Here is a 288,358-nt window from a genome sequence, read left to right on the forward strand (position 1 = left end):
CCGTCATAAATATGAACCAGTTGCCAAGCAGCTGAATTTTGATCACATGACCGTGGGGGAAAGGTGCTGCAAAGGTCGTAAGTGTGAAAAATGGTCATTAAGTCAGGGTTCCCCAATCTGAAGCCATCCATTCCCAGCCAGTAGAAAAGGCTCTTTTAAGGCCCGCTGGTTTTACAGCAGTATATAAATTTCAAAAGAAAAAGCGGGGGGGGGGGTTTCCACTTAGCGAGAATTCGCGGGCAGAAAGCCTGACTTCGGTTCCTCCGCTCCCCGCCAGGGCAAGGACCGGACGTGCAGCGCCCTGAAGGCCGGTTGGTTGTCGCGCGGCTGTTCTCCGAGGAGAGAAGCGAAGCAGGGTAGCCGGATGGCAGGTCCCGCCGTCTCTCCTCAAACCCTCTGGCCTTTTCAGGGAGGCCCCGTCACCTTCCTCAGTGAACCAGCAGGCGGAGCTGCAGGGAGCGCCCCCCGCCCTTCCGCGGGCTGCGCAGGGAATATGGGGGGGGAGGAAGCGGAAGAGGAGCTGCCGCCGCCGTTGCTGCTGCTGCTGAGGGGAACCCAGCGGGCACTATAGTTGGGGGGGGGCAGGCAAAGGCTGACGCGTGGCGCGCCCGACTGGCTGGCTGGCTGGCTCCGAGGAGCGAGAGAAAGGTCCGCCTCGACACCGACAGGATCTGCTTTCGCTCTCACAGCAACCAGGTCAGCCCCCCCACCCCCTTAGGAGCCGCGGGGAGGGGGAGCAAAAAGACCCGGATGGGGTTTCATTGCAGGGCGGGCGCGCTAGTGGGGGAGGGGGTGAAGAGCAGGCGGCGGCGGGAGGATTATATTCCTTTGCAATCTGCGCGTGCGGAGAAGGGGGGGGGAGGGAGCTGGGAAAAGCCGCGTCTCGCGCGCCTGTTCGAATCCAAAAGGGAACGGGAGGGGGTTGCTTGCGTGTGACGTCAAGGTAACATCGTCCCCTCCCCTCGACCCGGACCACTCCTCCGTACGCGGGCGAGCACGTTACGGGGGCTGCTGGTTGTATCCGCGACTCGACGGACACGTGCGCGCCGCTTCTGCCATGTTAGCGCTCAAGGCGGGTGGGAGAAGAGAGTTCTCGCGAGGTCAGCCCTCGTTCCCGTGGGAGCTGACCGGAGGCAGGATGGCGGCGCTGCGCTGGGCGTGATGGGTAATAATGGTAACGGGCAACCGGGACGCGGGGAGGGTGGGGGGAAGCTAGGGGCGGTGCGGTCTGCCTGTGTGTGTTACTTGAGCGTCAGCCTCTTAAGTCGCGTGTGGGGCGGGGCTGAACACTGCGGGGAGTTTGACCTGGCAAAGAGTTTTGCGCCTCTTCGTTGGGCTTCTCCCTCCCCCCCCCTGCACCGCACGGTGTACCGCCGCTTTGCGGCGCCTCGTCCCCACATGGTGCTATGGCGCCCCCTGTCGGCTGTCTGGCCTTTGGGACCCTGAATTTCTCCTAAATTACTATCTCAGGTCTCGATGTCTTGTGAAGCTCTTATCTTCAAAGCTCTGCCTGCTTTGGGGGCGGGGGGAGTTACGGTTAGGGACCTCTCGCTGCTATGGTACTTCTGAGGTGCCTATGACATTCCATACCTGCTGCATTGATTGATAAGTCAATGACTTAACCTAATGGGATTGGGGAGACCTAGATACCACAAAGCGCCACTAAAAGAATTATTCTGCCAGAGCCCTGGCTTGCAGTCCTAATGAGTTTCCTATGCTACTTGCCAAGTATACCAAAGATTTTATTCTGCAAGACTATGCCTTGCAGCGATTGTCTCTGGAGCTTTTTATTTTTTCAAACGACTGTATCAAAACAGACAATTCTTTAAAAGGAGCCAAGGCAAGCATGTTAATAAAGTGCATTGATTTTACATATCAATACGGGTAGTCCTTGACTTACAGTAGTTCATTTCGTGACCATTCAAAGTTACAATGGCACTGGAAAAAAATGAAGACTCATGCATTTTCCAGTTTCAACCTTCGCAACATCCCCATAATAATGTGATCAAAATTCAGGTGCTTGGCAACTGGTTTCTGTTTATGACCGTTGCTGTGCCAGTGCCAATGGGGAAGCCAGATTCCCTTAATAACTGGATTACTAACTTAACTGCAGTGATTCACTTAACTGTGGCAAGGGAGATCAAAAATGGGGCAAAACTCACTTAACAAATGTATCACTTAATAACATAACTTTTTGGGTTCCATTGTGGTTGTAAGTTGTCCACAATGGAATTGTCTGAAGGCATACTTTGTGCTGCTTGTTGCTAGTCTTGTGTGAACATGTCTTAATAGATTTTATGATGTAGCATAAACCTTGCTTGCTTTGTAGTCTTTTGTTGACTATGCATCTAATGAAGCAGGTTCTTTTTGCAAATCACATATAACACAACTACCTCGCAGCGATATCTGTTTATATGAATTATGAATTTGTTTCAAAGAGGTAGTTTTACATGGATTTCCAAACCAAATGTTTTAATTGTGTAATTGGAACTTCTAGGTTTTGTTTTTTTGTTAAAAGTAAAACTCATTTATTTATTTATTACTTTTGGTATTTATAAGTACATTTTAAAATATTTTGGTATACATTGTAAGTATGTAAAGGGCAGCTAAGGCTTTTAATATGGATCAATCAAAGTTATTTGTGGGTGCAATTACAAATTGTTCCTTAGAAATTCCATGGAATGTCTATGATGTTTTCTTGGCATCAGCCTCTTTTCCTGTTCTGCATTTCCATAGGAATGATCCAACCAAATGTCACCAATATATTCATGTACTGTAATAAAAGCTTCAGGGTTCTTTTTTTTTTAAAGCCACTTAATTATTGGATTGACTATTAAACTGCTTCTCTTTTCATACTAAGAACATATTTCCATTGTGCAACTTATATACAAAAATGTGGACTGATCTCTTTTATGAAGACTTGTGTTAGAGCAGAAGTACTGCTGGAGATCATACATGTATTTTATTTATTGTACTTTATCTTGAAGTAAATATTGTTTAATGATCTATTATTTAAACATATTTGAAACTACATTAATCTTTCTGTAGCATTTTCTAAATTTATTGAATATTGCTCCAAAGCTTGAGATTAGGATGCTAGTTGACCCCTTGTTGAGATTTTAAAATTATTATTTTGTCCAGGCAGTTGTGTTTCATTATATTGTTTTTTAATTGTGTTTTTCAATTATATCTTTGATATTTTGTAAACTGCTCAGAGTCCTTTTACAATTGGGTGGCCTTAACAAGTTAGATAAATGAATAAAATAAAATGTTGTTCTGAGCACAATTAATGCTTTGTCTTCAGTAGTTACATGCTGGTTCAACAAGTTCTAGAATTGGGATGCTGCTGTTCCCCTTCCCTCAGCTTAATTGTACAGTTGTGTGTTGGTGTATGTGTGTGTAGGCATATATAGACATACTACATCCATACACAACTGAATACTGAAGCCATACTGAAATTAATCGAATCAATTCCCAAATAGGTATGCTCTGAGTGGATTTAGTCAATGATATGCTTGCCAGAGTCTTAATATCAAGTCAGGAAAATCAATATTATAATATTTCAAATGTCACATGGGAGCTTTGGATATTTCCTTTAACTTTCTTGATTGCAGTATGATAAGTATGAATGCATGTGTGTGTTTCATTTTATAAAATACCAACACAAAATTCTTAGAATATTCTAGTCTAAGAGAAAGGTGTTTTGGTAAATGCATGATTGATATCCCTTAGGAAAGTGAACATCTACAAGAGGTCATAAGAGAAGTCCTTTTTATCATGAAAGACAAATTCTAATATTTCTGAATGAGTGTATGGATTTAATTCCCTTGCAAGCATTATGAATAGGCAGCATGCAAGTTGTCCATATAATAAATAAAGGTTATTGTGAATTAAATAATGTTGAGCTGAGTCCAACTTTATGCATGCAGAAATCAGTTTGGGTATCAGAGCTTTATTCTTTTTCTTCTTAGAGCTCCTGTCATATCTTCCACATCCAGAAATTTAGAACAGATTGGGAGGGTATAATAGAGTTTCATTTTAAAAAGTTCATTGAATTCTGTCTGCCATTTTTTATTTATGCATATTTAACTGAACTGAACTGGTAATTCAGCAGGTATGAAAAAACGTGATTTGATCAACAGTTGCATAATTCATTCTCGATTTATTTGGAGGATAAATAATTGTATTTCCTACTTGCTAACACCACCCAAAAATGATAATACCAACCTAAAAATCCCAAGGTTATCTCCTTTCTTATAGGCTCTTTTCTATCTGATAACTTAGAAACAGACACAAGACTGGATAGAATGCTTTTACTTCTGACTCATTTTTTTGAAATGAAGTCTATATAAATTTCCTTTGTCAAATATAAAAGGCCATTAAATTCTATAAAGACTCCTGACAGCCATACAACATTAATTAATTATGAATATTTATTTTAAAATGTACATAGTCACTCAACAATAAATCTTGGTGCTATACAGTAAATAAAGTACAATTAAAAACTAAAATGCCAAAAGAAAAAAAACAATTACTGAAAAATGCAACACCCACTATCAAAGCCTGGAAGAAGAGCTAAGTTTTCAAGACTTTTTTTAACATGGTCAGGGTGGGGCCAGCTGTATTTTATGTAACGGTTGCAATGTATTATCAAAGAGTATTGGAAACGTATTTATTTGATTTGGTTTTGGTGCCACCCAATTCCAAATGATTATCTTTAAAGGTACATCAACAAAATGTCTTAACTATACAACAGAAGCTGATTCTTGTTTAGATTTCCTAATTTCCTTTTCTCCCTGTTGAAATTCTCCCCATATTCATTTTTCCAAGTGAAATTGGAAATACCTGAAATGGTATTAGTTGTTGTCCATTGGGAAATTATAAAAATAACTTTTTCAGTCTCATGGGAAACAATAGGAAAAATCATATTTTACTAGAGTAGGTTTTAGGACCAATTCAACCAATCTTGCACTTTTTAAATCTTCTTTAAATTATGTGATTTTTTTTCTTATCCAATGTTCTTTTCATCATCTTATTTTACCAATTTGACCTTTTTCTTTCATTTATACTTAATTGATTACTTGACATTATCTGGAGAAATAATTTCTTTTAGTATTAAATGTAATGCTTCTCTTTACAAGGAATCTTTTTTTCTCCTTCAAAATCATATGCTCCTATTTTGTACTATGTTTTGTATTTTCAATAACTACTGTATTTGACTGTTCTTATGTGCGCTGCTTGGAAAATCCAAGCATGGATTAACTTCTGTCTATTTGGCTAGAGACTGAGTTGTAAAAGCTTTGGCCATGCCCTCTTCTGCTCGGCTGAGCCCAGTTTTTCAATTCAGTCTGGCCTAGAGAGACAAAAAACTTTTCTCCTTGCTTGGATTCTTCAAAACAGCAGCACAGGTTTCTAGCAGTGCAGGCTTATTGTGGAGGGGGTCCTTTCATCTCCCCACCGTGTTATAGTGCGACCGCGCTCACTGTTTTGACCACTGTGATTGGCGCATGGTCAGATCCTGTCCAGTTGGCCGGCGGGAACACCAAATCCCGATATCCTCGCCTTGCAGGAGTGGTAATTTTTTGCTGCTAGCCACTCCATGGCTTTTGGGCTTGGCAATTTGTCTGCATCTGACTTCTTTTGCCAAGTGCTCACCATCCAGGGCTACCAACGCCTCCACACATCCAGATTGTTGAATAGCAGGACCAAGGCTTCAGTTCCTGCTCCAGGATTCCACTGCCTTGTTTGCACTTGTGAACCGTATTGCCAGTTTTCGCACCATCTAGATCAGCGAATAGCTGGACTGAGGCTTTAGCTCCTGATACAAGGATTTGATTGCCTCGTTGCACTTGTAAACCATTTTGCCAGTTTTCGTGCAATTTCTTCCCACTGGTTCCCGCAGAGAGTCATTTGACTTTCCCCCGATTCATTCAGTCGATTGCTCTTATTACTGACCGGCTAGCTAGCTTCGTCCTTGGGGGTCTTCCCAGGCTTGGGATTTGGCCCAGATTGAAATTAAGGCTAGTGCGGGAGTTCAGCTAGCAGCAATGGCCCGAGCCATAATTCAAAATGGTGGACCGCTCGAGGCCTGAAAGCAGTAGCCCTGCTGACCCTTCCTCCAGACAAAAGAGGTTGGAGGATTCTGACTCCAGAGGGCCTAAGTCAGCTCCCAGGGGATCTTCAGCCAAGTCTAATGCCCCGGATTCCAGTTTCTGTCTTTTTTCCTGGCATTCCCCTTTCTTAACAACAGTCATTTAGTTTCTTCTGCCGTCTTACCTGAAGCTTTTATTACTGCTTCTGTTTTCTGTTGTACAGATAATCCTTGACTTAAAACCGTGACAGGCCTAATTTTACAACCTCTTTTTGCTATGGTCATTAACCTAATTACCATCCTTGTTTAGTGAATCTGCGGTTTTAAGTGAACCCATTGTTCACTCTGGGGCATTTTTGCCAAAACTCAGAAGTGAATGCTAGTTTTTGGCAAAAGTGTCATAAATCACGGTCATGTGACTACAGGACAGAAGAAATGGGCATAAATGGGGGGGGGAGCTGCTGAAACTTGGAACCTGATTTTAAGTACCTTTTTTGGGAAGTGGTCTATTATAACTTTGAACGGTTGCTAAGCATCCAGCCATAAGTCAAGATCTACCCGTTTCTGCATGCTTTTATATGTATTTTAACTTCCTATTCCATATTTTTTATTGTTTTTTCTTCTTCAGCCATTTGTTCTAAAATGCCTCAAACTTCTACTTTCCCCTAATCTGCTTTCTTAAACTTTGTTCCCCACATACAGCCACTGCTTTCTGCCTTAGCTGCTTCTGTTGTCATTTGTTTTTGTACAGCTGTCATATGTCCAAAACATATTTTTCCATTCTTTGTGAACATCAAACACAATTGTTTTCCAAATCTATTCCTTGTTGCCTTTATTTCCTGTTCTACAAAACATGGACAAAAATCCACAATGTATTTTAATGTAGTAAATTATACAAATTAAATACCAATATAAGAATTACAGTAGTAAAAGTCTACAGTCTGTTATATTAATGGTGGAATGCCTGGTAAACCCAGTAAAATGCCAGCTTTTTGAGATGTAAAGGAATCAGACTAAGATTTCAGATTTTTTCCCCATCTTTAATATAACATATAAGCCAGTGGTGATGAAACCTATGACACATCTGCCAGAGGAGGCACTTGGAGCCCTTTCTGTGGTCATGCACAGCGTTGCCTCAGCTCAGCCCCAGTTTGAATCGGGTGACATGTAACCCGTTTGGGCTGGTTTGCTAAAATTGCTAGAAAAAAAGTAGTAAAAAAAAAGTTCAGCCAATCAGCTGTATGACAATCAGCTGTGCCGCATGATCGTCAGGACTTTTTTTTCTTTTTAAAGCATTTTTAACTATCTACTTAGCGCCTGTGGTGTGCATGCGCTCGCGAAGCAAACAAGACTTCAGAGCATTTCACCCCTGGTTTGAATGTGATTGGTTAATTCTGAACAAAGCCACATCTTTATCTATAAAAGGATGTGAACACTTACATAGCCACATCATTCTAGTTTTTCATTATTTATATTATATACATTATATTCCCTAAAATATTTTACTTTGTTTATCAATTGAATTGTTCAGTTATGTTATATTAAAAATGGAAAAAAATTGTCTGATTATTTTACATCTCAAAAACCTGTCATTTTAACAAGGGTGTGTACAGTTTCTATGTCCACTGTAGATGAAATCTTAGTAGTCCTCGCTTGGGTTTGTAGAGAAAACTTAAAGAAAAATCAATTTTAAGAATTCCTGACAAATGGAAAATAAAATAAAAATAAATAAATACCATAGATCATAAGCAACAAGATATACTAGTCATCTCTTATTTAATGAAAATAGATCTTAAAGATTGATCACACTTGCAAAATATCTACAGCCCACAATAATGAATATTGTTTATCCTAGTAATTCCTTTTAAATAGCATTGGGATAATTGTGGATATGATTAAGATCCTGCATGTAAAGTTGACAGGAATAATTTTTCTTCTGTTCATCTTTTTTTTTTTAAATCTTGCAGTGCACTATAGCATATATTGTATGTAATCGGATAAAACACTGGGCAAATGTAGTTGAGAAGTAACAATATAATAGCATTTTTCTGAAGAAATAGGGTAGGGATATCACGTGTGTGAGGGAAACCTTTACCCTTTATCTAGTTTATTCATAGTTTATATATTCCTATTAATGAGAAATAAAAAGATGTAAACATTAATTTGGCTTATTACATTTGTATTGCAATAAGTAATGTAATGTATTACATTATATTACTTTTGCTAACAAAAGCCCTTTTTACATATGATCAGGATTAGCCTCAGTTTATTGTGTAAATATGTAGACAATTAAGATATGTGTAAGGCTGATATACCCTGTTTCCCTGAAAATAAGACCTCCCTGGATAATGAGCTCAATCGGGCTTTTGCATGCATGCGCTAAAATAAGCCCTTCCCCAAAAATAAGTCCTCCCTGAAAATTTTGCAACACAGCAGCAGCCAGGAGGCGACCATGCTCGCCGCCTCCTGCACCTCAAAAATAATAAGACTTCCCTGGAAATACAGCCAAACACTTATTTCAGGGGTCAAAAGAAAATAAGACCCCATCTTATTTTCAGGGAAACATGATATCTATACAATAAATTTTGACAAATTATAAGTTTTAAGTCTTAAAAACTTGATAAAAATAAAATTGTTAGAAAGTAGTGCTTAATTTCATGCAAAGCTATTTGAAAAGTTGCATGCTCATTTTAAAATTATTTATCAAGTAGCTTTAAATAGCTTGTATTACATGAAAATTCACCATAGTTTCAAATGAATTAGCATGGTACACTTTTACTTGAACTGTGAATTTGATGATTAAATCCATTAGTTCCCTCAGTACTAAATAATAATCTGATTCTTCATTAATCTTGTATATCTTTGGAAACCTAATCATTGGCCACTTTTTTGTAAAGGTTGTAAAGATCACTGTCTTCCAAGTCAAGCTCAACTTCTGATTACAGGAATATACCCTTGTTGATTTTTTTATAATACAAAACACTGGAAAATTTTAAGAAGAGCTTAGACAACCATTTGTCTGAAATGGTATATGGCAGTGATGGATAACCTTTTTGTTATCGCGTGCCAAAATTGTGCACACGCATGCCTACACCCACAATGAAATGTGCTCCCCCCATGCATGCACATGCTATCACCCTGCACATGACACTGCATATGCGTGCATGGCCCCTGCACAAGTATGCACACACACCTCCTGTGCATACGTGTGTGAAACCCCCCAGAAGAGAGGGAATTTTCCACTTCTCCAGGCTCCAGAGGCTTTCCTTGAGCCTCGGGGGGGGGGGGCAAAAACAGCCTCCCCTGGTCTCTGGAGGCCCTCCCTGAAGCCTCCTGACACCAAAAATGGAGCATAGGGGGGACACGTTGAACACCCCCCCTTCCTGCCCCCTGCACACGATCCCCGTACATGCACATGTGTCTTCCATATGCCCAGCAGACCCGAAACTCAGCTGGCTGGCTGGTGGGTGGAGCTGAGCTGGGTGATAGCTTGTATGCCCACAGAGAGGGCTCTGCATGCCACCTGTGGCATGCGTGCCATAGGTTTGCCATCACATGGATAGAGTTTCCTGCCTCGGCTAGGAGTTGGACTAGAAGAGCTCCAAGGTCCCTTCCAAATCTGTTATTCTATTCAATTCCATTCCAAAATTGGTTTGGCATAATCTTGTATTTACATCTGTGTTTAATGCAGCACATACTGTGTTTCCCTGAAAATAAGACAGGGTCTTATTTTCTTTTAACCCCCAAAATATGGCCTTGGCATTATTATTGGGGGGGGATTGTTTTCTGGCAGGTGGGGCGGGCGAGAAATGAGATGCACGTCTTACCTTTCCAGTTCCATCGTGTTCCTCGCCATTGTGTCCAGGAAAATACATTGTAAAAAATCCCTTCTTGAGAGTTCAAACTTCTCAAGGTAAGATGCACTGCGGCACAATTTGGGGGTTGGCAAGTGGGGCAGGGGATGGGGTGGGGTGGAGGCTCCTGCGACCCGCCCATTCCTGATCAGAACAGCAAACCTGCCAGAGGATGAGGTAGCGGGAATCAAGCACCTTCCTGCCCCTTGAAAGTGGCTGCCCGGGTGCTGTTGTGGGGACTGGTGATGGCCATGGACACCAGCAGTGTGAGGGTGTTGGTGGTGCCCGACCTGCTGCAGGCCAGGCAGACAGAGGAACTGATATTGGCCACGGATGGCCGCCATCTACTTCATCAGCGTTGTGTTCTGGCGCTGCTACAGAGCCACCTGGAGATCCAAGCCTGGCAGTGGCAGAAAATGCTCGGGCACCGGCGGCATGAAGTACCCCGGCAGCCAGGATAAGGGAGGGCGACAGGTGGCTCTCCAAGGCGGGTGCCCCATGCATGTCTGCGCCGCCGCCTCTCCATGACTTGAAATGGGGTCCTAGTGGGTAGGAATTCTGGCTGGCCAGGAGAGCCGGGGAAGTTCCTGCCTTCCCGAATAGCGAAGGAGCCACCCACTGTGCAGGCAGGAGGTGCTGGATTTGGGCCTGAAGGAATCGCCAAAGTGCAAGACTGGTGTTTGGGTCTCGTGGTGTGTGTCTGGGCCAGGCGGCAGGCTGCCAAAGAATTTGTGGATCAGCTGGGTCTGGCCCAAATCCAGAGGGCCACCATGGGGGATTTGGAAACTGCCATAGCCTTCATGGCCAGCAGGGTTGTTTTAGTAGTTGGTGTGTGTGTGTTATTTTAGCCCATGTCCTGAAAAGCCCGATTGGGCTTAGTATTAGGGCATGTCCTATTTTCAGGGAAACATGGTAGAAGCAAAAAAGAACTGTTAGGAAGCCTCAAGTTAACTTGCTTTCCCCTATGCCAGCATGGAAGAGTTGAATGGTAGGCTTTGTCAATTTGAAAAGAAGTAAGGTTAATTCAGACACTGTGGCCAGACCTGTCTTGAAGAATATCATAGGAAATAGGGAAAACCCTTTCAGCCAAAGAAAATAGCACTGACAGAAAGCTTCCCCTCAACCCCATTAAGCAGAATACTGACTCCTAATATTAGCCTGTTTTGGACTAGGAAAAAAAAAAGTGGGGGAACTCTTAACCTTACTTCTCAAGAGAAAAGGAAAAGTAGTTGGTATTTAAGTAAGAACCTTAGCTAGTAAGGATCAACTTGATCCATTCTAGGTAAAATTGTTTAAAGCTCATCATCTCTAGGTAGTCTTCAACTTAGGACGTTAATTGAGCCTACAAATTCATTCATACAGTGGGTCATGTGATGAGACTCGATTTTGCAACCTTTTTTTGTGTTAAGTGAACAAAGTGGTATTCAAACAGCACTGTTAAGTGAATCCATTGTTTGCAATAAAGATAAAATGAGGCATGTGACCATGGGGCACTGCAAATGGCTGTAAATGCAGGCCAGTTGCCCTGCATCCAAAATGCAGTCACATGATCACAGATGTCAGAATGTCAAAACTGGATCATAAGTAGCTTTTGGGTGGGCTGGTCATAACTGACATTTTGTAAGAACTACTTGTAGGCTTGAAAAGTTTTTCTCCATTGTCTCAACTGTTTCTCCTCACTATCCCTTCCTTGTAATTTTTTTTTAGCATTTTAAGCTTCACTACCAAGTCTGTTTATTTTCTTTAAAACAGATATGAGCTATTTTAAGGACAATGATCTAAAAACAAGGTTAATTTACGGTAGCTTGAACTGAATATATAAAGATCTGTATTCCATTTAGTTTAGTGTTACATCTATAATGGCTGCAATGGCATCATTTCAAATGATGTACTGGATGGGTTCATAAATTAAGCACAAGGCAGTTGGTTGCTTTTTGGCATGATGCAGTATGTCAGCAGTCCCAAGGCTTTACGGCTTGGCAGCCCATCAGGGGAAGAGAGGGGAACCAGCCTGTGCAAGCGGTGGCTGGCATGTGCAAGTCGAGCTATGTGTGCACATCGGTCCACTTCTTGTGCATGTCATTCTCCTAGGTGCTGCTTGGAGTGTCCAAGCACTGGTTAACATCAGCTTGCTGCCCAAGGACTGAGTTTAATATTTTTGTAGCTCCGCCTCCTGCTCTCCTAAGAGGCTCAGTTTCAAAAAACTCAGTTGCCCTACAGGATGCATTTTTGGGAGATCCAGCCCTTGTGCAGCAAGCTGGTTCCCCTAGCCAGTGTAGTGTAGCTCCTAGAATTTTATTTTTACTGTGGTTAGTTAGCTTAAACCTTCTGTTTTCCCAAATGGGTCTGCCAGCGCCAGCTGAGAGGGCGCCTTCAGCTCAGGGTACCAAGGACACCATTGGGCCCCAGGACCCAGGTGCGGGACTTTTCAAGGAGGCTTCCCCTCCTCTGGACCTGGTAAGGCAAAGCCAACGGTCAATCTCTGAACGCATGTGCGCCAACCAGCTGCTCGTACAGCCTGGTTCTGAATGGGCCATGGCCTGGTAGTGAGCTGCCACCCAGGGGTTGGGATCCATGCAGTATGTGACCCCAAATCTTATGATTTATAAAATATTATTTATGGCTTTGTATAATATTCAAAGCAGCCAATTGTGGCTTAATTAACAGATCATGTTAGAAAATATGAGTTAATAGAATATGCAAGTCTCACTGAATTCTACCTAAATTACATGCAGTATAAATTGATGTTTCTGTAAGCTTTAGTGAAAGAAAAGTTATGTTTATGAATGTTGATGAAGATTCTCAGTCATCCAGGTAGAAATGTCTAGAATTGTGTGCTGGCAACTGAACTTATTTTTGTCGGTTTTAGATGTTACTGTTTATAAACCTTGATCAATATACAGCATATTTCAGGTCAGATGAGGTTACTGAGAATTTCAAGTAGAGCTCTGCTTTATATGTGACAAGAGTATACTCCAAAGATCGGAACAATCAAATTCTTGAGTCACTAGAATTTTGGGCATATTAACTGTAATAGATAAGCAGATTTAAGTAATATTAGGTTATTAAAAACTAATAATAAAAAGTGTGCTAGAATATATTCCAAAAATAAAGAACTGAGCAGTATATTTGACAAAAAGTATCAAAGCAATCATTATTGGGGTTTTTTTGGTGGTAGGAGGGAGTAATCAGAAAATTAACTAGAGACTATTTACATAAAGATATGTAGTGCCCAGTTTTCCTTCTTAAAGTTGCTAATTAATTGAAACCAATCCTGGAGTTTTTTCCCAAATAAATGAGACATCATTATATAGATACATGTATTTTTAGACGCATGTACACACTAGCCAGAGGTTATTGCAAAACAAAAACTCAAGTTGAAGGATGTAAAGAAACCATTTATACAATTAGTTGATGCCTTGTCTTTATGTGTAACATGTCTTTCTTTAATACCTGCATCCATTTTTTATTCTTCCATAACTAAAAATAAAAAAGGGATGAGGTAAGATTAGAGGAGTTGTGTATTAGGAATGGGGTAAAGAAAGAAGTAAATAATATATAACTCAATAATGTTTTGCTGGGTTCTGTGAGCACAACCCCATATATATTTACTGTAATAAATTCCATTGGGTTACTTCTAAGTAATTTTTTAAAGTCATCTTGTTTAATCAATATGAAATTCGGCAATAATCAATTATTTTTTCTGGGGGCAGGGAGTTGGATAACTTCCTATCTTTCTTATTCTTCTTCTCTGTAAAAGCTGAGCGTCTACCCCGTTTTCATGAAAATAAGATCTCCCAAGATAATAAGCCCAATCGGGCTTTTGAGCACATGCACTAAAATAAGCCCTCCCCTGAAAATAAGCCATCCCCGAAAATATTGCAACACAGCAGCAGTCATGAGGTGACCACACTCACCACCTTTTGCACCTCAAAAAAAAAAAAGGCCTTCAACGAAAATAAGGCCAAGTACTTATTTTGAGGGTCAAAAGAAAATAACCCGGTTTATTTTCGTAGAAACACTTTAGTGAATAGACAAGTTACTGCCATTGTTTCTTTCTCAATGACAGTTTGGACTCGACAACTGTGTGGAGTCTAAGATACAGCCAAATCTCCATCTGTAAAATGTGCATATTTTAGTTATTAATTCATTTGGAAAACTTTTTTTAAATATGGAGGAAGCAATGATAGCTAGCCTTTCTGTTCTCTTGGATTACAATTTATATCAGACTATTCTACCATCTGGATTAAAAGTTGACAACAAAAATACGGTGTATATCTTCATTACCCCTCCTATCCTTTAGTGACCACATTCCATTCCAATGACTTGGTTGCTAAGTGAAATGTTTGTTAAGTAATCAAAAGACCAAAAGAGATGCTTTAAGATCACTGGTTGATCCATGCCATTCAGATGATGTTCTCTTGTATAGTGTTCCATGTCTGCCCCCCCACCCCCTTTGACTCTTCACAGAGCAGAGAGTTTGCTTAAACCATCAATCTTTTGGACTTCAGGGACCTCAAATTCATAATTTTAAATCCCACGGACCACTAATATGAATCCAGTGTGCCACTCGCTGAAGCGCCTAGACTCCCAGTGATGGGATGGGGTCCTAAGGCACTTAGCTTGGCTGCCTGTTTCTCCAACCTTAAACACTTAGAGCAAGAAAACCAAACACAGGGATCTCTCGCTCTTTCTCTCATCTCTCTCATCTCTCTTTCATCTCTCATCTCTCTCTCATCTCTCTCTCATCTATCTCTATCATGTCTCTCTCTGTCATCTCTCTCTCTCATCTCATCTTTCTCTCATATCATCTCTCTCTCATCTTTCATCTATCTCTATCATTTCTCTGTCATACCTCTCTCTCCCTCCCTCCCTCCCTCTCTCCCTCTCTCTCATCTCATGGGCCAGCCAGTGTCTTGGGGCGCAGAGGAAGTTGTGCATCTCCCAGTCACATAGCACCAACAAGGGCTGGAAGAAATGCCTGTGAGACCCAGCAGAGATGAAGCTTCGCTCCTGTTCTGGAATACGGAGCGAATCTCCATCCCCCACCCTTCCCATCTCAGGCCAGGAAGGAATGAATGGGAGGGGAGGGTTAGCGTTAAGGACCCATATTTCAGAGCTGTAGTCACAGGACTGGCCCATTGGTCATCCCAGAGCAGCTCCACCCAGGTGCGTTGCGGACCATCAAACTTTTCTCGTGGACCATTGGTTGGTGACCTCTGGCTTAAACAAACTACAGTATCTGAATTCCTGAGCTGCTTTTCTCCAGTGTAATATTTCCTGAAAAAATGTTAACTGCAATTTAACAAGCCGGGTCCTTAACTAGTTGATTCCAATTTTCTAGCCCTGCCCTTCTTTTGTTGTCAAAGAAATGAAATTCGGTCATAAATCAATTTACTGTTGAATTTGTGAAGATTGCTAGCTAAGATAGCCCCTTATGAACAGTGGCTGTATAAGGTCTCATAGGTCTCATTTAGCAATGCCTCAACTTTGAAGACCCCTACATCAAGCACCATTGTAACTTTGGTCACTGAATGGGCGATTGCAAAGCAAAGACTACCTGTAATATGAATTGATCTGTGTTAATTGATTTATCCTATAGAAATGCAACCATGATGTAAACATATAGATACTTATATTCCAATTGAAAGCCTTCTATGTGGTATTTACTACAATATCCAACTTCCTAGCTATTTTGCTGGCTTTGATTTGGAATAAATAGGAGCTGTGGATATCTGAAGGATTGCAAATTGGCTCAGGATGTAATTGAAATAATTCCTTTTCATTTTGGTGCAATGTAAATATTTGGAAGGGTATGTTGTTGTTTTTTAAAAAAAAGGTATGTTACATGGATAATACACTATTATGAGAGAACAACAGTCTGATATCAAAGCTTCCAAAATCACAGTTGTGCACAATAAGTATAACATTGAAAATTAAACTACCTTTGTCACAAGGATTTCTCAGAATAGTTACCGTGGTGGTACTGTTACTAAGCCATCTAGTATACTTTTCTGTATAGATTAAGGGAATCTAAATGTATTTTTGGCTGTCTGTGACAACTGTGTAATCAAAAAAATGCAATTGGAGTAAAATTATTGAAATTGTCAAAGAAGAAAAATGTGCTCATTATGCATTTTTAACATTTTCTAAAACAGTTGAACTTTACTATTTGGGACTACCTAGACTCTTAGAGCTTTTATTCAATCAAGGAACATAATTCAACAGTTTTGGTCATTTAGCATGCACACAGTTCTGTAGTGCATTTTTTTTACAGTACATTTGTGCTTTGGAACATATTGCATAGGCAGTAAGTAAAGGTTAAGTCTATCATTCTGTTTTATGTTCACGTACTTCCAAGTGTCTTAAGAAACTGGCATTTTCAGCTATGCGAAAATACTTTTGGGGCTTCTCATAAGCTGATACTCAAAAAATAACTTATTTATAAAATATGTTCTATAAATATTCAAAATTTGAGAACACAGCCCTATATTGATAGTAGGAGAAATAGTAGGAGAAAATATTAACATTATTAATTTTATAGATCTAGTAGTTCTAATATATTTGTATTAAATTTTCTTTTGAGACTATTTTTAAAGAGATGGTATAAACTTGAGAAAATATTCAGAATTCAGTTTAAGCAATAGTTTCTTTAAGAAGTACTTATGAGTGGCCTTATACTATTTACTCACTTTTCATAATTCTGTTGTCTTTTCTGTACAGTTTCGATATTAAAGGAAACATAAAAATGATCAGATAAAATGCATGGAATACATCATGGACTTTAAGAGTGATGACTAATAAGATTAGCGGAGCAACATTGGAATTCCTCAGATCCAACAAAAAGCATTCATATTCCATTCATTTTGCAATGGTAGGAACCATTTTAACATATTTGCACAAAATTATATTGTTTTTTTGTATCATTCAAACTGTTATTCTAATGACTATCTACACACACTAATCATAGAATAATATTAATGAATCAATGGGATATTTTGGTAACTTATTTTTGTGCATCTTTTGTTTATTTCTTTCATTACTGACATTTTCTATGTCAGTCCACTCCCAATGGAATGATACTGTATGTATCTTAAGGCTACTTATTTTAAAGATAGAAATATCTCGCAGAGTTGCATGACCTCCTAGATTCTGTGCTTAAATTTTATTACCATGCTGCTCCATATTGTATTGCTCAGGATATTGTTTGATCTGATTCATCCCGGGATCTTTATTCTTGCTACAGGGTTCCTTCTTCTGTTAAAACACTTTTTCCCCTTCTATAATGTGCTTGTGTGTTCTATTCTTACATTGTAAATATAATTGCAATGCCACCAAGACCTTTTTAAAAAAAAAATCTGTTCAGTGTAGACTTTTCAATAGAAATCTACATTTAAAGAATTTTCTGCATCCATGTCTCAGATATTTAAGCAGTCCTTGTTGTTCTAACTCCTCATAAATTGGAAACAATAATCATCTTATGGCGTACTTCTTTTGTCTCTGAATCCTAAAACTATTGAATCTACTCTTCCATGCTTTTCATATCACAGCCTAACTATCTACTCCTCTTGAGCTGATTACATTCTGCTCTGACTTACTTTAATTAGCCTTGGAGTTCATTTGAATTTGGAATATAGCATCACTAAATATCACACAATATTTATCTTCAGTTTTATCTCAGAGAACGTATGCACAAAAGAATGGAATGCATGGCATAATTCTCCCATTTATTCAGAATGTCTTCTTCATTAAAGGACTGAAATCCCTGTACAATCGTTTATAACTCAGCTTGTCTTTGAATTGCCTAAATGGCTAAATTGGATATACTTTTGTGATCTCTTTGCTTTTACTAATGTTGGAAGTAATTATATTGTATTTTGTTATTTTAAGATACCATTTTTAAAAAATTGTATTTCACCCAAAAGTATTTTTCCGTAACAGAAATAACTTGCACAATATTCAAGCCAATTCTAGTAGAATTGCTTGTTTAGTGCATTATTGAAACATATGAACCAACCTGAAATCTACAGATTTTACATGTCACTTTACATAAATAAAACAGTGTTAATCATTTTTGCTAATTATTTGTTGAATCTGATCTGTTTACAAAAATGGAGCTGTGTGCGCACACGCTTGCCTACCGCTCACTCAAAACTATCCCCTCCCCCCCCACTGCCGGTCTGCACAGCTGGAAATGTTGGGGAACTCTGTGTTACAAGTTTCCATAGCTAGATTATGTAGCTGGCATTAAATACAAATTTTCCAGAATTGAAACAAATATATAACTTCATGGCATAGATATTGTTGCTTGTGAATAACTTAGAGTACACTTAACACATTTTATTTTATAGCAACTTAATTTAATGGACAATTAAAATGTAATGTTAAATTTACATTTTTTATAATTTAAGTACATGAAAACAGACTAGTTCAAAGTCCCCTTTTCCTCATTTAATTATATTGTTTTAGTTAACTTTTCTGTAATGTATTCCTATTGCGCTAAACTAATTATATCTGATACTTCATACTTAATTGGCTAGTTCTGTATTACCAATATAACATTGTTGATACTATATTGCATCTTTCCTCTAATTATCTTGATTGAATTTGTAATAGAAATAATAAAATAGTTTTTTATTTTATGAAATAAGGTTCATAAAATAGTTCTTGAAATCCAGTTTTTCAACTATTAATTCTGGCTTTAGTCCACTTTTGGGAGGCAAAGAATCAGATCTATTGCCATAGCCACCCCCATAACAGCTGGAGGAGAGAGCTGAAAGTTCTCTTGAAAGTTGCAAACATCATGTCCAGCACCACAATTGCTCATTCAGAAGTGGCAGACATATATCCTTGAACAATACAGACAAGAAACAGGGTGAGACCTCTCTGGAAAGCTCCCTCTGTGGCTTAGGAGTGGGCCAAGTGTTCAACAATACCAAGTAGCAACATTATTCTAGCAACCAAAACCATCATAACTGCAAATGCTACCAGTTCATCAACTGGTACCACAAATAGGAATTGAGTGAAATGATAGGTTCAGACATAGGAGTGACACATCCAGGTGGTGGACCACCAGTTTGACACCCCGTGCTGTAGACATTTCATTATCATCCTAGGTAACCTCATCAGTGCATGGAGGAATGGAGCTTGTTGGCAGTTTATATGTGATAGACTTTCCTAACAATTTTGATTAGTTTATTGTTTCTTCCTTGATTGGTCTTGTTTATCTAGTGCTGGTTCCTGCTTATCTAAATATTGATTGATAGGTGCTTACTTTGGAAGATCTGTTTGCCTCAATCCTTGACCTTTGGTTGTTTTCTATCTTAAAGAGTTTGTTCTTGGACCTTTTTTTCAATGTGTTTGTTAGTAGCTGAACAACAAGACTACATATATTTAACCTTTATAATTTTATAAAGCTGTAGCTTAGTTTCACTCCAACCTGCAGATACCGTAGAGATTCCACCCCTGGGTTGTCTGGGGAAGAACACTGGCTGCACAGAGCTGAAACCACTATTGGGAACTAAAAAATTGGATGACTGCCTGCATCTTTTTATGTTGCATCTTCTTGTAATGATAATTGAAATCTTGTTAACCTGACAACTGGTTTTGAGTAGCTAAATTAACTCATTCAGAAAATCATGATATTAGCATCATAAACAAGTGGATGTATAGTTATTCTCTCCCTCCCTCCCTCCCTCTCTTACACACACACACACACACACACACACACACACACACACACACACACACACACACAAAGAGAAGATTGATCCACCCTTTCTCAGTTCATATGCATTATATCTTATGGATAATATTTAGTATTCATTAAACCTGCACATTATTAATTGATTCCAGCTTCAGCTACCTTTTTTCCTGGGCTATCCAATATCTTGGGCATTCTGTTTTATCAGCAGGAAATAATACAAACTTTGGAAAATATTTCAAACAGAGAATCGAAGCAGAAACAGCCACTGGTTCTGTCTTTCGTATAATGTTGAAGGACCTGAGTACAATTCTTTAATAATGCTTTTATTATCAGCCATTATCAACTTGGGAACATGGATTATTGCCCAGTGTTGCTTGAAACTGATACCTTATTCATATCTTGCTGTCACAAACTCTGTTGGTTTCTCTGTCTTTGTCCTTGAGGCATCAATAGTTGAAATTCACAAATACTGTGAAATAGCATTTTATTTTGTAGCCAGAAATAATTGTAAAATCAAGAACCAAGTAGATTCAGCGTTGATTAAACTTCTCCATTTACTCACATGAGTCTCCCCATTCCTACTCCATATTACCTTTTTAAAAAGTTATGTAAACATGTCCAATTTTTGTGGGAATTTTTTTGATATTTTAAAAATTGGCTTATGCTATCCTATGTAAATGGGTCTCCATTTTACTAGGGAAAAAAAGCAAAATGATATATGATATCAGATTTTGGAGACATTGTTCATCGTAAATTACTGAATATCAGTAGTTTAAATAAATAAAATCAATAATATATTTTATATTGCTCTTGAATTTCCTGGAAGATCTTCATCAAAAATAAAAGAATATTTCAGTTTAGCAAAATTTAAATTCTTCTGTCTGTTTATCTTTTTTTAAATATGAAGAGAGGCTTATAAAGTGAATCAGTACTGGAGTGTATACTTGAATATGTATAAACTATCTAAGATCATAAAAAAATACTTTGCAAATAATCTTAAGGAAAATAGTTGAATTCTGGTTTAGTAACTTTCGGGGATTGTGTTCTAACCATATAGGAGGAGCTGTGGGATACATATTCAAACAGCTAAATAAGTTCAGGTAGTCCTCGAGTTATGATTGCAATGGAGCCTTCCAATTACATTCGTAACCTGAGGATTCGTTGAAGGGAATCATGTAAAATAAATATGAAAACTCGCTGCTTTTGCCCACACATTCGCTAATAGAATGAGCAGGATATTAAGTCCATAAAGTATCTCAGAGTGGGGAAGGCCATGGGGAATCTAGTGCTTCTGACAACCCAAGGCCGCTCTCAATCCACTCAGAGATCCCATGCTCCTCTTTCCACCTTTGGCGCCCCAAACTGCTTGGGCCTTCTCCATCCAGTCACCAACCGCTAACTTACTTTTGGGCCACGTTTCAGAGCCCCATGCTCCCCATACTTGTCTCTTGGGTGGACTTGGGTACTGAAGCCCTTGTCCAAGCAGGTAGAGAAGCCTCTGATTCCCTGCGGAGCCCCAGTCTCACTCACAAGTGGGTGTGGCCCTACCCCACTATTTGCTGGAGTGCAGAACCCACCCGGATTTCACAAATTGCACCACTGTGGAGCTGGAGATCTTGGTGCACCACTGCCCTACTCCATAGGTGTTTGTCTATCACATAGTATCAGTTCTTCCATTCACTGTTTTGAGAGATAAATATCTTATAGGCCGGTGTTGGCAAACCGAAAGAACAAGTTTTTTGGTTTCTGGCACACATGTGCATGCAAAGACCTGCTGGGCGGCATGCATGTGGGCACCAGAAACCGGAAGCTCAGCTTCACAGCGCACATATGTGCACCAGGGAACTGCTCTTCCAGTTTCCCACACTCCCACAAATGCGAAGAGCAGCTGGAACCCAGAGCAGCAATGGGAGACAGCTGGCGTGCCCGGAGAGATGTCTCTGCATACCACAGGTTCGCCATCATGGTCATAGGAGATGAACAAGATTAAAGTCTGTTAAAAACAAAGAGAACATTCTAATGTACGATCTTTTAATTGAATATATTAAAACAAATTAATATTAAGGGAAAAGATCATTTAACTCTCCAATTTCAAATGTAGGAAAAGATTCCAGATGAACGAAGATGGAAAAGAATATAATATCTAATGCTTTGCTCCCATAAACCACAAGATGGTGCTGGCACAATACTAGCAGGACAGGATTCAGATTCCCAAATGATATTTATATATTTAAAAAGACATCCTGTAACTGTAGTATAAGGTATTTTCTGCAGCCCAGACTTGATTTAGTAATTAGAGCTACAAGTTGATTTCCAAATTTTCATAAATTTATAAAGTTACAATACTAATTGACATCCACAGTGCACAACTATTAAACTTAACACAGTGTTTATCTAACTCCTGTCTTGTTCTTCAGAGATTGTGGAATCCAGTTCCCTTTCTGCTCCAATTGTAACATGGAAATTCTGCTTTTCCAAAAAATTAATTGGAGGCTTGAGAATGTTGATAGCTCTCTTGGTTTCCAATCCTTGTAACACTTTTTGCCACTTTTCTTTCAAGAGTTTTCTCTGCAGTTTCCCCCAAAAGAAAGCAAAGTTTTTTTCCTATCTGGGGTAAGAATGATTGGGGAATTTGATGTAGCATGTGACACAGATTGTGTCATATATATAATTAATTCAAACTCATGTGTTAGTTGTTTCTCATTTAAGTTGGTTGGCTGTGAAAATTGCATTTCACAACAGAACCTGAAGTCTTCAGTAATGTTTTGAGCTTATTTGGTTATTGAGATATTTCCTCATATAAAACATGAGAGCCTGCTTTCAAAAATGTTCTTGTTGAACTGATCTCTCCGAAAAGAATCAGTTAAAACAAAAATTGTGTTCCTTTTATCTGCAAAGAATTTAAATAAATTTAATTCCTTTTCATGACTTTTTTGCTATTGTTTTTCTTGGTCTCTTAGAGACAAGTATGTTCCAATTTTGCATCTTGTTAAATGCTGCAAGTACTGATCCCATTACAGAAATACTATGCATTTTAACTTTCCACTAGCCTGTCTTATTAATTAAAAAGTGGAAAACAATTTTAAATATGCTTCTTAAAAAATCTCTGACTGCTTTCCCAGTTCCAGCTTTATTTGTGCCTGATCAGCAAAACCCCACAAATTTAGTATCCAGTAAGTATAATACATATCTTCTATTTTAGTTCCAAAGTACTTAAGATTCTTACTGGTGAATTGATAGTAATCTGATCCATTATTCAATGTGTTTATACTAGTTTCCTCTCACAGCTTGTGAAAGAAGACTTTCTACTGCAATATTTGTTAATTAAAATCATAGTACCAGTGATAATTTCTTTTAATTTTGTACATGAATCATATTTCTCTTCAAGATCTGTGTTTTTATAATAGTTTAAGCAATTTTTGTTTATTAAAAAGAATAGTGCTGATAACAGTATAAACTGCAAACAAAAAATACAAATACAATTATTGACTAACATGTGATATGTATAAATAACCTTTAATTGATATAAAATTGGATTAGAAAATCAATCCAAGATTAATATGAAGCCTTTCACTTTGTCTTTTCCCCCGAATAAGATTAATTAAACTATTGATAGTTATCATAGTTACATTAACAGTTCACTGCTGGAACTTAGATGAGGATTTCTCCTTTCATTTTAGTTTACCAGACCTTTACGTTTTCCAGATTTTAATATTTTAAAATTTATAAGTTATTGCTATCATTGCTTGATCGAACATTGCACCATTTCTTAAATAAATTGTAATGGATTATTCAATGATAGCAGAATTATTTTATCTTATTATTTCAGAACTACTATACAGAAATCATGACTTAATATAAAACCTATTGCCAGGAGTTGCTTTTGCAGCTAATCTGTTATGTATAAATATGAGTGCTAATACAGAATGTCTTTAGTACTGTAAAATATATATATGATTTGTCATGTTATCAGAATAAAGAAACTACTATGCTAGATAGAAGTGCAGTTATACAGTTACTGTATGATTTCTATAATGCTTTTCTCATTGTTTTGTTCACTTTTCTTTGAAGGTTTTCGAATGAGTGGATCATGAGGAACATACTTTAGGGACTTGCCATAGTATGGCTGCTTCTCGATCTACTCGTGTTACAAGATCAACAGTGGGGTTAAATGGTTTGGATGAAAACTTTTGTGGCCGAACATTAAGAAACCGTAGCATAGCTCATCCAGAGGAGGTTTCTTCTCTTCCACAAGTAAGATCAAGATCACCAAAGAAGAAATCAGAATCTCTGCAGACTCAGAAGGGAAATAGCAATGGGAAAGCTAATGATGTCAAGCAACAGAGTTCTAAAGAATCATGGGTAAGCCCTAGAAAGAGAGGCCTCTCAACTTCAGAAAAGGATAATGTTGAGAAACAAATTGTGGAAAATTGTGAGAAGAAACAAGTGGAACCTCTTTCACCAGTTTTAAAGAGAATTAAGCGTTGTTTACGCTCAGAAGCTCAACATAGTTCAGAAGAAGTGCTACCTTCTAAAACAGGGAAAGATCGGTTGGAACATAAACATTCAGTATCAGACAATGTCACGGTCAATCCAGGGCCTAAACGAGCTTGCCGTTGTCTTATATTGGACGATAGTGATAAAAGGGAGGTTAAAAAGGTAACTGTTTGTGCAGAAAAATTAGATCATTCTTCAATAACCGAAGAACTCATAAGTTGTCAGTCTATCAATGGGGTTAATGGGAATGGTTCAAGTGCTTCTAAGTGTGGTGACTGTCAATTGGATGGAGTCACGGCACAGAACAGTGCTGATTCCTGTTCATCTGAGGAAAAAAGTACAGCAAAAAATGGAAATACATCATTTTTTCATAGCAGAAATAAGGAGGACAGTTTTATAGACCACAGTGTGCCTTGCACAAATTCACAAGAACAGTTAACCTGTGAGGACCATAAACAAATAAAGAACTGTTTGTCTGAGGAAACTGTTAACCAGATACAAGAGTCAGGTACGGGTACGGGGTCCTTTTGTGAAACCCAGTCATCTTTGCTAAGGGATTCTGAGGAGGAAGTAGACGTGGTGGGTTATAGCACTGCCTCAAAAGAGCAGTCTGAAAATACCAACAGCAACCTGGACAGTTATGATAATACAACTGCTTCATGTGAACCTGAACCACCGGTTTTGGACTGTGTTTCAGCTCCAATTTCATCAACATCAGAATCTCAAGAACATAGGTACACCTTGAGAACATCACCATGGAGGGCAGGCTCAACAAAAATTAGCCCTATTAAACAAAATTCTCCATGTAAAGAGAATGGACAGCTTGAAGAGAACAATCATACTGTCCCTGAAAAGAATGTAGAATCAAGTGTTACTAATATCAATGGATCTGGTGCAAACACAGAAATTGCTCCAAGTGAAAGGGAAAGTTACTGTGATTCCAGAGAACATCCAAAGGAAGGACTAAGTAAATCAACTTCAGAAAATAAACTTATTACTCCATCCCTACCATCTGCCAAAGAAAGTGCCAGTCTTCATTCTGTAGACGAAGAGGAGGAAGAACCTGACGTGTATTACTTTGAATCAGATCATGTGGCATTGAAACACAACAAAGAGTATGTGTAAATATGGTAACCATGGATTCTGCTTTTTTGTTTGTTAAATCAAATTTCTAGTTTTCAAAATTTCTCTATTTACTCTAGGATTAATTTTAATAAACTGCTGTCTTTATAAAACATTTAAATTTTATCTAGTGGGAAAGTAGCAGTTTTTAATCTCATTACATTTAAGGAGCTTTATGTGAATCTGATTTAATATAGATGTAGCAGGAAATTCTTTTTAAAGCGCACTTTTCTGTTTGGAGATTTATTTGGAAATAGACTTTCTACACCACAAGTTTCATTTTAACATTTTAGGTTTTTTATTATTATTTAATATAGAAACATATTTTAGAAACTCATCTACTATCTTACACATTTATTTGAATAATAAAATCTTTAAATTTGTGAATTAGAGGAGTAATGTAGATCAGCTTTGCAAATATGATACTTGGCATTAAGATAGGTGCAGAATGGAAATCATTGATTATTAAATTGATCTCATTCTCGCTCCAATTTTGTTATTTGGTGTACAGGCTCGGGATCGGTAATGGAGGTACAGATATATGAAGTTGGTCTAGAGAAGGAAAATTATTTTTTCCTTAATCAGTTAACTTTTGTAAAAGATATTGAAGTGACAGGAGTTAACCCTTTCCTACTTCATGATTGTTTTATTGAAAAAACAAATTAGTAACACGCTCCCCTTGATATGTGTGTTAGTAAAAAGTGGATGTGGCTATTAACACACACACTCTTATCTTTGGATGTGAGGGCGATGTGGCTGCGACATCTGTCACCCCATTGATTACCAGGGTTGACTCAGCTGATCTGTCTGGCTAGGCGGATGTCCCCTTCCTCCCTCACTGCTCCATGTGTGTCCCTCCTGAAGCTGCACACTCGGTGGAAGAGGACGACCATCCCAGATAGAAGGAGTGTACCGATCTTCGGTCAAGGGTATACAATAGCTGCGCTCCCCTGCTAGAACCTCCAAAACAAGCTCTCATTTGGGACTACTCTGTATGTTAGGAAAGGCAAAAAGATTTTTAGAATTTCTGATAGTACCAGTTTAATTCTGCAGTTTTACATATATAATCCAAGACCCTATTTATCTAGCAAGAAACAAATTTATATTGAATTCTGTCATTCAGATATGTTTAAAGTTATAATTATTCTTATATATGTTGTTACTACTATTTAGCAGACTACAAGATTTTAAATAGATAAGGCAACAGTTTTCAGCTGAGAGATCCACTCACCAGAGGGCTGGTGAGTGATTGATTTTAAAAACAGAAATTCATTTTGATATTGAAGTAAACATCCTAAAACATCATGCTGTAAATCACTTTTTTGCCTTTCAGGCTGTAAATTTGTTTGAAAATTTGTGCATTTGTTTGAATTGTACTGGCTTTGTAAAGGAAAGATGCAGATTGTTTTTTATGTTTAGAACAATATCATTTAAGGAAGTATTTCAGTATTATTTCAAAAACGTGTTTTATATAAAATATATGTTTTTATATTACATATTGATTTTATCTTTTAAAATCTGAAACATTTTTCGCTTGTGATTTTAACCTAGCATATTCTGTAGATTTTTTAACATTTATGATGGTTTGAATTTCAAGTTTCAGTTAAGATTTAGTCAACCACTTTGTGAAAACCATGTATTGCTTTTATTTCCAAGTGAAAGTTTGCCCTTTTTGTGTGTGCCAATACTATTGTAATAGATAATTGATAAAATGTTGATAAATTGCATGCATAACTCTTTTTCTAAAAAGAAATTCACAATTTAGTCAAGCAGTTTCATTTGGTGCTTGCTGAACTGGCAACTAAAATTGAAGACTGGTTTCATATTTAAACCATTTGAAAAGTTGTCTTGGACTTGCATAGATTGATTATTATACTATTTGAATATATTTTCAGCACACTTGAAAGCAGATGAGTGTTTATTGTTCATAGGTACAAGAATATCACAGCTGTGGCTGATTTGCAGAAAACTGTTAAATGCTTGAGAAGAAAAATAATAGTTCTTTCAATGACCAAATCAACAAACCAACAAATTTCTGATCCTTGAGAAGAACATAGATGAAAAATTGTATGAAATCTGCAATTATTGGTAAATGTCAACAGCGTTGATTTGATACTATATTTTCCTTTTAGGATAATTTCAAATATGCAAACCCCCCCCCCCCCCCCCCCAATTCTACGTCCCCTTTCCTGTAAATCTTCTCTGGAATTACTTCTATAGGCCAGAAATCAATTTAAATTTCATGAAATAATTAAATTTATTTCATGGAAATTCATTAAAATTAGGTGCCTGAGCACACTACCACATACGGTCTAATTGCTATGAGGAATTGTACTCTGTTGCTTTTTTTGCACTTGCTGCAGATATGTTTCAATTCCTTTTCCAATATTTTATACCATATTAATTTTCTATCACATTTCTAACTGAATTAGTCTGAGGTAAATTATAGTGTCAAATCGGTGCAGCAGCGCGGTGCATTTTTTTCTAAAACAATAGGAAAGAGGAAGATAAAAGAAATTTAAAACCTGGGAATTGGGGTTATAGAATCAAGAACATTATCATTCTGTTTACCTGATTATGATTAACTGCATTTATTTAGAATTCTATCTTATCATGTCTAAGCAAGTTGGAATAGTAGATCAGTTTTTGCTTTGAATTTTTGAATAAACCAGAAGCCTATGTTTATATATAACACAAAACAAACTATAAACATAACCATCTGAGTTTGATTACGGTACTTGCTTAGGCTGTCAGGTAGAGAGAAGTCAGATGATCAAATAGTGTACACAAGAGACTTGCTTCTTCCTGATAAGCCATGCTTCTGAACAAATATGAGCTATGCATGTGCACCCTACATTACTATTGGTTAACTTTTGATCTCCATATAACCTTTCCTTTTAGCCACTTTTGGATTTCATTTTGCTGTAACTTGGATTTTAGGAGATTTTATCTGGATTTTTTAAATTTACCAGATAAACTATATGCTCATAATATGCAATTTCACAATAGAATATGCAAGAATAATTCTGAGGGAAATTAAATACCAATATGTATTTAAGGAAATACTTTAGGAAATGGACTGTATCTTACCTGTGATTCAGGCAGTTTGAGACTACAAGTAATTATAGGCTTATGAGCAGTCACGTAAGACAATTCAAAGTTACAATGGACTTCCCTCAAAACTGTTTATGACCTGATTTTGACATTTTATCACCACACATGATAATATTTGGGTTGTTTCACAACTGGCCCACGTTTTCAGCCATTTGCCGCCTCCGAACATGTGACCATGGTTTTTCTTAACATTATCTTTTTATTATTTTGTAAGACACTCAGAATCGCCTCAGCAGTGAGATGGGCAGCATACACAATAAATAAATAATTTTACAAGTTTTTTTGCGATTGGTGCTGATTTCTGGGGGGAAATGCCTTTTGGCTAAAATTTGCTTAACTGTGGCATTCGCTTAGCAACCACAGGGTTTCTTTAATGACCACCACAAAAAGTCGTAAAATCAAGCATGGTCAAGTGGCAACCTGCTTAGTGACCAGCATAATTTACAGCTGTAATTCTGGGCTTGATTATAGTCATAAATTGGAACTGCCTGTATATAGTACATAAACAGCTGTTGCATAAGGGTCTGCCCCATTTATAGTAACAGTTTGCAGTTCTTTTTAATAAAGTATTGTGAAAAAGTATCAATTTGAACAAATGAAGATAAACTTGTTGATCTGCAGTGTCTTTGGATTCTAACATTTATAAACTGAAAATAATAAAGGAGTATGAAATTGTAGATGAAAACTTGGCATATGTGACATGTCTTTATTCTAGAATGTGGCAGTATGTGGCGATTTTAGTTCTGGGATTAATCTCTTGCCTCAGTGTTTGTGGATGATGAGAGTTCAACAATACTTGAGGTGCCATAGTCTGTCCACACTTTAGAATTTCCAAAGCGTTGGTGTTTGGTTTTTTTACATCTTTTAAATTGTAATTCAGCATTAGAATAAACTCATACATTTTGGTCACATACTATATTCCATTTTGAATCATAACATCTTTCCTGGTTTCTAGGGAATTTTGACTGAGAAAAATAGCTAGAAAATGTCACCATTTGTTATTTAAATAAGGAAAGCTTCGCTATAGATCTGATTTAGATTTCAAAGTAATATTATGAAGAAATACAAATGTGCTTTTTTCTGGTTTACTATTAGCATTCTTTTCAGGATTTCTCTTTTCTTATGATAGACAAAAAATTAAAATAACAAAAAACATACTTGGAAGAGAAATCTGATAATAAATATTGATGCATGGGCAGTCTGGCACATTCTTTGAATATTTACATAAGGGAGTCAGAGTGTCAGTTAATTGAGAAAAGAACTTTACCTGGGAAAATAAAATACCCCATGTTTCCCTGAAAAGAAGATCGGGTCTTATATTAATTTTTGCACCAAAAGACGCATTAGGGCTTATTTTCTGGTTTGGTCTTCTTTTCGGGGAAATACGGTACTAAATGCATCCATCCGGCTGACGATCTTAGCAGGCTTATTTTTGGGGATAGGATTTATATTACGAGCATCCTGAAAAATCATGCTAGGGTTTATTTTCTGATTGGGTCTTATTTTGGGGGATACACAGTAAAAATATTCAATACTATTAGTGTAGCTTAGGGTTTTTTATATTTTGTGTATGGTTTTACAATGTAGCTTGATTGTATGTTATGTTTGTGTCATATTTGAATTGCAGAATTTTATTCCATATTGCAGAAGAAAAATAATTATATGATTAAAGATAATCCCTGAAGCCTACATGAGCACAGCAACTGTTTCAAAGCTTTCTTGTTATTCAGGTTTCTAAGCAATCCTGACAAAAAAAGATTTGGCTATCTGGAAGCAGTTTGTAAACCTATAAAACAACAGTTTTTTTAAAAAACAAATGTGGAATCGAATGCACTTTTTCAAAATCATTTCCACAATGCATGCTCAACTTTATAGTTTATATTTACTTTTATTTTGGATTGCTTCTCTAGGATACTTCTATTTCTAAATAAAGTGTTTATTTTGGGGCCTTTAAGTTTTAGCATAAAGGTTGATGATGTCATTGTACAATAGGCAGTGCAACATGTAATACCTTTAATTCATTAGTTGCATGAAAAAGTTTGAGTACTCTGCTGTATATATTTCAATGAATTCCTAACTGAATGGAAGCACAATCTTTATCCTTTTTTGTCGAATATAAGTTGAGCATGACATCTTTATGTAAATTTGAATGTGCATGAATTATGTTAAATTTACAGATGTTAAGATAAGGAAGCAGTGAATAAAACTGGTGTAGAAATTTGGGTGTTCTTTCAGTTGATTCATTGCTCTTTTTTTAATTGTGAAGTTCTTAGTAAAGCCCCAAAGGATGATTGATTCATTAGTCTTTAATTAGCTTTGTGAAGACAGTTCCATAGGTGAGAAAATATTCTGATTTTACAATTTCTCAGATTGTGATAGCTTTGTCTTCTTGCAACAATAATGAACCTCTTTATGCTTCAGTAACTGTCAAGCATTGAAAATGAAGATATTCTTACAAAGCAGAAAAAGACTAAAGAAATCCAATCTTAAACTGAAACTAAGCAGTTCCAACTGTAAACGTATGGCTGAGAAAAAGAAGTTATTTGGAATTGCTGAGGCAAGATCTGGGTGAGAAAAATCTCTGCTAGAACCATCCCCAGATTTGCAAAACAGTTCATTGCAGATCTTCAAAAAATTGATTTCTTACATCAATAATATATGTAACTTACAGAATGTTAACAGATTGAGATGTTATTTTGACAGTTCATAGTGCAAAAATAATAATTAAATATTATTATTTAAGTTACTTTCCAATTTCAAAACAGATAGGGTAAAGACAAATCCAATCAGTGTCAGGAACTGGGCTGTATTTATTTGTTTGTTTTTATCATTTATTGGCTACCCATCTTAGCTTAAGGTAACTGGTGTTGTATGAAGTATGTATGTAGTATAACAATTTGAAAAAAAGAGTTCCAAAAGAAGTTGAAAATATTGCTTTTTGCAATTTGTCATTGAACAGTATTTATTGTTAGGTTATGTTATAAGCTGATGTCTATGTTTGAAGATTCTTGTGTTAATGCATAATTTTTAATTGTATAAAAAGCCTGATACCTTTATGAAATTAATAGTAGATAGTAATTTGAAATTTTAGTAGATAGTAATATCAATTTTTTTTAAGTCCCACAATATTTTTTTCTGATCAATTACACATCTGTTTCATTAATTTCTGAGTAGAATTCATTATCTCAGGCTGTTTACTTTGACAAGTTTGTGTTCATCTCTGTACCTGTAACTGATGAAGAATGAAAAATTTATGCAAAAATTTTAAAATATAATCTGCTAATAATAGCACCATTGGAACTTCTATGTGATATAAAGTATTTCTTCATCATAAGGCACTTTCTCTAACCCACCATAAAAGCCCTATAATTTATAATCAGTTCAAAATTGTGCACATTTTGTTCTCAGGTTTTGTCTAGAAATGTAACTCTCTATTGTGGTTTCCTTTAAGAATATAAAAAAGTAAAGGTTTCCCCTATCCAGTCATGTTTGACTCAAGGGGCTGGTGCTCTTTTCTTAGTCAAGGGAGCCCAAAGACATGTGGCCCAGCATGATTATACACCCAGTATGTATATCTTCAATTGCAGTGATGAAATACTGCCATGCATTCAATTAAGCGTATCAGTCAACAAACCCAAGATGTTCATGATTTCAGGTTATACAAATCAATTTTATGTTGTATGTGATGGGCAAGAATATGACGTGTTGCTTGAATTGTATTCATATTGCTGATACAGTCACTGATTCTAAACACTTCAAATCTGAATAGTATCTGATTCTTCATTATATGAGTGCAGACTGCTCTACTCCTAAACAACTAAAGAAATCCTAGCTGATCCATTTATAACTGAAGTAGCATTATACTATGTTTACTTGTGGCAACATGTGTACAATAATTTTCTTCTTTAGGACAGTATTGTATTTATGTGTGAAAGACAGAAAGCTTGAAGGTTGAAAACATTCACTGTAATGTTAATTTTCATATACAATTTCAACAAATATTAATTAAATGTAAGAAAAGCCCTAAACTCTTTAAAATAACTTTGTTGCCACCCAGAAACAAGCCATTTGATTATGGAGCTTAAAATACATTTATTAATATTTTATGTAACTGGAAGTTGAGCTAAAATTACTGTGCGGTCCTTGGTGGTCTTTCAACTTGGTTGTTCTCTTGCAAATGTTTCATTACTTAACTAGATAACATCATCAGTGCCAAAATGGAGAGGGGTTTGTAAATGTTTACAAGAGAATAACCAAGTTTAGAGATCACCAAGAACCTCAAAGTTCAACCCTGAGCTATAAATACTCTCTTCTATTGGTAAAATTATTTTCTTCGACAGAGCATTAGAATGTGATTTAAAATAGTTATTTCAGTACTCTCTAGAACAGCGGTTCTCAACCTGTGGGTCGCGACCCCTTTGGAGGTCAAACGACCCTTTCACAAGGGTCGCCTAAGACCATCCACCTCCACCAGCATTGGCCATGCTCAGGAGTGCCCTGAAGCGGCAGGTGCATGAAGAGTGCCAGGTGGCAAAGCAGCCTCCTCCCAGCTCTGGGCGCAACCCAGGCGCCACCCCGCCTGGTCTCCACGCCAGGGAAAGGCCGAGGCGCTGAAGGAGAAGAGAGACAGGTTCTTCTGGGTGGTGGATCAGCCTCGCCTCTGACGGATCTCCGAAGTGAGTGTGGTTGGCAGCGCCACTTCAGCCCAGCTGCCTGCACAGGGGCTCGAAGGCTCCCAGAGAGCAGGAGGCCATCAGGGCAGTTGGGGCACTTCAGCCAGCAGGACGGGCTCTCACCCAGGCAGGCACATGCCGGGATTCAAGCCGCCTTGGGCCTGGATGCTGCCTTTGCTGCCCCCACCGCCAGTCCTGTCCTGCGGGCTAAACTGAGCTTGGAGGCTTTTTGGCCCCCGGAATGGGCTGGCAGGAGAGGCTGGAGGGGAGGACAGGCCACCCATTCCTTCCGTCGGAAGCACAGTACAGTGTAGCTGAAGCCTACATTTAAAATCCAATTTAAAGTGCAATTTCTTAATCTGTTAAATTGATTGCTCGCACGAATTAATGCCTGGTTGTAATGAGAAAGAAAGAAAGAAAGAGAAAGGGGAGGGAGGGAGGGAGGAAGGGAAGGAAAGAAAGGAAAGAAAGAAGAAAAGGGAGGGAGGAATAGAAACAGAAAGGGGAGGGGGAATGGAAAGAAAGAAAAAGAAAGAAAAACGAAGAAGAGGGAGGAATAGAAAGAGAAAGGAAAAAAACTGGGTGGGGGGGGGAGCGAAATGTAAAAAAAGTAAACTTAATAAAGTTAAAGTCATGTAAATCCCAACCTGGCTGATCTCCCAAAACAAGATTGGCAGATTAATCACTATGCTTTAATTGTATTCAATTTGTAATAATGAAAATACATCCTGCATATCACATATTTACATTACAATTATTAACAGTAGCAAAATTACAGTTAAGAAGTAGCAACGAAAATAATTTTATGGTTGGGGGTCACCACAACATGAGGAACTGCATTAAAGGGTCGCGACATTGGGAAGGTTGAGAACCACTGCTCTAGAATTAAATCTTTGACTGACCTGATCCAATTACAGGTTTTTATATTAATTTATAGAGATGTCTTTCTAAATGTGCACTTACAGAATTCTGCCTCCAAGGAAGCTTGCCTCAATTGCCATCTTTTAGGAAATCGCGATATACTGAAATAATATGTTCAGCTTCAAAATCTTAAGCAATTTGTTACTTTACTGTTGAGTATTTATATTTTGGCTTTGTTTTTAATTGCAGAGCAGTGTTTTGTACATTCAACATTTGGATTGATCTTAAAAGGTTTTCATTCACATATCTCTGGGTTTCTAGCTTCCTGGGTATTTAAAATGATACAGACATCGGAGTGTAAGATACTCCTCCCCCAACTTGGTCCTGTCTAGTTTTTTATGAATTACAATGTTCATCTTGCTCTTTTTATATTGGAGTTATAACCCAAACCTTCAGAGCTGATATATGCATTTTGTTCTTGAAGCATTTTTAGAAGGTATGCAATGAAGTTTAAAATCTTCTTAAGCAGTATTTATAAATACATTGGTTTCACTTTTCTGTTACATAGATATCAGACTGATTTTGATTTAGGGTATTGGAATCGTTTAGTGGCAGCAGTTTTTTTTGGTGGTACAGTTGATAGCTAGAAACTTAATCTGAAGTTACAAAAAGGTTATTCTATTCAGCATCTAGGGATTTTTTTTTGTATCTACAACATTTGTTTTATTGTTGATTTTCAAAAATGTTGCTTTCATTACTATTTTGAATATTAAAAGAATTTCTGACTTTTTAAATACTTGTGATATTCATGGTTCTGTTATTTTATTTTATTTTGCTTGAGTCTTTCAGATAAATGTGCTGGGTGCTAAGGTTTTGTTTTTGCTTTCATTTCTACTCCCACTTTGGTTTGCTTGCGCATAGAAGTCTATAGTGAGCTGTTTCCCTTTATCTCTGTAGTTATCAGAGACTGTTACAAACGATTGCAGTACTCGAGGCTCAGCGAACTCAAGCTGTCCAAGATCTTGAGAGTTTAGGCAGACATCAGAGAGAAGCACTGAAAGATCCCATTGGATTTGTGGAAAGTCTCCAGAAGAAGGTATAGCAATAGGAATCTTTTCATAAGCGATGTTTGATAACTGATACTTCATCTCCTGCAGACAGTGAGAGTAAATAGTAATAATAAGAGAGTAGGTGATCTCTGCAGAGGAGCCCTTCGATCTATTGTTCTAAAATCATTTCTCCAAAGCTGTGTTTATTTAAAATTGAATTAGTCATTTGTTCATGAAATTGGATGAATAATGATGACACCTTTATTTGCAGTTCTTTTCTGTTTTCAGTATTTCTTGTATTCAGTATTGCACCAATGTTCTTGCTTCATTATATCACTGGGAAATAGCATCTGAATATGTCACTGGGTAATTTTATCATCAGATTATTGATTTTGTGGAATGTATTTTATTATTAAAGAACAATAATAAAGTGAATGTATTTAAAGGGATATAATATCTATCTATATATATTGAACATTGTTCAGCTTTAGTTTTTTTTGTTTCTATTTTTTTGGTCTTTTTGTAACCTCTCGGGATATAATTGTTCAGAATCTTAATGAGCAAATAATTTAATGGAAAAAGGCAACAAATGGTGATGAAATTTTAAGCATCAATCTATAACAATTTTAAATATCTGTTTAATGAGCCATCATTTTCTGCTTCTTCTATATTTTATTTTCTGTGCTTTTATTACTCTTGAAATAATTCCTTAAATGTGTGGCAGTATAGTAATACAGAGCTCGAGATCTGGCATTGCCTTAATATTAGTCCCAGTATATGTAATTTTATATCATATTACTTGGTGTTTTTTCTGTGTAAATGTTTCATTTTTTCCCCTGTCAGGTTGATGTAGGGCTTCCATTTCCACAAAGGGTTGTCAAGCTGCCAGAGATATCCTGGGACCAATATACCACAAGCCTTGGGAATTTTGAAAGAGAATTCAGAAACCGAAAGCGTAACAGTAGACGAGCCAAGCTTATTTTTGATAAAGGTAAGTATAAAGGTATTATGCTTTATAAAAGAAAAGCACTATAACTGCACTATATTGATTCTTTTTTATTTTTGTAGGTTTACCTACAAGACCAAAAAGCCCTTTGGATCCCAGAAAGGAAGGAGAGGCTACTTCATACTCTGTTTTGCCTTTTAGTGACTGTCCAGAATCTTCAACAAACAACCGTCCACAAGTAAATATGAACAGAACTAAAGTATTGCTCATATTTTCCAAAGCAGCTCTTTGAAAAATGTAGATAATTTATTGGGAAGAACTGTAGCCTTTTCTGTTTGATCAAATTATTCTTAAACTTCTTATAGACAAATGCTACAATGCCTTATTGTCAAAGCCACAGTATCCACTTCCAACTAGATCAGTAGGTGATGGTTAAGTCAGTAAATGATTTTATCTCTGAATGATCTTTAGTTTTGCTAGGAGTGAATTAACTGTTTGCAGCTCTGCTATTCTTCCTTTTTTGGTCAATAAATGAAGCCAGGTTTTTCTGCTTGAAAGGCAAGGAATGCAACTTTCTAGCAATTTTCCATTCCCTGCTCAACAATACAAACTTGAAAGCATTTTCCTTCAGACCACCTTTTTTATTTGACTGAAATTCAGTTATGCATATTATTTAAATTCCTTTCTTGTTATGCACTGTATTTCAGCAGATGATAAGAGGGCGACTTTGTGATGAGACCAAACCTGAATCTTTTAATCAGCTGTGGACAGTAGAAGAACAGGTATTGCAATAACTGTTATTTTAAAGTGAGATCATCATATAGTATTGATTTTGTTTTTCTGTTCTGTCTGTTCTTTCCTCTCCCCAACTTCATTTAAAGATGACTAGAGTTCTTTTTTGTGAGAATCAAATTGTGTTGACAACTATCATTGTTTACCATTTCAGAAAAAACTTGAACAATTACTTTTGAAGTATCCTCCAGAAGAAGTAGAATCTCGGCGATGGCAAAAAATTGCAGATGACTTGGGTAATAGAACTGCAAAGCAGGTAATGAGCTGCATTATGTTATTTTTTAGAAAACTAATAAATAGCTTCTTTTATTTGGTAAAGCAGGTTTTTAAAAGAAACAATTGTGTTTCTTCTAAGGAAATACAGTTAAAATACAATAGATGGCTTTCCATGGATGTCCTTTCCCTCATTCCAGCCCCAAAGCCTGAGATAAAGGCCAAGTTTTTTTATGCCTTTCTGAAGGCCAAAAAGGTTGGGGTCAGCCACATACAAGTCAGGTGTGGAGGTAGGGATCATTCTATAAGGCAAATGCCAAAATGCGAAAGACATACCTTCTGAGTCTCAACAAATGGCGTTGTTTTTAAGAAGTGTGCCTACCTGTTACAATGTGTGGGAGAGGCAAATATCATTGGGTAGAGGCAGTTCTGCAAATAAGTCTGGTGCCATGTAAGGCTTTATAGATGGTATCCAGCACCTTGAACATCCAAAAGCTTAAAGGAGCCAATTTACTTTGCTTCCTAGTGATGTTACATGGGCACATGCCCATAATTACCCAGGGCGCTGAATTTTTGCCCATTTGTTTCTTTCAGGTGGCTTTCAAGGACAACCCCATGTATAGTTTATGTAATAATCTAGTCGGGAAGTGACTAGGGCATATGTCTTGCATACAAGACAAATTTGTGCAAATATCTTGCTGCCACAGCTGCCACCTACTCTTCAAGCAGGAACTGGCACTCCAGGAGGACCCTCACTTTGTCAGTTCAGTTCAGTTCAGTTGCGTTTATTTATAGGCCGCCCTTTTCCCTGAGGGGACTCAGGGCGGCTAACAACTTATGGGAGGGGAAGACGTACAATAACATAAAAATACAGTATGTAGTTAAGATCAAACAACATTCATTCAACATTCGGGCGGGGGCAAACTATAATCTTTACCCCCAGGCCTGGCGGGATAGCCAGATCTTGAGGGCTGTGCGGAAGGTCTGAAGGGTGGTGAGGGTACGAATCTCCACGGGGAGATCGTTCCAGAGGGTCGGAGCTGCTACAGAAAAGGCTCTCCTCCGCGTAGTTGCCAGCCGGCACTGGCTGGCAGATGGCACTCTGAGGAGGCCTAATCTGTGGGATCTTATGGGTCGAGAGGAGGTAATTGGCAGAAGGCGGTCTCCCAAGTACGCAGATCCACTACCATGAAGGGCTTTATAGGTAGTGAGAAGCACCTTGAAGCGCACACGGAGGTCAACAGGTAGCCAGTGCAGCTCACGGAGGATAGGTGTTATGTGGGCGAACCGAGGTGCACCCACGATCACTCGCGCGGCCGCATTCTGGACTAGCTGAAGCCGCCGGATGCTCTTCAAGGGCAGCCCCATGTAGAGCACATTGCAGTATTCCAGCCTAGAGGTCACAAGGGCGCGAGTGACTGTTGTGAGAGCCTCCCGATTCAGGTAGGGTCGCAACTGGCGCACCAGGCGAACCTGGGCAAATGCCCCCCTGGTCACAGCCGACAGGTGGTGATCAAAGGTCAGCTGTGGGTCCAGGAGGACTCCCAAGTTGCGAACCCTGTCTGAGGGGTGTAAATTTTGACCCCCCAGCCTGAGCGTTGGAACACTAACCAAATTTTTGGGAGGGAAACACAACAGCCACTCGGTCTTTTCTGGGTTGAGTACAAGCTTGTTAGCCCGCATCCAGTCCCTAACGGCTTCAAGACCCCGGCTCATCACGTCCACCGCTTCATTGAGTTGGCACGGGGCGGACAGATACAGCTCCGTATCGTCCGCATATTGGTGGTATCTTATCCCGTGCCTCCGAATGATCTCGCCCAGTGGTTTCATGTAGATGTTAAATAGTACGGGGGACAGGACCGACCCCTGCGGCACCCCATATGATAGGGGCCTCGTGGTCGATCTCTGACCCCCGACCAACACCGACTGCGACCTGTCCGAGAGGTAGGAGGAGAACCACTGCAAAACAGTGCCTCCCACCCCCACCTCCCGCAGTCGTCGCAGAAGGATACCATGGTCGATGGTATCGAAAGCCGCCGAGAGGTCGAGGAGAACCAAGATGGAGGCATGGCCTCCATCCCTGGCTCTCCAGAGATCATCGGTCAATGCGACCAAAGCGGTTTCTGTGCTGTAACCAGGTCTGAAGCCGGACTGGAAGGGGTCCAGGTAATCGGCTTCCTCCAAGGACCGCTGGAGCTGGTAGGCCACCACCTTCTCAACAACCTTCCCAATAAAGGGGAGGTTGGAGACTGGACGGTAGTTGTTAAGTACGGCTGGATCCAAAGATGGTTTCTTCAGGAGGGGTCTCACCACCGCCATTTTAAGTGCGGCGGGGAAGTGCCCCTCCCGAAGCGAGGCGGTAATAACCGCTTGGATCCAGCCCCGTGTCACCTCCCTGCTGTTAGCAACCAGCCAGGAGGGACACGGGTCCAGTACACAGGTGGAGGCGCTCACAGCCCTCATGGCCTTGTCCACGTCCCCGGAAGTAACATCCTGAAACTCAACCCAGCGATGGTCAACCAAATTGTCCTCTCGTGCCTCGGCTGGTTCTGCAAAGGTGGAGTCCAAATCCGACCGAAACCGAGCAACTTTGTCCTTTAAGCTTGACCAGGGGAGTTCAATCCTATTTAGAAGCAAAGATAGAAAGCGTCCCATTCTGGGATCCAGAGGACCCAAAATCCAAAACTACCCAGTTTGGCAAGGTTGAGTCAAAGACTGTTCCCATCCTTATCTTCACAACCTCCAAACACTGGGACAGAACCGTGACAGCCTCACTTGATTGACCAAAGGACAGAGATGTATGGTCCCACACTGACAAATGACCTCCCTTAGTAACCTCATTAAATATTAAAAAGAAAAATGAATTAGTGAATTAAGCATGTGTATTTTAAAAAACCCAATCTATATCAGAAGACATTACTTCATAAGGGACAATTTCTATAACACATACCACCCTGCTATTCTGTAGTAGACTGCTTTGCTAATCTACTTGCTAATCAGGGGTAATGCTGGAGAATTATCATTTTAAGATGTAACTGGATGGGAAAATAGCATATATTAAACAAATTTAATATATTTTAATTCAGATTACACTCTAAATATGGAAAAGCCATCTTTATTCTAAATACACTAGGAAAAATACAATATCCTAATTGAAAATTCAGGAAACTTTAATGAAGTTGGTTTTGATGCGGGATTTGAAGATGAGACTAGAGAGTCTTTCTGAGAGGAGAAGAATACATTGCTCTTGTCTTTTTATAATATAGAAAACAGCTTGGTAGCAGAAGGAGTCACTCATATTTATTTTTCTTAATTAAGTCTTGGCGTACATAATTAATTATTGTTCAAGAATTATATTTTTAAATATTTTCTAATAGATGTTTTCCTCTGACTTTAGGTTGCCAGCAGAGTGCAGAAATATTTCATAAAACTGACTAAAGCTGGTATTCCGGTTCCAGGCAGAACACCAAACTTGTATTTATACTCTAAAAAGGTAAAATCACAAGATTTTAGATTAATTTCTAAGATTTACTGTCCTTCAGTCCATAATAAGAGGGTTTCCAAAGAAAAAATAAAATTTGGACCCCAAATCAAATATAGGCAATACTCTAAATCTGAGTTGAAACAGATTCTCAGATTGGGTCCAACTGGATGTTTTTAAAATCAAAAACCACATCATCTGTGCAAATTTTTTTACTTGTGTTTAAGTAGACTGCATATCATCATTCAATATGCCAAGTTAGGAACTGAACTCTGATCTTACATATGAATAAAGATTGTTGCATGTTCACCATGTTCTGTCCATACTGTAGCTTCTTGACTTTTATGTAATTTGCTCACAAGGTCTGTGTGATGTTCTGGAATTCCCATTTTTCTAAGCACATTCCACAACTTGACATGATTAACACAATAACCTTTTTTTGTATTCTTCAACTATACATTGTGAATCAACAATAATGTTTCATATTTGTTGGCCTTTTCTAAAGCCAACTTGAACATCTAGCTTCTTTTTCTTGGTATAGGAGTAAATCTTCATTGCATTATCCTATCGTTTTGCTAGCATGTAAATTTTGTCAGAAAGCAGACCACACACAGAATACTTAGGGCTTACACCTATTGTGAACAACTACATACTACTGAAACTCATGTTTGTGTATAACCTTTAACTAAGCAAAATGATTCATCTATAGAGCAACAATTTTTTAACCAAGGTACCTCACATGGGTTAAATGAGTCAAAAATCCAGGACTCATGACTCTTGTGGAATTGAAATTTGGCAAGTGTTATAAAACATTTTATGACATAAAAATTATAAGACATTATATGACATGATACAAAAGTCATGAAATGTTTCTCATGCTAAACTCCTGATGCTTGATTGTGCTATACACTTCAACATGGTCCACTTTCAAGGCAGATACATATCTGACTGCCTGCCTGAATTTTTGAGAACTTGTTAGTACGTTAGAAGTTTTGCCATTGTTGATGGAATCAACAATGGCAGACCTGCCAGAATATGGAATCTGGCAAGGAAATATTTATGAAACGATGTGTAGTACCTAGTAATAATGAAGTTACTTTATGCATTAGTGGAATTAAATCAATGTTGTCTGTTTCTTTAAAATTTAAAGTACAAAATGTTTCTGTAGAGTTGACAATTCAATGTGGCAGAATGTCATTATGAAAGCTGCTGGCAGAAATGTACAAATTACACTTTGGAAACAACCGATGCTAAATATGCTATTTTGGAAAAAAATGACTAATTGAACAATTTATTTTCCAAAATATTTGTGATTAGCTGAAAAAAATGTTATAACAGACATTAAACAGATATCAAAGGTATTGTTAAAAGCTTTTTATGCAGCTCACATTTTTTTCTCATTCTTTAAAAATCGTATTTCTTCACCTCTGCTTAAAAAGGCATATTTAAATGCCATTGTTTTAAATAATCATCAGTTATTGTATAAAGCATTTTGTTTAGCTAAGAGATTTGAGCAACTAGTTTTAAAAGGTACCAGGTGAAACTGATTATCCGAATCCCATTCAATTAGGTTTCAATCCTGATTTTTGAATGAAACAGTATTGATGAGGCTTATAAATTATTTTTGTCAGGAACTAAGCATAGGGCAGTGATGGCTCCCGTGCCAAAAGCAGGGCGAGCGCAGGGGAGAAAACAAACAGTTTTCTCTTTGTATCGCTCCCTTTCTATTTATTTTTTTTTTTGCTTGAGTTTCTTCATCAATTGTTCCTATGACAGGGAAGAGGGATAATATTCTTCTTTTGTAGACATCTCATCTTTGCTATCTTGCTCTGCACATGGCTTCCAATAGTGAAACAAGCAAACAAAATAAAATCTCAGATATACTGACAATGAATAATAACAAAAAGATAAACTGTCCTGGTTGCCACAGGGACCATTGTGAATAACCATTACGGACAGATTTACGTTGGCACAGATCAGTCACTCACCTTTCATTCACCTTCATGCAGATATGACAGAAGCTGCAAAGCCTCGTACTTTATTCAGAACTTGGATAACTAAAGATGTGGCCTGTTTTCCTTTAAAAGCAATGTTATATTTAGGCATGGCATAATATGAAAGGCTTTTTATGGATACCTTTTGAAACTAGTCATTAAGAAATTTTAATTTGAGGGGAGGGGCCCTTGGGGCTTGGTGGTTTTTATGCAGGCGTTTTATTACTCAAATCAGGTAACATCATTAGTGCTAGTAAGGAGTGGGGTTTGCTCTCCGTTTATATTCCAGAGCTTTCTCTTGCTTGTCCTTACTAGCATTGATGTTAATCTAGTTTGGATAATGAAATGTCTGCATAAAAACAACAAAGTTCAGAGATCGCCAAAAGCCCCTAATTTCAACCCTAAATTACAAATATTCTCCTTTATTGAAACTTTAGTTTATACAGATAGACCTAAAATTCAACCCCAATACTTTCCATACACAAGCTTGGGCCTTTTCAATACTTTCAGTTGTGAAAGTTTCCTTCATGGTACTAATAATTGTAACACCCTTTTATTGTATCACTGAAAACAAGATCTTCTGTTCTTGAAGTAGCAGTTTTAGCCAAAAATGATTTTAAAGCTGAGAACTTGTTTAAAGGATGATCTGTACCTTTTCCATTAGAATATCCATGCTGATTCCTTTTAATAAAAAAAAAACACCAAACCTTTCATGAGCTTTACACATTTATTTCACCTTCATTCTTTCATAATCTCCATATGTATTTGGGCAATGTCAGAAAGTGGGCGATCCACAAAATGCTCTTGGCTTACATCTATTGTACAAAGCTGTTAATACAATTTTCCCACCCCTCTTATTTTCAGAAGTGGTGGGGCAGACTGTACATTTTACAATAACTACTCATAAGAACATGTATTTTCATGAGATATATAATAATTCAATGTTTCTGTAAGCCATTTAAAATTAAATTTCCCCTTACCAGAAGTCATATTGTTTTCCATTCATTTGTTAGGTTTTTATTTGAAGCTTCATAGAAATACATAATTAGTGCTGTTTGACCGGTTGGTTTCCCTTCATTTCATATGTCAGTTTTAAAATTGGCCACACCTCTCTCACTAGACATGATATATAAAGTAAAAAATTGGGCATTTAATGTAAAGATTCTCTTTGCCCAGTAGAGATAACAAAGCTACATATTAATTAACCTGTACTAGCATGTGTATCCAGTGTAAGATCTTATTCTGCCTTTCTATTTGATGGTCATATGTTAGTTGTTTTTGGGGAAGATTCTATCTAATTCAAATTACATCATGTCTTAATCTTGAGCAAAGGATGCACTGGGAAGATTTAAACATGAGGCTTAGCTGTGAAAACCTGGGTTTGATTAGCTCTGTCTTTCTTTGGCAGGAGGGGAGAACCAATGATTAGAAATTTCTATCATGCCAAAATGGATTCCTTGTGGCAATTAGGTATTGAAAGACATTGTTGCAGAATACAATTGCAAGAAAAAGTATGTGAACCCCTTGGTATTACGTGGAGTTTTGGATGAATTGGTCATAAAATGTGCTCTGAACTTCATCTAAGTCACAACAATAGAAAAACACAGTCTGCTGACAATAATACTACACAAACATTAGATGTTGCCATGGTTTAATTGCACATAACATGTAAACATTCATGGTGCAGGGAGGAAAAAGTATGTGAACCGTTGGACTTAATAACTGGTTGATCTTCCTTTGGCAGCAATAACCTCAACCAAACGTTTCCTGTAGATGCAAATCAGACCTGCACAACGGTCTGGAGTAATTTTGGACCACTCCTCTTCACAAAGCTGTTTCAGTGTAGCAATATTCTTGGGATGTCTGGTGTGAATCGCTCTCTTAAGGTCATGCCACAGCATTTCAATCGGGTTGAGAGCAGGACTCTGACTGGGCCACTCCAGAGGGCGTATTCTGTGCTGTTGAAGCCATTTTTGTGCTGACTTACCTGTATGCTTTGGATCATTGTCCTATTGCATCACCCATCCTCTGCGGAGCTTCAGTTGGTGGACAGATAGTCATAAGTTTTCCTGCAAAATGTCTTGATAAATCCTGGAATTCATTGTCCCATCAATGACAACAATCCGTCCAGGCCTTGAGGCAGCAAAGCAGCCAAACCATGATGCTCCCTCCACCATGTTTTACAGTGGGGATGAGTTTTTGATGTTGGTGTGCTGTGCCTTTTTTTATCCACACATAGTGTTGTGTGTTTTTCCCAAACAACTCAATTTTGGTTTTATCTGTCCACAGTATATTTTGCCAGTAATGCTGTGGAACATCTAAGTGCTCTTTTGCAAACTTCAAACGTGCTGTAATATTTTTTTTGGACAGCAATGGCTTCCTCCGTGGTGTCCTCTCATGTACTCCATTCTTGTTTAATGTTTTCTTTATTGTAGATGTGTCAATAAAAATGTTAGCATGTGCCAGAGATTTCTGTAGGTCTTTAGCTGACACTCTAGGATTCTTCTTTACCTCATGAAGCATTCTGCACTGTGCTCTTGCAGTCATTTTTACAGGACAACCACGCCTAGGGAGAGTAGCAACAGTGCTAAACTTTCTCCATTTGTAGACAGTCTGTCTTACCGTGGACACATGAACATCAAGACTTTTGGAGATACTTTTGTAACCCTTTCCAGTTTCATGCAAGTCAACAATTCTTGATCGTAGGTCTTCTGAGAGCTCTTTTCTGCAAGGCATGGTTCACATCAGACAGTGCTTCTTGCAGCCAAAAAACCCAAAACAGGTGTGTGTTTTTAAAGGGCGGGACAGCTGTCAGCAACACATCCAATATCATCACACTGATTGGAGTCAAGGTTGGCTCACTCCTGGCTCCAATTAGCTCTTAGAGAAGTCATTAGGCTAGGGGCTCACATACTTTTTCCTCCCTGCACTGTGAATGTTTACATGTTATGTTCAATTAAACCATCTAATGGCAACATCTAATGTTTTTGTAGCATTATTTTCAGCAGACTGTGTTTTTCTATTGTTGTGACTTAGATGAAGTTCAGAGCACATTTTATGACCAATTCATGCAAAACTCCACATAATCCCAAGGGGTTCACATACTTTTTCTTGCAACTGTATGTTGGTTTTCTTCTGTGAAAAGAAGAGCTTTCGCTGAAAATTAAAAAAATATTTTTCTCTCTGTACGGTAGTAATATGTGAAGCTTCCTGTTCAAATAGAGATAAATATATATATATAATGCCACCTTTACACAAATACTTATATTTATTACAGTCCTCTAGTAGACGGCAACATCCTTTGAATAAACATCTCTTCAAGCCTTCAACTTTCATGACATCCCATGAACCTCCTGTGTTTATGGATGAAGATGATGATAGATCCTGCTTTCACAGTCACATGGCCAATGCAGCAGAGGAAGAACCATCAGTAGGTTTTGCATTTAAATGGATTATTTTTTAAAAAAAAACGTTATGTAAATGCTCTATAAATTAATATAAAGGACAAAGAAATGCTTGCATAAGTAAAAGGTCAACAAACACCCGTGCCTGTTTAGTGCAATAGAAACCCAAGTGTTTCAGATTTGAAGGAGAGAAAATGAAAACAGTGCAGATATTCCTTGATTTACATTCGTTTAGTGACCATTCAAAGTTACAAAGCACTGAAAAAAGTGACTTATGACCATTTTTCACACTTAACAATCATTGTAACATTCCCTTGGTCATGTGATCAAAATTTTGATGCTTGACAACTGGTTCATATTTATGGCTGTTTGCTGTGCCCCTGGGGCATGTGATAATCTTTTGCAACTTTTGCAAAGTCAAGAGGGAAGCCAGATTCACTTAACAGCTGCAATGATTCACTTACAACTGTGGCAAGAAAGGTCGTCAAAGGGCAAAATTCACTTAACAAATGTCTCGCTTAGCAACATAAATTTTGGGGCTCAATTATAGTCATAGGTTGAGAGCTATCTTTATTCCTTTTTCAAATTAACAGAGGGTGTCCCAAACAGATTGATTTATGCATTCTCCTAGGTCAAACCTGATCAAGAAAGGGTGAGGCCAGTCTCTACTAATTTGTCTGAGATATAGTGGAAAGTTTTTTGTAAGATCCATACACACACATGCACGCGCACACACTTAGGCCTTTTCCCCATTACAGGAAAGCATAAGACAATTCCTGGTTTTATTTTTTCATAGAAAAAAATTCCTACAAGACAAATCACTTCAGAAGTCAAAATTTATTAATTTTTTTGCCATTTTACAAAGTCTTTGGGTATTTTGTTCTTCCACTATTAAATCTCATGTTTCAATGTTCTGGTTTATAACAAAATGGCAAAAATCAAATAAAGCTGCATTAAAATTTCTCATACTAGAAATATGTATTTCAGTAGTATTCAAAATTCTGGGTCAATTTAATTCTGAACTCTGGAACTTTGGTACTAAAGAAAAAAGACCAAATTAATGGTTTTGGAATTTTTAGGGCAATTTAAAACTATTTTGAGCCATTTTCCAATATATCAGCAATCACATCATAGATTGCTATTTATTCTGGAGTTTGTTTAAGAGGTGTGGTTTCTTTTACCTTAATCCTTCTTTCTGTAACTTTGCAATTAAAAGTTGCAATTCTCTCTCTCTCTGAAATAGGATGAAGAAAGTATCCCTGTAGCATATCGTGAATTACCAGAATATAAAGAGCTGCTGAAATTTAAAAAGCTGAGGAAGCAGAAAGTGCAGCAAATGCATGCAGAAAGTGGCTTTGTCCAGCACATTGGCTTTAAGGTTGGTAAAGATTCCAAAGGCCTCATATTTCCTCAGTTATGTGAATGATGGTTTCTTTGGAAAGTAAGATCCTAATCTGGGTTCAGCATTAAGTTTCCTAGGCAATGTAAGTAAAACCTCAAAGAGTTGGGTGATTACCCTGATCTAATGGAAGATGTGAGGATGTGGTGGCTCAGTGGCTAAGACGCTGAGCTTGTTTATCAGAAAGTTGGCAGTTCGAATCTCTAGCACCGCGTAACAGAGTAAGCTCCTGTTACTTGTCCCAGGTTTTGCCAACCTAGCGGTGCGAAAGCATGTAAAATGCAAGAAGAAAAATTGGAACCACCATGCACCTTCGGCGGTTAATCATGCCGGCCACATGACCACGGAGATGTCTTTGGACAGCGCTGGCTCTTTGGCTTTGAAACAGAGATGAGTACCGCCCCCTAGAGTTGGGAATGACTACTACATATGTGCGAGGGGAACTTTTACCTTTACTTTTAATGGAAGATGTATTTGAGGTCTGTAAATGTAATGCACCAACTTTTCACATTCAATTATTGGTTATATTATATAATCAAACTCTAAATATTCAAGTCTGGACTCTTATCAACTGTTTGGGAATAAATCTTACTGAAATCACTAGGCCTTCTGAACAGATTAGTGATAAAATCCTTCTTATAAAATTATCACCTTGAACATCGTAAGCAGTATGTAGAGAAGTCTTCCTTTTAAAATTTCTGAAAAGTGATGTTATACCTGAGCGTCATTGCTTGGAAATTATGGTATTTTTTTTAAAAAATAGTTAATTTGCTTTGTCTACCTCCCCAATCCAATAGCTTCTGATTTATTAGGCAAAATCTCTCATCATTCCTGTCTCTTAGCCATGATGGCTAATTGAACTTCTTAGATTCCCCATGAAGTTTTTTTTATCTTTGATAATATGGATATCTGAAAATCAGAGAAAAGAATTTGCTGTTTGCTTACATCATAATGATAATCTAATTTGGATCTGAACTAATTTGCCACTCTCAGTGAACCTTAAATTAGAAGATAATGGAAATGTGTTTTTTTTTCCTTTCCTTAGTCATTAAGTGAATTTAATACAGGAGGAATGGGGGAGATGAAAGCAAATTTGTAGCACAGTAGAGTAAAATATAGGAAATTGCAGGGGAATGAAAAGAGCAGTTTAGTTAGAGGAGGCAGAACAATTGTGTGAGAGAAAACAATTGGAAAAGCTGAGAAGATGCAAAACAAAGAAACTGCTTGAGAACCAAGTCTGAAATATTGACATAGGCTTGTAGATTGCTGCTTTGTCATATTGAGAAGGGGGAGAAACTTAAAAAAAGAATAATTTTATTTTACAGTAATATTAACTATGCGGTAAAACTATTAACTTGGCAAGCTGTTTATTTTTGGAGGGAAATCCTTAAGATCACTTTGCTAAATTTCTTTTCAGTGTGATAACTGTGGAACTGATCCAATTCAAGGCGTCCGGTGGCACTGCCAAGACTGCCCGCCAGCATTGTCTTTGGATTTTTGTGATTCTTGTTCTGACTGGTAAGTAGCATGCCCTGAAGACCAGCATTGACCATTACATGGCTTTATTTTTAAATGTTCATCTTAAAACGCATATTGTAGCATTCATAACCTCTTTGGAATATATAAGGCATGCTTGTGATAATTTTAAATATAGGTTTGTAGGGGACGTGAAAGTGCATGTTCTTGGTGTACATGTTTATTGCTGAAATAAACCCTACGTTTTTATATTAGATAAATTCTATAATGCAACAAGTGTGGATCTCAAAAGTAACATATTGAAGGTCCAAGAGGAAATGTGTGTTTGGGGCGGGAACTATTGCAACTTCACTATAAATATGTACGGTAAATAGAAGGTACTGGAACAAGTAGATAAATGTGTGCAAAATATTTATTAAAGATGGGAATGTATATAGAATACAAAAAATGAGAAAATGAATAGAGAAATTTAAGATGTGCAGATGATGAGAGAAAGATAATGGATGTTTTTTGTTGAAAGAGATGCATGTCAAGAGAAGGTAGAATAGCTATATATGAGAACATGTTTCTTTCATATTGTATCTCAGGAGAAGAATAAATCCAAGCTGAATGCAGTAGAATGGGGTACTTAAAAATGTGTCGGCTAGACAGGAAAAAGTAGAACCAAGAATGTATGGATGTTGAATGAATTTGGATTAAATACAGAAGTGAGTGACGGGTACAAAAGAAACGTTTTGAAGTGGTTGGTAGTAAAAGAAAATGAATGTGAATTGACTTGCAAAACAAATACATAAAAGAAATGAGCTGAAAGGAAGGAAACGACTAAGCTAGATGTGGTTAGATGAAATCGATGAGGTCTTCAAATAAAGAGATGAGAAGTTTAAAGAAACAAGAAGTGATGTACAAAGCAAGTACGCAGACGTGGAAAAAGCAAGGAGGGTCTGAAGAATAAAAAAAGCATGGGAAAGTATTGTTCATAATATTGGGGATAATTATAGTTAGACACTGGCTTTTTCTTATCCCATGTCTTAATTTCTTTTTAAAAATTGGCTCCCTGCTTCTTTCTTCCTTTCTACAGTAGGCATATTATTTTTCTAAAAGTGATTAGCACCATGGGTAGATATTCATGTTGAAAAACATACCTTCCTGATATAAGCAATTAATTCTGAGAGGAATTTAAGGAGGAATAGTGAGTAGAATATGATCAGTGTCATGCTTCACAAATAACCATTTTTCTTTTTCTTTCAGTCTACACGAAACAGATATTCACAAGGAAAATCACCGACTGGAGCCTATTTACAGAGCAGAAATGTTCTTAGATAGAGACTACTGCATGTCCCAAGGCCCCAGCTATAATTATCTTGACCCCAACTACTTTCCTGCCAATAGATGACAAGGAAAGTAGATGTGCAACCTGAAACATAGGGTCACTTCTGAAAACCTAACAGGGGCACAGTCATTGATTCTGTGCGCACTTTGGAAAGACACGTACTTTCCCAGGAATGTCATCCACTGCTTGAGAGCTTCCCAGGTGCCCTTCTCAAAATATAGCTCTCTAACCCGTCTTGTTACTAGATCACTAAATAGAGGTTGAACATTCCTAGCGTGCAGGTGGCTATACCGGGCAGATTTTCTTCACTCCATTAGTCTTTAAAAAATAATAATAATAATAAAGTCCAAGAGATGACTTACAAAAGTGTGGCCAGAAAAGAAAGCAAACGTTAAACGTAGTCAATTCCAGAGACTTAAAGAACTTGGCTATTATGTGATGAACAGGTGATGAAATACTTAACATTGAAACAGTTTAGTAGTTTGCAGTTTTGTTGTGGAAAATAGTCTCCAGCACAGAAAACTGACTTCTTTCAGCAAAGTTTTAGCCTGTGGCAGTGTTTGCTTCTAGGAGCTACTCATAAAACAATCACTGTCCCAGAGGTGGTCGTGATAGGCCTTGGAGCTGCTTAATTACGTAGATATTTCTTTTACCTCCTTTTTGTTTTGTTTTTTTCCTTTTTACCACAAACTTATTTACCGAGAGTGAAGCACTACAGGAGGCAACTGTGGCACTGCTTCCTTAACCAGCTCATGGTGTGTGAATATTATAAAAATTGTCATGCAGATATATTTTTAAATGTAATGTTATATAAAATGACCATGTGTTGTGTACAAAACTATGGTGAGAAGTGCCAGTGGTAGTAACTGTGTAAAGTTTCTAAATCCCCACCATTAACTCTTATGGAATACACAGCCTTCTGCCTCTGTATTTAGAGTTGTTAATGCAACTCATCAAAGAAAACTGCCTAATATAAATCATATATGGTAATAATTTTCCTCTTTTTGTAGTATGCACAAGGTCCATGAAAGATTGTATTTTTATTACTATTTAAACAAGGTGATTAAATTTAGCCTGAACAGTGAGCAAGACTTCACATGCATTCTTTTATACTGCTGGATTTTGTTGTGCATCATTTAAAACATTTTGTATGTTTCTTCTTATCTGTGTATACAGTCTGTTCTTAAATAATGTTCAGTTGTCAGGAGAACTGTGAGAAATAAACTATGTGGCTACCGTCTGTTTATATATAGAATGGTTACAGTGACTTTTTTCTGGAAAGGGTGAATTTTTGAACCAACCCTTCGATTTGAAAATACCAGTTAGGCCGTAGAGAGAAGGGGTATCTCGACTTCATCTTTTGACTTGATGTTTTATGCCACCTCTTTCAGGATAATGCTCCAGCACCCTGATTTGAACATGTCTGCTAAATTCTGTACACAACCCTATCTATGCTCTAACGCGCAGACGCACCACTTGTGTGGGAGCAGATTTGCACAGCCAAAGGAATGCTCTTTTCTAAGCTCTTTTCATTGTTGAAACAAATGGGGAATCAATTATGTGGAAGAAGATGATTTCAAAAATGCCCGCAAGACTTCTGTGTAACCTGTTTTAAGTCCACGATTCTTATTTCCATTTACTTGTTCTGCATATCCACCCCCCTTCTCCATTCTCTTTATGAAATAAAGAAGGCATTTTGGTACGCTTTATTAGGTGGAGAATAGCAATGACTGAAAAAGCTTCGTAGCATTTACTATATATTTTTAGTTAATATATCATTTCAACATGCGTAAGTTGTGATCCAGAAACACGACTTATTTTAACTGTATTAGATTTCCAATTGCTTTAAAAAAACACTTGAATTTTGGAAATAATTTAGTATATGTGTTTAAATTAAACTACAGCAGTAACTAACAAGGAGTTGGCTGGCTCGTTTGATAACAGCATTAATTTGAGTTTAATTTCAGTGTTAATTTTCACATTTTGTTTAGGTGTAATCACTTTCTGTTAGAGGAGTTGAAGCATTTTTAATGGATAGATGATGCAGTATCATTTCTAAATGACATCGTCTGTAAGCATATCTCATTCTTGAGAAATTTAATAAATCAGAATATATATATATAATATAAAACCATACACCTGATGTATTTCACTTTTCTCATTAATGGTAGCAAAACTAATGTTTTGGGAAACGAGTATCTAATGCAAATATATTTCATATTATCTGAATATAAGTTCTCTGCACCCAGATGCTACATTCTGATACAGGTTGGTTAACATATTCCAGATTTGTCATATTGGGCATGTTCTAAGTACTCATTTTCTATATCCTTTAGATAGAAGGTTGGTTCAGGTGATCATACTGGATTTAGATTTTTCTTTAAACAAGACTCGAGTGATGTGAAAAATATTTCAAAGTTAAAACTTTCCAACATGGAAAGCATTTCCTTTGGGAAAATAATCCACTTTCAATAAAATGAGCCATTCTAACCTCTATCTTGTAGTCTTTCCATGAAATAGGATATTTGGGAACATAAAATTTTAGTTTCAGAGCGCTTTGCACAGTTCCTTAAGGCAAAGACTGATTCCAGAGTAAACCCGATAATTCCAAACAAATTTATGTGGCAAGCCAAAATGATAAGGAAAATTATCTTGTTTTATAATTCTCTCATTCTTCCATTCTCGTTTGTTCAAAACATGTTTTCCTATCTAAATAATGACTTTACAGATCTCCTAAATTCATATTGGAAAAAGCAGATGATTGTCTCTGAAATTTGCATTGTTAAAAGCTGTTTTTCAAGATAGACTTCTGACCATACATTGCTTCTCAGAAGTGAGAAACTGCATATATATTACACGTTGTCAGCAATTGACTGTACCCCACCTTCCGTATACTGGTCTATGACCATAATAAAGATTGATTTGATACGTTTCCAGCAAAGTTTCAAATGCCCTTTGAATTTAAATTTTTGTTGTTTCCCATTTCCCTTTATTTAGTGTAGAGATTCTAGGGTTCTTGCTCAAAGTGCAAACCAGATGTTTATATGGTTCCTGTCAAACTGTTCAAATTTGTAGTTTTAAGTGTTAATGATATTTTTTTTAATTACTGTCAAATGTTGTCTTTGAATACAACTGTCTTGTTTTGAAAGTTGTACCACACCTGTTTCTTAGTGGAAGAATGTCTTCTAAAAGAACTGAAGGGAATGTTCATAACTATACAACTATAAAAGTTTTTGGAATTCAAAACTCTACACCCAATTAAGTGAAAATGTTTTATGTGGCTTTGGATTGGATACCTATTTGTTTTGCAGAAGCCTTAAATACAAAGAGTAAATTTGATTACCCTTAACATTTGTCCATACATTTTATTTTTATTACCTTTTCATACAAGAGTAGTAGGTTGAAAAATACAAATTTTTCTGAATTGTTCATTGATAATGCAATTGTTCTAGCATGCAAGAAGAGATAGAGGACAGCCAAAGAAAAGGAGGCAGTTTCTTATACAGGCTATTAAGATTTTTTGTTTCTTGATCAACACTCCAAAAAACTTCAGTATTTCAGTCATCAAGAAGTAAGTGTGTGTGCGTATACGCATGTGGAAAGCGTGTAGAAATCTGAATTGAACACTGCTCATTTACGATTTAAATTTCCCATCATGTTAAATGCCAAGCAATAAATTAAAGGATTTAAACCTGACAATTGCTATATGTAGCTGTCACATATACAGCAATCAGTATTTAGAGACAATGATTTGCCTGTAGTCTTTTGAAATGTGTGGATTTTTTTTAGACACTGCCATTATTAGCTCTAAATCAACCCATCTTAAAGATATAAGCAATATTTGGCACTTTTTCTTTTCTGCATACATATCCCTCTGTAAGCATTGTAAATCAAAAATCTTTCAAACCATAACTACATAGGATACTTGCATGGATGGTTGTATCACAGCTAGTCCTGCAATCACAGTTATTTCACACATGGTTCATATATTGCATATCACGCTTTTTGTGAGTCTCTTCCAATTCACTATTTGGTTTGTAAATGACTGCAAACCTAATTGCAGACATGTTCTCGCAAAAGATAATGACAGAAAACAGACTGTTCAAGAACTACAAAAAAGAGCAAGCTTAAATAGCCTCAAAAATTGATTTGCGTTCAGCAGCAAATTCACTGTTACAACACTTACTGACAGGAAATACTGTGATTGTATAGTATGTCTTGTAGTAGTGAAAGAAGCATGTTTGTGTGCTATAAAACTCAGCTGCTGTTTACCATGCTGGCTTTTTTAAACCTGTGAACGGCAAACTATCATAGGCCATATACAGTACACGTGTCATTACGATACCATTTAAGTTACAAAGATTTTTACAATGTTTACAACATGCATTAATTTTCCAAGGCAGCAGCTATTGCTTTGAACAGCATTTGTAAAGAATACTGTATTCTTGTATGTGTTACAGCACTGCCATTACATTAAATTCTGAAGTGATGCTATTCCTTCAGAAAAGTATTGACTGAAGTGCATATCTCAAGAAAAACTTCCTCTGGTGTTCCTTCTGCATTTATCTGTTGAAAAAGAAAAACATACAGAGAAGTTAATTTCTCCTTTAAGATTCTTTTCACATAGTAAAGGACAACAGCAGCCTTACATAATTAGATGCCTCCCAAACTCAATAACCACTGTAAACAGGACTGAAGAATGCTGAAAAAGAATAGCATTCTTGAGAGCCGAGGTGGCGCAGTGGTTAGGGTGCAGTACTGAAGGCCACTACAGCTGACTGTTATCTGCAGTTTAGCGGTTCTAATCTCACCGGCTCAAGGTTGACTCAGCCTTCCATCCTTCCGAGGTGGGTGAAATGAGGACCCAGACTGTGGGGGCGATATGCTGACTCTGTAAACCGCTTAGAGAGGGCTGAAAGCCCTATGAAGCGGTATATAAGTCTAACTGCTATTGCTATTGCTATAATATGCAATACTCAAAACCAAAAACAGGAGGACTTTTAAAAAGAGCTCATGGGATCCTGGGTGTTTTCTGAGCTTGGTGAGTTTTCTTAAAGACATTTCATTACCAAAGTAGATAACAGTAATGCACTGATGATGTCATCTAGTTCGGTTATTAAATATCAGCAAGAAAGCCTACAAGCTCAGAGACCATAGAAGACCCCACAACTTAACCCTGAGTTACAGATATTCTATCAGATCCCATTATGCCTAAGTAAATTCAGCCATTAATTTGAATGTTGGGTGGAAAAGGAGTGGACAACTGGGAAGAGAACTTAGAATGCCTTGCTTGGAAACAATACTGCCTGATGCTTAGGTCTACGAAAGCATGCTATTGAATATTTTGTCAGGTTGAATCTCTTGTTAGTGAGGAAATAAGTAATCAACTTCACTAGTAGAATTCAAGCAACAGACACCAGCCAAGCCTTTATAATATTACAGTAAAAAAATCTTAAAAGAGAAACTGCCTTAGGATCGGTCTGTTGTTAAAGGCCGCACATTCTGCCAACCTGCTACTTATTGGGATGTACCAAATATTTAACAGATGCTATAAGCTTGAGACTGAACAAACTTCTGCAGGCAACCAGAAAATTGATACAAGCTCTTCTTAATAGCATCTAGAACAGTAAAATGTTTTGCAAAATGTCCACTGGCATGCTGCATCAGCCAGAACCCCACTTCCCATGACGCTAGACTTCCTCTATTTCTCCTTATGCAACCTCTGGCACCACAGCATTTATTTTTCATGACCCAGAAGTCCTGCCTATGGGAAGTTTTGTTCTGTGAGATAAAACGGGTTGAGAACGTTTGTTCTAGGGTTTCTAGTTTATAAGCTCCTGCAGTATGTATTTTTCTTCTTAGATTTTAAATTGCTCTTTTTGTGGGGGGGGGGGCAGCTCGTCACCTAAAACATTCAAAGTAAAAAAATATACTGGGGAAGGAGAAGTATGAATCTTAAGCAATCAGTTCTTAAGTATTTTGGCAGCTGATGCTTTCTATGTTTCACGCTGAGCATTTTCAAGGAGAACCACTAAATCTCAATATGGAGATAATCTCTCAATTTCTGAAAGACATTCTGACTTTCCTATTCTATATGAAAGGACTGAGTACACAAATTATTTCAGTAATAGCAAAAAAGAAAAAGGCAATAGAAGCAATTTTCTATTTATTTCATTTTTTTCCTATTTTTTATAATAGAATTGCATAATATAGCCTAGATAATAACCAGCAGCAGTATAGTAAGTAGCTATTTTCCTAATCTATTAAATACATTCCAGAGTTGGGGATTTTGGTGCCAGGGTGAGAAAATTTGCAAAAGGGCATACTTAAATACCTTAAGGAAATGATTCTAATTAAGAGTTTTAAATAATAAGTAGAAGAGGATAATAAAGGGAGACTGAATTGCCAAATTATTTGTAATCTAAAATAAATGCCAAATAAATCTCACTGAAGTATATGGAAACAACAGCTAGCATGTGCTATGTTATACAGAAATGTATTTAAAACCCAAAGGCTGAACCTATTCTAGATTACATCACACTTTATAATGAAAACAATGAGTGCTAAATTTGTGGTTACATTTTTTTTTCAATTTCAATGTTTTTAAATTTAGCGAAATGGAAAATCATCTGCCATTTTTCAAGTTTTCACAGTATGTATGAGTCAGGCTGATCCAGAAGAACACTCTCTTTTCATGGTGCAAAGTTCTTGTTTTTCCATCATGGCCTGCAACCTTATGGGAGAGAGCCGAGGTGGCGCAGTGGTTAAATGCAGCACTGCAGGCTACTTCAGCTGACTGCAGTTCGGCTGTTCAAATCTCACCGGCTTAGGGTTGACTCAGCCTTCCATCCTTCCGAGGTGGGTAAAATGAGGACCCAGATTGTTGTTGGGGGCAATATGCTGACTCTAAACTGCTTAGAGAGGGCTGAAAGCCATATGAAGCGGTATATAAGTCTTAACTGCTATTGCTAACTGTCGTATTAATTCCAGAGAATTGTAAGGGAGAATTTTGGTCCTTCCCAGATGACAAAGGAACCTGATTATGTCCAAGATCCAGAAGTCTTGCTTGAAATTAAACTAGCCGCTCTGAACAACCAGTGCAGCCCTACAGCCACGCATTTAGGTGAACTACTTACTTGAGGTTAACTGACCCTTCTCAGATTCACGATCAAGAAAAAACTCTAGAGAGGCTCCCCAGACCAGAGTTGCTTTCTGCACTACACTACACTCCAAAAGACACTGTGGTCTTTTCTGCTTTTAACTTCCCCCATATATTTTTTCGGGGGGGGGGGGGAGGAAGATGGTTGAAAAGCAGGTTCCTGGGGGCAAATATAAATCCTATTTCTCCACTATGACATCAACTCCAAGACTGGAAGGCAGAGTGGAATGTAACAATCTTTCTGCTCTTTTATGATGTTTGAGGAATAAAAATATGGCCACTGGCCAACTAATCAAGTCATCCCTAAACATGACCTGCCAACATGAAAGAACTGACTAAAGAAAAAGATCTAAGTCAAACATAATTTATCTGACAAATGAAGCAAATATGCCCGTCCCAGGATAATGTTGCAAGAGGTTTAGTCTTCTGAGATTTTGGACTCGTGGTGGAGCCCATCCTCAGGGAATTTCTCTCTACCAGAATATAGTTTATCTGTGACATGTTTTGTCTTTAGATTCCACCCCCCCACCCTTTCTGGCCATTTTATGTATACATAACAATCAAACAATATAATTCAGTTTAATTTTTAGTCTTTCCTGGATTTTCCCTGGTTATTTTCATGGATAGACTAACATGCATCTTGCAACTCAAAAATATATATCGTATATTCCTTCTCAGTAGTAGAAACTGAGTGAGATGACTTACTATGTCAGAACATTTGTGACACAAGTGAATTATTTCCTTAAAACGTTACCACATAAACAGAAGACAGAGCAAGTAGAATGTCAAGGCAATCTACCTTAAAAAGTGGGATTCTGTTTTCGTAATATGCAATTAGTGGCTCAGCTGTTTTATAGTAAGCTTCGATGCATTTCATGATCGTTTCAATATTATCCTCAAGGCACTGGCTTTTTTGCAAAAGGCGACTACTCATAGTCTTAGAAGAACAATCCATGCAGAGTACCAGAGAGGGCTCACCAATCTGAAAAAATGGAAAAAAGAAATGGCATCAGTTCTTCCACTTTTTTTAAACTGTTCCCTTTCTAATTAAATTAGTTCAGTATAATTTTCTTTCTTTACAGCAAGGCTGTCAAATTCACGGGCCACAGGCCGAGTGCATCACGTGCTGGCCACGCCCACGTGCAGTTTAGTGAAGGGGGGAACCAGGAAACTAATGACAATGCAGTACAGTTTACATCCACGTGGTGATACTGATAGACTATACCTGCCCCGAAAATCCGGTGGCAGAGGATTATTACAAGTGAAGCAAACAGTTGAAGAAGAAAAACATGCGCTGGCTGATTATTTAAAAGAAAGTCAAGAACATCTATTAATCGAAGTAAAAAACAAAAATCTACTGAAGGCCCAACAGACGAAACAAGAATACAGAAAAGATGTGATAAAATCAAAAATGTAGAGTTGGCAGAACAAAGCAATGCATGGCCAATTTCTGGAAAAAATAAAAGATAAAGTGGACAGTGAACAAACTTGGTTATGGTTAACAACAGGTACATTAAAGAAAGAAACAGAGTCACTATTCCTGGCTGCGCAAGAATAAGCTATCCGCACAAATACCATTAAGGCCAAAATCGAAAAATCCTCTGATGATGCCAAATGCAGACTTTGCAAAGAAGCTGATGAAACTGTTGATCACATACTCAGCTGCTGTAAAAAAATCGTGCAGACTGATTATAAATTGCGGCATAATTCAGTAGCACAAATGATCCATTGGAATTTGTGCAAAAATTATAATATTAAAACAGCAACAAACTGGTGGGAACATCAGCCTGAAAAAGTCACCGAAAATCAGATGGTCAAGATCTTGTGGGATTTCCGTATACAAACGGACAAAATACTGGCGCATAATACACCAGACATCACACTGGTTGAGAAAAATAAGGTCACAATCATAGACATCACAATACCAGGTGATAGCAGGGTTGCCGAGAAGGAACATGAAAAAATCGCAAAATACCAGGACTTAAAAATCGAAATTCAACGACTATGGCACAAACCAGCAGTGGTAATTCCAGTGGTAATTGGCACACTGGGTGCTATTCCAAAAGCACTGGAATTACATTTAAAACAGTTAAAAATTGACAAAATCACCATCAGTCAAATGCAAAAAGCCGCACTGCTTGGATCTGCACGCATATTACGAAAATATGTTACGACGTCCTAGGCCCCTGGGTGGGGCCCAACTAGTAACCAATGCCAAATCCGGCGAAACAACTGGCCGCTGTGATACAATTGTATGATAATAATATAGCTTTACCATCCTGTATTTATTTTATTAAACAATATTTATATGCATCTCTAGGTGTCACAAAAAAATATTTACACAGAAGTGTGGGATACATAAAAAAATTGTGTGTCACCCCAAATGTCAGGTTGGAAATGTTGGAAATCTTTTAAAAGTGACATTATGAAACTACCATTTTTATAGGTTTGTTATGCCTCCAAGAATGACATATACACACAACAATTATAACTGAGAAAGTTTTTTAAGTGTTGCTTGTAAGGCTGATTCTGGTGGCTCTGATGGGATGGGATTATAAACTTCCTTTGTTTAATTGTTCAGATGAGGTTGTATTGATCCTTGAGTTATAGTTTAAAAAAAATACCTATCTAGATTTTGTCTCTATACATAAGGAGACATTCACTTGTCTTCAGATATGTTGTTATTAACAAATATCTTTGTTAAATAAAGGGCATATAAAACTTTTTAGTATCATTAATTTAAACATGTACTGAATCTCCCCAAATTTGTAGGAATAGAGGAAGGGTTACGTAAAGACATGTACAATAAAATGTCATGATCTCAGTAGTTGGTTACCTCTTAAACTATGAGTTCACCTAATTAGCAGAACCAGGTGTAAGTAGAGAGGAAAGGTTACGTTCAGACATGCGCAACAAGCCTCCATGATCTCAGTGACCGATTACCTCAACTGTTTATTAGAACCAAGTAGTACCAGGAACCTTTAGATATGTGAAGCCTCTACTCTGGCTGGGATGGTCTTAGATATTGACAAGGAAAATGTACCAATAAGATGCTGTTACTACCCCTGCTTTTGCTTTGCTTGTTAAAACTGCGTAGTTGTTAAAACTACAGTTTTACATAAAAGCCAAATAAACTGCGTAAAGCAGACAGATATTTTGGACACCAACTGCTGTGATGGATTTCTGAGACACAAATTTTATCTAGTCAAACAAAACAAAAAAAGGTGGAAGGTAGGGAAAAAAAGATAAGTACTACAAGGTGATATTGGAGAGGAGAACTTACTGCTGTTGATACAGAACACAAGGCGGCACCACTACACCAGAAATTAAAACTACACGATGTATCCTAGTGAGGAGATTCTTTTACTGAAACACATGGATCTATTTTCTCCAGAGTTCCCGCAATGCAACTATGAACTGAAAAAAACAACAACAACTAAAATGTTTGCAGCGTTACAGTGTCTGGGCTTAGAGAACAAATAATTGTTTCCCAATCATAAATAACAATATAAAATTAATGATTAATTTTATTAATTAATGATGCTAGGAGACATACAATGTTGGAAATATCCATTTTTCTGGTGAAATTCTTGCATTGCAATGAAGGATGTTGGGACAGTTTTGCTTTGTTTTATTCTTCTACCTCTTCAAGCAGTTTTTCTCTGTAGTATTGGGCATTGCCTTGTCTTTGTTAATTAATAAATTTAATCATTAATTTTATATTGTTATTTCAGATTGTGAAACAATGATTTGTTCTCTAAGCCCAGACACTGTAACGCTGCAAACATTTTAGTTGTTTTTTCAGTTCATAGTTGCAATGTGGAAACTGGAGAACAAAAGAAGAGAAGAGAAAATGGAAAGAAAAAAAGATAAGGACAATGCCCAATACTAAAGAGAAAAACTGCTTGGAGAGCTAGAAAGAAAAATAATAATAAATTATCCCAATATCCTTCATTGCAATGCAAGAATTCTACCAGAAAAAATGATATTTCCAACTCTTCTCTCAGTTCCAGTTAATAGGTGGTAGTGACAGGGTCAGAAAAATTTGCATTGCATTACAGTCCCAGGTTGGCTGACAACTTTCAGAAGTTAGACACAGAATTAGTTTGGGGAGGCAACTGTTTTATGGGACCTTTAATCATTCTCTTGTATTTCACAAATTGCAAATTAAATTTATGAAATACAAGAGTAGGATTTTATGTCGAAGATACAGTATAGCCACAGTCACTTGCCACAGATGAAAAGGAGTTGCCAGATAATCTTTTGAGGCTGTCCATAATATGCAGTTTGGTCTAAAAAGATGGCTATCTCCATGTATTTGAAGAATGGTTGCACATGAATTAAGGTTCAATTTTGTGTGCCTGGGAACAAGTCAGGCTCTTTAAGGCAACAAGGGCTTCTGCTAAGGCATGGCTTAGTGAAAAGGTCTCTGTGAATGAGCAGAAATGGCAACCACTGTGTAGAATAAAAGAACGGTGAGTATAGAGGAATTGTTCAAAGGTCTCCAGAGGAGAGAATAGAAGATGGCCCATTAGTGTTCTGAACAGAAGCTCTTCATGAAGACCCTGTAAAATAGCGGTCGCCAGTGAGTTTGAGAGCTAAGAGCCATTTGCTCTCATTTTGATATCCTATGAAATGTATCCTCATAACTAGAGGCAATTAGTAGAAACAAATCCAGGCAATTATTATTCAGCCTGGAAAGAATTAAGGAGGACTTAAGGTAATCTTCCATTTCTTAAGGCTTTTCTCTGTACAAGACAAAAAGAACCATTTGAACCAGCTACTAGGATCAACATCCATGGGGATTTTAAAAATAGATGTTTGAATGTCATTCTTTAAGTTGAACCTAATTTACAGTTTGTCTGATCCAAATGACAAAATCATTTGAGACCATCTGTCCATTTTGATTGTATTCACTTGAGATTCCATGTCAAAATTTATATGCACAGCAAGTCTATTTATATTTAGTAACAAATAAGTTTGAAGCTTAATCCCAAGAGACATTTTGATAGCTAAGCCTCAGTCATGGCAATAAAATTATACAAGGAAGTATAGTAGGCAAAGATTTAAAAAAAAAACATGTTAGAAATTGTCTAAATTACACATCCACTTATAGTTGAATGTTTTCCAGAAATGGAAATTAAATGCGTTCTTTTTTAAAAGCTCAAGGTGATTGTCTTGTTATAAAATATTATTTAAATCAATAGCTTATATTGTATCTGAACTTCAGTACAGTGTGATATAAAATATAGTAATGTAGATTCCATAGGTGTTAGATATTAGTTCTAACTACAGTGGTTTAATCCTATTGGTCGAAGGGCCTGACAGCTCCCTATAAAAGGGCTGCTGTCAGACTCAACCTTCGCTGGATTTTTCTCACTTGTTGTACTTAATAAAGAGCTGTGGTTACTGTTAAGCCTGTGTGTGCCTATCCATTATCCAATCCAACATTGGTGAAGAGGATGGGATTGGAAGGCAACTAGGCGAACCAAAAAGAGCATAGCAATCCAGCAAGTGCATCCAGTCCGGAGCTCAGCGCAGCTTCAAGCAGTCATTTTTTGAGCGGCAGTTTCAAAACACCCTCTGGACATTCTGGCATACTGCGAATTCTGAGACCTGGACCAGCTTATTCTGGACCGCATAATTTGCAATGTGCAGGACATTACCCTACAGAGGAGGTTACTTGCTAAATCTAACCTCACTCTACAGATTGCCTTGGACGAGGCCTGGGCGTCCAAATCAGCCGCCAAATCTACTGAGACTCTGCAGCGCCAAAGGGTTCCACAAGATGTGCGAAAGAGTATATGCGTACATCACGAGGCTGCAGAGCACAAGAGCTCAGAAGGCAAGGAAGATGACAGCTGCCACATGCGCAGTAGCTGCGCCCAGCTGGCACGCAAATTCAAATCGTGTCTCCCGCCTTGGCTTGCTGTTTCCGCGATGTAACCTGCCAGCGTTGCGAGCAAAAGGGCACATTGCCAAGGTGTGCCGGAGCGAATTCCCTGCCACTGCCTTGCAGCCTAGAAGTGCACCAAGCCACCAACAGAGGCCCAACCCAGGGGCCTGGCAGAAGCCACCACAGTGCTCAGAGGGCGACAATAGAGTTACCTAGCATACATCAATCAGCCAAGTCCGCTCCAAGCGGCCAAAAAAGCTGAAGACACACTCCTTATCTAGGAGTCTCCATGTGAGATGGATATCGACACCGGGTCATCACTGACCATCATACCATGGTCTACCCTAAAGCAGGCTATCCCTAGCCTAAAGAAGCAGCATCTACTCATCTCTGACATCTGCCTACGCGATTACCAGGGAAACTGGGTCCCCATCATGGGCCAAGGCACCTTCCAGGTGAACTTCAAGCAGTTCAGTGGGAAACTCCCAGTGACAGTGGTCAGTGGCAACCTGCAGAGCCTCCTAGGGCTAGATTGGTTCCAAGCCCTGGGCCTAGAAGTGACTGGTATCAACGCCTTGAAAGACGACGGCACTGAGGCCTTCTTTAAGGAGTTCGAGGATGTCTTCGGCACCAGTTTGGGTAAGTATGTGGGGACTCCAATTTCCTTTAGTTTGGACCCCAACATAGCTCCTATTAGGCTAAAACCTAAAACCGCCCCAAAATTGACAGGGAAATTGACACGCTCATGAGCCAGGGAATCCTAGAACTGGTTGAGCATGCATGCTGGGAGACCCCTATAGTGACACCTGTCAAATCTGATGGGTCTGTACGCATCTGCGTGGATTACAAGTACACAATAAATAAAGCGCTACAACAAAGTGCCTACCCTGAACCCATTGTACAGCACCTACTTCATTCACTAGGCCCAGGAAAAATCTTTGCAAAATTGGACATGGCACAGGCATACCAACAATTGCCTGTAAATGGCAGTACAGCAGAGGCCAAAAACATTGTGATGCACAGGGGTGCATTCAAATGTCACCTCCTGCAATTTGGTGTTAGTATCGCCCCTAGACTGCTCCAAAGCATCATGGAACAGTTTTTTGCAGGGGATTCCAGGAGTTGTCCCCTATTTTGACAACATCTTGGTATCGGCTGCAAATGAGGCGCAACTTTTAAAACGAGTACGAACAGTTTTGGCTTGAATTAGAGACAAAAGCCTCCGTCTCAAAAAATAGAAATGCCAAATTAATATGCCACAGGTTGAATTCCTAGGGTACCTAATTGATGGTTCTGGGATTCACCCAACTAAACAAAAAATTTAAGCTATTCAGGATGCCCCCACACCTCGCAATCAAACCGAGCTGCAGGCGTTCCTCGGGCTCCTTAATTTTTACAGCATCTTTCTCAAACACAAAGCCACCATTGCTGAGCCCTTACACTGTCTCCTGGCTAAGAACGTGAAGTAGTCCTGGGGCAGAGCCGAGGCTGCCGCATTTGCTGCGGTAAAACGACTCCTGCTGGTGGACTCCTTCCTACTTAAATACAGCCAGACCCTGCAGGTAATGCTGACCTGTGACGCTTTCCCCTTCAACATCGGCACTGTCCTCAGCCACCGCATGCCCAACAGAACTGAAGCCCCTATTGCATTTTACTCCAGGACTTTGTCCGCCACTGAGCAGAACTACAGCAAAGCTGTGAGGCTTTGGCTGCAGTGGCCGGAATAAAGAGGTTCCACAAGTATCTATATGGCTGGGACCACACGCTGGCTGGGGGCTGACCTACCCCAATGTCACTTTCAACGCGGATCACCAGGTGGACCATCTTCCTAGCTGCCTACTCCTACCGCCTCATCCACCGACCAGACTTCACTTTGGGGCACACTGACGCATTGAGCCGCTGCCTGCTGCCTGAACTTCTCACTGACTCCACCCCCGAGATGCCAGTCCTCCTCATTGACTGACTTGAGACTGGGCCTGTCTCATCCAGTGACGTTACCCGTCACTCTGCCAAGGACTCTACTATCAAGCAAATTTTGAACTGGGTGTGGAGGGGGTGCCCAAGGGGCCTGTTGGGGTTGATTTTAAAATGTATTTTGCCAAACGTGATGAGTTATCGGTTGTAAATGGCTGTTTACTGTGGGGGGACCGGGTCGTTGTTCCACCCAAACTGCACATTGCAGTATTAGAGGCTTTACATGTAGGGCATCCTGGAATTGTCAAGATGAAGTCTTTGGCTAGGAGTTACGTGTGGTAGCCTAATAATGGACAGGGAGATCGAAGAATGGGTGGCCACTTGCACACCGTGCCAGGAGTCCAGACCAGCTCCCCCAGAGATGCCCGCTAAGGAGTGGGAGCGACCTCAAGCACCGTGGTCTAGGGTGCACATTGACTTTGCTGGCCCAGTTCATGGCCAGACATTTCCCATAGTTGTGGACACCTACTCGAAATGGTTAGAGGTAGTCCTGATGACCTCCACTATGGTAGAAGCGGTCATCAAGGTGCTACAGAGACTTTTCTCCACGCACGCCCTGCCCAACGTCTTGGTCTCTGACAACGGGCCCCAATTCACGGCCATGCAATTTGAGACCTTCCTAGCAGCTCAGGGAATCAGGCATGCCCTGGTCGCGCCATTCCATCCGGCCTCCAATGATCAGGCAGAGAGAATGGTGAGATTTGCAAAAGAGGCCCTCTCTAGGATGGGCCCGGGAGATTGGCAAATACGGGTTGACCACTATTTGTTAATTCAGCACATCACACCCATGCAACAACAGGGAGAAGCCCTTCCGAGCTTTTCATGGGTCGCCAGCTAAGATCCCACTTAGACCAACTACACCCTAATTATTCTGCCTCATCGCCCCCAAACTCCACAAGCAAGATTCGGACATTTAGCGTAAGGGATTCGGTATAAGCCCACAACTACGCAGGGGGAGCTCTGTGGATTCCTGCCACAGTGATAGGCATCACCGTCCCTCACTCTTACCTCTTAGAGCTCGAGGACGGTAGGAATTGGAGATGGCATATTGACCAATTCCGTGGCCACCTCTCCAACTCCACTCTTAGACAACCAGAGGTAACTCCTGCACAAGTTAGCCAAAGCCCTACCCAAAAGGAGCAAACACTCACTTCTTCCACGGCCAGCTCAAGCCCGAGGGCACCGGGAAACTTATCTGGTTTTGTTGTAGCTCCGCAGCGGGCTCCGAGCGAACCAGCTCTAAAAGCTCCAGCCGCGGCCTGTGAAAGGTTCTAGGAGCTTCCACCAAACAGAGCTGTGGAGCAAACAGGTCCATCCGACCTGTCCAAGGAAACCCCTCCTACTGAACTGCGCAGGTCAGGCAGAGCTACCCAAAAGCCCGCCTACCTGCATGACTACATTACAAGTAGGATTGTTCCATCCAAGAGGGGAGGGGTTTTAGATATTAGTTCTAACTACAGTGATTTCCACCAAGGTCCTCTGTTCCAGCGAGAACAGAGGTTTAATCCTATTGGTCGACGGGTCTGACAGCTCCCTATAAAAGGGCTGCTGTGAGATTCAACCTTCGCTGGATTGTTCTCACTTGTTGTACTTAATAAAGAGCTGTGGTTACTGTTAAGCCTGTGTCTGCCTATCCATTACCCAATCCAACAATAGGTTTGATGAATGATCTTTATTTATAATCTGTGGTAATCTAAATATAATTTATTTTTGACCTAGCATTTTCTGCAAACTCAGCCAACTGTTGCTTATTAATAAAAAATGCTTAAATAAACCATGGCTTGGCAGGATGCATGAACACCAACCAGTATGAAATCAATGCATAGATTTTTATTTAAAATGAAATTGCTTTGCTACGTACATACACACACACACACACACACACACATGCATACATACATATGCATATACTGCACACATACAAACAGACACACACACACTTTAGAAAACATCATATTTAAACAAATGAAAGACAAGGCAAATGTGCTGTTAAATCAGTAGGAAATTAGGGTTTAGTATTAGGGTTCAATCTAAATGGAATTGCATTTCCTTTAAAGGGCAAATTCACAGAATGGAACTCTTCCTTGACCACTAGCTGTTTCTGGATTCAGTTGATTATCCTGATAAGAAATGCACTTTGCAAAACTATGCTTAGAGTGTCATCTGTAACTGTTTCTGAATTCATCAGATATCACAAGGGTTATCCATATTACTATGATGCACTTCGTATGGGTCTATCCATGAAGAGTGCTTGGAGTCCTTGATTAGGGCAAAGTACTGCAGCTAGGCTGCTAATAAAGTGAAGGGATCATGTCAGTATTGACAATTTACACTTGTTACTTACTGCTCAATTGAAAGTATTGATATTACCATTTAAAACCCTAAATGGCTCAGGATTTGAGGAACTACCTATTCCACTTGTTACAATCACAGACATTGATTCCTTAGGTAAATGAGGGAGGAGCCTAACCCAACCCAACCTTAACCCTACTCCTAACCCTATGATGTTCCTGAGTCACTGAAAGTTGTGCTCAGAAGTCACATTTAGCCCACATCCTTCTGCCATTAAGAAATGGGAAAAAACCTTCCCTTTCCACCTAGGCCGTTTCACTTCCAAATACTTTAGCTCTTGTTATGATCACATTGTTTGTTTGTTAGACTTAGATCCCATTGTTCAACCTAGTTGTTTTGGGTGTCCTGCGGGGATAATATAAGCTGAAATAGTGATGCTGTTCCAACTTATTAATTGCTCTCATGCTATCATTTATTCAGAGGGAATTAGAAATATGCTCTCTATTCCATCCCTCCTAGCAATTATCACTCCAGAACATCTCATACACCCTTTTATAGGGAAGAGTAATATGCCAATATTTTAATAAGCAATCTGAAAGTGCAGTTACTGAAAGTGTGTGCAAATTAGAGATGTCATTTTCACCCAGTAACTTTGGCACTTCTGATGTTTCTAAGACAACAGATAACGTGTGGAAATTATGTTGCATTTTAAAATTGTTTCTGCATTAGGGGCATTTTTAAACTCGTTCTTTGTATAGTTCAAGTGCACTTCACCTTTCCACATATTGCATCAAATGCAGAAATGCAGCAAATGCAGCTTTTTATGTCCTGCAAGTTGACAACAATCTAACTAAGTAATATTTGTTGATTATGAAGTTCATGGAAAAAGTCAGACTTTCAGTAGACAACACTGGACAGGAGCAAACAGAATTAGAGCAGGAAAATGTCTTATAATGAGGGAGATTATCCGTCTGATTCAGTCTTGCTGACATTACTTGGCAATAGATTCAAGATTTCAAACAAACATTTTTAGGGTTCCCTGAAGAAGGAAAGGACATCTTGCATTAAAGCAACTGCTCAGTTCTTCCTTTTGCATGATATGATTGCTCACCTCATTCTCAAACAGTTCTCCATGTTGAATCTCTTGGGGATAGCCATCAATCAAGAATCCTTTGGAGTTTTCCATATTGGCAAGTATAGCTTCTTTTAAGAGCTCCGTGACAATATCCTTAATTGAAGAATGCAAAGTAGTTTGGTTTAACATCTGGTCTGAAAGCTGAAGTGCCTTAGAATGAGACATAACCTAATATGTTCTTATTCCAAGTATCTTGTGCACTCATGTGCATGTACCATTTTACCATATTTACCTATTGAAGGCGCTCCAAAATTCCTATCATTACTGACTCTTAACCTAGAAACTTTACAACTAGGAAAACGCTAGAAAATGGAGGGGGGGGGAGGCAGTGCTCCCTTGAGAGCTAATTATTTTAAGTACTGGAGCACATTACTAAGCATATCTCTTGCAAATATATTCAATTGAAGGAGTCTTTTAAAAAATGTCTCAATGAGAGCAGCAAAGATGTCTATGTTGTTGGGCTTCACTTGCTACCTTGCTTTCTTTAAAACACAACAGGTATTTTGAGTTAATACATATTGCTCTTCAAACAAATTTCTGGAGAAAGAACCTACCGTATTTTTCAGAGTATAAGATGCACCGGAGTATAAGACGCACCAAGAGTTTGAAGAGGCAAATTAAAAAAAAAAAGTTTTTGCACTCTGCAGACCTCCCAAAAATGGCCCATTTTTCGTGAAAATGGGCTCATTTTTTTGTCAAAAAAAGGGCATGCATAGACTTTAGGAGGCTTGTAGTGCTCCTGAGGGCTGGGGAAAGGGCAAAAATGAGCAAAAAAACCACCCACTTTTGTGAAAATGGGGCCGTTTTTCATCAAAAAAAGGGCATGCATAGCCTTTAGGAGGTTTATAGAGTGCTTCTAGGGGTTGGAGGGGGGGGCAAAAACAAGCAAAAAAGTCCATTTTCACTCATTTTTGCCCTCCCCAGTCCCCAGGAGCACTCTGGAAGCCTCCTAAAGGCTATGCAAAGCCATTTTTGCAAATGGGGCAGGGTTTCGGGAGGCAAAAAAATGCTGTATTCAATGTATAAGACGCACCCAGATTTTCACCCTCTTTTTTGAGGGAAAAAGGTGCGTTTTATACTCCAAAAATATGGTACCTAGTTTTTATATTATCCAATCAACCTTCTTCCTTCTCTCCTCCCACACACATACCCATTGTAGAGATTACATTCACTTTGGAATCACATCTTACCCCTGATATAAATTCACCACTCTCGGTTATATTTCTGATGTTCTTACTCCTTCCAGATGCTGTCTCATTTTGAATCAGATCTTCTACGGACAGATGCATGAATCCATATGTTTGTGCTAATTTCTCACACTGGGTTGCTTTGCCAGAGCCTGGGCCACCTTTATAAGTAAATATAAATTCTCAAATTAGAGAGAGAATAACTGACTCATCATAGACAAAAATTATCATAGGAGTATACCAGTTAAACATCACAGAAGTATATCAATTAAATGGTGGTAGGAGTGGATAATAAAGGCCTCTTCTAGATTCAGAAGTGCAGAATCCATAATGAAGTCTCTTTCGTTTCTAAACTATTATTATATCAATGCTTTTTCACATACAACTGCTCAATCATTGACTGAGATGGGAGGCCATGAAAATTGAAGATAGATAGATAGATAGATAGATAGATAGATAGATAGATAGATAGATAGATAGATAGATAGATAGATAGATAGATAGATATAAATATAGCTTTTAAAATGGAAATATTGCCCATCTATTCTTATCTGCAGATTTTTAAGGGTACTCATTCAAAATTCCCAAACAAACTGCAATTACTTATCAACTACTCATGTAATAAAAAGACGGGAGAAGAAAGAGAATGATCAATTTCCTATACGAAAATTCTTCTTCCGACCTAATCCAACCTTAACTGAAAGTGAAGGTAGAAAACAAAATTTACAAATGTTTTTTTATAAATTTATTACCATCAGTCCAAATTACTATTCTATATGGAATACAGATAGTCCTCAGCTTTCAACCATAATTGAGCCCACCATTTCTGTTGCTAAACAAGACAGTTGTTAAGTGAGTTATGCCCCATTTTATGACTTCTATTGCGACAGTTGGTAAGTGAATCACTGCAGCTATTAAGTTAGTTAAGTGGATCTGGGCTTCCCATTGTCAGAATGTTGCAAAATCACATGACCCCAGGACACTGCAACCATCATAAATAGGGAACAGTACTAAACAACCGAATTTTTATTATGTCTCCATGGGGATGATACAACAGTCATACGTGTGAAAAACAGACACGTCACTTTCTTCAATGGCAGTGTTAACTTTGAATGGACACTAAATGAATGATCGTAAGTTGAGATGATTACCCATATTTATTTATCCATCCATTCATCCATCCATTTATTTTTAAACCACCCAACTCTCTCTGTGATTTACAAGAGATCACGCCTAAAGTATGACTACAATGAAATATGGACATGATGGCTCACCCATCAAAGACTCTCAGACGGAGGAGAGCTGACAGCCTGGGTACGAGACCTGTGCTCCACATAATGGGATGAGCTCTCATTATTTGCCCCAGCATCTTCCCACCTAGCAGTTTGAAACCACGCAAATGCAAATAAATTAATCGGTACCTTTGACTTACAGTCATGGTGGCCACATGACTACGGAAATTGTCTTCAAACAAAGCTGGTTCCCTCAGCCAAGAAATTGGAGATGAACACTGTGCCCAAGAGTCAGATATGACTGACAAGGAATCCTTTATCTTTTTACAACTAAAATGATACCATTCAGAAACTTTATAGCCTGAAAATAACAAGCTAGAGAATGTTTCATCCACCACATGAATCAGACCACTGGTAAGTACCTGAGCTGAAAGATTTTTTTTCCCCCAAATTCTTTTAGGGAAGATATAAGCTGTGGTGATACAGGGATTCTACCAAATCATTTTCAATTTATAAGTAATATATTTTAGGATACACTTGGGCAGAGACTTTCTGAGTTGTTGTTTTTTTCATAGCCTCTCAGCACCCTGGAGATAAGCAGGGTTTCTCTTTGATAAAGGTGGAATCTGCAGCTATGAATTATTTACACAACAGTTGCTGGAAGCCTTAACAGTCGTACAACCAACTTTTACAGACACAGCACTACAGAAACAAGAAGAATCCTTGCATGGATGTCACCAAACCTTTGAAGTTTAAATTTTATTCACTAAATTAAAGATTAATGTCTGACATCTAAGCCTACCAAATCATTTTAGGAAAATTGTTAATTAGTAATTAATAATAGCAACTGAAAACTATTAGAACTTTGTCCAACATCCAAATAGAAAATGCAAATTTGTAACATTTAAATGTGTTCTAATCAATATTATACAACTGGTATGTCCAATCTGTGACCCATAAACTGCATGCAGCCCTGGAGAGCTAGTAATATGGCCCCACAAGATTGTAAACTTCTAATATTATGTGATATGTATATACACACACACATACACACACAACATACATACATACATACATACATACATACATACAGTAAATTAACTATATGATATATATTTATATACTGCTCAAGACTGCTCTCCACTCAATGCAGTCGAGGCAAGCCAAAATGTTGGATACTCATATGATACAAAGAATTAAACTGGACATTTTCTCAGAAGAAGAAAATAATTAAACAGAAAAAAGTGTAGGGAATTATTGAGAAGTGTTAAGAGAAATGCAATAGTACAGAGCAGGGTCTCCCAACCTTAGCTAGTTAAAGATGTATAGACTTCAGTGGTGGGTTTCAAAAATTGTTCGAACCTACTCTGTGGGTGTGGCCTCCTTTGTGGGAGTGGCTTGCCACCCATGTGACTGGTGGGAGTGGCTTGCCGCCCATGTGATCGGATATGAAGATGCCGACAACACTTGTCAGAACCATCTTAAATTACCTCACACACAGCATTGGCATGCATAAGAATATGATGTAAAATTGTTTTTTAAAAGGCATCTTTGGTTTGTGTTAAAACAACTTCAACACACGCAATGTTCTGATTGCACCACAAACACAGTAGTCATCCTTACCTTTCACAGAGGCACTGAGTTTTATAAATATGAGCATGATAGTGTAGAATAATCATATCCAAGGACCAGTGGTGGGTTTCAAAAAAATTTGGAACCTCTTCTGTAGGTGTGGCCTGCTTTCTGGGTCCACTGGTGGAACCTCTTCTAACTGGTAGATTTGATGAACCGGTTCTACTGAATAGGGTAGGAACCCACCTCTGGACTTCAACTTCCAGAACTTCCATTCTGGCTGGGGAATTATGGGAGTTAAAGCCTACAGATCTTAATGGGATCAAGTTTGAGACTCTGGTGAAGAGCAAGTGTTGGCACTTGTAGACCAATAAGGCACCTCCTAAAATAGTTACAAGCTCCCCAAATTCCAAAGAGAGGGTTTTTTTAAAAAAAATTGCCAAATTTTAAGGAGATATACGTAGGTATGTCACTTCATGAGGATTCTTCATGAAATTCAGAGTGGATTGTTTATTTCTTTTTGAATTCAATTTATCTCCTAGGTTCCTAAAGAAGCAATTTTCTCAATCTGTTGCTCATGGCCTCTCTGTGAACTAGTGAAGAGATTGTTTTCTTAACTGATAACAAAGATATGTCCAGGTGATTAGAATGTGAAACTCTGGTTCTAAACTTATTAGTACAAATGAGTTCCTCCTTCCATATGTAAAGCTTTTCGTCTTAATTAGTTGAGAGATCTTTCAGGTCAAAGTCAGAATAGGAGGAAAACTAATTATTTTTTTTACTGTTTAAACTTCCTTTCAAGAGACAAATCAACAAGTGCAGGCATATCTTTTCTCTAGGTTGTATCAAATAGTGCCATTCTATCCAAAAGTGCTGCTATTAATGCTCCCTGTAATATTCCAGTAAAATTGCAATATTAAACAACACAAGCTGAAATTTTGTAGTTAAAAGCTTTACTGAAATCCATCAGGATCCAGTTCCAAATATGCACAAATAGGATCAGAGGACACATAAGCAGAAAAGGGATTATTCTACAAACAAAATTGTCCTTCCACAATAGATATGTAACAGGATATCTGAAATTCTGTATTATTATTACAATTTGTCGCATGGTCAGCCACACGACTAGACTGGATTGGGCATTTTTTTTTTGTCCACCTATTGAGTCCTATTGGAAGGAATGACAGAACTTGGGGGGGGGATGGGAGTTCAAAGAGGGATCAGCCTAGATTCTCCACATAGCCACAACGGAGCTAAGGCCAATCCCTCTTGAATTCTGTTGACCTTTACCTAACTATTCTTAACTAACTTAGTTGATGATAGTTAGGTAAGGGTCAACAGAATTCAAGAGGGATTGGGCTTAGCTTCCTTCTGTTAGTTGAGAATATTCCTGTGCACAGGTGTGAGTAGCAATAAATCACTTTAATTTAACCTTCATGTGTGGATCTGATCTTTCACAACTGACAATTACAAAATTACATCTTAACAACTACCACATTGAAAACAGTCTTCTCATAACAACTTTCCACATTATGGATCACTTGCAAACAAGAGAGAATTTCTCTACTATTGAATGTTTCTGACAGGTCTCGATTATGTCACATGTATCCAAGCAAGTTGGAAATTCCACCAACAGTTTGGAAAATTCACATTAGTATATATAGAGGGGTGGGCTTCAAAAAATTTAGCAAGGGGTCCTCTGCCCGGTTGCTGGTTAGGCCTGGCTAAGGTGGACGTGGCCTAATCGGCCTCCTGCACCACAGCGGGGGGACATTTTTGCCCACCCCAGGCTCCGGAGGCTTTCCTCAAGCCTCCGGCAGGGCAAAAATAGCCTGCCCAGGCTCTGGGGGCCCTCTGAAATCCAGAAACAGGCCCGTTTCTGGCCTTCCTGAACATCCAGCAGGCCCATTTTTCGCCCTCCCCAAGCCTCCATGCGCACCTTGCACTTACTTGCCTCAAAAACAGGCCGTGTTGGCATTTGGGGGAGGGGTGGGTGGGGCTAGCCAAGTGTAGAATTTGGGGGTTCTCCAAACTGCATAAAATCTTAGCTAGAGATTCTCCCGAACCCCTGCGAACCCTCAGCAGCCACCCCAATATATACACGAAGAGATGAGTGAATTTTGTAGATATCTAAAATAGAAACCACTATTTACAAAGACTGTGGTGGAACTTCATGGCCTTGACTTATATGAGACCAACAAGCAAATGTGTTTCCTGTAAAAACCATAGTAAGCTGATGCCTTGGTGGCTTTCGGTCAGACCCCCAAAATCAAGAAAGACATGGAGAGGAGAGTTACTTCTGAGAAATTTCCTTTATTTTTCCTCACCTATAGATAGAAATATTTCCAAACTAAATGGCCAAGTGTGATTGGACACACCCAAGTATCTACAGATAATCCTTGACTTACAATCATTCATTTCATGCCTGTTTAAACTTACAATAGCACTGAAAAAAGCGACATATGACCGTTTTTCACACATGACCATTGCACCATCCCCATAGGTATGTGATCAAAATTCAGACACTTGGCAACTGATTCAAATTTCTGGTGGTTTGCTGTGTTCCGGGGTCATATAATCCCCTTTTCTGGCCTTCTGACAAGCAAAATCAATAAGGAAGCCAGATTTACTTAACAATCGTGTTACTAACTAAACAACTACAGTGATTCACTTAACAACTGTGACAAGAAAAGTTGTAAAATTGAGCAAAATTCCTTTAATAGCTGCCTCACTTAGCACCAGAAATTTTAGGCTCAATTATGGTTGTAAGTCGAGGACTACCTGTATTTGCATCATGAAAGATATACTCTGAGAAATGCTAGGGAAGAATGATCTTAATTCTCTCCCAACCAAATTATCTAAGTTTTGCTACCTTCTTGGTCCTCTGAAATCTAACTTCTTCTTCCTGGGAATACAACTACATTGTACCACATTTTCACTGGCCTGCAAGAGAGCTTTTGTCAGGGGAATTGCCCCTGAATGATGGATCCAAGTTGGTGCTTTTCCAGATCAAAGAAGATATTGTCAAGATCATCCACTTGACTTCGGACAGGCATTAGTCTTGAGTAGGCAGGGAAAACTACTGTTTTTGCGGTCAGTTTATGACTGAAGTGGCTGAGTTTGGGATTACATCAAGCTCACATTCCCAAAGCATCCTTTACAAATTTTAAGATTGATTTATATCGTAAATTACCTTTTTTGGATTGTTTTGCTTTTTTTGCATATTGGGGAGATTGCGTCTTTGTACTGGCAAAAAGTTTACTGTATACATCTGGTGAGTTTCCACCTCCTTCAAAGATGCTGGTATACATTTGTTTTGAAAACATTTTAAAATATTTGATTTTTTGTGTGGATTATGCAGCAAAACAGTATGGATTGTATAGTTTTTGGAAAGTTAATTATGGAATAGGGGCCAGAGGGATTTAGAATTATAGTTATTTAGTTATTATATATTTTACTTATTAGTTATTTATATATTTTAATTAGAATTATTTAGAAAATATTTTCTCAGGGGAAAATAGAGAATACAATACAATACAATAGCAGAGTTGGAAGGGACCTTGCAGGTCTTCTAGTCCAACCCCCTGCCTAGGCAGGAAACTCTATACTATTTCAGACAGATGGCTATCCAATATCTTCTTAAAGACTTCCATTATTGGGGCTTTCACAACTTCTGGAGGCAAGCTGTTCCACTGCTTGATTGTTCTAACTGTCAGGAAATTTCTCCTCAGTTGTAAGTCACTTCTCTCCTTGATTAGTTTCCACCCATTGCTTCTTGTTCTGCCCTCGGGTGCTTTGGAGAATAGTTTGACTCCCTCTTCTTTGTGGCAACCCCTGAGATATTGGAACACTGCTATCATGTCTCCCCTAGTCCTTCTTTCTCTTAAACTAAACATACCCAGTTCCTGCAACCGTTCTTCATATGTTTTAGTCTCCAGTCCCCTAATCATCTTTGTTGTTCTTCTGTGCACTCTTTCTAGAGTCTCCACATCTTTTCTACATCGTGGCGACCAAAACTGAAGGCAGTATTCCAAGTGTGGCCTTACCAAGGCATTATAAAGTGGTATTAACACTTCACGTGATCTTGATTCTATCCCTCTGTTTATGCAGCTTAGAATTGTGCTGGCTTTTTTGGCAGGTGCTGCACACCGCTGGCTCATATTTAAATGGTTGTCCACTATGATTCCAAGACCTCTCTCACTATTACTATATATTATTTCCCTTTATTTTATGATAAGAAAACCTCGATCCCAAAGATAAAGAAAATAGAGTAGAAATCCTTACGATAAACCCTTGAATATCTTTCAGTGAGGTTTTTCAACAGAATGGATAAACAGGCTTGCTAACATTGTCAGAACAAAGTTTTTCTAATAAAGTTGTAAGCAATAAATATGCTAGAATGAATACCCCTGAAATTAATTTGAAGGGAAATTTAAATATAATACAAATAAATCTGAGGGGATGACTCATTCCCTAAAGAAGATGAACAAATATTAAATCAGGAAATTGATTTGGAGGGGTTTTTTTCTCTTCTGAATATTTAAAACAGCTCTGCTAAGATTTAGAAGGGCTTTTTTAAAAGTGACAAACACATGGATAAATTTTACATTGATAAAAAGAAATCCATTAACCTTCTGAAGGATTTTTGCTTTGAAATGCAGATGAGTGGAAAAGTGCTTCTGAGACATTTTTAACAGGTTTAAGAATAATCTTAATTTTTAAATTAAATTTATTTTTGGTTTTTTCAACCAGGCTTAAAAGAAAAAAAATAGTGAATTTGGTTACTCTTAGTAGTCTTTTGCTGACAGAGAATGATTGATGTAGCTGTTGGACCTTGCTTTCCTTATCTAAGAGACGAATACTGGGGAGAATTCATTTATTTAGAGACAGCAATAAACTATTAAAATTATTTTACCTTCTGGAATAAAGGGGGAAGTTACTTTTTTTCCCCCTTCTCCCTTTTTTCTGTTTTACCCCAATTCTTTCTATAAATGTTATTTGTAGCTTTTGTTGATTTCATTGATTTTTATTCTCTTCATTTATAATGTTTAATAAAGTTATTTGGGGAAAAAACAAGGGTGTGTGTTGCTGTTGTCAATCTGATCCTGAATTTGGATTCTTTTAACTCTTTAGAAACTAACTTGTTTGCACTTAACTCATAACAGTCACATCAAATTGAATTTTTATTATGGTGATAGACCATTATAGAAAGAATAAAATGCAAATAGTAATTTTAAAACTAAAAATACCTTGCAATAGTAAAACCTCTAAGAATTCCTAAAGCCTAGACAATAAATACTTTCAAAATAGGCTGAAAAAATATCTAATGCCTTGGCATGAACAAAAAAAAATTGAGATATATTCTTGATGTTGATATATTTTCTTAAACAGTAAGGAAAGTTCAGTTTAGATTAGTATCCTATCCAAATTCTTGACAGCAAACACTAGTTAACAATACATTACAACTTACATTCTATTTTTTTAAAGGAAAATTAATTTTCTTTCTTTCTCCTGTACCAGCAGCAGTGTTACACCAATATAATTTCCTAGTGGATCACATAATACCATTTGCCTTGATTCCTCCTTTGGTTCCTCCTTATTGCTAGGGACACCTGGACAATGGCTACCTGACAGACCTTCATAGTGTACTACTCTACTTTTTTGCCCAAACCTCTTTTGTCTTCACTCTTTGGGCCTTCAATTAGGACTTGAACTGGCTTTGATTTAGTGTGAATTATTTTTCTGTCTCTTACTCTTTTGAATTAAGACCTTCTGTAATGTTACTACTATATACTTTTCAACCTATTACCCTGAATAAGAGGAATTGCAGCAACATGAAAAAGTAGATGTGGATTCAGAATTCTATACCTATTTGTTAAAAATAGACAGGATAGGGAAAGGAGAACTGCATGCATGTTTTCCCTCCATCACTCTATTCATTTTTTATCACCCTTACAGAAACTGCTTTTTCTGACTGGGGAATAAAGGCAAATTCAGAGACTATATATCCCAATGTGTGTTTTTTAAAAAACCCAAGTCATATTTCAAAACATATGCTGCAATCAATAAAGTAAATACAAAGACATGGTCCTGGAAGATATCTCTGTGGTGGAAACAGGGACAGCTTTCACATAACCCCATTAACCAAATAAAATTCTATTTATTCACCATCCAACTGCCCTTTTCATATGACTAAGAAGAAGCTATCTGTGCAAAAAAAATAAAAAATCCAGTTCCCTATTATCATTTGACATTATTTTTCTTTCTATCCACCAGTCCTTGAATTTAAGACTAAATGAGCATAAACGCCTTGAGGATAGATTTATGCAGCTAAAAAAAGTAAAGAAGTATTAACAAATCCTATGCTGTGCAAAAGCTTTGTCTTGGCATTTTTGTAATTTAGATAATTACATTTACAGAGACTTCCCCCCTCCCCCCCCACATTTGTTTAGAAAGTATGATGGAGAAAATTATCTTTATGCTAAAAAAATAAATACAATGGTGTCCAAAAATAACATTTCCAACTAGTATTGTATTCTGCTCACATTTCTCGGCTTGGATGCAAAGTTTAGATGAGTAGGGTTTTCACTTAAGAGTTAAAGTGATGCTATCTTTTACCTGAATTTTCTTACATAGTTCTAAAATTTCTGGCTCTCACACTCACTGAACCGGAAAGATGGAATTAATTACAAAAGTTAATTTTCATTTTGTACACTCATCTGGTATCTTCCTTTGCGAATGTGACTTTATTACTATTACAACCATTTTATTTAGGGATGAGGACAAAGCACCAACATTTTTCCCTTTGATACAGTGCCTTTTTTACATATAAAACAGAGAGAGGAAGAGTATTAGATATCTTTTCCATCTTGAGTTATTTATTAAAAAAACAATAAAGGAGTGATATAAATAAAAGATAATAAAATAAACTACATTAATGGAGCACTGAATCTCCATGTTTTCCACTGTACTAGGCGGGGGTGGGTTCTGGCAGTCACTACTGCTGGTTTGCTTGTGGGCACACCGCACACGCGCAGTTGATGTGTGCGCATGCACAATGCAATAAAAATTGCTTTGTACATGCACAGAAGCAAAAAAAAAGATGGCGGTACCTATGGCGCCACCGGGAGAACTGGTTCGGGGGTGTGGCAGGCCTGCGTCACTGTTGCTTCCAGCGACTCATGCCACCAAACCACCACCGGTTCAGCAGAACCGGGCCGAACTGGTAGGAACCACCACTGGTGCTAGGTATTGTGAGGTATTGTCATTTATAGACTATTTTTAAAGCACAGCTGTTGCCTCTGAGTCATTATTGACTGTTTCAGTTCCTGATCTTTTAAGAATTGGAAAAGCAGCAGCAGAAAGAAGGGAACATTTTCTGAACAGACTTGTGCAACCTGTTCTTTCAAACGAAGAACTAGTCAGACAAACCACTTCAGGTTTTAAACAAAGACCTTTCCAAATACTCTGCTGGTTATTTCCAAAGCATCATGAAAGCCTCTCGGAAATGACGTGGAAAAATTTTTCTTTGTATTCGGTAGACTAGATTAATTTCTCTGGAGAATTATAAAATCATGATGTTTCAAGCACAGCTGCATAGGAAAGGGGGAGATCTTATGTCATGTTTATTTTAAAAAAACTTCCAATCCTGGGGCTGTCTCTGATGCCATTTATTTAACAAGTTAATTTATTAAACTTAATGCAATATTCCTATCAAAGGAATTGTTATTTTTCCGCAGGATTGTGCAGAAGTCGGAAAGCATCTGGGCTATTTTAGTAAAAGAAGATGAGGTCTGAAGCACTTGTTCCAATCCACTCTGAAGTATGCACAGCCCTATTCTCTGTACGCTTCCAGCAAATTATTGTAGCAAAACACAAGATCCATGTATCCATTGGGGATCTGGTTGATTGGGAAGATATTCTGTCTGAGATATTGGGAAAAACATACTGGCTATCTCTGCAAAAACACAGATACCAGTTTCCTAGTATCATTTGAGATTATTTCTCTATCCGCCAGTCCTTGAATTTAAGACTAAAGGTAAAGGTTTCCCTCACACATATGTGCTAGTCATTCCCGACTCTAGGGGGCGGTGTTCATCTCTGTTTCAAAGCCGAAGAGCCAGCGCTGTCCAAAGACCTTTCCGTGGTCATGTGGCCGGCATAACTAAATGCCGAAGGCACACGGAACACTGTTACCTTTCTACCAAAGATGGTTCCTATTTTTCTACTTGCAATTTTACATGCTTTTGAATGGCTAGGTTGGCAGAAACTGGGACAAGTAACAGGAGCTCACTCTGTTACGCAGCACTAGGGATTTGAACCGCTGAACTGCTGACCTTCTGATTGACAAGCTCAGCAACTTAGCCACTGAGCCACTGCGCCCCTTTAAGACTAAATGGGCATAAATTCTTTCAGCGTAGATTTATGCAGCTGAAAAGCTAGGTTGTTTTTTTATAAACAACTTTCTCTAATTCAGCCTCAACCCAATGATGTCACAATCATTACTTTGTTTTCTGTGGCTCCTCACTTGCTTCTCTGTCACTAATCCCACCCTTTAGTGGTAAAGAAATCAGATAAACCAAGTGTTTCTCCATTACTGAATATGGGCAATTCCAGGGACAACATCAAAGCACAGGGGGATCTGCACATGGGTCCAAAGGCTGGCCACTTTTGCTTTAAGCAGCTGGAGAAGAACACCTTCATGGATCCTTCAGAGGACAGTAAGCAAGGACCAGCTTTTGGCAATGTGTTTCTTTTTTGCATCCGCATTTATCAGACAGTTGCCAGCAGAAGATGAACAATGGAGGGAAATATTCAGTGTCATACAAAAGAGGGAAAACCTATCCAGGCTGGTCTGTCTGTGATATATTGCCAGAATCAGATATTTCCTTGCTTACAGAAGATCAGGAAAATTATCAGAGGGTTTGGTTTGTTCCATTGTGGATCAACATTATTTTGTGCATGTCCTTCTATAGCAGTGTTTTTCAACCTTGGCAGCTTTAAGTCCTGTGGACTTCAACTCCCAGAATCCCTCAGCCAGCATAGCTAGGGGATTCTGAGGGCCCCATCTCCCCAAAAAACTGCCTTTAAGAGGATCCAAGTGGTGGTACATCTTCTCTGCTGTGGACCCTGCCATCTGGAACATTATTCTTTCAGAAGGTCTTCTCACCAGCTTTCGGGATCCCAGGGGCAACATATAAGGTAGCTGTATGAGATTAAAGCAATAGCAATAGCAGTAGACTTATATACCGCTTCATAGGGCTTTCAGCCCTCTCTAAGCGGTTTACAGAGAGTCAGCATATTGCCCCCAACAATCTGGGTCCTCATTTTACCCACCTCGGAAGGATAGAAGGCTGAGTCAACCCTGAGCCGGTGAGATTTGAACCGCTGAACTGCTGATCTAGCAGTAGCCTGCAGTGCTGCATTTAACCACTGCGCCACCTTGGCTCAAGAGATGTTCTCCTACTTCCTTGGGTTTATCGGTTTATTCATTCATTTATAGATCAGGGGTATCAAACTGGCAGCCCATGGGATGGATGTGTCACACGCAGGCCAGGCCCACTCCAGCTCCATGAAAGGGGGAAATGTTGCAAAATGTCACATGACAGCAACATGACGCTGTGAGTTTGACAGCCATGTTATAGATTGATATGGAGTTTTGAACTGTTATGCTGTAAATCTCCCAGTCACATGTTTGTGAGTTGGGTAGTTATATACCGTATTTTTCAGAGTATAAGATGCTCCGAAGTATAAGACGCACCTAGCATTTGGGGAGGTAAACAAGGGGAAAAAATCTGCCTCTGTCTCTCAGCAATTTGCCTCCTTGCAACAAACAGCACAGTTGATATACACTGTTTGTGGTGTTACATTTCAGACTATATTTGTACAGATGCTGTTAAAATTGATGTGACTTTCTGGAAGTATAGTTATTCTCTGCTATTTAAAAGAAGATACAATAGAATTGGACCTCTTCAGATCAAGCATTTATTTTAAAAAGCTTCTTCATTTTGTTAGGTTGTCTAGAACAATAATAAAGCTGTCTTTAAAAAATAAGTCTAATAATTTGAACATTCTATAGGCATTTATAGTTATTTACTTACCTCCTTGCAGCAAATAGCAAACAGCCTGATTAGCACAAGAAAAAAAAAATCTGCCTCTGTCTCCCAGCAATTTGCCTCATGCAGCAAACAGCAAGTTTCACTTTCAATTTCAGCAGGGGCCTCCCAATCATCAGCTGTTTCAGGCTGCAGGCAAATCTTTTTTGGCTCGTGTGCCATAAGCGGTGGGAGCGCAGGGGGGGGGGTCATGCACGGGCATGCCGCACCGATAATGCAATGTGTGACGCCCCCTAGCACACATGCATGCATGACAGCCACTCCCCCCATTTTTGCATGTGTTTTATAGGAGCCTGGGGAGGGTGAAAACAGCCTCCCCCCCCCCCGAAGGCCTTCCGGAAGATTCAGGAACTTCCCTGAAGCCTTCAGAGTGCAAAAAACTGGCCCTATGGGCAAACCAGAAGTACGGGAATGGACTTCCAGTTTGCTTGTAGGGCCAGTTTAAGCCCTACAGAGCTTTCAGGGGCCTTCCGGAGGCTTCCCTGACAGCTCCAGAGGACTAAAAACGGACTTACGAACAAACCGGGAGGTTTGTCCATTGGGTCATTTTTTGTCCCCCGGAGCCTTTAGGGAAGCCTCCTGAAGCCTCCAGAGGGCCTCTGGAGGGGGGTGGGGGGGCTGTTTTGCCCTCCCCAGGCTCCTATAAAGCCTCTGGAGCCTGGAGTGTGTGAAAAATGGCTTTAAAAAGGCTGAACTCAGCTGGCTAGTGCACGCATACGCACTGGCCAGCTGACAGGGCAATGCCTCACGTGTCCTGACAAATGGCTCCGTGTGCCACCTGTGGCACGCATGCCATAGGTTCGCCATCCTGGCCATAGTCTATTGCAGCCTCCACAAGCCCCCATTTTCCCTGTTTGCTGCAGGAGACAGAGGCCAAAGGGTGGGGGCCAGTGGGTGGGTGTGGTTACATTCAGCATATAAGATGCACCCAAATTTTCATCCTCTTTTAGGGGGGGTAAGGTGCGTCTTATACTCTGAAAAATATGGTAAATATGCTAGTATATAAATAAATTTAAAACCCCATTGTCATGTATTAAGAAAATTATGAATGAAATTGTTACTTCCTGAAGAGTAATACAGGTAGTCCAGACTTAACAATGGCAATTGGGAGTGGCAGCTTTTTTGGTAAATGTTGCGGCCATAAAGCACAACCTCAACTGACTGTGCTGATGGGAGTTGCTGCAGTTCCAGTTGCCTTGTTAGAGGTGAATCCCACTCAGTTGCATCTGTATAGATGATTGATAGGTAGAGATAGATGAGATAGATAGATTTTATTTTTATTTTTTTTGTCGCCATGCACAAGGTAACAGGCATGTATAGACATGGACATTATCACATGAGATTGGTACAAATAGATGGATCTAAAAAAGTATAATGTGGCCATGAACACATAAAATGAATATATATCAATGGGAACAGTAGGATAGGGACGATAGATAGATATGATAGATAGATATGGATGATGGATGATAGATAGAAAGATGATAGATGATAGATGATAGATGATAGATAGATAGATAGATAGATAGATAGATAGATAGATAGATAGATAGATAATGATAACTAGAGGTAGAGATTGACTTTTGACCTTCTACTGGCTTCCCCAATGACTTTGTTGGAAATCAGCAGTGAAAGTCAGAAAGAGCAATCATGTTACCATGTGATGCTACAACCATCATAAACGCAAGCTGGATGCCAAGTACCTGAATCATTATCATGTGACTGCAGCACCACTGTGATCGCCACGACTCAGAGGAACAGTTCCCTCATTCAGGCTTAACCTAACTTCAAACTGTCACTGAATGAGTGGTTGCTGAATGAGGACCATCTGTGTATTCTTCCAAATATTGAGAGTTTGAATCTTCAACATCAGTTTCCAATATAAGAATTTATGTTGTTCCACTCAATGAAAAAACATTTTTGGCCGATGTTTATTAACTCTTCTATTGCAGTCTTTTTTTTTTTAATGCTGCACGTTTTCCTTTGTGTTATGTGCCTGATTGCCATAGCAACTTCTCCACATTTTTAGGAGTTTGCATGAATTCTAGAATTCCAAAAAGCTTAATTAGCTCCAAAACATTAATAACTGAGACGAATTCAACATTGATGCTAGTAGGGTGTGTTTTCATCATGATCCTATCACTTCAGATTGAGAATGAAGCTTCTCAGGATTTCCCTGGTTATATATTGAAGGTTTATTATTTTTCTCCCAAAGAGGATTATTTGTGTTATTGATGACTTGTAGAATCAGGTGATTCTATCCATGTGTGACTGAATCACTACAGAGAACACAGAGTTGTAATGTTCTTATGCATATTACCAGATGATGAATAATGGACAAGAGTCCTATATTCTTAACTGCCAAAGAGCTCTTCCTTTCTTGGCGCTTGGTTCAAATGTGTAATGAAGCTACAAAGCCAACTGATATTCACGTCTTTTTTTCCTCAGTAATAATATAATAATATGCTTCTCTCATTTTGCCCCACTCTTTTATGATTCACAAGCAATCCCAACTGAACTATTTGCTTAGTACTCCAGGTAACACAATGTAGAAAGAAAAAGAGTACTTTAGGGTAGGTTGCTTACACTCACACCCATGCTCAAATACTGACATAAATATATATTTGTGGATGAGCATATTATTACCAATCTAAATCATTCCATGGCAGGATTAAAGCCTCATCATTGAAGATTTTGGACCATAATGTATTATACTATGCTAGAGCAGGTTGATGCATGAAACATGCATCAATCAACATGCTCTGGTACATCACAGTCCAAAATCTTCAATTAAAAGACTTTAATCATGACATGGAATGATTTAGATTGGTAATAATAACATGTATAAACACCAATCCACAAACGTATATTTATGTCAGTAATTTTTAACTCCCCAGTCAAAGAATGAGACAGTATGATTGGCCCAAGTCACCCAGGTAGTTTCTGTTTGAAAGGGAGGACTCAAAATATTTCCCCACTCTTAGTCCAGCACTGTACTCACAGCACCATACTGCTTGTCATGCATATGTATATACATATGTCTTGGGCAGAAAAAGACTACTCTAAACATCTACTTATTCAGATATTAATTAAATACCGTTAATAGTAATTATGAAGTTTCTTCTTTTAGTGTTACATATTTTTCTGATAAATTTTCTGATAATATTTTTATACAACTAACTATACAATCATGAGGATCTCTGTGATGTTTTATTCTCAATGGTTCTGAAAAAGATACCATATTTAGACAAATTTATGCAGTTCATTAGTACTCATCCAAAGAGTTATTGTACACATAAAACAAGTATGTTGAGCCATGTCTTTTGTTACTCACCAAGTACAAAAATTATGTTTGATTTCTTCAGGTCTTCTGTAAAATCTAAATTAAAATGAAAATAGTTTTAAACAATAGTTGTAAGCAAAACATAGATAGTTTTGTAAAGTCTATCACAGTGGTTCTCAACCTGTGGTCCACGGATCTTTGGGGGGGGGGTATGCAATTTCATCACAGGGAGTCTGCCAAGGCTTGAAGAAATATTATGATTTAAATCTTAAGTTAAGTCTTGGGGATCTGTGGCCATGATTCATGGCCACAAAAGGTATTTAAAGAGGATCCATGGTGAAGAAAAGATTGAGAACCACTGATCTATCATATTAACTTTACAATATGATCTTATGTGTCTCTACAGGAAAAAATACTGAAAGTTGTGCTCACTGAAATCTGTGGAGTACTTGGTGCTCTCTGAGCTTGGTTGCAGATGTTTCATTACCCAACTATGTAATACCATCAGTGTTAAGTGTGGGATTCACTCTTGTCTATATAGAGTAGCTTGCCTGCCAGTTTTGGTGGGAATGTGAGTTTCTTTTTGAGAGTTCTTTGATTAAGATGTTTTCTGCTTAACTCTTTGCTTCTTACACAGCTCCGCTTGTGGGAGGTTGGGTTGTTACTTTAGTAATGGCGCACTTGGTTAGTGTGGGTTGTTTTTCGAAAGACTTGTTTCTAATTTGCCATCATTTCCTCTGAATAAGAACATTATTCAGAACAGTACAAATCACTGCAGCAATCCAGAACACAAGAAAAAGGAAATAAACTGCCTATACAACATCTTCCAAAAAAATGGACACCCACACAACTTTATCAAAAAGTGCCTGACTACTCAATCCACTACAGCACAATCAAAACAAGCTATGAAAAAGTTAACACAACAATTCATCAAAAACATCTCAGAAACAACCAACAGACTATTACAACCATACATCATCATCATAGCAAACAAACCAACTAAAGCCCTTGAAGAAACATGACTAACTAAAGTCCTTGAGTTAATGCATGGACAGACTCAACCACAGTTTCAAAAGGAAAGAATTAACAATCAAGTAGAAAACAATACCAGAACTACCAAGGAGAAACTCACATTCCCAGCAAAACTGGCAAGGCAAATTATCATATATAAATAGGGAGCAAACCCCACAGTTACTCACGCTGATGATGTTACTTAGTTGGGTAATGAAATATCTGCAAGCAAACAACCAAGCTTAGAAAACACCAATGACTTTATAATTCAATCATGAGCTACATATATTCTCTTCTATAGGAACCATTGAAATTTACTCTAGCAATAGCAATAGCAATAGTAGTTAGACTTATATACCGCTTCATAGGGCTTTCAGCCCTCTCTAAGCGGTTTACAGAGTCACCATATTGCCCCCAACAACAATCCGGGTCCTCATTTTACCCACCTCAGAAGGATGGAAGTCAACCTTGAGCCGGTGAGATTTGAACAGCCGAACTGCAGAACTGCAGTCAGCTGAAGTAGCCTGCAGTGCTGCATTTAACCACTGCACCACCTCGGCTCTCTTGATACAGGTTGTTGCAGTCTATTTTTTTTCTTAAAATTTTATATTTTCAAATGGAGGACTCAGAATAGCAACTAATAGGCAATCTAATTGCTCATTGCTATTACAGATCCTTATAGCTATGGTTCAAAATATTTCATGCAAGATATCTGGAGGAATATTTTATGCTACCCTTGTTAAAACTTCATTTAATTTCGGCAAAAGTTCGTGTATGCCATTTTCTTCCCTAAGCTACAAATTCAATCTGAAATCTATTTCATCAGTCCATACTTGCAACCTGAACACCAAACAATTGCAATGATTTCTTTTCTTGAACAGTATCTCTTTTCTTGTTCATGGACAACTAAAGTTAATTGCTGCTTAGTTGGGAGCATGTCTTACTGAATGCAAGGCTACACATGATGAAAGACTTACAATATTATCATTGTTCGACACTATGAATGTTGTTTCATTCATAAAAATGTGAAGAACAATCTGTCAGTCATCATTCAATACATTTTCAAATATTTCATTATCAGAAGTACAGGGTTTTGAACCTACTGATTGTAGCTATTTTGAACCTTGTGAGTACCGGATTAATAAAAAGGCTGCTATTATACTTCCACTACACTAAAGGATTAAAGCTGCTCCGTGGCCACTTTATTCCATATAAAATGAACACTCCTAGAACATCTGCAAGGTCATCCATTCATATTTCCAACTTCTTTGGACGGGGGGGGGGGGGTGTAATTGCAGAGCTGATCAAAAATTGCAATGTAGGCCACCCTGAATCTCCAAATGAAAAAAAAAATCCACTGTTCAGCTATTGTTTGGACATAGTTCTCCAAATTAAAATAATTTTTATTATTATTATCCTCATCATTAAACAGGATTGCCAAACCTGAAACATTTTGATTTTTGAATATGACAGATTTCTGATGTTGTTGGGGATCCTTTGTTAAACATTCTGAATTTCTCATGGGGAGAGTTTCAATGGCTTTCTGTATCATAATTGCAATGTGAAAACCAAATGCTGCTACAAAGGCCAGTGCATATATTTATCTTATGATTTCTTATCATCATCTTCTTCTAACGACCCCATAATCCCTTGTGGGTTGGAGTCAGGGCAACTGAATGGAGCTAGAAGATTGTTTACTGGCCGGATTCCTTTCACATTGCCAGTGCGGAGTTTTGTTCAGCAGATATATTCTCATTGTGCCCAGAGAGAGAAATATCTGCCTCTATCTAGGATCGAACTCACAGCCTCCTGATTGTGAGGCAAGAGCTCTACCTCTAGGCCACCGCACCACTCCCTTTATCCTATAATTTTTTATGAGATTAGCAAACTTCATTAACACTTTAGAAACACTGCTACCTCTCTGAACAAGAAGTTATCAATTACCCTTACAAAGAAAATAATTGGAGAATATGATATATATTCTTTTTCTGAAGGCACAATGGTATTCATGAGACTCTGGAGTCAGCTGCATGCTGTTTCACATATATGAGGCTGTGAACATTTGAAATTAATTCACATGAGTACTGCTCTTTGATACCAATTAAACAAGCCACCTTTTTCCATTGTCTTTCAGAGCAGCATTATAAATTTACTCCTTAAAACAGCAGCATTTTTTTCCAGGTTCAAATTAAAGTCTGTAAAAAGGATGCTGCTACTTTAATGAGCAGCAAGAAGGTATTTTGCTAGTGCAAAGTCCAAAATGCTGTGAAAATAAAGCATGCATGACCCTAACACATAAATTAACAGGATTATTTAAATATATATTAAAATAATTTTATACTAAAATTATAAAAACTCACCTGCATTTTCAGGCCTGCAAACACACGATTGTTCATATGCCTGTTATATTATAAATTGATATGGGAAAAATTAGCTTATATATTTTCATTACTAAATCTAATAATATGAAAAGAGATTTGTCCATAATTCTAATTCCGTAAATATAGGATTTTTTTTTCTTTATTGGTTTTTTTTTTTCACCAACCATTTAGCACACCTTATCATCAAATTAACTTGGGGCATAGTCATATTTTCAGTACTGAGTGTACAGTATGTTTCATGTTTGAAATTTCAGCATTCCTTTTTCAATGCACCTGACTTTTGCTAAGGAGCCAATATACACAATGTTAAGATTTTCAGATACAGGAAATACTATTTTCTAGATAAGTCGGGATACGAGGAATAATAAAGCATTCACTGTAGCTGAAAATTGTAAAATTTTCTGAATAGGGATTGATTTACATAAACATGAGCAGGTGAGAACCTATACCATTCGGGACAAAGCGCTGTCCAATCTCTTCTTTAAAACCTCCAGTGACGTAGCACTCACAATTTCTGGAGGCAAGCTATTTCACTGAGTAATTGTTCTCCCTGTCAGGAAATTTCTTCTTAGTTCTAAGTTGGACCTCTCTTTGATAAGTTTTCATCCATTACTTCTGGTTTCAGATGCTTTGGAGGATAAACTGTCCTCTTCTTTGTAACAGTCCTTCAAATATCCAAAGACTGGCATTGTATCACCCCAGCCCTTCTTGTTAGACTAGACCAGAATTTCTCAACCTCAGCCCCTTTAAGACATGTGGACTTCAACTCCCAGAATTCCCCAGCCAGCAAAGCAGAATTCTGGGAGTTGAAGTCCACCTGTCTTAAAGGGGTCGAGGTTGAGAAACACTTGTCTAGACATACCCAATTCCTGTAACTGTTCTTCATATGTTTTAGCCTCCAGGCTCCTAATCATCATTGTTGCATTTCTCCGCACTCTTTCTAGAGTCTCAACATCTTTTTGTATTGTGGTGACTAGAATGGGATGTAGTATTCAAAGTGTAGTCTCACCAAGGCAGTATATACAGTACGAATACTTCACGTGACCTTGATGCCATTCCTCTATTCATGCAGACTAGGATTGCATTGGCCTATTTGGCAGCTGAAGCACACTGCTGGTTCATACTTAAGTGACTGTCCATTATGACTCCCTCTCACAGTTACTGCTGTTAAGTCAGGCATCATCTGCTCTATACCTGTGCATTTGATTTTTCTTGCCTGTGTAAAACTTTACTTTTCTCACTACTGAGCTGCATTCTCTGAAATTCTATGTTCTCTTCTCTTTAAGTCTTTATACATTGGCCTACTTCCACTCGTAGTTCTCACTTCACTTGGTATCTACCCTTCTGTTTCTATGCACTTGTATGCTGGATGAAAGAGTTGATAGGTTTTAACCACTTCTAAATCTACACTCTTCTGATTCCTTGCTTCTTGCAATTGTTTCCTTCCTAATACACAGTAATATAATTCTAAACAATATTATAATGTATAAACATCAGAAACCAGATAATTGTGTTTCCTCTTTCTCCTTTCCTCTTTTCATTCTTTAAGTTACCGTCATGTCACTTCTTTCTGAGTTTTTGCCATTTTATCTACTATTTGCTCATTTTTCTGGCTTACCAGAATTGGGTAACAAGGCTAAAAAAGATGTATAACCTTTAAAGAGTAAAAAAAAATCCACATTTAACTGTCATTGGTGTCTGGGATTTTAGAAGTTATACAGACAAGCTTCTGCCATGTAACACCCCAGACTTAGCAACTATTGATATGACAGATTTTAAAAATTTGGATAGTGGAAGTTGCAGTACTTGGAGACAGCAGAAGAGAAGAGAAAGAACTGGCGAAAATAACAAAATACGAAGATATGCAGATAGACATAGAAATCATGTGGCAAAAGAAAGATACAGGCTATGAAGTCAAAGAATTACACAATTTGAAGGGTATAGACATCTGTGTCAAATGATTAGTGAATGCCTTTTTCACACTATTTAGATGGTTTTGACTATCTAAAAATGATAATGTGTTCTCTTGACACATGACTGTCTACTTTGTCTTTTAAAGTGGAGACACCCTGGAGGGATGGACAGATTGAATACCCTTATAGCAAAAAAATAAAATGAGCCACCCACATAATTTGCCAATCCTTTTCTATTGTCTGCTATCCCTTCTGTGTTCTTCATGTTACTCTTCTCTAAAACGGTTTGGTCTTTTTAATTAATTAATTATTTTTTTCAATATGTTTGGTTTCTGCTCGAGACCTAACGTGATAGATCATATGAAAGATCAGCTTTTGCAAGGCAACTGTGTCACAATAATTATTCAGAGGTTACTTAAATCTGTAGTGATGTTGTTTTCTTTGTGACTTTTCTATCATTTTAGCAATAACAGGAATGTTATGAAGTAGATTGTGCCATGATACTATCACTGCTGAAGTACAAAGTGAAAATAATACATGAAATGTGTCAGGGATTCTCAAACTGTGGGATGGGAGGGAATGTCTGAGAAGATCAACCAAATTTTGGAGGTGCAACAACGACAACTAACTGCTAGAGCCAGGCTAATTCACCTTTCTTCAACTATTGGCTAAGTGCCCTTGTCTCCACCCATGAAGACAATGTCGGGTCTTGTCATTAGTTGCAGCTTCTGTTTTGTTTTTCCTCCTTGTCTGAGTTAAGATAAAAATAGCATCGGGAACTTGCCAAGGAAAGGACAATACGCAACTGTGCTGACCTCAATCTGAAGATGAAACTATGTAGGCTTCTATTTTGTGCTCAGGTTACAACATCTATGTTACCTTTCCTGCACATCATCTTTACTGCTTGGATGGGAGAACGCTAGCTTTGTTAGCAGGAATTAATGGCTCAAGGATAGAATAGAATTTAAAAACAAATATAGATTTCTAAATGAACAAGTTGCACACTCCTATGTTTGTTCTGGGTTTCTTTGTTACAATAATTTCTCTACTATCCAAGAAATTTCTAAAAAGTAAGGTAATGGTGAGAGTAATAAATGATAAACTCTTTTAAGAACCAGGGGGTAGGGGGGAAAGAATGTGGAATGATGCTGAAAACTTTTCCTGCCCCTTCAAATGCAGATTAGAGTCCTCATAGTCCTCAACATACGACCACAATTCAGTCCAAAACAACAGTTGCTAAACAATATAGTTGTTAAGTGAGTTTTGCTTCATTTTATGATCCTGACGGTTGTAAGTTGAGGGCTACCATGTATCATGAATATGGATTTTTTTCCATCAACTCCAACATATCATCCCTAATTATTTACCAATTATTTTAATAGCATTATTATCATTGTTCTTTGCATACATTTTAATGTGCATCTTATGAATATATATATATTTCTATGTCTGAGTAAACACTTTTGCCCATCCATGCTGGATTATTCTTGATTTGGTGCCAATTTGACACATTAGCATCCCTGATTGACAGCCAAGCTGGTTTTCTTCCAGCTCTGTTCTCAAGCAGCAAAAATTTTCATTTTCTCATTTGAACTACATGAACTTCACCGAAGCAGCAGATGGGATGCTGGAAACCTCACCTTTTTTTTTTTTTTTAGTTTGGGTTCTGCAAATGTATCGCCTGTTTAATATTAGTGGGTAAATAGAAATCTCCAGGACTGGACTAGAGTGGAAACTCTATGCTGGTAATTTATGAAGGTGAACAGAGCAACAAATTGTTTTCATTAATGGAAACAAACTGTTTTCATTAATGGAAACAAACTGTTTCCATAGTTTTGTTCCATCTATTTTTCCACTGGGGTAGGGAATTTTACATTTACCAGTGTCATGCAGTTGGTGGCTTTGAACGTAGCACTAGTATATCAGCCAATTTTATTTGGGGAAGGGTGGCATCACATAAATCCATTCATTATTAGAGGAGCACAAAATTTGCAACCCACTGAATTATGTGATTTTGCCTAGCATCAAAACATCAACACATTACTGCACTAATGTCATCTTGGACCTAGAACCGTCAGATTTGGTAAGTAATAACATCTCTATATAAATAGAGCTCCAAATGCCTCTACAAAAGATATGTCTCTCGCTGTTTTCGCATTGCAAATGAGAAATATCTTAATCCAAATGATAATTATTTACTACTGAATTCTCCAATGGGAAATTGCTTTATTCAATTAGACTTTACAAAACAAAAAGAAAACTCTGATACCCAGTACTAATTCCCCAAATAGTATTTTAAATAATATAAAAACCAACATTTCCCCCTAAGCAAGATAGGGATCTTTGCAACTAAAACTATTTTTTAAGCTCTTGAATACACCAGTTCCCATGGTAACTTAAGATGAACAGATTGTTCCTGGATGAAAAAAAAATATGTTAAACATTTTTAACATTCTAAGACAAGGAGTATTTTGCACATTCCTATGGTATATTTTTATCTATACTGTCATAAATAAATGTCCCAATATCTGCTTTCTACCTGACATGGTGATCTGTTTATCAATATTTACATAGTAAAAAACTTAAATACGTCAGTTTTGAAATCTAGAGATCTTTCTCTACATGACTCGTTCATATAAACTCCGATTCACCACAAAACCGCGAAGCCCTTATCCGCACCGACATAAGTGCAGAGGCAAATCCGCGCCGTCCGAAGTGCTAAGAAAAACTCGACCCTACCGCAATGACATAACCGCGGAGGGCAAATCCGCGCCTTCCGAAGCACCCTAAACCTAACCCTAAACCTAACCCTAAGCCTAACCCTAAACCTAACCCTAAACCTAACCCTAAATCTAACCCTAAACCTAACCCTAAATCTAACCCTAAACCTAACCCTTACCTTAATTTAAATTGGCTTTCTACGCCCTTCTGTCGCCGCGCTGTTGTCGCCGCACTGTTGTCGCAGTGGTGATGACACGCGGTGATGATGTCGCGGCTTTAGCGACACGGTTTTATCACTGCTATTTTGACGAGCGCGGTTTTGTCGTGCCACGTAAACTCCTAGTAGTTAGGAGCTCACATGCCTATAACTATTAAAATTACAACCACAAAACTGAGCACTTCATAGCAAGGGCACCTCTGGTGAGGGGTGTCAAAAAGACTAGATAATGACCACAACTACATAATTGAAGCCCTACCCCTTTCTGTGCATGTCACACATACAACACATATACAAAGTGAAGTAGAGACCCTTGACTTTTCTTATCTTCACCCATGAATGCCTCTAACTCACAATATAGCTTGTGTGGAATAGTTACCAACCAAAAGTCAATGCAGTGATTTTATGTATGTTGTGATGAATTAAAACATCTATATGAAAAATTAGGAATGAGCTCCAATAACTAAGAAAGACCGGTATTCTAAGAACAAATAAACAAATCTTAACCCATGCCTAAAACCTCTGATTTCTTTCTTTGCTTTGAGGCGCCAATGTTTCCAAGTTGTGAACATTTTTACATACGTTTATATATCTCAAACATTTTACTGCTGGCTGATTAGTTACAAGTGACTAATGTATTATTTTTCATCTATGCATGTATTTTTAAATTTTCCAATCACGTTTCGTTCAGGTTTTTAAAATGTATTATGTTTTTCTGCAACAGATTACAAAATAAAATAGATTTTACATGAGGGTAATAATAGCAATTTACTATGGCAATTTGCTGCCCTTTATATCCTCAATTAATCCATAATTCTTTGTAGAGTGATAAGTTCGAAGATTTTGCTGTATATTAAAAAATTACATCTTTAAATTAAAATGATCTTTATAATGTCATATTAATCAACTTTTGTGGGACTTCTTTTAAACCAATAATACCCAGAATCTTCGCTATTACATAGCAAGAGAAATGTTCTTTGTCGCATTTCTCAGTCATCTTATTTTTGCTAAATATTTTGGTATTGATACAACCATGGTTATATCATAGTATTGATATATAATGTATAGATTTTTCATTTCTATCCAAAAATTATTGTTCATATGGAACAGACAATGCACTAATTGTTCATTTGACTCTGTATTTCTAAGGAAAAATAGGTTTTTAGCCAACAATATACATTTTCTGGCAAACAATGTGAAAGTCTTTGTGGAAGTGCATCATTTCCTTAGTGTTTACAGTTTCAGTTATTTATTGACTTCTTCCTTAGTAACCTATGATTCATTTTAATAATTCAACACTTACAATTTCTATGAGAACAGATGATAATTCTTGAATGGAAGAAATCACGTCAACACTTAAGAATGAAATGTTCTATTCCATGCTTGCGCAAGCTTGTTCATTCCAGATAACTTAATGATGATTCTATTTATGATGGCCATACTTATTGGGAGAAGATGCAGGTAGTAGCCCCATGGATATAACAAGCACCAGACTGAAGGAACATAATTTTATTCCCTCACAGATTTCAATTATTAACTACCAGGAGCTTACATGAATTAGTCATGTAGAGAATTCTGGCATTACTAAATCTACTCGAATCATATTTTTATTGCCAATTAACAGAATATCAGAATAACAGAGGTGGAAGGGACCTTGGAGATCTTCTATACAAACCCCCTGCCGCAGCAGGAGGCCTTATATCATTTCAGACAAGTAGTTGCCCAATGTCTCCGAGCGATTGTGGGTGCGTCTCGGTACACCCACGTTACATCTATCCTCCGCGAGCTGCACTGGCTGCCTATTGGTCTCCGGATACGCTTCAAGGTGCTAGTCGTCACTTATAAAGCCCTACATGGTATTGGACCTGGGTACTTGAGAGACTGCCTCCTGCCAATTACCTCCCATAGACCCATTAGATCCCACAGATTAGGCCTCCTCCGAATTCCATCTGCCGGCCAATGCCGGCTGTCGACCACTCGGAGGAGGGCCTTCTCTGTGGCTGCTCCGGCCCTTTGGAACGAGCTCCCCATGGAGATTCGGACCCTCGCCACCCTTCAGGCCTTCCGGACAGCCGTTAAGACCTGGCTGTCCCAGCAAGCCTGGGGTTGAGTTCCCCCCCTACTCAAATTTGTTGTGCTTGCTGTGTTTTTTAAATTGTTTGTATCACTGTCCTGTTTTTCTGTCTTACTTTTCTGTATTTGTTCCCCTTCCCTTGGCTTTTGTTCAGCCGCCCTGAGTCCCTTCGGGGAATAGAGCAGCTTACAAATCGAATAAATAACAATACCAATACCAATAACCTCCAGTGATGGAGAATTCACATTCATGCATATATTGTATTCCATTCCCATGAATATTTCTTTTACATTTATGAAGATGGTTCTTATTCTGCAAATGCACAATAGCCTAATTGTTACTGTAAGTCTACTTGATTAGATTTTGATGAGAATGATGATGATTGTGGAAAAATTGGGAGCAGTCAGTTTGAAGATTATCCCAGAATGTTACCCCAATGCAGGTGATAACTACAAAAAAGCACCTCAAAAAGACTCTGACTTACTACCTTAATTGACTCAATATAACTGAGGTTGCAAATTTTCCAAGAATCTACATTTATCATAAGCTAGGCTTAAACTCCCTTATTTAAATCCATATTGTTCTTAATCCCTTAGGCCTGCGCACACTCCCATGGGCAAATATTGGCCCTGAAATATATTGTCAAATAAACAGTATTTCTTTATGTTTTCCTAATTGTAAACTAGGGATAGGGAACTAGATACCCTTCAGATGTTTTAGACTTCAACTTGTCAGCCCCAGGAAATATTTGTGTGTGTGTGTGTGTGTGTGTGTGTGTGTGAGAGAGAGAGAGAGAGAGAGAGAGAGGGAGGGAGGGAGGGAGGGAGGGAGGGAGGGAGGGAGAGAGAGAGAGAGAGAGAGAGAGAGAGATACAATCCAAAACATTTAGAAGTTATCGTTCAAGTAACAAGCACTTGTGATTGCAATTCTCTGAGGACAAACATATGCAGTAATATCTAAACCTCCTTTTAAAATGGTAAATTCTGCTATAGTATTTAAGGGCAGTTGCAGTGGGAAAAAGCTTTTCCTTTATGCTTCTTAGTGTGAGCAAAATATCGTCAGTATTCTATCTAGGAGCCGATGGATTATGAGAATTTTCTACTCTTTCTTCACAACTGGAAATTGCTTTTTTCTGTTTTAAAAAAGAGTGACTAGAATAATACCATATAAATTTGTACTGTGTAACACGGGAGTCCCCAAACCCCCGGGCGGTCACCCAATACTAGGCTGTGGCCTGTTCAGAACTGGCCCATGGAAATGGCAGGCAAGTGTGCATGCAAGCGCAGTTCCACTTGTGCAGCATGCATGCCCATTACACATGTAAACCACCACCCCCTTCTCCTCTCCCCCCACTGGTCCACAAAGCCGGAAAGGTTGGAAAGGTTACCACTGGTGTAACACATAGTTTGGAACTAAGTAATACAGTCCCAAACAGAATTACACAAGAAAAGAAATAAGATTCATTTCCCAAGTATCATGATTAGATTTATTCATTCATTAGATTTATATCCTGCCTTTCAGCACCCGAAAATGTGTGTATTATGCTGCCACCTCTTATTATTTCATAACAACTATCTGTGAAGTAGATTGTGCTGAGAGTAAGTGGCTGGCCCCAAATCATACTGTAAGTAGTCCATTTGTCATTTCTGTCTTAAAGACATATTCCAAACACCATGGATATTTACTTGCTCTTTTTTTTAAACAAAATGCAACACCTGTTATCTTCTGGGCACTAACAGAAACTGAATTGTTCTATGACATCTGTTGTTCTGTGATTATCTTCAGCACAGGTGGCCCTCCCATGTGTTAGCTCTTTTTATTTTTACTGAAAAAAATCACATATAAAGGTGTAGACTCCAGAAAGTTTTCTAATGAGTAACCTAGAAGTCATGGAATTATAATGCAAAATATGACTGAGCCTTTTATCACTTCATTTGCAGTCTGTACTAAATAATAAATGAAATTTCCTTGATTTTTGTTTAACCTGATCCATCTTGTGACCAGTAAATTATGGCTTATGGCTATTGTTTGTAATTCTAGACAACCATGGTTTATTCAATGAGCCATAAGTAACCAAATCATGTATAAATCCATCCATTGTCTTTCAGCTTACTGTGTGAAGTATTATTAGAATAGAATAGAATTCTTTATTGGCCAAGTGTGATTGGACACAAAGAATTTGATGTTATAACAATACAGAGAATTGTTAATTCTTAAAATTCAACAGTTAAATATTCTCTTACTTGATAGCATTACTAGGGCAAAATCAATGTAGTAAAAGTGGAAGCAGCACAGATCTTTCTTTGCTTTGATCTTGAAATTCCAAATTTTACAGAGATACAGTGCAATGTTCGCAGCTTTTTTAACCATACTATATTTTAGTCTTTTTTCTAGCACTTTTTATTTTTTCGTGCTACTGTTTTTAAAGTTTAATTTGTATGAACTTTTACTATTGTAATCAAAATCCTTAATAAAAATTATAGACTTAAAACAGTAGAAATTATTAAAATCCAGTCTTTGCCTCATGCCAATTTGGTAGACACCTTATAGAACCTGCTTCAAGAGAGTATTACATGTACCAGGTACTCCTACCAAGAAGTTCCTCTTTATTTATTTCACTGAACTGTGTTTATCTCCCCATATCTGGAACTTCTGCTTTTCTGTGCAGCTTTTAATCTTTCCTTTGAAATCAGAGAATTCTAGAGAGATTGTATAGTGGGAAGTAGAGGGTTACTGGTGATAATCTTGCTGAAGAGGTACACAGAGCCCCATCTTTCTCATAATTATAAATTAATAGATTGCAACACTAAATAATACAAAAGTGATTGGCCAGCAATTTTGCAATGTAAAGAAATCGAGTACAAAGAAGTCTGGGATGTCAACCAACCCTGGTCTATATTACCGTCCACATATTATAAACCTCTGGAAAAAATTACTTTGTGGTTCCCATTCTTCAGGAATGTGCTTCCAAGAGATATATACTCTTGAATCATTTTTAATTTGGAAAAATTACAAGAGGCCTCAAGATATAATAAGTCAGTGATGGCAAACCTTTTCGGCACCAAGTGCCCAAACTGGAACACGCGTGCATGTGTGTGCATGTGCACAAGCTGGAGCCCTGGAAACTCAAAGACCAGCTGGCTAGTGTATGCATGCCTGGTTTTTGGTAAATTTTGTGCCATTTTCAGGATGGTTTGGGGACATTTTCAGTGTGTTTTCTGGCCGTTTTTATGGTGGTTTTTCAGACAGTTTTCCGGCACTCCAACACCCACAAAGACCACCTGGCTGGCACGATGGAATCCAGAAGAGCAGCTGGCAATGGTGCACATGCCCACAGAGAGGGCTCTGCATGCCACTTCTGACACGCATGCCAGAGGTTCGCCATCATGGTACTAAGTGGTCAGCAATCAAAACTAATGGTGTACACTCAAAGTTAAGAACCACTTCTTGAACATTACAGTGCATGCTTAACATATGGATACTTCCAACATCAGAGAACCATCAAAGAGTTCTACAAAATATTTACCAGCTGTCAACTCCTTAGTTGCACATGGTTGCCTGGAAACTAACCCTCTTGGCCCCATCTTTCTGACAGGCACTTTATTTGCTTCCAGATACACATGACATGCTGATATCTAGATACATCTTTTTTCTTTATTTGATATTCTCAGCAGAGAAATGCTTGGGCCAATTTACAGTTTGAAGACTGCACGGGTAATAAAAACATTATTCAGTGAAGCATAAGAGTTCTGCCACAGTCCCAAATTTTCAGATATCAAAGGCATATTTTTAAGATGATTTTTGGGGGCTTTAAAAGGCATTTTTCCCCTCTCTCTTTTGGCTTAGCTGAATTGTGCAGAGGTCAATGATGAGATTGGCTTCGACACACCTAGAATGCTGTGTTAGAATTTACAATGGCTATTTCCATTTTGTTATTTTCCAATTTCATAGCATTGTGCTTTCAATCAATCAACATCTAAATCCTTTGCTGGTTCAAAGAAACAGACATACGAAAAGCAAAAGCGTCTGAGGACAGGTGCCAACTTGTTCTCTAAATGTATGGATCTCTGAGCAATTTTGGGAGCTCATTTTAAAATGAGTCTATTTAAAAAATTATAACAGACAATTCTACTCTTTAAAGTCTATGTTAAATATATTTTAATATCTTAATTATATTTTAATATCTTTTAATAGTTCAGGAGCCAACAATACCTGCATGCACATTTCAAATACAAGAATACACTAAGGCAGAAGCTTGTCCACCCCAAGAATAAAACACCCAGATACAAACTGAGCAACGTGGCATATGCATTACAATGCAGTGGGCCATGTCAGAGCTTTACACTGGGAAACAAAACAACCACATCATAAATTCATGGCACAACATAGGAGAACAAACCCATCAGGAGGGGGAGGGATGTGATATCACATATCTCCAATCTACAACACAGTCCTTTCACCAGTTCCAAGAAACCTCCACACCCATTTGCACTACTTAGGTGATCCTGATGACACAGATAAACCTCCAAGTGGCCTCAATGACTCTCTAAAAGAATTCAAATGACTAGCTGTTTGCAAGGAATATAAATCTTTCAATTCCCCATCCAAGCTTCTTGGATGAGAAGTGAAGTGTCTTCAAAGAAAACCAAGAAAGTCCATTTGCCACTTGAAAAAAGCACCTTTGGGACGTCCATGTCAAAAAGAGAGTGAAATCCCATTCTTTTCCGCTTTATAAGTTGCAGCTGTGTAAAAAGAATGCAATGTAACTAACTTGAGTATTTTCTGGTTCATCTAATGCAGTAACTGATTTGTAACTGACAAAATGAATCAAAACTCAACAATTCATTATGCTAAGGAAAAAAAAACACCACCACCAACATCACTGAAAACTTTGTCCACCACCATGTTGCCGTGCTGACAGCAATATAATAATGTTGCTCCTATAAAAGATCATCTCTCTCTCTCTCTCATGATGTTCTTCTCAAAATGTGAAATTTAAGCTGATAAGAAGAGTTTAAAAAGGTAAAGGTTCCCCTCACGCATATGTAGTAGTCGTTCCCGACTCTAGGGGGTGGTGCTCATCTCCCTTTCAAAGCTGAAGAGCCAGCGCTGTCCGGAGACATCGCCATGGTCAGGTGGCGAGCATGACTATATGCCAAAGGTGCACGGACACTGTTACTTTCCCACCAAAGATGGTTCCTATTTTTCTACTTGCATTTTACATGCTTTTGAACTGCTAGGTTGGCAGAAGCTGGGATAAGTAACGGGACCTCACACTGTTACACTGCACTAGGGATTCTAACCATCAAACTGCCAACCTTTCTGATCGACAAGCTCAGTGTCTTAGCCACTGAACCACCATGTCCCTAAAACATAAGAACAGAGGAGAATACTATTATAGGTTCTTTCCTGAATGAAGAGGGATTTGTCTGGAGTTTTTTTAAAATCCAAAAACTAACAATTTCTGTAATATCTACTTACGACAAAATGCCCATCCCATCCTTATGCTGTGGAAAAACTCAGCTAGGATGAAAAAGGAAATATTCTTAACCCTGTTTTGAAAATAAATTCTTCCTTAAATTTCTTTCAATACGCAAAAATAAGAATCCATACTTTTATCCCCTGAATGGAGGATGAATTGAAAAAGAAGAAAGATTTAGTTGATTATCAGAAAAGAAGTTTAAAATTTCAGAGTCCCGCATTTTCATTTAGGCCATCGACTGCTCAGCTTTTGTGTAGCCATTTGTAAAATAAAATGAAATAACTCTTGGTTAATGAGGTGTAATCTACCAGTACATTTCCAAAATGAAGGGAAGGTCCAAGATAGGTAACCAAAAAACAGTAAGTCCAATGATGACAAAATAATGTCCTATTAATCTAGTTCTTTCTTTCATGAACCTAGGGCATGAAGATATGTGGACTTTGACTGCCAGAATTCAATTCTAGGAATTGAAGTCCATATATCTTACAATTCCCAAGAACGGGAAACACCGAACTATGACACATCTAAAATAATCTTACATTCTCATTCTCTTATTGGTGCAATGTTTGGGGACAAAATGATAGTCTAAGCCAGTGTTTCTCAACCGTGGCAACTTGAAGATGTCCGGACTTCAACTCCCAGAATTCCCCAGCCAGCATTCGCTGGGAGTTGAAGTCCGGACATCTTCAAGTTGCCAAGGTTGAGAAACACTGGTCTAAGCTTTAGTTGCATGTTTCAGCTCAACATAAATTCTTTCTTGTTTCTTGAATAACCTACCACTGCTTTCAGCATACTGTCTTTTCTCCCAGGTAAGGCTACAAGAAGAATTTATTTCACCTTTGTGCTAACTGATTAATACTTTGGAGAATCATGGTTACACTTCAGCTTTTTGGCTATATTCAACTAGAATCAGCTGATATCCTTCCTCTGTGGAAGAATCTGTGGGGCAAGAGGAATCTGTGGTGTCCTTGGGTACTCTCTGAGTTTAGTAGTTTGTTTTCTTGCGGACATTTCATTACCAAACACCATCAGTGCTAGGAGGGAGTGGGATTTGCTCTTATTTTTCTATACTAATGAGAAATGTACAGTGTGCAGTGTGTTCCATGTTTTCTCTCGACTAAATAAAAAAAAAATAGAGGGTTTTGCATTCATTCAAAACCCATTTGACTAAAATGAGGATTGAACAAAAATAGATGTGGGTTCACTTGGTGAAAAACGATTCATTTCAAAATCCTGCTAGCTGTCCTTTCAGATTGTCTTCTAGCTGTGTGTTTGATCTTCAAAAGGCTAAGTGAGAAATAGAGCCGGTTTGTACTTGGAGAGGAAATCACCTTCAAATCTTAAGGAGACCCATATGCGAGGTTTTACTGATTATTTTTTGACTCAGTGTGAACTTTTATTTTGAAAATTCACCATCGGATAAACATTGAATTTGTTTCTTCCTCTGAATAATGAAACATGTATGACTTTCTTGCTAGAATACAACAAAAAACAGCAAAAAAAAAAAGAAAGAAAGAAAGAAAAGAAAGCACTGAAAAGCCTAAGACATGCTCGGAATACAAAAAGAGATGGGATAACAAGACGGATTTTAAAATGTGTCAGAAGTCCTTTGAACACACATTTGTTATACTGGATTTCAGAAAAGCTGTCTTTTTATGGCATTCAGAAAGGAACAGAAACTCTCATAATAAACTCTGCCCCTGCTTATCAATTCCCCCACTTATGCGATAACCAAGACATTTATAAATGCAAATAAAAAGATTTTTTTTTCACCATTACCTGATCTTCAAAGTTAAATTCATGATCAAGAATCTCTCCTGGGTCCACAATGAGATTAAGGTCAACTTCACATGGACCTAAATATAAAAAAGGGAATATATCAAATAAAATAAGCAGGTTTCATGATGATACAATCTCATAATTAATGGGAAAGGTTAAAATGGATATTTTTACTCTCAAACAAGAGAAGACTCCATTTTAAAGTAAGCAACAGTTTTGTTGTCATTCCTAATGGCAATTTCCTGACATAATTATGTAATCTATTTCTAAAATCTGAAATAAAAATAATTCTCATTGAACTCATAGAATTAACTCTGAATAAAGACATATGTTATTCAAGATCTAGCTATATAGAGAAAGCATTAAAGCTGAAAAAGATGAAGGGAAAGAAAAGGAAATGACCAGCAACAAGGGGAATGGAATCAGGCAATGAGTACATAACTGGAAGACTTGAAGGACCAAATAAGGGACAGATCATGATGAAGAAAGCCCATTTATGTGTCACTAAGAGTTAATACTAACTTGAAGGCACATAATTCCTGCATCAAACACAATCAGAATTGTGCTCTTAATACTGGAATATTACACATGTAAGTAAATCTCACTGAGTAAGATGCAAGTGCCTTTTTAAATATATCATCTTTCCCTTCACGTGTAAAAAACAAAAACCAAGTAATGCAAATAAATCTCACTAAAATGATATTGGAAAGAATCAAAACAGCAATCATGCCAAACTACTGTATAATAAACATAATGTAATTTTTCATTTTCAAATGTTCACTGTTTTAACATGGTGATAACAAAATGGAATGGTTCTTTCAAGTATTATTATACTGCTTTGAGGTCTTCAGATTTAAGATGAGAAATTGCAACAGCAATGAGCTGCAGGAGTCTATGTTATGGGTTAAAAAATGGGAGTAAATTTTTTAGAAGTACCAGAAAAAAAATCTCCATTTTTGCATATTTTTTTCAAACTAGAAAACTTTGAATTTGCATTTTTTCCATTTTGCCAAGGGCCTGAACATTTCAGTGACTCATCTTTTGAATAGAGAAAAATAGTGTGTGGGGATAAAATAAATATACGGGTATTAGAATTCATAGGGAACAAATTGCTACCTCCAAGTCCTAGAAATTTGTTGGATGTTGTAGTTACATGATGGGAAATTTAATTACTTTTCAACATAGCTCTTTTCTAAGTATAATCTTTATTGTCATTATACAATATAAATACAATGAAATTGGTTGGTTCTATGGGCTTAGATATTTTTTAATGCTTCATTTCTTAACATAGTTGATATTAAAGCAGAGATAAAGAACGGAATTTGAATTAGAGAGTGAATTCTGTTCTCCGCTTACCCTGAGAACTGGGTAATATCAATTCTAGTATATTAATACTAGATGTTCAATACATCTAGTATTCTGATCAATCAATCAATCATTCATTCAATGTATGTGCTGCCCCATCCAAAGCAGCTTTGAATTGTCATATACAGGAACAAAACACTGAATGATGGCACTGAGATGTCCATCTGATGCTTGCTACAGATAAATAGCAAATGTTAGTTCACAATTAGGGAAGGGAAGTTTGAAGCACAGAGAAATTTTGTTGGGGACTCTGGCAGACATGCAAACAGGATCAGCTTCTATCAGCATCACCCGTGGTCTGCCTTTTTCCTTGTAAATGAAGAGAAAGAGAAGAACTGATCCACCCAGTGTTGCTACAGAAGGTCCACAAGAGGACCTCTGGCCAACTTCCAGTTTCTTGGAAGAAGAAGGAACAGAGGCAGAAGTGGAGAGGAGGTGGTGCTTCATTTGATGCTCAGCAGATGAGATAGGTCAATTTAGCATGCCAGATGAAGTTCCTGGACTAACAATTTTCCATTTCTGTATTAAAGGTTATTATAAACTATACTTGACAATTTGTAATACTGACAAAAGATCCTACAGAAATTTCAACATACGACTAGGAATTCAGTGCACAGTTAGTGTTGGAAAAGAATATTAAAAAGATCTAACCCATTAAAACATCTAGATTATTCTTTAGCCCATGTCTTAATTGTTCCACTAGAGAAAGAGAACAAAAGGATATTTAATTTCAAGTACTGGAATTTAAATTTTAATTCCAAATCATGACTTTGTGCCTTCTAATAGCCAAATGCTTTCAGCATACTTCACTCTGGTGGATATCCCAGTGGATATATTGTTGAAAGCTACCTGACAAATATTTCTGAATTTGAATAATGAGGAAAATCTGTAACTGTAGTATGTATGTTGCATGTGATTCCTCTCCCCAGCTACATATTCATTGTGTATTGGCAAAAATCTCTTTTAGGACTAGGTTTCTCCCTCATATTGTATCTCAAATAAAGCTATGTTCAATGGATTAAGGCTCACTGGTGCCCTAAATACTGACAAATCTGTACAAATCTTCATTGGGTTTTTTTCTTTCTCAACTTTGTGGTGCCCCCTTTGAGCCTGATGCCTTAAGCATATACTTAGTCTGCTTAATGGTTAATACACCACTGGCTACGTTTCTCATTTATACTAAACTAAGAGTGTGTTCATTTGGAAAAGTTGCTTTTTCATAAATGTACATAGGATTGCAATATTCATTTCATAACCAGACCTGTACATGATTCTACCTATGTTAAAAAGGGAGGAATCATTTTTCAAGTCCTCCTACTTTTGACTCAGGTTTTCTTGATTGTTTGTTAAATTTATATGCCATCCATCTCACTGTCAAATGACTTTGGATGGCTATTGCCACAATCTGGACATCTCAAAAAGCTGGCCATTTAATTTTCTATAAAAGTTAAAATAATTATATCCTACTGAAGTCATTTCAGGCTTGATACACGTCATAGTTTTTAATCCCTGATGATTGATCTCCAAAATGTTCATGTGAAAGAAAGTTTAGAAAACTTTAGTAGTGGAACACTTTGTTTTACCCTTGCCATTGACCTCAGTAGGGTACTGATTGTGTTGCTTAAATTCCAAGAATTTTGCTCTACAGAAATAGTCTGTACTAGCCAATGCATTCATAACTCAAGGGCTAAGGGGAGAAATCTCAGCCATTTTCAATGGTGAGCACTGCTTTCCATGTTGGGGATCTTTCTCAGACTGATTACTTTCCTTTCAAGCAGCTGCATTTACAAAAATTGTTAGTTCCTTAAAAAAAGAGCAGGCATGGAAACAGACCACTTGAAAAATAACCCGTCTAAGGTTATGGTAAATCATTTGAATCATTTATTTCCTTCCTGCTGCTTACATCCTTCTGTTGTTCTCCTATTCGACAAACCATCACCAGCAGTAAGCTTCTTCTAATCTACTGCTATGTGTCATTCTTGTGGTTGCAGCATGCTTGGAGTTGGTTCTCTATGCTGCCGAATGTTTGCAATCCAAGAATAGGCCAATATAAATAGATATTTGTTTCAGAATTTCTGCATGAATAAAGGACTCCTTGAGACCATGACAGAGAAAGAGGTAGAGCTTCCATTCAGCCTTTCTTGATCAAAAGTTTATAACTCCTTTTCTTTATGAGTTTAGTCTAGACAGCCTCAGTGGAACATCTGGGCAGCAATTTGTCCATAGGTATCTCTTTTACTCTTTTACTGTTCTCCATCCAAATCCTCCATTAACATTAAATCCTCATATCCTATTCTAGCTAAACATCCATAATATTTAATACCAAAATTTTATAATCTTCCTTTCCAAATCCCTGTTTGCAATTTACATCCAATTCCCTTATGTTATACCCATACATATATATATATAAATTATTATCATTATCCTTTCTTTATTTAACTATAACCTATATCATAACATTTTCTCCCTAATAATTAAAACTTAATTGTGTCTAATTTTGTTCTTTTTTATTGTTATTATTATTAATAACCTTTATATATAGTCCAAAAGAATTTCTAGCCTTCCCTTCACGGGTATCATTCAATATTCATATCCAATTATTGCTTATCATAACACTATACATTGTATACATTACTATCATTATAAATTTTTATTTAACTATACCTATTATCACTAAATTTAACTAGATTTAGCTAGTTTTAAATTATACGCTTCCATCTATCAACCTGTAGCTTTCCAATAGCAAAACAATCTAATGTCTTCTGCCATTTGGGGATCCAGTCCTCCAAACATCCTCTTGATCAAATCTGTATGGACTCCTCTTAGCAACTCCTTGCTTGTAATATCTCTCATGTAGTCTTGACACCCCCTTTCTGTTTCCTTATTCAGCTTGTCTTTGATTATCAGCAGTGTTATCAAATATTTTGCAAATAGGATTTCATAGTCCATAGATTCTTTAATGGTTTTTTCTTCTTCTTCTTCTTCTTCTTCTTCTTCTTCTTCTTCTTCTTCTTCTTCTTCTTCTTCTTCTTCTTCTTCTTCTTCTTCTTCTTCTTCTTCTTATGTCCTGCCCTTTGAAATAAATTTTCCCTCCATTTAATTCCTCTTTCAGTATTCCATTCTTTCTTTTTTCAGAAATGAACCAATTGCCATGAATATCAACAAGTTTAATCTCTTTATGTTCATCTTCCATTTGTTTTTTTAATTTCAGTCTCCTTATTTTGCATTTGAAAAACATCCTGTTTTTTCATCATATTTTATTGTTAGATGCTCCAAATACTCAAATTTTCTCTCAATTTTTTTCTCTGTATTTAATATTTTTTGCAGTTCTGAAAGTATTCCTTGCAAATTCTCTATATACACTATCTTCTCTTAGAAAGTCAGCAAGATTAAAACATACATTCACAAGCTCTCTGTAAGTGAAAACAAACTTCAAAAGGACAGCTGTGGAATCTTCTCAGATCTTAAGCCAAACAGCCAGGCAGTAAAATCTTGCAATGGCGAAGTTAAAACAATCCATGAAAGAAAAAAAGAGGCAAATACTGCAAAGGCTCGATCATCCTCCAGGGTGGGGATTTTTCTTTTTTGTATCTCTTTTGTATTTCAAATTAGGCAAAGAATCCACTCTTTAAATGAGTTTTTAAAAAAAGATACCCACACCAATAAAAGAGGAGAAAATTAATCTGTACCTTACAGAAAGTCACAAAGAAATGTTAGAAGAAGAAAGCTTAATCCAGCCATTTGAAAAAGGTTTTCTTATATTCAATCCATGTAAATAGCATTTAAAAAGTAAGATAACCACTGTCTAGAACTATTACAAAGATCAAATTCGCCGTTAAGTTCTTCTATTCTTTAATTTAAGTTGATTTTTAGGTTTTATAGGCAGTCCATTTTTTAAAAACAATAGAAGCTTCTCACCAGCTGGAAATACTCTCTTTTTCCACATCATTCCGTTCTGAGGCCGCCCTGACTTCGTCAGTCTTTTGACTGGAATTTTTATTACCGGCTCGAAGATCTTTTCTTGCTTCTTTCAGAGATTTTGCGATATCCCCGAGATCAGCAAGACATAATCTTCCTATTCGCCATCTCTTCGGGATGATTTAGATCAACTGAGACACCCCCCCCCACAGTAATAAAAGTGTCGACTGCGATCTCAGAGTTTTGAGATTGCACGTCGTCTCATCGCGACTTTGACCCCTCCCATATCAAAGTCAAAAGCTTCTTGTGTGTAAAGTCCCACCAGATATATTAGAGGTAAGAAAAACTCTGTATCACAGTCAAACCTTATACAATTAATCTTGCTACAAAACCTCTTCAGAAACATCAACTCTTGGCTTGATCCAAAAAATAAACTTATTAAATACGGCTAGCAATAGGAATTATTTTCTTTTAATCTGATTATGATAAAGACGAGTCATTAATGAAAAAAAGATAGACTCGTAAGATTGGTGCATTGAACAGATGAAATGTCACATCTCTGAATTGGATGTAGATGTTTTACTGGGTCATGTGCTATTTTGTGTGCTTTAATTTGGTGTAAACCACTTAGGATCTAATAAGTGACAGAAGTTTGTAAACAAGGAAATGAATAACTATAGTTTTGCTTACTGGATATTATATCTAAAATTAAAAACGGATGGATTCCAAACTGAGCGGATCAGGATACAAAGGTTTGTACTAACTTAAAAGGGTTGGGGCTACTCAGTTTAGTCTAATTTTCCAAAGGAGTGGAGATGACATCAAAACCAATTATTGCCAAAGTAATGACTGAGTATGCATGAACTGCTTAGTGAGGTATCACAAATCATGGTAGAGAAACTCTTGGGTAAGCTTTACATAGTACTGAATTGTCCTTTTACGGAAGACTTCTGTCCTTAATCACATGTGTTAAAGGTAGCTTGGATTTGACTTATTCAACCCAACTCTTTTGCTTTTCTTCTTCCAAAATAGATCAGGTCCTTTAAGATGCTATTGTATTATCCTGAGAACTGTAGACAACTTGATAAAAAGACAATATCCAGGTATTAAAGATATCATTTTTCTTACGCTGACTGTTTTCAGAATACTAGAGGACCAATACCCACCAACTTCAACTAGTGTCCATTTGAAGCAGTGTTTCAAAAATGATGGCTAAGATTCTCATCGGTCGCATTGTCTGGCTGATAATGCCATTGCTATCATTTCTGTTTCTACTTCTCTTCAAAGAAAATGATGAAAATAGGAAGCATGGTTGAGTGGAGATTTCAAAGAATCCTTTTTCTAGCCCTCTAGATTTTCCTCCTGTCACCACAATGCCAATGCGTCTATGAATGACAGGATCAATGTTTTGAATATCAAATATTTTTCTTTCTAAATCTTTTTCCTTCCCAGCAATATTCCCTTGGTAATATCCTGTTGCTTTTGCCATAGTTGCTAAAGGTTTTGCTACTATAAAACTAAAAGCAGACTAGAGGTTTGTGAAGGTTTGTGTACTTTGAGTCTGGTGATAATATTTAAAGAAAGGCTTCAATTATCCCTTATTTGACATTGTGAAGTCATCTCTGAGAAAAGGCTGTTTCTTCATAGATCAATTTTATAATCTGATAAGACCCACAGAAACAGTTCAAAGAGTTTTGTGTTATTTATAAGCACAGCCTGCTGAGAAGAGTCATTTAAAGGGAGGGTAAACAATTTCTTTTAAAGTCAACAATTGGTTAAGGTCAGACTTGAATATTGTTTTTGCTTTCCGTTATTTCTTCTATTAAAAAAATGTCTCAAGTCTCTGAAGTACAGAATTTGAAGGCAAGTGGTTGCTCTTAGCAACAGGTAGGAAGCAACCATGCATACAAATATATTGCTGTCCACAAAGGCTGAAAATTGTCTCTATTCTTGCTTCATTTTAAACCATTATTGGAATGTAAGTTGAAGAGACTTTAATAATTCAGTCTTATTCTCATTTGTCAGAAATAAATCCCACTGAATCCAGCATTTCTTTTTCCTGTGAGACTACAGGATGAAAGACTTACAAGGGTAGATCTATGCGTGAATATTATATTTGTCTGAGAACAGGAGCTCAGATGTGAAACATGAAAGATCTTCATCCTTTAGCTGATAATTGAGAATGTTAAAATATCAACGTTATTCCAATTCAGAGACAGTTGCATGAGTTTTGGAGAATTTTTCAGGGGGAGTTGCAAAAGCCCAGTAGAGGATGGGATTGTAATTTGTGTGCGCAACGTTTGCTTCTATAACATCAATCTGAGATCTAAAAGATTGAAATCTAAGGGAATTTCTGTAGTTCTAAAGAGCTATCAGACAAGGAATTGGATTAAAAAAAAAACTAATCAATGAGATTAGAGGAAAAGAATTCTTGGGCAGCCAAAAGGAAAGTCAAGAAATGCTTAACCCCAATTATTATGGAAAGAAAGACAGGATATTAATCTAAATAATTTACTTTACTTTTTCCAGGAAGTTGGAGTGAAATGCAAGAATAGCAATAGCAATAGCAATAGCAGTTAGACTTATATACCGCTTCATAGGGCTTTCAGCCCTCTCTAAGCGGTTTACAGAGTCAGCATATTGCCCCCAACAACAATCCGGGTCCTCATTTTACCCACCTCGGAAGGATGGAAGGCTGAGTCAACCCTGAGCCGGTGAGATTTGAACCACCGAACTGCAGAACTGCAGTCAGCTGAAGTAGCCTGCAGTGCTGCATTTAACCACTGCGCCACCTCGGCTCCTAAAGAAATCATTACACAAGACCATTTAATTTTGTTTTCAATTTAGCCCTAGCCTCTCATCTCTAGGAAACACACAGTAAAATCTCAATTTAAGGGAAGAATATTTATTGTTCCTGAATGTTGGCCAAATCACAAATTATGTCATTTGCAGTTATTTAATTTATGCAATGTTGTAATTAGAAAAATGATGCAAATTACATCATTTGCAGCAAATTGAGTCATTGCACAATTAATAGCACCCTCATGCAAATGACATAAGCCAATAAAAAGGGCTTAATTTATGTAATGATGAGTGGGAAATAAGGCAAGCAAGAGAATTGCTTAATGTTGGCACATGTTTGATTATTCATTTAAATACTAGAAATCTTTCAATCTTTAAATAAAGCCCAGCTTTAAATAAATGCAGAGATCCATTTGGGACTGGTGATGTTGCTAAAGTGCTTATATTCTTGCAGAACATATTCTGACATTTGCAACCATAATGGATATTATTGGCATGTACCAGCAGAGTAACTACTTATAATCATTGTAAGAATAATGTCTCTTCTTTTTTTAAAAAAAAAAAGTCTTGAATTAGAAACTTTTTAGAGACTCAAATATTTCAGGTTCCTGTAATTGCTCATTTCTTTTCTTTTGGGATGAACATATGGCTGCCCAATCACAGATATATTTAAATTCTGAATTTCTCTCCTTTTTTTTTTTAAGGCAAGAGTAATCACTTCTCATTAGCGAAGACTTATCAAAAGGCCTTTCTTCTCCAGTCTGTCAGTCATCGCTACAACTGCTCATTCATTGGCTAAAAACACTGAAAAGCAGGAACAAAATAGAACAAAACATTCTTACAAGATGAGCAGACTGACAAAATGATTATACACTTTGTTTGATAGAGACTCATGTTGTGTTTTTGTTTTTTTTAAATGAACACTGAGAATTGGGCAAGTGTGGTTTTTCAGGGAGCATATGTCACTTCTCTCCCTTGGAGACGACATTGATGGCTCTTCTCTCTCAGCCTGTTTACATGGAAAGGGCTGGAAGGACCCTCAAAAGATATTTATGGAATGACTAGGAGCTGAAAGGATTCCAAACTTATCGTACACAGAAGCAGAAGGACACTGCATCTTTTCAAAGAGTTGCTAAATTTTACTCACCCTAATATACCAATGCATTGCTTATTTATTGATTTGGTTTAGATTTTTAGGCTATCTTTCTATTCAGAAAGAACATGCAAGGAGTTATAGACCTTAAAATAATGCCAGTGCAGAATAGAACATTTAAAAAGGTAAAAATCTTTTTTTAAAAAAACCCCAAATAATCATTTCTTTGTAGTTATTTATTTATGCTCAGGCAACATTATTAAATGGATGAAAATGTATACCACGTTCTACACATTAAATATTGTTACTCGAAAGAGAGAGAAGAAGTTTGAAGGGATGTCCCATGATGAGAGAACATGGGTTACCAGCACATCCTCAACAGAGAAACAACTGACATTATCACCCTTATGGATCGTACCTGTGATGATCACTGCTATGTGGAATTATTACATAATACTATTGTGTAACAGCTTAAAAGGTAAAGGTTCTCCTCGCACATACGTGCTAGTCCTTCCCGACTCTAGGGGACGATGCTCATCTCTGTTTCAAAGCCGAAGACATTGCTGTGGTCATGTGGCCAGCATGACTAAATGCCGAAGGCGTACACAACGCTGTTACCTTCCCACCAAAAGCGGTTCCTATTTTTCCACTTGCATTTTTACATGCTTTCGAACTGCTAGGTTGTCAGAAACTGGGACAAGTAATTGGAGCTCACTCTGTTACGTGGCGCTAGGGATTCGAACCGACGAACTGCCGACCTTTCTGATCGACAAGCTCAGCGTCTTAGTCACTGAGCCACCGCATCCCTGTAACATAGCTTAGGACCAAGTTATTTGAGGGTTCATCTTTTCCTAGTTACATCTATCAGATCCACCAGAGCTAGGAGGCAAGGTATGTTACAAGTCTCCTTTCTTAAGAAGGTACATCTAGTGGAACCAAAAAGAATGGTCTTCTCCATGATGGCTCCCCCTATGGAATATCATTCCCATACAGATAAGATTGGCTCCCATTCTGATACTATTTCAGAAGGCCCTGAAGAAATGGTTTTGCCAGAGAACCCCGCAAACACCAGGGTGATACTGAGCCCATCAAGTGGTTTATTTGATCACTGTCACCAGGGATCTGTGGGTTTATTGGATTTTATATTGTGGGAAGGTATTTCTGTAAGCTGGATGGAATCACCATGGGTGAGTTGGATGGTCACGTAAATTATCTCAATAAATAAATAAGCATTATTACACATTATGATCACTACACACTTTATAATAGTTTATAAACTCTAAAAGTAATAGTTGATTAATTCTCACTTAAAAATTTTAAATTGTGTGGAATATCCTGAAACACCATATATAGATTTTTCCAGTGAGGCAAAAAGAAAGAAAGCGGCTTTTGCCCGCCCCGCGCTATGTCCGACATAGAGGCAGGACGTAGAGGCAAAAGCTGCTTTCTTAAAAGCTGCTTTCTTTCTTTTAAAAGAAAGCGGCTTTTGCGGCTATGTCCAACATAGAGGCAGGACACAGGCAAAAGCCGCTTTCTTTTAAAAGAAAGAAAGCGGCTTTTGCCCGCCCCGCTGCTAGGTCCGACATAGAGGCGTCCCGCTTTCTTTCTTTTGCAGCAAAAGAAAGAAAGCGCCAGCCCGCCAGCAGAGGCGGGTAAAAGACCCGCCTCTGCTGGCGGGCTGCCCCGACACAAAGAAAGAAAGCTGGCGGGCTGCCCTCCCTGCCTCTCCTACTCCCTTCCCTCTGAGTGAAGAAACAAACACTGCCCCGACACAGAGAAATAAAGCTGGCAGGCTGCCCTCCCTGCCTCTCCTACCCCCTTCCCTCTGAGTGAAGAAACAAACACACGTACGTACGTATGCACGCACACACACACACACATAAATTACTTACAATTACTTACAAATTACATTAATTTTGAATTCCTCCCCCTCCCTCCGACCCACATACCTTTTCCAGCTGTTTCACAATCACAGAGGATTTCAACTCTACTCTTGCCTGCCATCATGAAAATGTAAAATTATAAAAGGAAAAAGGCAAGAGCTGCTGAGGTCAGGCTAGGTTAGCTGCTGCCAGAGTCCCCAATGAATGACTCTGCTTAACTGTTTAAAAAAGCCTCTAAAAAAATGCCCTTTACAGGAGGAGGCAAAAGAGCCACATGCCTCATCTACATAAGGAATTTTTCGGCTTTTAACCCTTGCTTAACTCTGCTCGAGTGATCAAAAAGTCAGACTAAATGAGGCACGTGGTTCTCCTGCCTCCTCCTGTAGAAGGCACTTTTTAGAGGCTTTTTTAAACAGTTAAGCACTAAGCAGAGTCATCCACTGTGACTCTGACAGCAACTACCTCAGCCTTTTTCCTTTTACATTGTTTTTCTTTTCATGATGACAGTGGTGAGGCTCTGCCTCCCCTGACTGCACGTCACTGGATGTTTCCATATAAGAAATAAATACAAAATAATATATGCGGAATTACTCCAAGACTATATTACAAATAGTCCTCGTTTAGCAGCCACAATTTGAGCTGGCAATTGGCAATTTATTGGCAATTTAATAAATTTATATGCCGCCCAATCCCGTAGGACTCTGGGCGGCTTACAGAACAAAAATAAAAGTAAAAGTTAAAATAAAGAAGAGATACAGTTTAAAAAACACACCAAACATTCCGTTTAGGTGGGGCTGGACCTTAATCAACAGCCCCAGGCCTGCCGGAACAGCCAGAATTTCATGGCTTTTCGGAAGGCTGAGAGAGTGGGAAGGGTACGGATCTCTACGGGTAGATTGTTCCACAGGGCCGGAGCAGCTACAGAGAAGGCTCTCCCCCGGGCTCTCCTCCGGGGGGGGCCGCCAGCCGGCATTGTCCGGTCGACGGCACCCGGAGAAGGCCCAACCTGTGAGATCTTATTGGTCTTTGGGAGGTATGCGGCAGGAGGTGGTTTCTCAGATATCCACGTCCTAAGCTATGTAGGGCTTTAAAAGTAATGACTAACACCTTGAAGCGCGTTCGGAGACCAATAGGAAGCCAGTGCAGCTCGCGGAGAATGGGTGTAACATGGGTGTATCTAGGTACACCTGATATCACTTGCGCGGCTGCATTCTGGACCAACTGTAGTCTCCGAACACTTTTCAGGGGCAGCCCCATGTAGACCGCTTGGCACCTTGGTGGTTAAAGCAAAGTGGTTGCTTATGATCTTACTTCAGCTTTCCTTTGTTTATAGATCTGCAAAGGTTGTAAGTGCAAGGGTTGGTTGTAGAGTTACTTTTTCATCACCATCATAACCGTGAAGAGTTGTTAGACGAGCCAATCACTAAACAAGGACTACATGTATTTTTCACTATCAAATTTAGGATTTACTACTCACTTGGTCCGGGTTCTTGAGTGGGAAACAGCTTATTGTCAACAGCCAGGCTTATGTTATGGAATACTTCTTCCTCATCTTTATCAGCATCCAGCTAAGAACAAAAAAGAAGACAATCAGATATCTGGAAGAAGGCAAAGTAGTAAATCAAGCCCAATGGATGGAGCTAGGGGTCATCATCTTATGTTGTAGAATGTTTGTGCCGCAAAGAATGCCCAGACAATTTATGTCAACCATGGTTTCTGAAAATCTAATAATATTGATAATATTTATAAGTGGTGCAGCATTTCAGAATGCTGGAATAAGACATATACAGATTCTCCTTGACTTACAACAGTTCGTTTAGTGAAAAAAGTGACATGACCATTTTTCACACTTATGCAGCATCCCCAAGTCCAACTAGCTAGACTTGTGATAAGGCAACAAAATTTTAGGCAAAGATAATAGGTGGCTAGAAAAGACGATAGGGAAACAATTAGATTTTAAACCTGAACTGTTTTTATTAGGTATGTCAGAAAAAAGAAAAGTATGTATTTAATATTACTTGTTTTAACAGCAGCAAGGATTATATTCGCACAACACTGAAAATATGAAGATACACTGCGAGATGAAGAGATAGTCAAGAAGATATTAGATGGTGCAGAAATGGACAGATTGACGTTGAAAATTAAACAGAAAAAATATGCATTATCAAACATGGAATCTATTTTACCAGTGGGTGGAAAAAAGAGGTGGGGATTAAGAATGTAAATTTATAATGTTAAGCAATAATTACACAATGAACACAATGTTCATTAAGCACTCAGAAATGTATTTAATAGAAAACCAATTATTTTTTTTTTAAAAAAGAGACAAAACAGTAGAAACAGCATCATAATATAAACTCTTGTATGTATGTATGTGTGTGTGTGTGTGTGTGTGTGTATGTATGTATGTGTATATACATACATATATATGTGTGTGTGTGTGTGTGTGCAATTCAGGTACTCCTTGACTTACAACAGTTCATTTATCGCTGGAAAAAGTGATTTATGACCATTTTTCACACGATCAAAATTCATACACTTGGCAACTGACTCATATTTATGATGGCTGCAGTGTCCTGGGATCATGTGATCACCCTTTGTGATGTTCTGATGAGCAAAGTCAATGAGAAAGCCAGATTCACTTCAACAACGGTGTTACTCATTTAACAACTACAGTGATTCACTCAACAAATGTGGCAAGAAAAGTTGGAAAATGAGGCAAAACTTACTTAACAAAGTTTTTGCATAGCAACATATATTTTGGGCTCAATTTTGGTCAGAGGTCAATGATACCTATCATCCTTAAATAATGAAGGAAGTATTGGAGACAGAAAATGGGAAGAGGCAATTAAAAAGTCCTGGGAGACAGTGACAATATTTTATTGTCTAAAAACCTGGTGCCTTTTGCACAAGTTTTTTTGTTAATCATTGCTTGTAGAAATGTTCTTTTTGTGTAATTTTATATCAATTTTCAGCACTGAAGAGAGAAAATAAGTATTGTAAGATGCTCTTTACTGCAAATTGAGCTTGTCTTGTTTAACAATACAATGCTTTGAATATTTTTTTTCTAGCACATTTTATGTGGATACACAGTAATTGTACCTGCTTATCTGCTTTTATTCTCTGGTAGGGCTCTATTTATGAAAAAAAAAAGATATATTAGGTGAAATGAACAGTTTATGAGAAAACAACAGCAAGTACCAATAGATCAGAGACTCTCAAGTTCAATTGGAGACTGTAATGTAGAAGGAGAGCTCATTGGTCAGTGAGGTCGCTAAATAACAACAATTCTTATTCTTATTATCTTCATTAAAAGATTACACTTCCTGCACCTCAGGGCTGAAAAGAAGAATAGAATGATTGATGAAGTCTTGGACAAACTCTGCAACACAGAGATGGCCAAAAGTGCTTTGTTCCCTTCCACAGTGTTAAATCAGCTTACTAGGGTGGGCTGAGAGAAATGAACTGCATAGGGAGACCCTTAGGCCAGAAGTGGTAGAATTCTCAGGAAGAATTAGAACAGAGTCCATCTTTGAAGCGACGATGGTTTCTTCCTCCAGCAATGATTTTTTGCACTGTTTTGCATCTCCTTCAACAGGAACTTCAGTTGGAACAGTTCAGTTGGAGGCTCACTTTGCTCTTTCGCAAAAATTGATCAGATTCATCTGATGATGGACACTATTTCAGGCAGTGGGTTGCATCATACAGGGATAAACTGCTTCCCCTGTTCATGTGGATGTTATTCAATTTCTAATCTCAAGGATGTGGAGAAGGTAACTGATGAGATCATGGCCACCAGCTGTTTGTGCCTGACGGTTTAAATTGGCCAAGCTGAGTGGCTCTGTGTTTAAGGAAGATGAGGCTTCCTTGAGCAGGGGAGGAAGAATTCATAAGAATTTTAACAAAGCAGATTTTCCTTGTCCCAATAGATTTCTGAAATTGTAGACCAGTTTAATTTAATTTTGTTCTTAGCTATATTTATCAGGAAAGTGGTGTTTTTTTAAGGTTCCAACTGCATTTGGATTAAACTGATTATTTAGATAAATTCCAATCAATCTTTCATAAAATGTGAGTGACCTGCATTAGAAATTAAATAGGGGGATACAACTGTCTGGTCTTCCTCTTAGCAGCTTCTGATATTATTAATTATGATATGTTCCTTGATTGTTTAATGAGAGTAGGTCTTTGGAGACTTTTGTCCTTGCCTAAGGAGTGCCCAGAGAGTGATGCATGTAGGTCAGGACTGCCAAACCCGTAGCCCACGGGCCAGATGTATCACATCGTGCCCACGCCCAGTTTAGCAAAGAGGAAAAATGTCATGATACATCACGTGATGCCACCGTGATGACACAGGTTTGAAACCACTGATATAGGTTATTGACAGTGGTGAGTTGCAGGCGGTACGCCCTGGTGCGGGCGTATTGGAGCCTGCTCGGAGCACCGAATACCATTCCGGTACGGTGTTCCGGAAGGCCCACCCGTTCGCCCGAGCTCCTTACCAGTCTTTTAAGTCTTCAGCGCTTCCATGCATGTGTATGGTGTGTACAGCGCCTGAGCGATGCTCCGCTGAGCAGCTGGAGTGTCATGGAGGCTCACAGAGGCACTAAGACACATGCGCGTGCTGCACGCGTCCATGTGGATGCCACCGGGCCCGTTTCAACTGTACCGGTTGGAACAGGATCCGGAACCCACCACTGGTTATTGAAGTATTGTGGCTAGTGGACTGAAACCCTTCCTGAGTCAAATCCTAGAAAATGTTTACCTATGATTTACCAATAGCTTGATTTGACTGTTGCTATGAAATTTTCAATTGCTATAAAAACTGTCTCAAAAGCATTTGGCATGTAAAATGCAGCAGTCATTTTGCAAGATGTTTCCACTGCCAAAGATAGGCAGGAGAAAATATTCTCCTGTATTAGTCTTTTAGTATGCCATGCTCTCTTCAGGAAGGTATTCTTGACTATTTACTCTCAGTATTCAGGAGAATAGAAAAACACATATCTCTTGCCACGTTTTGATTGACTTTAATAATTATTTTAATTTTAATTGCATCAACTTCAAAAGTTACATTTTATATTTTGTATTTTGTTTAAATTTACATAAAGTGCTCAAAGAGTGTTTAAGCAAGCAAAATGTCAGGAGTCCACATTTAATTACTAAATAGGCAAATAAGCCAAAGAACTAGTTCATATACTGCATTTCTAAAGGAAAATAAAATGTATGCAGAAAAATATAAAACTTAGAAAGAAAATGAATCCAGTATTTAAAAAAAACCTGCATTTCACAGTGGCATGCATATTCGTAGTTCCTATAATTAATGTCTGCAAAAAAATAAGTCCTTTCAAAGATGTGATGACATTTTAATGAACTAAAAAATTCTTTTGAAAATTGTAGATTAGATCTGATTCAAAGTGATAAGACACTTATTTCTTTGCTTTTATCTCTCCTTCATTATCCTTCTTAGCTGAAGTCATAATCACATCTCATGTCAAAAGTTCTGTACGTTAATTAGACAAAAAGTATTTTCTAGAGATTTAATAAACCAGGGAACATCACATCAGATTAACAAATTCCCTGTATATTCTTGGTACAAATCAGTAGACTAAGAATCAGCAGAGCATATTGAACAGATTGTAGGATTGTTTTTGCTCAATTTGTATTGATTATAGGGAAGATTTTTCTCTTTTTTGAGACAGTCTTAACTGGCAATTACATGTGGGTTTTCTTGACAACATTTTTCAAAGGTGACTGAGTGGCCCAGAGTCACTCATCCAGCTTTGTGGCTAAGGCAAGCTAGTGGTGGCTAATTGGTGCCTTTAGCCACTACTCCACACTGGTGCTCACAGATTACACCAGTGATGGTGAATTTTTTCAGCACCGAGTGCCAAAAATGGAGCACAAACACGCACACTTTGCACACTCGTCAGAGTTGGAACCCGGAAGAGGAGTAGCCCAGGGAGCATGTGCCAGCCAGAAAATGAACTTCCGGTCTCCAGCATGCGAATGCGTACTGGCTAGTTACTCTTCTGATGTGCATGTGTGCACGACGATTAGCTAGCCAAGGTGGCGCAGTGGTTAAATGCAGCACTGCAGGCTACTTCAGCTGACTGCAGTTCAGCAGTTCGGCTGTTCAAATCTCACCGGCTCAGGGTTGACTCAGCCTTCCATCCTTCCGAGGTGGGTAAAATGAGGACCCAGATTGTTGTTGGGGGCAATATGCTGACTCTGTAAACCGCTTAGAGAGGGCTGAAAGCTCTATGAAGCGGTATATAAGTCTAACTGCTATTGCTATTGCTAGCCAGCACACATGCTCATGCCAGAAAATGGAAAACCAGCTCTTCCAGTTTCCGGCACTGCTGCACACACAAAGGCCAGCTGCATGCCACAAACTCGGAAGAATAACGGGTAACGCCTTGCGTGCCAGGTGACATGGCTCCACATGCCACTTTGGGCACGCATGTCATAAATGCGCCAACATGGGATTACACTATATGTAAAATGTAGCTATATTCTGATGTTGAGAGAGCACATTTGGTTTTCTTACAAAAATTGCACTTATTGATGCAAATATAGAAATACTGTTCACAGCACTCAAGCATATTCATCGCTCGCTACTTACCTACTCACCATAATGATCACATATTCTCCTTCTGGGTACATAATCTAGCCAAATAAAAGGTACTAGAAAAATAATTGTCTACCAACTAGGCAAGTAAAATTTGAAGCTAGCATGCTGAGCGAGATGTGATCCTTGTATTTGAAAACATGAAAGAGACACAGGGAAACACATACCAGTTGCTAAAGTGAACATCTCAGTTTACTGAAAAATATTCCTTTCAATGAACGTAATGCAAAGGACTTATATTTACCCAATTGTGAACAAATGGGTATATATTACCAGAAAAATGAATGTTAAATGTCTTGGATAAAAGTTGAAAAGGAGTATAAAACACATTCTATTTTTATGTTTTTCACATTTACATTTTAATGACAAGAACTTAAATCTGAGTCTATTTTACTATCAAGCAAGTGAGAGTTAGGAACACTGCAGTGAATAAACTTCAGGATGGATAAATTGAATCTTTTCACCACTAATATCATCCTATCCAAAGTTTTCTATTTCAAAGATGATTAGAGTAAGAAAGATCTGATTATATATGCTGACAGGATACATCTGAAGACAAACACAGACTAAAAACACAAGAAATGCTTAATAAAAGAAGAAACCCACCATGGTTAATGTTTTGCAAAAAAAAAAAACCATGGAAAATTTTTAAAAAATATAACTATGCTTAAGATAAGATGCATTAATATATAAATGTTTAGAATTAAGTTGTACTCAATATGGGATTTTGGTTTTAGGGAAGTATAAGTCAGCAGAAATCTGGTCTGGGCCAGTATAGGAAGTCAGGGACGGAACTTGACAATGCTGCTTCAGCTGATTATACTTATTAATATTCATTAAAACAATGAAAATGCAATTGTTCTTTTTCACACTAGCCACTTAATGAAGCCTATTTATACATACTTTTTTTAAGGAAAAAAAAACCCTTTCTGAGAAAAAAATTGCTGTGCTTAATTGGAAGTTTATTCACTGCAAGGTTAAAATGTGACTAATGAGAAGGTATGCATTGTGATGACTAATTAGTAGGATGTACAATTTGAGGAAAAAGCAGCTTACGATTGCATTTTAATTGCTTTTTAATGTAATTTCAGATCTGCTGAATTCTTCTACATTATTCTGTGCACATGAGCGCATGCATACACACACACACACACACACACACACACTGTTCTCATCTAACAATTCTTAACTGCAAAGTAGCTTTTTTTTTCTAAAAAAAAAATGTGTGGCATACATCCTGTTTCCACTACTCTTGATCACTTAATACAGAAATTGCTCGCTTTCTCTTAACCAGGAGTAGTAGTAGACATTAACGGGCATATGACAGAGATTTTTGACAGGAATATCTACGGGTAGTACTCAATTTACAGCCACAATTGAGCTCAAAATTTATGTTTTATAAGAGCCATGGTGGCGCAGTGGTTAAATGCAGCACTGCAGGCTACTGCTAGATCAGCAGTTCAGCGGTTCAAATCTCACCGGCTCAGGGTTGACTCAGCCTTCCATCCTTCCGAGGTGGGTAAAATGAGGACCCAGATTGTTGGGGGCAATATGCTGACTCTCTGTAAACCGCTTAGAGAGGCCTGAAAGGCCTATGAAGCGGTATATAAGTCTACTGCTATTGCTATGTTGCTAAGAGAAACCTTTTAAAAGTAAGTTTTGCCTCATTTTACAACCTTTCTTGCCACATTTGTTAAGTGAATCACTACAGCTCTTAAGTTACTAACACGGTTGTTAAGTGAATGAGGCTTCCCCACTAATTTGCTTGTAAGAAGGTTGCAAAAGGCATTCACATGACCCTGGGACATTGCCAAGCATCTGAATTTCGATCATTTGTTCACGGGGATGCTGCAATGGTCATAAGCGTGAAAAATGGTCATAAGTCACTTTTCTGTGATTTACACTGCCGTTATTTATTTTTATATGCTATTGTTTTAACCTAAATGTACTTTTTACTCAGCATGAGATAACTACTTCAAGTTTAAAATCCAAGTGCTAATTTCCCTGAGTAATTAAAATTTGATATTCTCTCACATCACAAATAATTTGAACCCCTTTGTGCTTTATATGATTATATCAATGACACTTTTATTTTTAAGATAATTTCTGTATGTCAACCACTTGTTAATGTTTAAATATACCTTAATTTATATGCCTCAGGAGGTCATTTTGAATTCAAGTCATATGCCTCAGGAAACATTTTTTTAAATAAATATTGCTTCAAGGCAGTCTATCTCCATGCAAAAATATTCCTCTGCCAGCAGAATTTCTTCATTTAAGCATGTTAATGCAATCTTCTGATATGAACTTACTTGTGGAAAATGTGCATATGTTGAATTATGATACCAAAATCCAGCTTTGAATTAAAGTTCTTTTAGCTAAGTTACTAAAAGTCACTACAATATTTAAAGGTCAAGCGATGTTATAATATATTTTCAAATATTGCAGATTAATCGATGTCAGAACTAAATAATCATTATTCTTTGTTCACTTTCATATCCTGAAACATATCTGATGTAATTTATTTACTTCCATCTTCATTTTATGTTTCCTGGATCCTATACTTGATTTAAACTGTTTCCCACACTGCCTTTTTGCCTTGGAAATAAAACTAAATTAATGGGCATTTTAAAAGTTAATGGAGTCTGAAAATTGGATTAGAAGTTAACTTGTTTTTGTATTTAGCCAGCTTATTTCTTTTTTCTTTTATGCAGACAGTTGAGCCTCAAGAGACCTTATCTTCTCTAAGATTGCATTATGTGGTTGGCTTTGCTTCTGTTCTCTGTTTTGAAAGAAAAGGATTTTGATGGATTCACTCACAGCAAAATGTTCAAATATCTGACATCCAGTGCCCCACAATTGGCTTCAACATAATACAACCCTGCCATTTCTAAAAGGGGCTTCTGCCAGATTTAGCAATAGCAATAGCAGTTAGATTTATATACCGCTTCATAGGGCTTTCAGCCCTCTCTAAGTGGTTTACAGAGTCAGCATATTGCCCCCACAGTCTGGGTCCTCATTTCACCCACCTCAGAAGGATGGAAGACTGAGTCAGCCTTGAGCCCATGAGATTTGAACCGCTGAACTGCAGATAGCAGTCAGCTGAAGTGGCCTGCAGTACTGCACCCTAACCACTGCGCCATCTCGGCTCCTGAGATTCCCAGTACCCTACTTTTTCTGAATTCCAAAGTTTCTAAGGATGGCTATTTATTTTCCTAGATAAGAATTATACCTGTGCAGGTAATTATGCTGACAAAGCTTTACTCCAAGCATTTTGTTACAACCCTAACTGTCAAGGTAATAGACAAAAGGGAGGTTTATTTAATCCTGTTGAGCCTTGCTATTTTCACTTACAAAAGTCCCTTAGTCACAACTCACTCCCTAATGCTTTCAAAACTGTGTTGGGAGGATATGCAAAGGTAAAACAGAGGAAAATTGACAGAGCCTTGCTTTCTAATGCAGTTCCTTCCAGATTTTAAGCTACAAAGCAAAATCGTACATTTAGAATTCTTGAATTCTTAATCCAAACTAACAATATTTTTCATTCTTAGCTCCCTTGTTCATACAGAATCATTGTTCCTTTTTAAACAATATACAACAAATGATATTTGCCAAATGTATGTAAAAAAGCCAAAGGTATGCTCAGTGAATCCCTACCAATTTAAACACATTCAGAACATGTTTTCATTACAATATATGCTTAACTTGTCTGAGACGATCCTGTTGCTTTTCCTCATCAATTTCAGTTATTTATTTCATTCCTAACAGCTCAATAAAATTATCTTGTAAGTATAGAAATTAAAAGATAAGATACAACTTAGATAAATAATATTCATTTAATACTACTTTGATTAAATAAATTTATATATAATTGAATTAATTAACCTAGCCTGAAAATAAAGTACACAGCAAGAATAAAATACTGAGAAAGTCCAAAGTAACCTGGTGCCAAAAATAACTCAGGGTTAATGTTGAGAAAGTAATATGGAAAAGGATCTGTTTTGAGTCACTGTCTCATTTAAAGGATGTCCAAAAGTATAGGTACAGTAATCCTCATAAAGCCACTGCCTCATTTAACGACTGTTTGCAATTAGAAAGGTGATGAAACAGTAAGTTTAAGATCAATCCTTGCATTTATGAACTTCGCAGGTCTGTAGAGCAAAGGAAAACTGATAAAATCATAAGCACAGACATGTTTTTACTTAAAAACTGCTTCACTTAACGATCGAATTGCCAGTCCAAATATGATCGCCAAATCAGAACAAATAAGAACTATCTATAATATAATAGGATTGGAATAAAGTTTGGAAGGATATATTTGTTCATATAACATACAGTATATCTAAATCAATATGGCTTGGAAAATTGAAACTAGCATTGTAAAGCCTCCCAGAGTCTCTTGGCGGAGAGAAGGGTAGCATATAGATATAATAAATAAGTAAATTATGGTTGGTTCCCTTAGCACAAATGTGCTAGTCATTCCCGACTCTAGGGAGTGGTGTTCATCTCCGTTTCAAAGCCAAAGAGTCAGCGCTGTCTAAAGATGTCTCCATGGTCATGTGGCTGGCATGACTATGAATGTTTGAATGTTTATTTCATTTGTATGCCGCCCTTTTCCCCCGAAGGGGGACTCAGGGCGGCTCACAACTCAAACAAGGGAAGGGGGATTCAGACAATTTGACAAACAACACAAAACAATACATAATTTAAAAAGCGTAACAATCATACCATTCGAGATAGGGGCAATGGTTCTTTAGCCCCAGGCCTGTCGGAATAGCCAGGTTTTAAGGGCTTTGCGGAAGGCCTGGAGGGTGGTGAGGGTGCGAATCTCCACGGGGAGTTCGTTCCAGAGGGTCGGAGCAGCCACAGAGAAGGCTCTCCTCCGGGTAGTCGCCAGTCGACACTGGCCGGCGGATGGAATTCGGAGGAATTCCATCCGCCGGCCATGCGCCTTCGACTAAACGCCGAAGGCGCATGGAACGCTGTTACCTTCACACCAAAGGTGGTTCCTATTTTTCTACTTAACATTTTTTACATGCTTTCAAACTCTAGGTTGGCAAAAGCTGGGACAAGAAACAGGATCTCACTCGGTTACGCAGCGCTAAGGATTATAATTTAAATTAAATTATAAACTGAGTCCAAAAGTGGATCAGCAGTCAGCAATCAGCACTTTGGGGTAGGCCAGACTAGGAAACCAAAGTTACAAATGCTGATACTACTTTTATTATAAAATTAGCCTCACAAAACTTTGCATGTGTGAATGTGCCTCCCCCTTCCCGCCCTTTACCTTCAAGTGAACCAGGTAAGGTAAGATCATCCCTGGACACTTTCCAAATTACATTTCTGCTTCAGATTCTTTTCTCTTTTTTTGCCCGACTGTTGTCTTGGTTGCAGCTCTTCCTGCTGTTCCTCAAGATTACTCTTACTGCTCATCACACAGTCAGTGCAGATGGGAAAATGCTAGCCTACTGTGAGCGTATCAACCAGTCCCCATTAATAATCTAGCATTCTACTTTGATCTAATTGACGTTCTTGGAATTTTACATGGAACATGTTGCAATTATTTAAGTGGAAGATTATCAGAAAATGAACACCTGTTACACAAGTACCTCAGAGTTAGCACCATAATTGGTTACATCAAATTAAGTAGATAAAAGATTTATTGGCTATCGGGAGAGCATCTCTTATATTTTTAATGACCATAAGGTACCCTTAGTCTAGTCATCCTTTATCCTTATGCAAAATACAGTGAATGTCACTTAGTCATATGCAGTATCTCTTATTTTCATTGAATCTCAGTTATTTTGGCTGGTATCCATTTCTTTGCCTAACCTCTGCTTCAGAATGCCTGTCAGTCCTTCAAGGTAGATCAGGCCAGAAAACCCAAATAATGAAAATACTAATTTAATTGTAAGACGACAGTAAGAAAATCTTGTAAGCTTGAAAGTACTTCCACTTTCCTTGCCTTTACATTCCAGAAAACTAGGAAGGGTCAAATTATGAGGTGCTTTCTCAAATTGCATTTGAGGTTTGGACTCAGATTTTATCAGACTGAAATCTAGGCTTGGTTCTTCTTCCTGTCTCAAAAGATTATTCATTCCTAACAACTCATTCCAGTATCAAATTTATTAGATGAAAAGTAGTTGGTCATGGACTAAAGTGTTAATGGACATTATCTAATAGGTCCTACCCATCCCTACTGAGGAACATAATGATAAAATTGTTTCCTCTGGAAATCATTACCTGTCACTGCATTAATGTATGAAATTAGCCACCAAATTTGGAGGGAATTGCTGTGGTATAATATCCCTGCTGCTCAATTCAGAAACCTTATCCAGAAGGACCCTATTATCAATGATATCAACAGCTGTGCAAGGTCAAAAAAAAATAATCCAACAATTTATCCCATAAATTTCAAAGCCATATCTAAATAGAAGTTGACCAAAAATTGCCTGGTATTGATTAGTGAAGGCACACCAATAATGTTAAGTCATAATATGGCCTGGAGTGACCTTAATAAATTATGAAAATGGGGGCATGGTAAATTTTAAACCTTGGTTCATAGTACAATATGTAAACCCAGCCAACTCTGGTTTATTCAATGAATCAGTTACACGAGCCATAATTTACTATAATATCTAATCCCAACCAGTTTATCAACCAGTTTCTCAGTGCAAATCTTAATATCACACAGCATACTAGTTGTTAATAAGTTTTCTTTCTAATTACGATCTATAATATCTCCTTACTATTCCTCCCTTCATTCTACTTCTAGACTTCTTTTAAGATTGTGTTTAAATAATACTGTTCAGTCAGTGAATCGCTCTCTATTAATTACTCTCTTGAACCCCTGGCCCAACAGCTAATCCTGTTAACTGATCTATAATTGCTTTTAATTCCTTGGTCCACAGTCATTTTCTTCAGACATGATCCAAACAAAAATAGCTTCTTTAAAAGAGAGCAGTATCACTTCCTCTCTTAAAGAAAAAAAACTACAACCATGATGTAAATCTCGTGAGTGGGGGGGAAAAGTGTGGGAAGGCTACAGATCTCTACGTATGTAGTTGTTAAGTATCAAAGGCAGGAGCAGTGTGATTGGATTAAGTCACTATATTCCTAGAATTGTTTTGTGGAGGTGGAAAACTGCATACATCTCCAGAAGATTGACAGCAGTATAATGTGGCTCTTAATAAAAGTTTAGAAATCAATGGCAATGTAGATCTGTATTTCTCACTTGGTAAAGGAGACTTAAGAATTTATTTATAAAATGGTCACAGAGTACTGGCCTTATTTTTCTACTGCCTTTCTTTGTTGCATGCAACTTGTGTATTGAACATAAAAATAGAGAGCATATTTAATAGTACAATGGCAAATTTTGAAGTAAAAGAGCACTTGATCCTCACACATCCGTGATATTATAAAAATCATCAAACACAGAAACAAACTGTACCGTTTCCCTGAAAATAAGACCTCCCCGGATAATAGATTTTTTTTTAAAAATAGATTTTATTAATATTTGTAGGCCGCCCTTTTCCCTGAGGGGACTCAGGGCGGCTCACATAAAATCGGGGAGGGGGAATACAGACATTAAGATAGAGACATATAATAAAATAGTAAACAACATACATTCATCATTCGGGAGGGGTAACTATCCTTGTCCCCAGGCCTGACGGGCGAGCCAGTTCTTAAGGGCTGTGCGGAAGGCCTGGACGGTGGAGAGGGTGCGAATCTCCACGGGGAGCTCGTTCCAAAGGGTCGGGGCTACTACTGAGAAGGCCCTCCTCCTTGTAGTTGCCAGCCGACACTGGCTGGCCGATGGAATACGGAGGAGGCCTAATCTATGTGATCTTATTGGTCGCAGGGATGTAATTGGCAGAAGGCGGTCTCTCAAGTATCCAGATCCACTGCCATGTAGGGCTTTATGGGTGACTAATAGCACCTTGAAGCGCATCCGGAGATCGACAGGTAGCCAGCGCAGCTCGCGGAGGATAGGTGTTATGCGGGTGAACCGAGGTGCACCCACAATCACTCGCGCGGCCGCGTTCTGTACTAGCTGAAGTCGCCGGATGCTCTTCAAGGGCAGCCCCATGTAGAGCACATTGCAGTATTCCAGCCTAGAGGTCACAAGGGCCCGGGTGACTGTTGTGAGAGCCTCCCGATTCAGGTAGGGTCGCAACTGGCGCACCAGGCGAACCTGGGCGAATGCCCCCCTGGTCACAGCCATTAAGTGGTGGTCAAACGATAGCTGTGAATCCAGGAGGACTCCCAAGTTGCGAACCCTCTCTGAGGGGTATAGAATTTGACCCCCCAGCCTGAGTGATGGAATATTGGTCGAATCTTTGGGAGGGAAACACAACAGCCACTCGGTCTTTTCTGGGTTGAGCACAAGCTTGTTAACCCTCATCCAGGCAAAACGGCTTCAAGGCCTCGGCTCATCACGTCTGCCGCTTCATTGAGTTGGCACGGGGCGGACAGATACAATTGAGTATCGTCCGCATATTGATGGTATCTAATCCCGTGCCTGCGAATGATCTCTCCCAGCGGTTTTATGTAGATGTTGAATAGTAGGGGGGATAAGACCGAGCCCTGAGGCACCCCATAAGTTAGGGGCCTAGGGGACGATCTCTGCCCCCCCACTAACACCGACTGCGACCTGTCCGAGAGGTAGGAGGAGAACCACCGCAACACGGTGCCTCCCACTCCCACCTTCCGCAGTCGTCGCAGAAGGATACCATGGTCGATGGTATCGAAAGCCGCTGAGAGGTCAAGGAGGACCAGGATGGAGGAATGTCCTCCATCTCTGGCTCTCCAGAGATCATCGATCAATGCGACCAAAGCGGTTTCTGTGCTGTAACCGGGTCTGAAGCCTGACTGGAAGGGGTCTAGATAGTTTGCTTCCTCCAAGGACCGTTGGAGCTGGAAGGCCACCACCTTCTCAACAACCTTCCCCAGGAAGGGAAGGTTGGAGACTGGATGATAGTTATTAAGAACAGCTGGATCCAAAGATGGTTTCTTCAGGAGGGGTCTCACCACCGCCGCTTTCAGTGCGGCGGGGAAGTTCCCCTCCCGAAGAGAGGCGGTAACAACCGCCTGGATCCAGCCTCGTGTCACCTCACTGCAGTTAGTAACCAGCCATGAGGGACACGGATCCAGTACACAGGTGGAGGTACTTACAGCCCTCATGGCCTTGTCCACATCCCCGGGGGTAACGTCCTGAAACTCAACCCAGAGCTGTTCTACTTGATCCTCCTGTGCCTCGGCTGGAACTGCGGGGGTGGAGTCCAAGTCCGACCGAAACCGAGCAATTTTGTCCGCTAAGAATTGGGCATAATCTTCAGCTCTGCCCTGCAAGGGTTCCCCCGCTTCCCTTTTATTCAATAGGGAGCGGGTTATCCTAAACAGGGCGGCTGGGCGAGACTCAGCGGACGCAACCAAGGTGGCTATGTGAGATCTTTTTGCTGCCCTAAGTGCCCTGGTGTATTCCTTGGTGCAGGTGGTTACCATTGCTCGGTTCGATTCGGACTTATCGGACCTCCAACGGTGCTCTAGGCATCTCCTCCGGCGCTTCATCTCCCGGAGTTCCTCGGTGAACCAAGGAGGTCTCCGGGATCCGCCGCCTCGGAGGGGCCGCAGTGGCGCAATCCGGTCGAGGGCCTCCGATGCTGCCGAGTGCCACGCAGCAACCAGAGTCTCTACCGGACTGTGGGCGAAAGTGTCAGGAATAACCCCAAGCTCTGTCTGGAACCTTGACGGTTCCATAAGGCGCCTGGGGCGGAACCACCTGGTCGGTTCCTCCTCCCTACAGTGGGGGTTTGGTCTCCGGAAGTCGAGCCTCAGTAGGCAGTGGTCTGACCACGACAGGGGTATGATGTCGTTCCCCCTCAGACCAAGATCACAAATCCACTGCTCCGAGAGAAATACGAGGTCAAGCATGTGCCCCGCCGAATGAGTTGGGCCTCGAATTACTTGGGTCAAGCCCATGGCTGTCATGGAAGCCATGAACTCCTGCGCCCCATCAGAGTTTTCACCGAGCGACGGCAAATTAAAGTCCCCCAGGACCATCAACCTAGGGAACTCAATTGCCAGCTCGGCTACCGACTCGAGGAGCGAGGGGAGGGCTGCTGCAACGCTGTTGGGAGGCAGGTACGTTAACAGCAGGCCCACTTGACCCTTGAGGTCCAACTTTAACAGCAAAGACTCACACCCGACAATCTCCGGAGCAGGGACCCTACGAGGAACTAACGACTCCCGGATAACAGCGGCCACACCCCCACCCCTTCTCTGGGCTCTCGGCTGGTGTAGCACCTGAAATCCTTCTGGGCACAGTTCTACAAGGGGGACTCCTCCCTCTGGGCCCAGCCAGGTTTCAGTAATACATGCCAGGTCTGCCCTCTCGTCTAAAATTAAGTCCCGGACGAGAGGAGCTTTGTGTACAACAGACCTGGCATTTAGCGACAACAGCCTGAGACCAGGGTCCTGACTACTTACGCCATCTGGTCTCGGAGTGGGACTCCTAGGGCCGGAAGGAGGGATCTCTGTAATGTAGCGAACCCTCCTTCCCCGGTAATGGCCTGCCCTAAAGTCCCCGCCGTATCTGCCCCTCCCTGTTACGACCGTAATACCCCGACCCTCTCCCGTGTCTCTGGTCCCCTCAACCACCCCCGTGGCCCCCGCAACTCCCAGCAGGTCCTCCAAATCACACATACTCATACACTCCCCCAAACAGTCCCCACGTAAGCCCAATTGGGCTTTTGAGCGCATAGGCTAAAATAAGCCCTCCCCGAAAATATTGCAACAAAGCAGCAGCCATGAGGTGACCACGCTCGCTACCTCCTGCACCTCAAAAATAAAAAGACCTCCCTGAAAACAAGGCCAAGCACTTATTTTGGGGGTCATAAGAAAATAAGACCCTGTATTAATTTCAGGGAAACACGGTATGATACCCTAAACATTTTATTTGGGACTTTTTTTCAACTAGCTAAATCTAAAATTCTAAAGTAACAATTGCATTAACTTTATTTGTGTTAATCCTTTCTTTTCTTAGTATTGAATTTGGTTTGTTTGTTTTTAGTTGCTAAAGACTTATTTTATTCCCCTAGACTGTTCTTGTGTAGAGAGTCTTATCTTTACTTGATAGATAGGTCTTATCTTTAGGAAAGGAGACCGACCAATTTACTGTTTCATACTTCCTTTTTTGACTCTAGAATTCTAATGAGTTAGAATTATATTGATTCAAATAATAGAAAAAGCTAGAACTTACTTTGCAGGGAAGAAGGCTTCTTACAGATTGGATCAATAAAACTCTGCCCAAGTAGGTTTGGAAAAAAAACATTAAATGAGATGTCAGTTGTTTTTTTGCAGATGTTACCCAAACTAGCTAACATCATTACAGCACTGATATGTTACCTAGCTTAGGCAATAAAACATCTGCAAAAAAATAACCAAGCTCAGAGAGCACCAAGGACCGTACATTTCAACCCTGAGTTACAAATATTCTCCTCTACCAAAGCATATTAAAGTTGATGAATTTTTAATCAGAATTTATTATACAACTACAGATTTCAGACATAGCCACCTCCATTTACATTCCTCAGAATACTGATTTCCTCCTTCAACAAACTTCATAAAGCCACAATCCATAAATCCATATGGACAACCAAATGCCACAAATGCTGAAATCACCAGAAGTTCAAAGTTATTGAAGAGCTAATTCAAGAAATAAGAGGCAGGAGCAGAAAAATCCAAAATCTGGTTCAGTTTTGTGGCTATAATTTTAATGTCATAACATAATATGGTTGATTTTTCTTCTGGTTTATCCAAATGGGCAACTCTAAATCCAAGGAAGATATCATGGTTAAAAAATAGAACAAATGGATTCCGATATTATCAAGCCATGGCATAAACAAATCCTTAATATTATTTAACAAGTTAGGTGAATCTAGACTTTCACTCCAAATTGAAATTACCAACTTTATTAATATGCTGCAAATATCATGATTTCTCCCTGGTATTCTGAAAACATAAGGCATATAACTGAAGGATGCTGAAACCCTGAATAGGATTCAATAACAAACTAGAAAAACAAAACAGATAAACATTTTCTGAAATGTAGCAGAAAAATGTAGGGTACGTAGGAAAAAAATCCAATGTCAAACTTACAGGAAAATAACAAATACATGATCACTGGAGCATCACTGGAGGTGAACAAGCATGTTAAAAAATGAAAACTATGGCATTTACACAAAATGTCTGATGACTAACTACATCAGCCCATAAAATTTACTCAGAAACTCCGTGTTCATTGGAGATTCTTCCTCTTACTCACTGAACATGTCTGTCAGTACAATTACAACACTAAACAAAATGCTAGAAAAAGGAATCCAGAAAAGCATTCAGCTGACAGCAAGTATGATATTATAATGCAGTGTTTTTCAACCTTTTTTGTGCAAAGGCACACTTTTTTCATGAAAAAAATCACGAGGCACACCACCATTAGAAAATGTTAAAAAAAAATAACTCCGTGCCTATATTGACTATATATAAAGTGTTTTTCCCACGGCACACCTTACACTATGTCACGGCACACTAGTGTGCCACGGCACAGTGGTTGAAAAACACTCTTATAATGTTCTGTTAAATATTAGAAAAAATAATTCCCATTATCCCAATAGGATCTGTTATTGTCCTACCATGTAGAAATCCAGATTTTCATCAAGAACAGTTTTAATGTTTGAAGATCTATTTGCTGATCTCACCACCTGACAACCTAGAATTCATATGCAAAGGCACAGCCATAACCATGAGGTAAGCAACTGCAATGATGAAACCTGTTACAACTATCTTGGTGGTTGATCTCGTTATGACTGTCCAAGCAGCATTAAGTATAAGATAAACAGAATCCCCAAATCATACTGCACAAAAGCTTTATTGTAACAACATTGGGCCAATTTCACTAATTTCATAAGAATATTAAGAGTCTCTTGTTATCTCATGTTGTACTTTTGTGACCTAAGTTACACTGTGGGGGATGCCTGGGTCCTTATATAATTTTTAATCATCTATAGTAACCATCTGGGTTGATGTCTATGTAGATTTTCAATCATCCAGTTCATGGCTGTCCCAAAGATGCTTTTCAAAAGGCAACTAGACTTTCTTTGTTGTTGTTTTTCTTTGAAAAAGTTTCATCCAAGAAGTGAAGAAGCGCCAGTTATCTTTTGAAAATCAGTTTTGGAACATCTGGGTGGATGGTTTCATAAGAATGACATTAGTTTATATCCCACGTTCCTAAATAATTTACTGAGACATGATGCTGTGTTTTGACAACATCTGACTAACATGGCCACATACATTCTTTGTAGTTGAAACTGTCAAACTTGTTGGTCTCTCCAAAAAAGCTGATGTTGGTACATTAAAGTGGACTCAAGAGAAGTCTCTGTCTAGGCATTTCCCAAAAATGAAACTGTTAGAAGGCTACATAATGTTACTCAATCTGCAAGACTCAAAGTTTAAATTTAGAGTGTTGGCAATTCATTGTCTACAAAACTCATTCATTTACTCATATGATAACAATACAGTGGTACCTTGGAACTCAGCTACTCATCGAATTTGGTACTCAACATATTTTGATGCTAAAAAAATTGTTCCAGTACTCACTGTTTGTTTGGTACTCAACACACAGTTAGAACATGTCAGAATCAGTTCCCTTGTGACTCACATAATGCCTTATGGGAAAAATTTGTTTGATTCTTTCTTTTCGTTTTTGGTACCCATTGTGCCTCCTGGAACCAATTAACAGTGAGTACCAAGTACCACTGTAGCTCTGATGAAAGGCATATGATAGAGATGAAAGATGATTAGGGTCAGGCCCATGGAAGGTATATTGACCTGGATCTAATGATTTCAAACATTTCAAACAACTAACTTAATTCCAGCAGAGTGAAGTAAGAGCCCTATTTCCATACAAAAATTGACCAAAGTTCTGTCCCTACATAAATTGACAGCAGCAGTTTTCTCTGCCTTTGAGCAGAACTGATTTTGAAAGCATTCCTTCTCTGTGTTGTCAGCACAACCAACACAATCTGAGCTGGCCTGTTCACTATTATTCCTCTAGTCAATATTATTTATTATTCATCATGTTATTTTCTCAGCTGATCCTTTATCTCTCCAGCAACTTTTTAGGACTGAGATTTGTACACCAGACCTACAGATGTATATTCTTTGTACACCTCTCAGACATGATAATGAAATTGGTAGCTGTATAAATTACATAAATAAATAATAACTCCAAAAATATAAAGCTAGACCTTGGTTGGAGATTATAGAACAATATCTATAGAACAAAAATTGTACATTGTAGGCATGAAATATCTTATAATATGCTTATTTATTCATCAACCCAAGAAATATTTCTCTGCCTTTGAGCAGAACTGATTCTGATTTTTTCTGATTTTTTCTTCACTAAGGAAAGAATCCTTTAGTGACAAACTACATATCCCATAAATTGGTCCTTCCTAATTAGGAGTCAGAAACCTCAGCACAAAACCAGAATGTGCTTGTGCTGATACCAAAGCACATTTTAAATTTAGTATTGATTTACTGCTGTTTTATTTGCTACAACCAATTGCTAGAAAAGTAAACTTTTCTAGCAATTTTCTAGGTAATATATTTTATACCAATTACAAGACTGAATGCAATTGCTACCCTTTAAATATTAGACTTCTCCCGGTGCATGAAACCATCAAGACTACCAAAAGTACAGAGACGGCATATTAACAACATGTACAGGAAGTTAAAACAGTCTGATAAGCTGACAGTCCTCCGAAAACAATCTAATGCGGCAGAGAGCAACTCAGAATAAGGAAAGAAGTGGAATACATATTTTTGTGTATATTACCATGTATTTAGCATACAGGTAGTCCTCAGCCTATGACCACAACTGAGCCCAGAATTATGATTGTAAGTCATGGTAGTTGTAAAGTGAGATGCCCACGTTATTGTCTTGCTTAATGACCACAATTTCTGCTTTCCGAGTTGCAGTCGTTATGTGACCAATGAGTCATTAGGTAGAGCCTCAGGGGATGTGAGGTAGGCCCAGGGAGGCCTGGTGTAGGTTCAGGCCAACACTGTAACACCTCCCCAGCTTACACAGGGTTTCCCAAATCTTCTGAGCCATCCTGTGCTCCACTTCCCACCCCCTGGGTCCCACAATCTCGGACCTCTTCCCTATTCCATCATGCCTCATTTCATTCACCTTTTCCACCTTTTCTACAAAAGGGGAACCACTGATCTGCCCCATGGCTTTCCTATATAGTGGTCATGTGGAGGTGTCCCAGAAATGGACATCATTGTGGGAGTGGTTGCAATTGCAATCTGAGAATTGCAGCTAGTCCCCAAATGGTGCCCATCTCTGGGATGGCACCACACATAGGTGGTCTGTATGCTTCTGTACATGAAGGCCACTTGGGGGATCAGACACTTCTTCCCAAAGGCAATTTTCTGAAAAGGGAAGTAAAGCGAGATGTGACAGAGAACAAAGAATACCCTTAAGGGTGTGGGTCCACTTAAGTGGGAAGCAGACCAAGGCCTGTGGCGACCCCCAATGGGTAGAAGGTAGGACCAAGGAAGCCAATGAGGCAGCATGGGTGGGAAAATAGGCAGGTCCCTACAATTGGTCATAAGGGCCAGTGGATTATCAGGCACCTGAATTTTATTCACATCACTGCAAGGTTGCTGCAGTTGCTCCAGGACACATCTGAAATTATTTACAGAATCTACAGCTCCTTCAAACAGAGCTTGACTCCATGCCGTATGCGTATATCCAAGTAATGTATAGCAACATCATGAAAGTGATTTGCCATTTCCTTTTCCTGTTTGTTTGTTTTCCAATTTTACTTAACGTTTTCAGATTCATCAAGGCAGACCAGGTGAAGACATACAGCTTGCCCCTAGGTGCGTGAAACCAATCCAAAATGTGAAAACACCAAACAGGACTCTTTCAGTACAATATGCAGCCATTAGACTAATAAATAACCTAGTCAACAAAATAGTTATTAAACCATACAAATGCTGCCAATTTGCTATGCTAAATGTTTGCATTTTAGGAGGAAAAACAAAAGGCAGGTGGGGAGACAGCAGCCAATCTATTGGACACATGGATTGAATAACCTAAATTCTGGATTCAACAAATCCTTAATAACTTATAAAAACTTTTAAAACAATCAGATTACTCCTAAACTAACAAAATTACACCTAGTTGTCACCCAGTTTAATAATCATGATTAACAAATCAAGCAAAAATAGATGCAATCTTGTGTGTAAGATTTAAAAATCAGATTCTGAATAAAATGAAAATGAATATTTTACCTCACCTGAATAAGTATTGTATTGTATTGTATTGTATTGTATTATTTGTATGCCACCCTTCTCCGGGAGGACTCAAGGCGGCGAACAATTCAAGGGGGGGAAAAAGGGGGAACATAAAAGACAAACTACAAATAATAAAAGTAGACAACAGTCGCACAACCATACATGTCGAGAGGGGAGGGAACTCATCACCCCCAGGCCTGCCGGCAAAGCCAGGTTTTGACGGCTTTTCGGAAGGCCTGGAGAGAGGTGAGGGTCCGAATCCCTGTGGGGAGTTCATTCCAGAGGGCCGGATCTGCCACAGAGAAGGCCCTCCCCCGGGTAATAGCCAGGTGGCATTGGCTGGTAGATGGCACCCGGAGGAGGCCAACTCTGTGAGATCTAATGGGTCTGTGGGAGGTAATTGGCAGCAGGCGGTCTCTCAATTACCCAGATCCAATACCATGAAGGGCTTTATAAGTTACGACTAGCACCTTGACATTTGTCAAGTCTAATAGCTCAGTAATAAAAGAGCAACTTTAAATTAATTCTGGTCACTGTTTTTCAAGAATTTATATTTAAATAGATACTATAACTACAAGTGAAGAAATTCATTTGTATTTTCCTGATTTTCACAAAATGGCAAAATTCTCTATTGACCAAATAATAATAAATACACATTAGAAATTAGCCTTGTTTTTTGTATAAAGCTTTGTAGATATCATGGCAATAGGAGCCATTCATTTTTCTGGTGTTCAATTTGATTATCATGCTTATATTTGGGTTCCTATCCCTAAGTTGACTTCAAATGATTTATCATAAGAATGATTATAACCAGAACTAGAAACTTACCATTTTTGAAATTCTGACAGAGGCTTATTTCCTCATTTAGCTAAAATTCAGAGTTTTCTCCAACATTAAATACTGCAGGACATTAGGTTGGAAGTGTAAATTTAATCTCTATTCATGTGGAAAATTGACCTTAGGTAACCATAATTGGAAAATTGCTGGTAAATCCTGTTTGGAGAGCACTCTAGAAGAAATTGAATAATCAGATTGTTTAAATTATTATATCATAAAGATCAAAATATTCCAAGGATAATTGATTATATTTAAGCGTGGGTTGTTCAAAACTATCCAGTTAAAATATATTTTGATCTTAGAGCTTAGACTGCTGTACTAGCAGCTACATTTAATATTCATTAAAAGAATATCATTGAAAAGCATTTTAGACAAATGTACATCTTCAGATTATTTTCATAGAAAGTTTACCAATGTAGTCAAGATAGAACCTGGTAACAACAAAATAATTGGAATAGGCTATTTTGATAAATTAATGTTCTTGTGTTCTAAAGAATATTAAATATGAATATGGTTATCATTGGAAAAAACAAATCATAATTTAAAAAATTATGCTTATTGCACTCCATGGTAGATGTTCAACAACTCAATTTCTTTCATGCCAGAAATGTTGGTGGTGACTGTCACCACTAAAAATTCTTTTTATTTGAAAGATACAGCTACTCCAGATTTAAAATCTTGCATTGAATATGCATGTTTACAATCTGATCTTCAATGGGTTCTTTACCGACATAATGAAAGGCATGGCTTAAATGATTCTGTGTAGTGAAGGATTAATTTCTTTAAAACTCAAATTGCTTGTTTAATTTTTTGTATTCTTCCTCTTTATTTTCTGTGTCTTGTAAGTCTATAGTATAACTAAAGAAGTCAACTGATAGCAGTCCCACCCCTGTTGCTTCTCTTCTGGCTTTATAGTATTGATCTGTGATAGCAAACCTATGGCAAGTGTGCCAGAGGTGGCACATAGAGCTCTCTCTGTGGGCAAGCCGTCACCAGGTTTCCAGCATGCCGGCCAGCTGGTCTTTATGGATTCCGGAGCACCGGAAAATGGCTGGAAAATGGCCCCAAAAACCAGCTAAAAAAACAGCCCTTTTCCGGCTGTTTTTAAGGCCGTTTTTGGCCCCAAAACAACCCCCAAACAACCTAAAACAGCCTGAAAAACAGCCAAAAACAGTCATGCACGTGCCTGCCATCTGGTCTTTGGGTTTCCGGTGCTCCGGCGCAAGCGAAGATCAGCTGGTTGGCATGCATGTGAGTGCTGGAAACCCAAAGACCAGCTGGCCAGAGCATGCATGCACACCGGCCAGCTGGTCTTCGGGTTTCCAGTGCTCTGGCACATGCACACATGCACATGTGTTCTGTCCCACCTTCACGGCTCTTAACACACGGCAAGACAGGCAAACTTAAAAGGAACTTTTCTTTATCAGTTCACAGTTCAAACTGGCTTCGAGCCCAAAAATAACATAAATACAAGTCTTTGACCAGATAACATAATGAAAACAAATCTTTCTTACGGCAACTCAATTTGAACAAAACGAAAGTAAAACACTTCTTCCCAAAGTCTCTATGAATCAGGGTTACAGACATACAGAGCACTTATCCAAGTGAATCTTACATTAAGCAATGCACTTCTCCAGTGTAGCCTTGAATCAGGGTTACAAGAAACAGAAAGCACTTATCCAAGTGTAACAAGCAATGTTGTACGAACCAAGAAACCCACAAAGGAACGTTGACTCCAGCGACTAGGGCGTGGCAGCATCCGTCCTTTTATCTCCAAATTTGCTTCTAACCAGCCCCAGCTGCATAATGAATCTTGTATCCCGAAAAGGCTCACAGCAGACATCTGCTCAGTCACAACATACATGCATGCACACATGTTCCGATTTAGGCACTCAGTGCCAAAAAGGTTCTCCATCACTGGCATAGATCCAGATTTGCTATTGAAAGATAATTTTACTTGCAAAAGGGAACATATTTTACACATTTTTACAGTTAAAGATGAAAGTGAATAGATGTGTTCGACATATAAATGTATCAATAATAAACTTCACTAGCAGCATTGAAACCAAACCTTTTCTGAGTAAGGAAGGCACTGTTTAGCCCCATAAAAAGTATACGAAGGTCCACTATCTGAATGAAAAAGGCTGGCAATCCTTCATCTCTGTATTTATACAAAGACTGAACAAATGTTTGGAAGCTTCAACACATTTGCCAAGGAATCCATTTTTATGGCTAGAAGCAACAATAAAGCTTTTACGAGCTGAGAGTGAAGAATCACAGAAGAGTCATCAGGCAAATCCTGGAAACCTGAATACCAATTTATCATGGCAGAATTGAACTCAGCAGTTCCAGGACAAGGTCTGAGGTCACAAGAAATCAGGTCCAACCAGGAAACATTTTGTTGAAATTAGACACAAATATTAAATAAGGAACTATAGTTGTCAGCAATCCTGTAAAACTGTATGTGGATGTTTAAATCCCCTGAGAACCAGTTTGCACACATCAAATCAGCAGATGGGAAATGCCAACATTCTATGTGACTTTCATCTGCATTTGTCAACATTTGCTAGAACAGGGGTGGAAAATTATGGCAATTTTGTGACCTGTGGACTTCAATACCCAGAATTCCTGGGCTAGTTTGGAAATTCTGAGAGTTGAAGTCCATAGGTTGTAAAGTTTCCATAATTGCCCATCCTTGCTCTAGAACTTAGTAGAAGACAGTTTGTCATTATCTATTATCTTTTTTTTTTCAGGCACAATTTCTTGATTTTGACTTGTCCCTACCTAGCCTTGAGACGTGGCACGACAAAAGCGCGCTCCACTAAAGCGTGCCCGATTAAACCGCGTCGCTGACGTCATCAGCAGGGCGACAACAGCTACCGCGGAGAAAAAAGAGCGCTTTAAATAACGCTTTGAAAGCAAGCCGATTCACGTTAAGGTAAGGGTTAGGTTTAGGGTTAGGTTAAGGGTTAGGGTTAGGGTTAGGTTAAGCGTTAGGGTTAGGTTTAGGGTTAGGTTAAGGGTTAGCGTTAGGTTTAGCGTTAGGTTTAGGGTTAGGTTTAGGGTTAGGTTTAGGGTTAGGTTTAGGATTAGGTTTAGGGAGGTTAGGTTTAGGTTTAGGGGTTAATTTTAGCTTTAGCGTTCGCAGCGTGCTTTTTTCGTCGCGCTGTGATGACCTCAGCTACGCGGTTTCGTCGAGCACACTTTAGTCGAACGCGGTTTTGTGGTGGAACCGCCTTGAGAATCTGCCAGTTTTTTCTGGTCTTGATTTCACATCAAACCCAGCTCTTCCTCATCACAGAATCATCGATTATAAAAGATAGAAATGCTTGTGAGATCATTTATTGCAAGTCATGCTCAATGTAGGAATCCATTACTACAGCATCCACAACAGATAGTCGTTCACCTTCTGTTCAAATTCTCCCACAGAAAGAGACTCCATCCTTTGCCAAGGCAATATGTTTCCTTGTTGAACAGCTCTTAGGATTTTCCTCCTGCTGTGTGGTCAAAATCTACTCTCTTGTAATTTAAACTCATTGCTTCTTGTCCTATCTTCTGAAATACCTTCATCTTGTCTTGTACATGACAGCAACCATGTCTTACCACAGCATACTCATCACAATTTTCTCACAAATTCCTTACTCTTAAGTAAGCCTGAGGCAAGCACAAGGACTACAAGGAGCATGTATAAGAGATCATTCTTGGACATTTGTATCCAATTCATCCATTTAATTGTTATGCCATACTTTGCTAATCAGAATGTCATGGGCCATTTTGCCAAGTTTTTTTGTAAACTTAAAATATATTAATTACACCTGAAAGATTCCCACAATCTACTGAAGGAATTATTAAGTTAAAAATAAAACCGGTTAGTATGATAATGCCTTTTTTCTTTATAAATCTATGCTGATTCCTGATAATTGCTACATTGGTTTCGAGATTCTTCAGATCAATTTCTTTATGAACTGGTTGATAATCTTCCCAAATATTAATGGCAGACTTATTAGTCTGTAGGAAACATATTTTCCTTCTCAGATATTATGGCCGCTTGTTCTGTAAGTTTCTTAAATTTATCACATTAATATCCTATGATGCAATTAATTTAGACTTCGAAGTAAATGCTTATTCCTTAATGTATTTCAATTGATTCATCCCTGACTCTTCATTATACCTTGGATTCTTGCACTGAATTAGATTTTGGAATTCATGATCTACATGATCCCTTTCAATTTTATCAATCTAAAATTTAAGAACATAGAAAGGCTGGGGAAATAGCCAGAATATAATGTTATTTCAAGTTCTTATTTGAATTAACAAAGGGGAACAAAATACTATAATAATATCAACTGTTTCTGTACCCATCTTAGAAGGCATGGTATTATAAAGATCTAACACTGTGGAACTTAAAGTAGTTATATCAGGGTTAATCAACTTAACCAAATGATATGCTGCATTTGCCATGGGGGGGAGGGGGGGATGATGGAAAATCTAAAAAATAGAATCACAAAACATTTTTGCAACATGAGCCAGTGATATACCTTTCTCTTTGCAGGAATAAAATTAAACAGGTAAAAAAATTATTTTATTTATTTATTTACCACCCATTTCAATCACAAGGTGATACTGGGTAGAAATGTTATCTTAAGGTTAAGGTTATCTTAAGGTTTCATAGAATCTTTTATTCTATGAAAGGCACTTATTTCGATAAGCTTTTTTAATTTTTTTAACAGCATTATTGCTGGAAATAGCTCCACTGTTTTCCACTAAAAGAGAGATGTGACAATTATGAAAAGATACAACCATGTAAAGCAGTGTTGGGAATATAAAATAAACAGCCAATCAATTAATAATGGTCTATTAATACAATAGCAGAGTTGGAAGGCACCTTGGAGGTTTTCTAGTCCAACCCCCTGCCTAGGCAGGAAACCCTATACCATTCCAGACAAATAGTTATCCAACATCTTCTTAAAGATTTCCAGTGTTGGGGCTTTCACAACTTCTGGAGGCAAGCTGTTCCACTGATTAATTGTTCTCACTGTCAGGAAATTTCTTTTCAGTTCTAGGTTGCTTCTCTCCTTGATTAGTTTCCACCCATTGCTTCGTGTTCTGCCCTCAGGTGCCTTGGAGAATAGTTTGACTCCCTCTTCTTTGTGGCAACCCCTGAGATATTGGAACATTGCTATCATGTCTCCCGTAGTCCTTCTTTTCATTAAACTAGACACACCCAGTTCCTGCAATTGTTCTTCATATGTTTTAGTCTCCAGTCCCCTAATCATCTTTGTTGCTCTTCTCTGCACTCTTTCTAGAGTCCCCACATCTTTTCTACATAATGGCCACCAAAACTGAATGCAGTATTCCAAGTGTGGCCTTACCAAGGCATTATAAAGTGGTATTAACACTTCACGTGAACTTGATTCTATCCCTCTGTTTATGTAGCCTAGAATTGTGTTGGCTTTTTTGGCAGCTGCTGCACTGCTGGCTCATATTTAAATGGTTGTCCACTAGGACTCCAAGATCCCTCTCACAGTTACTACTATTGAGGAAGGTACCACCTATACTGTACCTGTGCATTTCGTTTTTCTTGCCTAAGTGTAGAACCTTACTTTTTTCACCATTGAATTTCATTTTATTAGATAGTGCCCAATGTTCAAGTTTGTCAAAATCCTTCTATATCTTAAGCCTGTCTACTGGAGTGTTGGCTATTCCTGCCAGCTTGGTGTCATCTGCAAATTTGATGAGTTCCCCATTTATTCCGTCATCCAAATCATTGATGAAGATGTTAAAGAGTACTGGGCCTAAAACAGAGCCTTGGGGTACTCCACTGCATACTTCCCTCCATGTAGATGCAGTTCCATTGAGGACTACATGTTGAGTGCAGTTGGTCAGCCAGTTATGAATCCATCTGGTGGTATGCTGTCCAACCCACATTCTTCTACTTTATCTAGTAGTACGTTATGGTCTACCTTATCAAATGCCTTACTTAAGTCCAAGTAAACTATATTGACGGCATTTCTCTGGTCCACTAATTTTGTCACTTTGTCAAAGAATGCAATAAGATTAGTCTGGCATGATCTGTTTTTGACAAACCATGTTGGCTTTTGGCTATTACTTTGTTTACTTCTAGGTGTTCGCTAATTCATTGCTTGATTATCTTTTCCAGAATCTTTCCTGGTATTGAGGTCAGGCTGATAGGTCTATAGTTTCCTGGATCTATTTTTTTTCCCTTTTTTGAAGATGGGAACCACATCAGTTCTTTTCCAGTGCTCTGGCAATTCTAGGATCTCTGAAAGATATAGTTCAGAGGTTCTGAGATCTTGTCTGCCAGTACCTTCAAAACCCTGGCATGTAATCCGTCCGGTCCTGGTGATTTGAACTCATCTAGGGTAGACAGGTGCTCACTTTCCATTTTCTTTCCTATTTCAATTTGCGTTCCTAATCTGATTTTTGTGGTGCTGTTTTTAATAGGTTGGACTGTTTTATCCCTTTGTGTAAAGATAGATGCAAAAAATGAGTTAAATAGTTCTGCTTTCTCCCTGTTGCTTGTCACCTTCTTGCCACTTTCTCCCAGCAATGGACCAATTGTTTCGTTAACCTTTTTCTTGTTTTTAACATGTTTTTCTTGTTTTTAACATGTTTTTCTTGTTTTTAACATGTATTTGTAAAGGATATTTTGAGCAGTAGTCCTTGTGCGTTTTTTACACATCTGTTTTCTGACACATAACTAGACATTATATTTCATGTATTTCTTTTTTTCATATATATTCCTTGTTGACATTTTATACCTTGTTAAGTTGACTTTCCTTTTTATGCTTAACTAAAGATTGTTTCTCTATTGCTGTTTTAAAAGACAAATATGATTCAGAATGCTTACCAGCCAGAGCTAAAGCATATTTTGTTTAAAGCAGTGGTTCTCAACGTGGGGCCCAAGTCCCACAGGGGGGTAATATGATTTTTAATGAAGGCAATTTGAACCTTGTTTAAACCAAGTTAGTGGCCTTTTAGGCTTCCTCCACGTGAGTAGAGTTTACTTTTTGAGTAAAGTAAGAATTATAAGTCACAGGGGTGGGGGGCATCAGTTTTTTAGAGATGCTTATTTGGGGAATGGTCAAAAAAAGGTTGGGGACCACTGGTTTAAATAATGCATCTTTCTCTAGCACACAAAAACCCCTCTAAATAATCTAAGTAAAGAGACGACAAACAGGCTAAATATCTCTTTCAAAGAAGAAACTATATTTCAAGACCTGATTACCATTTTGCATCACCCAGAAATGGCTAGCAAACATCAGAACATATATTCTTCTTCAACAGTATTAAACTGATTTCCAATAAGTATAATTCTCTAATTTTTCTAAAAGGATTCTATAAAGAAAACATGAAGGGTACTAAAAGTCCTTGGGAAAGCTAATACCATTTCTATCATTTTCACTTGGCAAACTGAAAGTTATAACTGCCAGAGATATGTTCCTAGATATAATGCCTTCTGAATCTACTTTACAATATAATGCTATCTGTTGACTTTCAAAAATACAATTTCTACCTTTTCTGTGCAGAGAAAAGAGAGTTCCCTTATTTGAAACCTACTCAGAAAAGCTGTAGTATCCTGATCTTTGTCTTTAAAATGCATAGTATAGTTGTTTTATAATAACATTCCCCAAACTGGTTGAAACCAACCTGGACAGTTGGTTTAGACTGCAATGCTGAGTCTATTTATATTAAATAAATAATAAATAAATCTTCCTTGCTGAAAGTCTGTAGTTCAAAATATTCAAAAAGCTGTACAATATCCCTGGAAAATTGGAAGTTTTGCCTCCGGCTTCTTGATACTAAATTCTTAACACGAGGAAAGGAGATGTAACTTCCCAAATGAAATATGTAGATCTGCCATCATTCGGCCCTGCTTTATTTTTAAAGTAATGAATGGCTGAGACTCCAGCTTCCAATGATTAGTTGATAAAACCTTTCTAGGGTTGTAGCAGTTGAGCAAAATATTAAAAACAACCAGGAATTTCTTCAACTGGCCCCAGATAAAACGCTCAACGTAAGCCCAGTCTAACAATTGTGCTGCCACAGCTGGATGGCTGTTAGTAGCCAACAGACAGGACACAACTACAATAATATCCTCTTGTTCATGTTCTGCACAACTGGTATTGAAAATCATACTTTTGATATCAAATATAACTTATATCTGCTATTACAAATCATCACTGAATAAGCTTTTTTCTCTGTGGTCTTTTTTTTTGTTACCAATTGTTTGCCTAAATTTAAAAAAAATATCCCTTAATCAAGAATCTTATTTTCAAAACCTCAAAGGAGTTGCAAAGATGCAGGTTTTCTTTGTTTGTTGGTTTGTTTGAACATGTTAGTTTATAAAAAGATTCTTCAGGAACAATACTTTGCATATTCTGGGTTTATGAATCCCAATACACTGTAGGTAGCTTCTTATTCTTTTTACTTTAATTACATGGTTGAACGTCTTTCATTTTTCATTTTTGTGTGCTACAGCTGGAACAGAAAAGTAAATGGTTGCCATAACATCATAGTGCTCCAAGATATAGTTAACTAATCCTTTAGTAGCTTATTCCACTTTACAATGGAATTAGGATAGTTATTCCCTTTGTTGGTATTATCTTCTTGGAAAATGTTATTGTAATTTTTTCAGCAGAATTAAAGAAGACTTTTAAGGTATGAGAAAGAGGGGGGAGGGAGGGAGGGAGGGAGAGGGAGAGAGAAAGGAAAGAGAGAGAACAATTTAATTTTTAGGATCCCTCAAATATATACCAGTAATTTAGGTTACACCTCACCAGTCACTCATCAAAGTAAGTTTGCATTTGTGCTTGTATATATGCTGGGCAATTTAGCATTTAATAAGCAAGGTTTTTAGTATTTTAATACAGTTTTATAGTCTTGCTATTTTTACTATTTTTTGAAATTGTTTTAAAATTAAGATTCTATTTATATAGGATTATTATGGATAATTTATTATTCTTTCTATTGATTTTAGAAATGCTTGTGCCTTGTCATTTGAACTTTGTTACATTTTATAACAATTCTACAAATGCTGGTCAGTGACTATAACAATAATGATTACAGGTAGTCTTCGACTTACAATAATTAATTTAGTGACCATTCAAAGTTACAATGGCACTGAAAAATAGTGATCCATTTTCACAGTTACGTTGCACCATTCCTGTGGTCATGTTATTAAAATTCAGATGCTTGGCAACTGATTAATATTTATTAAGGTTGCAGTATCCCAGTGTCATTTGACCCATTTTGTGACCTTCTGACGAGCAAAATCATTAGAGAAGCCAGATTCACTTAATAACCAAGTTACTAACTTAACAACTGCAGTGATTCACTTAATAACTGTAGCAAGACAGATTATAAAATGTGGCCAAATTCACTTAAGAATTGTCTTGCTGAGCAACAGAAATGTTGAGTTCCACTTGGGTTGTAGGTTGTGGACTATCTATATATGGTATATATGCCATAAAATATAAATATCCAAGCAGAGAATCACCAATTTCAAACTGTGTTATGTTCTACCAGGGGTCCCCAAACTGGACAAATGTAAGACTTGTGGACTTCAACTTCCAGAATTCTCCAGCCAGCTCTGCTCCGCTGGCTGGAGAATTCTGAGAGTTAAAGTCAACAAGTCTTAAAGTTGCCAAGTTTGAACAGCTCTGTGTTATAATGACACTGTATTACCTTGTCTAGTATCTGAACTTTTGATGTAGGCATGACCATATTTAATTCTTATTTAGAGAATATTTGAGCCTGCTCTGCTGCTTGGGCTAAAGAAGGAGCATTTGAAAAAGTGCAATAACTAAATACTGGAGCAATCAAATGTTTTCCAAAGAATCACAAGACAATGTATTGTCTCTTCCGATGTAATATTTGGGAATTGTATTTTGTTTGTTTTGGTATGGTCTCAAAAACTCCATTGGGTAAAATCCATTGAGGCTGCTAACTCAGTATTAGTCAAGGATAGATGAGGACCCAGTCTTTTGTCTAAAGCCAGGATTTTTTTAAAAAAAATATAGCTGCTTTCTAATTTGCTCTTTGATTTGCAGGAAGAGAAAAAAAAACAGCATTAGTGTAGCCTTTCAGTGTTGTGTGCAAGTCATCATTCTGAATCAAAATGGCCAATTGTTAGAGATACTGAGAAGAGGTAATTTGGGAATAACTTGAGGACCAGAAGTTTCCCATCCATGCTAGATGAATTTCTCCCTAGGTTCAACTGCAATTATCAGAGAAAAATAAGAGATAAAAGGGTTTGATTTGTTTGTTAATTAAGTGAACTGTCTAAGCAATTCAAAATTGGGATACAGCTTGAAATCAGAACCATCATCATTTTTCTCCCCCTTTTCGCAGAGCTGAAGAAAATCTTTCTGCAGACTCCTACAGATATTCCAACCTTTTGACAGATCTCTTACTGGCCAAAAGATCATTTTTGCTGCTCTCAGCCTGTTCTCCTATAATATTTCACCGAGCTGCTTGCTTGGCACTTCTGATTTCTTTTATAAAGAAGCATTGATTTGAAAGATCTACAGAATTCATCTTATAACAATCCATTCTTTTACAAACAGGGTCAACATTGTGATTTATTTCCAGTTCTACATCTGAGCAATATATTTATTGCTTACAAGAATATTTCAAATTAAACAAGAGCCATATTATCATTCCACTGCTTTGTCTGATGCTATATAGCAAGTATAAAACATTATCTTTTCCAGACTTGCTGACTCTTCCTTTTGAGTTCTGGACAGAATTATAATTGCAGCATAAAAGTACTGTAACATCAAGCAGAATCTGAAAATAAGCTGCACATTAAACATACAGGTAGCCTTTACTTAGCAACCAGAGTTGGGACCAGCGAATCAGTCATAAATTGAAACAGTTGCTAATTGAAACTACGACTGTGCTTGTGATTTTACTTCAGCTTTCCCCCTACAGATCTCTGAAGGTCATCATCAATACGAAGACTGACCGTGGACGAAAAGCATTTTTTCATTGCTTGTTGCAGTCATTTAATGAGGATTAGCTGTAATTCATATTAACAAAATGGCTGCATTTACTTATTCCAAATTAGTGTCCAAAATGTATTCTCAGTCTCAGATGTGTGGACCTCAGCTGCCAGAATTGTCCAGCAAGCATGAATGAAATCCACACATCTTAAAGCTGAAGAGGTTGAGAAATACTGAAGTAGTTTATAGCATCCCTACATTTGGCCCCAATTTTTCTTCTGCTGATCCAAAGCGCAAAAATGGATTGACCCAGACCATTTCCATCTGATGCCAATCTTTCATCAAATGACTTACCAGATTCTCTGAGAGGAACTTTTGTGGATGTTGCAAGGCAACAATGATGGCTCACAAATATTTCTACTCTAATAAAAAGGGCTTTGATAAAAAAAGCAATTGCTGAATAAATTATACATCCAAGTGAGCATGAAACAGTTACAAAACCAATTGGGGCCACTCAGTCTGTGAGTCTGACTGCAGAAGCCCCTTAATCAAACATGGGAGAATTTTTTTTTTTAATAGTTTAAACAGTTATTCTCAAAAGCATGAGACAATCTTTTTCTAGGTCAGACGATCATTGCCTGAATTTTGCTAGCCAAAATTACTTTATCAAGCCTATAGATTTAAAAACTTACAGTCACAATCAGACCCTTTTCCTGGAAATATTTGACCAGCGGAACAGTATTCTGCTTGAAATTAGTCAGGCGTCTCTGTGTGGCTTTCAGATTATCGTCTGGTCTCCCCTGCTGTTCGGCGCGTTTCATTAGGCGTTCTTGGAGCCGCTGATTTGAGCAGGACAAGAACACCACCAAATCTGGGGTACAGATCTGCAAAGAAGATAATCCAAATGATGTTAAATTCAACATAGACAGCATTCAGATTACTGTCAATTATCCATCTATAAGTCACTTGGTTGAGTTGAGCAGCTATGGAAATTGTATGAATGAAGGAATGAAGGAATGAACAAACCACCAACTTTTGCCATTTAAAGACCTTTAGCAAACACTGAACCCTTACATATTGTTGTTTGAAGGGAAATGTGATCTCTTGTTAGCATCCCAAGGGAAGTACTTTCCTTCTGGAATTTAAATTATGTTGAGGGTAACTGATACATCCAACAGGCAGTCTGTGTAGATTACAGAGTAGATTATACTGTATCCAACACTGTGCAGACTAAGAAGAAAGAAGATTCTCTTTTTCCCCTTCTTGCACCAGAGTGCCCCATAACTACAACTTGATGAGAAAGAGCAATTTGTTACCCCCACTTTTTTGGGGTTTGAAAGAAATGTAATTCCAGGTGCTAAGGAAGATGCAGGAAATGACACCAGCTGGCATCTAGAAGTGCCTGTATGAGAATGGTATGAAAACACTAGAAAAAGAAAAGAGTGCCACACCACATGAATTTAGCACACCCATTCCTGCTGTTCAGGCCAAAGGCACTTGTCACAAACTGTGATGGCCATGTTCTCGGTAATAAGGACTCTTTATAATAACATAGCATAAATAAATAATCCTAATTGAACTGAGCGACTTTTACCAAAGTGATTGTTGGGTTCAAATCTTAATGCTAATATTTCCCCACACTTGATGGGGATAATTATGTTCTTTGAAAATAATTGAGTGGAATGAAACTGTCGCAAATAATTGGCCTGGTGATTAGAGTCCATATGAGATAACAGGATAAGCTAAGCAGACATACAATTAAAAGATACTGAGGGAGTTTATTTTAAGTTGTTTACTTGAAGACAAATATTCAGGACAGTTTGTCATTTCCTAAGGAGTGTACTTGTCAATGCCTTTTGCATTTGGAAACGATGGGTGATTTGCCAATTAAACCTTGGCAAAATTAGCTAATGTTATAAAAGAGAATGCATTCAAAACCGATGTGGGTAATTATCTAAAGAGAAGCTTGTACCCCATGTCCATTTTCTTCTTATTCAAAGTATTCTGCTGTCTACAGCCTACCACAGTGTGTCTACAGCCTATCACACTTCCACCACAAATCTTGGAAGTTTAGTAAATATATTATTAAATATACAGCTAATTAACTAAGCTTTACAATTACCATCATTATATGAGCAAATATGACACCATCTCTTCACAGTAGTGCTTGCAGACTTAGGTAGGATCTACACATTTATCAAACTGGGGAAAAAAACCTTTATTAAAAAAAATAGGCATTGATGGTGATAGAAAATCCTCAAAACTGGAAATGCTAAAAGGCCATAAAAGCTGAGTGATTCTGGGAAGAACATAAGAAGACTGAAAGAGAATAATGAAGATATATAAATTAATAACTAGTGCTAATTAACTGAATAAATATGCTTGGTTAAAATACTAAAGAGCTTTAGGTTGCGAAATACTATGTTGAAAGGCCAAATAGTATTTATTACTAATATTAATATTTTCTTATTAATAAGGAAACTAAATGGTTCTACACTGACATGCAGTGTCTTGGGATAACAACTCCCTTCCAAAAAATATTAATTATAGGAGGTAGAAAAGTTCACACTGGAAGTAAAATAACATCTGGAATAACAGGAAAATTTGGTCCTGTTTTAAAAAATCAACAGGAGATAAACTACTAACAACATGCCATGAAATGTCAATATTTGTAACAAACGCTTTCTTCCAATAACCTAAAACACATAACTATACATGGCCATCGCTGGATGAACTCTACAATTACATGGTCTTTCGGCAAAAATGGAAAAACACTATTCAGCCAAGCAAGATTCTGTAGTGTCAATGAAAACATCAGTATTTTAGCACCAACATATGAAAGTAAAGAGCATTAAAACTAAATGTTAAATGCATATCTTTAAGAGGCTTAAAGGGAAGAGTTACCATTTTTAATGTAATTCTTTTGGAAACCAGAATCTTGAAGTATGTTAGGTTTTACACACACACACACACACACACACACACACACACACACACATATGACTATACACACACACAGTATGCACACACACACACACACATACATAAACATATATACAGTATATTTGATCACAGCAAAGGACTTCGCAAGACAATTTCAAATTTAGCACATATGGAAAACAGACACTAAAAGGTAACTCAAATACTACAAAGCTACTTTTTGTCTTTAAAAGGTTTATAGAAAATGCACAGAGGAAAGTATCATGTACTCCATCTCCCTCTTGAGAGGAAACCTGTGTTCTCCAAAAGCCTCTTTAAAGTTTCCCTCAATTGAAGGCCGGTTTATTTTATTTAGGTAAAGGTAAAGTTTCCCCTCGCACATATGAGCTAGCCATTCCCGACTCTAGGGGGCAGTGCTCATCTCTGTTTCAAAGCCGAAAAGCCAGCGCTATCCAAAAACGTCTCTGTGGTCATGTGGTCGGCATGACTAAATGCCAAAGGCGCACGGAATACTGTTACTGTCTCACCAAAGAAGTCCCTATTTTTCTACTTGCATTTTTACATGTTTTCGAACTGCTAGGTTGGCAGAAGCTGGGACAAGTAACAGGAGGTCACTTCATTACACGGTGCTAGGGATTCAAACCGCCAAACTGCCAACCTTTCTGATCAACAAGCTTAGCATCTTAGCCACTGAGCCACCGCGTCCCATTATTTCATTTATTTTATTTATTTTGCTAAGCATGTATAAGATAACAGATATCAGTATAAACATTATGAATACAGGAAATGGATACAAATAAGTGGAAACAGTAGGACAGGGGTGGGAGGCATGTTGGTGCGCTTATGCACGCCCCGGTTGAGGAATTAGTTATTAAATTTCATTATAAAATAAAATACAGAAGAAAAAAAGAGAGAGAGAAAAGTGCAAAAACAAAAAGAAAAAGTGATGACATCCAACTGTTTTCAATGCCATAAAATACAGACCAAATATAACTTCAACCTTTTGCTTTACATGAATTTCTTAAAGCAGTTTTTACAAAAAATCCACAATTGTTCAAAAGAGGATTCTTGGAGGAACTGAAGAAGGAAGAATCAGAGGACTTATTTTTTTGTGTAAGAGGAGAACAACGGTGAAAACAGAGGCTAAGTTGAAACAAGGAACAAAGAGAAATAAAGATGAAGGGCACAGACATAAGGTGATATGACCCTTCCTCAGAAAAGTTACACAACTATTCTGTTGGCAACAGAATGCAACCTTCAATCAAACACAACAAAAAGCCTCTCCATCTTCTAATTCTTGGAAAAGGAAATAGAATATGCCTATTTGACATGTATATCAGCAATTATGTAATTTGTTATGTAATTTGTTATAGTACATCCCTTCTTCTCACTAAAATAGAAATAAAGATGGATAACTCGGTTACAGTGAAAAGGCAAAAACACTTGGAATATGTCCACAATAAATATAATACTGAAATTTGATTCCTGCTAGAATTACAGACAAGTCCAAAAGCAATACACAGAGGCCAAGAATATATATAAATACCTTAGAAAATGTGTGGTGTCTAGTTTGCATATCATGCTAAGACCTATGCAAAGAAATAATTTTACAGCTTCTTTTAATACATTAATCCATGTGCTGTATTTATTAGATCAAAACTGAGCCTTACGTTTCATTTCTTTCTCACATTATAATTGCAGTGATCATATTTTCTTGGAAAAAATAAAGGACAAATTTGAAAAATGGAGCCTATTTGGAAGAATTTCAATAGGATTAAAAATGTTCATTTTTATAACGCAAAACGAAGAAAACCTTTAGAAAAAGGTATCATAAAAATATCTAAAATCAAGCAGTATATGTAAATCTGTTTTAAAAATAAAATTCAAATTTTATATTTTTCACAAGAATGTGAAAGACATATTAAATGGTACAATTTGCATGTAAAAATTAAATGAGCAAAATAAAGAGCAGAAGTGAGTTTTTGAAAAATAAATAAATATAAAGGACACCTTTCTAAAATAAAGGCCATCTAATCATCTAATTATAATAGAATATAAGTGTGATTTCTTAAACCAGTTTCTCATTACATGAAAACCATGAAATTGTACTTTTAAACCAGAGGAGGTTAATAGACCAAGTTATCACATTCTGGTTTATGAAGAGAAATGAAATTACAGGTTCCCAGTGTGGGATCATTTATAGGAAACTACAATTATTAAACTACAATAAAATATTAAACTATAAAGCTGCAGTACAAATGTTACAGTAGGCAAATGTTTCCTCCCGAGTATGGCATTCGCAAAGTCGAAGACCAAGTACCAAACATGTTTGAATACTTCCTCATGCAAATGTCGCAACTTACATATTTTAGTCAGATGTTCAGAAACAAATATGTAATGGCGGCATTTTTATGTCATAGCAATAGCAGTTAGACTTATATACCGCTTCATAGGGCTTTCAGCCCTCTCTAAGCGGTTTACAGAGTCAGCATATCGCCCCCAACAATCCGGGTCCTCATTTCACCCACCTCGGAAGGATGGAAGGCTGAGTCAACCTTGAGCCGGTGAGATTTGAACCGCCAAACTGCAGATGCAGTCAGCCTGCAGTGCTGCACTCTAACCACTGCGCCACCTAGGCTCTTCATGGTAGCTTGATGTCGATACCACTACTCTTCAGCTGTTAAATTGCAATTTTGCTAGTACAGAAAAGCTCACGCATAACATATATGGGACAAAATGAATAATGCAACCCTTAGTAATCTTTAAAGTCCTATCGACTCAGTGCCTTTATATGGAACAATCAAAAAATAAAAATAAACCTAGGCTCCCTTGAATTGAGCTTAATTCCTAATAACTTTAAGGAACCCTATGCAGGTTTTCAAATAACAAAATGGAAATAGTAAAATGCTTGAGAAAACTAGGAACAATGAAGAAATTTAGCCTAATTTAGCATCAACTGCTACTTCTTTTTTACCACTCCTCAAATAATTAGTGACAACAGAGGTCCAATATTAATAACTGCATGCACGGCGAACACAAGCTGAATGTGTGCTCTGAGAGAAAAAAATAATCAGAAATTCAGTGTCAACATCTAGCCACACCTCAATAATTTCCAATCTATAATTTTCAATGTGCCACAATACCAGGTTTCTTTTTAAGGTACCAAGCACTATTAATGGAAAATTTGTAGGAGAAGAAAGTGGGGGTAATTAAATTGTAGGCAAGCTCTCTAAATCTATATTTAGAGACATTAACGAGAGTACATGTTCATGCATACACTTCTACCTTCCATTCTTGCTTTATAACTAGGAGTATATTACCTGCCAATTTAGAGAAACCGCTGGAAGGTAGAAAAAGAAGTAGACATAATCATAATAATATATTATGCTGTTCATAATGCATACATTCAGTTGTTGGTTGTTCAATGTAACTAGCGATATCTTTAGTATTTCTATTTCTTTTACTAATAAAATCATTATGAACAACTGCAAAATTCATGTGTGACAGTCCAAAACATTGGAAAAAAAAACCAGATAACATTATCATCACCAGATGCCTTTTGAATTATCAAAAAAGCCCCTGGGAAGGAAAAATGTATTTCACATGACAAATTCTACTGCCGTTTGACAGGATCTTATTTTTTTACAGGATGAAAGTCTATAGGTCTCCTTTACTCATGCATTCAAAAAAGAATGCAACCCAGCACTGCTTAAAGTAGGCTAGACCTTGACAATGTCATTGTTCAGATAAAGTCCCATTGGCTCTTCCAACTGAACAACAAAATAACCCTGATCCTTCAGCAGATTTATTAAGTGTTTTATAGTCTTTTATAGGTACCTATTTTTAAAAATGAAAGGCTGATATTGACATTATTAGATGGGAGCATCACATTTCCATAACAACAAAAAACACTCAAGACAAAACTTTTTATTCATATGCTTTCCTACAGCTATTGCGTCAGTTGATGTTTTTTCTTTCAGAAATCTAAATCCGTTAAGATCCCATTATGAGAAAAAGAACACAAATCAAGTAACATCTGACAGTTCATGCGTTCTAGAATTTTGTGCTTCTCTTATACAATATTCCTCATGTGCTTGAGTTACTGTCTGGTTTCTGAAGGAGATAGCTTAAGTACATTAAGCACAAATTAATTTTTACTACAACACAGGATTTTTTTAAAAAAAACACTTACTATCTTGTTTTTAAGTAAGTTTCTGGGGCCTCCCTCCCTCCCTCCCTCCTGCTTTCTTTCTTTTTGAGCCAATCTGGATTCTGAGTGATTGCCTGGATAATTCACCCTGCAGTTTTCTTCGCAACATTTTCAGAAAACGTTTGCCAAAGGCATGATTAGAACTCAAAGCATCACACTTTGAGACTCAGGGCCTTTAACATCTACACCAAATCAACTCTTTAGCAAGCTCAAATGTATTTCAAAATGTAAAGAGTCAAGACAATAAGCAGCTGAATCTGTACAGCTTTGTGACATTATATACAGTGGCTGAATTAGTACATAATTAAAGTATAACTTGCTATTATGAAGCTGTTTTTGAGATTCTTCTTATTTTCCTCCAGAAGTTTTATTTCCACTGTTTACTAATACAACTTAGCATGAGATTTGAACCAGGATAAAGCATGCTTAATTTTAGTATAGTTTATCAAAGTAAGATTGTTTCGAGCTATGATTTATGAGGCTGCATTATTTAGTAAACTAGTTAATATAAACCACAATTAAGAGTGCAGGTATTACCATAACCTGAGATTAATCAAAAATAGTTGGAAGTTTATGAACTCCTTTCAGCTCCTCTAGGAGAGAAAGATAGTTGGCAAATCCAAAACTGACGTAGTTCATAATCATAACTCAGCATTAAACTGTTAGCAGTAAAAATTGTGCAGGATTTTGACAGTTAAAGCATTACGTATAAATTAATTACTTCTAGAACTGACATTTTGTGCTGCTACTAGTTGCCAAGTTGGATGAAGAACTATAGGAATAGTTCCATTGTCTTTAGGACTTTCTAATCCAAAATGACAAATTAAAGTAACATTGGTTATACTGATCTGCAAAGGTAATATGAATTCAACCTAAAATAAATATTATGCGATTCACCTTTATGTACAGTTTACCTGATTTATCATTTGATTCTGCACTTAAACACTGGGAGGTAAACCACAGACAGCTGTTCAGAGGTATACTGATGCCAATTTTCATCATGACCCCAATGCAAACTTTGCCCTTTTATACTTTCACCATAAGGTTACACACAAGTATAGAAGTGGAGTTTTATCACAGTATCTTAACACATCTCTTCCTTTCCTCATCCTTGAAGACAATGATAAGCTGAATTTTGAACCTATTAGATTGAAAGTACTGCTGGAGATGAAATCAATGTTCTCCATCATTTTTGTATGCAAGTCAACTGCAATGCAATCATCAAGGGATCACATCATATTATGAATCAAACCCAGTCACTGAATGATCAGTGATCTCTTTCGTGCTTGATATTCTGATGATGATGGCCCATTGAGTCTTCCCAATTCATTTCAATAACATTAGCACCGAGGAACAAAAACTAGCAGCTGCAACCTCTCTAAAAAGGTGAATGGAGAAATGCTATTGCAAGAAATCCACGGACTCAGATTCAAATAGATTCAGAGTAAATGTACCAGGATTTAAGTATGCCATGACTAACCTTATTCACTTGAATACATTTAAGTAAAACTAAGTTACCGTGTCCAGTGAAGTGGGAGATAAGTGAAATTATTTATAGACTATTTAAACCAGTATGTTTCTCTTCAAAGATCTGAACTAAGATTGCAGTCGTGCTCTGGCAAGTGATTTTGTCCATATTTTGTCACACTGTACATTATAGGATGTGTGGACTGGAAAATTTGATTTACCTTACCAAAAAGGGTCTCAACTCTTACAATTTATCTACAAATAAATCCTGATTTATTATAATAAACTTATCATCATAGTTTACAAAGGATGAAAATTGCACTAGAATGAAAATGGTACTCAAAAAATAAAGAATATATGAAAATTGTTCAAGCATTTTCGATCTGAAGGAAGTATTAAACCCACTAGTCTTGCAGATGTTTCAGCCTAAATTACAAGTTAGTATAAACTCAGACCTCTTTCTCAGTGTATGTGCCTAGAATGTAAAGAGTTTGAAATGTTAAATGCCTGGAATGTACACAGCTTTCAAATATTTGTCAATTCTCTGAAGCTGTGATGTGGGGAAAAAATGGTGTTTCTTTATCTAAAGGCGCTTTTTTATTTTTTACAATTCTGTTTTTTTTCCCAGAAGTCCTCATCAGAACTTTCCCAAGGATAGAAATACTACATTTAATTAATTTTCTGGCTAAGGTAGATGTTACAATAGCAATATAGAACCCAGATATCCATTATTTTGTTTAAGAAGCTGCCTTATTGAGCATGGTGTTACTATAGTAGACCAACATTCTAAGGGGGTCATCTTATACTGTATATACCCATGATGGCAAACCTATGGCATGCATGCACGCACTGGCCAGCTAACTTCGGCCTTCTTTTGAGGCCGTTTTTTGCCCTCTGGAGCCTTCAGGGGCCTTCAGTAGGCTTCCCTGAAGGCTCCGGAGGGCAAAAAACGGCCCTATGACCAAACCAGAAGTCACAATCGCTGAACTTCCAGGTTCCCCATAGGTCCGTTTTTTGCCATATGGAGGCTTTAGGGAAGCTCCTGAGGCCTCCAGAGATCATCTGTGGGGGAGAGACTGTTTTCACCCTTCCCAGGCTCCTTGAAAGCCTCTGGAGCCTGGGGAGGGCGAAAAAACAGGGCCAAAAGTAGGGAGCGCTGGTTGCACGCTCATGCACATGGGAGGGTCACAGGCATAGCATTATGGGTGTGGAACACCCACGCATGACCCCCCCTGCGCTCCTCCCGCTTTTGGCACAGGAGCCATAAAAGGTTCACTATCACTGGTATATACTATATACATCATCAGCTTAAAGCTACGATGTATACAGCAGAAAAATCTAGCAGAAAGACCAAAGATATACTTGCAAATTCAGCAAAAGAGCCATCCAAGAAAACTTTCTAAGTGTGCTTATAGTAGGCAAATATAACAGATTGGAAGAAATCAAGAACCAAAGATCTTAATAGATGAAGATGCAGATTTCACGGCAATGACATTTAATCAGAATACAGAACTGGGAGAGACCAAGGTCTTCTAGTCCAACCTCCTGCCCAAGAAGGAGACCTATACTATTCCAGACAAATGGCTGTCCAATTTCTTCTTAAAAACCTTGAGTGATAGAGCACAGACAGCTTCTGAAACCAAGCTGCTCCACTGGTTAATTGTTCTAACTACCACCAAATTTCTCCTTAGTTTTAAGTTGGGTATCTTCTTAATAAATTTCCATCCGTTACTTCTAGTCTTATCCTTATATCCTTTGGAGAATAGGTTGTCCTCTTTTTCTCTGAAACATCTCCTCAAATATTGTCATCCCAGTCCTTCTCTATGTTATATTAGACATACCAAGTTGCTGCAACTGGTCACCATATGTTTTAGTTTCTACCACCCCAATCCTTTTTGTTGCCCTTCTCTTTATGTTTTCTAGAGTCTCAACATCTTTTTTGTATTGTGGTGACCAATACTGTAAGCTTCGGTTACAATAGGAAGCCCAATACAAGAAATTTGGAAACCCAGAAGAAAGGGTTCTAGAATAGAATGGTGCAGCTAAGCAATATTTGCCATTCTGTCTTGTAATTTTTCTAGACAGACAGCTCTATGTCAAGGTGGTAAGCATAGTTTAAAAAAAACAGGAGATAGGAGATTCACGCCCAAAAAGTTTCTCCCATGTGAGGAAAAGGTAATGAGCTGAGTTGGTGGCAGGAAAACTAGACTGAGAGTTTTAAGAGAAAATCATCCAGAGTTACCTTGTGGTTAAGATGGATGGCGAATAAATCTTATCAATCAATCAATCAATCAATCAATCAATTAATTAATGAAGACTAGCAAAAGATCTCAGGCAGAAGAGCCAGAGGTCAAGAATGCAAATCAGTTATCTCATATAAACTCTCATTTTGTCCAATTTGCTATACTACCCATGTAAAAGGATGCTTTGTTTTTAACCATTCCAATAACTGAATTGTAAAAATTCTATTAATAGTTTTGCTAATTAACTCTGCAAGGGGGCATGGCAGAGTAATAAGATGCCTACCACAAATGAAATGGATTCTAATCTATGCTTCACTGAACATAACAATATTTTTTTTCAATACCATTATTGCTCTACTATCTTCTGGGCTTATTCACTGCATGAAGTATCCTTACCCTTGAGAAGATCAGAGCTATTTAATATCAAGAAAGGATCTCTGGAACTGTTTCAACATTTCCATATTCCAAAATTGGTCACCCTTACATAGAACCATCAACCACTCAACTTCTGAAGTGTCAGGTTTAATTCTATTTCTAACATAATAGTAAAAGTTTAAGTTATTGGATTATTTGGAAAGAAGGGTTTTTTATTAAACCTAAATATCTGCTAAACCTCAAAATAGATAATTGACATATTTACTTCATTAGTATAATGACATAATTGGTGTTTTTATATTATTTGCACCAATTCATGTAATTGACTAATTAAACTTTAAATAACATTTCCATGCAAATAACATAAAAACATCAATACATAATTATACAAATTATACATATCCAGCAAATGTATGGACAAGCTGTAGAAACAATGGAATTTTCCTTTACATAGGTGTAGGGGAATCCAAATACAAATTTGATTGGTTGCAGTTGAAGGTCTGTTAAAATAATGTTTCACATAGGGGTGTTATCTAACAGTTTTGTTCCTGCTTGTGCAACGTTTTTTTTCTAAGTTACAATTTAAGTTTTGTCTATTATATTATTTTTTCCCAGAGGAATGGAGGAAGCAAATAATTTTGCACACTAATGAAATGAGAACAGGAAAGTGAATACTAGAGATTAAGATTTTATGAGCTAACTCCATAATAAAAGATAGGGACTGAGACAAACCTGTTTGAGAATTCATTGCTTTGAAATCCTGAAGACTGAAATGCCTATGTGGCGGTATAGCTAGGTTGATATCTGATGGCAATGCAATTATCTTGTTATTTTATATAACAAAACAAGAAGAACTTTGCAATTTGCTCATGATATAAACAAGAGCAAATCACAGGTCTGAGACTAGAAAGCTGTTTGATTATTTAATTTCCATGTATTTTGGTGTGCTGAAAACAAATAAAATATTGAAAAAACTCCTAGACATCATGATTTGCCACAACATGCAAAATTGTTTTCAATTTTTTTTTAATTTTTGGTATTTTTTATATTATGGGTTTTTAACCAAATTTAAAGTCCAAATTACTATTAATTAATTCACATAAGTGCATTTAAGATATAAAATGCCAAAAAACCTTAAAGGGTTTGTCTGAGTTATTTAAAAAAAATATAGCACTGTAAATCTGATGGTCAGCAATATATACATAAGCTAAGCAAGCTTTAAGTCTGTGCTTCTAATGGTAGAAGGGGTTAATCTTTCCTGAAGAATCCAGTGGGAGGGAGACACATGGCAGACAGCAGCATCTCCGGTCAGTGCAGGAGGCGTGGCCAGCATTGTGACATCTTGTGTACAGACACAGAGGTGATCTCTCCTGCATGCCACACTTGTGCACGAATCATCATCAGGTTCTTGGTTCTAGGCTGTTCACACTTTTTCATCGCAATTCATGTTAGCTCATCATTCTTCAACTGTTATGTTATGGCTCCAAGAAAGTGTATTAATTCACCAGACAGTTTCTGTTTCATCTGTGGTGAATATACAGTGTTGAAGCAACAGCAGAATATTACAGACTTTGTGAAAAAAGTATACTTTGCATACTTTGGACTAAAAATTGGAGATTAAGATAAAGTTTGGGTGCCTCATAAAGTGTGCAAACGGTGTGTTGATGACCTCTGAAACTGGTTCAAGGGTAAGAAAAAATCTTTCTGTTATGGGATTCCTATGGTATGGCAAGAGCAAAGGAACCATAGTGATGATTGTTACTTTTGTGCATGCGATGTGAAAGGGTTTAATTCCAAAAGGAAGCATTCCATTTCATACCCCAATCTTCATTCAGCAATTCGTCCCATCCCCCATAGCACAGATATACCAGTACACAAGTCCCCTGCTACCTTGGAAGAGATACCTAGCTCCAATGAAGGTGAAGTCATACCTGAACCAGATGACAAATCAAGTTCTGACTTTGAAGATGATACAAGACCAAAATTGTTTTCTCAGGAGGAGATGAATGATTTGGTAAGAGACTTGAATCTTCCCAAAGATGCCACTGAGTTACTCGGATCAAGGCTGAAAAGCAGGAATTTATTGTTGCCAGGAGTGTCATCTTCATGGTTCAGACATTGTGAAAAGGAGTTTGTTCTTACGTTGCCCAGGAAGACAAGTTGGTTTATTGCATCGATGTCAAAGGTCTGATGGGTCAATTTAAAATCCAATATGATTCAGAGCAATGGCGTCTTTTTATAGATTCTTCAAAAAGAAGTCTCAAAGCAGTTTTACTCCACAACGATTTTTATGCTTCCATACCTGTAGGTCATTCCGTACACTTGAAGGAAACCTACGAGAACTTGGAATTGGTTCTTCGTAAACTTAAATATAAAGACCATGTATAAGTGTGTGGGTACTTGAAGGTCTTGTGCATGCTGCTCAGGCAACAAGCTGGGTATAGCAAATACCCTTGTTTTCTATGTCTATGGGACAGTCGAGACCAACAAAATCACTGGACCAAGAAGAGTTGGCAGCCGAGGATGCTAACAGTCGGTGAAAAAAATGTCCTCCGAGAAACTGGTACCTTCCCATAAAATTCTTCTACCACCTCTCCACATAAAATTGGGATTGATGAAGCAATTCGTAAAATCACGAGATGGAGAATGCTTCAAATACTTGATCACCAAGTTTCCATGCCTGTCGGAGGCAAAATTGAAGGAAGGTGTGTTCATCGGACCAGACATTAGAAGGCTTATAGTTGATCAAGAGTTTGTCAATACCATGACGGATCCTCAAAAAGAAGGGTGGATTGCATTTAAAGAAGTCGTACAGAAAGTTTTAGGCAATAACAAAGATCCTCATTACAAAAAGATCGTCGGAAGAATGCTGAAAGCATTTCAAGCTTTAGGTTGCCTGATGAGTTTGAAAGTGCATTTCCTCCTGTCCCACCTTGACTACTTTCCTGAAAATTTGGGAGCTGTGAGTGAGGAACAAGGTGAATCATTCCATCAAGACATTAAAGAGATGGAAAGGAGATATCAGAGAAAATGGAGCATTACAATGAAGGGAGACTACTGTTGGATGCTTCAGAGAGACATTCCAGATGCTACTCACAAGCGTAAATGCACCAAGAGGAGCCTCACAAGGAAGAAGTTTAGTGTGTATAGGTGAGCTCATTTCAGTTCAAAAAAGGATTTTCATGAAAATATTGTAATAAAACTTTAATTTTATAAGTCTATTTCCATTTATTTTGAGGTATTGCCTTATTTAACATAGTTACCTAAATTGTCAGGAAACATGATGTCCTATGACAAAATTTTCGGATTCAGCACATAAAAACATAAAGATTACGTGGAATAACCAAAACAGCTCTCGAAATTTTTTTTTTGCAGACCTGTGATTAGTACAAGTTATCTTCATGTCATCTCTTTTGGCAGATGAAATCACTTAAGCTTACTTAGAAGAAAGACTCAATGAGTAAGGAACTTATTTCGCTATAAACATGATTTGGACTAGAAAGATCCGTTTCCTCCAGTGCATTTCCTTGAACAATTAAGTCAAATTGAGGGAAGCAATCATAATTCTTACCAGAAGGCTAATAAGTAGAGTGGAAGATCCACCCACAATTCTGGAAGAATGGTCTCTGAATAATTTGTTTCAAATATCCTATCTTGATCTTCTAAAGAATGATCTTCCACTTTCTGTACATTCTAGTCTAAAGTAGACTCAGAATTTGATGTCGAAACTCAAATACTTTGGCCACCTGATGAGAAGGAAGGACTCACTGGAGAAGAGCCTAATGCTGGGAAAGATTGAGAGCAAAAAAAGAAGGGGATAACAGAGAATGGATTGAGTCACCAAAGCAGTAGGTTTAAATGGACTCCAGAGGATGATAGAGGACAGGAAGGCCTGGAAGAACATTGTCCAAGGGGTCGTGCAGGTCAGACATGACTTCACAACTAACAACAATAACAACAGAATTTGCAACTATTCTCAAATATTTATTGATGAAATGGAAGATTCCCATCCCATAGCCCTATGCATGTCAAAATCTGAGATTCCTAAATCATCAATCATCTGGCAGGGAAAGGAGCAAACAAAACCTTCAAGGTTAGAATGTTGTCCTTTAAAAAAATGTGAATTAAGGGTCTACTTCGGATGTCAATGTCTATGTGGTGGGAACTACAGACTTTTTACGAAAGTTGTGGAAAGATTTATTAATGGAAAAAATTGCGCAGAGAAGACAGCGAAGATGGGAGGAGAAAAGAAGTGGAAAACTATGCCTTTAAAGGGTTTTTTTGCTTAAGGAGCTGTATGGATAAGAAATGGTTTGATTAATTTATGGCAGTCTTCCAAACAAAGTAAGGTTTGTTTTCTTGCTGGGGATGGAGGCAAATGCATCTGCTTCAAGCAGCAGATGCAATGGTTAAGTTCTCATCCTGATAAGGGAAGGTTATACAAATAGCCAACTACGTTAGTGAAGAGATCAGCCACATGTTACTATCCACAGGAAGATATAAGGCAGTCTCCAACCTAGCGTACTGTAAGAATATATTGATTTTTAGATGGGGAATAGTTCAATTGCCAGAATCTTTGTGCCCTTGTCTTTTTCTTCTCAATAAATCTTATTAAAGAGACTCTTTGAGAATCATGCCTGGAAAATAATTAGTTTTGGCTGAGGCAGATGCAGGAGAATCCCGCAGCAAGGGGTTTGGATGCTCGAGGGGGAACTGATATTTGATGAAGTGCATGCATGCTTGAAAAGGCCCATGCAAATAAATAAATAAATAAATAAATAAATAAATAAATAAATAAATAAATAAATAAATAAATAAATAAGTGTGTGTGTGTGTGTGTGTATATATATATATATGTGTGTGTGTGTGTATATATATATATGTATATATATATATATACACATATATATATATATGTGTGTGTATATATTTAAGTATATATATATATATATATATATATGTATATGTATATGTATATGTATATGTATATGTATATGTATATGTATATGTATATGTATATGTATATGTATATGTATATGTATATGTATATGTATATGTATATATATATATATATATATATATATATATATATATATATATATATGTTGTATTTGTGCTGATAAATAAAGGGAGACTATATATATATATATATGTAAATTCACATACACATACACATACACATACATATATATATATATATACATACACACATACATATATATAGCTTTGAAGGAGCTGGCTACTATGAGGAATTATCCCTGGAGCTGGTCTGTGCCTATTTTAGTCTCACTGTACTTTCCAATAATTGATTAGAAGTTATTCCAAACACATGAATGGTACAGCATGATTTAATTTGAAATAAATTATAATGAAACTCTCACCTTGTAAAATAACTGAAAAGAACGGAAAGGTTGGCTTCTAAATAAATAGGGTACTGATTCACATAGATAAAGGTAAAGGTTTAAGGTTCTCCTCACATATATGTGCTAGTCGTTCCCGACTCTAAGGGGCAGTGCTCATCTCCGTTTCAAAGCAGAAGAGCCAGCACTGTCTGAAGACGTCTCTGCGGTCATGTGGCTGGCATGACTAAATGCCGAAGGTGCATGGAACACTGTTACCTTCCCACCAAAGGTGGTCCCTATTTTTCTACTTGCATTTTTACATGCTTTAGAACTGCTAGGTGGGCAGAAGCCGGGACAAGTAATGGGAGCTCACTCCGTTACACGGCACTAGAGATTCGAACCGCCAAATTGCTGATCTTCCTGATCGACATGCTCAGGGTCTTAGCCACTGAGCCATCACGTCCCTATCTGCATCATACAGATTTTGAGGCTATAAACTAGAAATAAGCAATGTATAAGCTCAGGACAAGAATTTTAATTTTTCAAATCCTTAAAACTGCCTCATCAAGTTTCAGTAACAAAATGGTTAAGAAGAAACACCACTATTTTCAACCATTTTAAAAACTGAAGTAATATCTGAATTGCAATATAAACCCCATATGTAACAATTTTTTTTTAAAGCTTTTCAACCTGAAGAGCGTAGGAATGGAGATAACATTCCTGCCCACTTCTGCCATAAATCACTACTCCCAAAACATTATAACTGACTTTATTACATCACACCAACCTAAAATGAAAGAAATTAAATGTTTGATTAGTAGATGTAAAATCATTTTATATCCTTAAATTATCATAAGAATTTATTTCATATACAAGCCATTTTCGCTACCCAAGCATCTTGCAATAATTTGAGTATAAATCACCAGCACTAATTAAGGTCATATGTTGAAGAATCTTAATTTTATACGGCAGGAAATAAACTGCTGGGGATTTTTTTTTATTGTTTTATTGTCTCAGAATCTGGCTTTCGTGCCATATTTTTATTGTATTTTTAAAAAGAACCTTGTGATAATATAAATTACAATTTTTTAAATTAAAAAGATTACATAATGTGCACATTTAAAAAGCTAAACCTGTTCCCTGACCAGTCATGTCCAACTTAAGAAGCTGGTACTTATCTTTGTTTCCTAGCCAAGGCAGCTTGATTTATCCAAAGACTCTTCCATGGCCATGACTAAATGCCAAGGCCCATGGAATGCTGTTACCTTCCCACAAAGTGGTACCTATTTATCTACTTGCATTTGCTTTCTTTTGAACTGCTACATTAGCAGATGCTGAGGCAAGAACAGGAATTCACCCCGTCACAGGTATTTGGGTCTCAAACTGCCAACCTCCTGGTTGATAAGCCCAGCGTCTTAACCGCTAGGCTCCCTTGCCCCCTCTAGGCCGCCTTGCCTCCTCTAGGATGTAATGCATGTATTACCGAAAGCAGATTCAGACATGCATTCTGAGTTAGCAGCTTCCAAGCTGTGGCTTGTCGTGAAAACAATGTCCTACTGAAACTGTGCTCTAATGAGTACTGAAAAGAAGCAATTAAAGAATAACCTTTTTCTTGTTGCATTTCCAATTATTGATGTATGAAAAAATGAGATTTGTTAATGTAGATGTTTTCTTTCTCTTTGGAACAATTTAATTACACAGCCAAGTTTATTGCCATTGTTAGCTGCCTTTCTGTCTGCTTCGGGAATCATGGAATCAGATTTCCCGAATGTGTGCCAACAAAACGATCTCTTATCACCCTACAATTAGGTATTTATAAATAACCTGGGCCGATGCTCATTAATTTGAAAGAAGCAGCTACTGCAAAATGTAGCATCTGGACATTGCACGTAACACTAATGGTGAATCAGGTACACTAGTTTCTCATCAGCAAAGTCAGGCTCAAAGTTTTGCTTCTCCTATGTATGAGAAGCAAAAGACTGATAGATTGCCATATATTCATGATTACCATAGACTTTCTTAGCTATTTGTGTGGGCCTACCATTGGATTAGAGGTTGCCATTCATGGCACGTGCCATAAAATCACATTGCAAATGCCATATTTTTTTTATCGCTCTGTATATTATCAGATATATCTGGTGGTGCAGTGATTAAACTCTGCCCATTGCCTAGAATTTGATCCTACCGGGGCTCAAGTTTGACTCAGCCCACCAAGGTTGGTAAAGTGAGGATCCAGATCGTTGGGGACATACAAATAATGCTGACATTGTAAACTGCCCAGAGAGTGCTGTGAAACAATATGCAGCTATATATAAGTCTAAATGCTATTGCTATCAGTTATGGAGGTCCCGCTGCATGTGCCAAGAACCACAAATAGGCCTTGACTCACAACCATTCATTTAGAGACTGCTTGAAGTTACAATGGCATGGAAAATAATGACTTATGACTGGCGTTCACATTTATGATCATAGTAGCATATCCAGTCATGTGATTAAAATTCAGGTGATTGGCAACTGACATGTATTTACGACAGTTGCAGCATCCAGGAATCATGTTAATTGCTATTTTCAATCTTCTTAGCTAGTTGCTGATGAGCTGTGGTGGCACAGTGATTCAAATGAAGTACTCCAGGCTACTTCTGCTGACTGCCGGCTGATCCTGACCAGTTCAAGGTTGACTCAGTCTTCCATCCTTCTGAGGTCAGTAAAATGAGGAACCAGATTGTTGGGGGCAATATGCTGACTCTGTAAACCGCTTAGAGAGGGCTGTAAAACCCTGTGAAGCGATGTATAAGTCTAAGTTCTATTGCTATTGTTATACTTGATTACTGCAGTTATTCACTTTACAAACGTTGCAATAAAAATTAGGTATGACTCATTTAACAACTGCTTCATTTAACAACAGAAACTGTGCCCCCAAATATGGTTGTAACTTGAAGATTACCTCTACAGAGTTTTATCATGTGATTCCTTGTAGCTTATTTTTTTGTAGCAGTGCCTATATGCTCTCTATCTTGAACTTCTTCTGACATATTTTTATTATCCCAAAGGAAGACAGCTTCCCCCCCTCCACTTCCCCAAAAGAGAAGATAAATGCAAACAGAAATCCATTGTAAGACATTGGCATTTGCCCAACTCATCAATTAGGGGTTGCTGACTCCAGTAGAAACCAATCCACTAAATCCCTGTTAGAAATGTGAGTTTGCGAATTAATTGAAATAATAATCACTAATTAAAGTTAACATGCTTGCAAAATAAATTGCATTGATAAAATTCATTTCTCAACCACTTATCTACAGCATATATACAGTACCTCCTTACCATATTCTACTTTAATCTTCCATCAGAAATAGCAAACTGCAAGGCATTACAATGGGAGGAAGAATATCTTCGGGGGGAGGGGGGAGGACATAGGAAGTGAATATCTGCCTCGAGAAAGAATAGATGGAAAAATTGCCACCATTGCTTTTGTCATTCCAAATCCAATTTTGTTTTCTTTCCAATGTCTTTAAATTAGGGATGTCAAACTCAAGGTCCACAGGCCAGATCTGGCCTGAAGAGTGCTTAAATCTGGCCTGCAGGGCTGGCCTAGAAATAGCAAAGGACCAGCCCGTGGTGCAAGACTCCCCCACACCCCATATTGGCTGTCAGGGTGCTGCAGGAGGCCGTCCAGCAGAAAGTGGGATATGGGGGGCCTTGTCCACTCCCGCGCCCCATTTTGGCTAGCAGGATGCTACAGGAGGCCATCCAGGCCAAAAGCAGCCTACCCGTGTCCCATTTTAGCCAGCAAGGTGCTGGAGTAGGCATCCATCCCGTCTCCCCCACAGCCAGCTCGCAAAGAACTACAATGCTGATCTAGCCCTTGAAGAAATTCAGTTTGACACCCCTGCTTTAAATAGTTTCTATATCAATTCTGCAAATTATTCAAACGTAATTATGGGATAGGGGTAGAGAGAATCATCTCTTTGTTTAAGTAAATATATTACATTTCTTTGACATTTATTAAAGATCTGTCTTTTGAACCTTACTTCCCCATGTGAAAACTGGATGAATTATTTTGCTTGGATTGGCTTGTCTGCTTCTGTTCTTATTCCTTTTTTAAAAAAAAATGTTACTACAGTTCCAAAAAGGTAAAATACAAAATTACAATAAAGATGAAAAGGTGGAGGTGACGAACAATGGGGAAACTTTAAAAAGTGACATTAAAAATCAAACATGGCATTAAAAAGTTGGTATCTCCAATTTTCTTCAATATGGATAGAGTTATATAATAAAATACACTCTTACTTTAGTGATCCTACCAGTATTCATATTCCTATTTTTCTATTGTTCTAATTTATTTCTTCCTTCCTAGAATTTGAGATGCAAATTTGCTATGCAAAACAGTACAGAAATGCGTTAAATACATTTATTCCAGTATGAAAAACAGGAGGATATATTCAAAATAACTGCAGCCCAAATAATAAACTGCTTACTTGGTCCTCAAAGGAAAGAGCTTGGGCAACATCTCGTGGAAATCCATCAATAACAATGCCTTCCTCATCAGGAATTTGCATTAATCTTTGCTTTATCTCAGTAATTGTGGTTTCCTTGAACAGATAAAAATAACAAAAAAGATATATACTATATATTTCTGTTTCAAGAATACATTCACAAATGTTGCTGGAAAAAAACACATGCCCATATGATTGTGAAGGCTTGTTGTTGTTTTTACCTGTGGGGCTAATTCCCCAGTTGTAATTATCTTAGCAATCAGACTCCATTTTCGATTGCTGCTTGTGCTATGGATCTTCTTTCTTAACAATTCACCCACCGAGATATACTCAAATCCATAGCGTTCTGCTATTTTTAAGCTCTGGGTTCCTTTACCACTGCCGGGTCCGCCTATAGGGAAAAACAAAGGCCTTATCAAGTTTTGTCAAATTCATTGCCTGATTATCCTCTTCCTACCATTCTAAATGAGCCTTAAAGTCAAGCTTGTAGCAATCTTTCAATCATCAATAACTCGAGTTAGAATCTAGGCCAATCTTTCCCAAATGAAGGGCCTTCAAGATATACTAGAAGTCAACGCAATAGAAGTTGACTGGAAAAAATAGCTTTAGATATCACTGAATGTATGAAGTAAGTTTATCAGCTTTTGTATACAGAAGGAGTTCATTAGTTTATCAACGCCTATGGTACTTTTCATTGTAAACACCAGAAGTGGTATTCAGCAGGTTCTGACCAGTTCTGGAGAACTGGTAGCGGAAATTTTGAGTAGTTCAGCGAACCAGTAAATAACCTCTGACTGGCCCTGCCTTCATCTATTCTCTGCCTCCCAACTCCCAGCTGATCAGGAGAAAATGGGGATTCTGTAGTATCCTTCTGGAGTGGGGAGGGAATGGAGATTTTACAGTATCCTTTCCCTGCCACACCCACCAAGCCATACCCACCAAGCCACACCATGCCCACCATGCCACGCCCACAGAATCGATAGTAAAAAAAAAATGAATCCCACCACTAATAAACACTGCAGAGAGAAATGACACCCCGTTACCCTCTAGCTCCTCAGTTCTCTATTGATCTAATGATCAGCAGCTATCGGTGGCATAATTCCCTTAACGATAAGGAACTTTAGTGTGGTGTTGTACGTATAAATGGAAATGACAACAATGCACTCCATCTGCTAGGAGTTCTTGCTGAAGTGTAACTCCCAACTATAACAACCCTCATCTCATCATTTTGATGAAATGGTCACATTTTGAAGAATCCTTCTCCTACTGCCCATGTTTGCTCAGGAGGTGCTAGGGACATTGACAGAAGATTATCCAGCTAGCAGAGCAGAAATCAGGAGCATGATTTCTCCAAAGTAGTATATATACCAGATAAGCAAAAGGAGGAGTAATAAGGAACATATTCCCAGTAATGGTGCCAGTGTCCTTAGTGTGTTTCTTTATCCTGTTAGATTTAACTACCAGATTAGATTTTATCTTTCTTACAGTTCAATCTACAGGGGTTCAGCTCTATTTGCAACTCTGTGTTTCAGGTGAAGTTTATTGTACATTATTGAAGTCTTCTACAACAAAAGCTCTGACATTCATTGACCCAGAAGCTCCATTGTTAAAAGCCAGTGCCAACATAAGAAAAATATTACTGATTTTGTTGTGGACAGCCACATTTTTTGCTTCCTTACCGATTACTAGAATGATTTTGGGTCGAGGCCTGGTTGGATCGAACACATCATATTCCTCAATAAGTTCAGCTGTTTCTGAGAGATCCGTGTCACTCTCAATGGAGAACTGGTGGATTGGAGGAAGTCGATCATATCTCCGGTAAGGAAAGTTGGGGTTGTCGGGCATCACTGTAAAATATGAAATGGTAATGTCAGAAATGAGAATGGTGGTAGTATAAGAGATTATGCTAAAAACCAGGAGACCTAAGCTCTAGGCCTGCTTTAGGCAAAAAGCCAGGTGGGTGACTTTCTTTCAATCCTAGGAAGAAGACACTGACAAACAGCTTCTGAAATCTTGCCAAGAAAATAGAATTGACTTTTCCAGGCTATTGTCGGGAATCAAGACTGACTCAAGAGTATAAAAAGCAACAAAATATATCAGAAATATGTCTTTTTATGTTCATCAGTAATGAATAGCAGAAATATTTGATGTCTTTAGAAAAGGAATAATTGTTACCATGAGATCCTGTTTAAGTTATCTCTTTACAAATCCTTTAAGTGATACTCAACAAATCTATTAGAGAAAAACATTTACACCCTCATGTCAAATTGGACTCTTGGCGATTACATAGGTATTTCCATGTAGTTTTCTTGTAAATCATACAGATGTTAAAAACATTTTTCAAAAATCATAGTTGATGACAGTACCTACCCTGTTTTCCCCAAAATAAGATCCAGCCGGAAAATAAGCATGATTTTTCAGGATGCTCATAAGCCCTACCCCAAAAATAAGAGCCAGTTAAGATCATCAGCCAGACGGATGCATTTAGTACTGTATTTCCTCCAAAAGACCTAACTGGAAAATAAGCTCTAATGCATCTTTTGGAGCAAAAATTAATCTATGACCCGGTCTTATTTTTGGGAAAACACATTATTTTAATGTCACAATAGCAATAGCAATAGCAATAGCAGTTAGACTTATATAGTGCTTCATAGGGCTTTCAGCCCTCTCTAAGCGGTTTACAGAGTCAGCATATCGCCCCCACAGTCTGGGTCCTCATTTCACCCACCTTGGAAGGATGGAAGGCTGAGTCAACCTTGAGCCGGTTGACCACTGAACTGCAGATAACAGTCAGCCGAAGTGGCCTGCAGTACTGCACCCTAACCACTGTACCAACTCACCCAAGTTAAGCTAAATTGTGGGATATAGAATGAGATTCAGTGTGTTATACAGCTGGCTGGCTGGAGAATTCTGGGAGTTGGAAGTCCACAAGTTTTAAAGGTGCCAAGACTGGATACCCCACTGGTTTAGTATATTATAGAAATCTGTACAACTGTATTAATTAATAAACTATATTTAAATAAGCCGTAAATAAATTATGGGCTTGCATGTTGAGTAAATGCAGCCAGCAAAACAATCTATGACCTTCATGAAATGAGAAAAAAGATTACCTCTTTAAGAACAGTTCATACTCTGCAGAACTTATTCACAGAACTGAATCAATGATAGCCAGCAGAAGATCAAACATCAGACTGCTTTACTGAACTTTGATTAATTCCAGACATTCTAAAACCTACTTCAATAAGATGTCCCCAGCAAGCTTTAATTATAATTCAGTTAGATCTAAGTTTCTCTCTTGAAGAAGACTGGAGAGGACAGCTGTGCCATTCTTATGAGACATCACAGGAAATTAGCATTGGACAAGTACCAGAGAGTTCCTTTCAAGAAAGGTTTCATCTGCTGCTTCTATATTCCTTCAGATTCAGTCCTGCTGAGTTACCTGACTTTTCCCCACTCCCCAAACTCCCCAGAAACATGACACAATGATCTTGAAGCATGTTTTTGGGCTAAGAAAAGAGGATCCTCAGCTAACAACTGGAGAATCCTATCATGAAGGGATGACTTGCAAAGTCACGTCCTCAAGAGAAAGTTTGCCTTATTAATTGTCTGTTGTGTGAACATAGGATTCAATGTGTTTCAGATAAACATCTAAGTGAATGGTTTCTTGTATACTCTTAGTTCATAGATGACCCCAGGATGATTTTTATGCTATGTTAAGACAGCATTTTGGTTTCCTTTACTTAAAAAAAGACCTCTAAAAACTTAACTATATAGTTCAGAACATGTGTCCATTTTTAGATAAATCTTGTCATTTAACCAAGAAGGAAACAAAAAAAAACCACTTGTAAATAATCTGTTATATAGAATTTTGAATGATTTGTAGTGCCTTTCACCTTAATAGGTAGAGATGAAAGTGCATACCAACTGATAAATGTCTTTGCAAGATCAATTTTAATTTGATTTTAATCCGTCTTTTTACAGTCATTTGTCAAAATATTACATGGCTCATTTAATTTAATTAATGACTGTAATTCACACAAAACCTGAAAATAGTTTCATTGCTTTAAAAAACATAAGACTTTATATGTACATTCATAAAAATTTAAAAATATATATTTTTCTCACAATACATTAAGTTATTAACATGATTTTGGCATGGTTTTAACTAATGTCCAATCTAGAGATTGTTCTCTAGGTGATTTAACTAATATATACGTGTATATATATATATATATATATATATATATGTAATCTTTATATGTAATCTTTATTAGTTATACATTTTTTAAAGAGTAAAACATACAAATACAATTTTAAACATACAACCCCCCACCCACCCCCCCGCGGTGACAGTCATTCACAGCCCAACTTTTTTTTTCCTTCCTCATTGTTAGGTCTCTAAGCCACATCTTCTCATTACAAAATTCAAAATTTAACTAATTAATATTAATTGTATCGTCAGCATGATTAAGTTGGCATTATTTCTCTGCAAGCAAGTTTTGCATTGTTGCTTAGCCTAAATATATTCTTTAAAATGCTATTGTGGCTAAGTTAGAAAACTATATCTATAAATAAAAACTATATGGCATTATACCACTATTCAATTGCTGATGTTTAGTGGTTACATTACAAAACTATTTAAACATTAAAAAGAATAAAATATATTTATTTTCATCATGAATCCAATCAAAGAGGAAGAAATGATAATAATCACTATCCCAATGTCAGAGGCCACCTCAAAATAAAAATTAACTGTCAATATTCTTGGATAAAGAGGAATATCTTAGTTTTGTAGTCAAAGTTTAACCAAACTGGAGTCTCACATGTTTTCCAAAGAACAGGATTCCATGGGTCATTCATTTAATAACCCCTTGAAGTTATAATGGCACTGAAAAAAGTGCAACCATTCCTCACACTTAAAGACCACAGCAGCTTCCCCTCAGTCACATGATCAAAACTTGGTCTCTTGCAACCGGCATAAATTTATGATGGCCACAAGCAGAGTCAATGGGAGAAGGTTGGATTTGCTTAATGAACATGTGATTCACTTAACAACTACAATGATTCACTTAACTGTGGCAATAAAGGTTGTAAAACTGGGCATGGCTCATTTAACAACTGCTTTACAGAGCAATGGAAATTCTGCCCCCAATTCCAGTTATTAGTCAAGGGTTACCTATAAGGTAAATGCTGCTGTTCTGATCCAGCTCCCCCAAATGACAAAACATCTGAATTCAATCAACGATTCCTTTATTAGGAGCGCCAGCAGCCCCGGCAAAAAGTCTCCCCTCACAGCAGGCTAATAAGTCTGCCCTCTGCCTTTTATCCGCAGAGCTAGGGTGGGGCTTTGCAGTGGTGGCTCTTCTGTCCTAAGGACTGGCCCACAGATTTTCACTGCTCTTCTCTCCTCTGCCTTCTGAGCCTCAGGCACTAGACCCTGCTGTTTCGGTTCACCGACAAATGCGCGCTCGACAAATGCGCGCCGACAAAACTGCGCCGACGAAACCGCACCGCGATGAAACGAACAACATTCCACAACACAAAAACAACATTATAACCCTAACCCTAACCCCTAACGTTTTTGTATCATGGAATGTTGTGTTTTTCGTCGCCGCGTGGTTTCGTCGGCGCGATTTTGTCGGCGCGCATTTGTCGGGCGCACATTTGTCAGGTCATAGCTGTTTCTTCTCTTCCTCATCAGCCACCTCAAGACCTGGGGGCTGTTGACTCTCCATGTGAGGACTGATGGACGGCCCAGGCTCCACCTCTGTTTCTGTCTCCGAAAACGCCATTCCCTCTTTCCCCTCGGAGTTCACAACTTGCCTTGATGCTGATTCCGACTCCCACGCCTCCTCATCTGATTTGACTGCTGGAGGGGCCAACAGCCAACAGGACACAAAAGGTTCTCTTGTCTTCCCTAAACACCATGTAATCATTTATCAGGTCTATCATCTGCTTATCACAAACGGAAATGTAAAATGTAAAATTATCTTACCGTTCCTGAAAAATGCTCTTCTTGATTGGTTGCCATTAAGTGGAGGCAGTGACCTTTTTTCTGGACTGACAAAAGTGTCCCATTTGACTTTTTCTGCTCCCCCCAGTTCCTTTACTTTTTGTAAGCAGCTTTCCAGATACTCCACGGGATCATCGGGTTTGCAGCACATTAATCCATTCAGCAAACTCTGAAACATAAAGAGATTGACTGACCAATGCAATTTAATGAAGTCAAAAATAAATTTGTAGTCTAGGGCCCAAGAATTCCGGAGCAGTACTAGACAGCAGTAAAAAGCTAGAATTTTCTACATCTCTGGAGAGTTATTTAACGGACTAGATTAAACAGGAAACCCTAAGACTAAAATTATAAAATCCCTGTTTTTTTCAGACCTAAACATGTCATTCCTTTTTGAAATAAGCAATATTATGCAAACCACAGAGAGGAAGACAGAAGAAGAAAAGATCTTGAGATCAGAAAGGAAAGGGAATTACTAAATCCAAATTACTCTGACTCTATTTACAATACCTCTCCATATTTTCAGATTTGTGGGAGCTTTCTCGCTACCGTACCACTCCTGTCCCACTTCATACTTTGCTTTCATTTTTACTCTTTTTCCAATTTTGTGTTATGCTATTGGCTAAGAGATATGATAAGTACAAGCCGTAAAATTAAAGTGTGGTTTATTAAACCTATAAATTCTTACTCATAAAGCTGTAATACAGAGTCTGTGATTGTTTTCGTAATAATGTAAATCATCCACTTTTGTATAAAATAGCTAATTGTTTCATACTACGGAAGGTGCAGTCAAAGAGGGAGAAAAATCAATATTTCCAGTTTGACAATTTGTGAACTGATATATAATGAGGCTAACCACAGATATAACCCCCCCCTTTCAATTTAATTGCATGTCCTTCTATTTTCGAAGCAAGTCCATGAGAGTGAATGATTTTAATTACAAGATACATGTACAATATATACAGTAAATAACCTACATCTCAAGATTCATAGGCTACACATTGTAAATTGCACTGCCAAATTCCCTAGTGGTAAAACGGTGCATAGACTTTGGGAAGTTGTTAAAAATGAATATGGTTGCTGGTTTTGGTGATAAATGTTAGTCTTACCAAACATACATTCCAAGTTCTATCTTGTTCTAGAATATATTTTCGGTCAGGGTAAGAAAATCAGATACTGTACTCTCCAAATGGTTTGGCTTCCAGTTATCACCAGCAGCTATGGTGGCTGTGGTAGAACTTCTGAAGATGGCCTGATTCCAAAGGGTTTTACTTTATTTTGTGACACACTTGTGTCAAATGCCATTATTGTATAAACTTTCATAGATTACTGTCTATTTCCATGGAAAGATCACTTAGGAAAAAATTATATGTACATAATGGTCATCAAAAATTTTGCAGAATGTAAAACAGAGACAGGTTGGCATGAATGAGCTGGTTAACAAATACCATGTTGAATCAGATCACCTCCCCTTGTTTCAGGCTTCTTTCTGCTTCATTTTCTATAGGTAGACAACTTACAACAGCCCATTTAGTGACCATTCAAAGTTACAACGGCACTGAAAAAAGTGAGTTATGACCATTTTTCACACTTATGACTGTTGTAGCATCCCCATGGTCATGTGATTTACATTCAGATGCTTGACAACTGATTCATATTTATGACAGCTTCAGTGTCTCGGAGTCATGTGATCCCCCTTTGCAACCTTCTGACAAACAAAGTCAATGAGGAAACTAGATTCATTTAACAACTGTGTCACTAATATAACAACTGCAGTGATTCACTTAACAAGCGTGGCAAGAAAAGTCGTAAAATAGGGCAAAACTCACTTAACAAATTTCTCACTTAACAACATAAATTTATGGCTCAGTTGTAGTCATAAGTTGAAGATTACCTTATTTTATTTCTGCAGGAGCATGCTACACTTACTAAATATGAACTCACAACTTCTGATGTCACTAGAGATAGTACTCCACTTAACAATCATTCATTTAGTGACCGTTTAGTTACAGACACAGGCACAGAAAAAAGTTACCTTTAATCACTTCTCATGCTTACAATTGTCACAGCATCTTAAGTCACATGGTCAAAACCCAGATGTTTGGCAAGTGGCATGTATTTACGACAATTGCTTGTCTCAGGATAATTTGATCGCCACTTGAGACCTTCCCAGCTGGCTTCCGACAAGCAAAGTCAGTGGAGAAGCTGTATTTCTTTAATGACCATGTGATTCATTTAACAACATCAGTGATTTGCTTAACAACCATGGCAAAAAAGGCTGTAAAATTCCCTTGAATTTTTCCTTGAACATAAATTTTGGCCCCCATTGTTCTAAGTTGAGGACTCCCTATATGTTCCTGTTCTATCTTTGAAGACTTGAGAGTTTTATATCAATGGCAATCATAAGATATTTCCTGTTTGCTTATCTAAGTTTTACAGCTCATAACACGTTGGCAAACAGAAATATGGTACAATCATTTCTCCAAAAGAAGGGCTTTGGAGAGAAACTTTTTGTTCTGAACTGAGTTTAGGAACATTGAAAACAGACATGGTATTTCAAAAGCTCTATTTTGATACATGATACTCATCATTTTATTATGAATTAGCACTTAAATATTCTAACAGTAAAATAAGCATGACAGCACATGACACAATTGCCAAGATCTGCAGTATTTAGAAAACAGTAGGGATTACAGCTATGGGTCTAAATTATTCTGAATTTAGATACTTGTTTTCTGTGGACTGCTACAACTGAAAAGATGATAGGTTCTAAAGTCTTCATAGTGACACAAATTTTCTATATATAGAATTTTAATTGGAAGAGAACATTCAGTCATCCATACTTGCATTCCAAGACAATAATACTTCTGAATAATTGGATGGTTTCAAAATACATTCAAAATTAGGGACAAGACTACTTCCCTAAAGTTATAGTCTCCCTCTGTATATTACATAGCCAGAAGTAATTGATAAGGCTGGAGACCTTTTTTTTTTCTATGACAGTTGTTATCAATTTGATGAACCTAAGCAATATAAAAGTTAACCACTATTTTAAAAAATACAGTATTTTAAAAAATAAATAATATCACTGAACATTTCCTTAACCTCAGATAAAGGAGGGATCCCCAATTCCTGGTCCGCGGACCTGTACCGGTACCATTTGTGTGGCCTGTTGGGAACTAGGTCGCAAAAGTGGCAGGTGAGTGTGCAATGCTCTATTTGTGCGCATGAAACCATCCCCTCCGTCTACTGCCACTCCAGTCCACAGAGCCAGAAATGTTGGGGACCACTGAGAATGTTTTATTCTGAGCCACTGAGGAGGCAGGAGATGATTGAACCAGTAACTACTTTATTTAACACAACCAGTAACAAGAATAAACTTCAGACCCTCTGACAGCTTTTTATACCCGAGCTGTCAGAGTAATAACCAATCAGCTGTTTGCGATTCTCCCGCCAGCCGGCTGCCCCGTTGTAGCCAATGGGGTGGTTTCTTTCCTTGACGCCCTGTGTGGACTTAACAGAGATAAAGTACAGATAGTTGTCATCTAGCAACCATTTGCAGTTACAACAGTGATGATAAACTTTGCAACCAATCCTCGCAGTTACAACCTTCACAGGTCTACCAAGCAAATAAAGCAAAAAAAGATCGCAAGCGTAGTTGCAGTTTCATTTAGCTACCACTTCACTTAACAACCAAGTTGGTGGTCCCATTTGTGATCAGTAAAAAAAGGACTACCTCTACTTTGTAGATAACATTATCAGATTGAAGTATTTGGGTGCGATACCAGCAAGGCAATCTAGGGCTGCAAATTAAACTATAGATTAATCCATAGTTGAAAAACATCCAAGTATATATCATTTCCATCCTGCTGTTAAGAAAACAATATGTACCTCAGGAAGTGAATCCTATTTAAGCAATATTTTATTTAGGAATACTTATTTGGAAGGAAGCCTTATTAAACCCAGTGATAATTGTTTCCAATCACCAAGGATTGGAATATAGCCCTACTTTCATTATAAATGCATGTGCTTAGAATTTCACGCCCCAAGAATATATAAAAGAATTATTTCTGAACAAGCATTGTGCTGATTTATCAGCAGCTGTTTGATTTAGCAAGAAAAAAAAGCCTGTAAATAAATGTTGTAAATGTAAAACAGCATTGCATTGTCCAGGACTAATTTGCTTGTTTTATATTCGGAAAGGAAGGCTAAAAGTTTTAAATGCTGTATTTTAATAATACTGCAACATTTGTAAAACAGCTACTTTACATAACTGTTATTTCACTCTTGAGGCTTGCAAGAGTTTGCCTCTAACGCAGCAGCTAAAAAACAATAACAACCTCGGAAGCATGTGGATCACATATTCTCACAACCCTCTTCAGAAATGTTAAAAAAAGCTTTTTTCATTTTAAGGTTTGCAATTTTCTAAGTTTCAAAATTATACCAAAAACAACACTGCTCTATTGCTGCTGCATAAATTAACTATTGCATGGTTATAACTTGGCAAGAGATAGACTGGATTGGATCCCTGCCACAAGCATTTTTCTTTCTCTTCTCTGCCTGGAGAAGACAGGGATATTTTAATTCAGGAATGCACAAAGCTCTGACAGATTGAACATCATTCAGAATGTCTGTTTCAGATTTTTTCCTCTATCTCAACCAGGTTTTGAAGTCTTTTTATCATTGCTTTTGAACGGCAGTTTTTAATGGGAATTTATTTATGTATCTATTTATCAAATTTACATAGCCACCCATTTTGCATTTGAGGCATTTCAGCTGCCCCCACAAACACCCAGAGAGGAGGTTTTCACCTACCCAGATCATCAGTAAACTTGGGACAAACATGAATGGAAGTCAGCACAGGAACAATTACACAACTGTGCAGAGAAAAAAATGGCATCTGCCTATATTCCCTGCCACTTTCTTTGTGTAATGCCTGCACATTTATAAACTATGTTAGCAATAAAAAAAGGATCTTGATGTATCCCATTGTTGCTCTATTTCTAATAAAATTCCCAAAGTCAAAATGTCTTCTTTGTTAGTATCTAAAGGGTGTCACAGGATTATCCTAATCTTAGGTAAATTTAAATCTTTATGATAAAAGATCTATTTATTCTTTTGACGTTCGTCTGTATTTTTCTCTTCTTCTTTTCCTCCCCCCCCCTCACCTCTTCTGGAAATCTAATGTTTCTCTTAATATTATTCCTATTTCTCTGGACCTGATTTTATTTTCAGATGAAATGTTATCTTCTTATAGGCTGTCGTACCTTAGTCATATCTAGAATGGAATTCCCTAGCTTTTTTAATCTTCTAAAGCCATAGCAAATTACTAGTGTGCCTGACAACAAGTCTGAATAAGCCTTCATATGTGAGGATTTTACAGTATGGATATCGGTTATATAATAGTCTTCTTAAACTATGAAATGAAATTTCGCCACCCAGAGCCAAGGTGGCGCAGTGGTTAAATGCAGCACTGCAGGCTACTGCTAGATCAGCAGGTCAGCGGTTCAAATCTCACCGGCTCAGGGTTGACTCAGCCTTCCATCCTTCCGAGGTGGGTAAAATGAGGACCCAGATTGTTGGGGGCAATATGCTGACTCTCTGTAAACCGCTTAGAGAGGCCTGAAAGGCCTATGAAGCGGTATATAAGTCTACTGCTATTGCTATATAAAAAATGGTTTTATTGCCCTAAAAAGACACCTTCTGATAATCTGATCTCAGATACAGTGGCAAACAGGAAAAAATGAAATGTGCACATATACAGATAGTCCTCAACTTACAATCACAATTTATCCCAAAATGTAAGTTATTAAGTGAGAAATTTGTTAAGTGAATCATTGCAATTGTTAAATTAGTAACATAGTTAAGTGAATCTGGTTTTCCCATTGACTTTGCTTGTCAGAAGGTCGCAAAGGGGGATCCGCAACCGTCGTAAATGTGAGTCAGTTGTTAAGCATTCGAATGTAAATCACGTGATCATGAGGATGCTACAACGGTCATAAGTGACGAAAATAGAAATGTCACATATTTCAGTGCCATTGTAACTTTGAACGGTCATTAAATGAACTGTTGCAAGTCGAGGACTATCTGTCCTTTATAGAAATTATAAACAAGTTCCCCAATTCCATTAGGGAGCCCACAAAATATACTAAGCAGTGGGTGTGTTGTAAAGAACAGAGACCCAGAGGACTGAAAAATCAAAACATACTCATATGCATATATCCCAAGCAAAATTCTTTGACTGATGAAATACAACTTGTCAAATTATTATGTCATGCCTCTACGACAATTCTAATAACTATTCCAAGCAATCCTCTGCGTGTTCAGAGTTGCAATGCAAATACCAACAGTTCACCGACAAAACTGCGCTCGACTGAACCGCGCCCGACTAAACCACGTCGCTGATGTCATCAAAAGGACGATAACAGCGCGGAGACAGAAACACGCTGTAAACCCTAAACCTAAAATTAACCCTTAAACCTAAACCTAACCCCCCTAAACCTAAACCTAACCCCCCTAAACCTAATCCTAAACCTAACCCTAACCCTTAACCTAACCCTAAACCTAACCCTAAACCTAACCCTTAACCTAACCCTAAACCTAATCCTAACCCTTAACCTAACCCTAAACCTAACCCTTAACCTAACCCTAACCCTAAACCTAAACCTAACCCTTAACCTAACCCTAAACCTAACCCTAAACCTAACCCTTACCTTAAGTTGAATCGGCTTGCTTTCAAAGCGCTATTTAAAACGCCCTTCTTTCTCCGCGCTGGCTGTTGTCGCCCTGTTGATGACATCAGCGACGCGGTTTAGTCGAGCGCGGTTTTGACGGGTCACGGATACCAACGTCTTTCAAATCCTTGTTTTTATTTGTTGAGAAAAGTGATTATAATTCTTGCAAAGGCCTACTGAACCTCTTGCCCCTTACATAGTCAGGCCAGATATGTCAATATATAGGATATTCTTTATTTGCAAAAATGAATAAATGGAGCAAAATTTACTTTTTAAATGGAAACAGACATTGTTCTTCTCACAGAGAAGAGTTACATTGGTGTATTTGTCTTTCTCAGAGATTTATATTGGTTTATTTATGTACTGCAGGGGTGTCAAACTCAATTTCATTGAGGGCTGCATTAGAGTTGTGTTTGACCTCAAGGAGCCTGGGTGGGCATTGCCAGGGTGAGCATGGTCAGCATGACATCACTTGTGTCAGGGGGCGCCTGTAGTGCCCCGAGTTCTCTGCCAGTGAAAACAGGCTCCTGGGCTCCATTTTCAGCTGTGACAGCCTCCTGCAACCATCTGCCAGCGAAAATGGAGCTCAGGAGGGCTGCATGTGGCCCCTGTGAGCTCCATTTTTGCTGGTAGAGGCACCGCAGGCTGGTCCTTCGCTATTTCCAGGGCAGCCCTAGGGGCCAAATCTAAGCACCCTGCGGGCTGGATCCAGTCCCCAGTTTTTGAGTTTGACACCCTGATCTCCTGCATGATTGTCCAGCCTTTTGAGCTGCCTGGACTGGCACTGAGTGAAGACGAATTTGTTTTGGGCCACATATAAAATACATAATATAGTTAACAAATATAAATAAAAAACTTCCTTTATTCTTTATTATCTTGTGGGGCCACATTACTAGCTGTTCAAAACTACATGAAGCCCATGCGCTGTGGGTTGGCCTACTATATATCCCTCATTAAACACTCCAGAATTATTACACAACTTCCTCGCAGTTGTATCTCTAAAATGGGAATAAGGGGATAATAGGGCTTAGAAAATACAATAAGTGAGATTGGAAAGTCTTCTGAATATTAAACAGGCTACATAATGACATATAAGAGAACAATTTTGAAATGTTTGATAATGATTGAAATTAAAGATGTTATTGTTTAGATACACGGAGATCCCTCCTGAGATCCATAATGGTTCCCATGCTGAAGGGATTTTGGATGGCACTGAAGATCTAGTACTCCTCTGAAGTCTAGTTGTAATGAAGTTGTTTCTTGGTTATAGTTGTTTTCTATCTGTTTTTGCATTGAGGGTCCAGATCCCATCTTCTCTATCTATTTTGCACTCTGTTTTAATATTGGTTTGCTAAATGATAAGCCATACAAAGATGACACTTAAATCAAGCCAAAAAAATAAAATAAAATTAGTATCTTCTGCACATGTAAGTTAGCATCTGTCAGGAGAAGTAGTTTGGGTCTGTAGGAGGGCAGTTAAAAAGAAGCTCTTTGATCCCATCTGAAAACGTTAGGACACTTTTAAAATGTTTTGTGATAGTTCTGTGGATCTTAATTATGAGCATCATATTGTTTCAATCCCATATTTTTCTATTTGTATATTATAAACTATCTCAATTGTCCATTGGGCAGAGTGGCAGAGTATTAATGAATTAGCAAATAATATTATTTAGCTGAGAATATGTTCTAACCAATTCAACTAGACTTACTTTAAATAAATAGATAGGATTACATGGTAAGAATATAATATCATGTACATTTATGAAGAAAGAATTCTATTGTACTCAGTGGGGCTTTCTGGACTTTTTTGTGGGGCGGGGGAGAATTGAAGACAGCTCTGCTAAAAAAAAAGCTGAAGATTAAGCAAAATGAAAAACCAATTAGTGGACTAACTCTTCATAATTCCACTTCAGAAAAAGAGAGTGCTTGTCTTGAGATCATTCACAAGTGCTTCATACAGTTGTTTCTAGGAGAGATTATGGAACAGAGGTTTATGCCGGGTTTAGAAAATAGCTATCTGGCTTACCACATGGTTGGCACCTTTAAGACCACTGAGTTCATATAATCCCTTTTTCTAATCACTTTCAGAAATTGTTTAACTGCATTTTAAGCTATTAGGAACCTTTGAATTGCCAAACCGTAAAAAATTGGCTGTGAGTTTCCTTTAACCCTTAATGAAAGAAGTTTTAATGCAAGTTTAAGGATCTTTTAAAAAAATCTGAAATAAACAGCAAAGGGGTAATTACAGTTTTGATTTTAATTAGAAAGGCCAGATAAATTTGAAGTAAGATTCTGGAATTATAAGAATCATTCCTTCGGGAAAATACTGTTGCTTTGATTTTAAAAAAAACAGGATACTTTGGAACTTTAAAGGTTAAATTATTGAGGAAGCACAAGGAAGTAATGATTACAATTAAAGGAAAAGTGGATTTAAAAATGACAAGCTACAAGAGTGATATGGGAAAAGATGCTACACTGCACATACAAAAGAAACCACCTTATGGCTTAATAATTAAAAGGGATATGCAAGTAAACCAAGACAGGGATCTGGATGATCTTCCTCTATTGGATTTATAAAAGAAGCTTGTTAAACCTTTGAAGAACTTTGTGAAAAGGGACAAAGAAATAAACTTTTAGGCCACTATCAAGATAGTTACAAAAGAAAGGGAGGAATATAAAGTTGGGTTAGTTGATCAAGATTAGTGGACTTTTCCTGATCATGACTGAAATGACTAGGTTTTAAACTATTTGTTTATAAATAAGAGATGCAATATGAATGGAAGACATCATGCATTGCATTTTAAGATGATGATTACTAACACTGTTTATTCTTGTGATAAAAGGGAAAGTTATTTCTTTATATATTTTTTCTATAATATATTGTTATTTTTCTCTCCTTTCTATTTCTTTTTCTGCTCTTCACCTTCACTTTTTTCTTTTTCTTTTTCTAGTTTGTATTAAGTTTTTATCACTGTAATTGTAATGTTCAATAAAATTAATATTTGAAAAAGAACTTAATTTTTTCTATAATAACATTATACTGCTAAAATCTAGTCTAGAGTTTTCTGTTTATGGTCTAATGATTAAATAATACAAATAGAATGATTTGAGATGCCCTATTTAAGATTTAGTAAATCACAAATGTATTTGTCTTCTTAGAACAGTCATTTAGAATAAAAATCTTAAAGTCTCCCATATTGTCACATATGTCATATAAAAATCTTCAGCATTTTTATTATTAAAAACAAACAGCGATAATGGAAATAGTCTTTCTGAAGCATTGTTTTACATTCAGGTAATTGTGCGTCAGACAAAATCTTTTGGATCACATAATATTGCACTAAAAGGAAACAATGCATAAAAGACAGCTGTGACTACAAGCCATGTTCCTATGAAGTCACAAGGAATGCCTCCTGAATGAAATGCCATCCGGTATGAATGAAATAGCACACTGGAGCATCTCCAGTGGTAAGCCTCTTCTGCTTTTGCTTCATGGATGCAAAACGGGCAAAGTTTTCCAACCCGATTAATCCCAAAATATCAAGGAAAATGGCACCTTTCTTCTGCCTGCTAATTAGCAATTCTACACACATTTCTCAATGACAAGGTTAGAAACAAATACTGGAAACAAAGTCAATGGTGAAGCCAAGGCAACCAGAAGTAAGGTTGCTGCTTCACAGAGGGAGAACAGGATGAGTGAGAAAGACCAGAAAGGGAGAGGGAAAATGAGCTGTTGAGAAGATCTACACTAAAGCAACCATCTGGAAGTCAAGGGCACCAACTAAGGAACCTCAAGAAGGTTACCTTGGCAGTTGGCACACATGTTCCAGCTGTTCCAAGCCCCTTCTCAGCCTCTCCTAAGAATCAAGAGTTCCAAAGCTAGAACTGTTGTAGGGGGGGGGGAACCAACCCCAAAACAAAACCCTAACCCTAACCTCTATTTCAGATCTTCTGCCTCCAGCTTGGAGCGTCCGCAGCAACGGGTTAAGGGACGCCTGAAGCTAATGCAGGGAAAAAGCCGGTCACTTCTTCTTCAACCGACTCAGTTCCACCGCCACTTCTCCCCGCCACGATCCTAGCGTCCCTTGTTTGCCCTCTTTCTTTCCTCCCGCCTTGCTCGGTCCCTTCTCGTCTTTTACATCCCGGGATCCCTGCAACCTTCTCCCTTTAAGACGCCCCTGGATCTCTGCATCCTTTCCTTCCCTCCCCGTTTTCGTCCGACTTTGGGGAAACTTGCTCCGCTGGCGGAGGCGAGCGGCAGCAAAGCGACGGCCGGTCCCCGAGGTTCACCTGCCCACCGAGGTGTGCTCGTACCTCGAAAAGCTGCGGGATCTCCCTCCTGGTCAGGTAATCTTTGGCGTCGCAGCTGCTCATGCCGCCTGGCGGAGACAAGGCGATGGCGCGCGATTTGGGGTAGCTTGGCTGGCGCGGCTGGCGCTTTAGAGCCCGGCTCTTTCTCGGCTCTTCGCCCCCAGCGCTCCGGTCCTCGTCCCTGGCAAAAACCGCTCGCTCTTGGAAGGCGAGGCGATCAGAGAGAAGCGGCAGCAGCAGCAACAGCAGCAGCGCCTCCGCTCTTCCTCACCCGAGCTGCCTTTACCCTCCCAGCTCAACCCGCGCGCCGCCAGTCAAGCTGGGGCTGCTGGGGGTGGGTGGGAGTGGGTGGCTGCTCTGGAAAGGCGCCGGGGAGGGAGGAGACTGTCTCCAAATCGCACGATCGCGCTTTTCTGTACACACATACACATATACACGCGCACGCGCGAGCACGTGGCGCTCCTGAAAAAGAAAGAGAGGCGGCGATCGAGCCGGTTGCTCGTGGCTTTCCATGGGGTGTGCGCCCTTAGAGCCTGGTTCCGGAAACCTTCCCCTATCGGCGAGCCCACGATGGCCGGCCCTTTTACAAAGTTTACGCTCTACGAAGCCAAGATTTCTGCAACCTCAAGCTCAGCCTTCGCGCCCGGCGGCTGATCTCGGGCTTTTCCATTCTCACGGAGTAGAGGAACGCGGGGTGTGTGGACATCTGGATTGAAGGCGAAATTGGGGAGAAGATTCATGAAACGGTGTTCCTTCATTTGGACGTATGTGTGCGTGCGTGTGTGCGCCAAGGGGAAGATCCACTTATGGACTAAATTAAATATTTAGACCAAAAAATGCCCATATTATTGAAGGCAGTCTCAACATCTCAAGTTCAGCTGCTTAGTTATCGAATTTATTTAGCCATCCACATCACAGACCTGACCCACAACCAGTTAAAAAAAAAAAGAAAGTAAGGAGGAAAAACAATTTTGACACTTATATAAATGAGACTACAAGAGAATGGACCAAGGTGTAATCATCTTTGGGGGGGGCTTTTTCTCTGGCACCCTCAATGTTGGAAGAACCATGTTTTGAAGGATTTCCTAAATGCCAACATCTGGCTACTCTCACCTGGGCTGGAGAATAGCAATATAGCAATAGCAGTTAGACTTATATACCGCTTCATAGGGCTTTCAGCCCTCTCTAAGCGGTTTACAGAGTCAGCATATCGCCCCCACAGTCTGGGTCCTCATTTCACCCACCTCGGAAGGATGGAAGGCTGAGTCAACCTTGAGCCGGTGAGATTTGAACCGCTGAACTGCAGATAACAGTCAGCTGAAGTGGCCTGCAGTACTGCACCCTAACCACTGCGCCACCTCGGCTCTTGAATGATGCTGCAGAGAGCCACAGCAGAAGATGTGTTAAAATTAATGTCCTTCCTTATTGGATCTGATGGGACAGGTAAATTTAGCCAGGTGGCCTCTCAAATAAACTGATTCCATGCCATATATGACTTTATAGGTCAAAAATAGCACCTTGAATTGAACACAGAAGCAAACGAAATAAGGCACAATGGAACAAAGGTATAATGTGCCGTTCTAGGGGCACACATAAGTGCTCCACACTGCCACGTTTTGTACCAGTTGAAGCTTCTGCATGCTCTTCAAGCAACAGTATGTAGCGCATATTACACTACAAGTAGTCTTCAACGTACAACAGTTTATTAGTGACTGTTCGAAGTTACAACAGCTCTGAAAGGTAACATGATCATTTTTCACACTGAGCATTGCGGCATTCCTGTGGTCATGTGATTTAGATTCGGGTGCTTGATAACTGGTTCATATTTATGACAATTGCAGTGTTGCACAGTCATGTGGTCACCTTTTGTGACCTGACAAAGTCAATAGGAAAGCCAACAATATTGTTACTAATTTAACAACTGCTGCAATGAGTCACTTAATAAATATGGCAAGAAAAGTCATAAAATGGGTAAAACTCAAATTTAACAAATTTCTCACTTAGCAACATAAATTTTGGGTTAAAATGTCATAAGTTGAAGACTACCTATAGTCCATTTGGGAGGGAACCAGGACATGAATAACTGTGAGCAGTTGCAGGAGTGTGTGCAACTGGTGGTACACAGCATGAAGCTTCCAACATGAAGGGGCTGTATTTTGGTCTATGATAATTTGCTGCTGCCAACTTGCCAGGGCAAAGTTGCTGCAGCCAATTCACTGTGGACAACTCACCATGACCACCTCGCTGCAACACAACTCACTGTGGGACAAAAGTTACACTAATATCAAAGAAATGGTGGGATAGAACCATTACAGAATGGATGCAAAAGGAGGGACAGAATGAAATGTGAATAGCAAAAATTAAAATAACTTTTTATTTATTTTAAATAATTAAATAGAATTGTTAAATTATTCTGTGGCAAGTTGGCTGTGACAATTTATCCTGCAGCGAGTTGGCCATGACGAGTTGACTGCAGCAAGTTGGCAGTGGCAAGTTGTCCCATTCCTGGTTTTGCTATGGTTTTAGTTATGGAAAGGAAAGAGTGCCATTAAATTCAACCTGTCTTGTTTCTGGACATAGAATTAACTTTTGTTCTCCCGCCTCATTGATCTCTGCTTTTCCTTGAACTTTTCTTTCAGAATGATTAATTTCAGATTGCTCCCCTGCTTTGGCTTTTAAATCACATCCAACAGTTCTTGCATACAGAGCATCTTTAGTCCTTTGTTCATATGCAATTTTCAGCAGTAGCAGAATGGTGGCTATCAAAGTGTTCCCCTTGATCATCTATTTGAATAGTTTTATACTGATCCTTCATGCTGTGGAAAGCATCACTTTTTCTGTTTCCTGCTGACACAGTATTGCCACAACAAAAGGGAAGGAGGAAAAAAACCCATAATGTATCACCATTTTTTCCCGAGATAAATGACTTGGAGATGTGGCAAGTTGTAGTTATTCATCCTTTCTTCTGATCTCTGACACTTTGCAGCTTAGTTATACTCCTGTGTTAGCCATGGCAGAAGACCCGTTGATATGGCTTAACTAGGTTAGAATACTGATTATAGGCAAGATTGAATCCATACACAGCTGTTGATTTTCTCATTGAATTTGCAGTGAGGAAATGAAAAAAAAAAAAGATTTACAGCCATGGAGTTTAAACTTGTTGCTTCTTTCTCCTATCTTTCTAAATCATGGTGAATTTGGCATGGTGCTTAGTAGACAAATAATTGTTCCTTTTGGAGTAATCTTTGACTAGGAACCAGTAGCTCCTCTCACAGCATCAGTTGTGCTGTTAACTACATATTAACTAATCGCTGGCCTGAAAATATTTGCAACCAAGGCATGAGGACAAGGCTTTGCTTAGCAAGATGACAAGATCAAGGATGAAGGACTAGACCGTTTTCACAAAGCTATCTTTAATGCTAGCCCAGATAAAGTACAAAATCTTGGAAACTGCAATAAGAATTTCCTACTTCCTTTATAGTGAGTTAAAATATCTCGGAATACTTTGAAACCATTTGTTCCCCAGATTGCTTCCCACCTGGGCTGATTTGCTCTTTTGTAAGATAATTTGTCAACTGACTCATCCACTATTAACTCTTCTTTTCTTTCTCCAGACGCCTCATAGTCTCTCTCTCTCACTATAAAGGAGAAACAATTCAGGGTGTCAAACTGGTGGCTTTCGGACCAGATGCGTCATGTGCAGGCCACCCCTATCCCATCTCCACGAAGGGGAAAGCGTCATGAAACATCACGTGATGGCAATGTGACTCCATGAGTTTGACACATGCTATCTAGATAATCCAATTTATGGCCAGAATTACCAACATGGTGAGTCCAGCGTGGTAATAAACCATAGTGAGGAAAGGTCCTGAGACAGAATTATCAGATGTCTCAAGATGGCGACTATAAATGGGAATGAGCTGAACTGAACTAAAAGTGAAAGGTTTCTATTTCTTCCGCAGCCCGTATTTTGTCTGCTGTCAGAATTCTCATTTCAAAGAAGTGGACTGTTTGGACATTAAATACCATTTTCTCCCCTTCCATCCTTAAAGATGAGGTTGGTGATTTCTCCTTGCTGTAAATAAATGCACTTACCCTCTTCCTATATAATAACCAGAGAACAACTACAATGCGTACAGTCTTTCTGCAGCAAGCTTCCAGTCTCTGCATGATAATGACCAGCTGCGTTTCAAAGAACGGATAAGTCTTTCTCAATCTTTTTATTTAGGAAATAAGAGAGCCAGTTGGTGTAGCGGTTAAGGCATCAGGCTAGAAGCTGGGAGACTTGAGTCTATTCCCACTTTAGACACAAAGTGAGCTGGACACCTTGGGCCAGTCACTTTTTCTCAATCTTAGGAAAGAGTCAATGGCAAACCACTTCTGAAAAACTCTGCCAAGAAAACTGCAGGGACTTGTCCAAGCAGTCTCTGAGAATTGGACACTATTGAACAGAAATACAATGAAACCCTTGAAATAATTTTCAAATCAATAGGAATCTTTGCATCCAAATTATTATATGTATATTGTAGCTCACGATAATTTTTTTCCCCATCACAATTTCTCCTCCAGTTGAAAAAGGCTGGTGTAAATGAAAAACTAAATACATTACCAAGACTTATTTAAATTTGAATTTTAAATACAGGTAGTCCTCATTTAGCAAATGTTTACAGTTGTGACTGTGATCAAAATGTAACTTTGCAGCCAATCCTTGCATTTGCTACTTTTGTTGTAGTGTAAAGCAAAGGAAAGCTGGAGTAAGATCATAAATACAGTTTCAATTTCACTTAGCCACGACTTCATTTTACAACTGAGCTCCCAGTCTCAATTCCGGTTGCATATGCTATTTTATCCTTTAGAATATATTTTTTTAAATGCCTTCCATTTCTGTGAACAGTTATTGATCATCTTTTCCTTTCTTTCTCATCACCATGCATATCACTGAGATGGAAGAAGCTTTTGTGTTAGGAATTGGTACTTTGATGATTAAATCTTATAATGTCAGAGGGTGATCTTTTACTGTCTGCAAGGGGCATTCAGGCTGAAGGACTTGTTAGATGATATAAAAATGTTCCATAAATCAACCCTCAAATTTAAGAAACTAACAATTCATTGGAAACATACAATCACTAAAATCATGCAGAATAAAACTTTATTGCTCAAATGTAAGAAATCATGCCCTGGGGGGGAAAAGCTTTTGGCAGCTCAGTATAGATGGCAAAAGAGCAACATACTCCTGTTATGTATTCCCAGTTCCTTTGATCCCATTTTGCTTGGGAAAGTGAAGCTAACCTGAGAGTCAGCAAATTTAGATATAGCCAAAGATTTCCATTAAAAATTCCCACAATGTTAGAAACTAAGGCGTTTGCTACTGATAATTTAGCTTGTACTAACTACCTGTAGATCTTTAAAGATAAAAGGTTCCCCTCACACATATGTGCTAGACACTTCCGACTAGGAGGCGGTGCTCATCTCCATTTCAAAGCCAAAGAGCCAGCGCTGTCCGAAGATGTCTCCATGGTCATGTGGCCGGCATGACTAAATGCCAAAGGCGCATGGAACACTGTTTACCTTCCCACCAAAGGTGATTCCTATTTTTTCTACTTAGCAGTAGCAATAGCAATAGCAGTTAAACTTATATACCACTTCATAGGGCATTCAGCCCTCTCTAAGCGGTTTACAGAGTCAGCATATTGCCCCCACAGTCTGGGTCCTCATTTCACCCACCTCGGAAGGATGGAAGGCTGAGTCAACCTTGAGCTGGTGAGATTTGAACTGCCGAACTGCAGATAGCAGTCAGCTGAAGTGGCCTGCAGTACTGCACTCTAACCACTGCACCACCTCGGCTGTATTTGCATTTTTATTTGCTTTCGAACTGCTAGGTTGGCAGAAGCTGGGACAAGTAACGGGAGCTTACTCCGTTATGTAGCGCTAGGGATTCGAACTGCCAAACTGCCAACCTTTCTGATCGACAAGCTCAGCATCTTAGCCACTGAGCCACCACATCCACTTTAAATATATTTAAATATTTAAAGATCTTTAAATATTGTAAATGTCTAACCTGGGATACATTTCAAAGGTTTTCTTGAGGGAGATTATAATCTCTTCATCAAAAGACAATACACAACTCGTCTATCTTCCCCCCCCCCACTTAGTAGATATTTTCACCTAAAAAAGGAAAAGATAAAAGTAGCAATGCAAGAGGATTATAATTATGGTACAGGCATTAAGATGTTGGAGTAGAATTGAGGAGACTCAAATTCAAGGCCCTGCTCCGCTATGGTTGGGGCAATTCTACTGAATAATAAAAATCCCGTGTGGAAGTTCTTACTACCTGATGGGAAAGGTCAAAATGAATTCAAAGTTCTATAAACTTGCTGGCTGTCCCCAGAAGTGCTTCAAATTGTACACCCTACAGTGCATTAAGTGTTGAGTTTCTGAATGCCTGGGAATTGAGCTTCCTAGACAAGGCCATTCTTATGCTGCTTTTGTCAACTAACTTCTTTGGTCAGCCATCACTTATTAGTCTAAGGACCCAGATTCGTATTTCTTTGATTCATCACTACTCTTGGTGCCTTGTTCCCCAAGCCTTCCATTCCAAAGAGGCTTCCATTTGGATGCTTTGGATGCCTACTGGGTATTTTGTAATTCTCACTTGCTATATACAGAGCAGTAGAGTTGTCCCTCACCTATTCTGCTTTCTTTAAGTACCTTTTTTTAGAAAAGCAAAACCATGCAGTGCGGCTGTTCGGTTATTCTGTCATTCCTTTACATATGTACTTGCTCCTTTTCCATTTCACAGAAAGTAGCTTAACTGCTGTTGTATTTTTCTCAATGGAATATATTTCTCAAAAAAGTTCTGATCTCATCTCCAATCTATCACCTCTCTGTGACAGGGAGGCTCTTAGGAAAGGCAATCAGAATTTACAGTTCCAAACTGTAAATTATCCTAACTCTGCATTTTCAGATCCCTTCTAACATTCTGATAACAAGGCACTAGCTTGGAAAAGCCTTAGTAAACAAGTAAAGTATTGCTTTTACTAATACTCTAGCATAATATCTCTTAATAATCCTAATCTTTCCCATTAAAATATTGTTCTCATACTCTGTTTTATAACACCATAAGAGGAAAATTATGTTAGAGGGAAACAGGTAATCTTTTTTCAGACTAACAAATTTTACTAAGAGGCATCACTGTCTTTGAGCTACAGCTGCCTTTATCAAATGGAAAGGAATGGCTAGAGCAGTGCTCACTAACCTTTTTGGTGCTGAGTGCCCAAAGTGCATGTGTGTGCAACCCAAAAATGTTAGTGCCTCCATACATGTGCCCCACCCACCATGCATGCACATGTGTCCCCCACACGTGTGCCCTGCTCCCTCCCCCCACACCAATTTTGGCTTCCAAGTTGGTGCAGGAGGCCTTCCAGGCCCAAAACGGGGGGGGGGGGTGCATGGACTCAAACCCCCAAAATGCAATGTGAGCACCCCCTGCACATGTGCCCTGCCCCCCCTGTGCATGTGTGCCCCCACATGCACCCTGTGCATGCGCGGCAGAGACCCGAAGACCAGCTGGCCGGCGGGAGGTGCACGTATGCGAGTTGGAGCTGGGCTGGGGCGACAGCTAGTGTCCCTGCAGAGTGGGTTCTGTGCCACCTGTGGCATGCATGCCATAGGGTCGCCATCACGGGGCTAGAGTGATATAAGATTTCATTTTGGGATGAGGCAGTATGACTGCGAACAAGTTCTCTTTTGATTCTGTGCATGACAAACAAGCCAAACTCTGCACAATAGAATCAATGGGAACACACTTGATACCAGGATTTTAAGAAGGGCAAGTAAGAGCAATTCCACCTTCTGGGATATTTCTGTACAGATCTCCAAGAAGCCATCTTGGAAGGAGAAAAATTGCCAATACAATTATGTGAGAGATTGTTGGAGTCACATTAAAAAAAAACACTCCTCTGCTTCCCAAGGTCACCATCACCACTGGTGTTTTAATAACTTGAAATAGCAAATGTCATCCCCATGTAATTCCTTCATTGTTCATCATAGTAGAAGACCTTAGTTCTACATACAGTATTATATTCATTTTATTTTATTGACAGCTGTCTTACCTTTTTCAATCCTATTACCTTCTATGTTGCCTGGCCATCTGGATGCATGAAATTCTATTATGCTAGCTTAGGGCTCATAATTTTGAATTACTATGTTCCCATTATATTGCCCATGGCAGAAAGTTCATCCTGATTTCGATTGGGCATGACAGGGTGAAGAAATTTGCAAAATGTACATGTGTGTGAAATAGAACAACATTTGAAAATATAAACCATCACAAAACTATTACAAAAGGCTATGTTCCTGGCTTGTTTGCTGATTTTGTGAAGGTGCAGAGATCTGCCTGAGGAAGCATTGAGGAATTAATGGAGAAAGAACTAAAAACAACAGCTGCAGCAAAAGTCCCTTTGTAATGGATTAAAATGGCAAAATCATTGCTAATGGAGTCCTGGAGTCCTTTATCCACAGTCCTGGCTGTGGATAAAGAAAGCTGCACTCCAACTCATCTGGATAGCAACCAGTTGGTTGCTACAGGAGGAGGATGGGGCAGTACCCAAAACAGATGATTGATGACTACAGAGAATGAAAAGGCAGAAGAGAACAGGACACATACTTTTTCTACTGAAATTTTGTTGTTTGGTTTTTAGCATTATGAATCCCAGGAAATAAGCTGGTTGGATATATAACAAAGTCATATGAAGAATGCAAAAATATTGATCCAAATAATATATTTATCTTGTGAGGACAGGAATGAAGTCATAAAATCTTACTGCTACTTAGACTTTCAACCCTGCACAGCTGGATGGATGAAACCTTGAGAGAAAAATATAAGATATCCTCTCCCTAGTATCCAACAGAATGGCTTCAGAACCATGATGGAAGGAGTGAAGGGGTATGTGTCTGGAATGTGTCTGTTCCTCCGTTCCTATTTCCCATTATGAAAGTACTCAGTCCAAGGTGCCGTAGTTCTTACTCTTCTCTGAATGGTTTTTTTTTTGCCTTACCTATTTATTAACACAAATATTTTGCTTCTTTGCCCATTGGCTATAAACATTTGCTCATTTTTCTTGTAAATTGGTTTTCTTTGGCAAGAAGGAAAAAAGTTGACAACTCTATTTTGCAGACATTTTTCTGTAAGTTAAATGTAATAGTTCTTTCTATAATTTTATTGTTTGCTCTTTGTTTGTAACATTAACTGCACTTGTTCATTTTGGACTTGCAATGTAGATACTGCTTTTTTATGCCTGTTTCTTTTAATGACATATTTATGACATTCTTCACTTCTGACACATGGTTGCTAAGCTTCCTATGTCGCTTTACCTTGTCGTGATCATATGTGTATCTCTTTAATATCTTTGTGTCTTGCTGTAGAATTACTCTCAATCAAGTTTGTACAATGAGCAAAGTCAAGAGGGCTATTTCTATCCAGCTTCATTGAAGCTGCTGAACATGGTGAACCATTCTTGTATGGTCATCGTTTGTACATTATACTTTTCATTCCACAACCAGTTGAAGATTTTTGCTGTAGTTGTGAAGCCTTTGTACCAAGCATTGCAACTAAACTTTGCAACAACTCCATCTTCTCAAACAAGCACAAGAAGGTTAGATCAGTAGATATGCACCAGAGAATTAAGAAGGCACATACACAAAGAACTTCTCTGTCTTAACAGCAATCTGGAATTTTGCACTTTGTATCTTAACTTCCTAGTTTAAGTTTTGGTCCATTTCTCTTAATTTTTTGAGTCAACAGTCATGTGGCTGCTGATTTTCCAGACTTGAAGGTTTCTGCCTTTAGTCTCTAGTTTACAAAATGGCATTCTCTGGTGCCCATGGTGTTTGTGTGTGTGTGTGTCAAAATCAGCAAGATGGTGGACAGAGCTTCAGAATGCAAGGGTCCTTTTTGTATGTGTCTGATATCCCTGCTGCAAATCCCACTGCTATGGTGCAAGAGCCAGAGATCCTACCTAACTCACTTCAAAACTTAGTAAGCATTAAATATAGATAAACTACTATTTAATTCTTTGCTTACTAAGGAAGTGGCATTTTTTATGTTTTTCATAAAAAGAATATGTAATTGAAACATGGCTTTGAAGCAGTGGTGAAATTCAATTTTTTTTACTACTGGTTCTGTGGGCCTGGCTTGGGCGTGGCAGGGGAAGGATATTGCAAAATCCCCATTCTCTCCCCACTCCTGGGGAAAGATATTGCAAAATCTCCATTCCCACTCCTGGGGCCAAGTAAAGGTGTATTTGCTGGTTCTCCGAAATACTCAAAATTTCCACTACCGGTTCTCCAGAACCTGCTGAATTTCACACTAAAAACTATTCAGATAATGAACTAAGGCATAGATTTTTCATTTTTGATATTTTTCCAAGTAATAATGGCTAGGTTCACACAGTATTTCAGTGTTTCAGGTAAGCATGATGAACTATCAAAGCCTGTTCAAAAATATCATACAACAAAATCTATAAAACTCAAAGATTCTAATACCTTTGGTGATACAACTTGCCAAGATACCCTTACGCTACAATTTCTAGAATCATATGGAAGTTGGAAATTAATAAGGTGGAGAGAAAAGGAAATATAAATGTATTTGATTAATGTAATCACAAACGTTTGAATGAATTCATTAATTATTCATACATTATACTATTATGTACCTTAAACCATTTTGTAGGTGAAAGATCCGTAAAAGGCTACTGTGTTGCATCATGGTTGAACATGGCTATGCATATTTAGGTTCACTTGAATCACAAACTCAGTGGATATTCATCTTTTCTTCAGACAAACTGCCCTATGGATGTTTGACAACTCAGTCCACTTTCTTTTCAGAATCCAGTCTACAATAGTCGACATTAACCTCACAAACATTTATCCTTAACTAGAATATGATACCCTCATTTTCCTGAATATGAATATGTGCTATTTCTATAGTGACAATAATTGTAAAAAGGTACCAGATGGTGCCCACAGGGAACTTCATAATTTTCTTGTGTTGCGCTTGTCTTAGTTGCATGATGGCTGAAGGTGTGTATCAGCCTATCCCACATTGTTTTTGGAAATGCCAGATCACAAATTTTACTTTTTTTTCTGTTTCTTCTGCTGTACGGTAATGAAAGTCTCCATCTGGCTATTATGTAATCCGATATCTGGAGAAAGAGCACACGTTTGTTTCTGTGAAAATAATTATTGTGTGAAATATTTTCCAAAAATCCTGCTGAATCACATTCACTTATTCCAAAATAATGTCTTCAAATACAAATGCTACACAACTTAGGTAGAAATGCACTTTGTGCCCAGTCCATTAGGAACTAGTATATTAATCATATAGATGGGATGACTAAAATGAAATCTGTGTTCCTCAAATGGAAAATGTTTATGAAAAACATTCTACATCCCTCACATAGATCAAAAGTATTTCAAATATCTTGTATGGCCACATAATGATACTTTTTCACCATGTCAATGGACAAGGATTTAGAAACTGGCATTATATTTGATATTAATAGTATTAACAGATTATTAATAATATTAATACATTATTAATATTCAATTTCATAACCCTAAAAAGAGACTTGTCCCGAAAGTCTTCAAGAATCAGACATGATTGAAGTGAAAAAAATAAACACATCTAAAATGAGTAGAATTGACCAAGCATTTGATTTAAATCATCCTTTTTCATCCTGGGTCTATATATCAGATTTCTGATTAGGAATGCTGATTAGATACCTATTCTGGAAATTAATGATTTTAACATGTTTGGAAGGCACCAGATAGAAAATATCTGACTAATAAATAATGACGAATTTCAATTTGTAATTTCAAATTGTAAATTAATTTTTTATGAAAAGTATAAAAACCAAGAATTCCACTCCTAATAAAATGGTGTTTCAGTTGTTAAAACATGGAATTATATGATGGAGTCAAGAAATTAAAGAAATGGTTCTGAAAAAAACATTGACTAATAGAAACTCACTGAAAAATAGTAAATAACCCTCCCCTCATTTATTATCTGCTGCAAGTTGCACAAACTTTCCTATGTACAAGGTTGTGTAATGATACTTGCAGGCTAACTGGCCACTACTAGGAGTCCAATCCTTCAGGCTCAAGGTTGACTCAGCTTTCCATCCTTATAAGATTGTTAAAATGAGGACCCAGATAGTTGGGGGCAATATGCTGAGTATATATGGTATATACCACTTAGTACTGTAAAGCACTATAAAGTGGTATATAAGTCTTAAGTGCTATTGTTGTTTGGTTGTTTAGTGTTCTAGTTTTTTTTTATGGTGTGCGGATATCATGCCAGACCATTTGGGAATAGCTGGATTTTGAAAAATGGATCTAATTGGCATATTTTCCTAGTTCTTGAATTTGATTGTGACAATGAAGATTGAACAGTGAGTTTGCCAGTTTTAGTTCTCATTCAAGAGATGGAAATAGCAACCTTGAGGAACTGTTATCTTCTTAAATATTCAGTATGTTAAAGGTATATTTCTTTTTGGTAATTAAAATGAATCAAATACATCTTTCCTATTTTCTTACAAACTTAATTTAAAAAGAAATACTTTCCAGTTGGGGAAGAGAAGAGATTTTAATAGTGATGCAGGAAAGGAATCTAACTAGTGCTCTGGGATCAATTAATAGATTCTATTTTTTTTCTTTTATTCTCGCTCATGCTACTTCAGAGTCTCAGTCTTTCTGAATGGCTTTTCTGAAGTAAAGAGAAAAGAAGGGAGCAGAGGCATTTGCCACAGGACTAAAAAGAAAAGGTCAACATGGTGGCCCCAATTATGTGATCAAAACCTTTCCCCTTGATGAGTAGCTCTTTTCCTTAGGCTGAATGTGATAACTCAGAAACTGTGTACCTTACTTCTATTCCCCCATATGTAATACAGGGATAGTGATGATGAACTGATAGAATTATTCAAATAATTTCATTAAAAGAGAACAGCTTAGACTGAAGGATCATTTTTTATCTATCGTCCCTTCTTGAAATCATAGAATGCTTTCCAGAGCAGTGAGTAGAAGAGAAGGCTATTCTTGGTTCCTATAAAACAAAAAACTGCTATATGTACTGTTGCCTCAACCATCTTACATTACTTCTCAAAATCTTCAACATCCCATCTGGCTTCAGTATCACGAAACTTTCAAGTTCACCTGTGTTAGATACTAGCTACAGTTATAATGGTTTCCACCAAGGTCCTCTGTTCCGACGGGAACAGAGGTTTCACCTCATTGGTCAAAGGGTCTGACAGCTCCCTATAAAAGGGCTGCTGTCAGACTCAACCTTCGCTGGATTGTACATACTTGTTCTGTTACAATAAAGAGCTGTTGTTTCCTTTAGCCTGAGGGTCCCTTTCCTCTACCCAATCTAACAATCTGTAATTTGAAAAGGAGGCTTTTTACTGAATCTGGCAGAATTCCTGAAGTATGTGGGAGGGATTGTGGTGGTGGAGGAAATAGAGAGGCAGAGACATGGACACCTTTCTGTGGACATCCTAAATTTAATACACACACACACACACAGAATGGTTTGATTACTTTGTATTGTTATATCATTAATGTCTCTTAGGAAAATGGCAATTATGGTAAAAATGATGATGGAAATCAGAACCATGTTAAAGTTAGATTAATTGTGCAGGAACCTCTTGTGGTATACAGCCAGTAGGCATATGTATTGTTGCCTATCAAGGGCTGGATAATTCCTGGATTTGAGGAAGTGATAAACAGGAACCCAGAGCATTACCATCCAGAGACGAGTTTTCCATTTTAGAGCAAATGTCTGAGTCAGTCATCTAAACCCAGATAATTAGACGAAACAAATAGTTTAAATTATATTTTATTTGGTATGAGAAACCATTTCTAAACTAAAGTAATTGAGTGGATATGGGAATATATCCTTATTTTCCCCTTGAAATCTGTGTATCGTTCTAATATCATTAACCATGTCATACAGTGACGTGCAGTCAGGGGAGGCAGGGTCCCATCACTGTCATCATGAAAAGGAAAAAAAATTAAAAGGAAAAAGGCTGAGGTAGTTGCTGCCAGAGTCACAGTGGATGACTCTGCTTAGTACTTAACTATTTAAAAAAGCCTCTAAAAAGTGCTCTCTACAGGAGGAGGCGGGAGAACCATGTGCCTCATTTAGTCTATCTTTATGATCACTCGAGCAGAGTTAAGCAAGGGTTAAAAGCCGAAAAATTCCTTATGTAGATGAGGCACGTGGTTCTCTCACCTCCTCCTGTAGAGGGCACTTTTTAAAGAGGCTTTTTTAAACTGTTAAGCAGAGTCATCTGTTGGGGACTCTAGCAGCAGCTAATCCAGCCTGACCTCAGCAGCTCTTGCCTTTTTCCTTTTACATTTTTACATTTTCATCATGGCAGACAAGAGCAGAATTGAAATCCTCTGTGAAACAGCTGGAAAAGGTATGTGGGTTGGAGGGAGGGGGAGAAATTCAAAATTAATGTAATTTGTAAGTAATTGTATTATTGTAAGTAATTTGTGTGTGTGTGTGTTTTACCCACCTCTGCTGGCGTCAGGCTTTTTTTTATGTCGGACATAGTGGGGCTTTTGGATCTAGTGGCAGGGCGGCTTTTGCCTCTAGCGCTGGGGTGGCAGGGCGGCTTTTACCAAAGCCCCGGCGCTGTGTCCGCCATAAAGCCTTTTAGACACCCCGGCGCTGTGTCCGCCATAGAGGACACAGCGGCAGGGCGTCCAAAAGCCTCTATGGCGGACCACGCGCCGGGGCGTCCAAAAGCCTCTATGGCGGACGCAGTGCCGGGCGTCCAAAAGCCTCTATGGCGGACACAGCGCCGGGGCTTTCGGACGTCCAAAAGTCCCAGCGCTGTGTCTGCCATAGAGGCGGGATGTGTCCCGTCTCTATGGCGGACACAGCGCCGGGGCTTTGGCCTCTGTTTTGTTGAAATGCCTACCAGTTTTTAGCCAAATGCCGGTCATTTTTAATCTTGTGGACGGAAAGTCTTCAGAGAGAAAACACGGGTTAATTAGGCTGTGAGTTGCAAGCCGGTATATTGGTATTGCCTTTAAATTGCATAGCAGATTGGATGGCAGAGTGGGGGTGTGAGTAGAGGTATGTATATACTTGCCAGCTCCCACAACAAATAAATGCAATTGCACATGCTTATTCAATTGCATGCATTCCCAGGCTATGTGTTGCCAGCCCTAGTCATTCAGGCAACATTCAATAATATAGCTTTTGGGTGTGGAGAGCACAATTTATTTATATGTAGGAAATCAAATGTAAATGTAAGTTGTCTGTAGAGGCAACTTTCTGCTTGATTCTAATGGGTGTCACTTCTTTTAGAGTTGTCCTGATCTAACTAGCCACACAAATACACTTTTCCTTTATTTAAGTTGTAAATACAGTACATACCAACACCCGCCTTCTTGACTGGATATAGCACTGGAAGCAAATGGAGTTACTGTACTCATCCCACCAGCATGTGCTAGTTGTGGCATTTGTGATGTGCAGGGTTGGAGTCAATGTGCTTAGAAGTAGAAGGATTGTTGGGAAGAATAGGGGCAGGCACTAAATAAAACAATTATTTAGTAAAGGACCGAAGAGGAGATAGTTTTGTAACACCATTCCCAGACATCAAAAATATGCTTCCAGAAAAAAAGAAGTCATGTGGCAGAGATTAAAATTCTAGTCTCACAAATCTGTGAGTTATACAAGGAAGGGTTCTTTTTGCTTAGTTATGTTTCACTGGGGAAAAAATATAAGCCCTCAGCTGCAGTTGGCCATCCCCGTGGGGATATATCAAGCAAAAGGTTGTCACCCTTGGCAGCTTTTAGTCTGGCGCTAACTGCTAGCCTGGGTGGGGAATCCTCAGCCCTCTGAGGCTGACAAATTCTTGCAGCCCCCTCTGCCTCTGTTTGAAATTGTCTTCCACAAACAGCCCGCCCGGGGAAAAGAGGGCTGTTTATTATTAAACTTAGTATTTGCATTTGCTGTAATGTTCAACGCCTCTATGTCGGACGTAGCCCCAGGGGGGGCAGAGCAGCTTTTGCCTCTTGAAAGCTTTGCTGCGGGCGAAAGTAAGCGCTTTAGTCAGTGGGATGCCGGGGAAGGATTGTCTCACCAGCCATAAACTTCACCACACGTCACTGATGTTGTTTATTATTGTTATATTTAGTGGTGCTAAAATAGCTCCTCCTCCTCTAATATATCACATATACTAACTGATTTATCACACTATAGAGTAATATGTAGTGTGGCATACCTTCTGAGACTTCCTAATAATCTTCACAACTAGGCAAAGAGAACTTAAGGCATAGCAGACTGATGAGTAAAGATGCCACAATCATATTTACAATAACCAAGAGCGTAGTAGTTAGAGTGCAGTACTGCAGGCTACTTCTGCTGCCTGCCAGCTGCCTGCAATTTGGCAATTCAAATCTCACCAGGCTCAAGGTTAACTCAGCCATCCATCCTTCCAAGGTGGGTAAAATGAGGACCCAGATTGTTGGGGGCAATTTGCTGACTCTGTAAACCACTTAGAGAGGGCTGTAAAGCACTGTAAAGCAGTATATAAGTCTAAGTGCTATTGCTATATACAAGCAGGTTATCTGTTATTCCCTGAACCGTGACTGCTTATAATGTGAGAACGCTATCTTTTTTCCAGATATTAAACTTTTCAATTAGGACAAGTGGTGATCAGTAGATATTAGTTTTGGCATTAGAGGTGGGATATCCCACAATAAGAGTTTCTGGAAATGTTGGCAGGATTAGTTGGTATTCAATAGATATTTGGATTACATTTTTAATTTAGTTTGAAAACTCAATCAAATTAAATCGGAAAATGCTGACCTGGAATTTTTCCACCACATTTTATTAGAAATGTTGTATTTGGCTAAAAAACAATGTTGCTTTTATAAGTTGGCTGCATTTAGAACAAAGACTCTTTCTAGTTCATCAATCTACTTTATATTTGCTTTCTTATTCTTATGGTTGGTGGCACAGCCAGCCAGTTGTTTAGATTGGATATGGCATTGTTACCCACCTAAGTTATTTCTAGATAGCTGCTAACATGTGCCCAGCTGACACAAGGCACAAGGAAGATTGCTTTTGCTAGCTTTCTAGCTAAGCCTCACATCAGTTGGACACACCTGTCAGCAACTGCAAGGAAAATGAAAAGGAAGTGGACTGGTATGGTGGGACAGGCAGAAGACCTAGACCTCTTAGGATGATGGGGTGGAACGGAGATGGCACATGCACTGGTGAGCCTAGCCATTGAGGACTTCAGATTTGTGGCAGATTTTCACATGTCTGGTTGGATAAGACCTGGGCATGGTGAGGCAGGGAGGAAGCTATCTAGAAATAACTTAGGTGGGTAAAAATGCCATATCCAATCTAAACAACTGGCTGGCTGTGCCACCAACCATAAGAATAAGAAAGCAAATATAAAGTAGATTGATGAACTAGAAAGAGTCTTTGGATCGATGCAATAGGGAGCAGGCAGGCAGCGAGGCAGCAGGACAGGTAAGACACTGGACTGGAGGGACAAGGCCAGGGTTGTCACTAAGCACACCACCTGGCAGGCTTAGCCAGCCAAGCGAGGCTGGAGACTGGGGCGGGGGGCTTTCGGCCACGGGACATATGCCAGTCCGTGGCTTTTGCTAGGGAAGGCCTTCAGGCCTTCCCTCATGATAGCTAGGCCACTCCACCGCCCATCCACCTTCGGCCGCGTGGTGTACGCCAGCCTGCAGCTTTTGCTAGGGAAGGTCTGAATGCCTTGCCTCGCGAAAACTAGGCCGCCACGGCTGCCCACCCTCCTTCAGCCACATGGCATACGCCAGCCCGTGGCTTTTGCTAGGGAAGGCCTGAAGGCCTTTCCTCGCAAAACCTAGGCCACCACCACAGCCGCCCACCCTCCTTTGACCGCGTGGCGTACACCAGCCTTCAGCTTTCGTGAGCTGGCATAAGCTAGCCTCCCGAGTCCCACCGCCTCCCTCGCGCTTAGTTGCTTACCTGAGGGAAGCAGCAAGCTCCTGGAAGGTGAAGCGAAGGGAGGACTGATCAGCAAGCTGTCAGCTCGGGAATGAGAAAGAGAGGAATGTTGGCCATTGGCACCACGCTTTTAAACGGGTCACCTCCAGCCCGCTCACTGATTGGCTGCACTCACTGATTGACTGCACAGTGATTGGCGGCTGGGCTAGCCTAGTTTAGTGCGGATGGGCGGGGGAGCGAGCGAGCTGCAACGGGACAGCAAGAGCGATCGAGCGACAGGGCCGGTGCCAACGTTCCCGCAAGTTACTTCCAGGTCCACTGGTTGAACCTCCTCTCACCGGCTCACTGGATTTTACGAACCAGTTTGCTCGAACTGGTGCAAACCAGCAGAAACCCATCACTGATTAGAAGTGACTATTTTCTTTCTACAAAGAAAGTTCTCTTTAGAGGTAGCATACTAGTTATGGAATACCATTCAGCAGAAATGTGGCTGGCACCTAATTGCCCCCACCTCCCAGCTTTGTCAGATGTTTATTGCTTTTCATGCTATTTGCACTTACATATTTTATTTATACGTTTCCTCATGGTTTATTCTATGACTTTTTAAATTGTAGATTTATACTTACAATATACTTATGTACCTTTAATTTCCTCCCCTTTAAGTTGTTTAGAACTAAGTTTTAAACTGAAACACATATAACTGTTGTAATGAAATAAATTCTAAACAAATGGTTGTCTGAGTTGATTTTTCAAATATCCACACAGAGAGAAAAATAATTTTTCCTCAAAAAAAAAAAAAAAAAAAAAGGAATCTTGTGTCCGTCCATCCCCAATATCTGGTTTCTATTATTGTACAACCTGTTATGTTAATGGCTTGCAATAGTAATTGGGTGGCATATAAATTTAATAAATTGTGAGTAAATAAATGAGCCTAAAGCAATGAGCCAAATGAGCAATAAAGTTGATGATCTCAACAGGAAATTCTTTCTCCAATTTTAACACAGTTCCTTTCCCTAACCTTTTTAATGGGAAGCAAGAATCTTGTTAAACAGTGAACTATAGAATTTAGGTCAAAAAAAAAAACTGCTTTTAACTTTGAGTCTCTTTTAAGTCTGACAATACATGACTTTTAGCAATTAAACCATGATGTGTGCAGAATGCTGGAAAGGCTGCAAATGCTTCAAATATCTAAGCTTTTATTTATATATATATTTTAGTTACATCTAAGATGTGAGCAAGCAACTATGTAAACAAATGTAACAAATAGGGCAGTAAGATTTGACTCAGGGACAAAAGGTGGAAGAAGCTTTTCTTAATTTATTATGGGTAGACATTACCTAACCATCTGGACAATAAAATAATTGTTTTTGCCGAAAGCACCTAATGAAGGCAGATCTTTCCCTAACATATTAAGGAGCAACTGGCAAAGGCAAAAACCATATTTTTAGCATTTGTAGTTTAACAGAGGAAAAGGGTCACAAACATTCAAAGTTGTTCAAGGCGGTACCTCCAGCAACTGCATTCAATTATAATTCTTCACTCTTTAAAAGGCCATTTTGAATCAGAGTGAAGAAAGTAAGTTGGCTCATAATTACCTGTTTTAGTGATAGCTTCGTACTTTAACCTTGTACAACAATAGTGCAGAAGAAAAGAAATTTTGTAATGATGACCAAATACGATGCCTGCTGTGCAGTGTAACCTCCACCATGAAATTGTATTCCTTTAATGTTCTTGATCTTACTAGAAAAGAATTAAAAGGAAACAAGTCTTTTGATACATTTCTTTCTTTCTTTGTAATTAAAGAGAACAGAGAAATCTTTTCCAAGTGATGAATCACCTTTATCTAGAGATGAATAATTCACACTGAAATGACAGACATGAAGTACAGAAATCCATTAGAGACTAAGGCAAGCAAAATGTTAATGGCTAGAGGGAATTTATATTTAAAATAAATTAATTTAGAAGTCAAGAGCCAGGGAAGAGAATAATTGCAACATGACGACATAACTGAAGCCACAGGGTTGGAAGACTTGACCTGTTCTAAGCATTTTTGGGGAATTTGTTGGGTATAGACTCTATTGGAAGTTGTGACTGCTTATATGCCATCAAGTTAGTATTGACTTCTAGCAATCACCCAGATGTTTTCAAGGATGATCTGTCCTCAACCTGGTATTTCAATCTTCCAAAGGTTGCATCAATTGCTATTGTAATTGAATCCATCCACCTTGCTTCTACTGATCATCCTCTTCTCCCCCACCCTCTTTTCCAGCATTAGGGACTTCTCAAAGGACCTAGGACCTGACGGCAAACCTTTTCAGCACTGAGTGACGAAAAGGGAGTGTGTGCATGCTTGTTGGGGATGTGCCCTGGAAGAGAAGCTGCAAAGTGGGCATGCACACACTGGGAAAAGAACTTCCAGTTTCCGGCGCACATATGCGTACCGTCCAGCTTGTCTTCCAGTTACTGGTACACATGTGATGCAACGATCAGCTAGTTGGCGCACATGCGCACAACAAAAAACAAGACCAGCTCTTCCAGTTTCCAGCACTGCTGCATATACAAAAAAAACAGCTTATCGTCATGCATGCATGCATGCCAGAAACCCAGAAAAGTAATGGAAAACGCTGCACGTACCAGCTGACATGGCTCCGCATGCCACTTTGGCATGCATGCCATAGGTTCGCCATTACTGACCTAGGTCTTCACATAATGGGCAAAATACAATAACTCAGGCCTTAATTGAGTTGTTCTACGATCCATTTGTTTGCTTTTTGGCTATACATGATCTCTGGGGAGAACATGAGCATTTGTATCTTATGTGAGAAATCTTGGAAGCTTAGCACACACATATTTTACTTGATTTCTTGCTTAGGTTTCTGGTTATTTATTTTCTTCTGTATGCAGGTAATGCTCCACTGACGCTTGCAATTGAGCCCAAAATTTACATTCCTAAGCGAGAGAGTTAAGCGAATTTTGCCCCATTTTAAGTCCTTTCTTGTGACAGTTGTTAAGTGAATCACTATACTTGTTAAATTAGCAACATGGTTGTTAAGTGAATCTGGTTTTCCCATTGACTTTGATTGTCAGAAGGTCACTAAAGGTGAACATATGATCCCTGAGCACTGCAACCATCATACATATGAGTCAGTTGCCAAGCATCTGAATTTTGATCATGTGACCATGCAATGGTTGAAAGTGTGAAAAATGGTCATGTCACTTTTTTAGTGCCATTGTAACTTCAAACGGTCACTAAATGAACTGTTGTCAGTTATACTTTCTCTACTTTTCCTGTGCAAATTTAAAACTAAGCAGCTTTAGAAGACAGAACAAGCTTTGATGGTTGTTTCAATGGTACTTCCTCCCCCCCCCCTAAAAAAAAAACACCTTTATTGTCGTTCATCAGCAGTCAACACCAATATAGAAGACTTAAGGGTACATTCAGACAATCACGATCATGGTTATTTGACTCAATAATGCCCAGGTTCTTTGGTTCAGATTATTGTTGTGTGTGCCATGTGAATATAGCTTAAGTAGGCCAAGAGTTCACCTGGTGGCAATTTTAATAAATATAAAATGATCATATTTTTATTTAAAACATAGCCATATGGCTGAGCTTGCCTCTTTTTCTATAGATCAGCACACAATATGCGTATTTTATGTAAATCTGTATTTTGTACTGGCCTATTTTTGGGTGACATATTTCCTATTTCTGGTTGACACACAAATCTGAAAGGGAGAGATTTGTATCCAATAGCTTCCCAAATGTCCAAATCAAGCAAGTCAAAGTTAAAACCACGACTTCCATCCAGCTCTAAACTGGATCAGCTATTATCTTTTCACTATTCATATCACTTTAGTTAAACAAAATAATAAAGACTAGCTGTTCCTTCTTTTTTTCCTGTAAACAGAAAATAATTTATCAAAAGCCTCATTGCCAATTCCCCAAATTGTCTTTTTTGTTTCCTTCCTTTAAAAAAAAACATTCTTCCTTTAAAGGAAACACAGATTCACAGAAACAAAGGCATGTTTGCTCCATTCAGAAGCATTTTCATATTTAAAATGATCAATGGTTCTAATTAAAGTAAGATTCATAAGCTGAATAAGACTGTGTTACAAGAAAACTCCTCTAATCAACCAGCTATAGCAGTTGTCTTAATGTGGGTACAAATTAAGCTATTTTACTTAAATGATTAGTACTATGCTCAGTTCTTTATTTTTTTTAAAAACATGTTTTTAAAAGGAAACACTACAGGTGGACCACAATTGAACCTGAAATTTCTGTTGCTAAGTAAGACAGTTGTTAACTGAGCTTTTCTCCATTTTACACCCTTTCTTGCCATGGTTTTAAATGAGCCGCTGCAGTTGTTACTGTATTTTTCAGAATATAAGACACCTTTTTTCCTTCAAAAAAGAGGGTGAAAATCTGGATGTGTCTTATACACTGAATACAGCATTTTTTGCCTCCCGAAATCCCTCCCCCTTTGCAAAAATGGCCGTGCAAAGCTTTTAAGAGACTTCCAGAGTGCTCCTGGGAGCTGGGAGGGCGAAAATGAGCAAAAAAAATCCCAACAGGGATTTGAACTGCTGAACTGCCAACCTTTCTGATTGACAAGCTCAGCGTTTTAGCCACTGTATCCCTTTTTGTGCGTTTATATGTACATGCAAATGTATGTGTCAGCCTTCAAGGTAGTCCAGAGAAAAAAAACAAAGACCCGAGTACTAATTCTATCTTTATTCTAAAGTTATGGTGAAATTCATGAAAGTCTGAAATCACTACATCCCTCCCTTACCTTTGCTTTTCAGAAAACTAGAGAGGGTCCCTTCTAAAAAGCTTTATTCCTCCCCCAGTTTCCCAATCTTTGGATTCAGATTTCTCTTATCAAAAATAAGGCTGCAGCTTTTTTCCTTTGTCTCCCAAGGTTATTCTCATAGCTAATAATAATACTGTATGCAGTAGGCATATACAATTATAATCCTCCATATGTTGCTTTCAACACTCTGCCAGAGTGAGTGATGGATGCTGGAGGTTTAGTGTAAAAGCATCTGAAAGGTCAAAAAATTCCCCAAATTATTATTTTTGGAAATACTTTTAAGTAGATGCACATAGTGTATGCTTTAAAGCTATTTCTGTGAACAATCCTTTCAAAATTCAAACCAACTGAGGAAAGTATGAATATTTATTTATCTGCATACTTGAAAGCAATATTCGTAGTACTATAATGCTAAATAGAAGTGCTCTCTGTATATGGTTCATGATCTATTTTAGCTACATTAGTTCCAAGTAAAATAAAATAATAATAAAAAGTACAGAAAGCTTTTATTACCACTTCTTGTTTTCTAGCTCCTTAATTGCTCTATTTAAAAAAAACCAACCTTTTTTTGTATTTGTCTAATGGAAAATTAGAAGAAACAAATGTAATTGTTAGCTTGAAAGCTTTCAATAAAATTCTTTTGCTAAAAGGAAAGAGGATTATATATGTGTGTGTGTGTGTGTGTGTGTGTGTGTGTACGTGTATGTATGTGTATGTATATATATATGTGTACACACACACACACACATAATATGCCAGAGGAAGTCTCTTAGAACAAAATAGCTTTTAGGAAGCTTTGAAGATCACAAAATTCTATCTAACAAATGTTACACTATTTACAATTTAATTTACAATTTGGCTGTATGAAAGCAGAATTGACTTAGTAACCATATAATATGATTAAAAGACAGTTTCCTAAGAAAGAAAGCACTATGTAAAAGCATATTTTCTTTCATCTACCTTTGAACTGCTAGCTGAATTGATTTTTTTAAAATTCATATTAAATTTAATCTTATATACTCAGGTATTACAGTAAGTACCTTATCACAAGCCACTGGATGCTATACAGACGGGAAAGTTGAATGTGACATTAACACAGATTTAATTTAAATAAATTTACATTCAATTAAAATGCAAATATTTAATTAATATGGATAATAGATTTGCATTTTAAAGTTTTTGTCCCCTTCTGTTACCACAAAAAAATATCTTTTTTGTTGCAATGTTTGGATGGGCATTCAAAAATTGTGTGTTTTCTTGAACAAAAAGCACATCAACCAATCTCCCAGAAAGTTACTGCATATTTTCTATGTCCAAAGACTATACTTTGGAAAATAAGGCCCATGCTCTCTTCTTTGAGCCATAAGAAGTTCTCAAAAAGTTGCTATGAAGTTTATTTGTTTTAGTTACAAATCACTGAAGGCCTTTAATATCTTTTAAAAAAACAATTGTATTTCCACATTAAAATTGAAACCAAGATAGTTAATGATAGAAAGCAATATTTAAGGCCATTATTACACTGTATGTGTTTTCTAGGCTATATTAATGCATCATTACTTCCTACTATATTGTTCAGGAAGATACTGAAACTCTTGCAGGAACTTAACCTGGCAATTGATAGTGTCAACTAAACAATTTATAATATCAATACCCATTGAAACACCTTTATGCCTATAATAAACACAAGGATTCATCTTCATTTATTCTAGGTGACTGGTATAATTTCCTCTCACTTGAGATACAGAGAGAAAACAAAACATTCTGGAATTCTCCAGAGTATCCTATACCTGAATTACTTAATTTTGCCATCTTGACCTGTCTTAACAAAAACTCATTGCACTCCTGAGGATAGGCTTCAGAGCCTATCTCGTGGCAATACGGGCGGCGAAATGTCAAGGGAAAAGGGAGTTTTCACTGATACTCTCCTTTAAAATGGTACATATTTTTTGATAAAGCTATTTTTTAGCATTCCAGGTATTTTAGGATCAGGATGTGAAGTCCAAAAATGAGAGGTCGCAAGGCCGAAATATTGTTTTTCAGCAAAATGGGGTTTCTGTAGCTAAACTAGTTATACCAACATTTCTGCAAGTTCATCTTATTCTCTACACATGATGAATATTTTAAGAAGGTATAGGGCAAAAACCAACACATGTACAAATCTGCAAAAGTATGTTTCTCTTTTATTTTTTATACGGTATGTAAAAATCCACTTTCGGGCCTAAACAATTTTGTTCCTGCTTGGCAAAGTCAGAGCTTCTTCCTTCTGTAAAAAAATAATACAAATAGAGCATTTTTTTCATAATTTTTGGTGGAGGAGATACATTCTCCAGATGCCAATTTATTACAAATTCCAAAGTATACTGCACCAGATCCTCACTTCAAATTGAGGTAAATTTCATATGAAAACCCATGCCACAATGCATTTCTGATGAAATACTTGCAATCTAGAGCTGTAAGATTGTTTAGAATAACAGAAATCCATATTCTAAATACCAAATTAAAAGTTATTAACTAGCTTCATTTAACCAAACCAATAGAAAAAAAGGGGTAAGATAACAATAGCTTTTTTTTCCTGAACGTCATCATTCTGCTAAACAAATAATTCCCTCACCACTGTCAAACTATTCACTAAGGCTGCATTACCATTACTATTAGTCTTCTCATTGTTCCTATCACCCATCTCCTCCTACTTATGACTGTTGGACTGTAACTTTGTTGCTGGTATCCTTACCATTTATATTTATTTAATATTATTTAATATCATTAATATCATTTATATTTATTGTTTCCTGATTGCTTATTTGTACTCTGGCTATCATTAAGTGATGTATTTTATGATTCTTGAGGAATGTATCTTGTCTTTTTATGTACACTTGAGAGCAGGTGCAGCAAAGACAAATTCCTTGTGTACCCAATCACTCTTGGCCAATAATCCAATCCAATTCAATTCCGTTTGCTAACAGGTTTCATTCACGGATAACCACGATTACATTGATTGTCCATACAGTAATTATCTACGTTGACAGTAAGCAACGCATTTCATAAGTTGTAAGTATGGTAACATTAGGATTCAATACTGAGAAAGCAGGTTATAATGTCCTCAATGATGTCCTCGTCGCTAAATACCACGATGTAAAAACAGGAAAGTTCTGCTCTTCTTTTATTGAGATTTTAAATAGAGGTCCTGGCAGTAAAAGTCCCAATGGAACACCTACAAGGATCTTTAAATGATTGCGTCCTTCTCAGTTAAGCGCTTCAAAAGGGACAGATTTAATATCAATGGCTTTCATCATTTTTGCTCAGCATCGCCACGAGGCTTAGCATCTCCTCCTCCTCCCCCCCCCCTCCGTTAAAATTTAACCCGCACTCCCTGCACATCGGGCATCTCAGCACCCGGAGTAAAAACAATCACAAACTTTGGGAAAAGAAAAAAGAGGCGGAGTTACATAGCGTCGGTGGCCAATGACCGCTTTTCTTCCTTCCTGGGTCCTGCGGAGAGGCAAGATGGCTGCCCCCAGCCCGAGCCGGTGCCTTTTTCTAGCAGCAACAGCGCTGCTGCTTCTTTTCTTCGGCCGCTGCAGTTCGGCGGTCGGTCACGGAGCGCAGGTACGCCAGGAAAAGCAAAGGGGACGGCTGACAGCGAGCCTTTATTTCTCCTTTGCTTTTGCTTTGTTTTTTTTCTTTTCTTACCGTGGGTGGGTTTGAAACCCAGGACTTGGATTTCCGTTTCCGTGGGCTGGTTTTGGTTGCGCTGAGCAAATGCAACCAAGGGGGCTCAAGGCGACCGCATTAAAAAAAAACAAAAGAAAACTAGGCCAGAGAAATCTAGCTGCCTGTCCCTTTGCAATTAAATGTGGTGTTGCAAATGTCTATGTGAAGTGTTGTGCACCGGCGCTGAACTCTGCCTGCTTTCCTCCGGGCTGTCGTTGCAATCCTGGAGGGCGAGAGAGGAGTGGGCCGGACTCAGCTCCTCATGTCGGATGCTCGACCGCCCCCTGACGGCTTTTGGCAGGGACTCGGTTGCTGCTGCTTTCTGTCCTTGGTCCTCTTTACCCAGGAAATGTCAAAATCCTTGGGATGATCTCACCGCAGCCACACCAGAAGCAGTTAGAATGGTTAAGCATCCCCAGAAATCGAATTATAACGTGTATCCCATTGTAATTATATGGCTCCATATTAGGGTGATTTTAGTTTTAATATATTATCTCCTACAATGTCTTGTCCACCCCTACATACATACATACACACTAGTCCTCAACTTACAACAACAATGGAACCCAAAATTTCTGTTGCTAAGTGAATTTTGCCCCATTTTAAGTCTTTTCCTGCCACAGTTGTTAAGTGTATCATGGCAGTTGCCAAGTTAGCAACACAGTTGTTAAGTGAATCTAACTTCTCCATTGACTTTGCTTGTCAGAAGGTTGCAAAAGGGGATCACATGATCCTGGGACACTGCAAACGTCATAAATATGAGAGTTGGCAAGCATTCAATATTTGATCACATGACGGGATGCTGCAGTGGTCGTAAATGTGAAAAATTGTCATAAGCTACTTTTTTCAGTGCTGCTGTAATGCTCTAACTTTGAATGGTCATTAAATAAACATTAAATACAACTGCAGTAATTACTTAACTGTGGCAATAAAGTTCACAAAATTAGACAAAACTCACTTAGTAACTCATGATTAACAACAGAAATTTTGGGTTCACGTTGAGGACTATCTGTATACTGATTTTTGCATTCCATGGAATCGAATTATCTAGGGCAGTGATGGCAAACCTTTTTGGCACCAAGGCCAAAAAGGGAGTGCACGCTCTTCTTAAAAGCCTCCAGTAATGAAGCTCCCACAACTTGCGAAGGCAAGCTATTCCATTGGTTGATTGTTCTCACTGTCAGAAAATTTCTCCTTATTTTTATGTTGAATCTCTCCTTGATCAGTTTCCATCCTTTCCTTGTCTGGCCTTTGGGTGCCTTGACCCCTTCCTCTCTGAGGCAGCCCCTCAAATATTGGAAGACTGCTATCATGTCTCCCCTGATCTTTCTCTTCACTAGACTAGCCATGCCAAGTTTCTGTAACCACTCTTCATATGTTTTAGCCTCCAGGCCCCTAATCATCTTGGTTGCTCTTCTGTCAGAAGAGCCAAGGTGGCGCAGTGGTTGAAAGCAGCACTGCAGGCTACTGCTAGATCAGCAGGTCAGCGGTTCAAATCTCACCGGCTCAGGGTTGACTCAGCCTTCCATCCTTCCGAGGTGGGTAAAATGAGGACCCAGATTGTTGGGGGCAATATGCTGACTCTCTGTAAACCGCTTAGAGAGGCCTGAAAGGCCTATGAAGCGGTATATAAGTCTACTGCTATTGCTATTGCTATTGCTGTGCACTTTTTCTAGAGTCTCAACGTTTTCTCTGTGCGAGTAGCTAAATAGGAATCAGATTATGCAGCACTTTATATTCTAATGCAGAAAGATACTTTGGAATGTATGGGGGTACAAATTATGAAATGAACCAAATGTGTTTTCTCTGGATCATAGGGCAACTACAGGGGGTACCCTGCAATCCCGAGGAAAGATTATGCTGCTTTAAGAAGTTGCAAACAACTACTCTTTTAAAATTCCAAATCACTACTTGGCCTTCTGATCTAAAATACTGAAAAACTCTAACCAATACGAGTTATGGAGGTGGTGCCGGCAGTTCTTGGGGGCCTAAAAATGGCCTATGTAACACCACTGCTCCATGAGCTGCATTGGCTGCCAGTTTGCTTCCAGGTGCAGTTCAAGGTATTGATAATTACCTTTAAAGCCCCTCATGGTGTGTGCCCAGGCCTCTTGCATGCCTGTCTCATTCCACTGGGATTGGCCAGCAAAGGAGGCATGCTGCAGGCTCATCAGATTGATTATTCTAGCTGGCAGGATCCAAGAGAAAGGCCTTCTTGGCCCTGTGGAATATCTTGCCTCCCCCACCCCCTCCAGTGTGAGATCCACCCAACTCTCCTGGCATTCTGGAAGAGCCTAAAGATCTGTCTCTGCCAATTAGCTTGGTGCTTCAATGGGGAAGTATCAAAGTGAAAGTGGTTGCTCAATTAACAATGGGTCCCACCTTGCCCCCATCCTGTTCCCCTTTAATTGGGTGAGTTCTGGACTTTATACTAACTTATTTATGCTCTTTAATTATATAGTTTTTTTATTTTTATGATTGTAAGCCATCCAGAGTTATCTTGAGGAAAGATGGGCTTCCTATAAATTTAATAAATATATAAAAAATCATTTGAAGAAGAAATTAATTAGGCAACTATCTCAAGCAAAACTCTGGAGTTAGGGGGATGGAGTAGCAATGGCAGTTTCAGTTTTGTATATCTCTATGATTTCCCTTTTTTTCTTATATTCTCCACCCCTTCCATTGTCATTTTGCTCCTGGAAAGTTGTGCCAAGTCTCTTCCCATTTCCTATATATATTATGTGTACATGACAATATAAAAAGAATGTTGAATTTTGATGCCATGGTGGTACAGTGGTTGGAATGCAGTACTACTGGCTACTTCTGCTGACTGCCAGCTGCCAGCAGTTTAGCAGTTCTGTCCTGACCGGCTCAAGGTTGACTCAGCCTTCCATCTTTCCGAGGCTGGTAAAATGTGGACCAAAATTGTTGGGGGCAATATGTTGAGTCTCTAAACTGCTTAGACCTGTAAAGCACTGTGAAGTCTTAAGTGCTATTTCTATTTTCAAATGTAACCAAGTTGACTTCTGATTCAGAAGTTATGCATTCATGCATTTTGTTTCCAATAAAAGCTGGCTGGATCTCTCGAGAAAACCAACCGGGACTTGGAGTAACAAAGCAATGATCTATTTGTTGGTCTTTTCAGTTGGAAGAGGGAGGATTTGCTTGGCTTTCATTGTTGTAGCCTTTAGCAGATTTATTTATTTAGATTTGTTAAGGCTGTTTAATTGATTTATGTTTTCTTGAAATAATGATTTTAAAAAGAATGACCAAACATGTACTTGCTTTGTTTAATGTCACATCAGTCAGCTTGTTTCAACAATTCTATAACAAGGACGGAAAGGGATTGAATACATAGATTACAGAACAAGCTGGATAATTACATAAAATAGTATTCATTAGACCGGTAGTTTCAATTTATTTGTCACACTGCTGTGATGATAATCCATTTGCCCAAACTCTGGAGATTGAAAAAACAAAACCTGGCATTTTTTCAGGTCAACTAAATTCATGTTTCCCCCAAGAGTTGTAATTAGACATTTAAACTGGATGTCAGGGGAAGAAAACAAAAAACAGACAATAAAGCAAATAATGAGTAAGCAGCCAGAGTTAAGAATTATGTGGTATTTTTCCCAAATGACCTAGAATTGACATTGAACATCTGTTGAACATTAAGAGAAATTTTAAGGCTGCAATTAAATACAAGCTTTAAATAATTCAAACTAGCCTTTTCCAATTGCATACAGAGAACAGTTTTATTATTTTCAGCGCTGCTCAAATCAGATTGAACAAAGCCATTAATCAACCCAATCTTGAAACATTTATGTGGCTGAAAAACAGTTCAAGAACAAAAAAAATCAAAGAAGAAACAACAACCCATATTACTTTGTTAAACTAAATTTTGAAAACAGAATAAATTTCTTGCTGATTTAATTCTTATTTTTTTTCTAAAAGGCAAAGATTGACTAATCTCAAATCAAGCAGGGACAGAAAATTGAATTAATAATTCAATAAACTAATGTGTAGTAAATCTATTTGAGATATTATGAGTTCCAGGACATAAAATTGCCATTCTGGATTTTGGTATCTCAAGTGTAAACAAATTTTTAGTATTCAGATTCTGGCACCATGGGGAAAATATGCATTAAGTGTTCCATTTAACCATTGGCCAACTTTCAATTTCAGTGATTAACAGTGGCTAGTCTAATTAAAACTTTCACATTGAGTTAATGATTTTTTTTTAAAAAAATACCGTATTTAGCTAAAACTAACTCAGAATTGAAGGCTAATCTGAGATAAAGAAATAAGGATCAAGTTATCAACAAAAAGGGAAATAATGTATTTCTCAAACATAATTTAGCTAAAAAAATCACACAAAAATGTATTGTTGGCAGTTAAAAATGTAGAGTGAGGTCATAATCTTTCTTTACCCCTAAGAAACTGGGATGTTATCAAATAGATGATATTCTGGGAAATCTCACTTCACTGTTTGAGTTCTTATGCAGAGGTTGCAATAAGAATATCATGGTCCAAGATTGGTAACATATTCCTGGTAAAGGAATATGTTATTAATTTTTGATTCTGTTATTCAAGAGAATAAATAGAGAATATTTATTACAAACATCCATCATAAGTTTAGCTTAATTTTTAAAAGTCCCTGTTACAATTGTGGATTTCTACTGCAATATTTTACAGAATTCTTGAGTACAGCACATTATTGAGAAAAAATGGGGATAAAAACTTAATTGTGAGGTATTTGCAGATCATATATTTTGGTATTCATTTCTTTATGATCATTTGTTTTGGCTGAGTGGTATTTGATAGCGGGGCAGGAGTCTGTCAAGACTTGTCAGACTTCATACATTTATTTTAATCTGAATGACAAGCTTATGTTCTATTAAGAATGCATCCAATCCAATTTGTTTTTAGAGGATTCAAGGAGATAAATGTCTGATCAGTTGGATCATTCTGGCTTAATTCACATTTTTTCCTAGTTTGCCAATTTTGATTAATTGAGACTAATTTCTGCATTTCCTGTGGTGAAATAAAGTATGTTTTTATTTGGAATAAGTGGTTTTTTTAAAAAAATAGTTTGGTTTGTGGTATGAAGACTTTTCAATAAATAAAATGATAAAATAGCATTAAGGAATTGTAATTTTTTAAATATTGCAAGTATTTGCAGCACTGAAATCAAAGTTACAGTAAATTTTACTCACTGGGGTGTTGAGTCTTTTTAAGCAGTCCTTATGATTTTCTGCTTTGATTTTGTTTTGTTTTTCCTCTTTGGTTGCCATCTTTGATCAAGTTTCAAGATGATGAAGAGAATTATTTGTTGTTCTTTGATATGATCCATGAAAGGCTTTTTATATGTGCAGTGCTATCATATTAAATATTTCTTTAAAAGAAAGCAAACTTATATGGAGAAAAAGTTCTTCTAAAAAGGGACTCATATTTTGGAGTAAACATACACAGGATTGTTCGGTACAATTTCATAAATATATCAACTGGTATGATGTTTATAGTAATTAAGCAAAAAATAACTTTTGATTCGATACAAACAGGGGTGTCAAACTTGATTTCATTGAGGACCATATCAGGATTGTGTTTGACTTCAGGATGCTAGGGTGGGTGTAGTCAGGATGGACATGATCAGCTTGACATCACTCATGTCAGGGTGCCTGGGGAGGCCCGAGCGCTCTGCCAGCAAAAATGGGTTCCTGAGCTCTGTTTGCGGCTGGTGACGGACTCCTGCAACCCTTTGTCACTGAAAACAGAGCTTGGGAGGGCCACACAAAGCCCTCCCAAGCTCCATTTTCACTGGGAGAGGCACTGTGACACTTTGCTGTTTCCAGGGTGGCCCTGCAGGCCAGATCCGAGCAACCCGCTAGCCGGGTCCAGCTCCCGGGCCTTGACTTTGACACCCCTGGATAAAAAACATATTTAAAATATTTAGGGAATTTGTGTTTGTATGTATTTAATACTATTTTATTGATTTGTATAATTTATATATTTTCTCTTCAGGATCAAGCAGAACATTTTTTTAGAAGCGGACATACAAACAACTGGGCTGTTCTGGTAAGATAACCAAGCCTAATTGAACCTAACTTAAACTAAACAAATCTATTGGAATATACCAAATGGTATCACTGAAAAGAAAAGATTGCTTGCCTCCACAGTGATAAAATTGCTTTTCATGCAAAGATAGTGGATTGGAGCTGATCCAATCTCATATTTTATATCCATTAAAAAAGAGAATAAACCATAAATAATTCTACTTAAATACCTGTGAAGCATTAGCTACCACCAATGCTTTAAAAAAAACAACACTTTTCCAGAAAATTAGATTTCATACTTACCTTGACTATGATTTATTAATTTACTAATGCTGTGTATTGTAGGAAGTATATGCATGTGTGAGAGAAGAAGTAATATAGAGTAGGGAAGTCTTTGAAGATTATACTGTAGGCATTAATCTTCAGTTGAGAGAGAACAGCTCTGCAGTTTGACAGGAGAATTTGTCCTTACTGAAATTTCCAAATAAGCTGTAGCTCAGTGGCCCATTTGTTCCTGCACAGTCATGTTGCATTAAAGCCACAGAATTTATTCTTATCTTCTGTCTCTATCTCTTCCTCACTTTCTCGCTCCACACACATGGACATATATTTGTCTCTTAATCTATTTAGGTGTGCACATCTCGATTCTGGTTTAACTATCGCCATGTGGCCAATACTCTCTCAGTTTACAGAAGTGTCAAGAGACTTGGAATTCCTGATAGGTAAGAAGAGCCCTTTAAAATGGTATCAAGCATAAATAGGATAGTTACTGTACTAAGGTGATCCGATATTTGTCTAGACTTCCATTCTTTTTTTATATCTATGTATTTTTATTTTTATTAAAACAGTTCAAAATTAAAAAACACACAGTTTCACTCATTACAGCATTTCTGTATCAATGTCACTCATATTAACATAGTTTCTAATTATATAGATTACGATGTATTATATATTCATTTAAATTATAATGTCTGCCTTGTATGCAGCTTTATTCCTCTTTAGCATTCATCTCCATTGTCCACGGATGCATTTCCTGCCTCTATAAGATTTACCTCTATCTGCTCCTGTGAGGCACTTCCTGTTCCTGTTGGATGTATATAGTTATATTCTTGATGGCTTGTATAGTGTTTTACCTGCATTTTAATTAAACAACACATGCTACAGAGACCCCAAAATCAGCTGGTTGGTAGGAGGCGCGCATGCATGCACAGTGAAGCCCAGCTGGGGTGACGGCTCGCATGCCAGTAGAGAGGCCTTCATGTGCCATCTGTGGCACATGTGCCATAGGTTTGCCATCATGGATCTATGCTAATTATAAAACAACTTTGAAGAAACCTGATGAGTACAATGAGAGAGAAAAAAAACCCAGATTGATTTTTAGGGTGAGCCAAACGCCTATTTGAAGTATTATTGAGTTTCATGAATTGCATAGAATTGAATTCATATGCAAATACAGTAATGTTAGCCTTATTAACTTTTAAAAGCTATTTCTTCATTCTGTGTTAAGTTTTGGCTTAGTCACAAAATGCCTTGCATAGAAAAGAGGATTACAGTTATTAAACAGCCTTTCAAAGTTAGCAGAACATGTATGTTTATTTGAGGCTTTGTGTTGTTACTGCACTCAAATTGTGTATCCAAATTCATTTATTTTCTTCCCATTTAGTCATATAGTTTTAATGCTAGCAGATGATATGGCCTGCAATCCAAGAAATCCGGTTCCAGCCACTGTGTTTAGTCACAAAAACATGGAACTGAATGTCTACGGAGATGACGTGGAAGTGGATTACCGAAATTATGAGGTTAATTCTTAAATACATTCCGTATTAAAATGTAGAAAGGTGATGAGGAAGGAGACAACATTTAAGTCCATTGATTTCATGAGAACCTGCAACTTCTTGGGCCTCAGAGATGTTCTTCAGTACAATTAGAAACACGGAACACATTCAGAATAACGTATTGAGTTTCCAGTCTTCACATGTTCTTGCATCAAAATGTTTAGCCTACCAAATCTAGTCAAATCATCGTTTAATCTGTGAGATATATTCAATACCTGAAAATTGATATATTTTCCCCATGATTAATAGTTGAACATACCGATAGTGATGACTCCACCTAAACCTTTTAAAGTAGGTATGGAAGACTCATGGATCCAACCACAAAACTCAGAATTTTATTACTCTTGACTAAAGACTAGAGGAGTGAAATGGATTATTCTTGTTCTGAGCTGGAAAGTACAGACATAGTCACATGAACTCCCACTTAGCAACCACTTTGCTTAAAGACATACCTGCCAGTTCCAATTCCTGCTAAATGAGGATTACAGTACCTGTAGAGGAGTTGAGATTTTGAGCATTGTTAGTTATTGACACTATGGTTTTCTAACTACTTTTGGAACCTTAGAAAATTATTTTCAGAGCTAGTAGGTGTGATGTTTTGAGATTTCATAGTAGGATTTTTTTTTTTTTTTTGCTGACCAGATGGATAATTTATGATCAAATACTTTTAATCACTGGAATATTGTTTTCCATAATTGTCATGCAGAATATAAAGCTTTAAAATATGATTATGAGCATTTTTCCATGGCAACTCAGTTATGTTGATGGTAAAAAAAATGTTGAAATTGTTCCCAGAGATAAAATAATAAAGTTTGACAGGTGTTCAAAGCACTGAATATATATTATGGAGGCTGAAATATGACGACTTAGCGTGAGCTAATACATTAATGAGCTGTAATATGCAGTAGTGTATATTTTGTTGGACAGTTCGTTTGAAAATAATGCCTTTATGATTAAATGCAAACTCTAAACAGGATGCTGTCTCGTTTAGGTTACCGTGGAAAATTTTTTGAGAGTGTTAACAGGCCGAATACCAGCAAGTGCGCCTCGTTCCAAACGTTTGCTTTCTGATGACAGAAGCAATATTCTCATATATATGACAGGTAATTGTATTTTATTTGGCATTTCCTATAGTAATAATAATAATAATGGAAATATTTCCACAGCCTTGACAATTGGACTAATTTGTTCTGCTTTGAGACTGCATATTTCCTGTGTAGCTTACTCATTGGTACATTTACAAGTAGTTCACAGTTGAAACCATTTGTTTACTGACCATTCAAAGTTACAATGACACATGAAAAATAACAGTTTTTCATACTTATGACTTGTTTCATCCTCATGGTCACGTGATCAAAATTGCTTTGCCACTGGAATTTATGATGGTTGTAATGATCACATTTTTTGACCTTCAGACAAACAAAGTCAATGGGGGAGCCAAATTCACTTAACCACCATGTTACTAATTTAGCAACTGTAATGATTCGCTCAATGGTGGCAAGAAAGGTTGTAAAATGGGGCAAAATTCACTTAATTACTGTCCTGCTTAGCAGTGGAAATTTTGGGCTTAGTTGTGGTCATAAGTAAAGGACTACCTGTATTAGAATGGCTAAAGACATGTCTGTATCAGGAAAATTGAAACTAGATGTCTCTTGTGAATTGAAGCTGTGCAGTGTATATGTATATTGAGGCATTGAAAAACCAGTGCTAATCTGTCTAATTCCTGAAATATAAATAACATGCCTGCAATTGATCTTGAACCCTTGAATAGTGAATTAAATATAGAATGGGTTCAGCTTTTAAGAGTCTCAGATATCTAGAGTAAGCTGTCTTGGAAATTTGTTTGTTTGATTGTATGTGTGGAGTAACTTAGTTTGATTGTATGGGTTGGACTTAGTTCTCAGAATCTCAGCAGTGGTCAATAAACATTCAAACGCTTCATAACCATCTAAAATAGCCATTTGCATCAGTTTGAAAAAGGCCAATGTAATTATGTTGCTAATTGATGCATCACACAGTGGACAGATCCACATACTATCCTAATTCTTGATTTATAGCTTACCAATGTTAGGGTAAGGGTTAAGTCACAGATACTTAATATATATAGCTCTGTGTGTGTATGTTCCATCATAACTCTGGAAAAAACACTGTGGGGGTAAGACACCCCTAAAACCGCTCGGGGTATGTGTTCTGTTAAGATACAGCCTGTTGTGCCTTAAAATGGATTCTATTGTACTGCTGTAAAATGGCTTCTACTGTGCAGCGCAGTGGAGTTGTCATGGTAACGGCTTCACGGCTCCCTCTGGTAAGGGGGAAAATCCAATATTAGAAATTATGTTTGGTCTGGACATTTTCCCCCTATAAATAAATATCTGGGTAGCCCTGGGTTATTGGCTAGTTATATAATAAAAGGAGAAAGTCTGAAAAAAATCCAATAGTTACTCAAAAGACAAGGATATCCCTCAAAGGAGCCATCATCACTCTGACTCTGGAAATAGCCAGGTTTAGATAAGGCTTGTTTAAATAAGGGCCCAGTGAGAACTGTAGAAATCCCAGAGGGACTTTATCTCATACTTGTCTTCTGTAGAAAAGCCTAATACAAGCCCTGTCTTTATTAATATTCATTATAGGCAATGATTCATGCACAATCAGAAACATAGCCTTAGTAACTGTTTCCATCATTCTTTGTTATCACATTAAAATACTTCTATTGCAATCAGTCATCGATGTGTATTGGGTAAAACTAGGATTTTAAAATACAGTCAGCGCAAGAATTGGTCTTCAATTGCATATTATGTAGCTACACAAGGAAAAAGCAACACATCAGTCCCCCCCCCCCCAATCCCACCCTCATTTAAAAATTTATTCCTATGCACTCCTGGGATCTGCACGGCCAAAGGGATACTGAGATCCTTTGTGCATGTTGCAAGTCAGTGGTTTATTCAGCAAATCATACTTTTTAAAAAATGTCTGTAAATATGGATTAAACACTATGCTCAAGGGCTATAGGAATTGTTCTAACATAGCTTGTTACTACAGTATATATTATTATTCTGGAAATCCAGATCTAAAAGAGAATTGAAGATGTGTGGCTGCATATAAATTAGTAGTTGCAGTGACTCAGGGGAGGTTTGGAGGGATGTGGGTAATACAGACTTCTTAAATGTTAAATGTGAATTGATTGGGCTTCTCAGCTTGCTCAGGCTGAGTTCCAAAGGACAAAGCAATTGCTTACCCTTTGCTTGCCTTGGTGGGTGAGAGCATATTTATGCATTATTATAGTTGGATGCCAACTGTTTTGTTTGAAGGTTTCAGAGAATATTTTTGAGAATATCCTGACTTTTTTTTTTCTTCACCAAGGTCATGGTGGGAATGGTTTCTTGAAATTTCAAGATTCGGAAGAAATCACGAATGTGGAACTCGCTGATGCCTTTGAACAAATGTGGCAGAAAAGGAGGTAATTTCTAACCCCTGCTTTCTAGCGTGCCTGCATTTTTCTGCCTTTTCTGATCTACCCAGAATGTATTTTCAATTTTCATTTCATTTAGTACATTTATTTGCAACCATAGGTTTTAATCATATACTGTTACAGCAAGTCTTAATTGGTCAGTTATTCTCCCTTACAATTAACAGCACTGTCACCATCTGCATTAACACTTCGCATTTTTACCTTTTATGATATTATGGATAATGTACTTCTAGCAGATTGTACAGCTAAGCATTAAGGTCCTCTATACAAGGCAAGTTATGAACCGACCGGGCCCTTGCAATATCCTCTGTCCAGAAATGTCTGTCAAAGCTGGTGCTTGTTTTTGATTGACTGGTTTGATCTATTGAGTCATTTGCATCACTGATCTTTAAAATACCACCTGGCATCCAAGGTATAAGGATGTGATGGCGAACCTATGGCACGCTTGCCAGAGGTGGCATGCAAAGTCCTCTCTGTGGGCATGTGCGCTGTCGCCAGCTGCTCTTCGGGTTTCTGGTGCTCATTCCAGTTTGGGCACTTGGTGCTGAAAAGGTTCGCCATCACTGCTATAAGAGTTAAATCTTAGATATCAGGGCTATTCAAATATATTGAAAGAGGTACTTTGCTATGCAACTCAACTTACAAATATGAGAGATTTCAGCAAACCTATCCAGGGTTGTAAGAGTAAGTTTATATTGGTTTCATGAACCCAACTGCAGCAAGATAAAAACAGGGTTTTTCTTTCCTAATGGTGGGGCCCTTTTAAAATTGAAACATCATTGAAGATCTTGCGAAATATATATGCAGATCTCTATAAATCAAAAAGTATATGTAATCTTGCATAATAGTTAATCAAAGGAAATAGTAATCAAAAATCTTTGTTATTTTGGTTCTGAGTGATCAGACAGATCCTTTGCAAAAGGAAGCCTACACAAGATTTAAATAAGTTTATATTGACATGGTTAGTGTAAGATTTCAGGATTTTACTTTTGAATAAAACACACCTTGGATTGTGTATTTAATCACCAGTACTATTTTTCTATGCAGTGGTGATAAAACTGGATAGTTTATAAAGGTAAATTATTGTCTGTTAATGGCAAAAATCCTGGAGGTCAAATCTCCAGGAAGACTTTATTTTAAAGTAGCATTTTGTTTACAAGGCTGGATGAAGTGAGCACAGCTGATGGATAAAAGAAGATATGACTTATCTCTTATATACTAGTAAGGGCTTTACTTTTTATCTGGACATTTTGTTGTGCTTGATTATTGTGGAAGGCTTAGGGGCCAGCTGGCATAAACAGGCATAAAGATTCTTTTTTTCCCCCTTCTAGGTACAATGAACTGCTATTTATCATTGATACATGCCAAGGAGCATCGATGTACGAGCGGTTTTATTCTCCCAATATAATGGCTTTGGCTAGCAGCCAAGTTGGAGAAGATTCACTTTCTGTAAGTGTATCATTTCACATGTTAACTATATATAGATAACAGCAAATGAAAATCTCTCCTAGTTTGGTGGATATCTAGCTGTATAAGATTTAATAGGAATCTTGTTTCTGCTAGAAAATACTGCATTTATAATGGAATGAGAATTTGTTTTAAATGAATAGTACTCATTAATAATACTGCTATAAAGAAAAGCAAGATTTTTTAAAAATGCAAGTGAAATTATGACTCTGAGTTATTTACAACCTTCCAGGAAGTCATGACTTTTACAATCCTTTTTTGAGAACTTTGGTATATTTCATTGCATATTGTGGAGGGCTAAAAGCAGGGGTGGGTTGCTCCCGGCATTACTGCAGGTTCGGTGCATGCAAAATTTTTTGTGTGTGTGCACGCTTCAGTTCACACTTGCACAAAAATAGGTCTGCACATGCACAAAACATTAAAAAAAGAAATAAAATTAAATCTGTGCAATTACAATTGTTCTGCAGATGCGCAGACCAAAAATCATGAGGGTGGCCCCACAGAACTGGTTCAGGGGCATGGCAGGCCTGGGTTGCTGTCAGTTCCAGCTACACAGGCTGCCAAACCACTATTGGTTCGGCCAAACTGACCTGAACCGGTAGGAACCCACCTCTGGTTAAAAGCATTTCTACAGAACTGTGTCACTCTCAATGAAAGATGAAGAGAAGCAGGTAAAGGATTGCTGTCTTTCTCTTAGTCTGAACATATTGAAATATAGAGTTAGTGTTCAGCTCTATATAGTTCTTTTCCAGCACATTCATATACAGTATTTTGCTTGGCCTTATTTATTTGTGTTCCTTTCTGTACTCCATAGTAGCAATTCATAGTTTGGGAGGTTAATCAGCTGTTGATCGAGGATGTAGATATAAGATTGTGTTGTTCAGTTTTCATTGCTAAACATTTATATATAGTAAATTTGGTATTTATAACAACATTCTCTTTTTGAAGCATCAACCAGATCTTGGCATTGGTGTCCATTTGATGGATAGATATACATTTTACGTCTTGGAATTTTTAGAAGAAATTAACCCAGCAAGCCAGACGAATATGAATGACCTGGTAAATACTTATTTAACTTGCTATTCATGAAACCGCTACTGGAAAGCTGTGTGTTTTGTATAATTTTATATAATCCTTTTAACATCCATTCCTATTTTCCCCATTGTCACTATTGCATCAAGTTGTGAAGAAAATATTTTTTTTCTAGTTTTAAACGCCAAAAATGAGATTTGCTCAAGTTAAATTAGCCTTAAATCTAGGGCTTAAATCTACATTATCTTATTAAAAAAATAATCCTCTTACAGCATGGAATCTTAGTAGCAAATCTGTGTTTTTCATTATAACCACTCTACGCTGAAGTTTGAATTGTTTCTAGATAGCCTACAATACTGTCTTTCAGCTCAATTATATTAAAAAGTTATATTATGCAAGATTCAGAACATTGCTTGATTCCTGACTCAAGCTGAAAAACATCTTAGCCTTGATTGAAGTTAAATGTAAGAATTAATTGCAGAGTGTAAAAAAGAAGCATAAGTGATTGGTAGAACATAAATCTCAATGAACAAAAGATGTGACTGCCATCTCTAATTAAAGAATCAAGTTTGTAGTTGCTAGGAAGATTTTTGGTTGTGGTACTGGAAAGGTCCTGTGTAATAAAGCAAATAATTTCATGATATGAGATAGCGCCATGGATTTGACTAGTAGAAGAAAGCCAATATATCTGCCAATGGAAGGGATCTGGACATTTTATGGCCTATGGGCAGTCCCAATCTGGCTCTCAGCAGTGTGGGGCAGGTTCTGGCAGCCTTGGAGGTGAAAAATCATTGGCAGGGGGTGGGTCTTCGGCAGGGGGTTAGCAGCAGAGAGCAGGGCGGGGCATCGGTGGTAGGGGACACATGGCCTTCCACAACAGTCCCAGTTTCTCAGTTCCTTTTTACAGAAATACGATGTAAATATGCCATACAATCAATCATTAATCTCATCTGGCTTCTTGGGAAAATTAATTAGCTACCCCTGCTTGTGTGAGGTAAATAACTAGCAACATTCAGAATCCAATCCTAAGCATGGTTCCCCTCCCCGTTTAGAAAAATATCTCACTGAATTGTGAAGGATTCTCACTCTGCTTAGGAACCTTTTTTTCATTTATTTGAAATGTTAATATGGTCAGGAAATTTAGGACCATATTTCTTCTGAAAGCCTTCTTAAAATTGGAATTATGCAGCAGAGCGCTAAGTATTCAGTGGTGTGGTTAGGGTTAGAGTGCTATATAGCAAATCAGTCTGCATATGATGAAAATTTTCCCCTGATTCCTAAGGAGAAGACAGACTCCTGGCCATTTTTCCATATATGATCTTTTAGAAGAGATTTTTTTTTACCTAAATGGAAATTCTGCATACATGTGTATAGCCAGGTGATATGAAGCAGCAATATATATTCATATATTAATAGATAAGGATTAGCTTGTCTCTCCAAATCTTTCATATTATGTTAAGCAAAAGGTTCTTTTGCACATGCTACCCACTCATATCCTGTTTTGCAGATTTGAGTGATGTCCTCTTTAAATCCAATCTTGCTTAACGTACTATGCCAAATGATATGAGTTGTGAACCTAAATCTCAAAGCCTTTTTTCACATGAGAGAGCAGCTGTGTAAAATCATTTAGTATTGAAGTTTACAGATGCGGTTGCAGGTTATCTTGTCACTAGAAAAGATGGCATCAACTTTGCAGTAAACATCTCACATTGCCAAGCTTGATGCTGATATAGAACTGAGTAAGCAACCATCTGAGAAAGAAGTTTCATTATTAAATCAGACAAAAATATTTTTAAAGGATATATATATATATATGGGGAATAATTGGAAGAATGAATGATATACAGATAATTATTTATTAATTAGACTTATATACCGCTTCATAGGGCTTTCAGCCCTCCCTAAGCAGTTTACAGATTTTTAGCAAATTGAGTCAGCAAATTGCCCCCACAGTCTGGGTCCTCATTTCACCCACCTCAGAAGGATGGAAGGCTGAGTCAACCTTGAGCCGGTGAGATTTGAACCGCTGAACTGCAGATAACAGTCAGCTGAAGTGGCCTGCAGTACTGCACCCTAACCACTGCGCCACGGCCACAACCATAATTGAGCCTGGAGTTACCTTTGTAAGTCATGGTGGTTAAATGTGACCATCCCTGATTTTATGACTGTTGTTGTACCAGTGATTAGGGAATCTGGCAATCATTAAGTGATTTCCTGAAAGGGCATTTTTGCCAGAAATTGGAAGGAAATACTGCTTTTTGCCAAAAAAATGCCAAAAATCATGGTCATGTGACAGAAGGATTCTGCAAACAGTTGTAAACTTGGGACTGTGCCAAGCACCCATAATATCATCACATGAGTATTGGGGGGGGGGGGCGAAGCCATTGGAACCTTAAAACTGGGAAGTATGTCTGAAGGGCTTTGTTGCAACTTTGAATGGTTACTAAGTGAACAGTCATAAGTTGAGGACGACCTGTATTATAATGATAAACATTCCATTCCATTCCATTCATTTCATTCTGAACAAGTTTGTCTCATAATAAATTTTGTGTTTTCTGGAATCCATTAACTTACTAGAAACCATAGAATTAACCGATAAATAAAATGTCATCTTGGAAATATTGTGAATATGGGCCAGCAAGTTAGAAATTAGTGTACAATTTGCCGATCTTATAGCAGATTTACAAGGACTTCAGTTTTAACAGTTTTAAATTTTATTTTATTTTTTGATATCTAGTATAAAACATAGTTATAACCCTGTTCACATTTCTATAGGTGCCCCCATTAAATATTGTTGATTCATTTCTCCTAGCACATATGGGATAAATAAATGGTTTTAGGATCATTTGTAGAGTTTAGCTAATGGGATTGCAAGCAAGATGGGTGTGTTTCTAAATTAATTGATAGATAGATAGATAGAGATAGAGAGAGAGATAGATAGATAGATAGATAGAGAGAGAGAGAGAGAGAGAGAGAGAGAGAGAGAGAGAGAGAGAGAGAGAGAGAGAGAGAGAGAGAGAGAGAGAGAGAATTATGTCCTCTGCTTGAATATTGTATTTTTGCTTTGGTTTTAGGATCATTTGTAGAGTTTAGCTAATGGGATTGCAAGCAAGATGGGTGTGTTTCTAAATTAATTGATAGATAGATAGATAGAGATAGAGAGAGAGATAGATAGAGAGAGAGAGAGAGAGAGAGAGAGAGAGAGAGAGAGAGAGAGAGAGAGAGAGAGAGAGAGAGAGAGAGAGAGAGAATTATGTCCTCTGCTTGAATATTGTATTTTTGCTTTGTTCTTTATACTCTTTGATTGAGGCAAACAGTCATTTTTAGAAACTGCTGATTTCCAACTAGGATTTGATTGGTTTGTAGGTAAATGGATTTTAATATGACACCAAATTATGGAATTTCTAGAAAATTATTCAAATAATTGGAATCTGTAATTTGGAGTGGAAATACTTATAATACTTATAACTCTGTAACAAGGTACCAGTGATAGAAATCTGGTTTGTCAGTTATGTTAAATTAATCCTTTCACTCTAAAAATGAATAAAACTATCTAGATGCCAATATTATTCCTACTGGGGAATTGGAAAACCATGTCATAAGTTGTATAGAGGTATTGGATGATCACTGTAGGGACAAACACCTAGTTGGGAACAGAAATGCAGTAAAGGTTTTCATGAAGATTTCAAATGAAATGCCTTCTTTATAGTTTCAGGTATGCCCTAAAAGTTTGTGTGTATCAACACCTGGACACCGGACAGATCTGTTTCAGAGAAATCCTGACAATGTCTTGATAACTGATTTTTTTGGGAGTGTACGAAAAGTGGAAATTACAACTGAGACAGTTTCTCTGGATCCTAATTTGGCACCTGCAGAAATAAGGTATTTGGGTTTATTTTTTGAAGCTCAGATATTCATTCATATATATATATATATATATATATATATATATATATATATATATATATATATATAAATAACGTTACTGCAAAAAGATTCTAGGTGGTGTTCAGGAAGAGACTGTAAACATTCATTGGAGAGTATTTTTGTGTGTGTATATTTTGGGTTTTGTGCGTTGTTTCTTGGGAACTGCAGGAATAGAGGATGCAATGGGGCATGCATGATGATAGTATATTGATTTAAAAATCACTAAGAAAGTAAGATAAAATATTTGAAAGCCTCAAGGCTCATGTTTGATGAACACTGGAAATCTAAAATTTATCTCACCCCCCCAAAAAGTAATGACGAGAATGTTAGATGCTTCTCTGTATGGAATAAAGCATTCATAAAACATTGGTATTCAGAACAGTAATACTCATAAAGCTACATCACAATAAGAATATATGAAGAGAGAATATAAAATATGGAGTACAAGTAGTCCTTGACCTATGACCATAATTGGGACCAGAATTTCCGTTGCTAAGTAAAGCAATTGTTAAATGAGTTGCACCTGATTTACTACTTTTTGTGTGTGAAAGATTGATTGTGAATCTGGAGTTGTAAAATAAATCTGTTTTCTCCCATTGACTTTGTTTGTCACCAGCTGGGAAGGTTAGGGTTACTAACAAATGACCATCCTATGACTCTGTCATAAATACCTCCCGAATACCAATGATTGTAGAGATGCTGTGATAGTTGTAACTTTGAGGATTAGTTTTAACGCCCTTTTTTCAGTGTGTGGTAACTCTGAACAGTTATTAAATGAACGGTTGTAAATCTAGGCCCATCTCTATGCAGGCAAATAGTATGCCTTTTTTTGTGTGCTTTGATTTGTTGTGCGTTGTGGATTTTATTTTTTATTTTTTTTACAAATTGAAGATTTGTGCTAATCCCGTGTCAAGCATATCTATTGTGCTAATTTTCCAACAGCATTTGCTCAGTTTCTGTCTGTGCCACATTTTGATAATTCTTGCAATCTGCAATATTTCAGCCTTTTTCATTATTATTAATCAGATGATGATTAGCATTTTTATCAATTATGTTTTAATTAAGATATGTACATTTTTAGACATAAAGCTGTTGCAATGTAACTTTTAAATCAATGGTTCTCAACCTTCCCAATGCCGCAACATTTTAATACAATTCCTCATGTTGTGATGACCCCCAACCATAAAATTGGAGGCTCGGTTCCTAAGACTATCGAAAATTTGTGGTTTTACGATGGTCTTAGGCGATCCCTGTGAAAGGGTCATTCGACCCCCAAAGGGGTCCTGACCCACAGGTTGAGAATTACTGTTTTAAATGCATGGAAACAGAAAAATTAATGTGCCTTGCTTCATTGCAATATTCGTTTATTGTGATAATCTTGGAATCAAACTCACAATATATCCGAGATATGCCTGTAGCTGGATGCCAGGATATCAAATATCTACTGGGTGTAAGTATGGAGAACTGGGACAATCATTGTGAGAATTTTATACAGTATGTGTGTGTTTTTCCTTACAGTTAGAAACCATAAACAATTTGAGTTCCAGTACAAAAGCAGAGTTTGTGAATTCAGAATCATAATCTTTAATGGAGTATAATAAACAGATGCAAGTAGTGACAATAACTTTTATGTATAAATCAGTTTCCAATTCTTGGAGACTCAGATTCATCTTAAATAAATGGGAAAACCTGCAAGTATGCAGCAGAATTTGTAAGCATATATCTATATAGCATAATCAAAATATTGCCTCCGCATTTTTGATTGGTGGGTTTGGGAGAGAAATAAAAGGTAGAGAAGGATTCATCTGATGTATGTAACATTTATGGAATGTTCATTTTCAGGCAACAAGCTGAATTTATATGCGGTCTTATGTTGCCATCTGTTGGGAGCTCTTGGGATAAAAAAAGTGGTTTTGTCCTTTTTTATCTACAAGTTGGCATAGACTACAAAAATGTGTTGCACATATCAACAAGGTTTCATATTTCATTTTTGAAGTAATTTATCTTTTTCAAAGTAATAATTAGATCTTTTTTTAGATCAGGCCTTTAGTATTTGCAGTATGAAATGTTAACTTTTAATCTTGTTTATAGAATAAATGTATGTTATTTATTCTATTTAATTCCATCATGCAAGATACCGGCTTTTTATCCTCCTGAAGTGACTCTATATTATGGGAATAATCACTCAGTGCAAGCATGTATGGGAATTTCTATCTGGATCTCCTTGGTTTGAGTGTGACTCAAGACAATGGCCACTATAACATTTCCTTTCCTTATTTTATATATGTGTGAGGGAGATAAAGGAGGAAAAAAAGCAAACATTTACCCAAAGAAGTACAAATAAAAAGGCAGAACAATGAGACATAAATAACACATGAAACATGAGCAAATATATAAGTGCTTTGAGAGGTGAAACATATTGAAAACTCTGATTAAATGTCAGTGCACCACAGTAGTGGGGTGTGATGTAGGTTTGCAAAGCAGTGACTAAATTAGATACCATATCTTGCATAGAATTATATGAACATGCTTGGGGTAAAACTAGGCTATGTTTATGCTTTGGGGTGATAACTGACTAAGATTGTTTTTATTGTTACTAGAAAAGGTGGCATTTGTAGGACTAAGGCTCATAACCTAGTCTACATTTTCTTTGTTTTACTAAGAAGTGCAATATGAAAAACTCATTTGACCAAAGTTATGATGGGCAGCAGTGATCAATATCTAATGAACCTGGCTTATTGAAGATTGACAATGTAAGAGGATAATTTGGTAAATGGCATAAATGAAATGAAATGAAAGAAGAGAAAATAGATATGTTGTGTGCCTCGAAAGCTAAGAGAAAGGATGTAATAGTTCTAATCTTGATGATGAATACATATAAACTAGTTGTAGATTTTATTATGAATAAAAAGACTAAAATGAACATTAGAAAGTATAGATAGATATTTTGTATGATTTTAAGAATATAATTTTATTAATCATTAATGCTTTGGATTGTCTGCTTATTATAAAATAATTTATACATATCTCACTGATGTATGTAATAGTTAATTTGAGTAGCCCAAGAACTTCTTTATAATCATCCAAATAATCCTAGAAGTTTAAGTTCAAATTCTCCAAAAGAAAGCCTTCTGCTTGTTTCAGTATAGCTACTGCATACAACTTTCAGTACTGTTTCCTTCTTTTCAGACATGATTTATTGTGAATTTATTGAAAATGAATTCCATTACTTTTCTAAATCCGATACAAGCAATATGTTCAAATTTGTCCCCAATTCACAACTATTTTTTTCACTTCTAATTTGAAGATACATTTGTTCAGAAGCTCTTGAGAGATTGTCACAGTGAAGGACTCCTATTTCTAGTACTAAAAGAAAGAAAAGAAAAGAAAGAAAAAAGAAAAGAAATCATTTTTATTTTCTAATCAGTTTCTGCAAAGTGAATCAGATTACACACTTTGTATATTTTTAACAAGTATACCCCGAAATTGGACTGATACTAAGCATTGCGTATTGATTTTGGTTAATGATAGACAGGACTCCTATAAGAAATCCTGTGTAAAATACAAACATGCAAACTGAATATACTTGCAAAATTAAATATACTGAATATACTTGCAAAATTAAATAATGTTAAACTTACTTAATTTTTGCAATATTTCATTTCATGCCTACAATTAATTCTTCTCCCTGAATCTGTTGAAAAATACTTATGGATCTGAGCGGTTTTGTATATAACCACACCTCATTTAGCACTTAACTTGTTTAGCAAACACAGCAGTAATACAATAATTTTTTGACCAATGCATGAAATTACAACCAAATTTCATATACATCTGCTAACAATGTACACTGGAGTGAGAATAATGCTGGTGAAGCTGCACAAGAGAAATTTATCTGAAAGAGATGAGAGCAACCATGACCTTTTCAATATCTTTCTCTCTCTCCTCCTCCTCCTCTCCTTCCCCCCTCTCCCTCTCTTTCTCTGTCATGTGTTCATTCAGCAACCATTTTGTTTAATGACCTAGAAGGTGTTTGAGCTGTGAACAAAATCATTAAATGAGGAGTAGGTGTATATATATATAGTGGTATGTGTGTATTTTTCCTCCTGTTTGGTGGAGTGACTTATAGTACCTAGTATTTTCCCCAATATTTTGCATTGGGAATCTTATCAATATCATTGAACAGAGACATCATAGTTATTCCTTATTCTCAGAATAGTTTTCTCTGAAAATCTCAAACTTCAACAAAATATTGTTTAAATAAATTTCAACACGCAAAGAAATTAGCAGTGGATTTTTTAAAAAATGTATATTTTTCTCACAGGCTGCATTTTGCTGTGGAGATTGAATCACGAGATGTTTGATTGTATATTAGTGTAATTCTAGAGATGTGGTTTTTTTTAAGTTTCATTGAGTTTAATATAGCTTCATGTGGGATGATGTTGGGGCAGTCCAGAAAATCTGTCTTAGGAGCAATTCTGGGATAGTTTACAGCAAACACAAGAATTCATGAAGATACCACAATTCTATCTTGGGACTTTAGTAGCCTTTTAATTTTGCCTTTTCTACTTTTGCTGTTAATCCATAAATTGCCTAATCTCGTGCATCATTCTGCACAATGTTATATTGGAGGAAGGGGGCTGTTCTTCATTAAAATGGACTGTTTGGCATCAATATTTCATCACTGAAGTGTATTAATGTGGAAGAACTGCTTGTGGGTGGGTGTATGTCATTGGTGGCGTGCAATATATTAAATTGGTTTAGAAGGTTGATGAATGGGATAATAAACTAACAAAATTCTCATGACGGAATGTTAGCATAATATTCTAGGTGACTATTTGTAAAAATATACAAGTAGGCCTTGATTTACAACAGTTCATTTAGTGACCATTCAAGGTTATGACACTGAAAAAAGTGACTTATGATCATTTTTCACCTGACTATTTCTGCATCCCCATGGTCATGTGATCAAAATTCAGACCCTTGGCAACTGACTCATGTATATGAAGGTTGCAATATCCCTGGATCATGTGATCACCTTTTGTAATTTTCTGACCAGCAAAATCTACAAGGAAGCCAGATTCACTTAACAACTGTCTTATTAACTTAAGCACTGCAGTGATTCACCTAACAACTGTGGCAAGAAAGGTCATAAAATGAGGCAAAATTTACTTAACAATGTTTTGCTTAGCAACAGAAATGTTGGGCTCAGTTCTGGTCATAAGTCAAAGACAACCAGTATTTTCCCACTTTGAGCATTGTGAAATTCAAATTTTTATTGTGATGTCTGTGTGTTTGGGGAGTTCTTGGTGCTCTCTGAGCTTGATTGTTGGTTTTTTTGCAGTTTCATTATCCAACTAGGTAACATCTATCAGCGCTAGAAGGTGGTGGTATTTGCTCTTTGTTTATATACAAATGTCTTGCTCTGTCAGTGTTCTTGGTGGTTCCTTGATTAGGTTGTTTATTTACTAGCTTGTGTGTCTAGTATTAATCTTGGTGTTAATGTCTTCTTATCTGGGTATTGATTGCTGGTCAGGAGGTGTTTTAGTTTTTTGATTGTCTCTATTGAACATAAAAAATGCAAGTAGAAAAATAAGGATTACTATGGTGGGAAGGTAACAGCGCTCTGTGCACCTTTGGTATTTAGTCATTCCTGCCACATGACCACAGAGACGTCTTTGGACAGCGTTGGCTCCTCGGCTTAGAAACGGAGATGAGCACTGCCCCTAGAGCCAGAAACGACTAGCATGAGTGGGGGAACCTTTACCTATTGAATGTCTATGTTCTGAGGTCTTGTTGCTTAATTGGTTTTTACTGCAATCTGACCAAATGTTTCCAAATTAATCAGGAATTATGTGCTCCTTTAATATTAATAATATTTATTGTGACTTTGAGTTAATCTTAAGTCTGGCAACAGCATGGGTAAGTTCCTGTACAGTCACGTGCGGTGAGCTTTATGGCTGGTGAGGCAGCAATTTTTCTAGACTTGTGGACTTCAACTCCCAGAATTCCACAGCCAGGCATGCTCAGTTCCAATTTAAAGTGACAGCATTTCCCCCCTTGTAAAATAAGTTTTCCCATTCTTTTTCTTCTCCCTCCCCTTCCTTCCTCCCTCCCTCTCTCCCTCCCTCCCCCCTCTCTCAAACAGACACATGTACACAGAGAAGTTGGATCCCTCTCTCACTCACTCACTCTCAAACAAACACAAACACAGAAGTTGGATTGGATATATTTTCCAAAGGCTTGAAAGCAGCTCCTCTGCCATACCCCCCCTTTCCTCTGCTGCCTTCCGATCGGAGCCTTTGATTGCCGGTGAATCACGTTGCCTTTTCAAACTTGTAATCAGTGAAGCTGGGCTTATATACTTTTATCCTGCTCTGTGTGTGTGTATTTGAAAAGGCAACGTGGTTCTGCATGCAATCAAACTTTTTGAATTCCTCCCCCCTCCCCACACACGCACCTTCTCCAGCTGTTTCAGAGAGGATTTCAACTCTGCTTTTGCCTGCTCTCATGAAAGGCCAGAGCTCTGAGTCAGACTGAGCTAGTTGCTCCCAGAGAACTCTAAAAAGGCTCTAAAAATGCCCTCTACGAGAATACGTGCCTCCTTTGCATACGAAATTTTTGCTTAACTCTTAAAAGACGAAAAATTGCTTATGCAAAGGAGGCCCATAGTTCTCTCGCCTCCTCCTATAGGTAACACTAAGCAGACTCCAAGTCACTGTGACTTGGAATCTGGCAGCAACTACCTTGGCTTTAATTATTTTTTAAAAATTCTTTAAAATTCTTTCCTTTTCCTCATGACTGGTGATGCCACGCCTCCCCTGCCTCCCTGCATGTCCCTGTTCCTGTAGGCTTTCAGTAGTTTGCCATTACTTCTTCCTAGAGCTGAGAGAAAGTGACTGGTCCAAGATCACACATCTGGTTTTATAACTAAGGTGGAACTAAAATTCACGGTCTCCCAGTTTCTAACATGATGCCTTTCTAAAACCAACAGGGAAAAGAAAACAGAGATCAGACTAAACATACCGTAAAAATTGAAAAAAAGCAGCATAAAAAGGTTTTTTTTTACCTAAATCGTGGAAATGTTTCAGAAGAGTTTGTAAAACTAATGTCTTAGTGACCAAGGCGAATGAGATACACTCCGAATAGTTTCTCTACTTGCTTCACTGTATACAAAAGTAGGTCACATTCTTCTCCCTGGAGCAAGTAGTTAGCAAAACATTCTGTTCTATCCCTGGCTTCTTCCTACTGGGATGGAGGGAAAGGAAACAATATTCTTTTGTTGTGGTGCTTTGCTTCTGACTGTTATTCTTCAAAGGAGACCCTGTACCAGTGTCAATTCTGCTTCACAGTCAGGATGAATGATGGAGAAAAGTATGACATAGTGGCTATTGCTTTTCATTTCATTTCCTTTTCTTCCAAGCCTTCCTCACCCTTTGTTGTCTATACCTCCTTCATGTCCCACAATACCTAGCCTGCATTTCCAAGTGTATTGAGATTTATTTTATTGTAGCCTAGTAACAAATGCTATGTTCAGTTGCTATACCCAAACCAAAGTTGTGTTTTGTGAGACGGGTGGCTATACAAATTTGACGAATAAATAAATGTCAGAAGAAATACTCCCTCAGAACATTCAAGATTTAAGGACCTCCACAAAGGCAAGTTTATACTGAACAAACTTCTGCTTTTTCATCAGTCTAATGAAAATTTTAAGATTTATAACAATGTGCACAGTAAATGTCTACCCCAAAACAACGTGTGTGTGTGTGTTTTGGGGGGGGTGGAGAAAAGAATTTTCTGGGCTTCTGGAAATGCTGGATTTACTCATCACGATATCTGTCAGAAGGTCATCACTGCGATTCTTGGAAAAGTTTTCGTGCACAGGTTACTTGATTGCCACTTGGCTAAGCCATAGTTGTTCCCTTCAATTTTCTTGAAGCAGTTTTTCAACAATATTTCTTTTTTTCTTTTTAGAATTTTGATTAAAAGTTTCTTGAAAAAAATAGTCTGCAACAGATTTGGAATAATAGGAAGAGGCAATCCATAGTTATTCCATTAGAGCAGTGTTTCCCAAATGTGAGGTGTACTTTCCTTGGGTCGATGCAGACAGAATCCAGGGGAGGTCTGAACATTTTGTATTTTTTAATGTGTTTATTAAAAATAAAGTCTCATTGTATTGCTTTCATCGTTTGCGTTTATTTTGGTATTTGGATTTTAAAGGGAAATGTATGTTAAAGTTCACTAAAGGAAAACGTGATGGCAAAATGTTTAGGAATAACTGCATTAGAGGGAAAAAATGTAGGTAGTCATTGACTTACAACCATTTATTTAGGGACATTCAAAGTTAGAAGGGCACTGAAAAAAGTGGCTTATGATTGGTTTTCATACTTACAACCATTGCAGCATTATCCATAGTCATGTAATCAAAATTCGGGCACTTAGCAACGCATATATTTATGACAGTTTCACTGACGGGATCATGTGATCACCTTTTGTAACTTGGCTGGTTTCTGACAATCAAATGACTCACTTAACAACTCTCTTGCATAGCAACAGAAATGTGAGGCTCAGTTATGGCCATAAGTCAAGGACTACTTGTTGCTAAATACAAAAGTGCAAGAGACTATGTCAAACAATTCTGAGTTGAGAAGAAGGGGAGGAGTCAATAGCCAGAACTATGGCTGAAGGCATATGAGGGTTCAAGCAGTTATCCAAATAGCTGAAATGACTTGAAGAAACCATGTAGGTCAGGCCATTCAACACATTGTTTCAGTATTTGAATTAACTTAGGAAAAACATCTGTACCAGAAACGCCTAATTTCTGCATAAGCATAGCTGGAAGATTGGATTGTAGTGGCTGGGCTTCTTGTGGCATCGCTCCATGTTCAAGCATTTGTTCTCAGCAATATATTATCTCTTGTCTCTTTGCTATGATTGACTTGGATATAATAGTGCTAGCTGGCTTCAGCCCTTTAATATCTAAAGGGTTTAATATTATTTTTACATTATTCTAGAAATAAATATTCTATCAATGCATGAATTGTAATGTTTGATTTGGTACGCACGCACGCACACATGCACACACACAAACATACAGAAGAACAAGAAGCAAAAAGAGTTCTTTTGGAATCCTCTATATTTTTTAAAAGTGGGAAGCAGTCTTGAGAACAAAAGGGTTACTGTATTTTTCGGACTAAGATGCACCAGATTATAAGATGCACCAATATTTTGAAGAGGTAAATTAAAAAAAAAAAGTTTTTGCACTCTGCAGGCCTCCCTAACCCTCTGTACGCCTCGTTTTTTGTGAAAAACAGGGCATGCAGAAAGGCCTGCAAAGTGCTCCTGGGGATTGGAGGAGAGTAAAATGAGCAAAAAATGGCCCATTTTTCACTCGTTTTTGCCCAGCCCCCCAGGAACATTTTGCAGGCCTCCCAAACCCTCTACACATCCATTTTTGAGAACGGGCGAGGTTTCGGGAGGCTGCATTCAATGAATAAGACCACCCAGATTTTCACCCTCTTTTTTGGAGGGAAAAGGTGCGTCTTATACTCTGAAAAATACTGTAAGTGACACTGGGATAAGCCAGTTTCAAATTTAGGCTGAAGGCGTATGACCATATATGCCAGATTACTCCTATTACTTTAGAGGAATCAGATTAATATATTCCTTAAAATTACTTGTTTTAGGTCTAAATGAGATGCCTTTATTTTACCAGAAGATGGCAGCTATGCCAAGCAGAATATTTGTGGCAAGGTTGAAGATACTATTGAATTTGATTGAAGTATTAAAAACAAAAATTAAGGCATTTTATTATAGAAGGAAAAAATAATGATTGCATTATCTAATCACACAGTTTTATGCAAACAGAACAATGGCTTGGTATAAAATTGGAGTGGTGAAAATTGAAGATTGGTTTTACAAGAAAAAAATAAAAAGAAGTCGTTATTTAATGAAGTTATTCCAGTTCAATTGATCAACATCAACTATGGCAATAAAATTGCAGTAGAGCAGTATGCTGTTATGTTAGAGAGACAGGATAGAATTGATTGCTTTTCTATTAATCTTAAGATCTCTCATTCCACTTTTTTTTAATTACAGGCAGCATAGCATTGAGTCCCACTTGGGTTCACACATCAGACTAGCAATGAGATATCTAAATTAACAAAATTTAAAACTATTCTGTGTTTGACAAAAAAGATTTACCTCTGCACTGGCTAGGAAGTACAGAGTAGGTAAATAAGGTTTTACTGATCCTTGGGGATGGGGATGTGAACCTCTAGGACAGTGTTGGCAAATCTTTTAGGGTGCCAAGTGCCGAAATGGTAGTGCACATGAGTGGAGGGGGAGAGCTAAAAACCGGAAGAGCAGTTCCCTAGAACGCAGGGGTGGGACTGCCGGAAACTGGAAGAGCAGTTCCACAGGACGCATGTGCACACCAGGAAGTTGAGCTTCCATTTTCCGGTATGCACGCTGGTCACCTGGTTCTGGTGCGCATGAATGCGCAAAGACTAGGTGGTCTGCGTGTGCGCCAGAGAGCTGCTCTTCCGTTTTCCAGTGCTTCCATGTGTGCAAAAGACCAGCTGGGCGTGTGGATCCAGAAGAGCAATGGGTGACGACTGGCCTGTCTGGAGAGATGGCTCTGCATGCCATAGGTTCACCATCACGGCTCTAGTATCAGGATATTTTTAGACATCAGATTATCTTTTGCAATCTCATCCAATGATGTGGTTCCTTCAGAGAAAGCAAAAAAAATGCAAATCTCACAAGATCAATATTTGCAAGATCTTGGTGACTTCATTTCCTTTCATGAGAATGTTGATATATTGAAATCTTGACTTCCCTTCTGAAATTCTTATCTCATAACTTACATAAATATTGCAAACATTTATGAACTAATATTATATTATTTCAATACTTTAAAAGATTATATTTGGTGGGGTTACAAACCTCAATATGTGTTGTCCAAAATGGAATAGTATACATGTATTGTATTGTCATCTTTCATTCTTTGCCTTTACTGTAGTTTTGCCATTAGCTGGCTTTCAAAACTTTTGGAAGAAACTTTTCCTTTTTTTCTTTTAGAAGAAACTCATTTAAAGACTATGTACATAAATAGTACATAAAACTTTATTTGGCTCTTGAGCAGCAGCATGGGATTCTTGTATGGTGAGGAATGTTTTTTGTAGCACATAAGCTGATCAATAGCATTTTGTATATTTATTTACTTATGAGATTTACAGATCATCCCAGTTAGTTAGAAATCTGGATGTTTGACCGAATGAACCATAAAAAAGTAAAAATTAAGAACTGCGTTATCAAAAGAGTAGTCTAGACCATACACCCCCCAACAATTATTTAAAAAAACCAAAACATTATACAATACTCCATCATCCACTCTTTCCCAAGAACCAGGTTTTAAGGGTTATTTAAATAGGATCAGGAATGGCAGCTGTCTAGATTTTGAGGGGAATGACAGAGGAGGCCACTTCCCAGGTTCTACCAAATGATATTGTTTAATCAATGGGACCTAGAACAGTGTTTCTCAACCTTGGTCACCTGAAGATGCGTGGACTTCAACTCCCAGAATCCCCCAGCCAGTTCTGCTGGCTGGGGGATTCTGGGAGTTGAAGTCCACGCATCTTCAGGTGACCAAGGTTGAGAAACACTGACCTAGAATATATAAACTCTGTTAGATTATGTGGGATAGGCAGAAACTATGGATGATAGGCAGTTCCTCAAATAACTAGGTTCTTGCCCATGTGCATCTTGACTAACTAAATATGTTAGATCTGTGATGGTGAACCTATGGTACATGGCGCGCGCACACACACACACACACACACATATATATATTATTTGTCATTGTACATTTACACATAATACGAAATTCACGTAACACCCAGAGACCAGTTGCAACACCCATAACAATCCCCCAAACATCCCCCACCCCCCCAAAAAAACCTCCGCCTCTGAACCACCCAAACATCCACATAACAGACCAAGTAGTGCTGTCCAATAGCTCACTGATGGTGATCCTTTAGTTCATTGTTAAGTGCAATTATAGCTCTGGGATAAAAACTATTCAGAAGACGTGTGATCCTAATTTGAATTGTTCTGTGTCTTCTGCCAGAAGGCAACAGTTTAAAAGCATTGTGAGCAGGATGGGAAGAGTCTCTGAGAATGTTATGCAACTTCCTCAAACAGCGAAATGTGAAGATATCGTCCAGGGCTGGTAACTGGAGCCCGATGATATTCTGGGCAGTTTTAATAATTCTCTGTAGAGCTTTTTTGTCTGCTGCAGAGCTGCTCCTATACCATGCAAGAATGCCATATGTCAGGACACTTTCAATGGTGCTGCAATAGTAGGACAGAAGTAGATGCTGAGATAGATTTATCTTCTTTAGCATTCTCAGGAACTACAGCCTCTTCTGTGCCTTCTTCACAAGCATGTTAGCATTCATGGTCCATGAGAGGTCCTCTGAGATATAAATGCCCAGAAATTTAAAGCTACCAACCCTCTCCACCTCCTCGCCATTTATGTACAATGGTAAATGTACATCTCTCTTCTTCCTGAAGTCAATTATAAGTTCTTTAGTTTTTTTTGGTGTTAAGTGTAAGATTATTTTCTTTACACCACAATGTCAGCCCTTGTACTTCCTTCCTCTAAGCAGACTCACTGTTCTTATCAATGAGCCCCACACTGTCGTGTCATCCGCAAATTTAATAATTGTGTTGGTGTTATACAATGGGGTACAGCCATGTGTGTACAAAGAATAGAGGAAGGGGCTTAGCACACAACCCTGGGGGGCTCCTGTGCTTAATATCAGAGTAGAAGAATGGTGAGATCCCATCCTTACTGACTGTGGCCTATCTATCAGAAAATCCTTTATCCACAAACAAATCCTCTGATTTATACCCAAATTGGACATTTTAAGAAACAACCTGTTCGGTAGAATGGTATTAAAGGCAGAGCTATAATCCTCAAATAGCAACCTTACATATGTTCCCTGTTGTTGCAAATGGTTTAATACAGTATGGACAACAATAGACATCATCAGTTGATCTATTTCTCCTATATGCGAATTGGTATGGATGGAAGACTAGCCTTAATATAGTTCAACTCCAGTCTCTCAAAACATTTCATGACAACAGATGTTAAAGCTATTGGTCTATAATCATTAAGAGATACCACTACTGTCTGCTTAGGGACTGGCACTATAAAGAGCACTGCAATAGGGATAGATTGAAAATATCCATGAACACTCCAGCTAGCTCTGCAGCGCAGTCCCTAACAATTCGCCCAGCTGCCTCCTGGATGTTGACATTCTGAAAAGCGTGTCTCACATCAGAGATCTGCAGTAGAAGTGGTTGTCTATTGATGGTAGGTGTTAGTAGTGTACTATCAGTGGTAGATGCTGGAATGATGGCTGTTCCTGTTTCCACCTCAAAACAGCTGAAAAAGTTGATTTAGCTGTTCCGCCAAAGAGACATAACTGCTAGACAAACTATTTTTATTGCTCTGCCCTGTGATATGTCACAGACTTTGCCATACCTGACGAGAGTCCGAGTTCTCAAAAAGATGTTCAATCCTCCGACTGTACGTAGCTTTAGCATCCTTGATGCCTTTTTTCAATTTAGCTCTCACCTCGCTATACTGTAGCGCATCACCAGAGTGGAAAGCAGCATTCCTAGCGCTTAATAAAAGACACACTTCTCTATTTATCCAGGGCTTATTGTTAGAGATAACCCGTACTTGTCTGGTGGTAGTAACAAATCAATGCAGCTTTTGATATAAAACAGTACTGTTGAAGTGTAAGTTTCAATATTGTCTTCTCAAACAATGCCCAATCAGTGCTCCTAAAGCAATCTTGAAGTTGCTCCGATGCACCCTCTGGCCACACTTGTATTTCTCTAATCGATGGTCTAATTCTGTTGACAAAAGGTCTGTATGATGGGATCAAGAACAAAGATATATGATCTGACTGTCCCAGGTGGGGTAAATGCATAGTCCTGTATCCATGCATGATGTTACTATATACCTGATCCAAGTTATTTTTCCCTCTGATGGGACAGTCTACGTACTGATAGAATTAAGGGGGGACAATCTTTAAATCGGCTTGATTGAAATTGCCTGCAACCACCCGCACTCCATCTGGGTAGGCCTGTTGCTGTTTGTTGCTGTTTGCTAATAGCAGTTAACAGGTGACTCATGGCTGTAGTCGTATTAGCATCAGGAGGTATATATACTGCAGTTATTATTACAATATTAAACTCACAAGGTAGATAAAAGGGGCGGCATTTCACTGCCAAGTACTCCAGATCAGGAGAGCAGTGAGTGTCCATTGTTTTAACATTTGTGCTCCAGTTGTTATTTATGTAAACACAAAGCCCCCTCCTCTGCTCTTCCTGGAGACAATGATTCTATCTGCTCGATGATATACTGAGCGTCCTTGTAATTCAATAGCCTCCCCTGGAATACCACTGGAATAGTAGGGACAAGCCACGTCTCTGTAAAGACCATAACACAGCAGTCCCAAATGTTTTTCTGCTGAGAGATAGTAAGTTCCAGCTCTTCAATCTTATCAGAGAGAGATCTAACGTTTGAAACAAAAAGATTTGGCAATGCAGGCTTATGAGGATTTTTACCTAACTTTACACGTAGTCCAGCTCTACAATATCATTTCTGCCTGCGTTTTCTTCGTTTCCTTCATTTCTTTTGCTCTCTGGCAGAAAGAGTAATCCATGGCATCCATCTAACCAGCTCAGCTGGGATGTTGTAACTTGAAACCCCTGATTCAAAAATGCATCCTTCTCTGCTCTCTCTGCCAATGATTAGTAACTCTTGTCGGCTGTAAACTACTTGTGCCTGAACATGCAGAGCATTCACTAAAAAATACACAAACAATAAATTAATTAAAAAACACCAGTCTCTAGAGCGTCGAGCCGCTGCATATGCAAGCGCGCCATTTTAATTGAGCCATGTTGCATGGTGTCACCTGTTCATTTTCTAGGTTTCTGGTGTGCATGCGTACATATGACTATCAGCTGGCCTTCGTGTGTGCGGTAGTGCCAGAAACTGAAAGACCTGGTCTTTCGTTTTCCAGCGTGAGCATGCACACTGGCCAGCTGATTGTCATGCACACATGCAGGCCAGTAACCGGAAGACTACCTGGCCAGCGCACGTGTGTATGCCAGAAACTGGGAGTTCATTTTCCATCGCCCGCATGCCCCCAGGGCAGGTCCTCTTCCTGGTTGTGGCCCCAACAAGCATGCGCAAGCTCGGTTTTCGGTACTTAGTTCCAAAAAGGTTCGCCATCATTGAACTAGATGATATAGAAATATATATTTAAGAGAAGAGAATATCCTTGGTGTTCTCTGAGCTTGGTTGTTTGCTTTGCAACCATTTCATTACCCAACTAGGTAACTGCACTGATGTTTTTAGTCAGGTAATAAAACATCTGCAAGCAAACAACAAAGTTCAGAGACCACCAAGGACCTCACAATGCATTTTTAAAAATTGCCAGTTTGTGTAGAAGTGGTAAGGCAAACAGGTGTAACTTTTCCTAATCAGAATGTATCCTCAAATGCTCATTCTGTTGCAAATTTCTTTTCCCAAGGCTTTTAAAGAGGAGATTTTAAAAAAGGAGACTTTTAAAGAGGAAAATGAGGCTCTGGAATATATAAGAGTAGGATATAGGCTAGCAAAAAGAATGCATACTTATTTTATTATGTTTTATTTTATTTTGAGAATAGTGTGTATATCCTTTGCAAATCAATAAGGTGCAATGGGCTTCTGTTCAGCAACCATTGAAAGATGTATTTGGAGAACTGTGCTCAAACATGTCAGGAATAATTGATGTAGTTTTTGTGCTGGACAGCAATCATCTTATTTTAATCTGAAAAATAGAAGAGACAGGGGAAAAAGCTAGATGATTACATAAGATTGCACTTAAGATTTAATAAACCCTGTTCACTAGAGAACTACTCAATTAATTATTTTAGGATATAGAATCTCATTAGCCTGACTGATGAAGTAGTATTAATATAAACTCAGTATGTGTACTTTGGGAGAGCCATAAATGGAATCTCTTCCTAGTTTTTTTTCCCCCCATGAAGAAGTCTTCTTTAGGATACAAGAAAATAGATAATTGCACTTGAAAAGTATATAATAAAAGACAGAACTAAAATAATTTCTTGTTTCTCGTGTGGTCATGTGTTTTTTTTTCTTTTTAAATTAAAAAAGCCAAGTGACTCCTTTGGCTAACTTGCCATTTGGCATTCTTTCTGTAATGTATCAACTTATTCATATGACAATTAGCTGATAATTGAGATTACTGCAATGCAATTTGATGCATATATTTAAGATATAATTCTGTGGTTAAGTTTCTATGCCTGTTTTCCAAAGCGGTTAAGTTTCTATGCCTGTTTTCCAAAGCGGTCAGTAAAAGAAATTATAAAAGAGTCTGGTTTCTACATAATACTGAGATGGATTTTGCAGGAGCTTCTGCAGGGCTGAACAGACCCATAAACTTATATTTATCCTTTGCTCTTCCATTGCTGATAGGAGGGAAATGGCTCCTTAGTTTAATCTGTATTTTCTTCAAATCTTTTTTTTAGTTATGATGCTACATTCATGAGGACATTGTCACAGACAGCATGACTTACATCAGATGCCATGATGGCATTACAGGCAGTCTTTGGATTACAATCATTTCTTCAGAGGTCATTCAAAGTTATGATGGCAATGAACAATGGGGATTTACAATGAATCCTCAGAATTTTGGACATTGAAATATTTCTATAGTTGTGTTATTGTGATCTGGGCACTTGTTACCTGATTCACAACATTGCAGCAAACTGCTCTCACATGCTCATGATTTTCAACATTCCCTGCAGGCTGCTCACAAGCAATCAGTTGGGGAAGCTGGCAGGAAATCAGAAGTGATGATCACATGAGCTCCTCACTTGATGACCCATGTGGGCTCCATTTAATGATGGCAACCAGGACTCCTGGAATTGCCATTGAGCTTTACAACCATGTTACTTATCGATGGAATTTTAGATCCCAATTGCCATTATAACCTGAGGACTACTTCTACATGCTCACATCACTTATGTAATGACATCATCAGGGATGTTATACTTCTAGCATATAGTTTGTGTATTTTTATTATTGCTGTTGTTCTTTAATGTGTATTGAGCTCCATCTGGTGCTCTTTCCTTGTTTGGAAATTGATTTGACAGTGTTTGACCTTACCCATAGTCAGACTTCATTTTGTAACATTCTGTAATAACAGAAATATGTAGAAGAATCCAACTTAGTCTGTGACACATGTTCTTCCGAAGACAAAGTCTATATCCCATACATAGCATCGCTGTTTCACCTTATCCTGATTTTTAATAAAGTATGAAGATTTATGTTTACAGTCTGGCTTATTAAAGGATAGGAGGGTTTAGCTGCATGTCAAACAACACACATGGTAACATGTAATGAGGACAGAACAATGGATGTATTGCCATTTTCACATTATCATGGAGATTTGAAAAATAACAATAGTCACTGATCAGTAACCTTTCCAGGCATTGGCATCATTGTGTAATTTCATATGCAGTGTCACAGGAGTAAAATAAATAACATTGAAAAGAAATAATCTGATTAGAAAAATACAAACCTTCCAAAATATTTTCAAAGAATATTATCTAGTGTGAAGTAGATGTGTGTAGACATTAATGTCCTTTATGTTCTTGATCCTTTTGTATGATGTTTTAATTGTTAAATTGAAATGTAGTGGTATGCAAATGCTCTTGGATACACAAAGACAACAGAATTTGAAGTTGAAGTTCTCTGTATCAAGTTAAAAAATTAAAGCTCCTTAGATTTTCCTGGGAGGTACAGTTGTTCCCCACAGTTTTATGTTTAATTAAAGCAGTTCTTAGTCTATTTTCTTTTACTTCTTTGTTGCATTAAATTTGTCTTCCAAAATTAAGAATTCAGTAACACATTTAAAGCTGAGAGATTTATTTTAAACAAATATTATGCATTTGAGGGAAGGAGCCTCTTCCCCAAAATTTCTGTCAATATTTATTAATCCTTTACATTTGCACAGAATACTTGTTAGTTTTGCCATTTCCAACCTGTAATTCAGTTTAACCTGCAATGATAAAGCCTGAAGGACCCAGCTATAGACTTCTAGGCATTTACATTTATAAAATCCCGTTGGGATCCTCACTCTATTATGGTTAGTTAAGAAACAAGTGCTGAACTTGATAGACCAATATTTGATTTAGCATATGAACTACCATGTTATTCAGAGCGTTTCACTATTTGCCGTTGTAATTTTGAAATGGGAACCCCTTCCAAAGTTTTCTATCTTTTTTCAGTTCAGCAAATGCTTAATTCCAAAGTATCTTACTTCCTATTTAAATCCTGGCACAGGTCTTTCCTACATTTACAAGCATTAATTCCTGGCATGCTCTCTTAAATGGAAAACCTTTGGATGTTTTGAAATGTGGACAACAGACTGCTCTGCAGCTGGCTAAATCAAACGCTTTCATTTCCTCCCTTTGAGTCCATCACCTAAATTATATTCAATGTTTACATATGAAATGCGAAGAGTGTGCATTTACTGTGTCACATGGAGTGTATCCCTGATAATATTTGATGTATATTGAGCCAGCCATGTCTTTCTATTTGCCATTTCTCCCTGAATAGTAGGCAAACAGATCTTTAATTTCTTCCTCCTCTGTCTGAGCAAAGACCTTTCTTTCATTACGCATTTAAGCTGCTCATTTCCTTCAAGAATTCTAAGAAAGCAGACAAGGTCCCTTGTAAAAGAGGTTTTGAGGGCTCAGATAACACTGAGAGCAAATTAAGGCCCTGGGCTGCCAGTTGCCCACCACCTGTTCCACAGCCGTTAGCTATGATAAAGTGCTTGTAGCTGGAGCTGTTAGTGCATGCCTTAACCAAAAAAAAAACCAAGGTTACTGAAAGTTGAGCTCTTAATTCTTTCATTTTCTGGCTTTTTGGCAATCAGTATATGTTACACTCTTCCTTTCTGCCTGAAGAAAATGGAACTGAGCACGTACATATAAATCCTAGGAAGCTGCAGGGTGCAAGCAATCTTAATATTTTTCTCATTGGCATTAAAACATATGCAAGTCCTCTCAGTCTCTGCCTTTCTTCATTTTGTGAGAAAGCTTTATGCTATTTTTTTTTAATCCCTTAAGGATTACCTGCCAGATGGTCAGAATTTTTCTTCCACCAAAGATTTCTGTTTTATTCTGATTTGTTGAAAGGAGGCAGAGAATCAGCTTGCAGTGAAACATGACCCCTTGTACTGTAATCATTCATACAGTGATGATTAAAGTATTAATATTTAAAATGGTTAAATAAATTGGTAGTTCTTTGGAGCCTGCCAGTTATTTTCAGGTGTAACAACTGCATTGTTCCTTTCCGTTTCTTTTCTTTTTAAAGAAGGTAGTAGTTCATAGTTTTTTGTGGAAGGAGCATTGTAGGAACAATGCCTATTACTGCTTCTGTCTTAAAAGTAATTAAAAGTTGCTATTTGCAAAAAAGCAAATGATAGCTAGCTGAATAATGATAGTTAGATAATTAGTTTGGGGCTAATAATATTCCCTGATTCTTTTTTTCCCCAGTAATATTTTCTAGTTTAATATAAGATTTCTCTGCTTTTGGAGTTATAAGTCAATCTGATCATTTAACTTCAAATTAGATACTGTGTTTGTATATTGGTGGGATATCATTCCCCCTCCCTGCCTTGAGCTATTATTGACCACATTTTGTTGGTTTTCCAAAAGGCCCCAGAGATGGGATTTTTTCCATGGGCCTGGGGACCACACACAGAAATGGAGTCAATCAAGTGGGGGATTTGATTGTGTTGCTGCTGCCATGGGAGCAGGGATTTTGGATGTGGATTTTGGAAGTGGATGATGGATTTCTATGTTGTGGATTTCTAATGTTGCAAGCCACCTAGAATCACCTGTGTGTGTATTAGGCAGTCATATACATTTGTTTAATAAATAATAAAATAAAAATAAATTCAAACTACGAATTCCAAGAACTAAAATACAAATTTTTCCCATCAGATAAAACCTTAACACTACCTTTGTTAAAATATAAAGGTTTGTGGTTCAATTAACACAGAAATGTACAGACTCCAGGTTTGGCCTCCCACCGTTTTATGCACGGAATTGCTAAATTGGCAATATTTATGCTATCAATAGGACAGCTTTCCTGAAAATGTCTGTATATCCACTACTGTATATGTCTTCTATTCATTTTGCTACATAAAGTAATGAGGTTCTGGACTGTGGGATGATATTTCGAGCCTCAGACCTTCCAGTAGAATATTCAAAGAGAAAGACAGAAACAAAAAATAAGGAAAGTCACCCCAGAACACCAAAATATATGGATGCATTTATGTTTGTTTGTCCTATAGTTGGATGAAACTTTTGCAGTGCTTTTCATGTAGTAGCTTCAAGGATAACGTGGAAAGAACCAAACATAAAGGTTGACTTACTTTGGTTATATGATTCTTAGAAAAATCTGACCAATTAAATGTTCCATGTGCTGGCGCTGTCAGACATGTCTTTTAAGTGTCAGAAGAAAATTCATAGTTCTCAGCACTGATACCAATTATAACTGTCCCAGCTTCCTCAAAGTATGTTTTGCTGAATATCTGTATGGCAAGTTTTAAGACGTATCACTTGCTTTCTAATCCAAACCTAATCAGATCAAACAATAGTATGCCACTGATTGGCCATGGGTGTTTGTTTTGTGAAGTGGGCTATTAAATGAAACACCCAAGATTTACCCACCCACTCAAATATTTAAATATAAAAAATTGTTTTCCTGATGATAATTGTGACTTGGGCACAATGTGACCACAAATACTTGAATAGAAGTATTGTTATTCTTTCCAGTTTAATCATCAAATTCTATAGTCTGAGGAGCTCATCAAGTTATTTATAAGAGATATGGTAATTATACTTCGAAGCAGGGACTTGCAAGTGTACCTAGACAAACTGGACTCAATTTCATTATAATTTTTTTTGCTAAAAAGAGAAATATTGCATTTTTGGGGACTAATAGTATCTTCGAAGAACCTAGGTAAATTTGGCCAGCAGTTCTCTGAATATCTGACTTGGCTACATTAATAATCAGATGAATTTCAATCCCGATATTTCTAGACTTGAAAACTGTATAACCATACATACATTAAATTCCAAAAACTATGAATGAGTAATTACAGTTGTTAACGCTTCAACAAAACTCTATGATGCAGAGATTTTAACTTACTTAAATGTGTATAAAGAGCAAGATGCTTATTCTCTAATTATAGTCCTGTGTTGAATTATTCTAAGTATCTCTGTGTAACCCAAGTTTAGAAATTTTTAAAGTTCCTGATATCATCGTCCAGTATTTACTTATCATACACAATATCATTTTCAAGATAATGCCAGATATGAAGTATATCTTGGGTTTCATTTACACCTGAAAATATATAGCTACAGGTAGTCCTTGACTTATGACCACAATTGAGCCCAACATTTGTGTTGTTAAGCAAGGCTGTTGTTAAGGGAGTTTTGCCCATTTTACAAGCTTTGTTGCCACCGTTGTTAGGTGTATCACTGCAGTTGTTAAATTAGTAACATGATTGTTAAATGAATCTGGTTTCCCCACTGCTTTGCTTGTCGGAAGGTTGCAAAAGGTGATCACAACCATCATAAATATGAGCCAGTTGCCATGCACCTGAAATTTAGATCACATGACCATGGGAATACTGCAACAGTCATAAATGTGTAAAACGATAATAAGTCACTTTTTTCAGTGGTGTTGTAACTACAAACAGTCACTAAATGAATGGTTGTAAGTTAAGCATTATTGAATAGATAGTGTGTCTAGCACAAATTCAATTTTAAAAAAAGGTACCTTTTGGTTAGGTTAAAAGAGGCTTGATGTTATAAAAAGGAATTAAGTTCTCAATAAATCTTACTATTCTTGAAAGTAAGTTGAAGAAGGCCACTAAATTAATATAACACTCAAGATGTTTTTCTTGCTGAAGGTTGACTATAGTTCCATTGTTCTCCTTGGAGCAGTGGATTCCACAAGACCGTTTCTCAACTTTTTGTTATCTTTTTGGCACTTACCGTATTTTTCGGAGTATAAGATGCACCAGAGTATAAGATGCAGCAAGGTTTTGAAGAGGAAAATTAAAAAAAAAGTTTTTGCACTCTGCAAACCTCCCCAAAATGGCCCATTTTTCCTGTACTTTCGGTGGGATGGGCTACAACAGGGTTTATCACAGCCTGACTGAGGGATTTTTCTTAAATATCCTCCTTTCCCTCTCGACTCCCAGTTTCCCTCAGTCTTTTGGTCCAAGCACTAGCTGTGGCTCCAGTGAGGTAGTTTTGTGATATTTATTGGATATTCTAAATTCGCTTGATTTGATATTGGCTGGCTCTCAGAAAGGCTACAAGCCTCGGCAGAGACAACGAGGCTTGGCCTCGTGGCTCCGCAGCCCCCGGAGGGCGGTCGGCTCCCTCTGTGCTCAGCGGAGGCCGATATAGCTAATTCCAGCAACAGCTCGAGAGCGAAATCTAGCGGCCTCTCTAATTTGAACTAGTCGGCCGTTCGGCATTAGGAGACGCCGGCAACACCACTGGCTTCCCATGCGGCCTTGGAAGCCTGCTGCAGCTCGCCAATGCAGAGGGTGCGCCAAGTGTGAGAAGATACGACCTGAATAGCGCAGATCAGCCCTCAGGAGTGGAAAATGCTGGCGCAGGGGTCTGGCAGGTCCGGCTCGTTGCGAGGCTAATCCCTCAGAGCCATGTGCATCAAGAGCACCCAACTCTTAACCCACAAGGCGTGGTGGCCATTTTGGTGCAACCTCGTGGGCGGCGGCTTTCTCCCACGTTTCTCTGAGCGGAGCAGATTGAGTGGATTGGAGGCCTGAGGCAAAGAGGGGAAAATGACTCGAACCCGCCTGGCATCCTTCATGGACCAGATAACCTCAGATGCCTGGGTCAGGTCGACAATCAGAGAGGGCTTCCTGCTGGAGTTCCTCACCCCTCCCTCGATGCTCTTCAAGACTTCCCCCCCCCTCCAGGGACCCAGAAAGGCGACGTCTTATGCTTTAGGAGATTCACACCTGCTGGACATTCGGGCAGTCAAGCCGGTCCCTCTGGAGGAATGGGGCCAAGGCGTTTGCTCGAACCTCTTCGTTGTCCCCAAGAGCTCCGGTGGATGGAGGGCTATCCTGGACTTGAAATGCCTGAATTCCTTCCTGGTCTACCGGCATTTCAAGATGTCCTTTCTCAGGTCCATACTATTGGGGATCAGGCGGGGGGGGACTTCATGGCGTCAATAGACTTGACAGAGGCATACTTACATATTCCGATTCGGCCGACACACCGCAAATTCTTCCGTTTCTCACACGGGAGTCATCACTTTCAGTACAGGGCACTTCCATTCGGTCTGGCCTCCGCCCCTTGCACGTTCACGAAAGTCCTGGCAGCAATGGCGGCTCACCTAAGCTCCCGGCCGGTGAGACTCCATTGTTACCTGGACGACGTGCTCGTCCTTGCCCAGTCCCAAACGCAGACGAATCTAGATCTGTAGGTCACCATCAGATCGTTACAGTCCCTGGAGTTTTCCATCAACTTCTCCAAGAGTCACCTCTCCCCTTCAACGAGAATCCTGCACCTAGGCACAGTAATAGACTCAAACACGGGACTGGTTCGCCTTTCAACAGAATGTCTGACAAGCCTGCAAACAATGGCACAGCACGTCCTCGCAGGTCGGTCAGCTTCTATCATGACCTTGGCACAACTGCTAGACAAGATGGTGTCGTGCATAGGGATTGTTCCATGGGCCTGCCTACAGTCCAGAACATTACAGTGGACACTCATTCCATTCCAACAACCGCGGATAAGCAACTCCCTGCACTCCATTTGTCTCTCACCAGAACTCCGCTGCTCCCTGAAGTGGTGGTTGTCCCCGTCATTGAACCACGTGGTATTTGTACATTACTGTATTTTGCTACATTACAAAATAGTGACACAGTAGAATATGTTGGCATTTGCTTTGCTCTACTGATTAGATATAACATTTAGGTGTTCTGCTGGGTATTGACCATTAGTTTAGATGTGTTTCTTTTGATTAAGGAAATTGCTATTTACATCTTCTAGTCAAACACATGCAAGAGGTATATATAGACCATATGATTTCTATCTAGCTGAAAATGAGGGAAAATATAGATTTATGATTTATTTCCATTCAGAAAATGAATTATGATTGTATGATCAGACTTTAAGTGTTGTATGCTGCAGAGAACTGTATGTTGAACACAGTGTTTTCTGAGTTATTCCTTTATAAAAACTAAAATGCACTTTGAACAAACATTCAAAATTTCAAGAGGAATGAGCATCCTTTGTGTGTTCATTATAATTTAATGAACCTTAGCTGAAAAGTTGGATCAATAGTGAAGCACAGATATAAACCCCATTGATTTCAATGGTGCTTGTTTTCGAGCAAGTGTGTACTGAATGTATTGAAATATACTTCTATATTTACTGGAGGTTCCATTCAACCTGAATTTTATTTATGTAGCTATTCAGATGTTGTTATTCCTAGTGACTTCTCTGTGTTCTTTGATGGCCACTGGATGGGAAAGGTATTCCAGACAGAGCAACCTGTGTGAAAAAATGTTGTAATAACAAATTACTAGGTCACAGAGTCCAATTATGCATCTCAAGTTCAAAAATGTCCAGATAAACTACTGATATTTTTTCATCAAAACAATTTGATTGTGTTATTCTCAAATGTGCACACTCTATATGGTTTTATATTGTTTTGTGTCAGTATCTTCAGGTGGCAGTATGAATTTATATCAACAGGGTAAGTTTATATATAAATTGCATGAGGATAGAGGGAAGAAAAATCATACAAAACAGGTTTATGGAATGACACACATTAATTTAATAACTATAATTATGTATAAACATATCAAGCAAGCATAAAAAGTACAAGGTGTACTGACTGAATTTTGCTTCTGTCTTGCATATAGAATTATTGCGGCTTTATTTCAGGAACTCTTTCAAGTCTAACTAACACTAATTCTGTCTGGATTGGAGATCATTTTGTCTCTGTGTGTATCTAGCAATTTATGGATTATCTTTAGTTTCTTTGAGCAGTGCAGTAATAACATCTATATAATATAGGGTTTATCTTAACGAGTAGTATAGTAGTCAGGCTCTGTAGCTCCCAGCTGAACATTTTCTATTGGTTATATAAGAATCTATACTCTCACTAATACAGAATAGCAATGAAGACCACTGCCTAGAGGTCTAAATTTTATCTGGGGAATTGGAGCAGAACAACCACCCACTGAGACATCTCAGTTATAGAAAGTATAACCTTTTTCTATTCCTTTGCTGTCAAAAAGACGCCCAGTTTTCTCCAAGGTGATATGTCAGGCTTTCAGATTTACCATTTCAAATCTGCCGACTGTGAGGGTGCATGATGGAAAGTGTCTTTGTGGAAAACATTTAGATAAAGCAAGCTTCTATTAGCAAAGTGGGTGTCTTGCATGATTCATCGTGTGTTGCTGCTTGTCAAGGAATGGAACAAAAAACTTAAACCTAAGAGAAGAAAATCCTACTTTTTGCTGGAAACCGTCTTGAAGTAAAACCAAAGACTATGCAAATTTCCCTTTGAAGCTCCATTATTGGCAGTAGAAAATCCTTATAATTTACGTCCTTAGCTGCTAGAGTTAGCAAACAATTTGTTGCTTGACTGTCTTCAGGCTGTAGCCTTCCAGATGAAATGACTCTTAATGATGTCAATGAATATGAATGTTCCTATGGCCATTAGAATTGGAAAAAAAAATCTGGCCTAAAATTAAATTAGAAGATACAGGGTAATTTAATGCCAGTTTCCAACTTCCTAAATTAGTTTAGCCTGAATTACCTAAACTAGAGCCTATATTTAGGCACAAAGTTGCTAAATTGTAGAGGAGACATTTTGACAAATGCTGTCTATTATGATGGACAATTGGTTTATTCAGACATTAAAAAATTGAGGTACAGACATACAAGATCAGAGAAGTCTTTTGAACTTAATAGAGATAAGTCAGTATCCAAAGTTATCGCAGTTGTTGGCATAAAGCAACTGTGTATTGTTTTGCTCTCTTTCCTGCAGTTGGTCTAGTTCTTAAATAGAATTTATTGTTGATTGCCATTTGAGATGTTTGCTTTGCATCCATATAAAACAATGTTTGTTCAAGCCTCAGTAGCTGCAGAAAAGCTGCTTCCATTCTTAGCTATATGTGTGGGATAATCTAAATTATGTATAAAGTGATTATTCATGCAGTGTTGAAGATAAAAATTTATTGCTCTTTTTGTTACACATATTATGAGAAATGAGGGTGCTAAAATTGTGTTGTTCAAAATGATTATGCTTATTCTTGTATAGACATGTTTTACTGCACGGCTTAATAAATTCAGGGATATCATAATCATTTTGATTAGTACTGGCGAAATCACAGTACTGAATTTATTATTTTGGATATATAATGTTTTAATGTAATGATAATGTTTAGCATTTATATAACATTTTAGGTCTGTTCCAAACATTTTAGCACTATCCTTTTGTCTTATGTGCAATGTTGTTTCTTCAAGGTGAAAAGGAGAAGCTTTGGTTATCTTTTATTTTGAACAAAGCTTCATTTAATCAGTTTCTTTCAAAAGATTAATTAACTTAAAACAGGAAATACCAACAAATCTCACAAGCTGTTACATTATGAATAAATATGTGGGTTTATTTTTTTAATGAGCCCATGGAGCAGATGATGGGTGATGTTTGATGATGACAGAGATAGTAAGTGACTAGCTTATATTTGGCATGCAAGGAAAAATCAAGCACTATGACAGATTACATTTTTGTATTTGGCTGGTATGATTCATCAGCTGTCACATCATTTGCATGTTGGTTATTATGGTGGGCTTTTAGATCCAGAGAAAAAAACTTGATTCAGCTTGGAATGACTTCACACTGGTCTGGATCTTTCAGATATTTCTCATATTAGTATAAAGATCTCCATGAGTACTTATTAATCGATTTTCAGATTCTTTGGAATTTCTTGTCTTCTGTAATATATTCTTGTTTTCTGTGTGTCTTCAACACGCTACTTCATATTCTTCTTGGCCATATGGAATTACTTTTGCATGTGTAAATAACATGATCATATTGTTGGGGTTTATTGCATGTGCTTTTGGAATAGCATTAGAGGAGAAGTTGCCAGTTTAGTTGAAAAGGGATCAGTTTTGCAATAACATTGCTGTTGGAGGTGCTCTTATGCTATTGAAAACATAGAACTGGCAACTGTTTCCATTTACGTCCATTTCTCACTTTTTAGCTGTGTTTGTTTCGATTTATCTTTGCCTTTTTTGTGAATCTGGGAAAAAGACTTTGTGAAAATATGTATGTACTTTAAGACAGCTTTTCTCTAATACAAGTATTTGATATCCAGTTTTCTGTCAAACTCAGGAAATCAGGAGCCAAGCGTGGTTCCAATGAACACATGCGTATTACTCGCTAACACTCTCTACAAGGAATCTGAATGACTAACAGTCTAAGCAATTTGGCAGTTGTTAAATGGTGGCTCAGTGGCTAAGACGCTGAGCTTCTCAATCAGAAAGTTTGGCGGTTCAAATCCTTAGCGCCGCACAACGGAGTGAGCTCCTGTTACTTGTCCTAGCTTCTGCCAACCTAGCAGTTCGAAAGCATGTAAGAATGCAAATAGAAAAATAGGGACCACCTTTGATGGGAAAGTAACAGCGATCCTTGCGCCTTTGGCATTTAGTCATGCCAGCCACATGACTACGGAGACGTCTTCAGACAGCGCTGGCTTGACAGCTTTGAAACAGAGATAGCAATAGCAATAGCAGTTAAACTTATATACCGCTTCATAGGGCTTTCAGCCCTCTCTAAGCGGTTTACAGAGTCAGCATATCGCCCCCACAGTCTGGGTCCTCATTTCACCCACCTCGGAAGGATGGAAGGCTGAGTCAACCTTGAGCCGGTGAGATTAGAACCGCCGAACTGCAGATAACAGTCAGCTGAAGTGGCCTGCAGTACTGCACCCTAACCACTGCGCCACCTCGGCTCTTGCAAGGCACCACCCCCTAGAGTCGGGAATAACTAACACATCTGTACGAGGGGAACCTTTACCTTTAAGGATCAATGGAATTCAAAGTAAGTTGGACTTAGATTTCTTGTGGACGTGAAGATACTCAAGATTAATGATGTGCTTGATCCCTCCTTCAGGCTCATCTTTCTCATGTAACACTTTTTGTAAGCAAATATTTATTGTAATGTATTCTGTCTACTGTTTCAAACTTCATATAAATATAAATTTCATGCTTATCCTTTAGTTCCTAGTTCTCAACTAAAAAGGGAATAAAAGTTTGTTTTGGGGGAGTAAAAACATGTGAAATAATTTGTTTCTTCCCTGAGAAGTGAGTTTAAAGTCCTCCTTCAAAATGCCAGCTTGCCTTTGACCCAAAAGCTGTTGCCTGACAATAGTATAGTCTTAGTTCTGTTGTTCTGTGGTGAAAACCAGCATTTAAATGCCTTTAGTTATTTTATCCTGTACTGAACAGATTGTAAATCAACATACATCACTGAGTTCACTTTTTCCTTTACCTTTTTTTGCCTTGGATATTCATTCACAGCAGTATATTCTATGATCTTGTCTGAACAAACTCAGGATGTTGTTGTTTTTAAAGACTTGGGATGAGGTATTTACAGGGGTAAGTTAAGGATTGAACATTTGTGGTTGATGTTTATAGAGGTTGAATACTAATCCTTTTGTCGTTGTTCCTCACCTTTTCAGCAACTTCATCATTCATAAGATTGCAGATTTCATTCCATCTGTAAGAATTGCTGTTTAGTGATATAGATCTCACATTTGCAACTGAGCAAAGTCATTCTGTGTATTAAATGGTGATGACTTTCTCCTATGATGGGATGAACATAATTCCTTCTGGGTAAACACTCTCTGAATTATACAGTGACTCAGCTGAACTGAACTCAGCCTAAGCCTATGTGGGTTACCATTTAGTTACTCACCCCTTTCGTATTTTATTATTTGCCCAAATCTTATGAGATCAAATTTTATGCCTTTGGGTGATGGATTGGCGTGCCCAATTAACTGACAAGGTTGCCAAGCCTCTATTCTTTTTACACCAAAATGCAGAGCATTCCATGTGCAGGGTCATTAAACAGAACACCATAGTCATTAAGTAAATCCATTTTGTCCAATGACTGTTTTCTCCCCTGGAAACCAGAAGTAAACTAATCCATTTAAACCAATGCTTGAGTTTTTTTGTTTTTCTGGAAACCAGAAGTAAATGCTGGAAACTGGCAAAAAAAAAACCTTTGAAAATTTCAGTCATGTGGCTGCAGGGTGCTACAAATGCCTGTTAGCAGTTCCCAAGAAATTAAAATGCCTCTTAGTCATGCTCTCCATTTGACAAGTATTGGTGTAGATCAGGCTGAGCATATGTATGTGCTGATCAAGTTTTACGTCCAATAGCAGACAATGTAGCCAAGGTGATGTTAATGTCTAGAACCAAAGTTGATAGATTATAAACTGTTGTAGTCTAAGAGGTTCCTGATGAAGATGTTCTTTGGAATTCAGCAGCAAAATAGCTAATGACAGCACAATTTCTGGATGTAGCAACAAGTATAATTGGTCCTTGATGGATTTAACACTTCAATTTTACTCTTTTATGAAATCTCCTCCTCCATTAATTTAACATAGCCTCAAAAATCCTTCTCTTTCAGGGATATTAATGTGAGACAGTCCCACTTATTTGATCTTTGGTTGCTGAAAGGAGGAAAAATGAGTGATCAACCCGAAGGCAGAAAAATATTGTATGTCCTGGTGCAGAGAACAATTCTTTTTTTTATATTATTAGATGGATATTAACATGTTCATCACATTTTGAGTACCAAGATTTTATATTCAGAGGTGAACAGCATTCTTTACCCTTGACTTACTGGCTAACTTTTATTGGGAAAGCTGTATATAGCCATCTCTGAGTTGCATCCTGGTTGAATGAGACATGTTTCTTTTGCAAACAATGCTACAATGCATTTGAAGGTAGCCTTTGAATATGATAAGATGATTAAGTTAAGCAATGAGAATTTTCTTTCTTTCTTTTTTTGACTAAATTGTGTTGCTAATTCTTAGTAAATAGCAATTAATACTTTTCCTTTCATTAGAATGAATACATGAGTTCTTGGTATATAACCCTACTTTCATCAGCAAACAATTGCTCTGGACTAGCTGTGATTTTGCAAAAATAATAGTTATTGAAGTTGGATGAACTTGGAAAGAGGAGAAAATCTGCTGTTACCATGGTAACTACTAGTGCTTAAGGGGGGAGAACAATATAAAAGAGGGAAAATATGACTAGCACATATGAGCACTGATTATGTATTTAACAGAACAAAATGAACTTGTATAACCAACATGTTTTTATTATATTCTTTTTCTCAAGCAATTTTTAGGACATATAGACTATGCTATAAAAGAATAAAAACTATATTGCAAATTACTACATGGCTTTGAAGTACACATCAAATAAGAGGGAAAGAATAATGAAATCTGTTTGAAACATAGCTGTATTGAATATCCATGAATTCTAATTTAATGTTGTAATTTGTGACATCGAAATAAGTCTTTCTTTAAACAACTTCACAAAGTACACAGAAGTAAAAAATGATGTTTAGCGACCAAATCAAGGATATTAAGTTGAGTGCAGGAAAGGTTTTTAAGCTAATTAAGCATTTTGTCTGAATAAACCAGACAAGTATTTAACAGAAATGAGCAAAAATGACTGAATCTTCTTTCACTGATGTAGAAATGATCTGATTTAGTTTCCTTGGAATTTAGAAAGCAATTCACTTACAGGTAGTCCTCAGCTTATGACCATAACTGAGAAGAAAGTAACCAGCACTTCCCCTTTGGCATCCTTCTTAGGTATCTGGCATCTTCCTCCACCACCTTAATTTCCAACCTCTCTTCTTTTGGCACAGCAGCCTTTAAGCTAATCACCCTGAGTCTGCAGGCCCTTGCAATCAGGAACTGTGGCTTACTTACAAGGAGACTAGTGTTTGCTCCTCCCACACCTGGACTAAAGCATCCCCCAACTCCTGGACAATGTGTGGTGCAATGTGGCAAGACATGATGTCCCAGATGTGCTCAGTTGGATTCAAGTTGGGGAACGGGCGGGCCAGTCCCTAGCATCAATGTTTTCGTCTTGCAGGAACTGCTGACACACTCCAGCCACATGAGGTCTAGCATTGTCTTGCATTAGGAGGAACCCAGGGCCAACCGCACCAGCATATGGTCTCACAAGGGGTCTGAGGATCTCACCTCGGTTCCTAATGGCAGTCAGGCTACCTCTGGCGAGCACATGGAGGGATGTGCGGCCCTCTAAAGAAATGCTACCTCACACCATCACTGACCATTTTCAAACCGGTCATGCTGGAGGATGTTGCAGGCAGCAGAACATTCTCCACGGCATCTCCAGACCCTGTTGCGTCTGTCACATGTGCTCATGTGAACCTGCTTTCATCTGTGAAGAGCACAGGGTGCCAGTGGCAAATTTGCCAATCTTGGTGTTCTCTGGCAAATGCCAAACGTCCTGCATGGTGTTGGGCTGTAAGCACAACCCCCACCTGTGGGCGTCGGGCCCTCATACCACCCTCATGGAGTCTGTTTCTGACCGTTTGAGCAGCCACATGCACATTTGTGGCCTGCTGGAGGTCATTTTGTAGGGCTCTGGCAGCGCTCCTCCTGTCCCTCCTTGCACAAAGGCGGAGGTAGTGGTCCTGATGCTGGGTTGTTGCCCTCCTACGGCCTCCTCCACGTCTCCTGATGTACTGGCCTGTCTCCTGGTAGCGCCTCCATGCTCTGGACACTATGCTGACAGACACAGCAAACCTTTTTGCCACAACTCGCATTGATGTGCCATCCTAGATGAGCTGCACTACCGGAGCCACTTGTGTGGGTTGTAGACTTCGTCTCATGCTACCACTAGAGTAAAAGTACCGCCAGCATTCAAAAGTGACCAAACCATCAGCCAGAAAGCATAGGAACTGAGAACTGTGGTCACCACCTGCAGAACCACTCCTTTATTGGGGATCTCTTGCTAACTGCCTATGCTTTCCACCTGTTGTCTATTCCATTTGCACAACAGCATGTGAAATTGATTGTCAAACAGTGTTGCTACCTAAGTGGACAGTTTGATTTCACAGAAGTGTGATTGACTTCGAGTTACATTGTGTTGTTTAAGTGTTCCCTTTATTTTTTTTGAGCAGTGTACATACATACCAAAATACATTTCCGTATTTGGTTTACACCCAAGCCAAAAATCTTTATTCTCATTATATTCACTTTAAAAACATTTCCATATTCTCATCCTACATGGGTCCTTGCAATCTAGATGAAAAATGTAGATGGTACCACTTGTTTTCTCTTTTTGTTTCATTTGTAGTAATTGACATATGTATTTTATATATCTCTGCTACTGTTTATGTATTAATTTAAAAAAACCAAAATATTCTCTTCCTTAGAACAGAAAAACTTCAACAAAATCTCAACAAAAACAGGTGCTCGGTATTAAGTGGAAGAAATACTCATTATAAGTGGAAGAAAGAATTCTATTCTAATCTTTGAAATATTGCCATCTATACTGTGACTTTGCAATCAAGCATAATTAAAGCTCAAGAAAGTCTTTGTCTAAACATGAGTATTAGGCATGGAATAGTTTTAGATAACTGCTTGCCAAGGTACATACAATAGCTTGGTAATACATACTAGTAATGAGACCAGGATATCTATTAGCAAACAAGACTATTTGGGCCTTTCAACTTAGAATTAAATGATCAGAAAGGCAGATAACTGTAGAAATTTGACTAGAAAATGAAAGAAAGTAGAAGAAAAAGTTATAGAAAGAAAAAAGATAGAATAGTCTAACTGGGCTATAGTCCAAAACAATTATTTGTATTAAGGCTATGTAAATGTATAAATTTCAAGATTTTATTTTTATAACAGTATGTTCAGGAACACCAGCAAAAGGTGGATAAAATTATAAACAGATAAAAACTTCTGATTTTAAAGTCTCAATGTATATTAAGAAAGGTTGTATCTCCCATTTAGAGATAGAAAATAACATGGAGAATATATGTGAATACTCCCTGAGTATATATTCACTATGTAAATAAAAACAAGAACTTAAAAAAAATAACAAACATCTTTAGAAGACCAAGAAGTACTGTTATTCTTTTGAATATGATAGATACAAAGTTTACATGATGCACAATATAATAATATTCAAAACTTTTAGGCACCTGTTAGAGTTTTTTGGGATTTTTCCAACAGTATCGAGCTCCAATATTTCACAAGCACACACACATTTGTGCAACTACTTAATACCTGGAATTAGTTTAAATATTAATATGTCTTTCCATAGCACAGCATGCTTTAGATGTAGCACATCTACATCTTGTACAACTCCTCACAATCCTGCTGGCTGCCAACAACCAGTCAATTGGCTTGCAAGCAGATCAGCAGGCAGGTAAATGGCTGCTGCCAAGTTGGAGAGGGAGCAAGGGGATACAGGAATGGCCAGGGAGGTGTGGCACAAGCCAAGCATGGGTTGGGATGGCTGCTGCTGGATGAGAAAGAATCAATCAAAGGCTGGGGAGTTGCACAAATGGCCAGGAGGTGTGGCATGCATGCAGCAAGACTTAGGGTAGCTGTTGATGGCTGGGGAGGGTGCATGGGTGACCAGGAAGTTGTGATGTGAGGACAAGGGTTAATGAGGATGTGTAGGTAGCCAGTAAAGCACAACACCTGGGGTCTGGGGAAGTGTGCAAGAGGGAGAGACTTACTCAAACATCTTACAATTTTACCTATTGGCTTCCACACTGATTTTGCTTGAAAGAAGCTAGCAGATCATAACCATTATAAGTGTGAATTGGTAGCCAAGTGCTAAATCATGATCCCATATTTATGGGAATGCTAGGACAACAGGACCATCAAGGATCATTCGTATCTACCATTTGTAATTTCAAACAGTTACTTAATGAGGAACAAAACACTGGTAGCCTCCCCCCGTCCAGTGCGATCCCACAGAGTTGGCCTCCTCAGGGTGCCGTCGGCCAGACAGTGTCGGCTAGCGACCCCCAGGGGGAGAGTCTTCTCTGTGGGAGTGCCTTCCCTCTGGAATGAGCTGCCCCCGGAGCTTTGTGACCTCCGGTCCTTTTAAAATGTTATTGTTAATCTTAATTGGGTTTGTTTTTGGATACTCTTATATAATTTTCTTTTTAACTTTTGTAATATGTGTTTTTTTTTAATGTGGTACGCCACCCTGAGTCCTTTGGGAGAAGGGCTGCATATAAATCCAATAAACAAATAAACAGAAACAATATTGCAGTGAAGGGAAAACACTAGTCTCCTTGTAAGTAAGCCACAGTTCCTGATTGCAAGGGCCTGCAGACTCAGGGTGATTAGCTTAAAGGCTGCTGTGCCAAAAGAAGAGAGGTTGGAAAAGAAGGTGGTGGAGGAAGATGCCAGATACCTAAGAAGGATGCCAAAGGGGAAGTGCTGGTTATTTTCTTCTCAAGGCCTGTATGGCTCCCACACCCATCTATGCTGCCCAGTTGGGTTTAGACTCATTGGCCAGGCACTAAATAGAGCTGGTTCCTCTACCAGATTTTCCTTATGAAAGAAAAAGGAGCCAGAAACTTCACAAGAAGACAATATCTGTCCCATTTTTCTCCCTTGGTATGATATTGTGAGAATTTTTCCTTTTGTATGCTTGGTTTGAACTGCTAGCACCCCAAAGATACTATTTTGTTTTCAACCCTTGATCCCGAATGCTGAAGTATCTGGGAGGAATAAACTGCAGTAAGTTTTCAGTAGTTTTGGATTCCTGTGTTTGTTGTTGTTCCTCATGAGCCAGGCCACTGCTTCTCTGTCTACAAGAGACTGTACCACATACATATACCAAGTAGGATTCACACATCATCCTGTCCCAGGAGACGTTGAAAAATCCAGATCCTGAGGATGAGCCCATTGAAAAGAAGGAAAGAAATCAGATAAAATTTGATGTACATGCAAACCTTGCAAATGTATTTTAGAGACACATACTTCTTAAAGAGCAAGCTAATTTGCAGGCATAACAAAAAGGAAAACATTGCTAAAAAGCCTCTGTTGCCTTTATAACCTGTTCCACTAAGTGAACGCTATGCATTATGTGAAATATAGTATTATACTAACTGAAGAGTGCTGTTTTGAACATACTTCGTATACATACACATTATATTCTATGGTAATTGTAAGCAATTGGACCAGTGCAATTTTACTTTTGACTGGTATCTAAATGTTCATTGTACCTGGAGAACAATGTATTTGGATCCATGTGGTTCTGTAAACAATTCTATCAAGCTCTCAAAACACACTTTATTGAAGCAAAGGCAACTCCCATAGCAATATATCATGTTCCTATCTCCAACTAATCAATAGATTCTCACTCATATTTTATTTGTTTCTTAAGAGCAGGATAAAAAAAAAACAATCCAGAACTAACATTTTTAAAAAACCAACATATTACAGATGATGATATAAGTACAGTTTTTAGGCAACACTGGCACAACAAGATCTTTTATCCAATTCTTAGGAATACTGAAACCTTATGATGAATCAGATCTAGGCCAAAATTCTTATTTTGGGAGCATTTAGGAAAGGGCTTTTTCTATACCTACTTGGAATCACTGGCAACTACCAAGACAGATTTTCATTCTATCATGAGACAAGGGAACCTACTAAGTGCCAAATATTTATTCTGTCACTGGGCTTCTTTACTTCTGGGCACTTTTTTTTCAGATGTCTTCTGAATTTATTGCAATTGAGATTTACATTTGTCTCTATAATTATGGTCACTTAAGAGTCTCCCTTAATTGAAGTTTATAACTAATTAGAAAAATTAGCAAAGTAGTTAAGAGAAAACCTGCTCAGCCTTTGACCTGACCTGAAAGGTTCCAGCATCAATTTTCTAAAGTATACAATGGAGTAAACAGTAAACGCTTTAAGAACATTTTCGGGGGGGGGGGGGAGATGAATGTCAGAATTTCTACATCAGTCCAAATCAAATTCACCGTGGAAATGTCAAAGAAGTTAATCTATAGAAAACAACATCACACCAACTCAAGTAGTTGAAAAGTAGTACTTTCAACCCAATGTAACTATACCCATTTCCAAATAACAGATTAGTGAAGAAAGCTACAATAATAAATATTTTTTTTAGGAACGCCCTTCTGGATTGTCCAAACTGACTGCATGTTAACATTCCCAGCATATGTAGCCGATGAGTATTATGTGATACTGTTAAGTCAAAAAAGAAAGGAAACATTAAAATAATAAATAATATGGTAATGTACAATTTAATAGATGAATAAAAGGTTTACATAATGTATTTGTGTGACCTTTATACTTAAATGCTTCCTTCCCAGAATAACTTCTTGAGTTCAAAGGCGGAGAAATTATTTTCTTAAAAACCCAACATGGGATTTAGCAATTTGTGAAATGACTACTCATAAAGTTACAGTATGCAATTTACAAATATTCAGGCACAGCAGATCACAACTAACTGCCCTTAGAACAAAGCCACACACTTTGCTTTACCAAATTATATACCTTCGTGCTTCACATTTTCCAGATAGAAGACTTTTCAAAGAAAAGGGCACTTTGAGAGAAAAAAGGAATCAATTTCTCCATTTCTCCTTCAGAAAACAGCTTGAGGGTTGGGTGTTTTTTTAAAATTACTATAGCTCAGCCTCTACTGTTGTTTGAATAAATTTTTAGAGGAAAAGTACATTTAATTTTTAAAATGGTTTTGAAAATATATGCATTGACATAAACCTTTAACACTAGCTGCTTCTGTCTCCTGTACGATTAATATTAAACTTAACATTTATCCATTGTCTGATAATTCTTTCTGCATTTAAGTCATGCTCTGTTAGGCAGTTACAACCCACTAAGCAGTATGTTGGTACTGCTGAATTATAAGATAGCACATGAACTGCAAAAACCTATGTTTTAAGATTGGAATTCCAGTTCCAGAACAAAATACACAAACAATCCAGATTGCACTTTATTTAGTATGTTATTCCTTTATTTGTTTCCCATACATTTATGTGGTTTTGTAAATATCAATATACTGAAATGAAAAGATAAACATTTCTTTGCTGCTCTTTTTGTATAAAAATATGAAATGACATTAATGCTTACAGTGTAACTCACAGATTAAAAAAAACAATGGAACAATTGAAGCTATACTGCACATTTGTTCAGGGAAAGAATCCAAAATGAGCAAACACAATGAGAAAACTGTCATAAGTATTTTTTTTCTTTTGACCAATTAAGTGCTGTCAAGTTTGCATCATCTCTTTTTCCTATATAAATTTTTGTTAAATTAAAATCATGTAAAAAAGGGAGGGGAGAAAGAAAGTAAAGCAAAAAAAAAAAACCAAGTATAAGAAAAAAGTTGACAAAAATAGAAAAAAGGTGAAGAAGTGGCTTCCAATATTTTGCATAGCAGTTATAAATTTCTTTATTTGTACATCCCTTTTAGAGGTTCAAACTTTCTTTTTCCAGTTTCATGATTTAATTTCTTTTCTATGTCCAGTGTAACATCTTTTTCACATCATTCTTGTAATCTCTACTTTTAAAATCTACTTTCAAATCAGTCTCAATCTTGTCAAGTAAAACTTGTTCCTCTTTCATGACATCTTTTAAACATGGTGTAGCTATAGAGGCGGATATTCCTAAAATTGAGTCCATTGCTCAAAAATATCCTTCAGTATTTGAATGTTAAAATATTTTGCTTAATTCTGCATTTCTTCTCTTTTAACTGTAATCTTTAGTTCTCTATAGTATCCAATTTTTAAATTTTTATTTTAATATGCTTTTTAAAGAATTCAAAAAGCAAAGGATTTTCCGCTGGGAAGGATTCTTATCATTAATTCCAAAATCTTACTTAAAATTTATGTTGACCCTTAGTCCATTTGTAACTTTCTAAAATCAACCTTTTAATTTGTTTACTCCTTCTCTAAAGTTTTTGGAAGTCCTTAAACTTATATTTAATTTTTTTATTGCTAATGACTGAAGGAAATTCATCAGATGCTGTAAAACCCAAGTTAGTTCTTACAGATGAAAAGCAGTTAACAAGCAATTTCTGAAAATGATTAGAAAACAAAGCATACAAGGCAATATCCTTTTAAAAACGCCAATTATGGCTTGAGCAAGATGTCTATTCTCTTATCTCCCAGAGCTGGAAATCCCCAGTGACTACTGTCTTGTATTCTCCTCATAAGGAGTTACTGTCTGGAGCACTTGAGGGTAATCTCAAGTCCTTTCCTTGTCTACTTGCTGGCTCTTCATTTCACCATGGTCGTCAGCTCCACTTCTTCCAAAGCCATTTTCAATTTATCAATTCCCCCCTGGAAATCCTCTAAAATAGGAAGAGCAGGTTTTACTGTCTGTATTTCTCCTGAAGAAAAATATACTTTTAAAAAGTATTTGTATGTATGTATGTATGTATGTATGTATGTATGTATGTATGTATGTATGTATGTAAATATGTATGTATGTATCAGTGGTGGGTTGCAGGCGGTATGCCCCGGAATGGGCGTACCGGAGCCTGCCCGGAGCACCGGGTACCGTTCCGGTACGGTGCTCCAGAGGGCCCACCTGCCCGCCCTCACTCCTTACCTGTCTTTAAAGTCTTCGCCGCTTCTACATACACATACGGCACATACAGCACCTGTGCGACACTCCACTGAGCAGCTGGAGCGTCGCGGAGGCATGCAGAGGCATCAGTGAACAGTAAGACACATGCGCGCACTGCGTGCTAGCGCTTCCTGCTTCCATGTGGATGACGCCAGGCCTGTTCCAACTGTACTGGTTGGAACAGGTTCCGGAACCTATAATTGGTATGTATGTATGTATGTATGTATGTATGTATGTATGTATGTATGGTCTGCTGATTTCCATAAACCTTTAAAAAAATTAAAACTCTAATCTTAGCTAAGGTATTCAACTAACAATGGTCATCTTACAAGTATAAAGGGATCTAGTTATATCATCAGTCATAAAAATATAGAGGAATAGAAAATCTATGAAAATAAATACCATGGCTCAATAAAAATTTTACAGCATTCATTCTATGTTCCTAGTCTTCAACTGACACTTGTTAAAATTGATTATGCTTTTACTGTTATAGCATGGGGAAAGGAACAGAGGCAGAAGCTACAATTTTCAAGCACAGAAATCAAACAAACTGATTCACCTTAATGTTTTATTCCATTCATATTGACTTTCAAGAAACAGTTCATAGCAGTTCTACACTAGATGGGATACAATCCCACATAATTCAGTACCACACTGAAAATAAATAAGTTGAAAGAGATGAGCATGTCTTCTGAGATAGTTGTATAGATCTCTCACAGGTATTTTAAACCCACTGGCAAAGGAAATGCTGCCAGAGTGAGAAGAGACTTTTGTCATATATTCACACAAATTCGTCAGGTCACAGAACCTACAGAAATATCCTCTACATGGGTGGGAGAAATAACCTGTATCTGGAAAGAAATCCCAAGATGCCTAATGTCACAGACAATCAGCTATTTTAGTGGCTTTTTGGCTGAAAGAAATACATGAAGCTTGGTATGCACAGAGTGCACGCAATTGGTAGGCTGGGATTTGAAAATGTGACTGTATCTCTATTTCAATTTATGTATGCTCATGTTCCAAATGAATGCTTGCACAAGCCTGCAGGCAAAAGTAACAAAATGAAATTTCTTAAGAGCTCAGAAGAATCAGTACATGAATAGTGTGCATGAATACACAAAGAATTGGTAATGTCATTTAAAAACTACACAAATATTTCTCTAAGGCTTAGCCTGATTTGATGGAAAATTGGCGAAAGCCCTTGGTCTAAAAGCCAAATCTGGTCTGTTTAGACGTGACACTCTAAACCAGGGATGGCAAAGTGGCAGCCTCCGGCCGGTGCATCACGCGCAGGCCACGTCCACCCCAGCTCCGCAAAGGCAAAAAACATCACAATATGTCATGTGATGTCACGTGACACGATCGAGTTTGACACCTATGCTCTAAACAAACAAAGGCAGATTACTTGCTCATTAGCTAACCCTTCTTTTAGCTGCCTGCCTTCGTGCTACCACAGGCCACTAAAATAGCTAAACTTCCATAATATGGATAAACTGAACAAACATATGGACAGTGAAGATATGGGCGATAAGGAAAAAAATGATTTCTCAAAAACCCAGCTGTGGTTCCAGTAAAAAATTTACTTGGCTGTGTTGTCTTGAGGATGCTTTTCTAGAGGAGTAAAGCAATTCTTTCTTACCACCAAAATCTGATTCACCTTCTCAAGGTTTTAAGTTAAAAATACAGTATTTTCTAACTTCTATTGTTAGCAAATCTTAAGGCCTCTATGTCAAAGGAGATAATTTGTTTCCATGTTTGGTTTAGAACACTGCAAGTTCCTTTGAAAATAGGACACTTATGGAGCAATTTTGCATTGAGTTACTCCAGAATTAATGGGAGAACGAACAAATGAATGAATGAATGGTGTGATCAAAGATTGCAGATAACTGTTTATAGTGCTAGTATATAAAATCATGTTAGCTGTAACCTTATCTTGTAGACTTAACTTGTAAGGAAACAAGTTAATTGAGTGATATATTGCAGGTTTTCATTAAAATAAATATATCTCAGCTACTCCTTCTCTATTTTTTTCTTGAGATCTCTTTCAATACCAAAATAAATTTAACATTATAAATAGGCAGAGAACCATTAGGTATGCTAAGTTTATTTATTGCTGTGTGATTTAATTATTTAGTTTAAATCAAGATTATTGATCAGTTGAAAAACCTTTAATTGATTAACAGGCTTTGTACGGAGAATGTGCTGAGTGAGCTGGATTCTGGCTATTATGTGGTACTTATAGCTTTCAATTATAGGGCTAAAAATGCTTAGCATTTGGTCCCTAAGAGACCAATCAAAATAAGATACATTTTCTGTATTAAGTTGTATGATTTAAGTTTGTTCCGTGCTTTTCAATTTGATATTATTAAACGATACTGAGCAGTATCTGTTGCAAATGCACACAGGTAAATTGAATTGTGTGAAATCTGGAGGCAATGGTATAAGTAGGGTATACATTCATCATTATCTTTTGACAACCTTATAATCCATTGCGGGGTGGAGTCTGGGCAGCTGAATGGAGCTAGCAGAGTGTTTAATGGCTGAATGCCTTTCATGTCACCAATGCGGAGTTATATTCAGCAGATATATTCTCAATGTGCCCAGAAAGTGAAATATCTGCCTCTACCTAGGATTGAACTCTCAGCCTCCTGATTGTGAGACGAGAGTTCCACCTCTAGGCTACCACACCCCTCCTAAATAGGGTATTCATTGACCTGAAAAAAAATATGTGTCATCAGACTAATTGAAATGATAAACTGCAAAGTAAGAAGCTTCAGAAAAAAAATCTAGCAGCATCGAACAGTGATAAAAAGATGTACAAATAGCAATAGCAATAGCAATAGCAGTAGACTTATATACCGCTTCATAGGCCTTTCAGGCCTCTCTAAGCGGTTTACAGAGAGTCAGCATATTACCCCCAACAATCTGGGTCCTCATTTTACCCACCTCGGAAGGATGGAAGGCTGAGTCAACCCTGAGCCGGTGAGATTTGAACCGCTGACCTGCTGATCTAGCAGTAGCCTGCAGTGCTGCTTTTAACCACTGCGCCACCTTGGCTTTTAACCACTGCGCCACCTTGGCACAAATACTTCATTAAATCTCGGCATTGTTTTATAAAAATGTTACACGAATTATTTACCGAGATACAATCAACTATGGGTCTTGAATTATTAAAAATCAACTCTGCTCTCCTGAGTGAGGCATGCTTCATTCTAAGGAAATATGGCTCTCTAATCTCTGATAGCTCTCAAATTTCCTAAACATTTTGTAAGTCTTTGGGTTGTTAGAGAGCACTTGCTATATTAAAATGCACCTCTAGAGGGTTTTCAAACAGCAGCACAAATACTTGGTTGTGCAATTTTCTTCCAAGATAAGCAAACCTTCCTTTCTTATAGCATTGTCAGCAAGAGATGCTCATCTGATTGAAAACACTTATCAGCTGTAAAGTAAAACTAAATTTGACTCTCGCCAAAGCAAAGTTGTGTATGTTTTAAGCCAGCATGCTGTCTGGGGAAAAAACCCTTAAACCAAGAGTACATTAGATCACTTGTTTTCCATAGCAATTATCCTTGAAGTAAATTGAGTGGTTTACTTTCAGTAATGTTGGACAAAGTTATAAATAGAACTTCATTAGTTACTACTAATGGATATGCGAAGTTCACTTTCATGCTGTTTGAAGACTGTAAATTGGCATCTTCATTTTGATAGGGCTCACTGTAAAATGTACTCCTGAAACAGTAGCTTTATTTTTAATAAATATTTTTCCTTCATCTTGTTAATAAAGATTATATTAACAGCAGGGAGAAAGTAAATGATAGTTCACATAGAGGAGGGAATTGATTATATCCCAAATGCAAGCAGTTCTATTAAGTAAATTGAAAAAAAAAGAGAATTTTTTTATTATTCTTCAATAGATGGCAATTTTACATGTTATGAGCAACTATAGCCAACTGCTATTTTCAAATGAGATATATTTTTCTCCTTTTTGATTTGTTGACGGAACCTGTTAAACTCAACAGGAAAACTCACCTGCGAGACCGCCTACTGCCACATTCCTCCCAACGGCCGGTGAGATCCCACAGGGTGGGCCTCCTTCAGATGCCGTCAGCCAGACAATGTCGGCTGGCGGCTCCCCGGAGGAGGGCCTTCTCTGTGGCTGCTCCGACCCTTTGGAATGAGCTACCCCCAGAAATCCAGACCTTACCCACTCTCATGGCCTTCAGAAAAGCTGTTAAAACCTGGCTATTTCGGCAGGCCTGGGGCTGTTGACCTCATTGTTGAGGTCCAGCCCCGATCATAACAAATGTATGTGTGTTGATTTTAACCTGTTTTTTATTCTTTATTTTTTATTTTATTTTCTATTATTCCTTCCCTTGTTGTAAGCCGCCCGGAGTCCTCCGGGATTGGGCGGCCTATAAATCGTACAAATAAATAAATAAATAAATAAATAAATAAATAAATATTACTTGAGAGAGCTTAGGTGTTTTTTTCCCCATCTTGTAATTGCAGTCTGAAAAAAAGATGGTAATTTAGGTGAAATATAATTATTTCTGCCTTATTGTATCAGGAGAATAGCTGCCAGTCTTCTTATTCCCCAACTAATTGTTCTTTCTGTTGGAGAAAGAACAGTAGGTCTTATCTGGCTGCTGTGAGCAGTTTATATCAGATTTGCAGTTTAAGTTGCTGAGATTTGCCATAGTCTTGATTCTCCAGGGATGCAGTGACTATAGGAGTCTGATAGAGTGAATGTAGGAGAAGAGCAGGTGGAGTTAAACATGGCATCAAGTTAGAAACATTGTGTTCCCACAAGCTTTCAGAGTCCAACCCCTCTTGAATTCCATTGTCCTTTATCTGGCACCAATCTAGTGTTGAACTTTAATTTACCAGATTCTTGTATATAGGCTTGAATAAATCATCTATGCTTCAACCTTACAAATAGTACTGATTTTTTACATCTGGCCACTAGTGATTGGGCAATGTGTCATCATGTTATTTGGGACTTCATTGACTTAGACTTTGATGCAGATAATAGAGTGGAATTATCTGTTACCTTGGGCTGGATCATATGTTTTCTAGCCTGAAGAGGACTTAGCTACATGGATCCAGAAGACTATTATGACCTTGCTTCAGGAGAGGATGATATTGATAGCTATTAAAGAAATATTCAGTATTACTGAGTCTAATATTCTTCAAGACTGTCTATAAGGGCTGGAGATTAGAGGAAATATTTTAATATAGATTTGGAATGTTTTACATTCCTGGAGCAAGTCTCTGATGGAGGAGATACTGACCTGGAGACAATTCCTTTGTGGGTTTCCTCGGAATTTGATCCTCTCCCCCCCACACTTTTTAGTTTTATGTGAAACCATTGAAATTCAGGTCCAGTCATGGGACAGAAATGGCATTGGTTACTCTAGTGACCTTTACGTAGACCAGGACTTAAATGGGAAGTGTATACCCTCTTTGTTCTATTAATACCCTTTAGAGCATTCAATACCATTAGCTATGATATCCTGCGCAAGGCTCAAAAATAGTATCTGCGGGTGGGAAAAGAGGAAACTCTTTTATAGTGGTTCTCTTACTACATGAATGGTCAGTCAGTAGTCATGATAATATCCTGTTTGGACTACTCCAATGTACTGAGGTTAGCTTTAGAGAGGACTCATAATTTGTGTAGGACAGAGTGATGTGAGGTGCTGATGGTATAACTTGCTATTGCAGGATGAACCTTAATTTCGAGATCAGAACGAAGCGAATTGCATCTGTCCAACCATCTACCCCTCCATCCATTTCATACCCCATAGCAGTGGTGGGTTTCAAAATTCAAAAAGAACCTCTTCTGTAGGTGTGGCCTGCTTTGTGGGAGTGCTTGCCAGCTATGTGACTGGGTGGGAGTGGCTTGGCAGTCGTGACTGGCTGGGCGTGGCCCAACTTGTAAAATGTGGTGAAACTCACTTAACAGCGCTCTTGCTTAGCAACCAAAATGTTGGCTCAGGAACTCTGGCATTGAAGTGTGCAAGTCTTAAAGCTGTCAAGTTACAAGATCCTTGCACCCCTAACCCTTTAGAAAAAAAAAACCCAGGGGTGTTCAAACTTGACAGCTTTAAGATTGTGGACTTCAACTCCAAGAATTCCTTCTCCAGTCATGTTGGCTCAGGAACTCTGGCATTGAAGCACGCAAATCTTAAAGCTGTCAAGTTACAAGACCCTTGCACCCCTAGCCCTTTAGAAAAAAAAACCCCAGGGGTGTTCAAACTTGACAGCTTTAAGATTGTGGACTTCAACTCCAAGAATTCCTCCTCCAGTCATGTTGGCTCAGGAACTCTGGCATTGAAGCACACAAATCTTAAAGCTGTCAAGTTACAAGACCCGTACACCCCTAACCCTTTAGAAAAAAAAAAACTGGGGTGTTCAAACTTGATAGCTTTAAGACTTGTGGACTTCAACTCCCAGAATTCCTCCTCTCGCTCTTCATCTTGATGATGTGCGGACGGGCAGGGGGAGGGAGCTGGAACCGGTTCTAAACAGCACTGTAGATTTGTGGAACTTCTTCTATAGAAGAGGTTAGAACTGGCAGGAACCCACCCCTGCCCTGTAGATAATTGCAATGAATACTGTTTTCAGGTTAACAAAATAAGTGTATCTGTGGCTCTCTTGACTCAGAGTCAGACTTTACTAATCCATGTTGCCTGAGGTAATTATAGTTTTAGTTCAGTATATCAGGAGGTAGGAAAGTTGGAGAAGACTCTTTTGGCTCAGTTGGTATCATTTCGATAGGAGAGACAGTGCATGCCATTTCCCACTGGGAAAATTATTTAGCAGTTACCTAGCAACCTCACTAGAAAAAAAAAGATCAGCAAGGTCTAGCACTAATACTATATAGTTAAAATATATCAAAAGGCTTTAATTTTAGGCAACATGCTGGACCTTTAGTCTTCCATTCTCTTTCTGTTGTAGAAGAAATTCCTGGGTTCTCAGCTGATTTACATAAACACCATACTGTTGTTTCCTAATAAAGATGAAGAATTCAGATCTTGGCCCCTAGTAGGGTAATCACAGTTGGCACATAAAGAGAATGCAGATTCCCTATAATAATTTAATATACTAGGCAGAAATCTTATAGCGGTATTACACAGACTATTTCCAACTCTTGTATTCTGATTGGCTTTTACATTTAAAGTTCATAACTGACCATTAAAAGGAAATTGTGGTCCCCCCATCTCCCTCCCTCCCTCCCTCCCTCCCTCCCTCTCTCTCTCTCTCTCTCTCTCTCTTTTGGTAGAAAGCATTCAAACAGTGCAGGAGGAAAGAAGCTTTGAAATAACAACAACAACAACAACTTGAAATGGTTCAAATGGCTTCTTTTTGTTGCCTGTTTTCGCTTGGCATATTTTTTCTTACATAGGAGGTTGAAAGTTTACAAATATTTTTGTAATCTAGAACTCTTTTAGCCCCAAGAGAAGAAAAGAGATTGCAATATTAATTATCTTATTTCATATAGGATTTTAAAAGTGTTTATATATTACCATACTGCTTAAGGAAGCTGACAACATAATAAATATGTTGAACTGTATACATAGTTGTATTTCAAATAAAATACAACATTAATAGAAGCCTTCTTCTCTTTCTACCATGTAAGTGGGCATGTTTTGGAGAGGTTTATGCTTTCCAATGGATAAATATAGATGAAACTCTCTAAGTAATTTCAACTGGGCAAATAATTCAATGAGGGGCTTTGCATCACTCTGGAATACATAAAAAGCACCTGTCTTCATGCCACGGAATCTGCTTTTTCAGCTGTTTCTGTATGTGTTTATTCACATAGCTATTTGACATGCATGTATGCGCACAGCCATTTAGCTTCATGTTTATTCCAGTGTCTAGAAAATGATGCAGCAGCTTTAATGATTCAAGGAGAAGTGCTTTTTATAAAGTGCATTTTGCAAGGAACGTCTTGATAAGAATTACACAGCTTTGTTAATAATTAATCATATTAACCACAAATGTTCTATTTTGGAGAACAGTAACCACAAACCCTTATCAGAAATATGATCTGCACTATTTTGAGTACCCTTCCTCTCTTCTGTTATTCTACTTTTTTTAAAAAAACCTTGAAAATATTGTTTTGTTAATCTTTCTGAGCAAGTAGCAGCTATTGATTTTCAGTAGAAAACTAGTGATGCCACCTATCTATATAGAGGTGATAAAATTTCTCCTTGCTGTTCCAATTTTCTGAAGTGGGAAGGATTTAGATTGATATATGTATGTATGTATGTATGTATGTATGTATGTATGTATGTATGTATGTGTGTATGTATATATATATATGTGTATATATATATATATATATATATATATATATATATATATATATATATATATATATACACATACATATACATACATACATACATACATACACATACATACATACATATACATTCATACATACAGCTTGGAAAGAGAAATGGGATTTGGAAACATGGCTATTTTTTAATGGGTATGTGTTTTTCAATGACTGATTATTTGATTTTGATTTGGGATATGTATGTTAACGATAATTTCTGTTGTCTGATTTTATTCTTCTCTATGTTATTCTAATATCTGATTTGATTTTTTTTTAGGCCTGTTATGGACGAAATATCAACGGAACCTTTAAAATATGCAGAACAGCTTCCAGTAGCACAAATAATACACCAGGTATCACTTTGTTTATTGATATTTCGGTCAAGAATAAGTAAGGCTTCAGTCTTATAAATGAAATGCTTGTATTCACAAATCGTATGGAAGCAGAGATCTCCATTTAGGAAATGCCATTATTTAGAGTACTGAAAAGAAAGAAATAAAAAATCCCGAATGCCCCTACTAAAATTTTCCTTATGAAGTACCAAGGGAAACCTCTAGCTAATTGATTTCAAACATTTAATTAATAAATGTTTATGGTACAAAGTAGAGTTAGCACGAGTTACGGCTGTGAAAGAATACAGATCTGACTTTTTAATAAAGGTGAAGAAGGCAATGAAACATTAAGGGAGGAGAAATGATAACTCACTATTAAGAAAGTGGAAAGCACGAGAAATTAAAAATAACCCCACTTTGATTTTTTTTGATATAAAGAGAACAGAGAGAAACTGACAGATTTCAAGATTCTGTTATCATATTGTACAGAAATAAAGAACATTCATGAAACTGTTTCTTGACCTTGTCTATCTCAAAAGCTGTGGCATGCCTCATCAGGCATGAGAAGCACAATGCATGCTCTTAATAGGCACATAGTCACGACTGCCTCTTTAGTAGTGCTGTTCTCTGCTTCTTTAGATTAAGAACAGAGTCACACAAAGGACAGTCTCAGCAACATCTGTGAGTCAAAACACCACGAAAAACAGAAATAAACTAGCATCATCAAGAAAATATTGGGTTTTTTTGTTATAATGATTTAATTAAATGTTTTACAAAATGTACAAATAAAAACTAACATAAACTAACAATCAGAAAGAAAGATAACAAAGAAAGAGAGATAAATGAAAGGGGGACAAAAAGTCATACAAAAAAATGATTTATAACTTCTTTCTTCAAGGATAGAAGAAAAAACTTACATTCAACTTTATTAGTTTAACACTATAATATAGTGTTCATTTTCCCCAAATAAAAATAATAATTGTCAAATCCATATGTCATAATTTTTATTTTTTTCATTTTCTGCAAAAAGTCCACAAAAAGCTTCCAGTTGTGGATAAATTTCTTTTCTCTCACAAGAGTTGTTAATTTAACCATTGTTAACAAAACCTCAATGTTGATGACTTTCTATGCACGGGCATATAGTATATATAGCATACTATTATTAATATTGAGTTAAAAAGACCTACAATAAAACCTCAATTAAGAATAACTTGAAAACTGCCCATGAAGATAGAATTAGCCACACTTGTTTCATGCTTATTTGGCTTGCTGATTTTGCTAATACACAATTTGTTTCTTCGATTATAATTTACATTAAGGAGAAAGATTTCCATCTTACTTTGTAAGACAAATCTCAACAAATACTATGAAAAACAGATGTACTTATACTTAAAATATTTATTGCCCTTTATCAGAATGGAACTCTGAGCAACAAAAGTTATTTAGAGCCTATATAGCACAATGGAATTAAACTGGTATCAGAGCACAGCCATAAAATACAGCATATAAAAGTTACGAGGCAGACTTGATGAATTATACAAATTATAATGATTGCTTAAACAGAAACACAATCTGACCACATGGTGATCACATCATATTCAAGAGGCAGAGCTTTGGATTCAAAACCTGGATTTCAAAGAAATAGAAAGAAAAGCATTGGAAAAAAACATAAAATAATATTAATAAATTAATTCTTACATTTGTGAACTTCTGGCCACCCAAGTGATGACAGGATTACATCTAAACAACAATAAAAACAAAGTTATAACATATTCAACCATATCTACAGTAGGATCAGTTCTAGGAACATCTGCAAAAGATAGTAAAAAATATTAAATTGAGGACCATACAATTGATGCCCTGTTCCTTTTTGTGTTGGTATTGTAGAACAGTGTTTTTCAACCACTGTGCCGCGGCACACTAGTGTGCCGCGGCACAGTGTGAGGTGTGCCGTGGGAAAAACACTCGCCCCCCCCTTCCCCCCCCAAAATCGTTTTTAAAATGCCTCTGTTGTCTTGGGAGCCTTCGGGGCGAATTCGCTTAATCTCCCGCCGCCGTCGTCCCTTTCACCCGAACCAGAGCTACGGCAAGCCCCGTGGCCGTTGCACGCGTGCGCGATCCTATTTTCTCCAGGGGACGACGAGCCCGAGGGAGGGAGCCGCGCAAGGGTGGGGCTTGTCATTGCAGGCTCTGGGCTGACCCTGCCTGAGAGCAGCTGCAGCTGCAAGCCAAGAGAAATTGAGAGAGAGGGAATGTGCACGTTGCATGAAGGCGGCGGCGGAGGAAGCAGCCCGGTGTCGCTGCTCGCCTTTCCCGCTCTGTGCTTGGGAGAATGTGTGTGTGTGTGTGTGAGCAGCCACCGACCTCTTCCTCGCCCGCGGAGTCGCAGGAGGAGGCCAAGCAGAAACGCCCCCGCGTCGCGCCACCCCTGCAGGAGACAAGCGGCAGGAGACAAGCTTGCTGCGGGCCGGCAGCTCTCGGCTGGATGAGCGGCAGGATGACCCGTGCCAGCCGACCTTTTCGTCGGCAGGACTCCGTGGTGCATCGGGGGAGGCGATTCCTGTCTCCTCGCCCCGCTGGCGCTCTCCTCCATGCCGGCCAACTACCGTGTGGCTCGGGCGGGGCGTGCGGCGCGCCTGGGATGCCGCTCTGCCCTGCGAGCGCCTCTGGGGCTTGAGACCCCCCCACCCGCCGTTGCCGCCCGCCTGCTTGCTCCCGCTGCCGCGCCGTACGTGAGCCCGCGCTGGGTCCGACCGGCCGCCCTCCTGGACAGCCGGAGCTGCGGGGGAGACATTTCGCGCGGCGCATTCCGTTCGGGGCAGGTGGCAGGTTTCGAGCGCTGCCTCGCCGTGAGCCTCGACAGAACAGGACGCCCCAAATTGGAGCAAAAGGGGCGGCGCGCGACCTGGTGTCCCGCTTGACAGGCAGCGACCCTGGAGCCGCGCCAACTGAGGCAAACTGATGTGGGGACCGGGAGCCCACAGCCCGCCCGCTCTCCGCTGGGGCACAGGGGCCCTCTCGCTGGCTTCAAGCCAAAGATGCCCAGCCCGGCCGACGGCTCCAGGGAATAAACGAAGGACCACTACCAGGGCCAAAGCGCCCCTCTCGTCCTCAAACGTCCAAGGGAGCTGCAGTCCCGCGGGGCCAGGGTCCGCCAGGAGCCCTGCGCGGCTGAGAAAGGAGTCTCGTCCGCCGCCCGGCTCAGCCCAACCCTCCCCTTCCAACGGCCCGACCCGAAGAAAGGGAGGGAAGCGGGCTGGGGGGGGTAGAGGCTGACCACTGGCGGTGTGGGTAGCGGAAGAGAGATCCCCGTTTGGACAAAGGAGGTCCTCACCTTCGCTCTCCAAGACTGCCCCGGGCAGCCGCCTGCCCATCACCAATGCTCCCTTCCCTGGAGGAGGGGAACCCAGAGGCAGCCCAGGCTGCCAGGGGCTTCCTCAGGATGGGACAAATGTGCCGCTCCCCTTCCCTGATTGGAGTGATCAGCTTCGTGGATGTCACTTTGGCCCTTCCTGCAGCCCCTTCAACCTTCACTGGGCAGGGAAAGATCCTTCCAAGCTGACCGGGCAGGGGACCCTCCCCTCCCCCCCACTGCTTGGGTCCTCCTTTCTGTCTTCTAGGCCCTAGAATTACTTTATATATAGTCAATATAGGCACAGAGTTAATTTTTTTAAACATTTTCTAATGGTGGTGTGCCTCGTGATTTTTTTCATGAAAAAAGTGTGCCTTGGCACAAAAAAGGTTGAAAAACACTGTTGTAGAAAACATATTTAATAAAAGGAAGAGTTTTTATCACACATTGTCCTTGACATCTAAACTTTTTAGCCTCCCCCCCCCTCCCAACATTCCTGGTCACTGTTCAGGCAATCTGTGTCTATCTGTCTTGGTCACTTCTACTAAAAAAATGGAATATCTTTAAAATAATTCTAACTGAAATGTAAGTATTGTACAACACAGGGGTCAGCAATCCATGGCTTTGGAGCCAAATGTGGCTCTTTCATCCCTCTGCTGCGGCTCCCTATTGCTGAAAATATATGTCACAACCATCAATGTGCGACACCTGGTGACACACAATTTATTGAGCTTTTCGACGGTTGATAGGCCGATATATGCAGTGTTATCTTCATTTTAGATGTCAAAAGAGTTTTGTGGATCCCAGTGTTTTCTTTTCTGTAGGAAACAGGTCTAAATGGCTCTTTGAGTGTTTAAGGATGTCGACCTCTGGTCTAACAGCACATCCTGGCTCCTTTCAGCACAATTGTTACCAGACGTTTATGTGTAACTTTCCTATTCCAGCTTTAACCATATTTAATAGATGGCAAGCTAGCCAGATTCTGTCAACTAAAAATGACCTATTATCTACAACTGCTGTGGCCTTCAGATTCAGTTGCCTTTCAACAAGGGCAGACAGGAGAATAAATGGAAGTTTGCTAAGTGGCAAAATTGCTGGCAATATCCCCTGGATATTAATTATTCTTAAGTCTGTTTCCAGGCATCTTTTTCAGTCAGGTTGCTTGAATTTTCTTGCTGGAGGCAATGGTAGCTTTACCTGAAAAGAAACACAAGGTTTATTTTCAATCTTTGAAGTATACTGGTCTTCCTTGCAAGATTTCAAACCTAAAGGAAATTTAATACTTTAGGCTCAATTGGGCCCCTCTGGGAAGAATATCTGATGTGTTTTGAACACGGAAGATTAGAAATCAGGACCAGTTTATATGTCAGGATTTCCCTTGGTGCTGTCAGAGCCTCAAATGACCCTGCAACCCGCAGATGTCACATTTCAAATTCTCTGTTCATGCCTGACTCTAAGCATAAATGAATTAAACAGCAGAGTAGGCAGTAAGTCAATATGTTCTTAACTGTGAGACTGAGCAATGAAACAGTTGAGGATTGTTTGGAATAGGTAAATAGAAACTGCACCAAATGGTTCACCTACAGGAATAGCTATGATGGGAAACAGAATTAACCTTTAAGATGGTTGACCAGATGAAATGTCACAGTAATATTTTTACAGCGCAAAAAAGTAATATAACACCGGTGGGTTCATTTTGGCAGCTTTGTGCCATTTTGCAGTGGATTGCGTTGCTGAGTGAAATGAGAAATGGGTTTTTTCATGCATTCGGGATATTTCAAACAGCAAATGTTCATATTATGTAATTCTTTGGCAAAACATCCTACCAAAGCAATTACCCGACTGGCTCTTTCTAGTGTTGCATTTGTGGCCTTTTTGAATGTCCCACTTTCAATTCAGATTTTGGACATCAACTCTGAATAAGAAAGAAACAGGTTTTACTTTAGGTCACACACTGTAATTTAACTGAAACATTTTGTGGCATAAATTTATATAAAATATAAATATAAAATCCATTTCCATTAAAAGATTTACTATGTACTTCGCTGTACTGGATTACCTTCCACCAGAGTGATTTGGCAGCCAGATGTATATTGAAAACATTATAAATATCATTACATTAAGAGTAGTTCTCACATAGGTTTTGTTTTGAAATTTATCATATACATGAGGGAGCAGAACACAAAGTTATAGAAAGGTTTTTTTTAAAGAAAACATAAACCCCTTAAAGTAGGCATTATTGTGACATTTCAACTATTGAACTCTACTGTAATATATCATTTCCTTAACCAAAAAGTTTATTTTTAAAATAGCTTATTTTCCTATGCTTTTAAAAATATAAATAAGAAAAATTGGTGTTGATTTCTGCATGAATTGGTAAAGGAATATTTGCAAAATAATGATTGATTTTTTTTATTCATATAATAAGTATAAAAGAGTTTGGTACTTCCTATATTATAATATCAGCCAAGATTTACACAGATATATAGTGAATTGGCAGCCAGATGTATGTTGAAACCATTATTAAAGTCATTAAGTTAAGAGTACTTCTCACATAGGTATTGTTTTGAAATTTAGCATATAAATGTGGGAACAGAATACAAACTAAACTGCTAGCTTTAGAAAACAATCTAACAATTTAGCTTCCATTTTGGACACAACTTACACAATTCTAAATTTCATACTTTTTCACAAAAAACTGATACAGAAAGAAGCAAATTCAAAGTTTCCAAATTTTGCATAGTTTTTAATGGATTTACTATATTGCTTTAAAATTTAATGACAACTGCAAATATCCTTTGTTTAGGAAAAGACGTTCTGATTAAGTGGTTCACAGCTGGTTTATTTGCTCCATTACACTATGAATTTCTGGCAAACTTCAGTGGGGCGCATCCCTAGTTTACCTGGAAGCTAGAATAATGGCATTCTTTGTAGAGGTTGCTCTCTAGTGGATTTTAGAGATAGTGCCTCTTGATTGAATTTTAGATTGCATCCTTCAAAGAAATGATAGAATCAAATGGCCTTTATGGGTGTAATAAGGTACAACAAGTTTTGGTCTATGTTCTTCCAGATTGTTGGGTAATGAAAGGAGTGTGTAGAGATTGGCGCCCAATTATAATTTGCCCTTGGATGCAGGGAACTGATTTGTCAAGTGCTGGGGAAATCAGAAGATTCAGCCAGTTCAAATGAGTATAAAGATTCATTGCAAACTTAAGCTCTCTATAAGAATCTGAACTACTAACGGTCAATGAAAACAGACAGTAGATAAGGGTAGAAGGAATTCAAAGTGGGCTGGACTTAGATCTCTTGTAGATGCAAAGGGACTCATGATTAATGATGTGTTTGACCCCCTCCCTTGGGCTCAGTCTGGTAACCTACACTGAGGAAGCCAGGAAAGTGGATGGGTTGGACAACAAGGAAGGTAACTGCAATTGCCCCTCCTTAAACCTGGTATTCTCAATATATGCCTAATGTGATTCTGACAATCACTAATTGTTTAAAATGATTGAAATGGAAATAAGGATTTAATTGATTTAATTGAATAAAACAGAGAAACTGTAGGGAGTTAGAAGTATCTTCTGTACAGATCTTTATATATTTGGAAAGATGCAGACATAATTGATTAGTAGTAGAGATGATTAAATATGCAGCACAAAGAAGTACTGTTTGGACTGGGGAACTTTTGCATGGGTATTTAATCTGCCTTTTTAATGATGAAAATTAACCCTTTCTAAGCTGTTTTTCTTCCAGAGACATGTGGTATCTTATAAAGATTAAGCCCACATCATCCAGTTTCTGTTTTAACTTGCATATTCAAACCCCATATCTCCAGTTGACTTTAATAGCATTTCTGTTTAATATTTGGAATTATTTTCTTATTGATATTTTTTCCTGCAGCATATATACCATATATTTGATGCTAAAAATTATTTGGTTGATTTTCCATTGACATTATGTGTCATATTCTTTGCTGTGCTAACTATTGTTGCCTATATAATGTTTTTTAAGTATGATAGTATTCCTGGTGTTCTTCTTTGCTTAGTGGTAAAATATGAAAATTGTGGTAGTTGGCATCATCATTATTAACACTGTTGGTTTTCTTTGTATTATTGTTATTTTTGTTCTGGTTAACAAAAATCATAGATCAGTGATGGCGAACCTTTTTCTTATGGCCAAAATTATGTTCATGCATGCTATCACGTGCGTATGTGTGCCCACACCAATTCAATCCTCCCTGCCCACCTGCGCATGCACGCATGGTTCCCCTGCGTATGCGCATGCAACACCCCAGGCTCCAGAGGCTTTCCTGAAGCCTGGGAGGGTGAAAATAGCCTCCCTTGGCCTCCCGGAGGCCCTCTGGAAGCCAGAAATGGATCGTTTCTGAACTTCCGGTTGGCCCTTTGGGCCTGTTTTTCACACTCCCCAGTCTCTAGAGGCTTTCCTGAAGCTTGGGAGGGTGAAAATGGCCTCCCCCAGCCCTCTGGAAGGCTGAAAATCAGCTGGCATGCCAGCAAATATGGCTCCACGTGCCATCTGTGGTATGCGTGCCATAGGTTCGCCATCATGGTCATAGATGTTATGGCGTAGGCATTAGGATTATCAACACACCCCAAGTTTCTCTTCTAATGGAAGAACATATCAAGACAAAGAATGAAGACAAAGACTTAGATATTATACATATAACATTGCAGACAAAGTAGTATATACTTCCTTATTTTTCTGATATTAGCACATCTATGTTTGGAATACCATAATAATTTAAACAAATATTTTTATTTTAACTACTAAATTTTTCTATGCTATTTCTTCAGCAATAAATCAAGTCGTTTTACTAAAAAACAAGCTGATTTAAGGCATTGCACCTGAGTTGTTTAAAAGCAAGGCAAGATTTAATCTAATTCAAAAATCTTTTAGTGAGTTTCTTCTTGCAATGTTCAAATAACAAGCCTCTTCCCCAGAATTGGATAAGTTATTTGAACATAAGGACTGAAGGCTGACAGAATTCTGCTTGACAAATGCTATTATATTTATTCTGAACATTGCCAAACTACATTGAGCAACTTTTAAAAAAATGTTTCCAAGATCCATGTCAGAGTTGAATATAACTGACATGAATATATAGCAAAACATGTATTTATTTCTTCAGTTTATATTCCATGCCCTTTATTTCTACAACTGCAATTCTGTCTCTTTGTATTGATTGGCATTTGTAGAAAATGAAAAGGACAACCTTTTCCATATCAATTCAAATCCATCCTTGCCTATCTGAAATGTATTCTGCTCTTCTTTCAATCAAAATAATATGGTTCTAGAGTCCTTAGCTGAAAACTCAGCTTTGTGAATATGTACTCAAGCAATGAACACATTTCTTCCTATAAACATTGAAATCTGCCATTACGGGTTGGACTCCCCCTTCAAATATGCCATGATACCCATATTGATAGTGAAATTTTAGGTTTGAAGAAAGAAACCCATCAAAATGATAGTGTGGGGTCTAAAAGTTTAGAAGAAAAATATAACTTCCTCAACCTTTCCCTGAATTGGAGAACCCCATCTTATCTTTGTGAATGACATTTCATTAAGTGGTTAATTTAATCATCTTAATCAATTAAAAGTCTTCTGACTTGATAGAAACCTACATCCAGACATGACCATTTTTATCCTTTCTACAAAGCAATATATTTTTGAAAGGCCTTTAAACTAGCAT

General features: G+C 38.1%; 3 protein-coding genes across 7 annotated transcripts in view; 2 read left to right on the plus strand and 1 right to left on the minus strand.

Moving 5' to 3' along the window:
• Positions 1-522: 522 nt before the first annotated feature.
• ZZZ3 (zinc finger ZZ-type containing 3) lies at positions 523-53,351 on the plus strand. 4 transcript variants are annotated; one of them, XM_087719445.1, is made up of 13 exons: positions 523-696; positions 16,669-16,819; positions 23,723-25,263; positions 34,876-35,014; positions 35,811-35,958; positions 36,036-36,151; positions 36,624-36,695; positions 36,860-36,961; positions 40,316-40,411; positions 45,671-45,823; positions 47,041-47,175; positions 48,614-48,714; positions 49,921-53,351. In XM_087719445.1, the coding sequence occupies exons 3-13, from the start codon at positions 23,774-23,776 to the stop codon at positions 50,063-50,065; spliced, it is 2,697 nt and encodes an 898-aa protein (XP_087575571.1). In that variant the 5' UTR covers positions 523-696; positions 16,669-16,819; positions 23,723-23,773; the 3' UTR covers positions 50,066-53,351. The 4 variants fall into 4 exon arrangements, with proteins under 4 accessions (XP_087575571.1, XP_013924850.2, XP_087575570.1 ...); XM_014069375.2 differs by having other exon boundaries at positions 525-696; positions 36,621-36,695; XM_014069382.2 differs by lacking the exon at positions 523-696 and adding an exon at positions 1,078-1,165 and having other exon boundaries at positions 36,621-36,695.
• A 2-nt stretch (positions 53,352-53,353) lies between these two features.
• On the minus strand, positions 53,354-187,714 carry AK5 (adenylate kinase 5). Of its 2 annotated transcripts, XM_087719446.1 has the most exons (14): positions 187,409-187,706; positions 176,346-176,532; positions 172,030-172,197; positions 170,572-170,741; positions 170,333-170,446; positions 149,973-150,164; positions 115,964-116,054; positions 103,426-103,502; positions 89,219-89,258; positions 85,899-85,943; positions 69,649-69,806; positions 68,435-68,551; positions 57,961-58,143; positions 53,354-54,568 (listed from the first exon to the last, which is right to left on the minus strand). In XM_087719446.1, the coding sequence occupies exons 1-14, from the start codon at positions 187,466-187,468 to the stop codon at positions 54,494-54,496; spliced, it is 1,677 nt and encodes a 558-aa protein (XP_087575572.1). In that variant the 5' UTR covers positions 187,469-187,706; the 3' UTR covers positions 53,354-54,493. The 2 variants fall into 2 exon arrangements, with proteins under 2 accessions (XP_087575572.1, XP_087575573.1); XM_087719447.1 differs by lacking the exon at positions 57,961-58,143 and having other exon boundaries at positions 187,409-187,714.
• Positions 187,715-213,701: 25,987 nt separating this feature from the next.
• PIGK (phosphatidylinositol glycan anchor biosynthesis class K) overlaps positions 213,702-288,358 on the plus strand; it is a 104,096-nt gene continuing 29,439 nt past the window's right edge. The window contains exons 1-10 of the mRNA XM_087719448.1: positions 213,702-213,844; positions 219,971-220,024; positions 220,633-220,724; positions 221,666-221,801; positions 222,829-222,940; positions 225,198-225,294; positions 226,638-226,755; positions 227,722-227,832; positions 231,515-231,687; positions 279,245-279,320. Coding sequence (XP_087575574.1) covers positions 213,743-213,844; positions 219,971-220,024; positions 220,633-220,724; positions 221,666-221,801; positions 222,829-222,940; positions 225,198-225,294; positions 226,638-226,755; positions 227,722-227,832; positions 231,515-231,687; positions 279,245-279,320 — 1,071 coding nt within the window. The 5' untranslated portion in view covers positions 213,702-213,742. The remainder of the gene's footprint in view (positions 213,845-219,970; positions 220,025-220,632; positions 220,725-221,665; positions 221,802-222,828; positions 222,941-225,197; positions 225,295-226,637; positions 226,756-227,721; positions 227,833-231,514; positions 231,688-279,244; positions 279,321-288,358) is intronic.

Source organism: Thamnophis sirtalis, unplaced genomic scaffold (assembly GCF_051295495.1).
Source record: "Thamnophis sirtalis isolate CommonGarterSnake01/CBP01778 unplaced genomic scaffold, rThaSir2_p1.2 scaffold_7, whole genome shotgun sequence".
Taxonomy (NCBI): Eukaryota; Metazoa; Chordata; class Lepidosauria; order Squamata; family Natricidae; genus Thamnophis; species Thamnophis sirtalis.

Bases quoted from the DNA above. Each gene is read 5' to 3' on its own strand.
- ZZZ3 (XM_014069375.2), top strand. From the start codon at position 23,774: ATGGCTGCTTCTCGATCTACTCGTGTTACAAGATCAACAGTGGGGTTA. The intron at 35,015-35,810 runs GTATAGCAATAG...TTCCCCTGTCAG, and splicing joins TGGAAAGTCTCCAGAAGAAG to GTTGATGTAGGGCTTCCATT. The intron at 36,962-40,315 runs GTAATGAGCTGC...CTCTGACTTTAG, and splicing joins GTAATAGAACTGCAAAGCAG to GTTGCCAGCAGAGTGCAGAA.
- AK5 (XM_087719446.1), bottom strand. From the start codon at position 187,468: ATGAGCAGCTGCGACGCCAAAGATTACCTGACCAGGAGGGAGATCCCG. The intron at 170,447-170,571 runs GTAAAAACAACA...TATCTGTTCAAG, and splicing joins CTGGGGAATTAGCCCCACAG to GAAACCACAATTACTGAGAT. The intron at 68,552-69,648 runs GTAAGATGTGAT...TCTTCAATTAAG, and splicing joins GTGGTGAATTTATATCAGGG to GATATTGTCACGGAGCTCTT.